The 226,398-nt window shown below is 39.7% G+C and overlaps 3 protein-coding genes and 1 pseudogene across 3 annotated transcripts; 1 reads left to right on the top strand and 3 right to left on the bottom strand.

The window, feature by feature from the left end:
- Positions 1-46,119: 46,119 nt before the first annotated feature.
- On the top strand, positions 46,120-62,078 carry TADA1 (transcriptional adaptor 1). Its single transcript, XM_063105531.1, has 8 exons — positions 46,120-46,392; positions 50,398-50,489; positions 50,791-50,856; positions 54,804-54,901; positions 56,351-56,560; positions 57,849-58,000; positions 59,941-60,103; positions 60,866-62,078. The coding sequence occupies exons 1-8, from the start codon at positions 46,319-46,321 to the stop codon at positions 61,016-61,018; spliced, it is 1,008 nt and encodes a 335-aa protein (XP_062961601.1). The 5' UTR covers positions 46,120-46,318; the 3' UTR covers positions 61,019-62,078.
- Positions 62,079-65,446: 3,368 nt separating this feature from the next.
- POGK (pogo transposable element derived with KRAB domain) lies at positions 65,447-78,538 on the bottom strand. The gene is made up of 6 exons (XM_063104928.1): positions 78,426-78,538; positions 76,950-77,083; positions 71,711-71,837; positions 70,895-70,990; positions 67,918-69,402; positions 65,447-66,098 (listed from the first exon to the last, which is right to left on the bottom strand). Exons 2-5 carry the CDS (start codon positions 77,079-77,081, stop codon positions 67,931-67,933), a joined length of 1,827 nt encoding a protein of 608 aa, XP_062960998.1. The 5' UTR covers positions 77,082-77,083; positions 78,426-78,538; the 3' UTR covers positions 65,447-66,098; positions 67,918-67,930.
- Positions 78,539-78,634: 96 nt separating this feature from the next.
- LOC134384376 (flavin-containing monooxygenase 5-like) lies at positions 78,635-187,141 on the bottom strand (annotated as a pseudogene).
- A 16,402-nt stretch (positions 187,142-203,543) lies between these two features.
- Positions 203,544-224,126, bottom strand: LOC134384375 (flavin-containing monooxygenase 5-like). Its single transcript, XM_063105900.1, has 9 exons — positions 223,992-224,126; positions 222,107-222,115; positions 217,159-217,347; positions 216,146-216,308; positions 214,417-214,559; positions 212,737-212,936; positions 206,546-206,898; positions 206,345-206,417; positions 203,544-203,919 (listed from the first exon to the last, which is right to left on the bottom strand). The coding sequence occupies exons 1-9, from the start codon at positions 224,124-224,126 to the stop codon at positions 203,544-203,546; spliced, it is 1,641 nt and encodes a 546-aa protein (XP_062961970.1).
- Positions 224,127-226,398: the final 2,272 nt, after the last annotated feature.

Below are 226,398 nucleotides of genomic sequence, written 5' to 3'. Positions count from 1 at the left end.
CACATACAGAGTTTCTCACCCACAGAGTTTATCCTATCCAACCTCCTTCCTTAACAGAACCAGGACTCCATTTCCAATTCTGATAGAGAGTTAGCTCTGGATTGCTAATCTCCACAAATTGCCAATGCCTACAGTATGCTTTTCTACACCTCCTGTGCAAAGCTTAGAGACAGAGGAATTTATTACTAATATTAGAAGAAGGCTTTCCACTGACAAGGGAAGATAGCTTCAAGGCAAAATATCCTCATCAGTTCCCAGTCACTAGTCAATGACTGTTGTTACACTAAAATCAGAAAGCCTTTGATGAGCTTAGTGACAGTGACCTCTGGGGACAATCATAGAAATGACTTCAATTTGCTGTTCTGAATGACAACTCTTGAGAGCCTGGGACAAAACAAAAGAGAGTGTACCTTTCTGAAAAGCTGCCTAAGTAGTATTTCCTTTTCCATTGTGAGAACGTAGACTGCTTTTTCTCTTTCTGCTGTACACATCAACATATGAATCTTGGACATTAAGGGCTCTTCTCTTCCTCCTGGACTTTTCACAGGTTGGTGCCACATATAGAGCCCTACCTCCCTCTGCACTTTGATTAGGTTGTCATCAGGTGCCTTTTGATACATACTTAAAATACGTATATGAAAGAGAAGAGGGAGAAGAGGAGAAAGCAGTAATGCAGGAAAGAAAAGAATGAGAAACAATTTAAGAGGAAAATAATATATGGTCTCATTATTATTTTGAATGTGGGCCATTTTTTCCACAAACTCCACTCAGTCTTTTCTAGTTTTGTACTTCATTTGCCATGAGTTGTTTCTGCCATTCTAGAACACCAGGCATATGGAGTGTGCATCTCTTGGTCTGACTAGGCTGCCACTATAGATGCTTTTGGGAGATCAGGGATATTACTTTCTCCGGAAGGAGCACTTCCTATACCCATCCTTGCCTAAATGATAGATTTTGCCTAAATCACAAAGCTAGATCTCTCTGGATTTTATACTTTGTGTAGATTGCAAAAATGGCCACAAACTCTTTTCTTCTCATCAAGAGGTACAGTCTTTTTTCCACTCCTTGAATCTGAAGTTGACCATATGTTTTGATTTGGCCAATGACCAAATAGCAAATGTGACACAGCAGAAACTTGAAAAGTTCTTGTGCATGGGGCTTGTCCTCTCTTGCTGCTCTTGGGAACCTTGCATCCACAACCAGGTGAATGAGCCTGGGCTGTCCTGCTGCATGATGAGAGAAAGGGGCCCAGTTACCACTGTGGCCCTATCTGACAGCCTAGCAACTCTCAGCTGATTACAAACAGGTGAGTGAATCCAGCCAAGACCAACAGAAGAACTGCCTAGCTGAGCCCAGCCCAAATTTCTGATTCCTACTCAAGACATGAGAAGTTGGTGCACTCTATATATTCATTTTTCTTCAAAGATAAAATTGGACCTTCTTGTTGGAAAGTTCAGCTCTGAATCCCTTACTCCATCCAACCTTAGGTGTCTCCCAGCCTCCACTTTCTTTGGCAGACTTTATCAAAGCTTTTCATCCTGTACTATTATGGAGAGACACATGGTTGGGTCAAATCACTGGAAGACGATGATGCTTGACCTTGCTATCCCCTAATCCAGCAGTGGCCCATTCCTTATCTATGGATCCATAGCAACCCTCTGAAGAAGGTTCTTTCCTCAGCATCTTCTTGGTCTTCTCCAGAGCCATCTGACTGGAGCTAGGCCCTGTTCTCAAAGTACATTCCACTAGCATCTATTGTACATCATGGTATTTCCATAAAGGTCCTATGTGTATAATGAAATAAAGAAGTGGCTGGGTGAGAGTCAGAGGGATGCACTGGTATTATTGCTTGGAGAATTGGCCTACCAAAGGACTTTACATTTGCTCTGGCCTGTCCCAGAGAAATCAGGAGGACAGTTCAGCCCAGTGCTGGCACTTCCAAGGGCTGGAAGACACAAGCCATAACCCTGGTGCTGAGTTTTAAACTTGCTGGTATCCTTGGCTTCTGAAAGCCTAGGTCAAGTTTGTCTGGGCCCCAATTCAGATGGAAAAGATGATAAAAACATCATTTCTTAGTCACCAGCTTAGGATTTTAACTTGCTCAGGCCATTTTGGAGAATATTGGGTAGCTGCAGTAGCTATATTGCTTTACACTGAGCACTGTGTCAGGCTTCTCACCACCAAAGAGCCCCATAGCAACAGCTGCAGAGGCCAAAACTATTGCTTTTTTGTAGCATGGGGCATGTATGATTTTGGTGAAGACTGAGGGGGAGCAATGGGAAAGAATTACTAAAATTGGAAACCTGCAATTCCAAAGACAACAAAACCACAGATAAACAAAAAAATACAAAGAAGATAGCCAGCTACAGAAATCACTAGGGGTTTGGGACAGGTTGTCCTGTGTAGAGATGCATAAGTCACTCAGACTTCTCAGACCTACAGTAGAGAGAAGAAGCAGTTGTTTGAGGGTATGTGGACAAGAGATAAGGCTGAATAGACAAATAAATGCAGAGCTGGCTATCCTCAGCACCCCTGACTTTTCTCTACATGTCCCTTTGTTTCTTCTCTGCTGAATGGTGTGTCCTGCATTGGAAGTGCTTATACATGTTAGCCTACTTCTTAAATTTATCAGGGTACAAAATAAGTCTTGTGTAAGACATGGTCTCTGTCCATTGGGACCCTGCAATTTAATAGAGGAAATAAGACATGCCCAAGAAAGAATTAGGAGATTATATATATATATATATATATATAATATGAAATAGTGTTGTGGATAAATTATAATATACCCAGAGATTTAAAGGTTTTTTAAAAAAATTTAAATGGGAATATTTTGATATTTAAGTGTTGTGTGTGTTTGTCCATTCATCCCATTTAAAGATATGCTTAGTGCTCTGAAAAGCCAGTATTCAAAGTCGAAACTGAAATGAGGTGAGCAGCAGAGGGCCCAGAGGGATGATGCTTGAGCTGTTGTTTGCCTGTGAGTCAAAGGTGAGGCAGGGACCTGCTGGAGGAGGGAGTATGGATGCAGGTGGCAGGAGGTGTCCTCTGGTAGATGAACTGCTTCTCTAGGCCAAAAGTAGACTCATTAGGAAGCTGGGACAATGGGCATGGACCTGATGGTATGTGTCAGTTATTCCACCCAAGCATGCTCACCGGGGAGTTCAGCATCTGCTTCTGCAGGGGTTCAGTTCTGCAGCTTTGAGTGTTGCTGCCCACCTTCCCTAACACAGGGCAGGTCTCACAGAGATGGTCGGCCTCTCGTCTCCCTTCTCGTGATCCTCTGTGCACTTGGCACAGGACTAGGCACACTAGGGGTGGGAAGGAGCTTCCACCCAAACCTGAGGCATCTAGCCATGTCTATAAATATTTCTAAATAGCCTGCAAAACTTCATATTGGTAATCTGATTAGATTTTAGGCAGCCTTTGAGAGAAGTTGAAGTAAGAGATACTGTTGTAATTTACCCACCGCCACATTTTTTTTAATAGCTGGAGAAACCAACACTGCTATTAGTGAAGTTACAAACCCATTAGGTCTTTAGATTCCCAAACTATAAGTCCTTTCTGCTGGACCAGTGTTTCCCAAAGTTGCCTAACCATAGATTACTTGATTGCAGTTGTTAAAAAGGTATTGCTGGCCCTGTTTGGGGATTGATTGGGTCTGAAGCCAGGGTTTGTACTTTTAACATGCATTTAAGAGTTCTGTGATGAGATGCATTTCAGAAATATTGCACTAGATCCTGTGATCTGTTGTGACAATCTGAGATCAGACAAGAATTACAGGTAATTTTATCATTCCCTTGATGCCATTTTGTGCAAAACTTAGATCATGAATAGAAAGAAAAGAAGCCATTGAGGAAATGGCAATTGTTAACCATTTTTTCAAGTATACACATTATAGGCCTGGCTAGTCAACACCATTTCTACCTTAAAAGCCAAAATGGGGTGGGCAAGAATAATAAAATTCACATTATATATTCTTCCAAAGTCAGATTTAAATATTGCCAGAATCTTACAGGAATTTGAAATTGATTTATGATATATAAAAATCCAAATTCACTAAATTAGGAGCCCAATTACTTTAAAAAGTGCCTAGTTTTTTGTTTTTTTTCTGCCAGGATCCTACTTCCTAGTCACCTGGGAAACTGATTAATGAAGTTTGAAGTAAAGGGCTTTTAAAACATCAGAGTGGAGGAGGAATAACGTTGAGCTGCTTTAAGTAGCAGCCCAAGCTTTAGCACTGCCAGAGGGTGGTAAGAAGGTTAATACTAATATTTGTGTTATTTTTTATGGTGTGTGTTTCACATTCATTATCTCATATGATCCTCATATCAACCCCTGTGATAGAGGCAGGGTGGATGATGTGGTCCCATCATACAGAATGTAAAACTGAGGTTGAAAAAGGCTAAGTGATTTGCCTGTAGTCAAATGGCTTTTACAAGTATAGAGCCAGACCTTCTGACTGACCGTCTAGGGTTTTTTTCCCAATTCCTGCAATACCCATGGGACTGGAATCTGGCTTATTCTCTCCACAGCCAAACATCTGCTGAGAAGAATCCTAACCTTGATGCTCGTTTGTATGTCATTGATGGAGTGAAGCAATGAAGACGGACACTGTTGCCACATCGAACCAAGCATCATTCCTCAAATGCTGTTCTAAGAGGGAGTTGACTTCACTCAAGCTGTTTCATTTTCATTAGCCATGCTGTGAGGGGAGAAGGCTTTGATAAATATGTGCTTCAGCTTTTGGAATCCTTCTTGAAGAGGAATTTCTAAGCCTAACTACAGACTTTCTGGGACTCAGAATTCTGGGGTCGGGGGTGGGAGTTGCTTAGGAGCAAAATATCTGGTGTCTTCACTACATTTTGAGATTTTTTAAGTAGAACTAAGAGGGGCCAGATATAGAGGGAGATCAGAAAGACCAGAAAGAGAAAAATGTAGCAGTTTAGCTAAAAGTTTTGTTAGAGTTTCTTTGTGGGGCTGGACACTAGGTAAAGGCAGTCTGACCCATTTCTTCTGGGAAGGCTAAAAGAGACACAAATACTTTCTCTTTTATCTTGGCTTTAAGGAAAAACCGCTTTATTAACAAAGGTATTAGACACTACACGATGAGAAAGTTCCTTGTGGAAATAAGGAACAAGAGAATAGAAGAAACAATGGGATGAAGAAAGGTCAGAAGTCTGCTTCATGAGAGTAGCCTGTCCAGTTGTTTTTGTGCCTTGCCTGTGACATCAAAACTGAAATGTTTGTAGCACTGTTGCCCACGATCTTTTCCTTGTGTCAGACATACAAAGTGAATTTGGTTGTAATGTTTAAAGCTAAATAAAGCATTTTCACCTATATTCATTATCAGGAACTCATAATTAACATAACTATGGCTAATCATGATCTGATGTTAAATGGCCTCAGCAAGAAAAAGAATCATATAATACATGCCTTCCTCAGGTTCTAAGTACCAAATAGAGGAATAAATATTGTGGGATTATAGGAGAGGTAGGTACTGACAGTATAATGTATGTTTTTGCAGATTTTAATAAACTACAGTCTAGATAAATTCTGTTGCCACTCTTATTGCTCTCCATAGACTGACATTCAGGAGGAGACAAGGGGTAGGAAAAGTGGTTGGACAACATAATGGTGCCTAGCTCATTTTCAAGAAGGGCACAAGCACTTGCCTGCTAGAAATTACACTTGGGGAAGGGAGGAAGGAAGCTATTCATGGGAGGATATTTTAAGTTCTGAAGAGATTTAAGAAATTTCATAGCACCATAATTAAGAGAAGGTAGTTTTAAAACCTTTGTTAACAAAAGAAATGATAAATACCCCAAGGAACTATTAATCCTCTCTTGATGGCAAGACCCTCTCAGGAGAGTTCCAGATTTTAAGGTTCTGGTTGAATGAAAAAGCTGTCCTTGCATAAAGTATCTGGGCTCAATTCTTATCTTTTAGTAGTTAACTTAAAAATGTTAACATGTAGTTTTAACTTAAAGATAGTCTCTAAACAGATTACCCTCTAAACTGATTACCTTCTTTGGGCTTGCTGCTATTTTAACCGTTTTAATTCCATATTGCTTTTTCAGCTCTGTAAAATAGACACTACATGATAAAATATATTTTGTTTCTATTTGTTTAGAATCACCCACATGTTTTTTCTACACATCTTTTCTTCCTATATTTCAGATCTTCCAGGCTGGCCTGTTAGCTTAGTTGGTTAGAATGTGGTGCTGATAACACTGAGGTCCACAGTTCTGGACCATACAAAATATTGAAATATTTTTTCTTCTTTCTGAAGGAAGTGTTCTTTAGTGATGGTCCATTGGTGGGATACTCTAATCAGTTTTTGTTGATCTAAAACAAAGTTTTTCATTAATGTTGATGGCGTTTGGATGTGCTGTCCCCTCCAAAACTCATGTGGAAATTTGATCCCCAATGTGGCAGTGTTGGAAACTGATTGAGTCATGGGAGTGGATCCCTCATGAATGGATTAATGTCTCCCTGGGGGGGGGGGGAGTAATGAGTGAGTTCTTTCTCTATTAGTTCTCGCAAGAGCTTATTCTTTATAGGACCCTGGCACCTCCTCTCTCTCTCTTGCTTCCTCTCACCATGTGATCTGCTTGTACCCGCTGGCTGCCTGCCACTTTCCACCATGAGTAGAAGCAGCCTGAGGCCCATGCCAGATGCAGCTGTCCCAGAATCATAAGCCAAATAAACCTCTCTTCTTTATAAGTTACCCAGTCTCAGGTATTTCTGTTGTAGCAACACAAAACGGACTAAAACAGAAAATTGGTACCGAGGAATGGGGTGTTGCTATACAGATATCTGAAAATGTGGATGCATCTTTGGAGCTTGGTAATGGGCAAAGGTTGGAGGAGTTTGGAGGACTTACAAGAAGACAGAAAGACGAGGGAAAGTTTGGAATATCTTAGAAACTTATGTGGTGGTGAGCAGAATGCTGATAGAAATGTGAACAATAAAGGCCATGTGGATGATGAGGTCTCAGATAGAAATGAGGGACTTATTGTGAATTGGACATACGATAACCCTTGCTACACCATAGCAAGGAACCTGGCTGGATTGTGTCCATGCCCTTGGACTTTGTGGAAGTTGGAACTTAAGAGTTGTGAACCAGAGCATTTGGCCAAAGAAATTTCCAAGAGACAGAGCATTAAGGAAGCTGCATGGTTACTTCTAACAGCCTACTCTGAGTTATGGTGGCAAAGGCATGATGTAAAGCCGGAATTTAAAAGGAAATCAGAGTATAAAGATTTAGAAAATTTGCAACCTGGCCATGAGGTAGAGAAGCCGAGAGCTGGAGAACAATGCAAGGGTGAAGGAGATAAACTGGTTGCCAAAGACATTATCTTGGCGGTGAGGCAGCCAGATGCTAATAGTGGAGAAAATGAGAGGAAAGCCCTCAAGGCATTTGAGAAGTCTGGAAGCATGCCACACCCATCACAGGCCCTGAGGCCTAGAAGGACTGAGTTATCTTGGAGGACAGACCTGGGGCGCAGCCGCCCTCGGGATCCTGCTCCCTGCACCCCAGCTGCTCCAGCTGGAGTGGTGCCAAGTGTGGTTTGTGCAGCAGCCCTGGAGAGTAGAGGCCTGCAACCTCGGTGGCGTCCACATTGTGTTAAGTCTGCAGGCCGGCAGGATGTGAGAGCAGTGGAGGTATGGCAGCCTCCACCCAGATTCCAGAGGATGTATGGAAAAGCCTGGTGGCCCAGGCAGAGACCTGCAGCAGGGGCGGAGCCACCACAGAGGTCATCTATTAGAGCAATGCCAAGCAGGAATGTGGGGTTGGAGCTCCCACAGGGAGCCCCCACCAGGGAAATGTCTAGTACAGCCAATGCAGTAGGGCTGCCACCAGGACCCCAGAACTTTGGGGCCACTCGTAACGTGCAGCGCAGGCCTGGAAAAGCCACAGGCACCACCGTGGCCCACTGGGCTGTGTCTGGCAGAGCTGTGGGAACAAGTCTGCCTGGTGCTTTGGGGGCCAAGATGCCCAGTTGTGCCCAGTGTCATAGAACCTTATTTTGGAGCTTTAAGACAGAATGTCTGCCCTGCTGGGTTTCGGACTTGTTTGGGGCCTGTTTCTCCTTTCTTCTGGTCTATTCCTCCCATTTGGAATGGGAATGTGTACCCAGTGTCTGTTCCACCACTGTATCTTGGCAGTAGATAAATTTGGTTTTGTTTTCACAGGTTCACAGCTGGAAGGACTTTTGCTTTTGGTCTCAGATGAGACTTTGGACTTTTAAGTTGGTGCTGGAGCAAGCTAAGACTTTTGGGACTGTTGGGATAGAATGATTGTATTTTGTATCTGAGAGTGACATGAGTTTTGGGGGGCCAGGGGCAGAATGATAGAGTTTGGATGTGTTGTCCCCTCCAAAACTCATGTGGAAATTTGATCCTCAATGTGGCAGTGTTGGAAACTGATTGAATCATGGGGGCGGATCCCTTATGAATGGATTAATGCTCTCCCTGGGAGGGGGGGTAATGAGTGAGTTCTCACTCTTAGTTCCTTCGAGAGCTTATTGTTTATTGGACCCTGGCACCTCCTCTCTCTCTCTCTCTCTCCCTTACTTCCTCTCACCCTGTGATCTTCCTGTACCCAGCGCTGCCTGCCACTTTCTGTCATGAGTAGAAGGAGTCTGAGGCCCATGCCGTTTGCAGCTGTCCCAGAATCGTGAGCCAAATAAGCCTCTTTTCTTTATAAATTACCCAGTCTCAGGTATTTCTGTTATAGCAACACAAAATGGACTAAAACAAATGTTTTGTTTTGTTTTTACATTTTTGTTCTTGAAAGATAAACTAGGTATACAATTCTAGATTGATAGTTGTTTTCTCTCTACACATTGAAGTTATTTTTCCACTCTCTTCTGACACATTCATTGCTGCTTTTGAGAAGTCAGTTACCAATCTAATTATTCTTCCTTTGTAAGTAATCTGTTTCAACTCTGGCTATTTTTAAAATTTTCTTTTTATCTCTAGTGTTCTTTGATTAAGTTAACATGTGACCAAGTATGGATTTCTTTTTATTTATCCAGATTGGGATTTGTTGTCCTTTTCTGAATCTGTGGATTGGATTTTCCATCAAATGTGGAAAACTCTCAGCTATTAACACATCAAATTCTCTCTAAGTTCCCTTTTGAAAATTCCAATTAAACATTAGATCTTCTCCTTTTATTCTCCATATTGCTTAATCCATCCTTTATATTTTCTGTCTCTTTGTATTCAGTTCTCTATTTTGGGTGATTTCTTCAAATTTACCTTTCAGTTCACTAATTTTCTCTTCATCTGGCTCCTTTAAGTTTTAATTTCAATTAATATACTTTTCATTTCTAGAAGTTTAAGTTCTTTTTCAAATCTGCATGGTCATTGTTGATTGTATCTTACTCCTTACTCTTGTGTACAATTCCCTCTTATTCTTTTAAATAAAATACTAATTTAAAATTTTATATCTAGTAATTCCAATATCTACAGTCTCTGTGGGGAAATTTTGGAGTTTGTACTTGTGCTGTCACTCATGGTTTCTTATTTCCTTACGTGATTTATAGTTTTTGATTGTGAACACATATTTGGTGGAATGCCATATTCCATTGGTACTAGTCGAAAAAGACCTTTCCTGATCCTTATCTGCCCTCTTCCTCTACATAATGACTCCACATGTACACAGCAGCTATGGAGGGTCCAAGAGGAGTGAGTGAGTAAACAAGGAGTAGAAATTCTAAGTGGAAAACTCAAGAAGGCACATGCATTTCTCCCTAATATAAGCTTCTAGATGGAGAGAAGAAAAAAAAAAAAAAAAAAGGAAAGGGCAGGAAACTTTACATATTGTTCAGCAGTTAAAAGCAAACATAAGGCCATTAATTGTGAAGAGTTACCAAAGAAATGATGGATCTAGATTTCACTCAAAGCAAGGAAGGACTAGACCCACAGGATGAATTAGAGTAGGCAAAATAAAAAGATTTTTCCCCATGGTTGCCTAATTCTAATCCAAAGTTTTATATACTTTAAATTCAAGAAATAAGATTCTTAATTCTTAGCTGATTTCATATTCTGGAAAATCTTGGCAGAGACATTCTAATAATACTCATCGCACCATTTAGGTGAAAGTTATATTTTCTGCTGAATTGTTTTAAGCATTTCCTGAATGCTTATCAGGTGGCCAGAGATGACTCACCAAATATGGCATGAGGTGTAGAGGTAGCTAGCAAGTCGCTCAGAGGTGAGTGAGTTAGCCTGACACGCCATCTAGTGGCATGCCTCCAAAGGAATGCCTCTCTCATTAACTTCCCAGGACTCAAAAGTATTGGGTAGAGGTGTGCCTCATATTATTTGAGATATATTTTTAAAAAGCTATATATGAATTAACTTTCAGCAAACCAAATTAAGTGCATTAAGAGTTCTTTATTTAGAAGTGGTGAATTTTTCTGTATGTTTTGCAAGTTTAGAACTTGCCGTATTATGTTTTCAGGGCAAACGGGGAAATCTCATGTTTCTTGCTTGGAGCCCAGTGGGAATTGGGTACACATCTTTCTTGATTTAAAGCTGATTTAAAGTGTGCTCTTAACACCATTGAATTAAAAGTGCTTTCTGAAGTCAGGTCAGGACCCTGATTTTGCAGAATTATAGTGAAGCCAGTTTTTCTTTAACAAGCAAAAACTATGTTATCAAACTGTGCAACCAAAGGACCTAAACAGTCTGTTCCCTGGCCTTTAGAAATGAATCAATCTCTATTCCTTTTGTTCTCACTCTCATTGTCTCTAAAAATCAAGCAGAAAAGACTCCACAACATCATGTTAAAACACTTTTTAAAAAAAATTTTTAAAACAATCCTTACTCTCAAGAGATATTTTCTTAAATTTTATTATATATCTTGTGCAGCAGCCTAGCTCCAATGTATTCTTCCTGGCTCTCCCCCGACCACCAACCCTCGGATGTTAGTTTCCCGTGGAGCAAAGCTGGAGGGATACATATGCCAACTTCTGTTTAGCACTGTTCTTAGAAAAGCCCTTTTTTGAACTGAATGGAACTTACTTATGTTGGGAATTATAATTAATTCCCACTCCTCCCCCCAGCCTCTTGGTGTTGCTGGTAGGGTGCAGGCAACTGGCTTTCCTCATTCTTTCATGCCAGGGAGATAGCTGCTGAAGTTCCAGCTGATGTTTCTTTCCTTTGGCAGCTGTATTAGTAAAAAAAATCTTCCGGTTGCAAATGATAGAAATCCAAGCCAACACAGAGTAAAGAAAAAAAAAAAAAAATGAGGGGATGGATGTAGTTTATTAGAAAGATCCTACCAGAGTAGCTCACAGGATGGAAGAAGAACTGCAGGAACCAAGGACAAATATGGGTCTTGATGTAGTAAGATTCTCTATCATCCACGGCTACTGTAATTACATCTATGTTTTTTTCCCAGTGAGAACAGTCTTTCTCTACAGGCAGGAATATAGACAATAGTAGTCCAAGAGTCACAGTTTCCCAGCTTATTTGACTGGACAGGCAAAGGGCCTTCCTCATGAGAACAATCCTGGAGAAGGGCTGTGGTCAACCTCATGTTTGAGACAATCATTGTGGCCAGTGAGATGGCAAGTCCGCTATCCAGGAAGGTGAGATACTGTGATGGGCTGGATAGTGGGACAGAAACGTTTCTCCAAAGGGGGGAGTATTATAATGTTATAAATAGAGGAAGTGGGAAAAGGGGTGCTGGGCAGACAAGAAACATACACAGTAACAGCAGGTATCCACTACAAAGACAGTTTTCTTATAGAGGGTCTATAAGTTAGGTATAGAGGGAAAGTATCTCAACATAATTAAAGCCATATATGACAAACCCACTGCCAATATCATCCTGAATGGGGAAAAGCTGAAAGCTTTTCCTTTAAGAACAGGCACTAGACAAGGATGCCCACTCTCACCACTCCTATTCAACATAGTGTTGGAAGTACTAGCCAGAGCAATCAGAGAAGAGAAGGAAATAAAGGGCATCCAGATTGGAAAAGATGAAGTCAAACTGTCCCTGTTTGCAGATGACATGATCCTATATATCGAACAGCCTAAAACCTCTACAAAAAAACTGTTGGAATTGATAAATGATTTCAGCACAGTAGCAGGATACAAAATCAACACACAAAAATCAGTAGCATTTCTTTTCTCCAATAGTGAACATGCAGAAGGAGAAATCAAGAAAGCCTGCCCATTTACAATAGCCACCAAAAAAATAAAATACTTAGGAATTGAGTTAACCAAGGAGGTGAAAAATCTCTATAATGAGAACTACAAACCACTGCTGAGAGAAATTAGAGAGGATACAAGAAGATGGAAAGATATTCCATGCTCTTGGATTGGAAGAATCAACATAGTGAAAATGTCCATACTACCCAAAGTGATATACAAATTCAATGCAATCCCCATCAAAATTCCAAAGACATTTTTCTCAGAAATGGAAAAAACTATTCAGACATTTATATGGAACAATAAAAGACCACGAATAGCCAAAGCAATGCTCAGCAAAAAAAATAAAGCTGGAGGCATAACACTACCTGACTTTAAGCTATACTACAAAGCTATAATAACCAAAACAGTATGGTACTGGCATAAAAACAGGCACACTGACCAATGGAATAGAATAGAGAATCCAGAAATCAACCCACACACTTACTGCCATCTGATCTTTGACAAAGGCACCAAGCCTATTCACTGGGGAAGGGACTGCCTCTTCAGCAAGTGGTGTTGGGATAACTGGATATCGATATGCAGGAGAATGAAACTAGATCCATACCTCTCACCGTATACTAAAATCAACTCAAAATGGATTAAGGATTTAAATATACACCCTGAGACAATAAAACTTCTTAAAAAAAACATAGGGGAAACACTTCAGGAAATAGGACTGGGCACAGACTTCATGAATACGACCCCAAAAGCACGGGCAACCAAAGGAAAAATAAACAAATGGGATTATATCAAACTAAAAAGCTTCTGCACAGCAAAAGAAACAATTAAAAGAGTTAAAAGACAACCAACAGAGTGGGAGAAAATATTTGCAAAATATACATCTGACAAAGGATTAATATCCAGAATATATAAGGAACTCAAACAACTTTACAAGAAGAAAACAAGCAACCCAATTGAAAAATGGGCAAAAGAGCTAAGTAGGCATTTCTCTAAGGAAGATATCCAAATGGCCAACAGACATATGAAAAAATGCTCAACATCACTCAGCATCCGGGAAATGCAAATCAAAACCACATTGAGATACCACCTAACCCCAGTTAGGATGGCTAAAATCCAAAAGACTATGAACGATAAATGCTGGCGAGGCTGCGGAGAAAAAGGAACTCTCATACATTGTTGGTGGGACTGCAAAATGGTGCAGCCTCTATGGAAAATGGTATGGAGGTTCCTTAAACAATTGCAAATAGATCTACCATACGACCCAGCCATCCCACTGTTGGGAATATACCCAGAGGAATGGAAATCATCAAGTCGAAGGTATACCTGTTCCCCAATGTTCATCGCAGCACTCTTTACAATAGCCAAGAGTTGGAACCAGCCCAAATGCCCATCATCAGATGAGTGGATACGGAAAATGTGGTACATCTACACAATGGAATACTACTCAGCTATAAAAACAAATGAAATACTGCCATTTGCAACAACATGGATGGACCTTGAGAGAATTATATTAAGTGAAACAAGTCAGGCACAGAAAGAGAAATACCACATGTTCTCACTTATTGGAGGGAGCTAAACATTAATATATAAATTCACACACACACATACACACACACACACACAAATCGGGGGGGGGAGGGAAGAAGATATAACAACCACAATTACTTGAAGTTGATACAACAAGCAAACAGAAAGGACATTGTTGGGGGGGAGGGGGGGAGGGAGAAGGGAGGGAGGTTTTGGTGATGGGGAGCATTAATCAGCTACAATGTATATCGACAAAATAAAATTAAAAAAAAAAAAAAAAAAAAAAAAAAAAAAAAAAGACAGTTTTCTAGTTGTAGAGCCCCGAACAACCAGCCCTTCTCAGTTCATTTTGTCACCAAACTCCTCAGACATGTCACCCCTATCCAGGGCTCTAGGGAGGCTGTTTTCGCTTCAGTTCCATGACAAATCCCACCAGAGCCTTCCACATACCAGAGTATCTCCTTGGTTACGCTCAGCTCATTCTGAATGTAGAAATTCATCTCTGTGTCACTGCCTTAGTTAGGACCTTTCATCTCTTCCCTGGATTATTCCCATACCCTCATTTCTTCTCTCTTAACTCCAGTGTTGTCTCCTTATTATTCACCTTCTACTTTGTTGCCAGAGGTTCTAGATAGTTTCAAGAAAAATACTTGATGTGAGGCAAGGCGATGTCCCCCTTCCTCTCTAGGCTACGTAGAACAGGGGACTTTTACTTCTCTATTGCCGTGGACTGAATGTTTTTGTCTTCCTAAAATTCTTATGTTGAAACTCTAATTCCCAGTGTGATGGTATTTGGAGATGGGGCATTTGTGAGGTGATTAGGTCATGAGGGTGAAGCTCTCATGATGGGATTAGTGCCTTTTTAAGAAGAGACAGGAGAAAACTTACTTCCTCTCTTCCTTTGCCATGTGAGGATACAGCAGTAAAGTGTTCATCTGCAAACCAGGAAAAGGGCCCTCATCAGGAAGTACTGGCACCTTGACCTTGGATTTTCCAGCCTCCAGTACTGTGAGAAATAAATTTCTGTTGTTGAAGGCACCCAGCCTATGGTATTTTTGTTATTGCAGCCTGAACGGACTAAGACACTTTTCCACCTCTTCCTATTTTTCTGTACAAGCAAGAAAGGAGAACTCAGGGCATTCGTGAGTCTGAAGTTCATCGTGCCACATTTCACAGTGCAAAGGTGACTGCTCATGCACCCCGCATTTTCTTTTCTGGTCCCACATCCTCTTTCTCTTGCTCTTCTCAGGGATAGCCAGCACCTTTGTGCTTCCTTCTCTCATGTGAAGGGCCCACTTGGGCAAAGTCCTTCCTGTGCATCTCAGCTTCAGAGCACAGCTGCATTTACTAACATGGTTACCAGAAACCCTGCATTTAGGGAGTTGTTTGTCCCTTGGTGAGCTGGCATTTCACTTGTAATCTTTATGTGTAGGCAGCATTGGCCATGGGAGAATAGGACTGTGCCGTCTCCCGCCAAAATTGTGTCTATATCATATATATAATTTTTATATGTAACATATATAACATATAATTTTTACATTAGATTATGTAACATTTAGAGTAGATTATGTAACTTATAAAATATATTTTTTCAAAAAACTCATTAATTGCCTTCAAGCAATCAATATCTCACACTCATCTGATCATAGATTACCACTGACTGTACTTTCTTTACATTCCAGCATTTGAAATAGGAATTCAAACAAAATATTGGACAAGTTTTATTAAATTTAGAGCAGCAGATTCTTGGGGGAAAATCCATTTGTTAAGAGATGTTCCCTCAAGAGAAGTGAATACCACATCCAAGGCACTCCCCATGGAGAAAACTTGGAGGGTGCTCATATTTCTATGGTGACTATTCAGATTTAAGTAACACTATCAAATGAAGGTAGATTTCTGTAATGATCCACACTCAAGTCACTCAGAGTAGGCCATGGGGAATTTTCAAAAGGAAATCTCTTCTGCAGGCAGTTGAGGGCTCTTGTGTAAACTTTCAGCTCTTCAGAGGGAAAACTCTTCAAAAACTGGCAAACAGCTCTTCATCATGGCAAATGTATCTCTCATCCCAAGAGACTTACCAATACATTTTTTTTTTTCTATCTCAAGGAAGTTCAGAACTAAATTAAATGTTTTAAATTCTTGAGTTAAGGTGTTGTGATAACGAGGTCAAGGGTTCGGATCCCTATACCAGCCAGCTGCCAAAAAAAATTATTAACCTAAGGAGACGAGCATTTTTGGTAAAGCTGCCAAGTTCTTCTCACAGTATGAGAGAGAAAAAATTGACCTCAAAATTCATGCTGTAAGAATTGAAAGGGGTAAAAGGGAACTACTTAACTCTGGCTTGTGGTAGACGGTGGCCTGGCTGTAGGCAGCTCTAACCCGCAGGGGATGGAGTGCTGGGGCACTGGGCTGCATGCCATGGAGGCCTGAACCGATGGGTGCCATGGCCCCTGGATCCAGGCGTAAAACTAGAGCATCACACAGTTCATCCAAAAGGGCTTTCCAAGAAACAAGTCCCTTTTACAGGGGCATAAAAGTCTGGAGAGGTTTGGAGGACAGTAGGTGAGGATTGTTTTCACTTATAAAAACAATAGGCAAGAGATTCTGTGATAGTATGGCCACAGATTTTTGGAGGTAGAAATATCAGCTGCCAACCGCAGCTGCTCACTCTAACTGATGATTTATAGCTGTAGAGGTTCTCATTGATGCTGTGGCTGGGGCATGAAGGAGGCATCCAGTCCCTAGGCCAAAAGCTGCATGTGTGTGTGTTCATCAGTACCTAGACTAGTAATCACTGTTCCTGAGCTCAAGAGAACCACAAAAGAGTGTAAGCTGTGTATACAAGACAGAGACATCTGGGTTGGACACCTCAGGGGGCCTGGAAAACACAAATGCCCATGACACTTAATTTTTGTTTTGTAAACAAGTGTAGAGATTGTAGAAGCTCATATAAAATGGAGGTGCGGTAAGCAGGAAGTGTAAATTAAAGAGGTTTGAAAGCTTAATTTTCCATTGACACAGTGCAAGAGATGACGCCAACTGCCAACTCTCCTGGAATGCTGGGAAGCACCTGCAGATCCCCTGGCAGTGGACAGGTCCAGAATCAAATCCCAAGAGAGATCTATAGACTATGGCAATGGACCAAACCTAACAGATTAAATTAGGAGGGATAAATGCAAAGTCTTACATTTTGATCTGAATGATAATTGCACAAGGATGAGCTGGGGAGATGTTGCTTAGGATCCTTCCACTCTTTTATTCAACTTATTTGAAAAAGCATGTGTTGGGCACTCACCATGTTTATACAGTTTTCTTGGCCTTGAGGTTGCAGCAGTGAACAAGATTAAGACAAATAAGGCCCCCTACCCTCATGGAACTCAGACTTCATGTACGGAGACAGCCAATACACAAATAAACAAATGATTTCACAAAATCATCAGTGTTAATACAAAAATAAATCATGGTTTTAGACACTGGCTATTGGGAGGTGAGACAATATGAGAAGAGTGGTCAGCAAAGGCCTCTCCGAAGAGGGGACATCTTCAAATTGTTACCTGATGGATAAGAGGAAACCAAGATTGCGAAGGTCATTAGCAGAGTTCCAAGGAAAGGGAGAGCAAGTTCCAAGGGCTTGAGGAGGCCATGATTTCAGAATGTTTGAGAAACAAAAAGGAAGCCATTGTGGTTCAGAATTGGCGAACTAAGAAGGATGCAGGAGACACTGGAGGAGGTGCAAGGACCAGACCATTTAGGCTGTGAAGGCCACGATAAGGATGCTAGTCACCCTCCCCAAATCTCTTCTCCTTTTCTCTTCCTTGGTAAAAGACTTTTGTCTGGTCACCTATCTGGACACTAACTTTTCTACCCTTCCTTGCTTTGAGAGGTGTGCACGTGACTTAATTATTGCCGGTGGAATGCAAGCAAGAGCTGTGAGCAACACCCCCTCCCTTGACGGAGGGGAGGTCCCTTGTCTTTAATGTCCCCTGTTTCCCTTCTCTGAGAGACCTCCCCTGCCAACAAAGACAATGCACTAACCTGAAGGATGGCGGATGACATGACGGGAGGAACCTGGCTTCCAAATGACCTTGTGGAGAACCTCCTGGCCAGGCTGGACTATGTAAAAGAGAAATAAAGTCCTATTTTGTGTAAGCCACTGTATTTTGCTTTTGTTTGTTTGTTTTTTAGTTCAGAATTATTTTATTTTGTTGACAGTTTTTTTATTGAAACACAATTGATTATATATATTTGTGGGATACAGAATTGAATGTCAATACATGTGTACAGTATGTGGTGATCAAATCAGGATAATTAGTAGACTCGTGTTTACGAAACGTAATCAGTCTTTGTGACCTTTAATTAATTTCTCACTAACCACCCCCTCTTTCCCACTTCTAATAACCACAGTTCTGTTCTCTTTTTTTGAAAGTTCATTTGTGATTTTTTCTTTCTTTCTTTCTTTCTTTCTTTCTTTCTTTCTTTCTTTCTTTCTTTCTTTCTTTCAGCTCCCACTTATGAGTGAGGACATGAGGTAAGCCATTTTATATATATATATATATTTATTTTTATTTATTTTTATTTTTTTATTTTTAAAAATGACTAGTAAGGGGATCTTAACCCTTGACTTGGTGTTGTCAGCACCACGCTCTCCCAAGTGAGCTAACCAGCCATCCCTATACAGGGATCCGAACCCGTGGCCTTGGTGTTGTCAGTACCGCACTCTCCCAAATGAGCCACGGGCCAGCCAAGCCATTATATTTTGAAGTCTTAATTATAGTGATATAATCTTTACTGTAATTAAATCAATAAGAAATTTGGACTTTTTCCTAAGTTGGTTACCATTAGAAAGTTTCAAATGATGAGTAACATGACGTATGTTTTAAGAAGATCATCTGAATTCTGAATGAAGAACAGACTACAGGAAGGCAAGAATGGAAGGAGGAAAGAGAATGCTACTGCAGATTTTGTATGAGGGACAATGGAATAAGATGATGGTGATGGAGATGGAGGTACAGGATGGATTATGAGCACATCCTGGAGGTAGGGCAAGTAGGCTTGCTGACATTAAATCTGGGGGAGGGTGAAGGAAAAGGAAAAACATTTATGATTCCTAGATCTCTGACTTGAATAGCTGATGAAACAGTGGTAGAATTTTCTGAGGTGGAGAAGGGTGGGATAGGAGGCTTTGACTGAAAAAAAAAAAAAACTGGCAAAAACAATAAGGAAATTTATTGTTCTCCAAAATGTAGAACAGGCTACAATAAGTGGTTGTTACAACAGATTACATATGTTATCAATAGCTTCTTTCTACCTCTCCTCTTTGCCATCCAAGTTTAAGCTTCATTCTAAAGCTGGTTCCTCTCGTGGTCAGTGATTGAGGAAATGTGTTTCTTCGATCACATCCAACAGGGAAGACAGAGGTGCCATCCCTCTAAGTCTGACTTTTCTGACCTAGGCTGCTGAGTCCTGACTAGCTTTGATGAATGCAGGATGGGCTTGGAGCTACCGTCCTCCAGGTCAGACAGAGGCATGACACCTAGGCAAAATCAGGTTCTGTTGGGAAGGACAGGAGGAAGGACTGACTATGAGTTTATGTTTATGTGCTTTAGCAGTTCATTTCTTTCGCCTACTCTGTGAAGTAGGAGAGAGATACATGCGCAGCCTTGACAGACAGAGAAGGACCAGGATCTCACAGAAAAAAGACAGAGATTTCTGCATCCATCAGAAGAAAGAAACTAAAAAACTGGAAAACTTCAGCTGAAGTCTCTCTGGCACCAAGGGGGAAGGCTGCTCCTGATATCAAAGGTGCCCATATGGCAAAATTGCTGTACAGAGGAGGTAATGTGAATGTCAGTGACTGTATTTTGGTGACACAGATGCACTGTCTGCTACTGATGAGTCCAAGCAGCCCTGTGGGGAAGCCAGGGCAGAAGGCAGCAAAATAAAACTCTTGCTGGCCCTGGTTTTTGTTTAGAAATCCAGTCTTTTGGTCTGCTAGAGAATGATCACAAAGGATTCTAAAACTGTCTCCCTTTTGTAAGTCAGGCCTATGACATTGTGAGAAATCAGGCCTTAGATATAAAAACAAATTAGGATGGTGCCATTGAGGGCAAATGGAGCGTTGGTCCAGGATGAGGGACGTAGGAGGAAAGAAACAACAGGAATGATACTACAGCATCAAAAGCCTCACCTGCTCTCCAGGGAGACAGAGTCTCTGCAGGGGCCTGGCTTTCTTGTTGGTCATTCTGTGAATAAGAAACGTGATTCAGAAGCTGTTCACAACTGGCCAAAAAGAGGAGCTGTCACAAGTTCTTTATTAACCTTTATGATCACCCCTGACACCCAATAATTCTAAGGTTGATGTGGGTCAGGGCTATCTGCTTTCCCCCAAGAGGAAGGGAGCAGTTATTCCCAATCATGGGTGTTGCTGACAAGAACCTAAGAAACTCAGGGGACATGGAGCATTTTGGACACTACCCAGTTAGTTCGTATTGGATATACAGAGTCTGAACCCCCTGTAGTCCCAGACTATACTTCCAGACCATCACCTCTGATTGCTAATGATGGAAGGTGGCCAAAGAAACCATGCAAAGCTAGTGAAGCTATCAGTGCTCTGCTTCTGCTTTTGAAGGTGCATTGGGTGTGCCCCACCAGTCAACTTCGGAAATAGTATGGTATATTGAATTCTATAAATCAGAGTTAAAGTTATAAAGGTAAAACAAAGATGGTAGGAAAATAGAAAACAAGCAATTTTTACATTTAACCCTAAAAATAAACTGGAGTTTTAACATACATGTAACAGTAACTTAGAACTACCCATGCCAACCCCTAAAACAGAAGATCTGCCCTTTCACCTATTTTTCCTACCTCTGTTGGCAGCCTCATCAATCCCAGTTAGTTAACCTGAGTCCTAGGAATCGCCACAGACCTCTTGTACTTTCTCATCCAGGCCCCGGGGGTAAGATGTCCAGTCCTAAGAATCAGACTTTTGGGGTTCAAACCCCACCTTTGCCACTTTCCAGCTCTGTGAATTTAGACAAGTGATGTAGCCTTTCTGAGCCTTGGTTTCCTCACCTTTGAATGAGGATTGGAACCCTATCTGTTTCACAGGGTAACATAGGCCCCAACACACAGTAAGAATGAAATAAATGTCAGAGACTATTACCATTAACCAGTGAATTACTGAGTCCAGTTGATTTTACCTATTTAATATCTGTTGTATTTGTCTTCTTAGTGGATTGAATTATGTCCCCCCAAAACTCATTGAAGCATGAATTGTGACCCCCAAGTTTTATGTATTAGAAACTTAGCCCCCACTGAGACTGTTAAGAGGGTGGGGAATCCTATTATGGTAATTGAAAGGTGGGGCCTTGAAGAGGTGATTAGATTGTAGGACCATGCCGTAGTGAACGAATTAATAAGGGTGGTCATGGGCATGGTTCTGAGGGCTTTAAAAGAAGAGGAGAGTCTGTCTCCCTCTCTGTTCTCTCTACTTCCACCATCTTGCAATGTGAGACCCCCGGGTCACTGTCACCACCACCAGATGGACTTTGGACTTGCCAGCCTCAGAAACTGTGAGCAATAAATTTCATTTCTTTATGAATTACCCAGTTCCAAGTATTTTGTTATAAGCAACAAAAATGGACTAATACATCTTCTATGGCCATCTTAAAGTGTCCACAATAAGAAGAAAGGTTTTATCTGTGGGGAGTAAGCTGCTTATTATGAGAGGAGAGATCAGAGAGGGAAATATACTCACTGGAGGGAAGTGGGAAGGGACAAACATGGACAGCTCAGGCTTTGTGAAGGAGTGATGGATGAGGAAGCACTGGAGTGGAGGGTATGAGAAGATAGCAATAGAGAGAAGAGAAGCTGGGAGGCTGATGTGGGTGTGGAACTTTGGAGAGAGAGATGCACTGTACATTTGAATAACCTGTGTATCTTATTAAAAATGCAAATTTTGAGTGGGTATGGCCCGAGATTCTGCATTTCTAACAGGCTTCCTGGTGATATTGATTCTACTGGATTTTAAGTGGTCCAAAGCAGCAAGAGAATATAGCCAATCCTCTCAATGTCCTTTTGAGGCAGGATAGAACAGGGACCCACCCCAGGGAGGCTGCTCATAAATATTCAGGCTGAACAGACATTAGCTGCCTCCTTGTTTTACAGCTAATGAACCCAAAATGAGCTAACACCTGCTAACAGCAGCTAACCCATCCTACCAATAAGCTTGGCCTCTTCAGAACAAAACCACAAAGACCACAACACATGTGCACTAAGAAAGGACTAAGCTACAAATGACTGAGAACAGACTTTCTGCACATGGTGCTAGACCAAAAAGGGCAAACTTACGGGAAAATTGGCCCCATTGCACATGAGCTTTTCCTTCAGAACCCCTCACTGTGCATGCAAGGGAATTAAAAGAGCTTGCTCAAGCAAAAAGGCACACACACTCCCTTTTTCCTCCCCCTTTTCCTTAAATATTCCTCCCCTAATTAAGATAGAGACACCCCCTCCCATAGAAATCAAGATCTAAGCCCTCTCCCTAAAAGCCCACGGGATGCCCCTCACTCACAAGAATGCCTACACACTCTTCTGCATGTACTTTCACTTTGCAATAAACTTTGAATGTGAGTTCAACACTGCCATGTGGACTTGGAGTTAGTATGGGCTCCCCACAAGATTCTTCCCTCAGGAAATGCAAGAATCTATATCTCCAGCATCATTTTGACTTAAGTAGCTGTCTTTGGAAGTCTCATAGATCTGTTTGCATTCTGCTTTTGTGGAACTTGTCCCAGGATAATTCTTCATATTTCCCTAGACTTCTTGTCCATATTCACATAAGTGCCAGAGCAAGGGGATTGTGTAGGGAGAAGCTAGTACATAAATATATAAAAACACAGGATCTAAAATATGCTAAAAAAAAAAAAAAAAAAGAAAGAGAAAGCCAAATGTTTGAATATTTGGTGTCAACTTATAAGCCATAAAACATAAAGACATAGTTGATTTTCTGAAATCCAGCTTTTTCTATGGACAAATTCATGAGAAGACAGCAAAATGGCCCATGGCTCATCTTAAATCTACTAACTCCCATCAGTTTTTAAGATGAGTTTATATTAGGTTACCTCCTCAATTACAACTTACACATAATCACATAATCAAAAGAATTTGATTAGCATGTTAATGTTCAAATTCCCTTAGAATGTAAACACCTTGAGAGTAACAACCATGTCTTTTTCATATTTATATCCTTAATACTAGATACCTACTAGGTACTCAAATATTTGTTAGAAAAAAAAGAATGTCTTTGACATTAAATATATGAACTATCTCATCATGTTATATCATGTACAAGTGATAAGACAGACTTAACATGCAAAGGTTCATAGTGTTGCCCTCCTCATCCAGAAGAAGAGGTGGAAAGGACAAGATTATCAGATGAAAATCAGTGAGCACAGATGAGCTGCACACAAGGTGGAGAAGGTGTGTTTTGGGCCTCCTGGTTAGCCAGCCACTCTGGATCACTTGGGTAGGAAGAGAGTTTTGGGAGCCAGGTTGGGCCAGAGTGGAAACACCATGAAGAGGAAGGAGTTGCTTTGGGATGGAGTTTTGGTAGAAAAGACAAAGACACAGGGTGATCTGCAGAGTCAGGGGAAAGCAGATGGGAGGAGCAGATTAGAGGACCCTGAGGCAAAGAGATTCCTATTTCAACATCTGTATATGGAGCACTCCTAATCTTTTGTCTCCAGCCCAGACTCTCCTGAACTCCAACTATGCTGCTTCCTAGATATCTCAACCCTGAAGACAATAGACTCCTCAAAGTCAACAGCTATAACACCAAATTCATGCCCTGACTAGATTAGCATATCCTATTGGGCGCCTTATACTGTTTAATCTAGAAATTTCTGGGTCATCCTTGACTTGTTTTTTTTCACCCTTCAATGCAATCCTAGCACTAGCTACCCAGAGTTAGGCCAGATTTCATGGGGTAAGGGCACATTTCCCCACAAAACTGCTCTCACTTCAGAAGCCAGCTGCAAGCTTGGTGATTCCCAGGACACCTGCACTTCTGCCCAACTGGCTACAAATTCCAGGGTTCCCATGACCCCTTCAGGTTTGATAATTCACAAGAACAACTCGCAGAACTCAGGAAAATGCTATAATTTCAACTACAGTTTTATGATAAAGATACAAATCAGGATCAGCCAAAAGAAGAGAGACATAGGACAAGTTCTGGGAGAGTTCCAAATATGAAGTTTCTGTATCCTCAGGATGTATCACTTTCCTGGTGCATTAATGCATATCACCAACCAGGAAGCTTATGTGAGCTTCATTGTCCAGAGTTTTTATTGGAGTGTCATTACATAGTCATGATTGATTGAATCGCTGCCTGGGTGATTGAATCCAATCTCCCACCGTCTGTCCTGCCCTACCTAAGGTTGGGAGGTCCCCTGCTATCACTTGGATAAAAGCCCCAACCCTCTAATCACATGATTGGTCTTCTAGAATGGCCAGCCCGCATCCTGAAATTATCTAGGGGCTCACCATAAATCACCTCATTAGCATAAACTCAGGTGTGGTCCAAGAGGCCCACTATGAATAATAGAAACACACCTATTACTCAGGAAATTCCAAGAACTTAGAGGTTACCTCCAGGAATCAGGGACAAAGGCCAGCCAAGTTTTTTATTATACAACACACCCCTACAGCCAATCCATTACAAAGCCTTGCCAACTTCCTTTCCTAAATATCTTTTAAATACTGTTCCTCTGTTCTATCTCTACTGCCACTGGGTAGGTCTTTGTATTAGTCCATTTTGTGTTGCTATAACAGAATACCTGAGACTGGGTAATTTATAAAGAACAGAGGTTTATTTGGCTTGCGATTCTGGGACAGTTGCATTTGGTGCAGGCCTCAGGCTGCTTCTACTCGTGGCAGAAAGCAGCAGGCAGCCAGCAGGTACAAGCAGATTACATGGTGAGAGGAAGCAAGAGAGAGAGAGAGTGGAGGTGCCAGCATCTTTTAAACAACCACCTCTTATGGGAACTAATAGAACAAGAACCTACTCAGGACCCCCTCCCCCCAGAGAGAGCATTAATCCATCCATGAGGCATCCGCCCTCATGACTCAAATGGCTTCCAGCATTGCCACATTGGGGATCAAATTTCCACATGAGTTTTGGTAGGGACAACACATCCAAACTCCATCAGTCCTTATTGGCTCTCATGTGGACTATTGCAATAACCTCTAAACTGATCACCTTATTTGCAGGTACACTCTCTCACCAAGCCATCCTTTACTCTGCTATTAGAGTGGTTATTTTAAAACCCCAACTTGATCACATTCTTTTCCTGCACAAAACCTCTCAATAGCTTCCAGTTTCCTATAGCAGCCACGTCCAATGGAAATATAACGTGAGCCGCATATGTAATTTCAAAGTCTCTGGTAACCTCGTTTTAAAAAAGTGAAAAACAAAACAAAACAAAACAGGTGAAGTTAATTTAATAATATGATTTATTCAAACCAACATTTCCAAAATATTACCATTTCAATGTCATATGTATAAAGACTGCTTCCATTTTAAAATTTACATGAATAAGATTTACATGAATAAAATTTAAAATTCTGCCCCTCAATTGCACTAGCCACAGTTTATGTACTCAGGAGCCGTATATCCTACTGAACAGCACAGGCCTAAAGTACAAATTCAACTTTTGGCTCGTGGCCTACAGGTCCTTCACATGCCGACTCCTTCCTACCTTTTGTCCCATCTCCTACCACCTCCTCCCTTCTGCTCCCAGTACCAACACCTTTTTCTCTGGCCACACCAAACCCATTGCTCTTTCCCTTACCAGACCATACTCCCACTTCCACACCTTTGTCTATGCTGACCTGTCTGCCTTAAAAGCTCTTTCTCCCAGGAAAAGAGCCAGGAAAAGTCACAGTCACATATATTGTTGAGTATTGATGGGGCTCAGGACACGCAACCCCCAAATATGACACCTTGGTATTTGAGAAAACAGCAGAAACAGAAAAGCTATTCTCACCTTCCCCTTGCCCTTCTCCCCTAAAGCAGGTCATAAGACCCTCCTTCTAGAGGTGTCCTCCCTTTATCCAGAGGAAAGGAATATCCTGACCTCTAAAGACACAAGGACACAAAGAAGAATCTGAACAGGCCTTGCTAAGTCCCCCCAGTTTATTACCATTAGATCATACTCTTTTGTCCTCCAATCATATTTCTCCACAACTGACCACCTTCATCAAAGCCAAGCATAAAAATACATAAGTTTACTTGCTTTTTTGAGTCTTCATTTCTGAAGGCTCCTGTGCTATATAAAACTTATATTAAATATATGTGTATGATTTTCACTTGTTAAAATCTGTCTTTCATTATGGGGGCCTCAGACATGAATCTAAGATGGGAAGAAAATCTATTCTTTCATCCCCTACAGTGTTAAACCCCAATTTTGCCTCCTCTGTGAAGGCATCTCAGGCCCTCCATGCTCACCTCTGAGCTTCTGTGGCACTTTAATGCCTCTATTAGAGCAAACTCTATTTTCTGCATCAAAGATTTCAATACATGATTTGACACCTCAACTGACAACTAGGCAGACTATTTGAAAATCAAGGGAAGATGGTTTTGCGATTATAGTACTCATCAGGTTATATTGAAATTGTGTTTGTACATGCTTGGGTGGTGAGGTCCCCAAGGACACAGACCATTCCTCTTCATCTTTGTATCCCCAGTTCTAGTTCAGTGTCTGGTGACTGTTAGCTCTTTCCCCACTTATCAGATTAAACAGGACAAATCTTTCCCCCTAAATACAGCAAATATTCTTGGAAAAGAAAGTATATAGACAAGTTATATACATCCCTTCTTCTTTCCCTCAACTTTCACTCCATTTTGCTTTATCAAAACACTCTTAGAATGTTTGTTCCTATGCAGGGTACACATGATCAATGACAATAAAAATCGTTACCATTGTATAGAGATTAGTGTTTTGATAGAAGACTTAAACTGAAAAGATGAAATATAAAGGGCAGAAGGAGAGGCATCTTCCAATTAGAGGGAAGAATCTGGCCAAGGAGGGAGGTTTTCTGGAGTCACTTAAAGCAGACCTTATATAGGTACTGCTGAATACAAGATTAAGTCATTTCAAAAATACACTGTAGTACAGTCACTTTGGAAGACAGTTTGGCAGTTTCTTACAAGACTAAACATACTCTTACCATATGATCCAGCAATCACACTCCTTGCTATTTACCCAAATGAGTTGAAAACATGTCCATACAAAAATGTGCACATGGATGTTTATAGCAGCTTATTCATAATTGCCCAAACTTGGAAGCAATCAAGATGTCCTTCAGTAGGTAAATGGATAAATAAACTGTGGTACATCCAGACAATGGAATATTATTCAGAGTTAAAAGCAAATGACTTATCAAGCTATGAAAAGACACAGAAATTTAAACACATATTACCAAGTGAAAGAAGCCAGCCTAAAAAGACTATATACTGTATGATTCCAACTATATGACATTCTGGGAAAAGCACAAACATAGAAACAGTAAAATGATCAGTGGTTACCAGGAGTTAGTGGGGAGGGCAGGATGAATAGGCAGGGCACAGAGGATTTTTAAGGCAACGAAAGTATTCCGTATGATATTATAGTGATGGATAGATGTCATTAGACATTTGTCCAGACCCACAGAAAGTACAATACCAAATGTGAACCCTAATGTAGACAATGGACTCTGGAAGATAATGATGTGTCATTGTAGGTTCATCAGTTATAACAAATGTTCTGCTCTGGTGCGGGATGTTGATAGTGACAGAGGTTATGTGTATATGAGGGAAGAGGGTATATAACAACTCTCTGCACTTTCTCCGCAACTTTGCTGTGAAACTAAAACTGCTCTAGAAAATATGGTATATTTTAAAAACTCAACAAACGCTTTCAAATGAAGAAAGAAGCAGCCTTCTACACTCTCCACGGCTCAGAAGCCTCCCTGAATCCCAAGCTGGGCGAGGTCGGTACTCACTGCACCCACCACCCCCAAACACCTGCATTTACTCGCTCATCTCCTCTGCTAGACTGGGAGCTCCTTGGCAAAGAGACTGTGTTTGAGTCACTGCTGCATCCCCATCACCTGGCACAAAGCCTGGCATCTAGTAGGTGCTTAATGCACATGTGCTCAATCAGCAAAACAGAGAATGTGGGCTAGCTGCCCGACAGCATGCTTGACTCCTGTAGCTTGGATGCCTCACAGTACAGTCCTCCAGAAAAGCAGCCTCAGAGTCAGTGGTGCCTGGTGCTGCGAGTGACACTTTGTCCCCAGAGGATGGGACAACTATTTCCTGTGGTGTGTTAAGTTCTGCTTGAGAGACCATCTGAAAAGGGAGTTTCCATTTCTGAAAAGGGTGCAAAAATGGAGAAAGTCAAAACACTAGGATGGAGTTCTTGACTGAAAGAAATCTCTTGAGATGAGGAAGACGTTACATCAGCCAATGGCAGACCATCTAGGATTGGGGAAGATCTTGTTTCAGGCCCAACTGTTTCCTTTACTGACTGTGTGAAGATAGACAAGTTGCCGGCCCCTCCAAGCTAGTTTCTTTGTGAATAGAATGAGAAAACACTCAGGTTGCATGATCTGTGTGCTGCTCTCTTTTACCTTTGTGATTTAACAAAGCCCCACAGCAAAGGAATTACTTTAGCCTTCATGGCCTGTGTCTCCTCTGAAGCACTTCACCAACTATCCCTGCTATGCTTTCATTTTTCACCTTGTTTAAAATAATTTTTATTTCATTATGGTGCTGGTACTTTCAGTTTGCCCCCACCCCAGATCCACTTTATGCTCTTCCCTGCAGACTGCACCCCTCTGCTCTCTCACCATTTCAGTTTGGCCAGTGGAAAGCACTGGTAGGAGACCAGAGGGCAGGAGAAGAGAGAGGCCAGGGTATTTCTTCCCCACTCCTTCCCTGCTGTATTAGTTTCCTAGGGCTGTCACAAAAAAATTACCACAATCCGAGTGGCTTCAAATAACAGAAATTTATTCTCTCTCACAGTTTTGGAGACCAAAAGTCCAAAATCAAAGTGTCTACAGTGTTGACTCTTTTTGGAGGCTGTTAGGGACTATCCATTCCGTGCCTCTCTCCTATCTCTGGTGGCTGCTGGCAATCTTTGGCATTCCTTGGCTTACAGACACATCACCTCAATCTCTGCCCTCATTTTCACACGGCTCTTTCCCCTGTGTTTCTGTTCTCAAATCTCCTTCTCTCTTATAAGGACACCAGTAATTGGTGTCCACCCTAAATCCAGGGTGATCTCATTTACAGATCCTTAAACACATTTGCAAAGGTCCTATTTCCAAATAAGGCCACAATGACAGGTATCAAGGGCTAGGACTTGGACGTATCTTTTGGGGGCCACAATTTAGTCCACTACACCTGCTCTGATGTCATTTTTCTGATAAAAGCAGAGACATAAGGAGGAGAGACACCATAGTTCCACTTCTTACTAGTAGCACTATTTCCTTTCCTTGTCCCTTTTTCCGTAGAAGAGGTAATGGCTTCCCTTCATTAGCTAGACTCCGAGTGCCACAGAGACCCTATAATAAGGGATTGAGTTATTGAATATCCTTCTAGTCAAAAATAATAGCATGACAATAAAATTTGTATTCCTCAAAAATAATTGGCAAGAAATAAAAGTTAACCTGAACATAGAGTTCATAGCATGCAAGCCAGGCAGGAAGAAAAGGAGTGAATTTTATATATTTCTCTAAAAAAAGAATCATCTTATATTTGGTTCAGTTTTTCCAAGTCTTTTCTCAGAGTTTGCTTGTTATCATTTAGTGTGAAAATAAGAAGTAACAATCAGTTTAAGTTAAGGATTCTTCTGAATTTAATGTCACTTCCAAAAGGATATCTAGATCAAAAATATCAGAATCATATGGGATATTATTTAAGAGGTATTGATTTTGTGACTTATCCTTGATCTACTAAATTACAATCACCATAGATGGGTTCTTAGATATCTTTACATACTTTCTCAACCCATAAGAAGTTAATTTATGAACATTTGGAGTAGAGCAGTCTTGGTTTGGGTACCCCAAAAAGCATAACCTGAAACAAGAATTTGAGGACAAGCAGCCTATTAGAGAGAGGTGGTCCTAGGGGGGTGGGAAGTGAGACAGGAAAAGGAAGGAAGTCAATAAAGAGTACATTGTTGAAGCAGTTACCATTTCCTGCAATTGGAACTCAATCCTGATGGGTAACTATGTAGGAATGGTTCCATCATCCTAATTAAGATGTGAGGAAATCTGGAGTATTTATCCCTCAACTCCCCACCCATCTCTGGTTGAGGGCTGCTTCTGAGAGCATTAACTCTCCAGCACTTCCTGCTTGTTTTCTTTAACTGGCTAAAGAAAAGTGCTCAGGCAGAGAGTTGTGAATATTCACCATGAACAGAACAGGCTTGTGGAGGTGAATGTTAAGGGGATCTAGTTAGCACTTTGACAGCACCTGCTGAAGAAATTAATGCCATTAAAGAAAAAGACAAAGCTAAAACTACAGATATCCCAGTAACATGGCAAACTAAGCTGGATTGTACTATCCATCCCACGGGTGAACGGTGGGCCGAGTATAATTTCCCCACCCTGTTGACTTTGGGTTGGCCAGTTGACTTGTATTGTTCCGTGAAAGGTTAAAAGATGTGATAAGAGCTGAGATTTTAAATGGCTTGTATGGCTTGACTTCACCCCCTGTGCTTCTGTCATCTACATTTTTTACCTAGAATTTCATTTTGGGGAACCAATCCTACAGAAATATACATATACCCAAATAAAGAAATATACATATACACAAATAAATTATGCAAAATGATGGTCATTGCAGGATTGATTGTACAGGCAAAAAATAAGTAAATAAATAAATGGAAAGACCATAACAGAAGAATGGATAAATGAGTTTAGGCATATTCTTACTAAGGGATTTTATGCAGTATGTCTTCACACGAAAAGATCTGAATGATATATAAACTAGGAAAAGCAAATTGCAGAACTGTGTATAATCTCATTTTTGTAACAACAAAAATCATAATTATACATATTCAAAGATACATATTTGCATCTTTCTTATACATATGTTTAAAAAAAAACCCACGAATGTAAAAAGTGTCTCTGGGCATTGCAGTCGGAAGAAGTAGAGAAAAGAAATTCCTTGCTGACAGTTTTCTTAGTGGCATACATGAAACATATATAAGATGAAAAATTTAATGTGTAGAAGACACAAATGAAAGTGAAAGATTCTTTCTTTTTCTTCACACCAGCTTCCATCCCACTGATAAGTGTTTCCTGTAATTCATTCCAAAAATTATTTTAAGGCATATATTAACATCATGCATTTATTTATCTATTCTTACAGAAATGTTACACATTGTACCATAACTTGTTCTTTTGACTCTTGAGGATACAGAGCAACTTTATTCTTTTCACAGAAGGAGCTTTATTCCAATCATATGGATTTAGTGTTACTTAGTTAACTTGTCACCTACTTATGAATACTGAATGTTTCTAGTCTTTTGCTGTTTGCAAAACAACGCAGAATAAACATTCTTGTACATACATTTTGCTAAACATTTGCAACTATGTCAATGGGGCAACTTTGTGGCAGAGAGATTACTGGTGAAAGGAGATGAGCATTTTAAATTCTGACAGCACTGTCAAATTATCCTCCAGACAGAATGCACCAATGTACATTTCTACCAATGAGAGAGCTCTTTTCTCTTCAAGCTTGCAGCACTTTGGTGTTATTAAACATCTATATCTGCCAATCAGAGAGGTTAAAGAAAAAATCTTATCTCTTTATTCATTGTTGTTTTGATTATTTGAATTTATTTATGAGTGAGGCTGTGCATCTTGTCATTTGTTTTCTGACCAGTTGTGTTCCTTTTTCTGCACACATTAGTATCCTTTGACCATTTTACTCTTGGGTTGGTCATCTTTTTCATACTGACTTGTAAAAGCTCTTTGATAATTAAAGAAATTTATCTTTTCACGATTTGTTTTGCAAATATATTTTCCTAGTTTGTCATTAGTCTTTCGACTTTGTTTATAGTGCCATTTTGCATGCAATGCTTTGAAATATATAATATTAATTTTCTTTATGGCTTCTGGATTTTGTTCTTACTTAAAATAGCCTTTTTCGTCACAGATTATACATTCTTCCAGAGCTTTTATAGTTCGTGTTTAAATCATTGATCCAGCTAGAATTTATTTATTTATTTTTAACTTTGTAGGCATCTATACTTTTTAAATTTTCTAAAATGAGCATATGTTTGATTCTATAATATAAAAATTCCAGTAAATAAAAAAAGGCAATGAGGCATAATAACCCACAGGATAAAGACTGGAGACAGTAAGACCAGATAAGAGCTATTTTAATAGTCTTGGTCCGACATGTACATTCAATATACCGACCACCTATTATTTGTCAGGCTCAGTGCTAGATCTTGAAGACATAATAAGGGCCTGGATTGAAGAACTGACAATGGCAATGGGAAGGAGAAGGATTGATGGAAGTGTTTTAGCTGGTAGAACAATCACCATGGCAACGGGAGCCTGAATCATCACTATGGAGACACAGTGCTTGAAATTATGACTAGAGGGATAGTGTGACTCTGTTGGTGAGGATTTTAAAAAGGTAAACAGGTATGTTACAGATGTTTCAGAATGACACTGTTACTTGCCAAATTGAGGTTATTTCCTCGATTTTCCCCACTGTTCTGTTTTGGGAAGGCTAGAGACAAAATAATTCGAAGACAACATATATTAAGATAAGCACAAGGTTTATTTGGCCATTGCTACTCATAACTGCACCAGCTAGGGAGCAGCCTTTTATTCAAAGAAGTTACCATCCAATATAACACATATTACAGATAAAGTGTCCCAGGGTCATAGACCTCTGATTCCCAGGCTACCTGGCTATTGGAAAAGACTATTCACATATGTTCTTCCTTGCAGCAACCATAAAGAATTCTGTCCAACACTTAAGGCCCAAGAGACACTTATGTGTGTTTGGGCGTGGGACTTGGTCTTAATGGGAAATTTGATCAGGACTTGAGCTATACTCTTGAGCTATTTAATTACTGCCAGTGTGTGCCAGGATCCACTTGCTTGTGAGTACAGGTGAGGTCACATTGTTCATTATGTCCAAATAATAATGCTTCTTTGCCCCTCCATCCCCTCCCTCTTCATTCGGGACTTCCAGCCTCATTCCTAGGGGCACTGGGGCCTTGGGCAGTCCTGGGAGCAGAGGGGTTTATACATGCTCTAAGTCTGTGACACCACTGTATTTCTGCTACTACCTGCTCCTTTGCTTCGCCTGTGGTCACTGCTCATGCCACAGCTGACCCTCTTTTGCAGAGTCCAGCCACCATGTCAGCTTAAACAATGTCACTGCTCTTCATTTATCATTTTACCCTTAGACTCTTCCCTGATTCCCCATAGCACAGCTCAAAACAGTTTGTCACTTTGGGCATGAATTTTTTTAAAGCTCAGGGATAACCAAATGGAAACTTAGAGCTGCTTACCAGATGAGACTGCTTTTGGGACCAAGGCAACCAAAAGTTTCAACCTCCTCCATGTGACAGAGGCCAGCTTATCTTCACCTTGGAATGCCTCAACAAGTCTATATTCCTTTTTATAAAATTATCCTGTAAAATCAATTTCTGGTTTGAGCCATAGCAAACATCTGGGAACTCATCTCCTGTAATTCAGTCAACATTCAGGCTCTCAAGGAATGTTTGGGGTTTCCCATAGGGGGAAAGCTATGAGGAGTGACTGCACATTGGAATCACTTGGGAGGCTTTAAAAAATACTGATATCTGGGTTCCATCCCCCAGATGTTCTGATTTAATCAGTCTAGAGTATGGTCTAGGCATGAAGATCTAAAATTTTTCCTAAGTGATTCTAACAGCAGAGTTGAGAACCACTACTCTTTATGAAAGCTATACAATAGAGCAAATTAAATAGAAATAGTTCTCTGAGCAAGCAAAGTCCAGTAATCTCCTTTGGTCATATCTGGTTCCAGAAATGGAGGATAGACATCTCTCATGTCTTCTGTAAGTTCTCTAGGACGCTCTACAGCAACCAGACAGAACTGATTCTATTGTTCTGACCTGGCTGGTTCCTAGGTATTCCCTATATGACATGAAAATTGTTGGAACAGAATAGACATTTGAGCAATTCATGTGGACATACTAAGTGCTTGGTAAATGCTTGTTAACATTATTATCCAATCAGAAGCTGGCTCTGATGGGCATTAGAACATACACAGACAGTGCCCTCCTTCTGTTGGCACAAAGCAGAAAAGGCTGAGGCTCCTGTTATTGGCATTCTACAAAAACCTACCATCCAGGCCTATCAGCAATACAGTAAGTATTGTATTGTGGGCTTCGAGGCTAGCAGTCCATCACAGCTAGTAAAGTAGTGACTTCCAGTTACTGTCCATTTTGTGTTGGGCAGGCATCCCTCAGACTGCCATGCAAGCAGCCAAATTTCATAACCCTGTTTTACACACAAATAGCTATAACCTCTTCTCACACAAATTCAAAGTCGTAGCCTCCCAATAGATCATAATGATGCAGAAGTGGCAAAGGGCACATTTCTGGGTTTGTTTGTTTATTTATTTATTTATTTTTAAGTCCCAAGCTCCCAAAGACCCTACTAAGAAACAGTAAGAGTAAAGACAACTGGATCAGGCTCTACCATGAAGATACAATCCCACAAAGTCTGTTTCAAAGAACACACTGAAATGGCAATAGTTCTACTTACATGTGGAAGAAGCCAGGGTGGGTTCTGCCTCATCTTCCTGAGCTGGACTCAGCCACTCAGCTACTGTTTTCTACGTTTGCACTCTATAGCCCACTTGGTAACTGGGGGAAGGCAATAAACCCAGGTGTTGGGAAAATAGAATAGATTCAGCCCTAGCTCAGCAATTGGCCCAGTCGGCAGGATTACTGGCAGGTAAAAGAACCCAACAACTGGCATGGTCGCCTCGCTTGACAATCGGCATTACAAACAGCATTAAGAGCTAGACAATTGGCACTCTGAGTAGGATTCCAGGCCTTAGCCTAGTCAGACAAATTGACATAGTCGGCAGGATTACGTGCCACATTGGCATAGTCTGTGACAGGTTTCTGAGCAGGTACAGGAGCTGAAAACCCCTTGGGAGGGGGAGGAAATGTGGCTATTCTTGAGGATGTGGTGCCTGGTGGCCACTTTTCTGCTGACCGGAGCCTGACTGCTGCTCACCATCTGCAAACTGATCAAGATTTGTGGCAGAAAGCAGAGTTGTTGGAAGCATGGATAAATGTCCTGGAGGATGACGTGCAGTGACTGGCTACTCTTGTCTCTCATACCAGGAAAGATAACCAACCCAGTGGTGAGTTGGGGAAAACCATGCATCTCTAGGCACGACCTGTTGTGCATGAGAAATTGAGACAATAAAGCAGTAGAAACAGGGAGAGCCCCTGACTGCTACAGCTATGAGACCTAGGAGTGGATGGTGTAACATGCTCTAGAGACTATGTAGTAAATGCATGTTGCATTTGTCTGAAGGAAAATGGCTTGATGGGTGCCATAAAACTCAAGAAAAGAGTGCCACATGCAGACGGGCAGATGACCTGAGGATTGGTGCCACTGCAGGATTTCAAGCATGTTTTCACCTGGTGAAAAGGTGGAAAAGTTAGTCTCCATTACTACATGCCTGTCTCTGAGGCAGTGGATGCAGAAGGAGCTGTGGATGTGCGCAGACGCAGGGCAGCCAATCCTTGATGGACTGGGAAAATGCAGCAGTTTGAACTGTTGGTGAACGCTGCAAAAAAACCTGCCTGAGACTAAGTGAATAGCCAGTATAAACCGAGCTGACTGAAGTAATTCAAAAGCCAGAATGTAAAAGTGGAGAGCAGGAGAAAAACGCAAGGGTGAAGCATATAAACTGTGGCATGGTGTGCCTAGCCAGACACCAGGCATCAGACATTTGTGATGAAGAAAGGAGGAGGAGGAGGAGGAATAGCAGATTATTTTGCCTACATCTCTGACCTGGCTGATGTGCACATAATGAGGCCAGTGCAGTCTGTAGAGAGGTCTCTCAAAATGTGGATATGGGGCATGCATGAGCTCCATCCTCACCATGCACTGCAATCATGGGGTTGCAGGGAGGTGTAGTATACTGTGGTCGGTTGAAAGGATGGCATCAGCTACTCTGGTTGGAAGGCATCAAGGAGTTTTCACACCATCCCAGCTTCACTCTGATAAAATCTTTGGAAAGAGGTGGGCAGGGACATCTATAGTAGGGTAAGCAGCAGAACATGATAGCTAGTATATGAGCTCTGGAGTGGGACTGCCTGAGCTTAAATCCAGCTCTACCAGTTATAGCTGTGTAACTGTGTGCAAGTTTCTTAACCCTCTATGACAGTTTATCTCTCTGTAAAATGGGAATGATAGAATAGTACTTACTTCATAGCTTGATTTTTGCGAATCTTTACAAAAATCTTTACCTGTGGTAAGGGTTAAATATTTACAGAAACATATTCAGTCCAATGTTTGGCAGACATCAAGTGCTCACTGGAGTTGACTTTTATTGTTTTGGTTATGGTGGCAAACTGGTTAAGCATATGGACTCTAGTGTCAGTCAGACCTGGGTCCCAGTCTTCACTCTGCCACTTTTGTAACCTAGGGCAACTGAACTTTCCTGAGCCGATGGCCTGGAGATGGCAGCAGTTCAAACTCATTGGGTTATGGTTTGGATTAAAGGAGGTAATGTAGTTGCACCAGCTCCTAGTAGGTACTTAATACATGTCAGCTATCACTATTTGCGAGGGCCTGATGAGAAAGAAATCTCACAGTGGGCTTTCTTCTCTCTCCTTCCTTCAGGGCCAGCTCTCAGGCCCCCTCTGCACGCCCCTGCCTTCACCACCCAACTGCCCTAAGGCCCCTTTGGTTCTCAGCTCTCAGATTGTTCCCAAATGTGGCAACTCCTTAATTTCTTCCTGTAGGTGACAGTCCTGTCTGGAATCTGGTAATGATTTTGAGCCTATCGCTGCTATTCTCGGAGGGTCTGAAAATCCCACCTTTGTAAGGGTCAAGATGTGAGTCTAGAGGCCAGGACTTCCCAGAGTCTTCTGATCCGTAGAAACAGTGTGAACGTGTCAGGTGGCCACCTGAGACCCGCTGGTGGCCAATGGTATCATCCTGGGCCCAGGCTCCGGGCTGGGGTGCCAGAGACCCACGGTCCTCGCGGGCATTGTTGGCATACTGGAGAAAAGGTGAGGACGCATCACCCCCTGGTGGCCACCGGGTAGACACCAGCCGGCTGAGGCGGTGCTGCGCGCCCCTGAGCCATCTGTTCTTCCTCTAGGGAAGGTAGCCTGCGCTGCTGCAGGGACATTTCGCTCCCGGCGGGGACCAGCACTGAATCCTCGCCTCGTCTTACAGAATACAACCGCTACGGCATCAAGATTTCCCCACCCAAAGCCAAGTAGCCGAGGCTACCCACACCCACTCTCTGCAAGAGGCGGGGTTTTACAGCCCCAGGCTGTGCGCGCCCGTGCGCAGCGCTGGGACCCTGACCTCTCCGCCAGCCCGCCTGGGAGCTGGGCGACGGCACGGAAAGCTCTTCCCGCGGGACAGAGGCCGCCCGCGCCGCCAGAGCCGGTGGGTTCTTGAACTTTTAAGAGCCCAAGACGCACCTGGGCAGGTGTCTCTTTAAAGAAAAAAAGTGTTCGAAGAGTTAGGACCCACAATTACATAACCCATCATCTAGCCTTTCTGTGACCGCTTGATCCTCCTGAGTTTTCTTTGGAATAAAGTCGCAATGAATTAGGCCAGAAGTGGAGGCCATTCTTTGAGGTGTCGGGAAAATGGTATCAGTGTATCTTTTATCCACCTATATGCAAAGAAGCGTAGTGGTGACAATCAAGGAGATACCCATCTACCTTCAGGAGCCCATCCTGACCCCTGCAAAATAAGCCCAGGTCAAAACCGAGCTCCTTTGGAAACTTAGAGGGAATGGAAAAATATACAGAAAAAACATATAAATGAACAAAAGTAACTCAAACAGAAATAAAAAACCAAAAAACTAGGAAATTGAATTGGACATTAAAAAAAATCCTGTCCAAGGCTGGCTGGTTAGCTCAGCTGGTTACAGCTCGGTGTTATAACACCAAGGTCAAGGGTTCAGAGCACCATACCAGCCAGCCACCAAAAAACAAAACAAAAACATCCTGCCCTCTTCTACACTGAGAGCAAACTCAGGCGGTTTCACAGGGAATTTTCTCAAACTTTCAAAGAACAGAGAAGTCCCCCTCCCTTTTAAAAAAACGATATTGTTTCAGAAAATAGAAAAAGTGGAAAAACTCCCCAACTCATTCCACTACTCAATGTATAATCTTGATATCCAGATAAGGACAACAGTCAAAACTATTAGACTAATCTTACTTATGACCATAGATACAAAAATCCTAAACAAAATATTATCGAATACAGTATATTTTAAAAATACATTATCACCAAGAACAATTTATCTCAAAAATACAAAAATGGTTTAACATTAGAAAAAAAATCTTTCAGTGTAATTCACCACACCAAAAAAGAGAAAGACGATACAATCTTCTGAATAGATGCAGAAACGCATTTATGCATTGTGATGGTTAATTTTATGTGTCAGCCTGGCTAGGCTAAGGGATGCCTAGATATTTCTGGGATTGCCTGTAAGGGTGTTCCCGCAAGAGATTAGTATTTGAATCAGTAAGTAGACTGAGTTCAGAAAATCTGCCTTTGCCAGTGTGGGTGGGCATCATCCAATCTGTTGAGGGCCTGAATAGAACAAAAATGAGGAGGAAGGGCAATTATTATCTTTCTTCTTGAGCTGAGATATCCATCTGCTCCTGCCCATGGTCCTTGGGCCTCTTGGTTCTCAGGCCTTCAGACTCCAGGACTTACATCAGTGCCCCTTCCTTCACCTCCCTATTCCTCAGGCCTTTGATCTCAGACTGAGTTATACCACCAGCTTCTCTTGTTCTCCAGCTTGCAGATGGCAGATGGTGAGACTTCTCGGCTTCCATAATTGCATGAGCCAATTCCCATAATAAACACACATATATATATTCACGTATAAATACATACATATATGTGTATGTATTTTTTTCCTATTGCGGCTGTTTCTTGGCAAATTGGGAATAAAGAGTATCTTTCCAAATGTACAGCAAAAATACCTCCTGGTGAAATGTGAGAAGGTGTGCCATGAAAGCCAGGAGCCAGGCAAAGAAGCCCACTATCAGTACCACTACTCCACACTGTAACAGAAGGTTTAGTCTTGAGTTGTTTAATACTGTTGCTTCAAACCACAGGCGGTTATTCAAATTTAAATTTAATTAAAAATTCAGCTCCTGAGTCTCACCAGCCATATTTCAAGCGCTAAGTAGCCATATGTGGCTACTGTATTGGACAACCCAATATAGAACATTTCCATCTTTGTAGGAAGTTCTATTGACAATGCTGGTCTAGCCAATACAAAAAAAAAAAAACAAAAAAAAACAAAAAAAACAAAAACAACATAAGAAAATGATAAAAGAAGCCTAAGGATTGGAAAGAAAAAGACACACTTTCCCTTATCTGCAGACTACATGATTGTCTACCTAGAACATCTAAAAAAATCTGCAGGTAAACTTAGAATTAATAAAGGAAAGTAGCAATGTTGCTATACACAAGATGAACATAATAATAATAGCTATCACATATTGACTTTTACTACATGTCTGGCACTGTGCCAAGGGCTTTCATGTATTCTTACATGTTACAATAATTTAATTTTTACAATGCTGAGATAAGTAGTAGTCTTATTCTCATTTTGCAGATGTGGTAACTGAGGAAAAGTGATTAAGTAACTTGCCCAGACTCACACAGTTAGAATAGGAAAAGTCAAGATTCAAATCTCAGGCAGACTAGCTCTGAAGCTTGCTCTTTAACACCATGTTATTTTGCCTTCATTGCACTCCAAAGCACCAACAAAACAAATTAGACAACGTAATAGGGGGAAAAGTTGTCTTTTCAAAAAAGATGTCTTTACAAGAGTAACAAAATTTGTAAAAGAAATTAGGCATAATAATAACAAAAGATGTAAGATTGAGCTCTTTACTTTGGGGGAGGTGCAGGCTTCCGAGGAAAGGGAGTAGACTCAGGATGTCAGCAGGTAGATGGGAATGCTCTGTTTGGTCTAATTGCAGCTATAACTCCAGGCAGTGAACTACCTCCTGGATTTTAATCAACAAGCCTGGCCAAATCTTCTGAAATTCACCTATCAAGTTCCTTTTCTGGGGTCAGATTTTTTAGGGTAACACCAGAAAACAATTCGTCTCTCTAGATCAGCACTTGTCGCTTTCCCTCCTTCCAGAGGGTGATGTTAGCAGCCTAGTCTCCATCCAGCATAGTCTCCTTATGTCATTAGCAACTCCAGTGACAGTGTATCAGTTTGGCACCTGCCTAGAATGCCAAAGATCTCTCCAATGTTTGACCTCCATCACTATATAAAAATATTTTTTAGCACCATGGAGAAGCTCTTATCTATATTCTGAGTTGTGGCCAAGTTTTCCAAATTTCAGTTTGGGTAAATGCTTATGGATGTTTGAAGAGGTTCTTTTCCAATGTATGCAGTATAATAGTTTGCAAAGGTCTTAAAAAATGGTCCCATAAATACCTTTGATATTATTTCCAGGGCCAACTCCATCTTAACAGGAGCTCTTTAAGCCGTTTGCCCAGCCTCCTTGTAGTCTGTCTGTAGTGTTCTTACTACCATCATAGAACCAAGGGGTTCTTGGCTGTCAGGCTCCCAGAGTGAGAAGAGGCAGAAGAAGGAAGAGCTGCTTCTGAGATTCCTGGGATAGAAATATCCTGGGGAGGATATCCCATGGTTGGCTGCTGCTTTGTGTCCTCAGAAACTAATTAGTGGCTCTGTTCTGCCCCCTCAGCTGAATAGGAGACTATACTGCATCTCCATTCTCAGTTGATTGTCCTAATTCTAAATCTTTGAGTTGTAATAATACTTGTACTCCTCTTGGGGCCGGCCTGTGGCTCACTCGGGAGAGTGTGGTGCTGATAACACCAAGGTCACAGGTTCGGATCCTATATAGGGATGGCCAGTTGGCTCACTGGCTGAGCGTGGTGCTGACAACACCAAGCCAAGGGTTGAGATCCCCCTACCAGTCATCCTTTAAAAAAAAACAAACAATACTTGTACTCCTCTCACTGTGGAAGGGAAAATGACTATAGGATAATTCAAAAATTAGATTGAAAAAGATAGTCTAAGCTAGTATTTGTAGAGTTCTTTACACTTTATAATGTACAAGTATTGTACAGTTGGCTGGCTTCCAATTATATCCATCTAGGTGCACAGAGCATGCCTCTTACCTCTATTTCTTAAACATTTGTTCCTCTATGTTAAGATTCACTAACTCCAGGAAAAATGGCTTTGATCAAGTTAATTACAGCTGTCATAGTATCAAAACACATTGTGAAAACAGTGCCTATCTTTCAGTATTTTGGAGGCTGCGTAGGTGCCTTTCACTCACTAGAATCCCTAGATGCCCTCTCAGATTCCTAGAACTTTAATCTCCAAGAGCTTCTGAGAATGGGAAACAGAAACTATAATTAACTCTCTTAGTTCCTTAGTTCTGTTACAGACTGAATGTTTGTGTTCTCTCCCCCCTCCCCCCTCACCAAATTCGTATGTTGAATGTCTAACATCCAGTGTTGCTGTATTTGGAGATCAGGCCTCTAAGGAAGTAACGAAGGTTAAATGAAGTCATAAGGATAGGGCCCTGATGCAACAGGATTAGTGTCTTAGTCCATTTGGGTTATATAACAAAATGCCTTAGACTGGGTAATTTATAAACAACAGAAATTTGACCTGGCCAGTTACCTTAGTTGGTTAGAGTACAGCCTTATAAAACCAAGGTCATGGGTTCAGATCCCTGTACCAGCCAGCTGCCCAAAAAACAAAAACAAGAAAACAACCACAGAAATTTATTGCTCACAGTTCTGGAGACTGAGAAGTCCAAGATCAAGGTGCCAACAGATTCAGTGTCTGGTGAGGGTCTGTTCCCCATAGATGGCACCTTCTCTATGTCCTCATATGGCAGAAGGGATGGAAGGTCTCCCTCAAGCCTCTTTTATAAGAGCACTAATTCCATACATGAGGGCAGGACCCTCATGACCTAATTACCTCTTAAAGTCCCCACCTGTTAATACCATCATCTTGGAGGTTAGGTTTCAAAATATGAATTTAGGGGAGACATATAAATTCAGACCATAGCAGTATTCTTATAAAAAGAGATACCAGAGAGTGTACTGGATTGAATTATGTCCCTCCAAACTCACTGAAGCTTGAATTGTATCCCCCAAGTTTTATGTATTAGAAACTTGGCCCCCACTGTGACTATTAAGAGGATGGGAAATCCCATTATGGTAATTGAAAGGTGGAGCCTTGAAGAAGTGATTGGATTGTAGGACCATGCAGTAGTGAATGGATTAAAAATGGTGGTCAGGGGCGTGGTTCTGAGGGCTTCCACCATCTTGCAATGTGAGACCCCTGGGTCACTATCACCACCACCAGATGGACTTTGGACTTCCCAACCTCAGAAGTTATAAGCAATAAGGGATAGCCCGTGGCTCACTTGGGAGAGTGTGGTGCTGATAGCACCAAGGCCACAGGTTTGGATCCCTGTATAGGGATGGCTGGTTGGCTCACTTGAGAGAGCATGGTGCTGACAACACCAAGTGAAGGGTTAAGGTCCCTTACCGGTCTTTTTTTTTTTTAAAGAAGTTATAAGCAATAAATTTTGTTTTCTTTCTAAATTACCCAGTTCCAGATATTTTGTTGTAAGCAACAGAAACGGACTAACACAGAGAGATTGCTCTTTCTCTCTCCATGAGCACACACCAAAGAAAGGCCATGTGAGGACATAGGGAGAAGGTGGCCACCTACAAGTCAGGAAGAGAGCCTTCACCAGAAACTGAATTTGCCATAATGTTGATCATGGACTTCTAGTTTTTAGAACTGTGAGATAGTAAACTTCTGTTGTTTAAGCCACCCATATTGTGATATTTTGTTATAGAAGCCTGAGCAGACTAAGATAAGTGAGTATAAAGCTTCAGAAGTTCTTAAGCTGGGGCCCACAGGACCTTAAAGCATCCATGGAGAGAAGTGTTTCAATAACATTTTAAAAAATGTAATCCTATGTAATTTACGTTTTTAAAAACATTATTCTTTGAAGGGCTTCAAAGGCATCACCAGACTGCCAGTGAGGTCCATGGCATTAAAACAAAAAGATTAAGAGCTTCTTTACCTCCTGCTGGCAGGTATAAAATAAATATATGTGGTGTCAGGGCAAGATAACTCAGAACTTGCTTTCAACCATAAATTTTACTAGAGCCAAACATATCCAAATCTATAATATTTAACTATATTAAAACCTATAGATTAATATAGAGAGATGAGGGAAAACATTATATAGAATTTTCTGAAATATTTAGTTCTAGCAGACATTTATGTTGAGTGTGAGCCACTAAGAACCATAGGATAACCATGTGTATGGGTACCATATGTATAGTTACCATATGCATGTACCATATGTACCATGGTATTCCATATAAGTATTAAAATTATAGCAAATGTTATAATGATAAGTACAATATGGAAACATAAATATTATTAGTAATACTGTAAAGCTGAACTGTAAGAGTCCTTCCAGTAAGGCAGAGCTGCTGATTCCTGAAATGCAAACAACCCACACATTTGCAGACAGTGCTTAGAGAAGTCGTCCAATGAGTCAATAATAATGGGTCAGCAGAGTAAGAAAGTCAGTCAAATATTTCTGCTGTGCTAGACCCTTGCCAGTGTAAAGAAGGAGTCAGTGCTTTATATGTAGGTCTAAAGAATCTAAATATCATATCTGGGAAAAAGAAGAATTACAGAATCTCTAGAGCTGCAACAGCTCACAACTCCATCAAGTCCATCAACTCCTAATGCCAACAAATGACAAGTGTTGGTGAGGAAGTGGAAAAATTGGAACCCTTGTACACTGTTGGTGACAATGTAAAACGGTGCAGCCACTATGGAAAACACTGGAGCTTTCTCAAAAAATTAAAAATAGAGCCACCAGATGATCCAGCAATCCCACTTCTGGGTCCGAAAGAATTTAAATTTATCCAAAAGAATTTAAATCAGGAACTCAACGAGATATTAGCACTACTATATTCATTGCAGCACTATTCACAATAGGCAAGATGTGGAAACAGCCTGAATGTCCATCAACAGATGAATGGGTAAAGAAAATGTGGCATATACAAACAATGGACTATCAGCCTTAAAAAAGAAGAAAATTCTGCAATATGTGACAACATGGATGAACCTTGAGGGCATTATGCTAAGTGAAATAAGCCAGTCACAAAAAGACAAACACTACATGATCCCACTTATATGAGGTATCTAAAATAGTCGAATTCATAGAACCAAAGACTGGAATGTGGTTATGAGAAGCTGGGGGAGGGGAAATGTGGAGTTACTAATCATAAAGTTCCAGTCAAGCAAGTTGAATAGCCTCCAGAAATCTGCTGTACAATATCGTACCTATACTCAACATTAGTGCATTGCACACTCAAAATTTTTTAAAAGGGTAGATTTCATGTTAAGTGTTCTATTCACAATAAAAAAAAATCCTAATTTTCAAAAACCAGAGATTAATAAAATACGGAATTGAGAATTAAGTAAACAGAGTGCCTCGGGTTGAATATCCCCCCAAAACTTAATCTCCACTGTAACAGTTGAGGGTGGGAAATCCTATTATGGTATCTGAAAGGTGGGGCCTTGAAGAGGTGATTAGATTGCAGGACCATGCCATAATGAATGGATTAAAAATGGTGGCAATGGGCATGGTTTGTAGGGCTTTAAAAAGAGTGAATGAGGTGGTTACTCTGCTCTCTGCTCCACAATTTTGCAATGTGATAATCTGCCGTCATTGAAGTCACTACCAAAGAAAGCCTTCACCCGATGTGTTCCCTGGACTTTGGGCTTCCTAGGCTTTGAAACTATACGCAATAAATTTTGTTTTCTTTATAAATTGCCCAGTTCCATGTATTTTGTCATAAGCAACAGGAACAGACTGATACACAGGGGTCAAGCTTTCATGAATAAGAAACTCCACAGAGATTTTTACCTTATGAAACTCCAGAAAGAAATACCAGAAAGAAAGACTTTATTTGCCTTTTTCACCTTTGCATTTCAGCACTGAGTGCCAGGCACATAAGAGGAGCTCGCCGAATAAATTCTATTCAAGTGAAGAGAAGGTGACACTGCAAAGAGCGCCAAGCTGGTGGGTTTGGGGTTGGGAGAGCCACAATGAAGTTGAATAAATGAGTAAGCTTGAGGGGACCTCTGTGGAGAAACTACACACAATTTAAAAGCCATTTGGGATTCTGTTAAATCTTTGGGAGGCAATTTGACAATGTGCACCAAGACACTTACATATATTTTTATTATTTCATCCAGTAATTCTATTTGTGGTACTCTATCCTAAAATAAGAATCAATCCTAAAAGAGAAAAAACTTCATCCATAAAGAAGTTTATTACAGTACTGCTCTTAATAAAGAAAAAATGGAAACCATCAGTCTAACAACTGGGAAAAAAAGTTACTGTGAACATTCTATGTGTGGAGTATTTAGTACGCTGTCATTAAAATTGTGATTATAAAGACGATGTAATACTACAGGTAAATGCAGTGTAAGTCTTAAAAAAAAAGAGGCAAAATTGAACAGAGTATGGTTGTAAGTTATGGGGAGGGTAGAGGATGAGGGAGAAATCAGCTCAGTTAAAAGCGTTTGTCCGAGAATCAAAAAACACTTTTTCTTTCTTTTATCTTTATCTTTCAGTGTATTTCCACTGTTTTTCATAATTACTTCATTCACCTAGCAAACATTTATTGGGCGTGCACTATGGGCCAGGCGCTGCTCTAGGAACTGTGAGACACTGCAGTGAAAAAAGCACAAATCCTGTCTTCATGGAACTTATATTTTAGATGGAAGAAGCAGCAAATTAACAAGATTAATCAATTAAATGGCTTATTAGCTGATTAGCGCTCGGCCAAAAAAAGAAAAGTCATACTGCATTTCCTTTATGACCCGGAGGGGGAAGGTATTCATCCAGGTGGAAGGTAAGAACCGGCCCAGCGGGTAACAGACGGAAAAAGCTGGGACGCGCCAGCCCCGCAGGGGTCGCTGCAGCTGGCCGGGGCGGGCGGGTTTAGTTTGCACGCTCGGACCAGGCAAAGAGGGTCACGTGACTGTGGGGCGGGGGAGGAACGAGAGGAGAGCAGAGTTTGGCTAGGCACCTTCTCTACAGAAAGGCGGGCGGAGCCGAAAACCAAACAAACGTCTTCTGCGTGATTGGGGGCGGGACAGACGGGTGCAGAATTAGCCTTCAGTGCTGTGGCCCTCCGCCGAGTTGGTTTTTCGGTTGTTGGTCGCCGTGGCTGGGCGGTCTGCGGTCGGGCTGAGACGCGCGGAGCAATGGCGACCTTTGTGAGCGAGCTGGAAGCGGCCAAGAAGAACTTGAGCGAGGCCCTGGGGGATAACGTAAAACAGTAAGAGCTGTTCGGGCGCAGCCTCCGGGCCTACGCGCGGGTGTTCTCCTGGCCTCGGGCTGCTGACTCACTCCGGAGACGCCCCCCACTGCCCCGAGGCCTATGCAGCCTGCGTCCGCGGCGACGGGGCCTCTGGGTTTCTTGGGCCGGGCTGGGGCGGGCTACCTGGACTCACCCCGCTGGAGGGGCCGGGCCTGCTTGGCGTCTTGGGGACCAGGGCGGGTGCCTTCGCCCAGGACTCTACCGTGGGTGGGGCGAGAGAAGCGCACTTCACGCCCAAGGGCCTTTGAACAGATGCGGAGCCTTGTGCAGGGCCGAGGGGCGGTGGACGCGGGAGCGGGCCTGGAGCCGAGCGAGACCCGGCCCACCGCGCACGACGGCCCGCCCCGGAGGGCTTCCCGGAGGCGGAGGTTTATTATTCTCGTGTGATATGCTAGGCATTATTGATAAGCCCTTTGACAGCAATTTCGGAAGGCAGACGGACCCTCGGGTAAAATAATAGGCACCGAACACTACTAGGATTATAGTGATGATAGCAGTAGCAGACATTTTAACACCTTTTAAGCGCTCTAAATGTATTATCTAATCCTCACGACAGATGTGAGGTAGGTACAGTCATTCCTGTTTGATAGATGAGGAGACAGACCTAGCGAGGTTTAAGTAACTCTGCCAAAGTCACTGCCGGGATTGGGCCCCACGCTTCTGATTTCCGGCTGTGATGCCTTACAGGGTTTGTGAAAGACCCCAGAGGCGCCCAGCCAGACCTTCACCCCTGTTATAGTAGGGGACCTAGTACACAGTCGGGGTTAGTGCTGAAAGACCAAGGATAAAATCAGTATTCATCCAAGGCCGAAGCCAAATAATGTCATAAAACGATACAAGACGAGTTTGAAAATTTTTCAAAACATGTTATTACAATTCTATTTTTCGAAAATATCGGAAGCAGTTTTAAACGTTTAAAATTATAGTACCTGTGTTGTTGCTGTTAAATGGATTCTGTGGTATGCTACATATTTGCATTACTCAGTAGATGCTTGCTTTTAAATGACGTTGGTGGAGGAGCAAGGTGTTTGGTAATACTTTTTCTCCAACCCTTCTTGTTTTCATTTCTCTCTGTATATTTATTATGACTGGATTGAAGTTACTTAGCTTGGATGTCATACGTGATTTTTGGAATTTTTACTTCTTTTGAGATATTGGGGTGTCAGAGTCCACAGTCAGCTTTTCGTCCTAACAAGATACTAATAAATCAAACAAATACAAAGTCTACAATTAAAACCTAATCTGTTACTTTAGTATAATTATTTAATTTTCGTAAACATTTGTTAACTCCCAAAGACAAGATGTTCTGCTTAAAAGTTATCTTTTAATATTCATATTTATGATCCGTGTATTCTTTGCTTGCTTAATTAATTTTAAATTATTTTAATGGGTAAAATCGAGAGCTTTCACCCTCATTATTACTTTAGCTTTTTACTTTATAATACTGACTGATACCATTTATGTTTTTTAAGCACAATGGTAGACTTTTCCTTCTGTTCCATCTAGAATGCTTACAAATATTTGAAAGTGAAGGTTTACATACTAAGTAAATCTGAAGGACATGCTGAAGCTAAATTTTGTGCATCTGTAGTGTGAATCCCCACTAACAATGCAATCAAAAGAGATATTTGGCTAGGAACAGTTAATGGTACAGTATTGTATTGTTCTATATTAGTGTTTGCATTCTCTCATTGTCCTTTCCCCCCTCTGCATCTTAAAAAGTGACAGTTAAATAGTCTGTAATATTGCTATATAGTTATTTATCTTATTTCCTCCATGAGCATGATTTGTACAACCTGAGCATTTAAATGTGGTCCTTGGTGGTAGGTAAAACATATAAAGTTATACAAGGAGCCTGCATGTGAGTTGTTCCCTATTTATCCAGTGGTTCATATGTCCTCTGTCTAACTGGGTCAGGCTGTGTGCTCACATCAGCTAGGCTTTGCTAGCTAACTCACTTTGTATAGTACCCAGTAGAGTGTCATGTTCAAATAGGTGCTTAATTTTTTGGAGGACTTGGTCATATGTTATTTAATTTTCTTCAGGTATCTCCAGTGCTTCCTAGTTTGACCTACTTACACTTGTCACCCATTATTCTTAGATTCATAGAGGTTGACAAACTTTGTTTTTGGTATTGTGGAGGGAAACAGTCATTTGTCTGTGTTTATACAGTGAGTTAACACAGGGACCAGGATTGGGGAGCAAGTCTTCCAAATCATTTTAGCCATCTCTGGCTATTTGGGCTAGAAAGTTTGCCACAGGAGCTCTGTTGGTAGAGCTTCCCAGTAGAACCTTGTCTTAGTTCTGGAACAAGGTCACTCACTCCAAATATGGTTACATTTGCATCTTTCTGGTAAAATAGTGACAGGATTTTTGAATAATAAAATTTTTCTCCTCTTTTGTCAGATAGAATGGGATAGGAAAAGTCCTTTGGTTTTCTGTGGAACTTTATTTTATTTCATTAATGTTACTGTCTTTTGTTTAAGTATGACATCGTTCACTGTTGGGAAGTTACTATTGACCTATTGCCTAATGAGTAGTGAACTGGGTGCCAGACTCTAGAGCTAAACATGTTATGCTGTTGAGTGAAATGGCCCTGAATGGTCATGGGTCTTGGTTAACTTTAAGACTTCATAAAAGCTATGGGTTTTCTCCTGAAAAGAAAAATGCAAGGAACCCAAAGCTTTGCATACAATTACATGTATAAATAGCCAGTTGCCTACAGCGATACACACTAAGAGGACTTGAAGCTAATCTACATACAGGAGAAGCCCTGCCATGGGTACGGTGTGGCAGTGAGAGCATTAAACCAGCTTGTTTAGCAATCTGATTTTTTTTTTTTTCTTTTCCTGTTAGGAACTCAGATGAGTATTAGAACGTAGGTGAGCCTGAATTGAAAGAGATAAGACATGTACTGAGTAATTTTTAATCTTGTTCTGTGAACAAGAAGCAGCTTCCTTAAGCACTGAAGGGTTGTGGATGTGAAAAATCATATATTTTACTCCTATTTCTAACAATGTTGTTAAGGATAAAAGGTTAAATCATTTTTTTTTTCTTCAAGTTACCTAGTAATTTTTATTATTAGGTCTTGGTTTTCACTTTAAAAACTACTAGGTTTTTCATATTCACAGGTCTTGTCTTTGTGGCAAGATGTTTAGGAACCCATTTCTTCAATTGGCTGGATTAAAACTTGAGTTCATCTGAACGGAAAGACATGACCCAGAATAAGTGTTAATAACCATTCCCTTCCCCATAAAACACAGATACATTTAAAAATATAAATCTTAATGCAGGATTCTGGAGAGTAGGTCTTTTAGAAGGGTGTCAGTGAGAAGAAAAGGTACAGCTGTGATTTTTGGCTAAGTGAATCGTGAGTCCAGTCCTGTGTCTACCTGCCAGTCCCCTTTTAGGGAGGGCTTTCCTTTTGGTTTTGTTGTTCGTATTCTGATTCCTAGATATATTAGTTTGCTGGGCCTGCAAAACAAAGTAGCACAGACTGGTTCTCTTAAACACCAGAAATTAATTTTCTCACAGTTTTGCAGGCTTGAAATCCAAGGTCAAGGTGTTAGCAGATTCGGTTTCTTCTGAGGCCTGTCTTCCACAGATGACATTCTTCTCGCTGTGGGTTCACATGGTTGTCTCCCTGTATGTGCACATGTCTGGTGTCTCTCTGTGTCTGTATCTTAATCTCCTCTTTTTAGAAGAACACCAGTCATTGGGTTAGGGCTTATCTTAATGGTCTCATTTTAATTTGATTACCGCTTTAAAGGCCCTATCTCCAAATACAGGCACATATTCTGAGGTACTGGAGTTAGGGCTTCAACATATGAATTTTAGGGGGATATTGTTCAGCCCGTAACACTAGGGAATGCAAAATTTCCTTTCCTGGAAGTTGGAACAGGCAAGGTGAACTTGGGGAAGAAGCAAAATCTGTGGTTCTTAATGTTGTTTCTGCCTCTGCAGATACTGGGCTAACTTAAAGTTGTGGTTCAAGCAGAAGATCAGCAAAGAAGAGTTTGACCTTGAAGCTCATAGACTTCTCACACAGGATAATGGTAAAATAATTATCTGGGGAGTTATTTTACTGTTTTGAAGTTTCCCCAGATTTGCCATAAATTAAAGTGCTTTTTCTTTTTGAAAAATAAATTTTGGTTTTAGTATTGTGTAAGGTTATCTTAAAAATGTGGATATTTAAAATTAAGGGTAAAGAATGGTGGAGTAGGGGACATCCAAAATCCTTACAAGCTAAAGTAGTGGTTTCCTTATTTTGAAAATATATTGTCTGCTTGCTTCCTCAGGGGCTAGAAAAGAAAGAAAAATTCTGTATTTGACTTGTAACAATCTTCCCTTTTTCAGTCCATTCTCACAACGATTTCCTCCTGGCCATTCTAACGCGTTGTCAGATTTTGGTTTCTACACCAGGTAAGGGAGTGGAAATACTTCTAGTGTATGTCAGTTGGCAAAGCTACAGAGCCCTAGGCTTTCGCTTCCTCTATCAGACACATCTGGTGTTTGCAAATGAATGGTTTTTGAACTTCTCAGAAGAAAAATTTTATTATGTAGATACACATTCTTCTACAGAACCTTTTCAGAGCACCTGATTTCCCTGTACTTATATTGACTTTTGGTCTTTACTCCCCACTCAGCTACATTTTAGATTACTTAAGTAAATGAGAAGTAAGGAAGAGGGTGAGGGGAATGAAGAGGAGTCATTGGTGTTAGGAGAAGGTATTTAGTAGAGGTAGGGGAAATGAATTATGGAGAGGGGAAACCACAACATATGTTGGAAACTTGGACTTTCACTTGTATTCATAAGTAAGATATCAGCACCTGGAAGGTTAGAGCTTCAGCATTTCTGTTGGGCAAATTATTGGTGGGGAACAGTAGGTAGGGGAGGTAGCAGCACATTGGGGATGTAGGTGAAAACTAAACCTGTTACTGCAACCTAAAGAGGTATAAATAGAAACACTGATCCCTCTACCCCAAATTTTTCGTCTTAAGTGGCAGATTAAGTTACGTGTCACCTCTTTCAACCATTTTATTTTAATCAGTCAGTTAAAAAAAAGAAAATTAAATGCATTGAAAACTTCCCTCCTGATAAAAGTTGTCCTTGACTTTGTTAAAAACTTAAGTTAGCAGATACCTCCTGCTGTAGATTTTTTTACAGGCCTGAGGTGATCCTGGTGATCATATATCAAAAGCGCATGTACCATCTAAAAAAGGCTGGTATTTTGTATGTCTCTCTCCGCTAACTTCTATTGTGTGATAAAGAATTCACATAAGATCTCCAAATGCCTAATTCTTCCTCCCTTGAAGTTGCTACTGAGGTGGAGTGTAGTAAACAGTGAGCGTCTGTTTGTGGAGGTTGGTGTTGGGGAGTAGTGGCTGCTTCCCTCACCCCTCACCATACCTGCCACTGCACATCCCCACACTATATTAGATTTTTGATGTTCTATTTAATTTAAATAGAAGTGACTTTAGCCATACCTCTTTTATGTCCAAAGTTAGATCATAAAGATAATCCACTTTGTTGTATAAAATTTAATTTGATCAGAAAATCCAACATTGTGAGGACAAGTTCTTACTTTTTGGTAGGTATACTGTAAAGTGCCAGACACACCCAAAAGATAGGTGGAATGATCAGAAATAAAAATCGTGGTTGATAGGAGTCAAGAGACATGGGTTCAAGTTTAGATATTACCATTAGCTTACATAATACAATTAATTACTTGGAATTTCTTAACTTGTATATGTATAAAATAGGTACAGTAATATCTACCCTATAGGATTATGAAAAAGCAGATGAAAGAACATGTAAAAAAGTGCTTTTATAAGGAAATAATGCCAGATAAATATGAAGGAATTAGTAAGTACAGATGGCTGATTTTAATTAAAAACCTTTGATATTTTAAAATAAGTGAAGAAGCATCACATTTGGAATTTGAGAATGTATTTCTCCGTTGAATACCTAAAATTTACTTCATCAAAATGAAAGTAATATTTACTACAACAAAGAGAATGATTTCTATTAAAAGTAAAATACAGTTCTTTGAAGTTAACTGTAAATGGATTGTTTTCTGTTTTTCTAAGCTAGGCAGAAAAAATGACTTTAATAGTAAATATTTATTGAGTGACTATGCTAGACACTTTACATGCATTATCTTTAATTCTCACAGCAACTCTGAGGTTAGGTGTTAGCCTCTTTTCATAGATAAGGAAACACACTTCAGGAAAAAAAAAAAGAAAACTTGCTTGAGGGCCTGTGCAGCTGGTAAGTGGAAGTATTGGATCAAAACTGAAATGTGACTGCTGCTGAAAAGCCCTCCCTTTGTCGGGGTCGGTCCTTACCATGCTTTGCTTCCTCACCCACAGTGTTTGGCCACACAGCAGAGTGTGTAAGCTCTGAGTTTGCAGGCCTGCTCCTTTGCATCAGCAGGTTCAGCCTAGTTTCTTATCATCACCTAGCATCTAGTTTCATTATCAGGAATAGATTTCTTCAGAAAATCATCTAAGATTGGCTGACCTTATCAAGTGAGATCTGGAGACTGATGGAGAAGAACTTGACTTTCCAAAGAGTTCTTTTTTAACTGAGGAACTTGGAAGTTGTAAACTTTTCAAAGCTTTAGAAACTTTTCTTCCTAAAGATATCAAAATGGTAGTAACATTTTACTAGGATTATGGGTGATTTTTTTTTTCTTTCCTAAAATAATGTTTTGGGTATTTTTTTCCAAGTGTACTAGAATGAGCTTTTGTATTACATTTTTGTTGTTGTTATGTTAAACAATATATGTTCATGGTTTTTAAAAAAAATCTGTAACAGAGGTTTTATGATGAAATCTTCTTTGTACCCCCAGACTTATTCACAAAGGCAACTACTTTTGTTTTTGTTCTTCTGGTGGGACTGCCATAGCCCCTCAAAGTTGCTTAAATCTATTTCTGGATTTACTGTTTTTTGAAATCTCTTTGTCTAATTCTTTGTGTTTTATGAGATTTCCTCAACTCTTTTAGCCTTTCTGTTTAATTAATTCTTTAATTCAGCAGTTTTTATAGCATCCTCTTGTTTTATGGATACATGTCTTCTCAAACTGTTTAAAGATACCAGTTAGAAATTTTTCAACGTCCTTTTGCATTCTCTCTCTAGGACCTCTGTTGTTTGTTTAGCTTGGTCTTTCTTACCATGTTACAGAATATTGTTAAATGTCTAGTGATTCATTGTTGTCCTTTTCATATTTAAGAATGAAGCATAAAACTACCTGGAGACTTTGCTTTAGAGTGAGCTGACAGAAAGCAATCCATTAAACCGGGGGTCTCCCAAATACCAGTATACGGAGAGCTTTGCACTAGGGTACCAACATCCATACCAACTACCTTAATAGATCCCAGAAATTTTGTTCAGTTTAACTATGGAAGAGTCCTCCATCCCTTCCCACCTTACCACCCACCTATTATAAATGTCCTGCTCTGTGTCATTCTGTGCATGATGAAAGCTGTGCATGGAGCAAGCAGGGCTGCATGGGCATGTGAGCTGCAGTTGCACAGACGGGCCCTGCACTTGGTTTGGTGCTGTACTGTACTGTCATCTTGAAATTCTTAGTTTTTGAACAAGAGGCCCCATATTTTATTTTGTACTGAGCCCAGTCCTCAGAGTGAGAGAAAAGGAGTTTATGTGTATGATTTTTTGAATACAGTCCTTCCTTCCATTAATCTTGTTTTTAGCCATATTGACCTCTCCTAGTTTCCACTGTACTTATGTTCTCCAAATCCAGATTCTTAGTGGGTTTCTATTAGGCAGGTTGACTTGCTTCCTTGTGCCATTTGCCACCTTCCTTCTGCAGCCTAGGTTACAACTTCCATGTTTCTGCTTTGTAAGTCACACCCTTTTAGTCTGTCTTAGAAATATGTTGAGATCTTATCTTGTCAGTCACTCATTTTCTTTTTTATCTTTGTTGTGGATGTGTGCCATTTACCTTCCTCTACTATCATTTTTAGTAGGATCTTGGAAGAGAGAGGAAGGAGGTAAATATATGTGCTCAGTTCACCATCTTGGACTAGAAAATTCTGTCCTACTTTTATAATACTACTACTACTCATAAACAAACCACTTAATAAACATTAATTAAAAACAAAAAAAACCAAATTTCTCTTTCTAAAAAAATAATTGTAGTTACAGCTAGGAAAAAAATTGTGATTTGAGAGGATTTATAACTTTAGAAAAGTGGAAAGAAAAAATTTGAATTTAAGCATTTATTACTTATTTTCATGTCTTGAGCATTCCATCCTTTTTTTTTTTTAAGCTCAAAATGAAAACAAACTTAGCAGTTATCAATTGTCATTATTTCACTTATGGTTATTATTTTTCTGTCTCATAGAGGGTGCTGGATCTTTGCCCTGGACGGGGGGTTCTGCAGCCAAACCTGGAAAGCCAAAGGGAAAGAAAAAGCTTCCTTCTGTTCGTCAGAAATTTGATGTAGGTTCTTCTCCAATAGATTTTGATAACGACTGATTTAAGTACTGATGTGATGGAACTAGCTTTACTTTTTTAAATGAATATTAAAATACTGGTTATAGAGTTGAAAAAAAAAGGAGGTATGATTTGGGAGAAGAGGATTTCAAGGATTGTGAACTCCTAGGTGTCTGAATTTTTATAATTCTTGTTTGTTATTGCTTAAATATTAATGTTATCATTAGTATTTAATGAATTTTCAGTGATTCAAAGCTATGCCTGTGTTCTTCCTACTCTTAAATATTTTTCTTGAATGAGTAATGTTTCTCAGATCGAAGACATCCGTTCTGAAGGTTCAGGTGGCCTGGAGGCCTCTGACAGGCTCTTGGTGATGCCCTGAGCCTTTTGGAGACCATTAGAGATGTCATGAAGGCATTTGACTATAAAGTTTGTAGACCTTTTAGGGTAACTTCCTTTTTTCAGTTAATATGAAGGGAAAAAAGTTTCCCCGAAGTATCCCTTTATAGGTTTGACTGGATATTGATATCTTAATTGATTAATATCAACAAACATTTATTTCTTTACACCTTTGCTCTGTATTTTTTATGAGTAGTAATAATCAATCTGGATAACATCAGTATCTCCAGAGAAGCATACCTGGCTTAAAAAGGAGTGTTTAATATAAAATATAGTTTTATACTTGGAAAATGGAAAAATAACAATGTTGCTTTTATAATAAAAACTTCAAACAGAGACAAACCATCCTTACTACAAAATCTTGTATTTTGGGCCTAAACAAAAGCTACTAGGGGCATATCTCCCAGTGATGATGGAGAATATGAATGGGCTTTCAGAATCTCCCAGAGGAAGGCTGAGATTTTATGAATGAAAAGAGATTGAGAAAAACTTTTAAGTAGTGTAACTATGTCTTAGATAGGTTCTGTGTTAGACAGAAAATAACAGTTGAGAAATTGTTAGGTAGAAAATAACAGTTACACTACACAGCATTATCTTGGAATATTTGTTATTGGATCTGTTATATTGGTTAGGCTTTTTAAGGCCTTAATTGAAGCATTAATTATACATATGTTCATACTTTCAGAACCTTTTTACAGTTGTACTTGAAATGCTCTTACTTGTTTGAATGTAGTTCTATATCTTCAACCTAATTGTTATTTTTAGCACAGGGCCACACATTCTGTGATCACCAAGATATTAACTGAATAGAATAAACTTATGCATACTATCATTATTTCCCTTAATTCATGTCTTCATTATTGCCATGTAATGGGTGTGTGAATCTGTGATTATTTGTGCACGAGTTACTTTTTTTTTTTTTTTTTTAAACCCCTGTGGTATAGTTTCGGTGGCATTAATTTGTGGGCTCTGAAGTCGAATACATGGGTTACTTTTGTTTATGTCTTATTACTTGCCACTGTAATGAATAATTTTGAAAAGTTTTCTTACTCATAGCATAGATTCCAGCCTCAGAATCCCCTGTCAGGAGCCCAGCAGTTTGTGGCAAAGGATCCCCAGGATGATGACGACTTGAAACTTTGTTCCCACACAATGATGCTTCCCACTCGCGGTCAGCTTGAAGGGAGGATGATAGTGACTGCTTATGAGCATGGGCTGGACAACGTCACCGAGGAAGCCGTTTCAGCTGTTGTCTATGCGGTGGAGGTTGGTTTGCTGGTGGCAGAAATAATTTTACAGATTGAATGTGACAAGCTTGTATGTGTTGTTTAAAGTTGATATTGCAAGAAAAGAACTAAAATGTCACTCTGATTTCACAAAATTGTGATCGTTGAAGTTTTCCTTTGAGAGGAGAAACACATCACAATCCAAAGAATTGCCTTCAGTTAATAGACTAAGCTTTTTAAAAAGTTTACTTATGGCATAATACTTCAGCTTGATCTGGTGTTTGAACAAGGGTACAATTTTTAAAGACAGAAACGAGTTTGAAAATCCTAAAGATTAAAGTCACTTGTTTTTGCTGTAGTACAGCATTTAAAGAGGAATAGACTTGGTGTCCAAATAGTAGGATTCTTGTCTCAGCACAGTATTTTGTTCATCCATTCATTTTATTCATTTAGTTATTTGACAAAGTATATATTGGGGTCTCTAGTGCAAAGGTACCATCAGACAACATTGGGTAATTCCTTCCAGTTCTCTGGGCCTCATTTTCCTCATCTGTACCCCAAAGATAATAATAGCTGTCTCATGAAGTTATAAATGAATTTTGTGTGAAGATCCATTATAAATTAGATAATGAAGTATTGATAAAATATGGTCTTATTAGTATAATTGAAACGCTCTGCCTGATTCTGGCTCCCCTTTTAATAACAGTAGGCTGGGACTAGTCCTGTCTCTCCATTTTCACAGACATCCCCAACCTTCTCTTATGTACTTGGCTCTCAATAAAAATGAAGAGAAGTTAAATTAAGTGCCTAATTTTTGTGGGTTTATTTTCTATATATGTAGTTTATGTGGCTTTTGAGAGAGCCAAGGTTCTTTCTGTGTAAGGATTTGGTAGATTTGATATTATAATCAATAAACACCAGATCTTGAAACTTTTTGTCCCATTTGATAGAAGTTTCAAGGTAGTTTGTTTCTTTATTAAAAATTATTTATTTATCTTCACGCTTTCATTTTATTTAAAGCTGTCTAAAAATCATTTCGGGGAGAGGAACCAATTTAGAGACATAAAACTTCTAAAATAAATTTCATGTGGAACAATCCCATCTTAAAAACAAGTAAATAAAAAGAAGCATGTCTCACGCTTTCCTGTACCCTCCTACTCCTTTGGTATGGGTCTGTGGCTCTTTAGTGTACATTCATTTGGTTCTAGCATGTGCTAACCTTTCCCACATCTCCATCTAAATGTCAATAAACATTTTTGATCAATGGAAGTTTTGTGATTTTCTTTTAAAGAGGAGATCATGCTATTTTTCTTTTCTTGTTTTTACAGAATCACCTTAAAGATATACTGACATCAGTTGTGTCAAGAAGGAAAGCTTATCGGTTACGAGATGGCCATTTTAAATATGCCTTTGGTAGTAATGTGACCCCACAGCCATACCTGAAGAATAGTGTAGTAGCTTACAACAACTTAATAGAAAGGTAAATGAAGTGTCTTGTGATTTTTGCTTCCATCCTTTGCTAGTTGGATACATAACTCTCGTGTAATAGACCACTGTTAAATAATCAATTATTTCTATAGGTTTAAAGTACGTTTGGCAACAGTACAATTAATTTTCTTTTCTTACCTCCCATCCTTGCATAGTATCTAGTGTATTATTTTGATACTCTTTCTTAGAAGTGAAGTTCCGTAGTTTGGCTGCTGCATATGGGTTTAAAGTGATCCCCTCCGCACCGCCAGCATCACCACTTTTTGAGGTGGAATGTGGTAGTTCCCTGGGGCAGTGTGTCCTGATGGCACTTGAGGGGCAGTTCCTGGTGGGGAAGTGGTCCTGCTCTTAATCGAAGCATGGCCTGTGATTGTTGGGTCAAGGCTGGGATTCTTGATAGTGAGAGGAGGAGGAGGAATAGATGTTTCTTCAGGTCCTCATCTGGCTCTTGTAGCTGCAGCTCATGACGGTGGCTGTGCAAGGTGTCATCAGATTGCTCTTGGCATCCTGTTATGCAGATCTGGTCCCTCATCCCATCTGGGATTCCTATTCCTCATTCTACTGAGGGCTCCCTGGACCTCTCTCATGTCTGGAGTCATCCCTTTATGAGGCAACTTAGGTTACCTTCATCCATATGTGTCTTTCTCACCCTTCCCTTCCCCACTCCCCCACAATTTAGTTTGAATTTTAAGCTTTCGGAAAAGAAAAAAACAGTAATGTGATTTTCATGGTTACCGAAGTGACTAAATTTCCTCTGAGTTCTGGACTTCGCGTATCTGGTTAGTTGGGGAGAAGAGAGGTAAGGAGGTGACAGGGAGATACAAGTTCAGAGTAAAAAGTACGATCGGGAGGGCTGGCAGTGATAGTGGTAAAGAAATAACAGGAGAGGAAAACAGGAAGTGTAGTTGGGAAAGCTGAATGGGCCAGAGCAGGTAGTGTTGACAGCATATGGAAGACGGTGTACCAGTGCCTGTTTCATGGCTCTGGAGACCTTTACAGGGCTCACAAGGCCCATTTTGAAGAGCACCATCTTGAGTTGGGTTCATTGTTTAAATTGCTTTGCGTGATGATGTATTGTCTAAATCTTGTTCAGACATGTCTGTTTGGGATTGTTTTCATTTTTAAGTCATTCTTTTCTAGAGAAGAACAAATAAAAAAAGTGGCTTGTTGTAGTGGGTAATGTTGGGAGCAGTGTCTCTGACCCTGGCTGTACTTCGAGCTGGCCAGTCACTGGGAGGGCTTCTGCCTCTCTCTGGGCTGCTTGTTGCTCTAACAGGGCTGCTTCTGTCTGATGCTTCCTCCCGCTCACTGTTCCCCATGCTCTTCTCTGAGTTACCCCCTCACTCTTTTCTTTTACCTCCTTGTCTGTTCCTCACAATTGTATAGGTTACCTCCTACTGTATTGTTATGTAAAAATCATGCCTGACTCCTCAGCTTGTATCTATGCTTTATTTTGGGAGATTGGCAAGACTGCATTAATTTTCTCCACCCTCCATTTTTGCCTGTTGCTTCTTTTGTGCTGTATCTTTTCTTGCTCTTTATTTATGAACCTGTTGTCTCCAGTACCATTTGCCTTCCTCTCCAAGTCATTTGTTTTCAGTTTCATACTCCTTTAATTAAGATCTATTATTCTTTTCAACTGGAAGCTCTTTAAGGGCAGGAAACAATTTTGGTTCAGTATCCAGAGCTAAGTAAATATTTTAAAATTGTGGAGGAAGGAGAGTAAATACAGTTGGATTATATTTTGTTTCTAGCCTGATAGATGGGCTGCCTCTAAAAATTAAAATAGATAAACCAGTGTACACTGAATAGATTTCTAATTGATTTTAAGATTTTTTTAAGCCAGATATGTTCTAGCAGGCCACTCCTATTCTGGTTGTTCAGTTGTGTACATTGTAGATGCTTGGAATATTCTGAAAAAATTTTTTTCAGCCCTCCAGCTTTTTCTGCTCCCTGTGCTGGTCAGAATCCAGCTTCTCACCTGCCCCCGGATGATGCTGAGCAGCAGGCTGCACTCCTGCTGGCATGCTCTGGGGACACTCTGCCTGCATCTTTGCCTCCAGTGAACATGTACGACCTTTTTGAAGCTTTGCAGGTAACCCTTGGCTCTTCACAGTTTACCTAGATTTATGGATAGGTAAAAAGATTCTCCAAGTCTGCAAAGACTGTAGCAAGCCTCTGAACAACCTTGTTTGAATTGTGCAGGTACACTCATACACAGATTTTTTTCGATAAATATACTGGAAATTTTTGATTAGGTATGTCATGCATTCCAAACAGTTAGCTAGCCTGCTTAACAGTAGGCTATTAGTAGTTAAATACTTAACTACTATTTAGGCAACAATGCACTCTCACCTCACTAGGGGCTCCACAGTGCTGCACCAAATTTATACTGGTACCATAGTTATACTCCAATTTTCACTACGTGGGGGTTGACATCTCTAATCCCCATGTTTCTCAAGGGTCAGCTGTAATTTTTTCACCGTTTTTTTCCTCTTCTTGGCTTTGTGTTTTTCAATTTTTATAGTTTGTTTTTAAAGCCATTAATCCTAGCCTCATTTTTCAAATCTTGAGCCTAGGAGTCCTTCCCAATTTATCTCCCCCATCATCTACCTCCCCAGTAAGAGAAAGAAAAGAAAAAAAAAAAAAATCCCCTTGTTCCCTTATTTCTTTTTCAGAACCTTGTTACTTCCTTGTTTTTTTGTTATCTGATTTGGGATTCGTTAGGTTCTGACTTAAAGTTTATAGATAGTATGTCTTTGTGTGAGTGTTTTGTTGATGTAAACCCTACTTTTATATGTTGGAAAAATAAGTCTACCAAAGTGTAATTGGAGATACGCCAATTTTTTAATCCCAGGTACACAGGGAAGTCATTCCTACACATACTGTGTATGCTCTTAACATTGAAAGGATCATCATGAAACTCTGGCATCCAAATCACGAAGAGCTGCAGCAAGACCAAGTCCACCGCCAACGCTTGGCTGCCAAGGAGGGGCTTTTGCTCTGCTAAATTAGGACTTGAGGGTGTGGGACCCTCACTGATTACTGAAAATGGAATGTTTTTTGGCTGCACATTTCAAGGCTGAAATGTATAGTGTATATATAACTTTTCCTATGGAAATTTAACATCGAGTACATTTTGTGTTGCTACTGTGAAGCCATTAAAATAAATCTGACTTGGATAATGACTCATATCTGTGTACATATGTGTCCCAGTTATGGGAGCAGGTACTGATGAAGTTCTGTGCCTGGAATGGAGATATTTAGGCATCTGAGACTCAGTGTCCTATGGTCTGCATGTAAGATAGATAACATTCTAGAACAAAAAAGCTATTATAACGTAGTCCCCATGATCAGCAGGACATTCATGTGTTTAATGACATCATATATTCTGTATCTGGCAAGAGTAAAATTTCAGCTTTTCTCCTGAAGAACTGTGCTCTTGCATTTTGGTTGAAATAACCTACAGTGTTAAAAATCAGGTACCTCCTTTAGTGACCAGTTTAATTTTTAACAGCTATAGATAGGTATAGCCTGAACAATTTAAACTATTCATCATTACAACTCCACAGAAAATATAGCTTGGAAATGCTGTACTATTAGACAAAATAGTCTTTTCTTTGCATTTAAAACCAAAATCAAACAAAATTCTTGGAATGCAATTAATTAACCATATAAAGTATCTTCCCATAACTCAAGTTCTTTTGGATTTAATATGCCCGAAGACTTTGATTGGCAGGTTCATCTATTCCTATAGAATGCATTTTAAGAAATTCATATAAACAAATTGGATTTATGCTTGGTAATTCTCCTATCCTATGACCTACCCTTTCTATTGATTAAGTGAAATAATTTACATTTGACAATGTTACTGATAACCAACTTTGTTTTTTTTAGATATGTTGCTTTTTACTCAAGATAGTATTGATGGATAAATTAGAATGTATAGATGGGTTTGTGTAGGTCTAAGTAGTGGGTGTGTATACATATATGTATATATGATCTATATATCTGGATCTGTGTATTTGATTTTGTACTTTAAATGTGACAAATAAACCTCTTGGGAGAAATCTTTTTTGTTGTTTATTCAAGTAAACATGTAAGGAATACTGCCTTCTACAGAAATATGAAAAGCCCAGTTTTATGAGATCTTGGCAGAGACTTTTCAAAAGAATGTACTAGATGAAAAAGGTTAAAAAGCAGGTTCTAATTAAAATACACCATTTCTTCCTTTTGTGATATATAGATTAAGACTGAAAAGAAAAAGCAGCTGTTTCAGTTCTTGGCACAAGCCCTTTAGAGTTTTAGGTGAGATAATACTCAAGAATTTTTAAGGTTTGGATTTGAACTGATATTCCAATGAATATAGTGGTTTTGTTTTGGACTACCCATACACCTCGGCTTTAATGGTATCTGGGGCAGTACATGTTGGACTTCCATCATAAGTTGCACAGATGGGGCCGGCCCGTGGCTCACTCGGGAGAGTGTGGTGCTGATAACACCAAGGCCCCGGGTTCGGATCCCATATACGGATGGCCGGTTCGCTCACTGGCTGAGCGTGGTGCTGACAACACCAAGTCAAGGGTTAAGATCCCCTTACCGGTCATCTTTAAAAAAAAAAAAAAATAAGTTGCACAGATGGAGAGGCAGCCAGGAGCCTAAACATGTCCTGTTGCCCATTGCAATGGCAGGATCCATAGGGGTTTGTATAGCACAGAGGAAACTCCAAAAAGGAAAATCCATCTCTACTCTCTAGGACCTGCACTAAAGTCCTAGGGTCACCTACGCTCCTGGTGGGATCAAGAATGCCAGATGACTCACTCACTTTGCCTCCTATATTTCAGGTCTACACTCAAATAAGTTCTGTTCTCCATGCCACTTTTCCTCAAGAATTCATTTTCTAAGTGGAGAGACGGGGATGAGGGCAGGACAGGAAGAAAGGAATATTTAGGATTTGCAAGAGTGCCCTGAAAGACACTAATTTCTCTGTTCCACCAAAGGCTGACTCCATTTTTAACACCATCGCCAGCTATGGGATCCTGAGTGTAATCTCTTCTATGATTAGGTTAAGAAATGAGTGCTTACTATCAAGCATCATCTAGAAAAATAATTGTTTCAATGAGGAAAAAAATGTTAGAAACCATATAATTCCAGACTTAGAATAAAGCTTATTTCTTCTGCGGGAATTTCATTAACTGTCTTTTAGCAACAGGTCTATCACTGTGCAAAACCAGGTTTGAGAAGGCCTGCCATACTTTAGCAGGCAGGCTGAGGGTTGGCTGAGCACACATTCTTACCACCCTCTGCTGTGATCAACCAAGCACAAAGTTCCTCAAGCACTTCTTATTGCCTGAAGTGACTGGGATCTTCCCAATTTTCACAAATTATCAGCTAGATGAATCTCCTTTGACCATTGATAAATGCCTTAGTCCTATCACATCTTCGACTCATACCAAAATGCCTCCTGAAGAGTAAGGGTAAGGAAGGTTAGTCAGGGGTCAGACTTGGAGGGCTGTGGCCAAGAGATTGGTGCAGCATTTAATTCTGATGGTTTAAAAAGGAAAAGTAAAATGTTTTCTAGGGCCGAGCCCGTGGCGCACTTGGTAGAGTGCTGCGCTGGGAGCGCAGCGACGCTCCCGCCGCGGGTTCGGATCCTATATAGGACTGACCCGTGCACTCACTGGCTGAGTGCCGGTCACGAAAAAACGACAAAAAAAAAAAAAAAAAAAATGTTTTCTACATTATTCTTGGAGACTATACTACTTGAGCCTATGTGCATGGTAAATTGTCAAGACTTTTACTAAAAGCACAAAATAAAAGGGCTTATGAGTCCATAATATTTTCATTTTTAAAGAAATTTACGAAAACAGGATACCAAGTTCTCTTTTCTACCCATCGATTTTTTAGCATGTTTTCACTCATTTTAAATTCATATCCCTTTATGGATTTCTTTCATGTTATTTTTATAATGTACCATTCCTGAGCATCCAAAACATGACCGAGGACAGAGCTATTTATGCCAGACTTCCCCTACCTTTAAAGGCCAGTTTAAAAGCACATACATTTTTCTTCCCTTTGTCTTCAAAAACACCATTACTTATTCTGCATCCCAGGAACACCTTTTATTCGATTCAAAGATGTGATATATTGGTACCAAACTGGATGGAGAATAAAGTGTAGACAACAGCTTGAAATGTAACTTTTCACAATGCTAACAGGTATAAATAAAACCACCATAGCCTATTGTCTTTATTATCAAAGTTTATTGTTGGGGTCAGTTCCTACCTACTAGGGAGTACAACTATGTCTCAATATGTGCTATAGTAATTCTAGGGTAATAGCCATTCTGCAAAATAGTTGTACTGGGGCTCTGTTAGGCATAGATTATAATTAAGTCAGTGGAAGAAAGAGCCCAGAAAAACCCTGACAGTACAGCCATTACTCTAGGAAAGTTCCAGTGCTATGCAACCTGTAAGGCATCATCTCTCAGCTGATGATGAGACTTAAGGAGGTGATGGTGGAATGAAATAGGAGTCAAACCCATTTCCTACTCTTCTCGGCAAGATACCTATGGCTCCAACGCAGGAACCCAAAATCAGGCCTTGTGAAACATTTCAAGCCCCCCAAAACAATTGAAATAGGATACAGAGAAAAATGGGCCAGCAACCAGGACAGTGGAGGACAAATTAAGTAGAACTAGAGGGAATGGAAACTTCTGGAATGGGAAGTAGCTGGGTTTAGATGACATTTGAGATGACCAAGAATACAGTAGAGGTAAAAGCAAATGGGGAAACAATTCAAATATTGAGAGTCATTCAGATACTAGAAGTTAAGAGAAATTTTCCCCCCTTGGGGGTAAAATGTTTTAAGAAGATCAGAAGGGTGACTAACAGGAAATTGAGTACCTGAGCAGAAATAGGTCTTTCAAGATGCCAAGAACAGTTTATAATATACAGGTGAGCAGAGTCTACAGGAAGGATAAGTGGTTATGGTAGCCTGTAACCCAGATTTGATACCGGAGTAACATTTCTAGCGATGGCTTTCTCTATGAGGTTCTGGCATATTTTTTGTAGCGTAGATAGCTTTGAAGGAATGTTTTTATAATACTCACTCTATGTGGGAATGCAAATTATTTTAGTGTAAAAATTCCATGACCTCCCACCTGTTCCTGTAGGGCAGAAGACTGAAGTCTTGAAACAGCTGTGGTTAAAGGCCCAAGCCCTCCCACCACCCTTGTGATAAAACTATTAAAGAAACTAACACAAGTATCAGATGAGTCAATGGACTTTGTACCATGTAGACAGCAGATAATTTACAGTGACTTCTTCTGCAGGCAGCCTGAGAAACAGAAGAGCTTTGTGTAACTTTGCCCTATCATTAAATATAATGAAAAAAACAGGCCATTAGAGACCCTAAAAAAGTCTAGCTGCCAACCAGATTGGGAAGATAAATAAAACAGCATACTTTATTTTAAACTATATCTTCCACACTAACCTTAATCTGTCCATAGAAAAGCCATCTGCTGGCACCAGGCCAGTATGTCTTAATTTTGTTATCATTAGTATCTCATTTTTCTAAAAAAGAAATGTGTAAGTAGCAGGTGTATGTAAGTGACACATTTCTACAAAGCCTTCTTTGTAGTCTTGACCTGTGTGGGGACAGGTCTACTCTTGGAAGCATTTTCAAAGGCAGAATAAAACATTTACTTGAAGTTTTCTCCACACAAGGGACACCACTGGAGTGATGCCCATTTCATTCTCTTGTTGGCATGGAACAAATGGTCTCTTCTCTGGGAAACACCTTCATTCATTCATATTTACAGGTCTCTTTTGATGGACAGATGGAGTAATCTCCCAAACAAAAAAGAGGGCAGAAGCAGTTTCTTTTCTAATCATATCTCTGATGAAATTCAGGGTTCTAGACTTTTCTGACAGCTTCCGGTGTGGGGTGGGGCCGAGCTGCGTCCAGGGATGGTATGCACAGGCTGCTGTCCACACTGCCTCTTCCTGCTGTTCCTGTGCATCCACACTTTCAGGAATAATCTGCTTGAGGGTTTTCCTCCCCAACTGATTCAATCGCAGTTCCATTTGCTGGAAAACAGAGAGAACCTAAGTGTGAATTGATCCTTGGATTTTTGGATATCATAAGTCTGATTTACAAATAGATGACAAGAGGCAGTTTTATGCCAGTATGTCTCCTCATAAATCTGTTCACTGCAAACCCCTATCTCCTTCCGTCACTTCCGCAGCAGCTGCACAGAGAAGTGTGGCAGTCTAGAAGAGCAAAAGCTCAGGACTGGGAGCAAATGTGAATGCATATGTTCATGGCTGCAGCGTAGCGTATGTAGCCTTTCTCTGTCTTCTGGCAGTTTTTGATCGAGTCCCTTGGGTGGTAAGTAGCTTAGAAAATTAAAAATGCACAAAATGTTATCTAACAAGGAGAGGGAAAAAGCAAAAGGTAAATGAGAAGATGAAAACCCACTGTAACTTACAGTCATATCCAATGGAGGGGGCATCATGGTTAGCAGAAAAAAGAGGCTGAATGCAGTTTTGGAAAGAGGAGGACATGCGGAAAAAAACAATTTCAGTGATTTTGAACAAAATGGTAAGAACTTCTCCTTGTTCTAGTGTAATTACAGAATTACAATCACAATTGTAATCACAATCCTCCAGAATTACAATGGAGTTCAGTGATATGAATCCACTTTGATTTGGGGGAAGGAAGCAGACATAAGTTACCCTTCAATACACAGACGTACTTACACAGCCTGATGTGGGGTGAAAGATTTCCATTGGCATTTCATTTGGAAAAAAAAGCAAGGAAGATGATAACACCTAATTACACTTTAAAAGAAAGAAAAAAAATGTGTCAAGATGACTTCGGGTCCTTTCTTTCATATAAAACATCCTGTCTGGAGGAAAAAAATTAATGAACAATTAGGGAAACAAGAACAGGAAGGTAAGAGCTGTTGTTTCCCCTACTGCACATGGTCATTCTCCTCTCTTAAGGTGTGTGGGGGGCGTTGTGGGCTTATTTCACTAGCGCTGTGTCTCTTAGGCCCGTTTCCTTTTAACGCTGCTCCTCTATACTCCGCTCTCAAACTTTACTCACTGTCGTCCTACATGTGCACCCTGTTGTATTTTCTTTTTTTGGTGTAAAGATTCAATTTAAAAATATCTTCCTTCAGACATCTGCTGACTATAGGAAAGTATTCTAATTGCCCACTCCACGTGAAGGTCATTGAGACTAAAATGATGTTTAAAAGAACCCACAAACAAACAAACAGACAAACAAATGAAACCCTTGAATTCTCTAAGAAAGAAAACGCAAGCAGAAGCTACTATTTTTATTTCCCTGGTTGGCATACAGTAGACCACCCCAGGACTGGGATCTGAGGCCCAGAAGGTGTTTCTGTACTAAAGGCACACTCAGTGGTCTCTTCTGTCATGGTCCTACAGACCAGCAAAAAGTAGGTACAACTGTCCCAAGTACATCAGGCACACATACTGGCCCTAAGTGTTCAGCATGACTTATAAGGGAAAGAAAAAAGTTGGCTTTTCAGACAAAAATTTGTGAAGTGTGCAATGTCAGACTATGCTTCTTCAGGCCCAAATACTTTCTTTCAGCATTACAGCTCTCCGTTGAAATGTTCTGACAGGTCACTCTGTTCATTTTATGTATTTTACAAGTGCTCCTGGGTCCAGGCCGTAGAGCAAAATACACACAAAGTAAGCCAAGCAATAAGTCTCATGTAAAGGAGAAAATGCTGATGGCCTGTTACCCACACTACTGCACTGCAGGCTCTAAGAGAACTTGAAAACAGAGAAAAGTAATGGAAAGAGAAAAGGTGTTTAAAGAACCAAACATGTCAATTAGCAAAGCCGCTGAGTGTTCCCTCCCACTGGTTACCTTGACTCTTCCTTCAGTTGCCCTCAGTCATGCTTTCTGTATCACATTCTTTTGGTGGTTCTCCTCCTCCTGGCAACTCACTCTCGATTTCCCACAGGACATCGTCTTCCTCCTCCAAGTTGCTGGAGATGTGGCACTTCTTGAACCCTTGGACAATGGATTCACTTGAGATGCTATTCCATGCAACCATGACCCACTCCAGGAAGAGGCCCAGGGGCGGCTTCTTGGCGTTCCCGGTGGGGCTCAGCGCCAGGTTCCCGGCCAAAAGCCAGTTGGAGTACTGGGCGCGCACACTGTCATTCAGCGGTTTGTAGACGACCACATCCAGCACCTGAAGCTGCGAGGTCAGGCCCCCTGGGATGATCACCATGTCGGTGTTCATGCTCTCCATGGAGCTCTTCACAGAGTCGGTTGCATGGCCCCGGAAGCCGTTCAAGATCAGCATCCCCCGCTGCTTGGGCACCGCTCCCATCCTCCGTCTCCACACCACCTCCAGCCAGTCCTGCATCAAGTCCTCAGTCATCCACCCGTACCGGTGGCAGCGGATCTCCATTCCACTGGGGAACTTCCCGGGCGGGATATATGTTCCCCTCAAAATGATATATGGAGGTAATTTCCTCCCATCAGCCAAGACGCCAAGCATTGCAGTGATTTTCAGTTTCTCCCTGCCCGGCGTCTTGACCAGGACGGGCTTTTCGCCCTGGTTGTCAACAGTCACGCGCGAGGGCACCTCTAAACAAATTGGCGTCTCATCTGCATTTCCCATCTGAGCCACCTCATAGTCGTGGGTCCTGCGCAGAGCCAGGACGCTCCGCTGGTAAGTGACGAGTTTCTCGGTCAGATCATCAGGCAGGTGCTGGGGCACAGGCACTTTATGCCTCAGGGACAGGTCATACCTTCTCATCATTCTTCGACACCAACCCAAGCTGGCCTTGAATCCCTTCTCGGGAATGTTCATTTCCTGGGCGATTTCGAGAGCTTTCAGCTGCATCGCTTCCCTGGTGATGGGGTCCCCTTTGGCCTGCATGTATCTGACATATTCGGCCACACGCTGGTCCACCAGAGCAAACCTCCCATTCTTGGGGCCTCGGAACGCACGCCGCATAGCATGGGCATTCTGGAGCTGCGGCTTCACTTTGCGCCAGTCTCGAACATTTTTTTCCAATACTCCGAACTGCTTGGCAGCCTGGCAGTTGTTGGTGCTCTCGGCATACTCCACCACCATTAACTTGAACCCTGCATCGTAACTGCGGCGCATGCCCCGGCTGAACTGAAACTTCCCAGCTATGTCGTCAGCAGAGAGGTCACAGCCTGAGAAGCCCATGGCCATGTAGAAGGGGCATCCCTCACTCCATTCAGGCAGCTCCGTGATGTCCCGGGGCAGGCGGAGGCCAAAGCTGTCCAGGTGCTGAGGCTGAGCAAACTGGGGGGTGGTATTCACCGGGCCTGCCCAATTTGGAGGCTTTACATCAGATTCGTCGTTTTCTGGGAGACAAACAAACAGGGAAGGGTGGAAATAATGCCAGTAAGCAAAATGGTTTATTCTCTGGCTTTTTAGGGTTGAAATGCCAAGAGTACCTTAACCTGAGGTTCACCAAAAGTAGTAACATTAATAACAGATAACATTTCCTAAGTCTTAATCCATGTGCCAACTTACATGATCTCATATAATTCTCACAATAACTGTGGGTTATCACTGTTCCTTCTTTGCAGATGAGGAAAGTGAGGAGACAGAGGTTAAATAAAGCAGTAAGACAGCCAAGCTAGAAAGTGGCAGAGCTGGGAAATGAACGCAGGCAACAAGCTAGGACCAAATAATTTGGGGGCCGTGTTTGGGCCAAAACATTTTTTATGTGGATGAGAATCCAAATGTAATCCATATTACCACATAATATTACAGGGACTTGGATATATCCTGGCTGAATCACATCCCTTGAACCAAGAAAACCTATAGCAGAAACCACACTTAGCAAAGTTAAGCTTATACGGCAGCAAACTGGTTCTTGTACACCAACATGAAAACTGTGTTTCACTGCATGTTTATATTTAGAAGGTGGTCACGGAAACTGAATGTGACTTGGGAAAATTACCATATCGCACCAAAACTAAAATGCCATCAAAGTTGTAGGATGCATCATTATGTGCCACTAAGAAAGAAAAAACTGCCATTAATTAAACTATGACATGCCATCAGTTTTAAGAGGCATTCTCAATTTCAGAGATGTTAAAGTGGTGGGGGGAAAATATGTCTCTGAATCAATGAAATATGGCATTTTAAACTTTTACCTATAGAGAAAAGGCAAATAAAACTATTCTTGCTATCTGGAAGCTATGCTGTATTTATATGACTGCTACCCTCCCAACTACTTTTCTTGATAAAGGACTAAGTATTTCCAGACATATTTTCTCACAATGTGTATTACAGCTGTTACTGCTTCTTCTATCCAGCATAAAATGGTCAGGAAGCCACAGTAAATAACTGGAAACACGCTTCCTCTCACTATTCCTCAGTTTGCAGCAGTGTATGCTGTGCTACTGAAGGGGCCATGTTCACCCAGGAGGTATGCTGGACCACATGCTATATAGCCTTTCTCTTCATCCACATACAAGCTTATACATCAAGTCTTATTACCCACAGTTGACAGATGAAGAAATGGAGGCTCAGAGAGGTGAAAGAAGTTGCCTAAGGTCACACAGCATTGTAAAGAGGGAGATTTTTATTTTATTTTTAAAAGATGACCGGGTAAGGGGATCTTAACCCTTGACTTGGTGTTGTCAGCACCACGCTCTCCCAAGTGAGCCACGAGCCGGTTCTTAAAGAGGGAGATTTTTAAACTCCAAAGACTGGCACTGATCTTTCTGCCTCACAACCCTGCCTCAGTCTTAAGATACTGCACAGAAATGTATACAGAAACTGAAAATCCAGCTTCATATTGCTCCCGTTTAGACGGATCCTGAACTGGCTTATTCTGAGTACCTGCCAAGGTTCCTCCTTGGAGCTGCCACTCGTCAGAACTCCGAGACTCCTCCCCCTCCAACCGAGTGATCATGTCTGGCTTAGGGAATGGGAATTCTGTATGTTGGAAATAAAACAGGGAACAGCTGTGTGTTACTGTCCTGGAGCACTACCAAAGTAAGTACTTTATGATACCAGAGAAACACCCCACCCCTTTGGGAAAGACAAAAGGTTCAGGGATACTTAATGGAAAAATACAATGGAAAATAGGTTTGTCCAAGGGAATTTATGGATCTCTGCTGCTGAGGGCTGGTACCAGTAACAACACAAAAAGAATCGCATTTATCAGGGAAGTGGGTGGATGCAGCTACTGATCTAATGAACATTTTGGTACCTGTATGAGTAAACTGGGCAACCTTCCAAATGGCCACATTCCAATAAGATGGATAGTATCAGTGCCAGGAGGGGAGCGAGCATTTTGGGGGGCATGTCCCCAAGCTTCTGAGGCCGACAGGATAATGAGGCCTGACTTCCCTCTTAAGGAACAACGAAACCCAGGCCCACATCCATGGTGACATTTGTAAGGTTATGTGTTTTTTAAATGCAAACGCCTGGGTTGAAGGGGGGCGGTTTTGGGAGGTGGCATGAGTGGCTGAGTAGAAGGGCACACTATTTATATCCTGCCCAAATCAAAAACAGGAAATCAAACGGGCACAGGCACCGAGGGGACAGAGTCCACATTCAGGAGAGAGAGATGTTGGATACACCAGAGAAGAGACATGGAAACAATTCTCTGGGCTAAAAGCTTCCAGGAGACAAAGGAAAACAAAGTTTTACCCAGGGACAGGACAGTGTCATAGTTCATCCTCATGACTTCCCGGTAGAGGGCCTTTTGTTGCTCCGTCAAAACTTCCCACTCCTCGTCGGAAAAATATATGGCCACCTCATCAAATAGGGCAGGTACCTGCAACAGTGAACAGGCCTTTCTCAACGACTCATAGGCATATGCAGACATAGACTTTCACACTGGGCAGGATCTCCCAGGTCAGGTAAGGGGCCCCGACCTGGGGGACTTGGTCTGTCCACATTCACACGGCTACCAGAGGCAAAACGAGGGCAAGAGCACAGTGGCTGCCAACCCCTCAGTTCACAGACAGGGAAAGCAGCAACTGAGAGGATCACTCCCTACTGCCCATCACCAGGTCGGGGGACACTGGACATCAACATACTGCAGTGAGAGCGGTTCACAGAGATGGAGGACAGCCACACCAGAGAAAGTGCCTTCACCAACACACTCATCCCAACCCATGCCTCCTATCCTCCAGTCAAAGACCCTCAGCCCAGGGTAGGTGTAGTGGGGTGGGTTTGTGAATTGGAACAGGATTACTGCTCTCCACGGTATCTTTGTGGTTTTCCAGGGCACTCCATTTCCAAGGGCACTAACTCTAGTGTTTGACTTGGAACCCAAAGCCGCTCAGGGAGGAGCCAGTGGGGGAAGGGGCCCTACTTGGCCTTTCCAATCCACAGGAGCATGAGTAGAAGAAAAGGGCTAATTAGAGCTTAATTCATGTAACGAGATGCCACAACAAACTAGTTTGCTTTGATGCCTAGACCAGGTCAACAGGAAGCAGAAAGCCCTAAGGACGTCCCCTTTTCTGCGGAGATGGCTCTCCTCCCCTGTCCCTCTGCTTTCCCCACTCTCCTCCTTTCCTGCCACCAGCAGAAAGGGTCCTCAGTAGCTAAAGGCAGTCGAGCCACCCAAACCAACCTCCTCTTGTTTTTAAACACTTTGCCTTTCTTTTTACTCTGTTTTTTTCTTTCAGTCAATAAAAATTCTGCTCCAAAGCTCATCGTATTTAGTGGTAGGAAATCATTGGGCAGCTTATTTCAGGCTGGTTACTTTGTATTCTCGCCTTCAAATCTATTCCTCAAAGTAGCACCTTGGGTTTGGGTGACTGTGATATTTTTTTTCCTGAGCTTAGAACATTAGTGTTTGTCCAGCCTGCAGCCTCTGCAGGTGTCAGACCATCAGTCACTTAGACACGCTGCAGGCCCACTCACTCTCTCCCCAACCCACAGCACCTGACGCACAGGGAGCACTGACTAGAAAAGGTCCTGTATCTGTTTCATTTATTTCCCCCAACAACCCTGTGAAGGAGTGGACATCCCCATCTAACCAAGGAGGAAATGGGCTCAGAGAGGCCTCATTTCCAGGTTGAGTCACACAGCCAATAAATGGCAGGGCTGAGATTCGGACTCGGCAGGGCTGAGATTCGGACTCGGCAGGGCTGAGATTCGGACTCAGCACTGTCTGACTCCAAGGCTCCACTACACAGGGAGCAAAGCTGCCTCCCAGGCGACTAACCCTCAACTCTCCCCACCTCTGTGCTCCAGCTGTACTCGGCTGCTTGCAGTTCCCTGAACAAACCATTCCTGACACCTCCATATGTCTGCCCATACTTCTCCGCGGGCCTCGGAGGTCCTCCGCATTCCTGGCCTGGCTAACACCCACCCGCCTTCTGAGACTCAGCCCAGATGTCCCTCAGGAAGCCCGATCTGCTCCCACGGTGAGCACACCTACATGTGCCTGTGATGCCCTGGGCTCAACGCTGCCATGGCACTTGTCCCTCTGCAATATTATTTTGGTTTCCTGTCTGCTCCCTCCACTGAGCAGAGCCTGCATGAATTCCTTGCTTCCTTAAGCCAAGAACACTTCCTGCAACTAGTTGTCATTTAAAAACGTGTTTTTGAATAAACAATCTAGGTTAACAATTTCTGTATTTCCCTTCTCGCATTCCATTTGGAACAGTTTCAAACAATCGTTAAACTTTATCTGTCACAAAACCAAGCCTACTCTTTGGAGTAAGAATGGACAAAAATCCCTAAGTGTGAAATACAGGAGGTAAAAACGGATTGGTCTCTAGGCTTTCCTCAGGCTTCTTCCTCAATCTGGGAAGCCAGTCAGCCAGGAATTTTCCACCCCACTCTCTTCCCACTTCCCAGGCTTTAAACAACTCTCCCTTGGCCTTTTCTCTCCCTAGGAAGCTCCGGATCTAGGCCATATCTATTTATAGTCCCTTTCCCTTTGCTGATAAAATGGGACACAGGACTGGCCATGCCTGTCAATGCAGAGGGGCTACTGATACTCTTAGGGGTTAACACATTCTGGGCTTGGTAAAAATACCAGGTATCAGGAGCCCTGAAGCTGTGAGAAGGCTTGAGGCTGATGTGGGATTCATTTCCTCCTCATAATGACTGAGCCACGAGGATCTTCAAACAAGCCCACATTATACTCCAGAGGCACAGTGCAGCGGCTTAGAAATTCTCCTCAAAAAAGCAAGCCTCTGTGAGAACTGAGCAAGCCTTCAGCTTGGCCCTGCGGTGCAGGCCTCCCCTCGACCCACAGAGGCCTTTTATCTGGACCAATACAGCAGAAGGTAAACAAGGTCTGCATTCAACACCCCCCCACACCCTTTCTCGGCCTCACAGGTAGTGGTCCTCAATCCCTGCCCACCTCCCTGCCCTCAGAAGATCAAGGACTCATCAGATAGGTGTTCTTCCTTGCTCTGCTCAACAAGTTGGTACTCCAGCACTTATCTTGAAGGGTAACTGTTGTAAAGTGCTTACGCACTGCACAGCCTCACCGAAGCTTCATCTTGTTGAGGGCAGTTTCTACTGATGCACTGCTGGAGCGCCTGCTATGTGCCAGGCACAGAACAGGGCACTCCCTCTGACATTAAACACGCTATCTCACTGAATCCTTAGATAAGCCAGGAATATGGGCACTTTTATGCGTGAGCAAACAGAGTGGTTAAGTAACTTGCCTAACGTCAGAGAGCAGCTAGAAAGACTGACACTCCAAAGCCTGTGCTTTCTCAGCAGGCCACTTGGGCCTCAGCATGGTGGCTGTATAGACAGCTGCAGGCTTCCCTTAGAAAGAAGGGCTAAGGACTCACTCCTCAGAACTGGAGCTCAACCTACTCGGTACAGCACAGCACACCTCCCTGGCCCCTGGCCTGGCCTACTTCTACCCCACCTTATCCTCTTCCACTCCCTGCCTGTGCTTCAGGTTCCAGCTACTCTGCACACGAGACCTCTCCAGTGCTCCTGCTGTCTTCTTGCCTGGGGTGCAAACCCCCTCTCTTCCTCTGGCTGATCCTGCTCATTACTGAGACCCAGTTCAAAGTACATTTTTTCTTTTTTCTACTTGAAGTTGAATATCTACTTCAATTCAATAGAATTTTATCCTAATATATAGCACAGTTCTTATGTCTGAAAGGCTTTTATTGATCACCCTAACAGTTTTCTACAACCAAAGCACACACATAAAGAACATATTCAACTCTTTCTTCCCCTAATTTAATGTTCTAGAGGAGGGTTTCTCAACCTCAGAACAACTAACATTTTGGGCCAGGTAATTCTTTGTTGAGTGTTGGGGGAGGGGGATGTCCTGTGTATGTGCTGCAGATGTATAGCAGCATCCCTGACCTCTACCCACTAGATGCCAGTAAGATCTCTCTCCCCTCAATCCTCATGGAGTCATGACAACCAGAAGTGTCTCCAGTTATGGCCCCCAGGGGCAAAATCACCCACTGCTCAAGACTGGGCCTTATCCAGGAAGCCTCTTGAGTCTTTCAGCCTGAATGAGGCCTTCTCTCTTGGCTGCTAACATATCCTGAGCTGACCTCCAGCACTGTACTATTAATTATGTTTGCTTCCCTCTCTTGCACACAAGACTAGGAAGTCCACAAAGGTAGGATATTGTGTTTACACACAGCACCGAGTTCAGTAACTGCAGACGAACAGCAGACTGCCTGGAGGCCACCAATACCAAATCCCTAGCACCAGAAGCTGCCAGGCTCTTTCCTCCAGCTCTTCTGGATACTTCCTTCTTTCCCAGCCCAACCACGGTCTTCACCTTGCTCTTTTCTCATTGCCCCAACATGTTCAGATGCCCACTTCTACTGCACCCATTTTCCAAGGTTCTCCACTCTACTTCCAATTTAGCCTCAAAGCCCAGGGTTTCTACTCCCTTGAGGTCTTGCTGCAGGCTAGATGGGATTGACTCCTGCTCGGATCAGGATTGGGAAGGAGGACGGGGTGGGCAAAGAACTTTTAAAAAAAGAAAGGCAGCGCAGCCTCCACAGCTAGACTGGCAAACCCAGAGCCTGGTGCTGCACTGTATTTTATTTGTTTTATTGAAGTATAACATACACACAGCAAAATGCATTACTTTTAAGGGTACAGCTCAGGAGGCCTGCTTTTAAGAACAAATGTCAGTGTGCACGTGTATCCTTGAAGCAAAGCAAATAACCTTCTGTACTCCAGTTCCCTTAGGTGGGAGGGGAGCTGGAGTGGATAATTTGGAAGTACCATGGTTCTATGAATAGGGACTCTCCTAGGAAACAAAGGATATATATACTGATGCTTATACACAGTGGAAAACTAAGCAGAGAAAGGGAATGTCAATTTGTTGCTTATTTAAAATGCTCAACATTCATACCGAATTGCCATGAGTTCTAGTAACTACTGTTAATAATTATAGGTAACTATAACTATGAGTACCTGTTGCATTTATATTTGCATAAGTTTACTCTACTTTTAGCACACTATTCTGTTTGTATAAATACAGGTCAGATGGACCTGCAGCTCTCCTGAGTGAACAATTATAAGAGGTGCTCACATGGGACCAACTGGCCTGAACTGTCTTCACGTCACGTCAATACCCCAAATCTTATTTAAAATGGTTCCCTTCACCAGCAGGAAATAAGCAAACATTTATTTGGTGCCCACAAAGTGCCTGGCATTGAGCAGGGTGTAAGGAAAATGTGAGAAGGAGACAGACAAAGTCTCAACATCTAGGACTTCCAATTTGATGATAAGCAACATGGCTGAAGGGGCTGTTCCCATAATCACCTCTTCCTTTCTTTGCACTGCCTTTTAAAGCCGCAGGGTTGTTTTCTCAGGAATGCAAACACTGGGCTGAGCTATTTTTACTTCCCACGTCTGCCTGAGCAGGAGCCTTAAAAGCAAGCCTGGCTCCAGGGCCTGCTCCTCCCCATACCTTCTCACTTACCCATCCGCCCTCGGAGCAGATCCGCACTTTCTGCATATCTGCAGGTCTATCCTCCAGTTCCCGGCTCTGAATCTCTTCTTCCTCTTCCTCTTCTTTCAGAGTCAAATTGATAGGGTAGGCTGTGGACTCCATCTCTGCAAGCAAGATTCAGTTCAGGAAAATCAGGTGTCAGTGTGAACACTCCAAAGCCTGTGATGGAAGAGGCTCAGCCAGACGCACACCTCTTCAGTCCCAAGTTCTGCTCCGGCGGAATGAAGGCAACAGAGGCCCACGTGGGAAGGGAGGGCTTCAGGGAAACCGCCAAGAAGCTGGAAGGTGACACATTTAATTATGATAAGAGGGGCTTGGGTAGATAACATATCTGGCTGCCTTCAAATATTTAACAAGCTATCCGTGGGAGACCAGACTAGTTCCGCAGAGACCGAAGGGCAGAACAGGCCAGTGGGTAAACATTCAGGGACAGAACTTCCTCCCTGCCCGTGAGTGCCACCCAAACACGGAATCAGCGGCAGGAGAGGGGTGTTGACTTGCTATCAAAGGTGTCCGAACACAGACAGGGCCCTACTCAACTGGACTGGTCCTAGAAGCCAGTTAAGCATCGGGAGAGGGGCTGGCTCCGTATACCCACCGCCTGGATTTTCCAAATTCAAAGGCTCTGTCCAAGATCTGGTTCAGAAAATAGCCATTCTACCTTAATGGGGTCTCCAAACCCAGGTGTCAGTGACACATAGTGAGGGGTACAACCCCCAAGAAGATGCAGAAATCTGCTGGGGCCCACCCCCACTGGGAAGTGGCTCGTTGCCTCTGGGCCGCAAATTCTCCATTCGCCGAGTCGAAGGCCGGTACAAAGGGCCGCGCTCCTGCCCCCTAGGGGCGCGGGCAATAGCTAGGTGGGGAGTGAGTGTGCATCTTGTGGGCCTCATCTTCCGGGGCTTCCAGAGAAAAGATCCCTCTGGAGTTCAAAGGTTCAAAGTCGGCTTCTTCGATGTATTTCCAAAAAAGTACGACGAACACGGCAGAAATGAGTCTGGGCCGGCCGGCCTAGGCTGCAGACCCCCGGAGCTGCGGCCGGAACTTGGCCGCAGCCTCCGGGCCGGCTCGGGGGCAGGAGGTGGGAGGGGCCGCCGCCCGGCGCGAAGGTGCCCGCAGCCGCCGCCGCCGCCCCGCCCGCCGCCGCCGCCGCCCCCGGGCACGCTCGGATTTTTCCAGCCATCTTGTCCCACTTCCCTTTCTCCGCGGCCCCCTCCGCGAGGCCCACCTCCCCGCCAGGCCTCCTCCCGGCCCCAGCGCACCTGCCGGGCGGCGAGAGCCGGCGCCGCCTGCCACCCCCGGCGGGCCCGCAACAAAGGCGGCGGCTGCAGCCTGGGCACCCCCGCCCCCGCCGCGGCCCTGCTGCCGGGCCCCGGGGTAGGATCCGCGCCGCCGCCCCCGTCCCCGCCCCGCCGTACCCCCGTCCCGCCGCGGGCGCGCACTCACCGCGGGGCCGAGCGGCCGGGGCGCGGGCTGAGCCGCGGTGGGGACGCGAGGGCTCCAGCCCGGCTGTCACAGCGCCATCCTTTCCGCCTCTCCGGCTTCCCGTGCGCGCGGCCCCTTGGGACGGAGCGAGGAGGACACGTGGTGGGAGGAGGGAGGGCCCGGCCGGGAGCTGAGGGTGTTGGGAGGCGAGGGGAGGAGCGCGGCTGATGTCAGCAGGCCTCCGCGACGCTGGGGACGGCGCCCGCGCCAGCTCCGGACCCTCCTCCCGGCGCCGCTTCCGGCCGGTCCGCGCGCCTCCCGGGACGGCCCCTCGCTGTCTTGGGCAGCTCTGGCCTCTGCCTTCTCTCCCCTCCGGTGCAGTCCGCTGCGCTGCGAGTGCACCGTGTGCGACCTCAGCGTGGATGAGGCAGGGAGGAAGAGCCCGGATTTAGTTTTTAACCGGGTGTAACGTGGGTGCATACATCCATGGGCTCGTTTGCATTCACCGGCGGTTTGCACTTGCTTGGCTGAGCACGCAGGCACCCTCGCCATGCTTCAAGGAATGCGTCCTGAAGACTAGACCAGCAAGGAGGTGGCGGGGGGGGGGGGGGGATGAGGAGGGGCCCGAGGTTTGGGGGGAACAATGTTAGTATTCTGGCAGGCTTATGTCCACCATTTGTCCGTAATACACATGGAGAAGGAACTTCCTGATGTTTGTAGTTGGCTGCTGTATCCCAAGCAAGTAGTCTCGTGGACCTAGTAGGTATGTAGGAGGATCTTTCTTCTCCGAAATGATCAAGGGAGCTGTTTACTCGCAGCTCTGTAAACTGTCCAACAAGCGTCCCGAGAAGCCCAGAAGCCCTTCTCATATCCAGAAAAAGATTCTGGCTTTGGGATTTTGTTGGGAACTTGTTAAAGGAAAAGTTATTCTGGCACTTGTTAAAACAATAAAGACTCTATTCAGGGTTATTGTGATAGGTGTCAAGATGATCACAATAGGGGAGAGAGATGGGGTTCAACACTGAATGCAATGAAGACGAGTGAGGATTTATAGCCAAAGAGCTGAATGAGGGGGATCAGTGAATGGAAAATTACTAAGAGGTAAGAGTAGAGGGATTCTTGCGAAACTGACTTAACAGGATTCTTGCTGCAGGCAGGCCAGGGTGATCAGATATCAAGGGTGGGGGATGAGGAATTTGATCAGATACCAAGGGTCGGGGATTCTCTCTAAACTGACTTAGCAGGATTTGCTAAAACTGGCCTGGGCAGGCTGAAGGTGGGGCAGGGGTCCAAGGTGGGGGCCTAGTCAAGAAGAGGGCCCAAGAGCCTGATTAAGTTTGGTCAAGGAGAGAGTCTTTGTCAAATTTTAGATTATCCCTGAGACCTGAGTTCCTGCTGGGATAGATCTGTTTAAATAGGATTGTGGCCATTTCTATTTATTTATCTGTAAATTTTACTTCCCCCTGCCATGGGAGAGGCCTCTGTGGGGCTGTGCTCTTAATACATAAAATGTAGTAAGGTATCACAACACATCTCTGAAGTGTAATCACAGCTGTCAACTCCAGACCAGAGAAGGTCTAGTCGATGGATGGAGATTATTCAAGGGGGGGGGCGGGAGGGTGGGAGGGAGGTTAGAATTTTTTATGTTTTAATGAACAGTTCTTTTTGTGTGTGAAGTTAGTATTTTTAGAGCAGGAGCTAGCTACAGCTTAAATTGATTGACATTCCCTTCTTTTCTGAGGAAATGACAGGTTCAAATGGAAAAGTGAGGAGGATGTCAGGAAGGGGGAAGGCTTGCACTAGGGGCATTCTTGGCACCTCAACTTATTACCAAAAAAAAATTAATATAGGAAAAGAAAAAAGTGAGGAGCTGGTTAGTTAGCTAAGCTGGCTAGAGCATGGTGTTGATAATACCAAGGTCTAGGGTTTGGTCCCCTGTACCCACCAGAGTACAGGTTATGAGATAACCAGAAAGAATATTATGTTAGAGTTTTAGTCTCTGAGAGCCCTAATGTTTGCATGCAGCTTTGATTTGGTGCTCGTGGGAAGAGGCCAACCAACAGTGACCCACCTGAATTCTTGACTTTGAACCCACAGCCCCATGATCTCAATTACAGTCATGGGACCCACCTTTTTAATGGGTCCATAATTACTAGCAAGCCTTACTGTAGGAACAAAGTGTCGGTGTAGGCACAGTGCACTGCAGACTTACTCATGTTTACGTGGTTTTGTAAGTCATCTCACTTCTCTCTGCTTGGGTTTGCTCAACTGCAAAAAGAGAGAGTTAGAACAGATGTTGTCCAAGCTTTCCCTCATCTCCATTGTTCAGCCATTCCACTCTCCATAAAGACTTCATCTTAGTCTGAATGGGCAGTGACTGAAGCAAGTCTTTGAGACAGTGCATGGCTTTGGTAATTCAGTAGGATGGATTTTTATTAGTAGGTGTTTAATAAATATCAGCAGAACACTTGTGTCATCAACATAATAGTTCTTTAATGATGCTGTTGGTCTGACTTCATCCTTCTTCCTATTGGATTATTGTAGTACACAAACCATAGGGATTCCAGAGACCTTCAGATCCCACAGAATACTCAAGTTTGAACTGTAGTGTCCCCTGGTGAATACACATTTCTGACCTCCTTCAGCAGAGAATTTCTTCTTTGAATTTCTGTATCTCTGTTGACATTACCCACTTGTTTCAGCATGTGGTTCACTTTTTCCATCTAAGCACTTGGCATATTAAGCATAGTTATTTTAAATCCCAAGTTTGATAATCCCCAAATCTCTGCCCTGAGTCTGCTTCTGATGTTTGCTTTATCTCTTCAAACTGTGTTTTCTGTTGCAGGGCTTGTCATTTTTTGTTGAAAGCCTGACGTGATCTGTTAGGTAAAAGAAACTTAGGTAAATAGGCCTTCAGCGTGAGGTTTTAGGTATATCTAGCTAAGAGTTATGCTGTGCTTACTGTTTGCTGTAGCTGTGGTGTCAGAGGCTACAATTTCCTCTAGTGCTTTTGTTTTTGTCTCCCCTGTCATCTTTGGATTTCCCCAGAGACTCTTTATTAAATAGAATCTGAGGCTTGCAGGGGCCGGCCCGTGGCTCACTCGGGAGAGTGTGGTGCTGATAACACCAAGGCCACGGGTTCGGATCCCATATAGGGATGGCCGGTTATCTCACTGGGTGAGTGTGGTGCTGACAACACCAAGTCAAGGGTTAAGGTCCCCTTACTGGTCATCTTTATTTTTTTTTAAAGTTTGACTGAACCAGTGTTAAAATTTGGAGAAACATTCTACAATTCTATGATTAGGTCTCAGTCTTTTAGGGAGCCTGTGTTCTTGGGCTGTGATCTTCACACGTGCTTCTCAGCTTCCCCTCCTTCCCCCTTCAGTGAGGTAGGAAGAGGGGCTGGAGTTGGGTATTTCCCTTCTTCCAGGTCTGTTAGGCTCTGGTAAAATCTTTTCCCCCAAGGGCAGGCTTTTGTTAAGATGAACACAGTGCTCTGGGCTTATTTCAAAGTGGCTACTTGAGGGCCAGCCTGTGGCTCACTTGGGAGAGTGTGGTGCTGATAACACCAAGGCCACGGGTTCGGATCCCTATATAGGGATGGCCAGTTTGCTCACTTGGGAGAGTGTGGTGATGACACCAAGTCAAGGTTTAAGATCCCCTTACCGGTCAGCTTTAAAAAAAAAAAAAAAAAAGCTGCTACATGTCCCCCACCTTGCCGGAAGCATAAGGGGAATTTTCTCTGACTTCACCCTGGGAACCTGGTGGGGCTACCGGAGGTAAAACTCAGGAAAGAGTGGGGGTTCCTCTGAGGCTGCCCCACCCCTGGGTGGGGCGCATTTATCTCACAAGCTGGTCTGCACCCGAGCCTCTGGCAAATGTTCCGGCCTTATTGACAACAGCAGCAGGCTTCTGCTGGTAAGCCGTGATTCTCTGTATTCACCTGTCTCTCTCCATTTTGGGGGGTGGGGGAGGTGGGCGCAGCACCCTGCCCTGTGACCTCAAATTTCAGGTTGTTCAGCTTTTTTACTTGTTAGGATGGGAGTGACCACTTCCAAGCTCTTTACATGTTAGACTGTAAACTGCTTTTCTTATTCGAAAAAAAGTTCTTTTAGCCATGGGAAAGAATAAAAATCACTTAAAAGTCTCATCACATGCATGTAACTGCTGAATATGGCTGTTTCTTAGGAAAAGCTGAGGGATAATATCAAATGTGGTCAGTGACAATGGCTAAGTGATAAATGAATGAAATCTAGTCCAAAAGTTTATGAAAATAGAATTGAAAAATAATACAAATCTTTCCATGTACTTTATTGGCTTTTTTAGTTAATTATTTATTTTTGGCACTGGACTTTCCATAAACTTTTCAAAGTGCTCTTGTATTTTATCCCACAGGTGCTCAAATCTTTTGGGGGGGGGGTGGCTAGTCAGTAGGTGCTCAAATCTTGGTCTGAGGAGTGAATTTAGAGATTATGGGCTAGATGGAAGCTTATTTGTTGGTCAGTCTTCTCTGAATATTATTGCTCCAGCCTAGCGCTAGAAAGGAGACAATTCTCTGAGAGACTGAAATGCTGGTGTTTTGTATCACCCACTGGAAATTTCTAATGCTTTTGAATCCACATCAGCAGGGGGAAGAGTTGATATCCAATTACAAAATTACAAAAATTAAGGGGCCTGGATAGAAGGGCTCCTGTAGACAAAGTCAGACTTTTCTTTATGAAATCATTTTAGATCAGTTTCAGCGCATGCTTGGTGGAGTCCTTAAAGTTCCAAACCTCAAGCATGGTAAAATAATTTTGACCTGGAAAAAATGTAAAGCAGATGTTAACAGTTGTCCTGCAGAGGATATAGAGAAGTAATGGTCCTATGCATGTGATTTCCCACCTCCTGGGTTATTTCTATCAGCGTAGAAGCATGTTGCAATATCTCTTATTTAAAAAAAACAAAACTCTCTCTTTACCTCATCTACCTTTATATACCTTTATTTTGCTCCCTCGACCTCAGAACCCTTTGAGTTGTCTATTCTGTCTCCTATGCCTCTCTCCCATCTCCCACTTGAACACTTCCCAATCACGTTTTCTCCCCAGTGCTCTTCTACAACACAATTTGTGAAGGGCATCAGTAAAGTCCATGTTGCTAAACTGAATGACCAACCATTAATCTGCATCTTCCTTTTTTCTTTCTAATTTTTAAGTACACTCCAAGATGTTGTTGGGGGGCAGGTAGGTTGCTGGTGGGGCTGGCCAAAGGCTGCTCCGTCCGTAGCTGGTGGGGTTGCAGTCAGAGGGGGGTGGGACCGAGATCCACACCTGCCGCCACCTCAGGACCCCAGGGGCTTCTCAACCTGCATCTTACTTGACTGTGGTAGATTTTTACATGACTAGCTCCCAAAATTGCATGCCTCTCAGAATCTTGGTCCTGTGTGGTCCCCTCCCACGTCACCTCTGGACTTGGCCGTGGGACTTGCTCTGACCAATGGGATAGCCACAAGTCTCAAGCAAACAGAGTATTGATCAGCACTTGTCGTTGGTTCTTGCTGTCATGAAGCCCAGTTGCCAAGAAGAGAAGTCTGGGCTATCCTGCTGGAGAGGTCACGTGGAGGAGAATCAAGGTGCCAATCCAAGCTGATCACCAGTCCTGTGAATAAGGCCATCAGAAAACAGCCAGCTCCCAGCCAACTTGTGGTCTGACTGCAGCTGCGTAAGTAACCCCAAGCAAGACTGGCAGAGGTTTGCCTAGCTGAGCCCAGACTGAACTGCAGACCTATAGAATCATGAGCAATATAATGGTTGCTCTAAGTCACTAAAGTTTTGGGGTGCCTTTTAAGACAGCAATAGATAACTCATATGCTTGATTCATCAGCAGCATTTGACAAAGCCAATCATGTAATGCCTTTACCTATATCTATATAAATATATATATTGTGGTAAAATGTACATAACACAAAATTTACTGTCTTAGCCATTTTTTTTTTTTTTTAAAGATGACCGGTAAGGGGATCTTAACCCCTGGCTCTGGTGTTACCAGCACCACACTCTCCTAAGTGAGCCATGGGCCGGCCCCATCTTAACCATTTTTTTTTTTTTTTTTTCTTAGACCGGTAAGGGGATCTTAACCCTTGACTTGGTGTTGTCAGCACCACGCTCAGCCAGTGAGCGAACCGGCCATCCGTATATGGGATCCGAACCCGGGGCCTTGGTGTTATCAACACCGCACTCTACCGAGTGAGCCACGGGCCGGCCCCATCTTAACCATTTTTAAGTGTACAATTTAGTGGCATTAAGTACATTTACATGTTGTGCAACTATCACCATTATCCATTTCCAAAACTTTTTCATCATCTCAAACAAAAACTCTGTAGCCAACAATTACTCTGTTATTATTTGAAAAAACTCTCTGTTCCCTCCTGTATTAGTCCGTTTTGTGTTGCTATAACAGAAACACCTGAGACTGGGTAATTTATAAAGGAAAGAAGTTTATTTGTTTTTTTTTTTTTTTTTTTTTTTTTAAAAGATGACCGGTAAGGGGATCTTAACCCTTGACTTGGTGTTGTCAGCACCACACTCACCCAGTGAGCAAACCGGCCATCCCTATATGGGATCCGAACCCGCGGCCTTGGCGCTCCCAGCGCCGCACTCTCCCGAGTGAGCCACGGGCTCGGCCCGAAAGAAGTTTATTTGGCTTATGATTCTGGGGCAGCTGCATCTGGCATGGGCCTCAGGCTGCTTCTGCTCATGGCGAAAAGCGACAGGCATCCAGTGGGTACAAGCAGATCACATGGTGAGAGGAAGCAAGAGAGAAAAGAAAGCTAGTCAGTGAGCGAGAGAGCGAGAGAGAGAGAGAGAGAGAGAGAGAGAGAGGAGGAGAGGAGAGGAGAGAAGAGAGAGAGAGGAGAAAGAAGAGGAGGTGCCAGGGTCCTATAAACAATCAACTCTCGCAGGAAATAATAGAGTGAGAACTCATTCATTACCCCCCACTCCCAGGGAGAGCATTAATCCACTCATGAGGGATCCACCCCCATGACCCAATCAGTTTCCAACACTGCCACATTGGAGATCAAATTTCCACATGAACTTTGGAGGGGACTATACATCCAAACTCCCTCACCCCCCTTTCTCCATCCCTTGGCACCTGCCGTTCTATTTTCAGTCTCCGTGAGTTTGCCTATTCTAGGCACCTCTTGTAAGTGAAATCATACAATACTTGTCCTTTGCGTCTGGCTTATTTCACTTAGCCTGATGTCTTTGAGTTCCATCCATGTTGAAGCATGTGTCAGAATTTCCTTCCTTTTTAAGGCTGGATAATATTCCATTGTATGTACTTAATTCCTTTTGTATATCTATCCATCAGTTGATGGACATTTGGATTGTGGTCACCTTTTGGCTATTGTGAATAATGCTGCTATGAAGATTGGAATACAACTATCTATTTGCGTATCTGTGTCATCACTTTCATTTTTAAACTCTTTCTTTACTTGGCTTCCAGGATAACACTCCTACTGTTTTCTCTCTTATTGTTTCTTTTCAGCCTTCTTTGTTTTCCTACTTCCCACACCTGTGAACCTTGAATGCCGCAGAGCCTATTTCTTAGCCTTCTCCATCCACACTCATTTCCTCATTTCATCTGTTCCCCTAGCTTTTGAAATGAGGCCCACATTTATGTTCCAGCTTGGACCTCTTCTCTGCACTGCGGACTCGTTATTCAACTGCCTACCAGAAATTTCTATTTTGATGTCTAACAGGCATCTCAAACTAAATCTGTCTAAACGTGAAATCCTGATATTAATCCCAAATTATTCTCCCACAGTCTTCCTATCTCACTAAGGAACAGTTTCATCCTTTCTGTTGCTCTGGCCAAGTTATTCTTGATTCCTGTCTTTTTCTTTTAATCCATTAGGAAATCCTGTAGGCTCTGACCTCCTCTACTATTACCATCCCAGAGTAAGCCACCATCACCTCTCACCTGGACGGTCACCTCATGCTGGTCACTTCGCTTCCCTTTTCTCCCCTGTAGTCTGTTCTCAACGCAGCAGCCAGAGCATTTTAAAAAGGCAAGGCACCTCCTCTACTCAAAACCCTCCAATCAGCACAGTAAAATACACACTTATCACTGTGTCTTCTAAGGTCTTTTAAGGCTCCCCCCTCTACTCCTTCAGAGCCTTGACACCTGTTCTTCCCTTTCCCTGGAAAACTCTTTTTCCCTTCGTCAGGCCTCCATTTGAGTGTCACCATCTCGGTGAGGCCTTCCATGACTACTCTTTATAAAATAGCAACTTCCCCATGCCCCACATTCTCTAGCTCCTGTATTCTGCTTTATTTTCTCCATCGTACTTATCACCATCTGACATCTTTTATATTTATTTGTTTATTTATGGTCTTTCTCCCCAGTGGAGTGTATGCTCTCTGGGTACAGGAACTTGGTCTATTGTGTTAATTGCTGCAACCCTGACAGCCAGAATAGCCCCGGCATATACTATGCCCTCAATAAATTACTGCTGAATGAATGAAGAAATCATGAGTAACTGCCTCCTGGGCATACACTGGAATGTAAATCTGCAAAATATACTTGCAGGTAACGGGACAAGCTGACCTTCAGAAAGTAGTTACTTGACGTACACGTATTAGATTATGGAGATAGTTTGTCCCAAAGATAATAAATTTCATTTTAGTACAGAATAGTTAATTATTTTTTCTGGCATTAGAGAACATGGTTGTTTATTGCAGCTGCTTCTGGTCTGTGATATACAATCAGGAATTTTATTATTGATGCAGGTGTGAAGAATGGGGGGGGAGGGATGTCAAAGAATAATTTTTTAAAATTAAAAATATACACATATACAAATATAGAATGAACACATCAAAGATTTATAAAACTTCTTACCAGACAGTTGCCCCCCCCCAAAATATATATGTATATAGATTATTTAGGGGGCTGGCCTCACTTGGTTAGAGTGTGGTGTTGGTAACACCAAGGTGAAGGGTTCTGATCCCCATGCCAGCAAGCTGCAAAAAAAAAAAAAAAAAAAAAAAAAAGATTTATTTAGCTTGTTAACAAGGGAATCAGCAACATGGTAAAGCTGGTGTCAACATCATTTGAAAAACTTTTATGCACTGAAGAAAGAATGTTGAATGCTAGGTTAAATGCAAACCTGGTTAATATTATACTGGCCAATAAAGCCCTAACTTTGTGGTTCTCTTTCCTTTAGTACAGAAAATATTTGAATCTCTACCTGATGAAAATCTATGTGTTATCATCTAACCTCATAGTGTTTGGGCCCCAATCAATAAAAAATAGCAAGTCAAACAAAGATACATCTGCTAGAAAATTAAATAATTTGAGGGTGGGCATGTTCGACCGTTCTAGTATGATAGTGAAAGGGCATGAAACCTCCTTTTGCCCAATTTACAAGTTTTAGATTATTTTTCTTAACAGCAATATAGACCCAATTAATTTTAAAGTAATTACTATTTATTAATTTAGATTTTTTTTTTTAAAAAAGGATTTCCAATTATATAAAATAGTGTGACATTATTTCCAAACCCCAAATCAGAACACCTAATTTAATGAGTTAGCAGATGAGGGTAGGTAAGCAGTAAGCCAGCTTATTTGAAACCAAGACTTCCAGACAATTGTGAATGATGCTCAGTATAAGAATACAGACTTTTCTAATTCAATGATTCATTTTTCTAATAAAACATTTTGTTGGTTAAGAAGTTTTTGTTTTAAGGTGTGCTCAATGTACTGTCACACTCAGAAATTCATATAAGCAGGGAAATGAACATGCTGCTGAATGAGTTCTGTTAGACCCCACAGGGATTGTACCTCTGTGGCTGGTCTTGGTCCCCCATAGAATGGATAAGATTTGAGGCCCATCCACCCTCAAAGACTTGGAACTGTGTTCTCCATTCAATCAATGAATAAGGAACTACCAGAGCAAAAAGAAGATGGGAAAAATTAGGGAGAAAATATTATTTCATATAATCTGTACATCACAGTGGATATTGTTATTCCCATTTTACTGAAAGAAAAGCGAGGCTTAGAAATATAAGTAACAGATCCATGCAGTTAGTGGCAGGACCAGGTTTACCATCTCTGAATTTTTGTCCCCCCCAAAATTCATGTGTGAGACTGATCCCTAATGTGGTGGTGTTGAGAGGTGGAGCCTTTGGGAGGTGATCAGATGGTGAGGGCCCTGCCCTCATGAATGGATTAATCTATTAATGGGTGAATGGATTAGTGGGTTATCATGGGTGTGGAGTGGAAGCTTTATAAGAGCACATGAAAGAGCTCTTGCCATTCTAGTCATGTGATTGCGTGTGTCACCATGGGACTCTATAGGGTGATCCAACCAAGAAGGTCCTTGCCAGACATCCCCCAGACCATGGACTTCCTAGCCTCCAACCTGTAGGAAATAAATTTTGTTTTTTTATCAATTACCCAGGTATTCTATGGGTATTTAGAATTCAGGTATTCTATTATGAGCAACAGAAAACTAATACAATCTCCAAAGACGGTTTTATCTTTTTCTTTCATTAAGAATGGCACGACACTGCTTCCATCTGGAGTGACTCAGGAAAGCAGATGGTCCCTACATCCTCCTTGTCTCTGGCTCGTGTGTTACCATTTTGGGTGTGTTAGTGCATGCGCAGCTCTTGAAACATACATGGTAAGCACTCAGTATATGTTGGATATTACCTATCTTTTCTCCCCTGCATGCAAACCGCCCCCCCCATTGACAGCAGTAGTCCAGACATATACAGGCTTTAAGCTTTAGAGCACTCTCACTCCCATTATGTTATTTGATCCTTGCAATAATCCTATGAAATTAGCAGAGCAGGTATTACTTTTGCTGTTTTATAGATGAGAACTGACGTTTACGTAGATTAAGTCCCTTCCCATGATAGCATGAAATAAGAAGAGGCAGATGTGGAAAAAATAGAGGCTCTAGCCCCACCGCACAGCACCTCTGCCCCTCTTGAAGACACTTTGTTTCCCCTCTGTGTTATCTCCCCACACCAAGCCTAAGTGACTATGCCGCTTTTCTCTTTGGAGTGTCCATTCAGTCTTTTTCCACCTCCTTCCGCTCTCTCCCTCTCCTTAAATCTTCTGTATTTGAGAAGAATGCTTTGGAAACGGAACGAAGTTTGAGAACACCGTAACTTACAGCCACACACCCTGCGGAGCGAGGGAGGGCTGAAGGCCGAGAGCGCCCCCTGCTGGCAGTTCTGGTAGCGCAGGAGCTCTGAACAAAGGCTGGGTGTGGGGGGTGAGTGTGTGAAAGATCACAGTTCCTAAACTACACCTAAAAATGGATACTCAAGTAAAATTCACAATAATAAGCTAGGGAGCAAGCTCTGAAGGAATTCATTTTCCCTACTTGTTGTTTGTAGCACCACTAGAAAAAATAAAATACTATAAGGATTTTGAAAATTCAGATGGGATTATTAGAAGTAATAAGGATTGTAAAATGCCTGTTATTTATGTTACAAAAAGAGCCTTGGCTTTGGAATCAGACCTCACGGGTCTAATACCAACTCTGCTGATGATGAACATTTTTGGCCTTGGGAAAATTACTCCCTACCTTTCTGGCCTCCCTTCCCCCTTCTGTCAATGAGCTATTGGGGCCTAGTGCCTCCCACAGTATCTAGAACACAATGGACACAGCAGAAAAATCAAAAAGGAAGATAGAGAGGGGACACAGATACAGTGAGCATTAAAAATGCTTAGCGATGTACTACCTTAATGGATCACTGTATTCAGTTCATAACATTTTTATTTTTAAAACTATTTTGTTTATTCCTGATTTTTGCTACTTTTTAGACCCATTGATTATGGAAATTGGTGAACTTGTCCTTAGAAGTAATTGCTTACTCAATTTCATAGCCACCAAGAGGAAAGACATCCTTCCCACAGAAGAGGAAACATCTCCATGCCTAGTGTGTGAGCCCAAAACAAACCAAAGACCAAAACGCTTCCTTTAACCACTGAACACTTGTATTCCATGGATGGCTTAGGGCAAGGCTGGAGTGATTAAGGGAGCTTCCTGGAGAGGTGGTGTTTGACACAGATTTGGGTGCAGAATTAAAATAAGAAGAAAGAGGGGAAAGAATTAATGAATATACATCAAATTGTACTTCAAAGATTTGGAGATTTACAAAAAGGATCAAAGTTTAGAGGATCCTAAGGGGGAAAGTAATGTGGGTGAGACCAAAAGGAATTTCAGAGAAGCCCAGAGAAAGAGGCCATTTGGTATGATAATTATATTTATAATTTATGGAAACTTTAGGACATTTACAATCTGATGAAAGCTTAAAGACACTTATCATTGACAAATAAAAACATCCACAAATCTGTGATCCATTATCACAAATCTGTGATCCGTTATTACATCCATTGGGATTACTGGATTGGTAAAAGAAAAAAATGCACATTGCATAGATTCTACTGGAGCTCAGTCTCTCAGTGTAGAAAGAGAACAAGCTGGTAGGTAAACAATTGGCATTTACAATGTCCAGCAGATTCTTAGGGGCTGCAAAAACAATATTGCTATCTTTGGAAGGGGAAATAAAAGCTAAGGCCAAATCTACAGAGCAGAAACATGTCTTCTGAGAATTCTGAGCCTGTGGTAACTGGGCTTTCTTGGGTCACGGTGTGCAAGATCTTTTGGGGTGAACTCTTAGAGGCGTGCCAACTGTTAACCTATGGGGTTCACTCTGTGGGGCTACATGTCCACTAGTAGCAACAATAGTAACCATGGTAGCAACTCTAGCAGCTGCCGGCAGCTGACAGCCTCCTCTCTTCTTCCTGTTTCTCTTCCCACTCCTGTCCCTTCCACAGGACCGCCTTCTTTTACCCAATAGACGTACATAACCTCAATAGGCATACAAACTTGAGTGTAGATAATAACAAAAGAAGTAAAATAATTAAAAAGGGATATGTTTGGGGTATTTATCACCTTTGTATTTAATATAATTTTATTTTAAGTTTAGCTTAATTTTTAATAATGGCTGTGTTTAATAACTGTGATAGAGTTTGGATGTGTTGTCCCCCGCCAAAACTCATGTGGAAATCTAATCTCCAATGTGGCAGTCTTGGGAGCTGTTTGAGTCATGGGGGTGGATCCTTCATGAATGGATCAATGCTTTCCCCGGGGGGTGGGGGTAGTGAGTGAGTTCTCACTTGGTTAGTTCCCACGAGAGCTGGTTGTTTATAGGACCCTGGCACCTCCCCTCTCTCGCTCTCTTGCTTCCTCTCACCATGTGATCTGCTTGTACCTGCCGCTGCCTGCCACTTTCCGCCATGAGTAGAAGCAGCTTGAAGCCCATGCCAGATGCAGCTGTCCCAGAATCATAAGCCAAATAAACCTCTTTCCTTTATAAATTACCCAGTCTCAGGTATTTCTGTTATAGCAGCACAAAATGGACTAATACAAACTGCTCACCAAAATCTCTGAAAATGTTACAGTTGGTTCTCATGAGCTGGTCCATGACTGGGGGACAACTCAAAGAATCAGGTACTGGATATTTGTGAAAAATGGGTGTGGAGGTATCCAATGTGGATAGATTTGCTAGGCAAGGACGTGATATGACTTCTATTTAGTTTTTCAGAATTGAAGAGAGAAGAGTAAATTATACAATTGAAGTCCACTAAAGCTGTTAGGTGAGTGGCAAGCTAGAGGAATTTCTTAAGATCTGTCATAATCTTCATACCTTGCCCCACCCCCTGACACAGGCTTTCTAAATAGGTTTTTTTAAAAATAGTTTTATTGAGACATAACTTATATACCATAAAATTACCCATTTTAAGTAAGCCAGCAAATGATTTTTCATAGCTCCTTTAACTGACCTCCCTCAGAAGTGTCTCTCATCTTTTTCTCCTCTCAGGGAGGAAACTGAGCAGAGCACCATGTGGATTTCTGTCTTAAAGGTTACAACCGTCTGATCACATTGCATAATCTTATACCCAGTAGTAACTTTTTTCAGGACAATTAAAACAAATATTTGCAGCAAAGTGGATTCCTCCTAGAAGAGCTTCAAGCTGAAGGAGAGAGCCAATGCCAGGGTATCAGTCAGCAGATGAAGCTGTGTTTGGTACTAGTCTCCATGCAGCTTCAAGGAATCCCTGAAGTCACCCCCCTAATATAATTGCTAACATTTATTGGGTTTCAGGCACTGTTCTCCACCTGCCCCTTTGCACCCCTTTCCCCAAGCTCATGGTAGGAAGACCAAATAAACCATGAAGATAGGACATGAAACTGAAATTCACTATGCACTTATTATATCCCTTTTATGTGTAATCAATAAAATTACTATTAAAGTCCTCATTTTACAAATGAGGCAATCGAGGGTTAGAGAGAGTAAGCTCAGTACAGCTGGTTAGTGGTGACATAGATTCCCTTGGTCTGCAGTGATGCTGTGCAGGAACCTGTGTTGGTCAATCAGGTATTCTGTAAACCTTGGAGAGACACAGTGGGCAAGGAAAGCAAATTGCATCCAGAGTAGGTTTCCATTTAGTAAGGACAAATAGCTGCCTTCTTTATGGCAGAAGAGGTCTGAAGTAATCAACTTGCCACCAAGCGGCTGGCTAGCCTCCTCAAGGGGCGGTGCCATATCAAAGCTCAGTGTCGGTCTCTGCTACTGGCACATTGAACAGTCAGCAGTGGCAGGAGCTAGCTCAGCTTTAGTGAAAGGGAGCCCATGATGTGGGGCCTATGCATAGCACCTATCCCTGACACCAAGGTCATCATGGACCTACTGTACAGTCAAAGGGGTGGTTGGGGGAAGAGCCTGGCCAAGGAGAGAGGGTCTCTGCCAGGTAGAGGGATCCCTTTTCTGGGGCATCAGTGTGAGACACATTGATCTATATACTTTGTGCTTGCTCCAGTGAGTCCATTTACTTGTCTCTTCCCTCTACTTCCTTGCCTCCAGTCTTCCAATCTCACTTCTTCCTGGACCCTGATCAACCAGTCAATCCATTGCCCATTGCACAAGAGTCCAGTAAATACCATGTCTCCTTTCATACAAGGTAAATAACCAAGTGCACTGCTCCCAGTTTTGCCCATGGGGAGGATTTTGCTTCCCCACTGTCCTTCCAGATTATTCGCCTTTAGCATGCACCAACATACAAGGCCATCCATCTGTGAACCAGACCTGAGATTTTCTTCCTCCATCAGCTAGTTGTAGAGCTCCCTGTGACATTGGGGTCTAGACCATGCAACTTATTTGTGCTCTCTTGACCTGCTCAGATCAGATCCCAAATGTTTTATTTCCTTAATGTTGTGATTTGCTTCTGTGATGTTAACATTATGACTCAGTGGATTTGATAATTTTGAGCTTATTAAGGGAAGCTTCTGTGGCATATCTAGGACATCTTGTTCTCATGACAGAGGACAGGAATGCAAGAGGCCAAAAGAACCATGCATGTGCATTTAATTAGAATTTCTGGTCAGTCATGATGTATACACTCCACTCACATTTCATTATCTGAAGCACATCACCTAGCCAAGCCTGACAATGAGGCATGGAGCTACTTCACCTGTGAGAGGGCAGAGCAAGGGAGGGCATGTATAATGCTCTTACAAGGGTGGAAGCAGACAATTGGGAGCAATATTACAATCTGCCACATTCCCGAGCTTTCTTGACCACTCCTCCCACCATTATATCTTCCTATAATACCTATTGTTTATAACACTCACGATTTTCTGCTTAGTTATTGCTATGGTTTGAATGTGTCCCTCAAAAGTTCATGCGTTAGGGCTGGCCAGTTAGCTCAGTTAGTTAGAGTGGAGTGCTGATAACACCAAGGTCCAGAGTTCAATTCCTGTACAGGCTGGCTGCAGAGGAAGAAAAAAAGTTCCTGTGTTGAAATCTTAATGTCCAGTGCACAGTGTTGAGAGGTGGAGCCTAATGAGAAGTGATTGTGTCATGAGGGCAAACGCCTCGTGAAGGGATTAATGTCATTATTGTGGGAGAGGGGCAAGTTATTATGACAGTGGATTGTTACAAAGTGAGTACGGCCCCCAGTGCCTCTCTCTGAGTCTTGCAGGTTTGCTTACCCTTCTGCCATGTCATGATGCAGCAAGAAGGCCCTCACCAGATGCAGCCCCATGCTCTTGGACTTCCCTGCCTCCAGAACTCTGAGAAATACATTTCTTTATAAATTACCCAGTCTTTGGTATTCCGTTATAGCAGCAGAAACAGACCAAGACAGTTATGGAAAGTTTTTATGTCATTCTTTGGTTTAGGTACATTTTATCTTCCTGGTAAGCTTGAGAATAGGAACCAGAAATTATATTTCCCTTAAATCTTTTAATACAGTGCCAATAGTATCTCAGCTCCTTAATATGATGAACTAAGAGGTTGATAGTGTCTATATGACAAAATCATGAGCCACATCACTTTTCATCCGGTAGCTCTATGATCCACGAGGGTGCACTTAGAAGACACTTGCCTATTGTTATTTTACATATGTGAGAAGCTACCTCTTTTAAAGCTGAGAGAAGAGTAAGTTCAGAGAATAAAGAAGTCGTCTCATTTACTCATTCAACAAATATTTATTACATGCCTGTAGATATACCTCTCCTTCATAGAACTTATAGTTCAGCACATACAAATCCTGGGGTGTTTTCTGATCACCACAGAGAAAAGGCTCTGATATGATCTCAATTAAAAAAAAAATGCTGTGATGGGAAGGATATCGGGGCATACTATCTTATTCTCTCATAACATTAGTGTGGAAGGTTAGTTTATATTTAACCACTAGGTGGTAACATGATGGTGTAGTTAGACATAATGTACTCAGATTCTCTATTTGCCAAAAATTCTAGTCAATTATTACCAGCAGCTGTTAAGCGAAGGATATAATGAGTCCATGAGGAGATTAAGCCAACTGTTTTCAGTTACCAGATGCTATGGTTTTTTCCTTCTGTAAAGTGGTTTAATGCAAGAATCTAGTTTGTTCACATAGTTATTAGAACTCAGCTCTTTATTATGCCATCTTGTAAAGCAATCTGTGGCACATCCATGTATACTAATGATACTGCATTGACATAATATGCACCCAACAATTATTGATTTACTTCCCAATCCCTTTACTCCTCATGTCAATCACTTTTCTAGACAGCCCAATCAACCTTCTTGCTGACCCCAAGTATGGTTTTTTATTCTCATCTTCAGATGATGATGAAATAGGAACAACTAGAAAAATAAATGCCCTTTCCTCAGTCTTCGCTTATCAAAATTCTCTCCTTCCTTTGAGATTCCCTTAAAACCCAGCTCTCTACCATAACAATTGCATGTCTTAACATTTTACAGTCTTATTTTGTTCTCTATTTTAGGTATGAGTATGTTGATTCCCTAAGGAGAGGGTAAATTCCTTAGAGACTATGTCATGAACTTCAGTTCTATCCCTCAAGGAATCTAGCACAGTTCTAGGTACGTGAAAGACTCCAAATGCTTAGGGATTTGAATTAAAACAAAGGCTCCTGGCTCTTTAAGAGTAATACATGGAAGGACCATTTGCTAGTGATTTGAGCTTTAGAAGATTACCCCAAGGGTTTAGATGAGTTATTCTGATTCTGAATTATTCTTTATTCCAAACTTTGATGAATTTTTTTCAATGGACTTGAAACATGTATTCACTGAAACATATAATATTGATGAACACGCTGTATAGAATAATGTGTCACTCAAAATATGCATGGGATAACTTAGATCTAGCCAGAAAATTTTTCTTTCCTCTGTAGGATGTTAAAGAGTTTGGTTTGATTACATGTTAGTATAAGACACCCAGCCAGCTGTTTATTACGCTTTTCTGAGACCATCCATCTACTGAATTTTTGTTCCAAGTCCTTTGTCCCTCTTTCAGCCAGGATCACTTTCATGTCTGTAGAGATAGATGCTTGGAAGTGTGAAACACTATTTCTCTTATTTGCCAAATCTAAACATTTTTAATAAGTTAAAACTTAGAGAAAATTCTAAGTTAAAGACAGAGAAACAGGTTTTGGATTATCTGCTGCTCATATTTGTCACTGACTCTAATGTCCTTCCTTATGTCATCGGTTTTTCAGTGAATGGACTTTGTTTGTAATGATGGAATATTTCGACATATGTCCTCAGGATCCTAGAATCAGGAATATTTGAACTGCTCCTGGTTATTCCTATATTCACTTGATGTACCACTCGATTTTATGATCAACTCCCTGCTCTGGTAGTCGTGGCCCCTCTGGTAGGCTGGGGATGTTCCCTGCTCTTGCTCACTTTCGGAGGAGAGAGGCTAACAGTTGCACAAACTGTGTTCTCCAGACTGCATAACATCCAAATAAACAAACAAGAAAATGTAACGAACAGACTAAGCTACACATAGTTCATTATAAATTTCTAAACCTAAATAATAGTAATACAGTAATAGTAATATGCAAGGGTACTTCAAAAAGTTTGTAGAAAAATGGAATTAAAAATAATACGAATCTTTCCATGAACTTTTTGAAGACCCCTTGTATATCCATTTTTCTCTTCATTTTTGTAACATTTTCCTTTCAATTTTTTTTTCTCAAAGTTTCCAAACTCCCAGAAATTTTATGTCTGCATACATACTAACTGATTTTAAATTGGACTAATTTTACTGTTTTCTGTCACTAAATTTCAAAACCTCTTCTAATGTAAAAAATAAAGCATTATCATTTAAGTAAAAGCAATATTCTTTATATCTATGTAAGTGTTTCAAAATAAAGTTTCTTTCAAATGTCAGGTCCTGGTCTAACAGATAGATAGAGACCAATATGGATCAATAAATACATAGATATATGAGTATATCCACGTAACCACTCACGAATATATAATAATTTTTATTATACTTATATGTAGTTTACAGTTATCATTTACAACTGCATAGTTTATTTATATATTTAGTTTTATATGCACATATATATATACACACATATACATATTTTTGTGCTATGGTTTGAATGTGTCCTCTCTAATATTTAGGTGTTGCCCGTGTCATAGTATTAAGAGGTGGGGCTTTTAAGAGGTGATTAGGCCATGAGGGCTCCTCCCCTCAAGCGTGGAAATAAGGCCATGCTTCACATCATCTGGCTAGTTACTGCCACATTAGGACACAGTCTTCTTTTCCTCTGGAGGATGCAGCATCAAGGTTCAGGTAAGCTTCTAAATCTGTGGGCTCATGTCTTTCATTAGATTTAATACATTCAATTGGCCATTGTCTTTTAAAATGTGTTTTCTGCTTTATTCTTTACCTCCTTTCTGTATGAGATTGCAATTGGTGTAAGTCATTCTGCTGTGTTCAACATATGTCTTACGCTCAATTCTTTTCTTTCCACTATTTTATTTCTTTTGTTCAGTTCAGATATTTTCTACTGAACTATCAAGTTCACTAATGTCTTCTGCCATGTCCAGTCTGCTGAAAAATCTATCCAGTGAGTTCTTATTTTAGGATACTACATTTTTCAGTTATAGAATGTCCATTTGATATTTTTAATGAATTCCAATTCTCTATTGAAATTATTTTCTCAATCATTTTGACCATCTTTCCCTGTATTTTCTTGAACGTATTTACATCAGTCTTCTAATGCCAACATTTAGATTATCGCTGGTTCTTTTACTCTTGATTTTCAGTTACATTTTCCTGCCTCTTTTCATATTTGTAAATCTGTACAGATGCTGGGCATTGCATATAAAAGAAAGTTAGAGACTGAAGTAAATGTTCTTTTCTCCCAAAAGGGGTTTATTATTTCTTTTGTTAGGCTGGTAAGGGTGAAGGGCTGATCTCAATTCACTCAGGAATTAAGTTAAATCAGGGTGATTGCAAAATTAGCTAGAACAGTCTACTCTGGTTTCAATAATCTCGATGAGATGTGTCATATTTGTTGCTGTCCCTCCCCTCTGTTGGGACTCTGTCTCCTAATCAGCATGAGACTTCATGAGATCTTATTCTGCCTTTCAAGTCCAACTCCCTGGCCCCTGCTGTGCCATTTCAGCACTTAGTACAAGGGCACTTCAAAAAGTTCATGGAAAAATAAAATTGAAAAACAATATGAATCCATGAACTTTTTGAAGTACCCTCATATACGTATCATGGGTAAAACTGGCTGTGTATTTGAGATTCTTCTATATTCTAATCTGTCATGCCAGAAAATGTCTCCAGGGAAAAAAAAGGCTAATAATTTCTGTTCAGCTAAAAACGGCTCTTCTGGGCTGGCTGGTTATGGTTAGGGCATGCTGCTAATAACACCGAAGTCAAAGGTTCAGATCCCCTCAACAGCCAGCTACAAGCAAATAAATAAATAAGGCTCTCCCATCTCTGGAATTTTAGTTAACTTAGTCCCTTTTGTTTTCAAGCTCTTCATTGTCTTTTTTTTTTTTTTTTTTTTAAGATGACCGGTAAGGGGATCTTAACCCTTGACTTGGTGTTGTCAGCACCACACTCTCCCAAGTGAGTGAACTGGCCATCCCCAGCTAATAAGCATTGACCTGTACATATACTTTAGTATATGTTTAGTATATGTTTTTGCACTGTTCAGGAAGAAATAATGCTTAATTTGATACTCTAGACCTGTGTTTTTAAATATATAATATTTTACATTTATTATACACTGATATATATACAAATATACTTATATGTTATAAATAAATATAGCATATATAATATTATACATAACATTTACATATACTATATAATATATCATTACATGGGTACTTCAAAAAGTTTATGGAAAAATAGAATTAAAAGATAATATGAATCCTTCTATGAACTGTTTGAAGGACTCTCATATATTATACATACTAATATGATATATATTAATAGTATGACTATTAATGCAAATGAACTCTTACTTGGAAGCTTAAAATACAACTGCAGACAAAAATGGAACTTCTTTGGTTGAATTGGAGCAGAGAGAACAGAAGCTTTCCTGCTGTGCTTTTCTCCAGTGATATCTCCTCCTCGCTAAGTCCCAGGACAATGAAGATTATGGTTTGAAAACTAGTGTTTTATATATCTCCACTCTAATAATGATAATTATTTGTCAGATTGTTAAGATCATTAAAATAAAATTATTTGAACTGGTTTAGGAAAGCAAGTCTATTTTGGCCTTCTTGATGACCTTGTAGATGGAGTCATTAAAACTTCATATCTGCAAACTTCACCATTCCTAGTTTTCAGACCAAGATCCATCAAGGCGTAAGGTTTATGGTTAGCTCCTATGCCAGTGGGTCTAGTATAAATCTTACTACTATAGACTTAAGACCTGATATGCTTGGTTGTATGCCTTTGGAACCTGTATACTGTTTGAATTGCATTTGTTTCTCTATTCCCTTGGACTGACACCCTTCGCCAGTTGGTTCCATCCATAATGTTAGGCATCTGCCTTAGTTTACTGACTATCACATTATTTATATTCTATTATGCTGCTGGGAATGAACCCTGTGTTTGACTTCAACCTACCCAATTAGAAATATAATATTCTGCTTAGCTCTTGCCAGGTGGCATCTCTGTGGGATGACTTCTTATTTCTATATCCCAGCCAGTGGCTGTGATCCTTCTTAAAATAAACAGATTATTACTTCAAATAACAATGCTGCCACCCTCACCCCTAGTCTGACTTTGAATTTTACCTGACACTGGAATCCACTTTGTTGAAGGGTGTTGGTCTGACTCATTTTTTCTTGTCCCCTTTAGTTCTGGCTTCCTTTCTCTATCTTCACTAGGCCATGTTGCTGACATTTTAGCTTTTTTCAAACCTGAGCCTCAGAATTTAAGACTAAAAACAGTGTGGAGGTTTCTCAAACTACAGATAGAGTTACCATACAATACAGCAACCCCACTTCTGAGTGTGTATCCAAGGGAGTGAAGATCATCATTCAAAGGGACACCTGCACTCCCATGTTCATCACAGCTCTATTTACAATAGCCAAGATATGGAATCAACCCAAATGTCCATCAGTGGTTGACTGGATAAGGAAAATGAGGTATATACACACAATGGAATACTACTTAGCCATCAAAAAGAATGAAATTCTGCCATTCACAGCAGCATGGAAAGCTTGAAAAAAATTAATGTTAAGTGAAATAGGGCAGGCACAGAAAGAGAAATACCACATGTCCTCACTCATAAGGTGCAACTAAGAAAGAAAGAAAGACCATAATAAAATGTTGAACTTTCAGAAGGAGAGAACAGACCTATAATTACTAGAGGTGGGAAAAGGGGAGGGGGAGGGAAGTTAGGGAGTAATTGGATAAAGGATCCAAAGAATAGTTACGATTTGTAATGATGAACACGCTAATAATATTGATTTGATCATTACATACTGTACACAAATGCTGATAGTTAACTCTATACCCCATAAATAGGTATAATCAATTATGTTTCAATTCAAAAACAAATTAAAAATAAGAAAAAAATTATTTAAATTTCTTCCTTAGATTCGGACTAGGTTCTGCTGATGAATAACTGAGATTATTGTTAAAACTTATAATATTATATAAAAATTTTATTTTCCGATTAATAAAAATATTTTTGTGCCATCGATTAGGTAATTATGTCACCTACAAATATTTTTAACCAAATAGGAAATTTGACAATTTATAGAATTATGTATTAGCTATAACAGTTGCTGTTTGCTGTTGTATGCATATTATGTTAGGGAGAAAGGTTAACCTTGAAAATGAATAAATAGTCAACCTTGGGGAGAAAAAAAGGAAATTAAGACAAAACTGAACATTATGTAGGGTAGCAGTTTTCAAAGTCTAGTCTGCAGACCCATGCAGGTCTTTGAGATCCTTTCAGACAGTCTGTGAGGCAGAAACTATTTTCATAATAATATCATCTTTATTTGCCTTTTTCTTTCTTTCTTTTTTTTTTTTTTTTTTTGCTATATTTATTCTCTTTACTTGAAGGATTTCTCAACGAATTTTAAGTACATAAAATGCACTAATTTTAAAAGTACCATGTTTTTAATCTGTGTGTATTGGTTTAACATCAGTAAAACTCCCACCCACATTAACATAAAACATTTATTTTATAAATCAATGCAATGTTATTTGCCACATAAAAGTCTCCTAAATGCTACATCTTGTATTATTTTGTAAATATAAAATATCTCGTTACATGCTTGGATCCTGTCTAACAAAAATTTTGCTCTCTATGTCTATGACTTATAGTTCCTACAGGATTCACATTATGTGTAGATTGTATCTCCTGGACCTGCCCTCTAGGTCTCTCTTTTTCTCTTCTTTTGTTATCTTGATTTCTTTTCGATTTTTCTCCACATTCTGTGAGACTTTCTCTTGTTTTGCATTTACTTCAGTAATTTGATTTTGTGAACAATCCAGCTTGTATATTTCTGTGAACTCTCTCAACTCCCTGATACTTTCCAAACTCTCTGACCATCCCTTCTATATCACTTCATATAGATTGTTAAACCCCTGTATTACATGATTCTTAAATCTTTCTATAACTTCTATTTCTGGTGCTATATCCATTTCAAGAGGAGGCATTTTCTTGATTATTTAGCTCTGTTCCTTTCTTGCAAACTCCAGTATTATGGCCTTTTCAATAGCTCTTAGCAACCAGGACCAAAAACGATTAAAGGAGGTCTTCTGCAGCATGGAAAATAAAACGTCCTAAATGCTTGCCTTTTTCACTGTGTTGACATCTGTACTGATGGCACAAAAACAACGGTGGGTAAAAGCATGGGTGCCTTAGAACAAAACAGAGCAGTGCATCAAGCCATGCTGGTAGTCATTGCATTCTTCATCCATGCATTTCTGGTTTCTTAAAAAAGTCAGTTCCATCTAACAGTGTCCTTGATGAATTACTAATTTTATTAAATCTCGACCCTTGAGTCTTTGTAATATTCTGTGTGCGTGGAAAGAGAATAGAAAAAGAATTGTGCATAGAGCACTTCTGCTGCACTCTGGAAAATGACGGTGATCTCTGGGAAAAGCACTTGTGAAATTGTTTAAGTTCTAAGCTGAACTAGTGGCTTCTCTCATGGAACACCATTTTTATTTGCAAAAATAACTGGTGTACAAACTGTGGTTATTCTGACTTGGGCGCTTGGCAGATATTTTCTAAAAATGGATGAAGTAAGCCTGTCAGTTCAAGGAAAACAACTAAAAGCATTTGTTGTCAATGATAAAATTAAAGCTGTCAAGCAAAAATTAGAATATTGGAAAACTTGTATCTGCTACTATAAGCTTGATAGCTTCCCAGTACTTAAAGGCTTTTCTGATGACAAATGTGATCCTCTGATATTGTATAATGATTCAATGTCAACATTTGGAAAATCTGCACAACTCAGGAAACCATTTTCTAAATGACCAATGAATAATATTACACAATTACGACTGGTTAAAAGATGTGTTTAAAGTGCAAGACAGATCAATAGATTTTAATGTTATAGACTGCAAAAAGTTCATTGATACAGTTTGAGAATTCATACTGCAGCTAACCTGTAAGAAACTACCACTTGTCGAGTTTTGTTTTAATATCAAAGAGGAATATTTACAATGGTCTACAGAGTCTATTGAAATATGATTCCCTTTTCCAACCACATCCAAATGAGGCTGTATTTCCTTCATAAACTTCAATCAAAACAGCATATTTAAACAGATTGAATGCAGAAGTAGATATTAGGATCCAGCTGTCTTCTGTCAAGCCAGCCATTAAAAAGATTTGCAAAGTGCGAAACAGTGCCAATCTTTTCATTAAAATTTCTTTGTTCCTAAAATATAGTTGTTTTTCATAAAATATGTTATTTATGTTAATGTGCATTGGGTTTATTATTGTTTTTAAATGAACAAGTAAATAAATATTTTTAAAAGTCTCAGTTTTAATTTCTCATATGGCAAATATCATTAGACATAGCTCAAGTAAAGAAGACTTCTTTGGGGTCTTCAATAATTTTAAGGGTATAAAGAGGGTTGAGAACCACTGATATTATTTAAAATAAAGGAAGAAATGTCATTAACTGTATTTCTAAAGGTTCAGATTTTTCTCCATTACTCCAGATAATTTATGTAATTGGTACATTTTCTTTATGCAGTAAGTAGCTGAGGAGTAATTTATTTTGTAAAAAATATTACTCATTAGGGACAACCTCTTAAAAATATGGTTAAATATTAATAGCAAATCACTACACAACAAAACAAATCAAGAGGAGAAAGGAAATAAAGTAATCTCCTAAATTTATTTTTTATTTTTATTTTATTTTTATTTTTAAAAGATGACTGGTAAGGGGATTTTAACGCTTGACTTGGTGTTGTCAGCACCACGCTCAGCCAGTGAGCAAACCAGCCATCCCTACATGGGATCTGAACCTGTGGCCTTGGTGTTATCAGCACCACACTCTCCCAAGTGAGCCATGGGTCGGCCCTTAATCTCCTAAATTTAAAAAGCAAAAACCAAGTAGACACAGAACAACCATTACCAAATTCCCACAGGCAGAAACTTGGATTTAGATGATTATAAAGCAGGAAATTGTAAGACGGAATGTCTTTTATACAAAAATGAGCCTCTGTTCTCATCTAATAGAAATCTGGGATTATTAACAAAAATGCATTACTGATCATAATTGCCACAGTGGTGAACATTGAGAAGAAATTAAGCAATTTCTCACTGTAAATAGTCATCCTATAGGGGATGGCAGTCAGCTTGAATTTGTCAAACTGTTCACATCTGAAATGTAAAACTCTGGAGTTCCAGTCATCAAGTTGTTAAAGTGAGTAGCACCTAGAATTGGAACTCAAAGGACCCCCTTTTCAGTGGTTCAACCACCTTTGTCATTGTCCTAGTGGTCATTGATTAATAACTAGGTGTCAGGAAGTCTTGTTCTTTCTTCAGCACCATGATGCCATAAAATACTGACATGTTTATGATGCAAATTACGAGTTCCATACTTAAAGAGACACGATAGTCATGTCCATTTTTAGATTTTTGAAAGCTGCAAAATAGATTTTGGATGAATTGGTGAATATAATTCATCTAAAATTTTCAAAAGCATTTGAAAACTGCATTTCCTGGTCATCTAGTGGTTGGGGTGGGGGGAGTCATTATAATATGGAGGCATCAGGGAATTTAAGCTGGAGTAAGGGAGTGTGTCATGTTGATATGGAGTCAACAGGGATCAGAAACAAAGCACTGAGATAAAGAAGCACTTGTTGGATGGTGACATATGTTAAGGCTGGTCCTGCTTTTTTTTTTTTTTTTCTGGCAGCTGGCTGGTACAGTTATTGAACCCTGGACCTTGGTGTTATCAGCACCACACACTAACCAACTGAGCTAACTAGCCAGCCCAAAGGTGCCCTATTTTTAAATAATCTTAAAAATTTACCATTTATTAAAAAAATACCATGAATAACACAAATTTTCTAAGAAGAAATACAAGCTATATCATAAAGCATTTAGAAAACACAATTATACCATCCTAACCCAGTCACTATTATCATTTTCGTATATGTCTTTCATTTCAGACTTCCTGTGTATTGTTTTTTAAGTTAATATGTATTTATGTCATTTATAACCATCTTAAAACAGGTAACAGTATTATGAAATCCTGATTGCCCATGTGCTGTTGAAGTTGGCCTCATAAGAAGCTGGCAAACAGCATTGATTGGGTGGCAGAGAAGTACAAAGCATGGGAAAAAAAAAACTTTACCACTTATAGAGAATAGTATGGTAGCCAAGCAGCCAACGAACCTTAAAAGGGGGTTTTCTTCTCCGGACTTTAGTAAGCATGTATTACAGGATAGGCAGAAAAGGTATTGTGCAATTTGAAATGAATTATATCAAATTTGTGAGATATCACTTCTCCATTTTTACAAATGAAGAAACTGAGGCTTATGATGATTAAGTTTTTACCCAACTCAAGTCCTCCTGCCCACCACCAAAACAGAAACAAACAACCCAAAAATCAAATTGTTGGTGAAATAGGAAGTCGGTTTTACTCAGGAATACAGGTAACCTGAGGGAGATGTTAGGCTAACTCATCACACTGGTAAACCTGAAGTAGATGGCCAGACTAAAACCATGTCAAAGACTCAGATTTACTGAGGGGTTTTTAAGGGGGAGGTTGAGGGAATGGAAAGCTGAGGGGCAGACATGAGCTGCAGGGACAATGTGTTAGGGGCCAGGTGCAAATTATTGTCAAGACTCCGTCTGGCTTTTGTTATTGTCCTTGACATTATCGTAGGGTCCTGCAGGATTTTGATTTGCTTCAGGGTGGAATCAGTGTAGCTTTATTGATGACTTCCTTGGTTTCTCAGGGTATGAAAAACAGCTCCACACTTATGTAAGTAATGTCATCCTGCCCCTTAACCAAGGTTCAAAATATCAAGTGACCTTCCTCACAGAAGAGTTCATGTCTTGAGATGCTCTTCAGTACGTTTAGATCTTGGAATGCAGGGACAGTGTGCAGGGACCTTTGAAGATCTTGAGACTAAAAGGGGTTTTTAATTGGTTTCTGCTCCAAGTGATTGAAAAAAATTTTGTGTGTGTGTGTGGATATATATATATATATATATATATATATATATCCAGTAAGGCAGTGTTTAAATCTTTAGATTTTAAAGCATTATGTATGAATCTTGATTCTCCAGAGAACAGAATCAATAGGATGGGTGGATGAATGGATGGATAGGCTAGATAGATATATATAGAGAAATTTATTGTAAGAAATTGGCTTACATGGAAAAAATTGGAGGCTTTTCCTCTAAGATCTGGAAGAAGACAAGGATGCCTGCTTTCCCCACTCTTACTCACTATAGTACTGGAAGTTCTAGCCAGTGCAATAAGGCAAGAGAAAACAAAAGAGGTATCAATATCAGAAAGGAGGAAGTCAAACTATCCCTATTTGCAGATGACATAATTATATACATAGAAAACCTGAAAGACTTCATCAAAAAATTGCTAGAACTAACAAATGAATTCAGTACAGTGGCAGGATACAAAATCAACATGCAAAAATCAATAACCTTTCTATATGTTAATAACAAAATAGCCAAAGAAGAAATCAAGAAAGTAATACCATTCACAATAGCTACTCCAAAAATGAAATACCTAGGAGTAAATTTAACCAAGGAGGTGAAAGACCTCTACAACAAAAACTATAAAACATTGTGAAAGAAATTGAGGAGGACACAAATAAATGGAAAGATATCCCATGTTCATGGGTTGGAAGAATTAACATAATCAAAATGTCCATTTTACCCAAAGCAATCTACATATACACTGCAATCCCTATCGAAACACCAATGACATTCTTCACAGAAATAGAAAAAACAATCTTAAAATTTGTATGGAAACACAAAAAATTCCATAGAGCTAAAGCAATCTTGAACAAAAAGAACAAAGTTGGAGGCATCACACTTCCTGACTTCAAAATATACTATAAATGAGGGCCGGCCCATGGCTCACTTGGGAGAGTGCAGTGCTGATAACACCAAGGCCACGGGTTCAGATCCCTATATAGGGATGGACAGTTAGCTCACTTCAGAGAGCATGGTGCTGACAACACCAAGTCAAGGGTTAAGATCCTCTTACTGGTCATCTTAAAGAAAACAAAACAAAACTATAAATGATAGTAACCAAAATAGCATGGTACTGGCATAAAAACCGACAAAACAGACCAATGGAACAGAATAGAAAGTCCAGAAATAAGCCCATGCACTTATAGTCAACTGATTTTCGACAAAGATGCCAAGAACATACAGTGGGGAAAAGACAGCCTCTTCAATAAATGGTGCTGGGGACACTGGATATCTACATGCAGAAGACTGAAACTGGAACCCTATCTCTTACCATACACAAAAATCAGTTTGAAATGGATCTAAGACCGAAATTCAAGACCTGAAACTTTGAAACTACTAGAGGAAATTATAGGGGAAATGTTACACAAAATGGGAGTAGGCAGTGCTTTTTTGAGTGAGACTACAAATGCACAGGTAACTAAAGCAAAAATACATAATGAGATTATATCAAACTAAAAAGCTTCTGTACAGTAAGAAACACAATCATTAAAGTGAAGAGACAACCTACTGAATGGGAGAAAGTGTTTGCCAGCTACACATCAGACAAGGGGCTAATATCCAGAATATAAAAGGAACTCAAACAACTCAACAGAAATAGCGAACAAAAAACCCCAAATAACTGAATTAAAAAATGGGCAAAGGACCTGAATAGACATTTCTCAAAAGAAAACAGACAAATGGCCAATAAGCACATGAAAAAAAATCATTAATCATCAGGGAAATGCAAAGTAAAACCACAATGAGATATCTCACCCCTGTTGAACTGGCTATTATCAACAAGCCAGAAAATAGCAAATGCTTGTGAAGATGCAGAGAAAAGGGAACCCTTCTACATTGTTGATGGGAATGTAAATGGGTACAGCCACCATGGAAAAGAGAATGGAGGTTTCCCAGAGAACTGAAAATAGTGAACCTTATGACCCAGCTATCTCACTACTGGGTATATACTCAAAGGAAATGAAATTAATACATCAAAAAATACCTGTACTCCTATGTTCATCACAATGCTATTCGTAGTAGCCAAAAGATAGAACCAACCTAAATGACCATCAAAGGATGAATGGATAAAAAAACTGTGGTACATATACACAATGGAATCCTATTCATACTAATGCTAATGGAAGAAATGACAGCTTATCATTTTCAGCAACATGTATGGAACTGGAAACCATCATGTTAAGTGAAGTAAGTCAGGCACAGGAAGACAAATACCGCTTGATCTCACTCAAGTGTGAGATCTAAAGTGTGAAATCTAAAAGAAAGTGGTTCTTATAGAAGTAGAGAGTAGAATAATGATTACTAGAGCCTGGGAGGGGCGTGGGGTGGGAGGGAGGAGAAGGGATAGACTAATGTGTACAAAGCTATGCTGTCTACCCTAATGAATCATTGTGTGGTATGCATGTATTGAAACAATACACTGTACCCCTCAAAAATGTACAAGTAAATGTTAAAATTAAAAAAAACCTACAAAAAATAAAAATAAAAATAACCACTACTAATCATGAAGAAAAAAAAAAAAAAAAAAAGGAAAATCGGCTCACATGGTGTGGATGCTGAGAAGTCCCATGATCTGTAGTTGGTAAGCTGGAGACCCAGGAGAGCTGATGGTAGTGTTCCAGTCTGAGTCTGAGACTGAAGGCAGTAGAAGACCAATGTCCCAGCTCAAGAAGTCAGGCAAAGTGAAAGAGAGAGAGGGAGAGAGAGAGAGAGAGAGAGAGGGAGAGAGAGAGAGACAATTCTCTCTTTCCATTTTTGCTATATTCAGGGCTCCAACAGATTGGATGAGGCCCACCCACATTGGGGAGGGCAATCTTATTTATTCAGTCTACTGATTCAAATGTCAATCTCATCCAAAACACCCTCACAGACACACACAGAATAATGTGTAATCAAATCTGGGCACCCCACGGCCCAGTCAAATTGATACATAAAATCAATCGTCACAAGACCACCCCTTGTCAACTTGGCACCCAAACACAACTCCTTAAGCCATACTTAATCTCCAAAAAAGATGAAAACAAGTTCATGATGCCATCTAACATGATACAATTATCCTATGTACAACCAAATATGCGCTATCCTCTTCCTCAGAAGAGGAAGTAAAGTACTTTGTTAATGTCTACTTTTTTTTAAAGAAAATGTAATTTTATTAATATTATTTTTTACATTCTATGATGTTGTTGCAGAGCAGTTGGGAGGGAGGGGGAGAGGGGAAAGGGGAAGGAAATGGGATGGAAGAAGGAGGAAGGAAGAGGGGCAGGACTGAGGTCTGTGGCACCCCCCACATTCACACAGGGGAGACTGGGGGGCTTCCAGCGGTGGTTTGGTCATTGCTGGGCTGGGTGCAGCTGTCAGGGGGGTGTGAAAAAGCCCTTGCCCCCCACTGTCCCAGCTTGGGAACTTGGGGCCCTTCTTGCTGTGGCTTGGTGGTCACCGCTGGGCTGGCTGCAGGTGTTGGGGGCTGTGGTCGAGGCCTGAGGGCCCCTACTGCCCCAGCTCAGGAGAGCCTGGGGTGCTTCCTGTGGTGGCTCGGTGGTTGCCACTGGGCTGGCTGTGGGTGTTGGGAGGGGTGTGTTTGAGGCCCCCCACTGCCATGGTTCAGGAGAGCCTGGGGCACTTCCTGTGGTGGTTGCCACTGAGCTGGCTGCCTGTGTCGGGGTGCATGGCCAAGGCCTGAAGCCTCTACTTCCCCAGCTGGGAGAGCCCGGGGTGCTTCCTGCAGAGGCTCAGTCATTGCTGCTGGGCTGGCTGCATGCATGTCGGGGTGTGTGGCCCAGGCCCTCATCCCCCACCCTTGGGATTGGTTGCAGGTGTCGGTGGGCATTGCTGAGGCCCCCGGCCATTCCCACTTTCTGGCTCGGTATCCCAGGGGACTTCTGGTCCTTCTATGTATTATATATAGGTGTTTTTTGGTGAAATGAGACCTTTACTAGTTAATATGAAACTTTGTCTCTGGTTGCAGGTACATTGTTTTTTCTTTCAGTTCTCTGTTGGATTATTTACTGTTTCCACCATTTAGACTCTGTGCTGGAACTAATTTGTTGTCGTTTGCTTACTTCTAAAAAGGGGGAACTTCATGTGGGGACCCACCAGTACTTGAGCTGTGTGGTTGAGCTAGATTGCTGCTTTGCTGCTGATACCCTAGGGAAGGCTTTTTGTGCAGCTCAGCTTTTAATGGTTGACTTTATAGGTACTTCTGGCTCTTGAGAGATCCAAAACTCTGGTCTGGGCCTGAGACTTTTCATCAAACTGCACCCCATGCAATTATATATTCCTGACCAGTCTTCTCTGAGTGGTCCTATGCTGACTGGGGGACAGATCAGCTGTCCTTGCTGTGCCCCAGTGTTCTCTTAGTGGGCCCGTCTCCCCCAACACCCATGCTGTGAACACTTCCCATGGGACAGGTTGTGTGCCGGTCCCTTGTGATGACTCACCGGCCTCTGAGTGACTCCTTTTCTTCAGCTGTTGTGGCTCTTTGCTCCAATGTGAATCCACGGGAACCCTATTAGTGGTCTTGCTGGCCTGGGGGTCACCAAGGCCCTCTTCTCCCCTGCCACCTCCAAGCAACTTCACCAGAAGGGCCCAGCTGCAGCTTTTGCCAGCTCTTGCTCCGTGTGCTCAGCAGCTCCAGACTGGATGCAGCTGGAGCTTAAAATGGTCCAAGCGGTTTTTTCCTTTCTCTCATTGTGGCTTCTCCTGCCTTCATGAACTCTGTAGGTCTCTCCTCCTCTTCCCCTGAGCTCTAGCAGCCCCAGCTTGGTTGTCATTGCTTTTTTATGGTTGTAAATTGGTTGATTTGTGGGAGAGAGTGACACTGGGGGCCATCTATTCCACCATCTTGACTTGAACCAGTGATGTCTACACTTTTCCTGATATCCTGTAACTTAAATATGATGTAAAATTAACAATACTTAAATACTGTAATAATAAGTCAATACATCTTATGTTACATGATAAGGGAATGAGAAAGGGAGAAAAGCAAAGATATTTGCTGTCTCTTTCTCTATATACACACATATCCATATATAAATATACTTGATAAAATAAGGAGATATACTCATGGCAATTACAGTCCTTGTTTCTGTAACTGGTCATGTGATTGTAGCTGGTATTTATAACTAACTTCTTCTACTACCTATTCTTTATTCCTTTTGCCTACAGCAAGCAACCCAGCTGGTCGTGGTTCTTTACCTGGTGGTAAAAGTCCTTCAGTCCTGAAGGGTATGGGTCATTAGTGGTCTTGCCTGAATTGTGTTGTTGTAATTTTCCATTGACCTTAGTCATAGGGCATGGTAATACTAAGAGATTACCTAAGGGATTTCCCATATTCTAGACATACTCTTCTTTACCTCAATTGTGGGGAAGTAGTCTGATTTCCTTTTGCTAGTCCTGATCAATCACCCCAGGCAGCAAAGTAACTCCCTTCTTTGCCTGTTGACTCAGAGGCATTAGGAGTTCAGTGTGGCTGGGTGGCAGTCTTAACTTCCAGTTCAATGAAATCATTGTTGTGTCTCTGGGTGGAAGCATTCTTCCCACTGGAACTAAGACCTCTACGTCAGCAGAGCATACGGTTGTGGTTAATTTTGCTAGTGGATCAGTAGGGGTAATAGCAGGGAGTGTCACTTCCATTTCCACTCCTAAATTCTGGGACCCATCAATCCTGACTATGGGAGAAAGAACAATGTATACTGAATGCTGATTCACAGCCATATACTGGATGCACATGCAGCCTTCTGGAGAATCTTGTCTCAGCCCTGTGAGATATTGCCACTTAGCAGGCAGTATAAGTGAGTCTTCAAAAGGCCAATCCACCATTCTATCAAACCAGTTACTTTAGGATGGTGGTAACATGGTGAGACCAGTGAATTTTATGAGCATAGGCCCATTGCTGAACTTTTTTTTTTTTTTTTTTCCTGTGAAGTGAGTTTCCTGATCAAAAGCAATGCTGTGTGGAATGCCATGACTGTGGATAAGGCATTCTGTAAGTTCACAGATAGTAGTTCTAGCAGAAGCATTAAATGCAGAGAAGGCGAATCTGTATCTAAAGTTAAGCGTCTATTTCAATAAGTACAAAATGCTTCCCCTTCCATGATGAAAACAGTCTAACATAATTAGACAGGTAGCTGGTGGCTGATCACCCCAGGGGAAGGTGCCATATTGGGGACTCAGTGTTGGTCTCTGCTGCTGGTAAACTGGACACTCAGCCGTGGCTGTAGTGAGGTCAGTTTTGGTGACTGGAAGTCCATGTTGCCGATAACCCCCATCCCTGCCACAGTGGCCATTTTGTTCATGAGTCCATTGGGAGATGACAGGGTTAGCTGGGGAGAGAGACTGACTGGTATCCACAGGTTGGGTCATCCTATCCACTTGATTATTAAAGTTCTCTGCTGCTGAGGCCACCCTTTTGTGGGCACACACGGGACACAAATATCTTCTTACTTTTTACCCATTCAGAGAAGTCTAGCTACATACTTTCCCAAATTTTCTTATCACCTATTTTCCAGTCATGTTCCTTCTAAGTTCCAGACTGTCCAGCCAAACCATTGGCCACAGCCCATGAACTGGTACATAATCACATGTCTGGCCATTTCTCCTTTTAAGCAATGTGCACAGCTAGTTGCATTGCTGGAAGTTCTGCTCACTGGGAGGATCTCTCTTCACCACTCTCTTTTAGGGATGCCTGAGAAAAGGCTACAGTGCTGTGGCTGTTCACTTTTGGGTGGTGCCTGCATATTGTGCAGAACCATCTGTGAACAGGCTGAATCTTCTCTGCCTCTGTCAACTGATCATAGGAAACTCCCTACAAGACATAGGAGCAGGCAGTGTAGCAGGAGTGGGGAACATGAGCATTTGGGCCACTTCCATGTAATTTATTTGTGCCTTCAGAACCTGCCTGGGCCCAATCACATATGTGTCAGTTTCATTTGATGATGGAGTGCTGCTGTGCATGACCAACTTTGTGGCTCGATGAGTCAGATGATAGTCAATTCATAATGGACATCTCAGGTCACATGGTAACTTTGTGACCCACGGTCAAGCATTCAGTTTCTACTAAGGCCCGGTAGCAGGCCAAGAGCTGTCTCTCAAAAGGAGAGTAGTTATCTGTGGATGATGGTGGGGCCTTACTTCAAGATCCTAAGGGCCTCTGCTGCTATTCACCCGTAGGAGCCTGCCAAAGGATTGCTAACTGCCACTGACACCTCAAGTACCACTGGATCTGCTGGATCATGTGGACCAAGCAGCAGAGCAACTTGGACAGCAGCCTGGATCTGTATTTAGAACCTTCTCCTGTTCTGGGCCTTGCTCAAAACTGGCAACTTTTCAGGTCACTCTGTAAATGTGTGTGACAGGTCAGTGTGACACACCTAAGTGAGGAATATGTTGCCTCCTAATTTCAAAGAGGCTCACTACACATTGTTCATCTCTTTTTGTTGGAGAAGGGGCCAGATGCAACAACTTATTCTTCACCTTAGAAGGGATGTTTCAACATGCCCTGCCCCACTAGACCCTTATAAATTTCACTGAGGGAGAAGGCTCCTTAATTTTTGTCAGATTTATTTCCCAACCTCTAACACACAAATGTCTTACCAATAAGTCCAGAGTAGATGCTACTTCTTACTCATTAGGTCCAATCAGTACAATGTCATCAATGTAATGGACTGGTTTGATATCTTGTGGAAGGGAAAGGCAATCAAGGTCCCTGAAAACTAAACTGTGACATAGTGCTGGGGAGTTGATATGCTCCTGAGGTAGGACAGTGAAGGTGCATTGCTGGTCTTGCCAGCTGAAAGCAAACTACCTCTGTGTTCATTATAGACAGGTATGGAGAGAAAGCATTTACCAGATCAGTAGCTGCATCGTGGGTATCAGGGATGTGTTAATTTGCTCAAGAAATGAAACCACATTAGATACGGCAGCTGCAATTGGAGTTACCACATGGTTATGCTGACAGTAATCCACTGTCATTCTCCAGGATTCATCTGTCTTCTGCACAGGCCAAATAGGAGAGTTGAAAGTGGATGTGGTGAGAACCACAACCCTGCATCTTGATGGTGGCAGAAATCTCTGCAATGCTTCTGGGAATGTAGTTTCGATTCGCCATTCTACTAGGTAGAAGCAGTTCTTCATTTGGCTTTTCCCGCCATGATAGTCATCGCTCCACAAATCAGGGAACCAATGTGCAGATTCTGCCAGCTGCTAAGTATGTCTATTCCAATTATGCATTCTGGAACTGGGGAAATTACTACAGGATGGGATTGTGGACCCACTGGACCACTGTGAGATGGACTTGAGCTAAAACACCATTGGTCCTCTGACTTCTATAAGTCCCTTCTATGACTGGAGGGCCACAGTAATGTTTTGTGTCTCCTGGAATCAATGTTAGTTCAGAGACAGTGTTCAGTAGTCCCAGAAAATTCTGATTATTTCCTTTTCTCCAATGCACAGTTTCCTTGGTAAAAGGCCTTAAATCCCTTTGGGGAAACTGGAAAAAAGATTTTTACAGTAAAAAATTTTGATAGTATTGGGGTCCTTTCTCAAGGGGATTCAGCCTCCGCTTCACTCAGAGGGTTCTGGGCTCATAAACTGGCTCAAGTCTGGGAATTGATTGAGGGGTCATGACTGTCTGTTTTTTGATTTGAGTTAGACTTTTATTTATTTGGCCTGAATTGTTCTGCTTATACAGATCAAGTAAGAATTTAGTAGGCTTCCTATTTCACTTCTAGGAATACCATGATCAACTAGCCAATGCCATAGTCTGCAGGAGCCGTAGTGTTGTTCACCTAAAAGATACTGAGGCTGAACATATAAAGCATAGGATTTATTGGGCCGATATAACAATTGCAGCCAGGAAAACAAACAGGTCATGTCACCCTGAGAAATGCACTCCAAAGAGGGCCAGCAGAGCTTAGCATTTTATAATCACAAGAAGGAGAGAGAGAGAGAGAAAGAGAGAGAGAGAGAGAGAGAGAGTGAGAGAGAGAGAGAGAGAGGACAGCTCTGCCTAGTCACTTATCAGTTTTTGTATTGGTTGTACATGATGTATAGATTTCGGATTGTTACTAGGTTACATCCTAAATGCAGAGATGTAGGGTGAGGGTTACAAGAAGCATTCTAGGTTATTTTATTACTTTCTGGTGCCATCACATCTGCTTCTAAGTAAAAATGGTTTTATGATATCACGGGTCTTAAATGACAAATTGACTCTAATATTCCAATCTCCCTAAATTTTTGAATCCCTTTCTGTATATTAAACTAAGGCAAGTCAGGCATTTCTAACTTACTCACTGTGGCCACATTTTGACCTGTGTTTCAGCTAACCAGTCAACCAACCAACCAACCAACCAACCAACCAACCAACCAACCAACCAACCAAAAAAACAGTTAAAGCCCTTCCTAACTCCCTGAACTGCAACATTAAATGCAGAGTCTTTGCCTAGTGAGCCCATATAAATACATCGGGCTGATCCAACTTTATGTTCCTTCCACTATTATCCCACACGCTCAATATCCATTTCTACACGTGTTCTCTGGATTTCTGCTTGTATAAATGAGAAAAGTCACGTAGCTCTTTTGGAGTGTAAATACATCTCCTTGTGGGTCACTTTGTACTTTACCTTTAGGGGCCTGTTGAAACTGGGGTCTAGTTCTAGGTCTAGAAGCAAAGAAGGGGGTCGGTCCTGAGGAGAGTCGGCATCCTCTCGCCTGGCATCTGCCTCAGTGGAGGCCATTACTGTTTTCTCAGGCATCACATGGTTAATCTCCTCAGTCAGAGAGGCTGCCACTACTAGAGGTGAAGGAGGCCCCTTCCACTTGCACAGAAGACACCAGAATTTAGGGGCTCAATGTCTCAAGCTTCATCAGGGTCCTCCCACATGTGCCCATTCTAACTTGCAGGATGCTATTCTTTCCCAATCAATGCCCCCACTTTAACAGCGGACACTCTGTGAGGCTGGGAGTTTAAGTTGCATCGCATTCAGCCAGGCACAGGATGAGATTGTGTGTTCCATTTTCAGCATTCTCAGCTCTGTGACCTCAGGTGATAAGGATCTCCTTTGGGGGACAAATAGGAGCTTCCAGTCATTTCTGAAGTGCTTCAGCTGGGAATTTGAATCCGAGTTCATCCTTTTCTTTCACCACTTTGTCCAACCAGCCAACCTCATTATATTTGTTAGTTTTCCAAATATGCTCAAACGTTTCATATACACAATCACCCAGTTCCTTGCTTCTTGTAAGTGGTTGATTAGGAGTATCTAATGGAGATATTTTGTGAATCTCTATGGCCAGATCACACTGGGGACTATCAGTGTTCGCTTTACTACCGGAAAAAGAGTCATTAGAATTCTAAAATCAAATCAGATTAGTGAGCCAATTACAGAAACCCAAGAACCAATTCAGAAAACACATCTTTAAAATTCTGTTCCTCTGGAACCACTCTTGGTACCAAAATCTGTGTTAGTCTGGGTTTTCCAAAGAAACAAAACCAGTTGGATTTACATATGGAGAGAGAGAGAGAGAGAGAGAGAGAGAGTAATTGTAAGGAACTGGCTCATGAAGTTATAGAGACTGAGAACGCCTACAATCTGCAGTTGGTAAGTTAGAGACGCAGGAGAGCCAATGATATAGTTCCAGTCCTCATCTGAAGGCCTGGGCACCAGGAGAGCTGATGGTATTCCAGAGTTCCAGTCAGAGTCTGAAGGCAGGAGAAGACCAATGTCCCAGCTCAAAGGCAGTTAGGCAGAGAGAGAGAGTAAATTCTCCCTTACTCCACCTTTTTGTTCTATTCAGTGCTTCAATGGATTGGATGAGGCCCACCCACATTGGGGAGGGCAATCTTATTTATTCAGTCTACTGATTAAAATGTCAGTCTTACCCAAAACACCTTCATAGACACAACCAGAATAAGAAGACATCAACATTTAGTGGTTTAATGTCCCAAGCTTCATTGGGGTCTTCTCACAGTCCCCATTCTATGTTGTGAGATGCCATTAACTTGCATTGCAGTTCAGCCACCACAGGATGAGATTATGTGTGTGTGTGTGCCTGTGGCCCAATGAACTTGACATATAAAATAGACAATCACACTGTATAATTGTGACTCCAAATTTACTAAATAAAAAAAAGCCTTTATGTTAATATTTGACCAAGTAATAAGTCAAAAGAGGATAATTAAAAATAGCCTTCATATTAAAGACATTTTCTTAGAATATGTTATTTGCCAAATATTATTTAAAAGATAAATGACTTCCCTGTGCAGTGGAAACATGGCAGAGGGAAGGGAGTGAGACACCCGTGCCCCACGCTGGCAGAATTTCCTTTGGAAGCGGCCGGCAGCAGCACCAGCCAGTGGAACCCTGTGGCTCCATGGGGCTCCCTCACCCCACCACCTCAGACCCAGGCAGTGTGGGGAGCTCTAGCCCTGCTCCCATGCCCTGAACTGGTACCACGCAGGTGAGCCCACTGGCAGTGGCCAGCCAGTGGAACCGTGCAGCTGGACACAGCCCCTCACCCTGCCTCAAACCCAGGGGGGAGCACCAGCCTATGGATCTGATGCACTGAGTTTGGCCCAGCAGAACTCCACAGTGCTAGGGGCTCTTTCTTTGACCACAGCGTCTTGAACAGGAACCAAGATGGTTTAACATGACCACCACCACACCTACTGTCAAGCAAAGACAATTCACTCTCCACAGTAGCAACCAGGGCCACTCCACAGCCAACCTCAGTGTAATAAAAGAAGCAATCCCCCTACCAAATGACCAAGCCTCAGTGAAAAAATACTAGAAGTACCAACAAGCAAGAAGAAATGGCACCACTGAAAGGATACAGTAATGCCCCAAAGTCAGACTCCATGGAACAGGGAATCCGTGAAATGTCTGAAAAAGAATTTTGAGGAATGATCTTAAGAAAACTTGAAGAAATAAAGGAAGACGCAATTAGAGGACACAATGAAACAAGAAAAAACATCCAGAATATGAAGGAGGAAATCTACAAAGAGATTAATACCATAAAGAAGAGTGTAGCAGAACTCCTAGAAATGAAAGACTCACTCAATGAAATAAAAAACACAACTGAGGGCTTGAGCACCAGGGTAGAGCAAGCAGAAGAAAGAATTTCAGAGCTTGAAGATGGCCTTTTTGAAATAACAGAGGCAGACAAAAAAAAAAAAAAAAAGGAAAAAAGAATTAAAAACAATGAGGAAAACTTAAGAGAGATAGCAGACAACCTCAAGCACTCTAACATCTGAATTGTGGGTATTCCTGAAGGGCAAGAGAAAGGAAAAGATACTGAAAACCTACTCAAGGAAATAGTAACAGAAAACTTCCCAGGTGTAGGATGAGATACAGACCTTCAGATCCAGGAAGCCCAAAGGTCCCCAAACAGATTCAACCCAAAAAGATCCTCCCCAAGATATATTATATATAGTTAAATTTGCAAAGCTCAAAGACAAAGAGAGAATTCTACAAGAAGCAAGAGAAAAGCATCAAGTGAATTATAGGGGAATCCCCATCAAACTAACAGGAGACTTCTCAACCAAAATCCTACAGGCCAGAAGAAAGTGGAATGATATATTCAAAATAATAAAAGAAAAAAACTGCCAGCCAAGAATTCTTTACCCAGAAAGGCTCTTCTTCAGAAATGAGGGAGAAATAGTGTACTTCCCAGGCAAGCAAAAGTTGTGGGAGTTCACCACCACACAACCAGCCCTGCAAGAAATTCTCAAGGGAGTCATTCATCTGGAATCTGATAATGGTGACCATCATCACGGATACACAAGAAAGAGCAAAACCCACAGTTAAAACAAAAATACCAGAAAGAAAGAGAAAGAAGTTAAATAATTCTGCCTTAAATTCCCAACTCATATTGAAGAAGAGAAATAAAAGAGGAAATAATGATCAAAAGATATACAACTGCCCTAACCAAGCAGCCATTAAATGACAGGAATTAAACAACACTTCTTAGTAACTAACTTAAATTTGAATGGACTAAACTCCCCATTCAAAAGACACAGACTGACTGACTGGATTAAAAAGCTAGACCCAAGTATATGCTGTCTTCAAGAGACCCACCTCACCTGTAAAGAAACTTATAGACAAAAATTGAATGGATGTAAAAAGATATACCGTGCAAATGGAAACCAAAACGAGCAGGAGTAGCTATTCTTATATCAGACAAAATAGACTTTAAACCAAAAAACATTAAAAAAGACAAAGAAGGCCATTATATAATGATAAAGGGAACTATCCAGCTAGAAGACATAACAATCATAAACATGTATGCACCCAATACCAGAGCACCCAGATATATCAAGCAAAAAGTCTTAGATCTAAAGAAGGAGATAGGACCTAATACATTAATAGTGGGTGATCTGAACACCCCTCTCTCCCTATGGGACAGGACTTCCAGGCAACAAGTCAACAAAGAGACACAGGACTTAATCTACACCCTAGACCAACTGGACTTGGCAGATATATACAGAACATTTCACCCAACAGCTAAAGAATACACTTTCTTCTCGTCTGCTCATGGTACATTCTCCAGGATAGATCACATATTAGGTTATAAATCTAGTCTCAGCAAATTAAAAAAAAATGGAATCATTCCAAAAATCTTTTCAGACCACAATGGACTAAAACTGGAGATAAACAATAAGCAAAATGCTGGAAGCTATACAAATACATGGAAACTAAATAATAAGCTCCTGAATGACCTATGGGTCCAAGAGGAAATTAAACAGGAAATCAAAAAATTTCTAGAAACTAATGAAAATAAAGATACATCATACCAAAACTTGTGGGATACTGCAAAAGCAGTACTAAGAGGCAAATTTATTGAGGTAATGCTTATCTCAAAAGAATGGAAAGACTTCAAATAAACGACCTAACACTATGCCTCAAGGAACAACAATCCAAACTTAAAGGCAGTAGACAGAAAGAAATAATTAAGATCAGAGCAGAACTAAATGAAATAGAGACCCAAAAGACAATAGAAAAGATCAACAAAACTAAAAGTTGGTTTTTTGAGAAGATAACAAAATAGACACACAATTAGCTCGATTAACAAAAAAAAGGAGAGAGAAGATCCAAATAACAAAAATCAGAAATGAAAAGGGAGATGTTACAACTTATACCACAGAAATACAAAGAATCATTAGAGACTATTATAAACAACTGTACAACAACAAATATGAAAATCTGGAAGATATGGATAAGTTTCTAGACACATATAGATTCTCAAGACTGAACCAAGAAGAGATAGAAAACCTGAACAGACCAATAACAAGCAAGGAGATTGAAGCAGTAATTAGCAATCTTCCAACAAGAAAAAGTCCGGGTCTGGATGGCTTTACAATTGAATTCTATTAAACTTTTAAAGAGGAGTTAATACCAATTCTCTTGAAACTATTCCAAACAATTGAAACAGACGCTACTCTCACAAACTTATTCTATGAGGCCAACATAACTCTGATACCAAAACCAGATAAAGACACAACAGAAAAAGAAAATTATAGGCAAATATCCTTGATGAACCTAGATGCTAAAATGCTCAACAAAATGTTAGCAATTAGGATACAGCGACATATTTAAAAAATTATACATTTAGATCAAGTGGGATTCATCCCAGGGATGCAAGGATGGTTCAATACACAAAAGTCAACAAATGTGGTACATCACATCAGCAAGCTCAAGGACAAAGACCATATGACTATCTCAATAGATGCTGAAAAAGCATTTGAGAAAATTCAACATTCTTTCATGATAAAGACTCTCAACAAATTAGGTATAGAAGGAAAATACCTTAACGCAATAAAAGCCATTTATGACAAGCCCACTGCCAGTATTATTCTGAATGGGGAAAAATTGAAAGCCTTCCCTTTAAGGACAGGAATAAGACAAGGATATCCACTCTCATCACTTCTATTCAATGTAGTACTTGGGGTACGAGCCAAAGCAATCAGGCAAGAGAAAGAAAGAAAGAAAGGGAATACAGATTGGAAAAGATGAAGTCAAACTTTCCTTATTTGCAGATGACGTGATACTATATATAGAAAAACCTAAAGACTCTATCGAAAAACTCCTAGAGCTGGCTAATAACTTCAGAAATGTTGCAGGATACAAAATAAATGCCCCCAAATCAGTAGTGTTTACATACTGAAATAATGAATTAACAGAAAGAGAAATAAAGAAAGTGAGCCCATTTACAATTGTCACCAAAAAAAATATGATACCTAGGGAGTTGAAAGACCTCTACAATGAAAACTACAAATCACTTCTGGAAGAAATTAAAGCAGACACAAAAATATGGAAAGATATTCCATGCTTTTGGATTAGAAGAATTAACAGTATGAAAATGTCTATACTACCCAAAGCGATCTACAGATTCGATGCAATCCCCATCAAAATACCAATGTCATTCTTCACAGAAATGGAAAAACAATCTTACCTTTCATATGGAAAAACAAAAGACCCCGTATACCCAAATCAATCATGAGCAAAACAAAAACAAACCTAGAGGCATAGCTTTGCCTGACTTCAAATTATACTACAAAGCTGTTGTAACCAAAACAGCATGGTACTGGTATAAAAATAGACATTCAGACCAGTGGAGTAGAATTGAGAACCCAGAAATCACCCCTCAGGCTTACAGCCAACTGATATTGGACAAAGGCAACAAAAATCTACATTGGGGATAAGACTGCCTCTTCAACCAGTGGTGCTGGGAAAACTGGATATCCATATGCAGAAGAATGAAACTAGATATGCACCTCTCACCATATGCTGAAATCAACTTTAAATGGATTAAAGACCCCAAACTGTAAAATTACTAAGGGAAAATATAGGTGAAACACTTTAGCAGTTAGGTCAGGGTACAGACTTTATGAACATGAGCCTGAAAGCACAGCAGTGAAAGAAAAAATAAACAAATGGGACTATATCAAACTAAAAAGTTTCTGCACATCCAAACAATCAACAGAGTGAAACGACAACCTACAGAGTGGGAGAAAATTTTTGCTAACTATGCATCCAACAAGGGACTAATATTCAGAATATACATAGAACTCAAGCAATTATACAGTAAAAAAAATAAATGACCCAATTAAAAAACTGGCAAAAGAGCTGTACAGACATTTTTCAAAGGAAGACATACAAATGGCTGACAGAGACATGAAAAAATGCTCAACATCATTAGTCATCAGGGCAATGCAAATTAAAACCACATTGAGATGCCACCTCACCCCAGTTAGACTGGCTATAATCAAGAAAACAGTGAATAACAAATGCTGGTGAGGGTGTGGAGAGGAGAGAACACTATTGCACTGTTGGTGGGAATGTATATTAGTACAACCAGTTGGAAAAACAATTTGGAGGTTTCTCATTCAAGTACAGATAGATCTTCCATATAATCCAGCAATCTCTCTTCTGGGTATATATCCAGAGGAATGGAAATCATCATGTCAAAGAGATACTTGCACTCCCATATGTATTGCAGCTGTTTACAATAGCCAAGATATGGAATCAACCTAAATGTCCATCAACACATGATTGGATAAGGAAACTGTGGTATATATACACTATGGAATACTACTCTGCTATAAAAGAGAATGAAATACTCCCATTTGCAACAACATGGATGAACCTGGAGAAACTTATGTTGAGTGCAACAAGCAAAGCACAGAGGGATAAATACTGCATGTGTTCACTCATATGGGAGCTAGGAGAGAAAGGAAGGCAGGAAAGAAAGACCACAGCAGTGCCGTGATCCAACAGAGGGAGGGAACATTCCTAGGGCTACAAATTGGAGTGGAGGGGAGAGGGGGACGGGGAGGGTGGTTGGGGCATAATTGGGAGGGGACAAAGGGTACAAAAGTAATTTCTGAATTTCTGCTAATGGGTATGCACCCAGTATTAACCTGGCCCTCACATCATGGGCAGGAGGGGGGACAATCAGCTTTGTATCTCATGAATATTCATAATAAATAAATAAATAAATAAATAAATAAAAATAATAAAAAATAAATGACTTCAGTACTTCATAAAGAACAGGAGTTATGTGTTAATAAATAATTTTACTTAATTAAGTCTGGATGAGCCTATACAGAAGTTGGACAAATACATAATATTAAATAATATGTGTATTTAGCAGTCTTGGACATTTAAGGAAGGCACATAATCACTTTTTCTTTATAACTCAAAATATTAAAATTTCATGGAAATACTCATGACATTGTTACTGGTCTTATACTTTATTTTGATTTTGTGTTTTGCTTTGCCCTTGACATTAATGTTTTAAGTCTAAAGAGACAATAACAAAGGATAGGCTTGATTTATATCTATAGAAGTGTGGTTGTATTAAATCATATAGAAACATTGGCCTGTTTGCTATCATATCCATTTCTCACCCTTCTTCTCTATTCTGCATCACTCTGAAGCCTGTATTTCTGGGGTTTCCACATTGGTTGGATTCTGGCTGGGTTCAACCAATGGGAAGCACTGGAGGGAGACAGGAAGGTAGATAAAAGGGAAAAGCTGGGATATTTCTCCCCCTCTCTATCTTATCTGGCATTTTCAGTAGCAGCTGTGACTCTTCTGTGGCTCCAGCTCTCACTGGATGGTTTTGCCATGACCTCAGCTTTTGCTGAGTGTCCCCTATCCCAGGGCTCGAGTAGCACCACCTTCTCTCTGTACTTCCAGCCTGGGGCTACTTGCAACTCATTATTGTTGCTAATCTCTGGGTTGCCTCACTGTCTTTGGTTAGGGTTACCACTATTCTGTCACCTTTGTGATCAATGCCCTGGATTAAATTGTCTCTGTGATAAACATTTCAAGTGGTTTCTGTTTTCCTGGTTGGTCCCTGGCTGATTCATTTATCTGTGGGTACCGAAGTGATGCAGAAAATAGTCTCTCAAGACAGAGTACTGTTTGAGTATAAATACAGTGATAACCTCCTTTATGGGAGGAAGATGCAATTCAAGTAATTCACTAATCAAACTTCACTAATCAAACAGTGAATCATCATATCATCTGGGAACTTATTAAAAATGCAGAAACCAGGCCCTCCCCCAGGCATGCTGAAACAATACTTTCATTATAACAATATGCCCGAAGAATTTATGCACATTAATGTTTGAGGAGCACTGACCTATGGCATGTAGAGGCATCGTGATTAACTGAATCATCATCTGTGGTTGCTTGGCATGAAATGCTATTCGAAAGCAATGTTTTGGGAAATCAAGTAGTGGCTATTTTTGATAAGTGTGGTAATAATGACTCTGATGATGCTGGACAGTTACAGAAAGAAAAAAATAGCCCAGGGTTTGAACTTCAGTTCAAGATATGGATAGAGAACCAGGCATCTTCTACAGCAGCTTTAAAAGAATCTATTTCTTGTAGCTGCAGGACAGACATAGCTGAGGAACAGGCCACCAAATCTGATTATTTGGATTGCAGAATTACTATGCAGGTTGAACATATAACTTTGCCTAGTTTAGGGAATTAGGAAGAAATGGGATGGGATTCTCAAAGACAGATGAAGACGTTTGAGTGAAGCCAGGTGAAGCTGAGAATCTTGAAACACAATTTCCCTTGATCTTGCTTTGCAAGTAGAAGTAGAAGTAGACATTTCTTACCACTCAGAAGAAACTGGTCTTCCTTGCTCAAGACTATGATACAACTTCATCTGAGGCAGCTGGCTTTCAAAAGGATATGAATGTTCTTCAGGACCAGTGGTTCCTGAATTTTAGTATACATCAGAATCACCTGGACAATTGGTCCCCTCTCCCAGAGTTTCTGATTCAGTAAATCTGGGCGGGGCCCAATAACTTAACATTCCTAATGATTTACCAGGTAATTCTGATACTTCTGGTCTGTGATCACACTATAGAACTGTTACAGCTCAAGACCCTAAATCTCCTTCACTGCTTCAAAATTCATAATGGAGTCAGACGCCAGCATGCTCTGAGTGTGTTCTCTCTCTCTCTCTCTCTCACACACACACACACACAGCACAAACACACAAATGATCTTGCTAATTTGTACTGACAGGAGGAAGCTGGAATATATGTAGGAAAGGATTCTAAAAGTGTTAGACCAAGAAGAGCAGAATATTTTGTTGGATTAGGCTGAATCTATCAACATGGGTGCACTTACCTTAGAGCCTGGAGTTAATGTGTCAGTTCTTGCAGCTAGAAATGGCTCTAACAGTTCTCTTGGTTACTGAAGCTTGGATTTAATGGTGGTCTACATTTCCTGACACAATGTGGAAGAAGGGATCTAAGGGCATATTCACCATGTGCTAACCTTCTCCTTGACTGTTTTTTGAGAGAGTTTAGAGAATTTTCTCTTAATTAAGACATTGATAAATGCTTTAGTGAGGGGAGTGTGAGCAGTTGTCCTCTGTAGATTGGGAATGAAAATGGGAGATGACACTACGGGATTAGTTTCCCTGATTTCATTGGGATGTTGTGCCCCAGACTATTAGAGGGCAGGTGTTAAGAAATTAATCATCCAAGACAAGGTGGGTATAATCACAGTAGTGGGAAGCAAGGGTGGAATGACAATCATATGTTTTTGTCAATAAGGATCTGTATTGTTGATTAATCAATCAACATGTTTTTAGGGATAAAATTTGTGAGCAGTTTATTTAAGTATCACTAGATTTGAAATAGTGGGAAATGTTTTGGACTGGTGTGTATAAATCTGGCTTCGGTTTCTACAGTGAAAAGTCATGATATCTTACCCAGTTCTCACACACATGCCAATGCAAAGACTGGAGCCAAAGTCCTTTGAAAGAGAGACCATATCCCCTTGAGAAAGAATCTTATAACACTACCACAAATATGTACTGTAAATCTTCCTTTAAGTCTTTTCCAAAGGGACCTATGTCCATTTACTACGGCGACTATTTATTAGGATGACAGAATTAATTCTAATCCCTAAGGCTTTGAAATATCATGGTCTTCTGTAGGTTAGGCGATAAGTTGAATTTTGGCCTAAGTCTCTCCTATCATGAGTCCAGTGGTCAGCACCTATTCAATGACTATTTTCCTTCATCTTTTGAATACTAAGTTGAAATTTTAGTACTTAAAAATGGGTAGAATCTCTGTAGTGACACCCTGGCACATGGAGTGAGGACTATTATAATGAGAAAAACCAGTGAAAGCTCCAGGAGCTGCTATTACCTACCCAAGTCATAAACCAAAGCAGTATTGCCTCCTCAGAGATTAGAGCCACTGCCAGAGACTTGACACGTATGGCAGTGGTGATTACTAATTCATCTCCATTTAATGTGCCTGTTTGCTTAGTGCAAAAGCTCGATGGGTCTTAGAGAATGACTGTGAATTATTGTACTCTTTATCAGGTAGTGACTCCAATTGCAGCTGCTTCATTAGATGTGGATCTGGTAGCCAGATGTCCAGAGGTATATTCCTCTAGTAAATCAGAACAGCTCCTGGCACCTTTTATACTGTTATTAATCTTGCAAACGTTTTCCTCCTTAGCAATCAACAAGGACAATCAAACGACATTTTCTTTTGCCTTGCAGAGGAAGGAGAACATTTTCAGTTTTACTGCAGGATTCTGTTGGCCTCTTATTCTCTGTCATAATACATTCTGCAAAGAATTTTTACTGTCTGGACATTCAACATAATATAATGCTGGCCCACTCCATTGGTTGGACCATCCATTGATTGGTGAACAGGAAGTAGCAAGTACCCTAGATGCTTTGGTAAGACTCATGTGTGCCAGAGGGTGGGGGATAAACTCATGAAATATTGGTGAAGGTTTTGAGGACTAGGAGTCCAAAGCATGTCAGGATATCCCTTCTGCAATAAAAGTCAAGTTGCTGCACTTCATATCATCTACTACTAAAAAAAAAGCATAATGCTTTTGGGGGGGCTTTTTTTAAATTTTGGAGGCAACAGATACTACGTTCAAGTATGCTTTCTTGATCTATTTTCCAAGCAGCCCATAAGGCTGCTACTTTTGAGTTATGCCTGAAGTCTGTTGTATCCTTGTCTGGTTTTGGTATCAGGATAACACTGGCCTCATACAATGAGTTTGGAAGAATTCCCTTCTTTTCAATTTTTTGGAACAGTTGGAAAAAAATTGATATTATTTCTTCTTAAAATTCTTGATAGAATTCAGGAGTGAAGCTATCAGGTTCTGGGCTTTTCTTTTTTATTACTGATTCAATCTCCTAACTTGTTATTGGTCTGTTCAGATTTTCTATTTCTTTATAGTTTAATCATGGTAGGTTGTATATATTTACTAATTATCCATTTTTTCTTGGTTTTCCAATTTGTTGACATATAATTATTCATAACAGTCTCTTATGATCCTTTGTATTTCTTTGGCATCAGTTGTAATATCTTCTTTTTAATCTCCAATTTTATTTATTTGGATCTTTTTCTTAGTCTAGCAAAAGGTTTGTTGATTTTGTTTATCTTTTCAAAAAACCAACTCTTTTCTGTTGATATTTTGTATTGATTTTTTAGTCTCTATTTTATTTATTTCTGCTCCAATCTTTATTATTTCTTTCCTTCTACTAATTTTGGGTTTATTTTATTTATTTATTTATTATTATTATTTTTTACATTGGGCTAGTGGGGACCCAGGTAAGAGTCTAAAGATAGAATGTCATTATTTAAAGCTTTTTATTTTCTATTTTATTTTTTTTATTGGTTATGAATATTCATGAGATACAAAGCTGATTGTCACCCCTCGTGCCCATGATGTGAGGACCAGATTCATACTGGCAGCATACCCCTTACCACAAATTGTATTTGTACCCCGTGTCTCCCATCCAATTATCTCTAACCTCCTTCTCTCTCCCCCTTTCCCCTCCACTCCACTTTGTAGCCCAAGGAATGTTCTCTCCCTCTGCAAGTCCAATGCACTACTGTGGCCTTTCTTTCCTTCCTTCTCTCTTAGCTCCCACATATGAGTGAGTACATGTGGTATTTATCCCTCTGTGCTTTGCTTATGTCACTCAAGGTAAGTTTCTCCAGGCTCAACCATGTTGTTGCAAATGGAAGTATTTGATTCTCTTTTATGGCACAGTAGTATTCCATGGTGTATATATATCATATTTTCCTTATCCAATCATCCATCAATGGACATTTAGGTTGGTTCCATGTCTTGGCTATTGTAAACAGAGCTGCGATGAACATGGGAGTGCAGGTATACCTTTGACATTATGATTTCCATTCCTCTCGGTATATACCCAGAAGTGGGATTGCTGGATCATATGGAAGATCTATGTGTGGTTGTTTGAGAAAACTCCATACTGTTTTCCATAGTGGTTGTACGAATTTACAGTCCCACCAACAGTGCAGTAGTGTTCCATTTTCTCCACACCTTCGCCAGCATTTGTTATTCACCGTCATTTTGATTATAGCCAGTCTAACTGCAGTGAGGTGGTATCTCAATGTAGTTTTAATTTGCATTGCCCTGATGACTAATGATGTTGAGCATTTTTTCATGTCTCTGTCAGCCATTTGTATGTCTTCCTTTGAAAAATGTCTATTCAGCTCCTTTGCCCAGTTTTAAATTGGGTTATTAGTTTTTTTTTTTACTGTATAATTGCTTGAGTTCCTTGTATATTATGGATGTTAATCCCTTGTCAGATGCACAATTAGCAAAAATTTTCTCCCATTCTGTAGGTTGTCATTTCACTCTGTTGATTATTTCCTTTGCTGTGCAAAAACTTTTTAGTTTGATATAGTCCCATTTGTTTATTTTTTCTTTTGCTGCTTGTGCTTTCAGGCTCATGTTCATAAAGTCTGTGCCCTGACCTAACTGCTAAAGTGTTTCAGCTATATTTTCCCTAAGTAATTTTAAAGTTTGGGGTCTTATACCTAGGTCTTTAATCCATTTAAAGTTGATTTTAGCATGTGGTGAGAGGTGCATATCTAGTTTCATTCTTCTGCATATGGATATCCAGTTTTCTCAGCACCACTTGTTGAAGAGGCAGTCTTATCCCCAATGTAGATTTTTGTTGCCTTTGTCCAATATCAGTTGGCTGTAAGCCTGAGGGGTGATTTCTGGGTTCTCAATTCTACTCCACTGGTCTGAATGTCTATTTTTATACCAGTACCATGCTGTTTTGGTTACAACAGCTTTGTAGTATAATTTGAAGTCAGGCAAAGCTATGCCTCTAGGTTTGTTTTTGTTTTTTTTGCTCAAGATTGCTTTGGGTATATGGGGTCTTTTGTTTTTCCATATGAAAGGTAAGATTGTTTTTCCATTTCTGTGAAGAATGACATTGGTATTTTGATGGGGATTGCATTGAATCTGTAGATCGCTTTGGGTAGTATAGACATTTTCACAATGTTAATTCTTCTAATCCAAGAGCATAGTATATCTTTCCATCTTTTTGTGTCTGCTTTAATTTCTTTCAGAAGTGATTTGTAGTTTTCATTGTAGAGGTCTTTCACCTCCCTAGGTATCATATTTTTTGGGGGGACAATTGTAAATGGGCTCACTTTCTTTATTTCTCTTTCTGTTAATTCATTATTTCAGTATGTAAACACTACTGATTTGGGGGCATTTATTTTGTATCCTGCAACATTTCTGAAGTTGTCAGCCAGCTCCAGGAGTTTTTCGATAGAGTCTTTAGGTTTTTCTATATATAGTATCATGTCATCTGCAAATAAGGAAAGTTTGACTTCATCTTTTCCAATCTGTATTCCCTTTCTTTCTTTCTCTTGCCTGATTGCTTTGGCTAGTACCCCAAGTACTACATGAAGTAGAAGTGATGAGAGTGGATATCCTTGTCTTATTCCTGTCCTTAAAGGGAAGGCTTTCAATTTTTCCCCATTCAGAATAATACTGGCAGTGGGCTTGTCATAAATGGCTTTCATTGCGTTAAGATATTTTCCTTCTATACCTAATTTGTTGAGAGTCTTTATCATGAAAGAATGTTGAATTTTCTCAAATGCTTTTTCAGCATCTATTGAGATAGTCATATGGTCTTTGTCCTTGAGCTTGTTGATGTACCACATATGTTGACTTTTGTGTATTGAACCATCCTTGCATCCCTGGGATGAATCCCACTTGATCAAAATGTATATTTTTAAAATATGTTGCTGTATTCTAATTGCTAACATTTAGTTGAGCATTTTAGCATCTAGGTTCATCAAGGATATTTGCCTATAATTTTCTTTTTCTGTTGTGTCTTTATCTGGTTTTGGTATCAGAGTTATGTTGGCCTCATAGACTAAGTTTGTGAGAGTAGCGTCTGTTTCAATTGTTTGGAATAGTTTCAAGAGAATTGGTATTAACTCCTCTTTAAAAGTTTTATGGAATTCAGCTGTAAAGCCATCCAGACCCCTACTTTTTCTTGTTGGAAGATTGCTAATTACCACTTCAATCTCCTTGCTTGTTATTGATCTGTTCAGGTTTTCTATCTCTTCTTGGTTCAGTCTTAATAGTATGCATGTGTCTAGAAATTTATCCATATCTTCCAGATTTTTGTATTTGTTGTCATACAGTTGTTTATAATAGTCTCTAATAATTCTTTGTGTTTCTGTGGTATCAGTTGTACTGTCTCCCTTTTCATTTCTGATTTTTGTTATTTAGGTCTTCTCTCTTCTTTTTTTTTTTTTTTTTGTTAACCTAGCTAATAGTTTGTCTATTTTATTTATCTTCTCAAAAAACCAATTTCTTGTTTTGTTGATCTTTTCTATTGTTTTTTGGATCTCTATTTCATTTAGTTCTGCTCTGATCTTAATTATTTCTTTCCATCTACTACCTTTAAGTTTGGATTGTTATTGTTTTTCAAGTTCTTTGAGGCATGGTGTTAGGTCATTTATTTGAAGTCTTTCCATTCTTTTGAGATTAACATTTACTGCAATAAATTTGCCTCTTAGTACTACTTTTGCAGTATCCTACAAGTTTTGGTATGATGTATCTTTATTTTCATTAGTTTCTAGAAATTTTTTGATTTCCTGTTTAATTTCTTCTTGGACCCATAGGTCATTCAGGAGCCTATTATTTAGTTTCCATGTATTTGTATAGTTTCCAGAGTTTTGCTTATTATTAATTTCCAATTTTAGTCCATTGTGGTCTGAAAAGATACTTGGAATGATTTCTATTTTATAAATTGCTGAGACTAGATTTTTGACCTAATACATGGTCTTTCCTGGGGAATGTTCCTTGAACTGATGAGAAGAAAATACATTCTTTAGCTGTTGGGTGAAATGTTCTGTGTATATCTGCCAGGTCCGGTTGGTTTATCATGTAGTTTAAATCCTGTGTCTCTTCATTGATTTGTTGCCTAGAAGATCTGTCCCATTCTGAGAGAGGGGTGTTCAGGTCACCCACTATTAATGTATTAGGGCCTATTTCTTTCTTTGGGTCTAAGAGTGTTTTCTTTATGTATATGGGTACTCCAGTATTGGGTGCATATATACTTATGATATGTCTTCTAGCTGGATCGATCCTTTTATCATTTTATAGTGGCCTTCTTTGTCTCTTTTTATGTTTTGTGTTTTAAAGTCTATTTTATCCAATATAAGAATAGCTACTCCTGCTTGTTTTTGGTTTCCCTTTGCATGGTATATCTTTTTCCATCCCTTCACTTTTAGTCTGTGTGTATCTCTATATATAAGATGGGTCTCTTGAAGACAGCACATACTTGGGTCTGGCTTTTTAATCTGATCAGTCAATTGGTGCCTTTTAAATAGGGAGTTTAATCCATTTACATTTAGGGTGGTTATTGATAGATATTGTTTAATTCCTGTCATTTAATTGCTTTTTGTTTAGATGTTTTAGATATCTTTTGATCCTTACTTCCCCTTTTATTTCTCTTCTTCAATGTTAGTTGGATATTTGAGGTGGCATGATTTAGCTTCTTGTTCTTTCTCAGTGGCATTTTTGTTTTAACAGCAAGTTTTGCTCTTTCTTATGTATCTATGGTAGTAACATTCATTATTCAGATTCCAGATGAAGGACTCCCTTGAGATTTTCTTGTAGCACTGGTCTTGTGGTAGTGAACTCCCACAATTTTTGTTTGTCTGGGAAATGCACTATTTCTCCCTCATTTCTGAAGGAGAGCCTTGCTGGGTAAAGAATTCTTGGCTGGCAATTTTTTTCTTTTAGTGTTTTGAAACACTTTCTTCTGGCCTGCAGGGTTTCAGTTGAGAAGTCTGCTGTTAGTCTGATAGGGGTTCCCTTACAGGTGACTTGATGCTTTTCTCTTGCAGCTTTAGAATTCTCTCTTTGTCTTTGAGCTTTGCCAATTTGTAATTTGTAATACAAATCTGTAAATACTATAATGTGTCTCGGAGAGGGTCTTTTTGGATTCAATCTGTTTGGGGATCTTCGAGCTTTCTCGATCTGAAGGTCTGCATCTCTCCCTCCCCCTGGGAAGTTCTCTGTTGTTATTTCCTTGAATAGGATTTCAATACCTTTTCCCTTCTCCTCCCCTTCTGGAATACCCACAATTCAGATGTTAGAGTGCTTGAGGTTGTCTGCTGTCTCTCTTAGATTATCCTCATTATTTTTATTTCTTTTTTCCTTTTTTTTTTTTTTTTTGTCTGCCTGGGTTATTTCAAAAAGGCCATCTTCGAGATCTGAAATTCTTTCTTCTGCTTGCTCTAGCCTGCTGCTTAAGCTTTCTGTTGTGTGTTTTATTTCAATAAGTGAATCTTTCATTTCTAGGAGTTCTGCTACATTCTTTTTTAAGGTATTAATCTCTTTGTTAATTTCCTCTTTCATATTCTGGATATTTTTTCTTGTTTCCTTGTGTTCTCTAATTGAATCTTCCTTTATTTCTTCAAGCTTTCTTAAGATCATTGCTTGGAATTCTTTTTCAGACATTTCAAGGATTCTCTGTTATGTGAAGTCTGGAATTTGAGCATTACTGTATTCCTTTGGTGGTGTCACATCTTCTTGTTTGTTTGTAGTTCTAGTATTTTTTTCATTGATGTTTGGTCATCTGGTAGAAGACTTGCTTCTTCTGTTACTCTGGGGTTGGCTATGAGGATAAAGACTTCCTCCTCTATTTTCAGGCTCTTCCTATATCAATGTAGTCAAGTAAGTGGCTGGTTGCATGTAGAATGGCCCTGGCTGCTACTGTGGTGGTGAAATGTCCTTGTGGTGACAGAAGGTGTGGCAGTATCTATATTACACCACCTTGGCTCTTTTTCTAGCTTTCTGTGGCTGTAAACTGAGTTCCTGGTGCTGTGCAGGTCATAGCTCACCTTGGTGCCTGCTGGGTTATTTATACTTCTCTTCCCCCTCAGGGCCCTAGACTGAATGGACTCTGGTGCCATGCGCATCTTGGCCCACCACCACGGCTGCTGGGCTGTGTGTGCTTCCCTCTGGGCCTTAGACTGAGCCCTGGTGCTGGTGCCAGTGCTAGTGCCACAAGGGTTTGGTCTTGGCTCACTTTGGTGGCTGCCAGGCTATGCGTACTTCCCTCCCTATTTTATTCTTTCTTTTCTAGTTTCTTAAGGTGCAATGTTCAGTTGTTTATTTGATATCTTTCTTTCTTTCTTTTTTTTGATGTAGGTGTTTACTGTTATAAACTTTGCCTTTAAAACTGCTTTTGCTGTATTCCATAGATTTTGATATGCTGCGTTTCCATTTTCATTTGTCTGAAAAAATTTAAAAATTTCCCTTTTAATTTCTTCATTAACCCTCTATTTGTTCAGGAGCATGTTGTTTAATTTCCATGGATTTGTAAAGTTTCTCCTGTTATTTATTTCTAGTTTGATACTATTGTGATAAGAAAAGATAATTGATATGATTTTGATCTTCTTAAATTTGTTAAAACAAGAGCATTTGTAATCTTTATTAAATTTGCATGAGAAATATTGAAGTGATACTGATTACTTTTGAATAAATTTTTATAGAAATGCAGAAATATTAAATGCATATGACAGAACTTTATATTGAATACAAACAGGAAAATATTTCAGTATCTTGACAGCTAGGACGTGGTGGGTCTAAAATAGACTTTTAGGTTATTTTGTTGTTGGGAAACTGTACAAGAGTATTTGTTTTGGGGCTAGATAGAAAATATATTAAAATTTATATACAGTAATTACTATATGAGTAATAGAAATAAGTCAGGAGGAAAGGAAAATGGGTAGAGCTGTTAGACAGGGAAATTTTATAGGAGCAGGAGAATTAAGGCAAGAAGTAGAAGGAGAAACAATGAGAAAAAGTAGTATTAGGTATGAGTAAGAATAGAGCTAACAAGTTTTTTTTTTTTTTTTTAACATGGCTTACTGTTTATTGCTCTCTTGGCATGAAGAGAGCATCTCCAGCTTCTTGAGATGGCCTTCAAAGCCCTTTTTGTTCTTTTTTTTTTTTAAATTTTATTTTGTCGATATACATTGTGGCTGATTATTGTTGCCCATCACCAAAGCCTCCCTCCCCCCGCCACCAATGTCCCCTCTGCTTGTCGTATCAACTTCAAGTAATTGTGGTTGTTATATCTTCTTCCCCCCCTGGTTTTTTTTTTTTTTGTGTGTGTGTGTGTGTGTGAATTTATATATTAATTTTTAGCTCCCACCAATAAGTGAGAACATGTGGTATTTCTCTTTCTGTGCCTGACTCGTTTCACTTAATGTAATTCTCTCAAGGTCCATCCATGTTGTTGCAAATGGCAGTATTTCACTTGTTTTTATAGCTGAGTAGTATTCCATTGTGTAGATGTACCACATTTTCTGTATCCACTCATCTGATGATGGACATTTGGGCTGGTTCCAACTCTTGGCTATTGTAAAGAGTGCTGCGATGAACATTGGGGAACAGGTATACCTTGGGCCAGAGCCACCACCCCCTGAGAAAATGGAGGCAGCCCCGGGAGCGGTGAGTGGCCCGGTGGGGCAGGCGGAAGCCAGGCAGGCGTCTGCCCCTCAAGCAGGGCCGGGCCGGGCGTCACTCACAGGGCTGTGCCAGGTCGGGCGGCTCCCTCTCTGCCTCTGGTTTGTCGCCGTCCCTGTTCACGGCCGCCACTGCCTCGGGCTGCTCGCTTGGTCCTGCGGCGCGGCTCGGGCGCTCCCAGGAATCTTCTTTTATGCCGGCCTGAAACCTCGAATCCTGAATAGGGCATCTGGCTGCCTTCAGCGCGGCCCCGGCCTCCGGGATCCTGGCTGCATCAATAGCAGCCCCGGCGCTGTGTTCCCTGTTTCGAGACTCACTTTTGCAGCTAAGAAACAGTTCTTTTCCTGCTCCACACTTCAAAGCTGTTGCCTGTAAATGAGGCAGCCTCTCCTGCCAAGGGCAAAGTGGCGGTCAGCCCCCATGACTGGCCACCAGCAGCGGTCCTCCCTTAAGAGACGGCAAGAGGAAGGTCCACAAGTTTCCCGGCTGCCTAAGGCCCAGTGGCCGCCTTTTCCACCTCACCTACTCCGCACCAACCGCCGCAGCCACCGCCATCTTAGGATCCTCCCAGCAAGTTCTCAGAGCTAACAAGTTTTAAGTCCCCAGTGTTGACTTCAGTGTAGATACCTGCAGAGTCTTGTAGCTGATCTCTCCCTATGTCAGTCCATTTTCCTTTCTGCTAAGTCATTCTGTCAAAATACTTCTGATTATGTCATTCCCCTGCCCCAGACCTTTAGTGAAGCATTGTTGCCTTGATCACAAAGTCTAAGCATGGGGCCATTCTCTTCATGGCCTGGCTTCAGCCTTCCCACTCAGCTTTGTCTCAGAATAAAATGATTGAATCCTTGAGAGAAGGGTTCATGCTTTAATTGCCTTTATGTCCACAAAGAGGATGGATTCAATGTGTATTTCTCATTAGGATTTGAATTGGATATAAAATATTGTCACTGGTATAAAAATTATTATTTGTACAGTAGGAATCCCAAGAGGCTAGATTTAAAATCTCTATGGGCAGGGGCTACTTCTGTCTTGTTTTCTTCTATGATTCCAGTGCCTGATACATAGTAGGTACTCAAAATTCTTATTGAATGAATGACTGAGAATCTTAGGAAGGTACTGCTTTGATCTTAATTTTATGGAAGGGGGTAATGAGAAGGTGAAAAGTGGCCTCTTAATCTGTGACTGACTCTTGGGAATACTTATAGCTTCAGGACGTTCAGTTTGGGCTATGAAACTCTCTCTCTCTCGTTCTCTCTCTCTCTCTCTCTCTCGTTCTCTCTCTCTCATGTGGGATCTTCTTTAATTGCTTGGTTGATGGAATTAGGACTCCCTAATTAAGACTTCTTCACAGAGTCATGGGAATTCCAAGTCTTCCCGAAATAAAGAGACCAGTATTCCTAAGGAAACTAAGGGTTCTACAGGCAGTAATAGAAGGCAGGTTGAGGTTGTGACATTATTACTGAGAATTTAGCACAACTTAGCACATTCGGACTTTCATTTGGGATATTCCTCCAAAGATTACCCTTATTACTATCCTTTCTGAATAAATCCTGAATTTACTTCTTCTTACTGCTTCCCATCCCCATGTGTTAAAAACAGCAAACTAACAAACAACAAACACAATATTAGAGGAGCTCATTCCTAAGCCTAACAAAACTCATCCTAAGTAGACCCTAGAGAAATGGCATGATCGACAGTTCAAAAAACCTACTTCCCAGAAAATGTTTGGGAGTATTCTTGAAAAACACATTGGTGTAGCTTGAAGATTTATGTGAATTGTGAATTAATCTGTATAAGAAATGTCTGAATTGCATGTTATTTCACTGCTGCAGCCACATGAGTTTAATCTAATCTAATGAATCCCAGTTGCCTGCTTTCATTCATTTAACCAATCTATCTCATTTTTAGCCTAAAATTATCCCATAAAAGTAATAAGGGAGAAAACAAAAAGCAGAAGAGAAGTGAAGACACTTTTAAGCCAAAATGACACCGAGGAAAGGGTTTGGTTGCAATGGAGGATGAACATCCTCATGGGTTTGATGATCCGCTCACTCTGGGTCAGGATGGCTTTCCTGGCTCCATCCCATTTTTCTGGTCCCTGCAAATGATACTGATGTGGAGTGTATGGGCCGCAAAAACCCTCCTTGGCCAGCTTGGGATCTGAGAAGGAGAGAGCAAGTTGGGCTTCACTCCTATTTCAGAGGCAATTTCATCCTTATACTTTGCATATGGCACTTTGCAAGCAACCCAGGGACTTCTCAAGAATCTAAAATCAGAAGGAAACAAATAGAAACCCTGTGCCAGATTCTGCTCACTATTTTCACCTTCAGGTACTGTTTCCCTTCCTTATATTACATGGAACTTGGTAGATGGAGAAGCTTAGCTGAATTAAGCCTTTTCATTATGCATATGAGCTGGATGCAATACAATAACTTTGTGTTCAGTCCCATGTGCTAGTTTACAAACATGCCTTCTATCTTCTAATCATTGCTGAAGTTATCAGATAGTCACAGAAATGTTTACATGAATTTTTGGTATCTTAATGAACATTCTTCTTTTCTAGCTTCTGTATTTTGTTTTTGGCCATTTGACATTTTTTTCCAAAGTTGGTTGTTACTGCATCATATTAAGTCACTTTGTTCACCAGATGTTGACTAATGAATTATGAAAAGTGTAGGTCGGGTGAGAGAAATCAGACTCCCATGTTGTACCCAGCTCAGCATAGAAGTATAATTAGCTTGTTTTAAAATTTCTTTGAAATATAATATGTATTTCTCCAATCAGTTACCATATGTTCCTAAAATGTGGGTTTTCAGTGTACAGTAATTTGATATGTGTAAGGAGTTTCAGGCAGTTCTTCTTAATTTTGATCTTTGAGTAAAATTTTTCACTGAGGTTAACTCTACCTAAAGGTTTCTCAACTCACTCAAATTTTTCTGAATAATTTTGTTTACTAATTACTCATATTATTTTGCCTGAGCTCAGCCCTTCAAAATAATAAATTTGTCCTTTCTTCATTTGTTTCCTAATGGATGTCATTTATAAGACCAGAACTTCTTGGTAGCCAGGCATGCACCAAGCATGCATTTTGTTACCCTCTTTGCTTTGCTTCTCTACACAGTTACCAGATAACAGAACTGAGGTTACTGGCATCCTACATCCACGTATTGCCACTGACAATTAATAAGCATGGTGGTAATTATTGATGATGTCAAATGTAAATAGGCAGTCTCTTAAAATCTTGTTAGGCTCTGATTTCTCAGTGACAAAAATATAAGACCATGTATCATTATCATTTGAAAAATTGATTTGGTTTCCTTGTAGTTAAATATCTTGCTGTTTTCCCAGGTTGATGCTCTCCTATTTGATTTCAGCTTGCATGTCATTCACTGAGAGTAATTTCTTCAGCCCCGGAAAAGAAAATCCAGAATCTGAAGAAGACTCTTTGGACAAAGAACCTAATCAAGGGAAATGAGTTTAGGAAGAAGGTGATAGCACAATAGGTAATGTCAATTTGTGGGAACTTCCCCTAGAGGAGAATTTCCTAGACTCCTGCTCTCTGTCATAATAATGAAACAAAAATGATGATTTTCTTATGTGGAGCAGATTATTTGGATTTTTTCTCAATTTAAAAAATCTTGTGCCTTGGAATTCTAAGTATTTACCCTGATATCTTTTGTGTATATGGTGTGCATTGTTTTAGAATCTTTTTGAATATCTCAAAAATCCAGATACCCTTTTGTGCTCACATATTTTTGTTATGATTCACACTTTCAAAATAACCTTCTTAAGTCTTGGAACTAAATGTGCAATCCCTCAGTGCCAGGATTTTTATTTTTATTTTTACGGGACATACAATAGTGAAATGTTCTAATCCAAAAAAAGGAAAAAAAGGATTTTGATAAAAAGGAAGAAAATTAAAAAAAAAAAAGAAGGGTGTCGGGTGGACAGGTTATAGTAGAAAGAAAAGCATTGTTGGAAAGGGCAATTTGAGAGATGCAGAACAGCGCTAAGGGAGTGAAAGCTGTGTGGTCTTTGTTTCTACTAGTTATGTGATCTTGGACAAGTTAACTTCTGACACTTTTGTTTCCTATCTATAAAATGAGGATGATAATATCTATTTCAAGATTGTGAGAATTTAGTAAGATAACTATGTAAGTCTAGAACCTACTGCAGTGTCTGGCTAGCGTCAACCTCTGGCCTTATCTCCTACTGCTCACCTATCTACACATAAAGTGACCTTGTCTTTAGAAAGCTTTCCATGACACTGCACCTCACCCTTTCCTCCCAGGTAGAGGAAGTGGGTTTGCCTCTTTGGTCTTTCCATAGTGACTGTGCACAGTGCTATCATATGCCTATCTTTATCAGAGTACATTGTAATTGGTTACTTGTCTATTCATCCCAACTGGACTTTAGGGTGTAAAAGAAAATTACAACAAATTTAGTTGAAGATCTCAATTGGCTGTTTTGCAATTCTAGAACCTGGCAATACATTATTACATAAAAATAGAATAAGTGTTCCATTGAGCCAAGCAGAGGAGGTTGGTTTTACAGAGAGAAAAAGGCTGAAGAAAGCAGAAACAAAGAACAAAAATCAGATTGGTCATTTCAAAGTTATTTTCCTTGTATGGTGGAGACAGGAAGACAGAACAATAGAAAAATAACATCAGGTTACTTCAGACTATGTCTTTTGTGTAAGAATTAAAGCAGAGGGGGCCGGCCAGTGGCTCACTCAGGAGAGTGTGGTGCTGATGGCACCAGGGCCATGTGTTCGGATCCCTTATAGGGATGGCCGGTTGGCTCACTGGGTGAGCGTGGTGCTGACAGCATCAAGTCAGGGGTTAAGATCCCCTTACCCGTCATCTTTAAAAAAAAAAAAAAAAAGAAAGAAAGAAAAAAGAATTAAAGCAGAGGGAACTTTATTGTCATACCTATGGAAGATGTAAACTGGCCTGTTTTGGGAATTGGCTGTTATCTTTCTCCTGACTTCTCAGAAGATCAGACCACAGCCTAAGTGACATGGAAATTAGCAGGGGTGACTCCATTTTGATTTTTAGTCTGGTCTTCCTATACAGGAACAGTCTGAAACAATGCCCTCCTATAATTTTTATTTAACAGTTCTCCCCTTTTGGTCAGGCTCTTACCTAGGCAAGAGTGTGACCAAAATTTAGGCATTAGTGCCACTATCAGTTACCACCATTCTTGGTTCCCAGTCTCAGCATGCCGTTCATAGGTTGTGTATTCATTATCATGCATTTCCTTATAGTTTGGTTGTTTCAGCCCGTTTGACTATTTGACAAGAGAGCATTTGACATTCAATGGATGACTGCAAGAAAACTTTTAAAACTTTGGAGAGAATACAGTGCGCCAGGGAGGTTACTGTTATGACTATCTGGAGGATAATACCCAGAATCTAGAGTATGCTCCTTAGCCAGGGTCCTCATAAACCAAACCAACTAAAATTGAGCAGATCAAAGAACAAGTCAGATGAGGAGTCTACCTGTTTTAACCAAGTATCCTGTTCATTAATCTTTTGTGACTGTCTCTACAATACTGTATGTGTTTATCCATGTGCAGCAAGAAGCGTTACCAGCTGCACAGATTTCTCCCTGTTCAGTTAGTAGGTAATCTAGCATCCCATGACTAGGTTGAAGCAGAGTGATAATTTGCAGGCTACCCACAGAAGATACTTATTTTAAAACTTTGACTACAGCACCATCCTTTAAAGTGAAAGAGGAAGACAAGTAAGGAATTACATTGAATCTATAGATAAAGTTAAGAAAAACTGACATCTTGGCAATATTGAGTCTCCTATCTGTGAACATGCAGTATCTCTCCCTTTATTTAGTTTGATTTTTTCCATTGGGTTTTTGTAATTTTCATCATATAGATCTTGTACATACTTTGTTAGATTTATGCCCAAGTATTTCATTTTTGGGGATGCTAATGTAAATGTTATTGTGTTATTAATTTCAAATTCCACTTCTTCATTGCTGGTATATAGGAAAGCAATTGACTTTTGTATATTAACCTTGTATCTTGCTACCTTGCTGTAACCACTTATCAGTTCCAGGAATTTTGGGGGGCCTATTCTTTTAGATTTTATACATAGACACTCATGTCATCTGTGGAAAAAGACAGTTTTCTTTCTTTCTTCCCAATCAGAATACATCTTATTTCCTATTCTTGTCTTATTACATTAGGTAGAACTTCCAGTATGAAATTATGAGAGAGGACATTTTTTGCCTTGTTCCTTATCTTAGTGGAAACTCTTCTAGTTTCTCACTTTTAAGTAAAATTTTAACTATTGGTTTTTTTGTAGATATTCTTTATTAAGTTGAGGAAGTTCCCCTCTATTCCTACTTTACTAAGAGTTTTTATCATGAATGGATGTTGTATTTTGTCAAATGCATTTTCTGCATCTATTAATATTATCATATGATTTTTTGTCTTTAGACTATTGGTGTGATGGGTTGCATTAATTGATTTTTAGATGTTGAACCAGCTCTGCCTACTTGGTCAACAAATATTGTTCAGGTGAGCATTTTATTCCCAACACTATACTTGGCAATTGGCCATACACTGATGTTACTGTAATTTCAGTTAACAGTGTCAAGAAGGTTGTAGTTATGTATGAAACTGATGGACCACTCTTCAACTTTGTAGGTTAAAATCCAAATATTAATTCATGGTGGCCTTTTGCCAAGCTTGGGGTAGTGCTGCATGCACAGAGCTCTACAAATATTGTAAACTAACTTCTTTCTAAGAAGTAATGGTTCTTTTCTTTTCTTTCTTTCTTTTTTTATTTTGTGTCTGGTTGGTATGGGAATTTGAACCCTTGACCTTGGTGTTATAACACCGTGCTCTAACCAACTGAGCTAACTGGCAAGCCAGGAGCAATGGTTCTTGATATTTTACTTGTGATTGTAAGAGAAAATAAAACTGAGGTGACAACATCTCTTCACCCTACCTGCTAACAACATACACAGAACAAAAAATAAATCATCTTCCCATCTCCCTATATGTAGACTAAGTCTTGTGTTTGGGGCATATATTAAAATATATTATCTTGCAACATTCATGATCTTATCTTTCTTTAGGGTGCTTGAGGAAGTTATGGCATTTTCTTTATACAGGAGCTACATGTTTGTACATTTTAAATATATAGTTACTGCTAGTGTTAAACAAGGGTTTAAGAGAAATTAACAGTTATATCACTATCTGACCTCAGAAAATTTTAAGAGTAATTCTTTGATATCTTTTTCAGTTTAATTTTTGTTTATTGGTCTAGCCATATTTTTTAGTCTTTCTTGTGACAATTTTTGCAATTCATATTTCTTAGAAAATTACCATCCTTAATTAAGATTTAGAGTATATAATGCATAAGAGTAGTTGCACAAATTTGATCTTTTCTGTATCTATTCTTATTCCTTTTCCTCTCGATTTTGTTTGTTCTTCTTTATATAGAGGAACTTTATTCTTAGAATATCCAATATTTTATTTAATATATCTCTTAGAGTCTACATTTAAGTTTCCATTCCTAGGGATATTTATGTTTGGCATTTTTGGCATCTGTGAAGATTTCTGTATTTTGGTTGTTTTTCCTCCATCTAGTTAGTGAGCTTGTAGAAGTGGAGCCACTCTGGCTCGTTACTGTGGTAGCCAAGTGCCCAGGACAGTACCTAGCATCTAACTATTATTGCCATTATAATCAAATAGTCACTGAACATACATAATGAAAAATTTAGAAAGTATAGAAGGATGGTGTATTAGTCTGTTTTGTGTTGCTATAACAGAAATACCTGAGACCGGGTAATATATAAAGAACAGAGGTTTATTTGGCTTACAATTCTGGGACAGCTGCATCTGGCACAGGCCTCAGGCTGCTTCTACTCATGGCAGAAAGTGGCAGGCAGTTGGTGGGTACAAGCAGATCACATGGTAAGAAGAAGCAAGAGAGAGAGAAAGAGGAAGTGCCAGGGTCTTTTTAAACGACCAGCTCTCGCAGGAACTAATAGAGCGAGAACTCATTCATTAAACCAGCCTCCAACACCCCATCTCCCAACCAGGAGCTGCAAGGAACCGGGAGGAACTTCTCCCTGCAGGAAAAAGGTAAGTAAGAAGACTTCAGCATCTCTCATCATCACCTTGGACACCTACCATCCTCATCAGTGGGGACTCTGGAAGTCCTCACAGGCACTAAATCCAGCTGAGGGAGTGTTGCCAAACCCTAATTCAGCTGCCTGCCCCATATAAAAACACTGGCTTGGCTCACCATAATCTGTTACAGAACCCAGGGCATTCAGCTCGTGGCTGAGGCTTGCCATAATCTTGTTACCCCAGGGCATTCAGCTCCTGGCTTAGGCTCACCAAAATTTTGTTACTGAACCTTAGTCTGGCTGACTTCCCCAAACCCAAACAAATCACCCAAAAGTCAAATGTTAGTGAAAATGGAAATCAGCTTTTATTCAGGAATACTCGTGACCTGAGGAGAGATATTAGGGTAACTCATCTCTCCAGTAAACCTGGAGAATTGTCAGACTAAAACCACAGCAAAGACTCAGATTTACTGAGGGGTTTTTAAAGAGGGGATTGAGGGAATGGAACATGGGAAATAGAAACCAGGAGGGAGGGGGAAATGAGCTGTGGGGAGCTCTATGCAAGGAGCCAGGTGCAAGGTCTTGCAAAGGCTCCATCTGGTTTCTCTTCCCATTCTTGATGTTATCTTGGAGTCCTGGTTCAGGGTAGAGACAGCATAGCTCTGTTGATGTCTTCCTTTGTTTCTCAGAGTCTGGATTGAATATGTTTTATGGAAAGTCTGCAGCTCCAGGCTGACTGGAAAATAACTTTACATTAATGTAAATAATGTTATCTTGCCCTGTAACCAAGGTTCACAATATCAAATAACCCTGGGAAAAGAGAGAACTCAAAGAAATGCATGATAAGAAAAAAACTATGTTACCTGCCCCCCCCTTTTTTTCTAAAACCCATGTGGTTTTAGATCCCAGCATGGCTTCAGTCCTGCTCACTCTGACAGAGGTTGCCTGAAGTCCACGTGGTTGTGCTCTCCCAGAGGAAATGATTCTGTTCCCCACCCTCTTTGGCTCACAAGGCTACTGTGCCATCTTGGAACTGGAACTGCTGGAGTGTGTCTTATCCTGGGGGTGAGTGATACTTTTTCATCCCAGAGACTAAGCTGCCATTTAACTGACTTACTACTCTGCTTGGAGGTAGGGTCCAAACCTTCAGAGCACCCCTTCTTCCCCAGAGTTGGGCCAGTGCTGTGCTCATCCACCCGCAGGGTCAGAGTCCCAGCTATAACCCAGCCCAAAGAGCCCAAGCTACCAGGGGGACTCAGAGCCACAGATCCTGGCACTGTGGACAATTGACATCCAACCCCCCCCCCGGACAGTGAACCTATACCTCAAGATCAAGGTACCACAATAAGTTTGTGAGACACTGAGCCCAAGATCCCAGCTCTGCAGTCACTCTGAGCACTTTCTCCTGAAACCCAGCACCATTACAGCTGATATAGGTTGGGGAAGACCCAACACCAAGAGCAATCCCCTTCACAAAATTGCCTTATTGTGGGAAAAATCAGAAAAGGAGGACTCCAAAAGCCCTTACCACTGAAGACATCGGCAGCCTACAATGGCACCTTTACTACCAATTTCAACAGCCTAGGGCACTGAGATATACACAGGATCTGTGCAGAAAAAGAACCACTACACCCCTTTCATCCATCACACTAAGACCCAACAGTGGGTGAAAGACTCTGTCTATGAAAGCCACTCTGTAAAGTTTGGAAGAGGCAATTGTTTCACTTGATGTACAGACATTAACATAGGGACACAAGAAACATGAAAAAGCATGGAAATATGACACCACCAAAGGAACACAATAACATGTCAGTGACAGACCCCAAAGAAAAGGAAATCAATGAACTGCTGGAAAAGGAATTCAAAATAATGATCTTAAGAAAACTCAATGAGATGCAAGAGAATACAGATAGATAGTTCAATGAAATCAGGGAAGCATTTCATGACATGAATGAGAAATTTAGCAAAATGATAGATATCATAAAAAAAGAGTGAAGCACCTGCAGCTGAAGAATTCAATAAATGTAATACAAAATACAATAGAGAGCCTCAACAGCAGAGTAGAGTAAGCAGAAGAAAGGATCTCTGAACATGAAGATAGGCCATTTGAAATTACCCAATTAGAGAAGGAAAAAAAAGAAGAAGAAGAAACAAAAGTGAAGAAAACCTACAGGAACTGTGGGACGTGGTTGAGTGAACTTTTATCCCAGGGATGCAAGGATGGCTCATCATACACAAATCAATAAATATGATATATCATCACATCAAAAGAATGAAGGGAAAAAAACCATATGATCACTTCAGTAGATGCAATTTTTTTTATATAAAATCCAACACACTTCATGATAAAAATACTCAACAAATTAGGTATAGAAGGAATGTACCTCAACGCAATAAAGGACTTATATGACAACCCACAGTTAATATCATATTGAATGAACAAAACTTGGAGGCTTTTTCTCTAAGATCCAGAACAAAACAAGGATGCTGACTTTCCCCACCCTTATTCAACATAGCACTGGAAGTTCTAGCCAGTGCAATAAGGCAAGAGAGAGTAATAAAGGGTCTTCAAATCAGAAAGGAGGAAGTCAAATCATCCCTATTTTCAGATTAAGTGATCATATACATAGAAAACTCTGAAGACTCCACCAAAAAATTACTACAACTAATAAATAAATTCACTACAGCGGCAGGATTTAAAATCAACACATAAAAATCAATAGCTTTCCTATGTGCCAATAACAAAATTGCTGAAGAAGAAATAAACCATTTTCAATAGCTAAAGAAGACACAAATCAATGGAAAGATATTCCATTTTCATGGGTTGGAAGAATTAACTTTATCGAATATAGACATTCGATGCAATCCCTATCAAAATACCAATGACATTCTTCACAGATATAGAAAAAACAATTTTAAAATTTGTATGGAAGCACAAAAGACTCTGTATGGCTAAAACAATCTTTAACAAAAAGAGCAAAGTTGGAGACATCATACTTCCTGACTTCTAAGCATACCATAAACTGTAGTAACCAAAACAGCATGGTGCTGGCATAAAAATACACAAATAGACCGAAGGAATAGATTAAGGGGCCCAGAAATAAACCCGTGCACTTAAAACCAACTGATTTTTGACAGAAATGCCAAGAATATACAATGAGGAAAGGAGAGCCTCTTCAATAAATGGTACTGGAAAAACTGGTTATCCACAAGTAGAAGATTGAAACTAGACCCCTATCTCTCACCATACACAAACATCAACTTGAAATGGATTAAAGGCCTAAATTTAAGACCTGAAACTATGAAACTACTAGAAGAAAACATTGGGGAAATGCTACATGAAATGGGAGTGGGCAGTGATTTTTGAGTGAGACTACAAAGGTGCAGGCAACCAAAGGAAAAATACACAAATGGGACTACATCAAACTAAAGAGCTTCTGCACACCTAGGGACACTATCAAGAAAGTGAAGAGACAGCCTACATGATGGGAGAAAGTGTTTGCAAACTATGTATCAGACAAGGGGCTAATATCCAGAAATCTAAGGATCTTAAACAATTCAACAGCAAACAACAAATAACCCAATTTAAAAAATGGACAAAGGACCTGAACAAACATGTTTCAAAAGAAGACATGCAAATGGCCAAATTGAATGTGAAAAAATGCTCACCATCACTAATCAGAGAAATGCAAATTAAAACCACAATGAAATACAGTCTCACTCCAGTTAGAATGGCTATTATCAACAAGTCAGAAAATAGCAAAAGCTGGGGAGGGTGTAGAGAAAAGGGAACCCTCCTACATTGTTGGTGAGAATGTGAATTGGTATAGCCATTATGGAAAACAGAATGGGGGTTCCTCAGTGAACTAAAAATAGATCTACCTTATGACCCAGCTATCTCACTACTGAGTATACACCCAAAGAAAATGAAATCAATACATCAAAAAGACACCTCCACTCCCATGTTCATGGCAACACTATTCACAATAGCTAAGAGATGGAATCAACCTAAATGCCCATCAACAGATGAATGGATTAAAAAACTGTGGTAAATATATGCAATGGAATACTTCTCAGCTATAGAAAAAATGATATACAGTCATTTGCAGCAACAGAGATGAAACAGAAGACCATCATGTTAAATGAAGTAAGTCAGGCAGAGAAAGACGAATACCACATGATCTCACTCATATGTGGAAGCTAAAAAATACCCTAAAAAACAGAAAGCAGCTCTCATAGAAGTAGAGTAGAATAATGGCTACCAGAGGCCAGGAGGGGAGAAGAGGTGGGGGTGGGGGGAAGGGGGAAGTGAATGATTAAAGGGTACGAAGTTATGCTACCTGCCCTGAATCAACATACATACAATATAGAGTATGCATGTATTGAGACAACACACTGTACCCCGTGACTGTGTACAAATAAATGTTAAAATTTAAAAAAGGAAGGTATAAAAGGATACAACTTCAAATGTAAGCCACCTAGTTCTTCCCTTTGGAGATCATCACAGTTACTAGTTTCTTGGGTAATGAGTATTCCTATATAATTTTATGTACTCCTTTTGTCCTTTCACAAATTTTAGCATACTCTACACATTGTGCATTACTTTTTCACCTATTTATATCTTTTGGACTTGATAGAGATGAGGGAGTTATATTCTCCTAGAAAAATGGGGTAGACTTCAGAAAGAAGCTCAGTTTGGAGACCTTAAAACTGTGATTGATTAAAGCTTTAATATTTGATTGGTCTGGAAGTTTTGAACATCTGGAGAACAAATCTATTTATCAATGCATGAGAGTAACCAGAAAAGCTCTGAGATTTGTCCGAGATTTCATCAAGTTCTAGTTGATAGGATATGTTTAATGGCTCATGGGTGCAAAAGAATAAACTTGTTTTCCACTTGTACCATACGATGGCAAGCTAATCAGATAAATAGGTGCATCTGTTAATCAATTCTTTCTTGTTGAATATTTAGCTGTTTCCAGGTCTTTACTCTCACAAACAATGCATAGGTCATTCTCTTTTCAGGCAACCATTTCATACAGTGCATCTTTAGATAAATTCCTAAAAGATTATTGGGTTGAAGGGCACTTTTTGAAAAAATTTTGCTAAAACTCTTTATAATAAAGTTGTACCATAGTATCCTCATGCCAACAAGCATAAAGATGCCCATTTTTCTATATTCTTGCTAGCCCAGGGCATTATTAAATTTTTTACCTTGGAAATATGCTCAGTAAAAGAAATAATACATAGTTTAAAAAACTTTTTTGTTGAAGTATAATGCACATGCAGAAAAGTACACATATCAGCTCAGTAAATTTTTATAACTAAACACCCCTGTGCAATTAAAACCCAGATCAAGAAACAGAAAATTATCAATACCCCATGTCTTCCCTTATAACTACCACCTTCCATGCACTGTAACCAGTATCTGGACTTCTAATAACACAAATTCACTTAAGCTGTGTATAGAAGTACATAAATGGAACCATATGGTATATATTCTCTTGTGTTTAGCTTCTTTCACTCAACATAAAAAATGGGAGTAACTGTAAATCATTAATTCTCATTGCTGTATAGTGTTGGCAGTGTGTGAATATATGACAATTTGTTTATTCATTCTACTTTTGATTTTTTAATTATAGATTTCGCCTTTATGAAAGTTGTTATGAACATTCTTGACAGGGCTTGGATATGTTGTCCTCCCCAAAGCTTGTGTCAAAATCTGATCCCCAACTTGGCAATGTTGGGAGTGGTTTGGGTCATGGGGGGTGGATTTCTCATGAATAGATTAATGCCCTGGGCGGTTAGTGAGTGAGTTCTTGCTCTACACAGTTCCCTCGAGAGTTGGTAATTTAAAGGACCTGATGCCTACCCCCCCACCCCCACTTGCTTCCTCTCACCATGTGATCTTGCACCCACCAGCTGTCTGCCACTTTCTGCCATGAGTAGAAGCAGCCCGAGTCCCACACTGGAGGCAGCTGTCCCAGAACTGTGAGCCAAATAAACCTCTTTACTTTATAAATTACTCAGTTTCAGGTATTCTATTACAGCAACACAAAAATGGACTAATATAATTCTACTACTTGTCTTTGGTCAATACGAAATTTATATACTTCTTTTGGCTATATATCTAGGAGTGGAATTTCTGGTACTTTGTGTGCACATGAATATATCCTTTGTATATATTCTTTAGTAATACTGCAAGTTTTCCAAAGAGGTTGTACCAATTTACCTTCCCAGTGGTAGTATATGAGAGTCCTGGCTGCTCCATTGTTTCAGCACTTGACGTTTTCCATTTTTCTGCAATAACCATTCTGGGGGTGTATAATAGCATTTTATTTGGCTTTAATTTGCATTTCCCTGGTGACTGATGATGTAGAGCACCTTCTCCTTAGTCTGTTGGCTTTTTAGAGATCTCCTTTGTAAAGTGCTTTGTCTGGCAGCTGGCTGGTACAGGGATTGAACCCTGGATCTTGGTGCTATTGGCACCACACTCTATCCAGCTGAGCTAATTGGCCATTAAGATCTTTTCTAAAGGTGTAACTCATTGCATTTTGTTGTCACAACCAAGAAAGATGCACAATGCCTTGTGAGCCTATTTGGATTTTGGAGGCAACACATTCTCATTTGGGAGGAGGTTACTCTAGCCCATTTACTGAGTGGCCTGACAAGCTGCTAGTTTTGAGTGGAACCCAAAACAGGAGAAGGGTCCGCAACAGGTCTAGGATGCTGTGCCAGCTGCTCTGCCTTTGGGCCATGTGATCCATCAGATCCAGTAGTACTTGAGGTGTCAGTGGCAGATAGGCATGCTGTTTGGAGTCTTTGGCAGGCCTCTACCAAATCATAGTGAAGGCCCTTAAGATCTTAGAGTAAGACCCTGCTGTCATCTGCAGATAATTACTCTCCTTTTGAGAGACAGCTCCTGACCTGCTACTGAATCTTTGTAGAAACTGAATTGCTTGACCATGGGCCACCAAGTTACCATGCGACCTGAACTGCTTATCATAAACTGGGTGTTATCTGACCCACCAAACTACAAAGTTGGGCATGCACAGCAGCATTCTGCCATCTCATGGGAGTGGTATATACATGATTGGGTCCAAGCAAGTCCCATGCATAAGGCATGCATAAGTTACATGAAGAAGTGGCTCAAGTGCCTATGATTCCTACTCCTGCTACACTGCCTTCTTTCCTGCTGCCTGCACCTATGGCCTCATGAGCAGTATCCATTGATCAGTTGACAGAAGAAGAGAAGACCTGGCTTACAGATGGTTCTGCATGAAATGCAGGCACCATGCAAGAGTGGACCACTGCAGCTCTACCACTGCAAGGATGTGTACATACAAGGGCACTTCAGAAAGTTTGAGGAAAAATTGAATTAAAAGGTAACACAAATCTTTCCATGAACTTTTTGAAGACCCCTCCTATTTATGCCCCATGTGAATGCTCACCAGAGGGTGACCTCAGCAGAGGAGGACTTCCATAATCAAGTGGATAGGATGATCTGTCCTGTGATACAAGTTAGCCTCTTTCCAGAATTATCATTCATGGACTTACAGAATGCCTTATCCACCATCATGGTATTGCTCACAGCATTGCTTCTGATGAGGAACTCACTTCACAGCCAAAAAAATGTGACAATGGGCTCATACTCATGGAATTCACTGGTATTACCATGTTTCCCATCATCCTGAAGCAGCTGGATTAATAGAATGGTGGAATGGCCTTTTGAAGTTGCAGTTACAGTAACAGTTAGGTGACAATACTTTGCAGGGCTGGGGAAAGGTTCTACAGAAGGTTGTATGTGCTCTGAATCAGTATCCAATATATGGTACTGTTTATCCCATAGCTAGGATTTATGGGTTCAGGGATCAAGGGGTAGAAAAGGGAGCGGCATCACTCACCATTACCCCAACTGATCCACTAGCAAAGTTTTTTCTTCCTGTTCTTATGACTTTATGCTCTGTGGCCTAGAGGTCTTAATTTCAGAGGGAGGAACACTTCCACCAGGAGACAAAACAATGATTTCATTGAACTGGAAGTTAAGACTGCTACCAGGCCATGTTGGGCTCCTCATGCCTCTGAGCCAACAGGCTAAGAAGGGAGTTCTGGTGTGGAGTGGAGTGAGGATCCAGACTACCAAGAGGAGATTGACTACTATTCCATAATGGAGGTAAGGAAGAGTATTTCTGGAATACAGGAGATTCCTTAGGCTGTCTCATAGTATTATCATTCCTTGTGTTTAAGGTCAATGGAAAATTACAACAACCCAATCTAGGTGAGACTATGGATGGCTCAGACCTTCAGGAATGGTTTGAGTCACCCTGTCAGGTAAAACATCACAACCATCTGAGGTGCTTGCTAAAGGTGAAGGGAATACAAAATGGGTAATAGAAGAAAAACCAGCTATGACCATGTGACCAGTTACAAAAATGAGAAATGTTATTGTTACATTTCCTCCCTATTTTGTAAGAATACGTTTGAGCTTATATACACATATTTTGTGCCAATATCTTTTTTAAAAATTCCTCTTTTATTTCTTTATCATTAACATATGTTGACTTTATATCAATATATAAGTATCGTTAATTTTACATTATTGTATTTAAGCTGTGGGATATTAACAGAAGAATAAACACACCCAAGGACTTTACCTCCTCTTCTGGGGAAGGGGTTAATGCATTTTTGGTTGTACACAGTATAGTTGTCTCATGTTAGGTAAAACTATTGCCTTATTATTATCTTTATATGGAGATTAAGTATGGTTTAAGGAGATGTGTAGGTATCTCAAGTTGACAGTGAGTGGACTTGTGACGGTTAATTTTAGGTGTCAACTTGACTGGATTAGGGAATACCTAGAGAACTGGTAAAGCATTATTTCTGGGTGTATTTGTGAGGGTGTTTCCAGAAGAGATCGAGTGAGTCAGTGAACTGAGTGGGGAAGATCCAGCCTCAATGTGGGAAGACACTATGCAATCTTCTGGGGGCCTGGACAAAACAAAAAAGGCGGAGGAGATGTGATTTCCTCTCTCTTTTCTGGAGTTGGGACACTCTTTTTCTCCTGTTCTTGTATATCAGAACTCTAGGGGTTTCGGCCTTCAGACTCCAGGACTTACACCAATGTTTTCAGGTCTTTGGCCTTGGACTGAGGGTTATATCACAGGCTCTTCTGGTTCTGAGACTTTGAGAATTGGACTGAGCCACCCTGCTCACACCTCAGGGTCTCCAGCTTGCACACAGCCTGTTGTGGGACTTCTCAGCATCCAAAATTGAGTGAGTGAATTCCTCTAACAAATTCCCTTTTATCTATCAATCTATTATCCATCTATCTATAGTCTATTAGTTCTGTCTTTCTGAAGAAGCATGAATAACAGAATCTTAAATCTAGCAGATTGCTTAAGTTACTAATTTTTTTTTCTTTTTAGATGTTCCTATGGTGGGATAAAATCACTAATTATTTTCAGTAGTTTGAATTTGTTTTTTGAATTTTCTATGGGTACACATACTTGAAAATGAAAACAAATTTTCTTATTGCTTTCAAATATTTATGTTCTTCATTTCTTTTTCTTGCCTTATTGAACTTGCAAGGATCTCTAGTGCAATGTTGAATTGAGGTGGATTAGTGGACATCCTTGTGTTGTTCCCAAACCAAGAAGGAAAAATGTTCATTATTGCACCATTTAATAAAACTTAGCTGTACGTTTTTCTCATATGTTGCCTTTGTTAGATGAAACAATTTCCTTTTATTTTCAGTTTGCTAAGGCTTTTTAAAAACCTCATAAATGGATGTTGAATTTTAGCAAATGATTTTTATGCATCTGTTGAAATAATCATAATGTTTTCTTGCTTTATTCTGATAATGTGATGAATTTAATTAATTTACTTGCTTAAAGCACATGGTTCGAATCTGTGAATTGACATCATTTACCAAGTATGGAATCTCTCAGCCATTTTTTTATCCAAATAATTTTGTTCTCTTTTTCTCTCTGGGACTCTATTAGACACATATTGGACCTTTTCATTCTATCCTTCCCATCTTTTAATTTCTCTTTCCTGTTTTTTAGAGACTTTATCTTCCTATATTGCATTTTGAATAATTTCCTGAGACATGTCTTTCAGTTTTTAATTCTGTCTTTAAGTGTGTCACAACTGCTGTTTAAGCCAGTTTCTTAATTTCAATTACTATAATCTTTTTTTTGATAATTTTTCAAATCTGTGTAATTGTTTTTTAAATACTGTCTTGGTATTTTATAAAGATTTATGTCTTCTTCTTTTTCTCTTTAATCATTTTAAGCATGTTATTTTAGAATCTCTTATTGTTTTTCCACCTCCATCCTTCTTCCACTCTGTTCATTCTCTATACAGCAATGAGAATGATTGTTGTGAAATGAGTTAGATTATAACACTCCCCTGCTAAACCTCTTTAAAGGTTTTCCACTATAATTAAAAACACATTCTTATGTTCCTTATATGTGTTTTTTTTCTTTCCCCAGATACTTACAAGGCTCTCTCCCTCTATTTCTTTAAAATCCTCCTCAAATATCACGTACTCAAAGAGGCCTCTTCTATGAGACTCCTCTGGTGCTCTGAATGATATCCTCTTTGCTTTAACTCTAACTCCAGCCACCGCTGCGGTGGAAAGTATTGTGAAGCTTTCACCTAATCTCAGGCTGACAATATCTGCTTTAAGTTCATCCCTGAAGTCTTTCATTTTATGTTCAGGGACTTCTTCAATGCATATGACTCTGGTGTTAGTTCACTCAGTCACACACACACGTGCAGCTTGGAAGTGCTCAGAAATTAACATCCCCAAGGGCAACCTTCAACTAATAGTATTTGAGAGCCAATGGATAAATTCTGTTGTCTCCTGTCCTTTGTGCAGACAATTCTGGGAGGGATTAAACCCCTGTTGCCCTCACCAGAAATATTATACACTTACATTGGCTTCTTTCACCTTCCTTGTCGACTTTTTCTGTACAATCACTCCTGTTCCTTGAAATCTAGACAACTGCACACAAACCCTGTCTCAGGCTCTGCTTTTGAGTGAACTCAATTGTAAGACATCTTCCCTAACCATCCCATCTAAAATTGCATAGCATTCTGTTTGTCCTCACCTTGGTTTGTTTTTATCCTTAGTAGATATTACTGCCTGATATATTTATTACTGCCTATATATTTAAATGTTTAGTTATTTACAGATTCCTTCAACTGAATTTTTTCATTGTAGTCACCACAGTGCCTAGAACAATGCCTTGCACATAGTGAATACCCAATGTGTATTTATTGAAAGAAGGATAGATGAAAGACAGTGCTTTGGTAGTTAATCCTGCTGCTTGTTTTGTTTTCTGACACTTCCTCTTGACAGAATGCTTCAACATGTCTTTCATAATTTTTGACTGTCAGATCATTTTATGTAAAGCTTATTTTATCGTTTTTTTTCCTGGAGAGTCCTATGTGTCCTGGATTGTTGACATTTCCCCCTAGACTGGTTGTATATTTGATTTTGTCAGATTCTGTAGGAATATTATTAATTATAGACCATGACATAGTGAAAAATAGCCACTAGTATTGGGTTTTTGTTACATTATCCTTCATTTCTAACTTATTTTATCTTATATATTGAAATGAAATTTTTTGAGTATAAAGATTCATAGCTATTAATAATCCATTTGAATTGTACTGTTTAATCAGTAGAAATTGTTTAATATTTTGCTTTAAATTCTTCTTTATCTGATTTTAATATAGCAAACCCTGCTTTTTTCACATTTGTTTGATACAGCATAGGTGATTATTTTAATCTTAGTCTTTCAGGTCACTTTGTTTTAGATATGTTTCCTTTAAGAACCTGGAATTTGATTTTACATTCAACTCAATATGAGAGTTTTTTTATTTTTTGGTGGTTAGATCAGTATAGTAAGCTTATTCATCATTACAATATGCAATCATTCTTTGTGTCCATTGACCAATTCTTCATTAGCCCCCCTCCCTCCATCCCTCCCCTTCCCCCTTTCCATTTCTAGTTTTTTAAAAGTTCAACATATTACTGTGATCATTGTTTCTTTCTTTCTTTTTCTCTGTTTCTCTTTATTGTTCATTTGTTTATTTATGGATTCAGTTCCTGGTTATGAGTGAGAACATACAATATTTCTCTTTCTGTACCTGGGTTGTTTCACTTAGGATAATTTTCTCCAGGTTCATCCACATTGCTGCAAATGGTAGAATTTCATTCTTTTTTATGGCTGAGTAGTATTCCATTGTGTATATATACCACAATTTCCTTATCCAGTCATCCATTGATGGCCATTTAGGTTGGTTTCATTGCCTGGCTATTGTAAATAGAGCTGCAGTAAACATGGGAGTACAGGCATCCCTTCTACCTGATGTTTTCCAATCTTCTGGATATATCCCTAGTAGTGGGATTGCTGGATCATATGGAAGTTCTATCTGTAGTTGTTTAAGGAACCTCCATACTGTTCTCCGTAATAGTTGTACTAATTTACAGTCCCAACAACAGTGCAGAAGGGTTCCTCTTTCTCCACACCCTCGCTAGCATTTGTTATTCACCATCTTTTTGATTATAGCCGGTCTGATTGGAGTGAGGTGGTATCTCAAAGTGGTTTTGATTTGCATTTCCCTGATGATTAGTGATATTGAGCATTTTTTCATATACCTGTTGGCCATTTGTATGTTTTCCTTTGAGAAAAGTCTATTCAGCTCCTTTGCCCATTTTTAGTTTGATTATTTGTTTTTTTGCTGTAAAGTTGCCTGAGCTCTTTGTATATTCTGGATATTAATCCCTTATGGGATATGTAGTTTGCAGATATTTTCTCCTATTCTGTAGGATGTCTTTTTCATGCGATTGATTGTTTGTTTCGCTGTGCAGAAGCTTTTTAGTTTGATATAATCCCATTTGTTTATTCTTTCTTTTGTTGCCTGTGCTTTTGGGGTATTATTCATAGAGTCATTGTCCAGTCCTAAATCCTGGAGCATTTTCCCTATGTTTTCTTCTAGGAGTATATAAGGCCTGAAACTTTAATACTCCTAGCGAGTTTTTTTTGAAGTGGAAGTGTAATCCGTTTAAACATTTAATTTGTATAATATGTGTTCCTTATGTCTTGATGTTATGTTTTCTATTTCTTGTACTTTTGTAATTTTCCTTATTTTGCTCTATATGCTATATATTTTGGGAGGAAGTCATAGCTCTTCTACTAGTGGCCACATTGAAATGTTTCTGAAGTATTCTTTAACCTGTATTTCCCAAGTTTCTTATAGTCAAGAATGAAATTGCATTTTTAAGCCCTTTCCTCACTTTGCCACCTTTATTCTTCTGCCCTGTCAGTTATCTCTCTTAGGAACAGCCAGGACTTGGGAAGAGTGGGAGCCCAGAAGCAGGATGGGAAACACTGCTTGGACAGTGCCATTTAGCTTTGCCTGTAGTTGTCAAAGCAGTAGAGCTGTGGGTTTCCTGCTGCATTGAGAAGAATGGTTGAAATATGTAGCTGTTAACTTCATCAGAGTTCTTACATTATCATGACAGTGGGTTTGTACTGTTAAGAGAGACTCGCTTTTTCCTCTTGTCTTTTTTGGGGAGTATTTTTGCTTTGAGAGTAAGGGAAAAGCAGCAAAGGCCTAAAAATCAACTTTAATTTGTTAAAGTTATCTGAAGACTTTCATTAGGCAGTGGAACATTGCAGTTAGTAAAGAAATTATAAACTTGGCATTTTATGTGGCCTGGACACCTGATTATGGCAACCGACATAAAAAGTCCTTCTAAGGAAAATGAATCAGAGCTCGTTTTCCTCCCTAATGGCATGTGGCTAGATTTCAAAGATCCCACAGATTTTGTTAGTGTTCTGAGAAAATTTTAAAGAAAATCTGTAATTTGAATACTAATACATAAACTTTTAAACATTTGATACAAGACTAATGAATTTTTGATTATGTTTACACTATCTACTAGATGTTGCTTTTCTTTTTGATAGCTTTTTTTGATTATTAAAGGCACATAATATTAATAGAAGGGAAGTAGACATGATTTTCAAAGTTCTCACCAAGAGAAATGAGCATGTGCAGACATCTGAAATGGTTTAGGTGAGACCTGCTAGGGGCTAGGAAATAAATGTCCAGAGTTCAATCCAGGTTCCTCAGTTTTGAATGATTATTATAAAAATAGAATTACAAGCTCATTTTCTCTGGATTGAAAGGTTCTTGAGAGAAGTGGCCACATGTTACTCATCTTTGTAACTCTAGGGCCGAGGACAGTGTCTGGAATATTGAAAGCCCACAATCAGATACATTGAAAGAATAAAATGCTTTAAAGTTAATTGTGCTTTATCCTTTTACGGCCATCTTTTAATGCCAGCTTCTCTAAAATTGCAAAAGCCGGGAAATAAAGCCACTGAGACTTAACTGACATTAATTACATTCAGTAGGTTTAAGCTCAAAATATTTTTAGCTTATTTTTGAAAGAGCCCAGGAGCTAATTATCTCTAATATTTATCTCTAGATTTAAGTCCCACCTTTGTAATTCTCAAGCTGTGCTATGGAAAGAATTTTTATCAGCTTGTGAAATCTGGTTTTTCTTAATTACTTCTTTGTCAGCTACCCCTTGAGTTATTAAATAGTACGGCACTCAGTCAAAATTGTCAAGCTGTCTTTGTACTGCTCATGGGATTATGGTTGTATATATTTACAGACAGAGGACTTACCTCTGCAGGAAAGAGAAAATGACAAGGTACAAGATTAGGTTAACCTCACAGTGGAAAAATGTAAAACAGTTGTCAACAGTGAAAAGAGATATTCTTGTCACTCTATAAAAACATTGTTTTGAAGCAGTTGCATAGCCCTCTCCACCTGTCAGAGAGTACTCAATTTTCATAAATTTACACATGGCTGAGAGAGTATTTAAAAAATGTGTCCCAAATACGACTTTACTCAGTGGGATCCACCTTACTTTCATCTGCTTAGTAATTGTAATCCTGTTTCTTACAAAACCCTTTTATGGCTGAAATTCTCATTGCTGTTTTTTTCTTTCATCAAATAAGTGTTTATGGAGCTCCTACTATGTGATGATCACTTTTCTGGGTGGTAGGGATAAAAAGAGGAAAAGACATTGTCGCTATCTTTTAATGGACAACAGAAAACAGACAATGACAAGACTTACATTTACTGTACTAGGGTTCTACAGATGGCACGTACAGTAGTGCTGAGAGGAGGGGTACCTGTTCCAAGTGGGGGAATTTGCCCACCTAGTTGCCATCTAGTCAATTGCTGCTACTGGAAGGATCACTGCAGAACCACTCACTCATGTAGCAGTTCAAACTGGAAAACATAGTAAAATATTCTAAAATTACTGCCTGTATAAAACATTACATTGTCCCTTTCATCAGTTTTTAAGTTTCTTTAGTTCATGGCACAAAAATAGCCAAATTCAAAAAACTGTAAGCTTAGGGCCGAGCCCGTGGCACACTCGGTAGAGTGCTGCGCTGGGAGCGCGGCAACGCTCCCGCCGCGGGTTCGGATCCTATATAGGAATGACCAGTGCACTCACTGGCTGAGTGCCGGTCACGAAAAAAAAAAAAAAAAAAAAAAAAACTGTAAGCTTAAAGAACATGCTTCCAACATTTATTGGTAGGTTGCTGTCAAACTAATATGAAAGTGATTGAGAAGATTTCAGGATGGGGTCATTACTTCAGATATTTGAAACATCTGCAGTACCCACAGGTTATCAAGGCAGAAGTGGATTAACCATACAATGTGTGGATATTACAGAGGAGATGCAAATGCATCACTTTTAGTTCAGGTCCAATCAGGAAGCCAGTCTAGGAGCTGGGAGCAGAAGAGAAAACACAGTGGCGTCGGGACAAAGCAGAGATAGCTGGGCCAGAGCTCAGCAGAGACAGAGGCAGCTTCAGGGTCAAGCAGGTGAAGAGAGAGTCATTCCTAAGGAAATGTGTGGCAGAGATGTAGCAAAATACTTTAGAAGAAGAGAGTTAAAAATATAGTTAAAGAGGACTTGGCACTTAACCTTTGAGCAAATAAAAATAGACTAAGAGTTTACTGCAATCCTATTATAAGGAAGTAGTGTTTCCAAGATTTTTGCAGAGAGGACACTTGGTTTTTGTCTTTGTGTACTGTACAAAAATCAGAACCTCTCTATACTTACTGTGAACGTTTTCATAGAGATCTCTTCAGTTCTCAGAAATTTTCTTAAATGTCCCCTTTCCTTTTTAAAAAAAAAATTTTTTTTATTTAAACATAATTGATTGTACATATCCGTGGAGTACGGTGTTGAATACCAATACCTGTGTGCAATATGTGATGCTTAAATCAGGATAATTTGTACATTCAACATTATGCAATGCCATATAATCCAGCAATCCCACTTCTAGTTTGTAGAGGTAGGGCTAGGTCTCACAGACCCCTCGAGCCCGTTGTCCAGACTGGGTCACAAACCCTTCATATATAGGTCTACGTGCTAGGTAATAGGAAAAGGTCCTTGGAGCCACGGGTGAAGAAATAATAGGCTTTTATTCAGAGCTGGCAGCAGTCGACCTAATGTGGCTTCCTGAAGCGTCCTCTAGAAGCTTCACGCATCTGCACCGTTAGTCCCTTTTTACTCAAGTCCATAATCCATAAAAAACCAAAAAACAAAAAACCCAGATGCACATGCGCAATCACATTAGACAATAAAAAGGAAGACCCATGTGCATGCGCATACCCACCTCAGATGCTCGGCAAGACTCCAAACATCCGAGGGGCCCTGACCATTTTCCTTATATTTTCCCAACATAGGTATACACCCAAAGGAATGGAAATCATCATGTCAGAGGGATACCTGCACACCCATGCTTATCGCAGCTCTATTTACAATAGCCAAGAGTTGGAACCAACCTAAATGTCCATTGATGGAAGACTAGATAAGGAAAATGTGGCATATATACACAGTAGAATATTACTCTGCCATAAAAAAGAATTAAATTTTGCCGTTTGCAGCTACATGGATGAGCTTGGAGAAAATTATAAGTGAAATAATCCAGTCACGGAAAGAGACATAACATAACACATGTCCTCACTCATAAGTGGGAGTTAAAAAAAAATAGGTAGAAAAAGAAAGAAAGATAAAACAATTACAATAATTCATTGAAATTTCAGAAGGAGAGAACAAAACTCAGGCCACCAGAGGTGAAAAGAGGGGGGAGGTAGTAAGAAATTTGTGAAGGGCCGCAAAAAATGATCACATTGTTAACTGCCTCCTTTCAGTTCATGGAGCGGGATTCCAGCAGCCATGTGAGGGTAAAATAATGCTGCCCTTTCCAGAATGCCATAGTTGCTTGGTTAAGGGGTGAGAATTTGACCAAGTTGAGCCAACTACAGTCCCTTCACTGGGAATTTAGAACAGGAATTGAAGACCATGTATTTCCTCCTGTCGCTGGACCTGCAACTTCAGCTGGGAAGCTGTGGGCAGCTGTATTCCACTTTGCAGGCTGGGAGCAGAGGAGGCTGCTCTGTGGAGATAAGAGAGAAGGAAGCAGCTGTCAGAGCAGAGACCTGGGAGAGAGAGGTCCTGCCTGACTTTTGAGCACTTTTTCAGTTTCTGGAGCCGGTCCTGGACGCCAGACTATGTGCCTGGCCTGTCTTAGAAATCCCTGCACACTTAGCAAAATGTCCTCTCTTTTGCTCAATTAGTTCTGTACAACAGAGGACCTGGCAGATATGGCATTCATGCTCAATTTAACTGTCCAATAAACCACATAGAGTGGTGGAGGATTTCAAGGGGAGGATTCTGTCATTTGTGGCTAACCTCTCTGTGTCTTTGCCATGAACTCATGTGCCTTTGTTACAGTCAAATACCTGGGCCAGTGAGTGTCCATCAGATGACCATAGTCACAATTTGGTGCCCAGAGGAGGTATGGAGCACTGTCTACAGTATGCTGCTACTCTCTGGCTTTCAGTCTGGGTGTGTTGGGTTTTACGTATCAGTACTAATGATTTCCTCAATCATACAATCATAGCTGCTGATGATTATTCATGCCAGTCACTGGGCTCAGTATTTAACATATATTATTTATTCTCACAACAACTGCATGAAGAATGTACTATGACATTACTCCTTTTATTAGTAAGTAAAATAAGCCCAGGGAAGTTAAATGAGTTGCCCAGTGTTACTCTGCTATAAAGTGGTAGAGCCAGAATGCAAATCCAGATCTGTCAGACTCCAGTCTCACCTCCTGACCACCATGTTCTATGGCCACGAGGCAGCCTCCCCTGCTTTCCACAGCTGGAGTTGGAAGTATGCCTGAAGAGTCTCTTTAAGTCACTCTGGGGTCTCAGCCACTGCAAAGGCTGTCTTTTCTTCCTTTTCTATCACCAGCTCAGCTTTCCTTGCACCAGTGACTGGCTGTTTTTATTGCCTTTCTTCTCCTGAGTTGTGTAGTGTCATTACTACAGAGATGCGAGGGCACCCCAGATATCTGGAAAAAGAGAAAAAAATTTGTTCTTTGAAGCTTCCATACTCCTAATATCCAAAACTAACAAGGTACAATAAATGAAATACTATGACGCAGTCTATGTACCCCCCTGAAACAGTCTCAGGCAATGTCTGTCATAATATTTAGCATTAGCTAAGCTGACCTAGTGGCTGAAGTTGGTCCTACTTGGGTATCTTGTCAGGTGACATGTTGCTCAGTGAGCTCAACCCAAAGTTTAAGCTTCATTCAGGGTCATGAATGGACATGCATGAATGGGGCAGCCCAGGATCCTGAACAGATTTTAGTGGCTTTAATACATGAATACATAAATATTTTTGTTCTTTTTTCTTGAGCTTCTGAAACACATTAATCTACACACTTACTCCAACAATTTACTGAGTGTTTCTTAATCTTGGCTAACAGATGCCCGACTTTTAGTTTTTGCCTATAAATTTAGTTCTGGTTTCTCAGTATGTAAAACTTTCATGTAGTTGAAAAATTGAAACTGTATAACAAGGCACTCAGTGAGAAGTCTTAGCTTCATCTTGCTCCCTATCTACCCTATTCCTCTGCTCCCATATGTATCCACTTTCAATTGTTTCTTGAGTATCTTTGCAGAGTTTTTTAAAATGTCAATGCAAGCAAATGTAAATCTGGGCTCTTATTCTTACCTCTTTTTTATGGCTAAGGCAGTATATTATTTACACTGCTCTGTACTTTTTTTTCTACTTGAAGACCATACTAGAGGTTGCTCTATATCAGTACATAGGAGTTACTGTATGCTTTTTTGCAGTTGTATTATATTCCACTGCGTGGCTACATCATAATTATTTAATCAGTATCCCATAGATAGATATTTGGGGTTTGGGATATTTCTGCAGTTATAAACAGTGTGCAAAAAAATAACAATAACAACAACAAACCTTTGATAGGCTTCCTTTAAGGGAAAAAAGAATTCTTGAGGATCTGTAGTGTTGACAAATTATTTTAATTATGTGATTACTTATACATGTACAAACATTAAAACCAGATATAAATTTCTTATTATGATAATTTACACAAAAAATTTAAAATTTAAATGAAAACAAAATTAAAACAATTTAACTAACAGATAGTATTTTGATGGAACTATAAGGCTGCTCACAATATGAACATGATGGGGCCGAGCCCGTGGCGCACTTGGTAGAGTGCTGCGCTGGGAGCGTGGCGACGCTCCCGCCGCGGGTTCGGATCCTATATAGGACTGACCGGTGCACTCACTGGCTGAGTGCCGGTCACGAAAAAACGACAAAAAAAAAAAAAAAAAAACAATATGAACATGATATAAACTACTACTACTCTTTTGGCATCTGCATGACTACATCACTATGTGCTGTATTACGAGTTGATTTCCTGTTTTTTCTTACAGGACTTTTCTCTCTTTGCAATATTACGTAAGTGTTGTTTAGCCTTCCCTTTGCTGCTTATCACTTGTGTATTAAATTCTCCTCATTTGTTCTGAGATAATAAAAACTTGTACTTGTTGTCACCTATGCAATCATGAGTGCAAACAAATTTGGTTACTGGCCATCCAGATGATCTAGAATATGCTTATATTAATTTTTAAAAGAGTAGCATGTAAATTATTTTAGAGAAACATCATACATTCTTGCAGAGAAGCACTGACTAATGAATATATGGTGAGAATAATGTCAGTGCCCCATCCATGTGAGCCCCTTACTATGCCCCAGGCAAGGACTTTCCTCAGCACTGCTTTCTGATCATGACACTAGGCTACAGCAACAAGCAAAGCCGGATGCATCATTTCCCTCGGACCCCCAACCCCCCGCACTCCCTAGCCTGGCTTCAGTGCCTGTGACTGTCTTTTACAGATCTCCTGTTTGCACAAGGGGCCACTGTTCCCTATAGTCCTCCTATATGTTGCCTCCAAACTTGAGGTAGGGAAGCCCAGTAGTGGATGTTACACTGCTACTATTGACCTGCCAGGATCTTCAGATTTTTTCTTTTTTAAAATTATTTTTATTGAAAGAACTCTTCTAGGCTTACTTAGACCTATAAGTATTTTTTCTTTCTAATTAAGTATTACTTATTCATACAAAAAAAGAAGAAATAAAAAATCAAGTGAAATAAATAAATTTATTTGTTCAGGTATTCCTAGAACTTCTTCCCATTCAGAGGCCAACACTGAGTCATTGACATCCACACAATAACATCCTCTGCACCTTTCAAGGCAATGTGGTGAGGCAGCAGTTTCTCTACTGTGGTCTCTGGAGTTTTCTTCCAAGCCGTTGATATTCTTCTGGATCTGCTTCACACCATCCTACCACTGCTGCTGTGGCTGAGGATGGCCTGGGCAGGCTGCCTGAGGTGGCCGCTGCCACTGGGCCATAGCCATGGTGCATGCTGTAGCTGCCTGGGGATGTCCAGATTTTACCAGCGTTGAGCCAGTCAAGTCCTGGGCAGAGAGTCTAGGCCCAAATGAGAGGGGACGTAAGGCAACCACAGAGATGGGCTAGGGTCCTTAAATACCTAGGGCCAAGGAACAAGTATAGTATAAGGACTTATAAGTGGGGGCTGGGGGAAGGTAGAGAGGTTGGGGCCACAGCCTAGTAAGTGGTCCACCTACAGTGATGAGCAGGAAGTACTCCTCTTCCTATAGGGTTTCTATGTGCTGTAGAGCCCAGGCTTCCCCGAAAAGCCCTGATTTGTTAAGTGGCCAGGTTACCATGAGTCCTCTTTTATCTCATACCCTCCCCATTGTACTAATAGAATAAATTGTGGGAATTCATTTCTTCTTGTGCCATATGTCTAGTTCATCTTCTCAGAATTTCAAGTTTGGGGTGCAGAGGAGCAGTTAAGAGTGTGGCAGAGAGGGGCCCCGTGAGGGGCAGACCCCGTGGCTCACTTGGGAGAGTGCGGCGCTGGGAGCGCAGCAGCGCTTCCGCCACGGGTTCGGATCCTATATAGGGATGGCCGGTTCGCTCACTTGGCTGAGCACGGTCACAAAAAAAAAAAAAAAAAAAAAAAAAAATTGTGGCAGAGAGTAGATGGAACATGGGGTGATGCATGAAGGCAAAGTGGAATGCCCCAGGATTAGGAACGTCCCTGGTGTCTTTTGTTATTAGTGAGGGATTTGTCTGTTTAAGGAGGGAAGCCAGATAATATTTCCTGCTTTCGTTTCTTGTTTCCTGATGCTGAGATCAACAGGCTTTGAATTACTTCTCGTATGTTGGAGTGGCTCATAGGCTCTCCAGGTAAAGACTGATTATGAAGGTGATGGTGGTGCTTACAGGTGTGGGAAAATAGTAGAGGAATCCACAGTTACTGTAAAGGAGTTTTCTGGATGATGGCTGTAATGACTAGGAGCAATCTGGTTAACACGACAATGATCTTCGGATGTACCAACATATTTTTCAGACTTTAGGCTTTCTAGTTTTTTTAAAGTCTTCATTATCTACTATTTCAAATATAATTGTTTTTGGTCAATTATTTTTATAAATTCCAATATGTTGAGACAAACTAAATTTTTTCTTGGTGCCTGGCTGGTATGGGGATCTGAACCTGTGACCTTAGGGTTATAAAGCTGCTCTCTAACAAACTGAGCTAACTGGCCAGCCCAAGTTGTTAACAATTAGTGGCTTACCAAAATAGATTATGGACATTTGCAACAAATTATGTATAGCACATTCCAATTTTCATAGAAAAATTGTTTGGGTATTTGTATGTATAAAAGAGTCAGAGTATATACCATGTTGGTAACAGTAGTTGTCTCCCTCACTTTATCAGGTCTCTGCTCAAATGTTCCTCCTCAGAGAGTCCTTCTCTAACCATTTTATTTAAAAAAAGAGTCCTCATTACCCCTAACCCAGGTCATTTTCTAGTCCTTTATTTTCTTTTTTTTTCTTCTCTGTCTTTTTCCCTCCTTGATATTATATTTAGCCACGTGTTTAGTATCTTTCTCCCCCTAGAGTATGAACCTCACAAGGGCAGGGATTTCGACTTTCTTATTCACTGCTTTATCTCTAGTGCTAGGACAGTGCCTGGAGCTCAGGAAATGTTTGTTGTACTGATGAGCGAATAAATGAATGAATGAAATTTCATAAATGGAAATAGAACAGTGGTGCTTCTTCTGGGGTCAGAATAGGTTTATGCTTCAACTGGTTTCGTCTGCTAATTAAACAGGATGTCTAGGCCATCCAAAGGAAGGATTTTCTGAGCATATAAGGATCTATCAGTGTTTTGAACTGTATCCAGCTGAAATACCAAGTTATGAGCCATTGCGATACCCACTTGAATTTCAGTAAGTTGGGCTCGCTGGTTAGCTCAGTTGGTTAGAGTTGGTGAGAGTGTGATAACACCAAGGTCCAGAGTTTGGTCCCTATACCAGCCAGCCGCAAAAAAAAAAAAAAAAAAAAAAAAAAAAAATCCAGTTAATTGGGGAAACTGCAAACTTGTGACTGCCTGTCCTTGAGGTGTCATTGCATGAGTGTGAAGCTGCGGTACGGTAAACAGAACAGACCAGTGAGAGCCCCACCTCCTACATCACTGGAGCCATGCAGGCACATTTCCTGATGAACTAGGGTTTCTCTCAAGCCTTTGGAAAAGTGACAGTGCAGCTGTGTGATTCGAACCACAGGATCTATACTGGGTATTCCTGGGTCTTAATCCCTATCCACTGAGGAGCCCTAGGCCAGCCAACTTCACATATCTGTTTCATCACTTCAAGTATAAAGGGATATTAATGCTATCCAAAGGGCATTATATACAGTAATTAGCTCATGTTTCAAATTGTTTTTCATTTATAAGTATCAAAATTTTAAAATATGTTCTTTTGAAGATTCAAGGAAAACCACATGTCAAAAATACTAAGCTCATAACATGTCTTCTCACTTACTGCCCTAAGGCGTGGGCCTGCCCAATGGGAGTTACCTAGTCAGAAGTGTTTGTTGAGCTTTTGGTGGCTGCAGCTCTTTGTTGGGTATTGTCTGAGAAAAAAGAGAGGGTGGAGACTTTTTCTGCCCTCTAAAAGGATACATTTTTTCTGAGGGGGGTCTCTGAAGTGGACCAAACTATTCTCACAATATATAATCTTATCATGTGTAATCATGCCATGTATGTTAGGGATTTCCTAATAAAGTTTGATAGTTTATTCATCCTGAAAGGACAGATCCTGGAGTCTATATCTAGCCCTGGATCTACAAATACCTTGGGTTGCCTCCTCACCCTATAGTGTCTTAGACTTCTAGAAAACCAGAACATTCCTTAGCTGGTCCCTGGGTTCACATGTTACCGCTACCTAAATGCCTCTGGAACGGAAAAGGTGTTTGAGGGCTTTGACCCACATCCTCTTTTCTAAAAAAACTTTTATTTATAGGGTCAGTTGAACAAATTTCTGTTTTTTAACTTTCTTAAAACAGCTTATGATTGGAATGAACATTTTTGGTGGGCATGTTTTTTGTGCATGAGAACCATTACTCTTGGGAGGCACTTGGATTCAGGAGACTGCATGTGTAATTCCCCTAAGAATATACACTGGGAAAGGACTGCCTCTTCAGTAAACAGTGCTTGGAAAAGTGGACATCCATATGTAGAAAAATGAACTGGACCCCTACCTCTAGCCATATACCAAAATCAACTCAAAATGGATTAAAGACTTAAATATAAGTACTGAAACTATAAAACTCCTAGAACAAAACATAGGGGAAATGCTCCAGGATTTAGGCCTGGGCAAAGACTTTGTGAATAAGAACCCAAAAGTACAGACAACAACAACAAAAATAAATAAATGGAATTATATCAAACTAAAAAGCTTCTGCACAGCAAAGGAAACAATTAATGGAGTGAAAAGACAACCTACAGAATGGGAGAAAATATTTGCAAACTATAAAACTGGCAAGGGCTTAATATTCAGAATATAGGAGGGACTCAAACAACTCAACAGTAAAAAAAACAAATAATCCAATTAAAAAATGGGCAAAATCGCTGAATAGACATTTCTTAAAGGAGGACATAAAAATGGCCCGCAGATGTATGAAAAGATGCTCAACATCACTAATCATCAGAGAAATGCAAATCAAAACCACTGTGAAATATTATCTCACCCTAGTTAGACTGGCTATTATCAAAAAGACAGAAAGTAACAGATGCTGGTGAGGATGTGGACAAAAGGGAACACTTCTACACTGTTGGTGGGACTGTACATTAGTACAACCATTATGGAAAACAGTATGGAGGTTTCTCAAACAACTACAGATAGAACTACCATTCAATCCAACAACCTTACTTCTGGGTGTATACCCAAAGGAATGGAAATCATCATGTTGAAGGGATACCTGCACTCCCATGTTCATTGCAGCTCTATTTATAATAGCCAGGATATGAAACCAATCTAAATGTCCATTGATGGATGACTGGATAAGGAAAATGTGGTATATACATACAATGGAATACTACTTAGTCATAAGAAAGAATTAAATTCTGCCATTTGCAGCAACATGGATGAGCTTGGAGAAAATTACATTAAGTGAAATAAGCCAGACACAGAAAGAGAAATACCACATGTCCTCACTCATGAGTGGGAGCTAAAAATAAATAAACAAACAAATAAATAAATAAATGGAAGAAAGAAAAAAGGAAAAAACAATCACAATAATACAATGAACTTTCAGAAGGAGAGAACAGAATGGAAGTTACTAGAAGTGGGAAAGGGGATTGGGGGGGTCAGCGAAAATTGGTTAATGGACACAAAGAATGATTACATTTTGTCATGATGAATAAGCTAATTATCCTGATTTGACCATCACATATTGTTCACAAGTGTAGATAGTCAACTCTGCACCCCACAGATATATATAATTGATTAAGTTTCAATGAAGAAATAAATAAAGATAATATCACTGTAGAGCCTCTCGCAAGGTGTTTTGAAGAAAATGGATGGTCATACTTTTTTAGGGAGATCAGAAAGAGAAATATTTTCAGCTATGGTACACAGGAAGTGTGAGGTAATGACAGAAAACCAGAAGTAAAAGGCACATCTGAGGAACTCCTGAGTGTCAGAAAAACCCATTCATGTTTATGGTGAACCTAATTCCTTCTCACTAATCAAAATTAATCAAAGGAATACTTTTTATTTATTATTTTAGCATATTATTTATTTAGCATGAATATCCCAAAATGGCCGGTTGGTAGTTTCAATTTCTAGTCCAGTAGAACCATTAATATGTCTTTTGATCAAAACATTTACTTTTGGATACAAAGAGCTGCAAATTAGCAGATTTCATACTTGAGGGATAGGAAGCAACAATGTTGTGAGTGGTTTGAAGTTACAGTTGTAGGGAAAGCCACCCACGATTTCACAATTTAACTCTGGTTCTCAGACTCATGTGTCCTAATTATGAAAGAAACAGTGCCATACATTGGTTGCTGCTTTAAACTTTTATTACCAACCAACATATTATTTACTTTTTGTTTGTTTGTGTATTGTCTTCTCCCACACCCCCAAAACACATATAAATAGCAATCTAAGCTCTCTGCAGTCAGAAGTTAATTCATCATGTTTTCTTTCCACTGTTTTATTCCCAGCATATTGACTATTGATTGTCACTTCATAGGTGTTCAACAACCATTTGTAGAGTGAATGAATAAAATCAGTAAGAGTAGAAAAAAAGTGAAAATATGGAGAGTTTAAAAAAGTTTAACAGTATTTTCTTTGGGGATTCCCCAATCTTGATGCGTATAAACTTTCAGGCGCATTCCATGAGTTCAAGGGGGCTTCTGTCACCCCTGCCATCTCAATAGATCCTCGCATGCCATTTGTCAAAGATCTAGATCAACCTGCATTTTGACATCCTCAGGAGGATAGGACACAACAGAGAATTCTAGTAATCATGATACCCAACACTTATAAGGCACAGTGCTAAGACACGTCACTCGTGCTTTATTCATTTATTTGTCACCAGTCCTCTGTGGGGTAGGACTATTACTATCCACATGTCACAGATGAGGACACAGAGACTCAGTTGGGTGAGGCAACTTGCCCAGTACTACTTAGCGGGAGAGGTAGGACTAGGATTTGAACCCAGGTCAGCCTGACTTTGAAGCCTGAAGTTTCCAGTAGTGATGTGTGTCTAGACCCTTCCTGCTGCCTACATTTTGGGGAATTGAATGTGAAAGAAGAATTAAGGATGATGTTACTAAAACTTTGTTCACAAGGGTCTAAGACAGGGCAGATGAAAGCTATTTAGTATATATCACATACTACATATATTTTTGCTATAAGATATTTAAATATTAAAATATTATTTTTGTGGTTGAATAAAGAAATCAAAAGACCTTTTAAAAGAAATAAAATATGAAGAAAAAAGGGACACAAATGACTAGCCAAAGGCACAGTAGAATTTTATTTTAAAGTGGCATTTGGCTCTTACGCAGTCCTTTCTCCGCATTTGCTTCTCTGACTTAGAGACCTAGAAGCTCTACCAGCGGTGACATGGTGATGCTTTTTGAGTCAGCCTCTTCTTTTTCTATGCTGATTCATAAACAGCAATTCTTAGAAAACAGTGGACTCAGACTAATGGTAGTGGGGCGCTGAGGAGCTGGGGGAGTGTTCAGAGTGGCGTTGTTGCCCTGAGAGGTGTAGGATCCACAATCAAAGCTCCGCAGGTGGGGCAAGAACAGGAAGAAGTGTTGACATTGTAGTTTTTCATGTGCTTATCGTAGAATAGGATGTTAGAAGTAGGAAAAAATGTGATGAAATAGAGGTGAAATACATGAATGCTGGCTAGAAATCCGGAAATTAATTGAAAGCTGAGCAAATCATCCTCTTCTTCAGCCTCTGTTCTGAAGAGAGAATCTGACACAACCCCAAAGAGAAAGATGTGGGCCAAGGTCAGGACAATAATAGGCGATTATTTGGAAAAACAGAAATGCCCAATATTGGTGACATAATTCCATGTTAGAAGAAGAAATAATGTAGACATTCTCAATGTACCTTGACATAATATTAATTGGAAACACAAAAGAGATTGCCAACTGTTTTGAAAGTTATCTACCTTGGTTTCATATGAATTTTTCTTTACATTTAAGAATATTGAATCAGGATCATTAAGTGTGGTTGAAATAATAGCTAGCATTAAGTAATGTACTACTTTATTGAGTGCTTATGATGAGGTAGGTACTTAAACATCTTCAGTATATTAACTGAAATCATTTAAAACGAAATAGGCACTATATTATCACCCCTGTTTTATAGACAAGGAAGCTGGAGGCAAATAGCTTGCCCAAGATCACAGAGCCAGCATATGGCAGAGCCAGGATTTGAACTCAAGGTATTCCTCAGACCCTGGAATGAGTTTCCAAGCAAGTCTCTTAAGATTTTGACTAGTTCAGGTGTTCTATTATTCTGAAGTGATTTCTGACCTATTTCCTAAGTCATAACTTAGCAAATTTTAGATATGCTTAGACTCTGCTACTGCTGAAGTGAGTGTAGTCATTGACTTACTAAAGAACGTGTCAACTGAATGTACAGAATGTTGAGACAATCTGCTAATTCGGAGAACTCCCTCACACTGTTACTTGCTGCATTATACTGTAATGTCTTTCTGGTTTTTTCTACCTTTTAACAAAGTTATAGTAACTGTGTTATAGACTCAAATCACCTCATATTCATGGGCATAAATTTTGATATTTAATTATCTCTAAAATGATGAAAATCATTATTATTAGAGAAAGAAGCAAATCCTGGTGCAGCTCTTATAATTTTGAGTTATTTTAGAATATGTGGCAGTTTTAATTTTTGTTTTTTGAAGAGAGTTCAGAAATGGTGTTTAGAATAATGTGAGCTTTTAATAAAACAGTGACTTCTGAAAAATGCTCACTAATAAAGTAATGCATACTTAATAAGCTAATATAAATGTAATATATATTTAAGATGGAAGTGCCTTAGGCTTAAGCTGCTGAGTATCTACTGAATTTTCTTTTATGAGATTAACTGTAGCAAGGTCACCCTACCCCACCCCCCAAAGTGTTCTGTTATTCTGAAGTGATTTCTGACCTATTTCCCAAGTCTTAACTTAGCAAATTGTGCATATGTATTTGTTGGTTGGATAGATAGTCAATCTAAAATTCTTTGGAATTTTTGCTTAGGCTAGAATTAAGGGAGGTGAATCAAAAGGAAAAAGAGAGGGATTTTTATTGGAGAAGTTAAAGAAAAAGCAAAAGAGGCCCCAGTTGGAATAGAAGGATGAAAATAAATGTGCTTAGGTAGTGGAACAAGGAGACAAGAGAGAGCTCCAGTCCACAGGTGACAGTCTTGCTCCTTAGGGGGCCTACAACTTAAGGTCCTGACTGTTGATGTATTCATACTATGGCCTGGCTTTGTGTAGATAGCTTTGTCTTGCTTTAAGAGGACTTGATAATTAAATTCCGTTCCATCTTCACACCTTGCCATTATTTGGGAATTGTGGATACCACTCTCTCAGTGAGGCTGAGGTTTAATAATGTAGAACTTGTAGTCTTTTCATAAACTCACAGATACCTAATGAAAACATTCTAGCAAATAGGAAAAACATAGTTCCATAAACCCCTAACCTTCATTTATGAAGTGGTAGAATTCCTTGACAAATAAAATTAGGATTTGCTGTTCCTACATCAAGATCCTCTACATTCTCGTTTAGTAGTGAAGAGTCTCCATTTCTTCTCATTCTTTATGAGAGACTGCTGAGATGCTGTGGATCTGGGTGAGGTTGTAGGATCTGTTTTTATAGTTCCTCATTTGGGAACCTCCCCAAACCCCCTATAGATTCCCTTTTCTTCTACCTCCTTTGGTATCACAATAGGACACAATAGTTGTCCCGATTTCATATGTGTTCGTAGCCTCTCATTCCATCCTTGTTCTTCTACCATCTCCCAGATTCCAGACAATAATGCTTTTTTTTTTTTTTTTTTTTTTTTTTTTTTTTTTTGAGATTTATGTGATAATTACCCGTAGCTTTTAACTCTTCTGAGTTAAGAAACAATTCAGGATTAAGACACAGGAGTCAGGCACGTGGAAATGAAAACATCAACTTTATTACTGATAAAGCTGAAGATAGACTGTGGCTTTGATGTGCGGTTGCAACTGGGCTTCCTAATAGTTCTCTGTAAGTCTCGAACCTAGGGTGACCTGCCAAGGGAGAGCGTAGGTTTTCAGAGCAGATGCATTTACTCAGAATTGCTGCCTCACACCTGTGGGACCCAATAGTCAGAGAAAGAAAGAGAGAGACCTCGGATGCATGAAGAACCTTCACTGCCTGATGGAGAAAGGATGGCCCCAGTGAGCGTCAGAGTCAACACTCCCAAATGGGACCAGAAGGTGGAGGTGTGTCTAGTGGAAGTTTCCTCATAGAGCAGGAAGATCAGCATAGAGCAGGAGGTCAGCATAATGCAGGCTTTCTCTTGACATTGTTGTATCTGCATCTACGTTAAGAAGAGGTCTATGGCTATCACTGGAAAACTATTCAGTTAACTTTAAAATAGTTTTGATTACTTGGAGCTGCTTTATTGAGCTAAAAAAAGAAAAAAAAAAAAAAAACAGACTCTGCCCAGTTCCAAATCATTGGCCCTTTTGATGTCTAAGTCAAAGATCAGAGTGAGAGTACCAGAAGAAAAGTTATAGATTTTTTAAAAATATAGTACTGTATTTTTAACTCAGAATAATTAGATATTTCATGCTCCTTTTTCCTCCACACCTCCTCTTTCATAGCAAACACATCATTTTTTAAAATTTTACTTTATTTTAAATTTTTTATTTTTATTTTTTATTATAAATACATGTGGAGTATAATGTTGATTTTTAATAATTATGTAGAATGTGTGGTGGTTAGATCAGTACAGTTAGCTTTATTTATCATTACAATATGCAGTCATTCTTTGTGTCCATTGACCAATTCCTCATTAGATCCCCTCCCTCTCCCCCTCCCCTCCCCTTTTCCACCTCTAGTTTTTTAAAAGTTCAGCATATTACTGTGATTGTTGTTTCTTTCTTTCTCTCTGTCTCTCTTTATTGTTCATTCGTTTATTTATGGATTCAGCTCCCAGTTATGAGTGAGAACATGCGGTATTTCTCTTTCTGTACCTGGGTTGTTTCACTTAGGATAATTTTCTCCACGCTCGTCTATGTTGTTGCAAATGGTAGAATTTCATTCTTATTTATGGCTGAGTAGTATTCCATTGAAACACATCATTTTTTAAAAAAATAGGTAATACACTTTTTAAAAAATTTTGATCTCTGAGGGGACTAAATAGACAAGCGACCCTTCTAGCTGTTTGTTGCTAGGAAAGAAATGTTAAAGGTTAGCTGTTCTAATCTAAGTCTAAACTTAGTATTTTTGGTAGACATTGCTCAACTTTTAACTGTCTTATAAATTATAAATGCTTAACAACGTCAGCTCATTTTTTTTTTTTTTAAATTTTATTTTGTCAATATACATTGTGGCTGATTATTGCTCCCCATCACCAAAACCTCCCTCCCTCCTCCCTCCCCCCTCCCCCCCAACAATGTCCTTTCTGTTTGCTTGTCGTATCAACTTCAAATAATTGTAGTTGTTATATCTTCTTCCCCCCCACGGTTTGTGTGTGTGTGTGTGTGTGTGAATTTATATATTAATTTTTAGCTCCCACCAATAAGTGAGAACTTGTGGTATTTCTCTTTCTGTGCCTGACTTGTTTCACTTAATATAATTCTCTCAAGGTCCATCCATGTTGTTGCAAATGGCAGTATTTCATTCGTTTTTATAGCTGAATAGTATTCCATTGTGTAGATGTACCACATTTTCCGTATCCACTCATCCGATGATGGGCATTTGGGCTGGTTCCAACTCTTGGCTATTGTAAAGAGTGCTGCGATAAACATTGGGAAACAGGTATACCTTCGACTTGATGATTTCCATTCCTCTGGGTATATTCCCAATAGCTCATTTTTAATGGGGTATATTTTGCAGTTCCCTTTAAAAGGTACAATGGGAAGTTCAGAGATGAATGTTTTTTAGAAACCTCGACAAAAATTATTTTGTCAACAAATCAACCAATTTACAACTGTAAAAAGGTAACGTCAGCCAAGCTGGGGCTGCTGGAGCTCAGGGGAAGAGGAGGAGAGACCTATGGAGTTCATGAAGGCAGGAGAAACCACGATGAGAGAAAGAAAAAACTGCTCTGAGTATTTCGGGCCACGGCTGCTGTAAGGCTCGAGCTGCTGAGCGCACGGAGCAGGAGCCGGCAGAAGCCACAGCTGTGCCCTTCAGATGGAATTACTTGGAGGCGGCAGGGGAGAAGAGGGCCTTGGCGGCCCCCAGGACAGCAAGACCACTAATAGGGTTCACATGGACCCACGCAGGAGCGAGGAGACAAAAAAAACTGAAAAAAGGGAGCCACTCAGAAGCTGGTGAGTCATCGCAAGGGACCGGTGCAGGGCCTGTCCCAATGGGAAGTGTTTGGAGCACAGGCAGTAGGGGAGACAGGCCCACCAGGAGAACACTGGGACACAGCAAGGACAGCCAACCCGTACCCCAATCAGCACAGGATAACTCAGAGGAGACTGGTCAAGAATACAGAATTGCATGGGGTGCAGTTTGATGAAAAGACTCAGGCCCAGATCAGAGATTCCAAAGATCACAGATCCACTGGTCTCTGGAGAGTCAGAAGTACCTATAAGATCAACCATTAAATGCTGAGCTGCACAAAAAGCCTTCCCTAGGGAAATAGCAGCAAAGCAGCAATTTAGCTCAACCACACAGCTCAAGTACTGGTTCCCACAGGAAGTTCCCCCGTATTAGAAGCAAAGGACAAAAAATAGTCCCGGCCCAGGCATGCCACCAGCACCTTGGGGCCTGCCTGGGAATCAGAGGCTTGGATCCAGGGACCGGACCCCACTCCCACTTCCACTCTAACTGTGCCAGTGCCTCGTGGCCACCTGGGGACCCGAGGCATGGAGAAGGGGACCGGGCCTCTCTCCCACAACCAGGCACACCATGCCAGCACCTCAGGGCCCACCCAGGGACCCGAAGCATGGAGAAGGGGACTGGACCCCCCTCTCACAACCAGGCACACTGAGCCAGCACCTTGGGTCCTGCCCAATGACCTGAGACATGGAGAAGGGGACCGGACTGCCCTCTCTCAACCAGGCACACCATGCCAGCACCTCAGGGCCCACCTGGGGACCTGGGGCATGGAGAAGGGGACTGGACCACCATCCCACAACCAGGTACACTGTGCCAGCACTTCAGAGCATGTCCTAGGACCCGAGACATGGAGAAGGGGACCAGACCCTCCTCCCACAGCCAGGCATGCCACGCCAGCTCCTCGGGGCCTGCCCAGGGACCCAGGGCATGGCAAAGGGAACCGGACCCTCCTCCCACAACCAGGTACACTGCACCAGCACCTCGGGGCCTGCGCAGTGACCTGAGGTATGGAGAAGGGGATCAGACCCTCCTGTCACAACTAGGCACATGGAGCCAGTGCCTCAGGGCCTGCCCAGGGACCGGAGGCATGGAGAAGCGGACCAGACAACCCCCACAACCAGGCACACTACCAGTGCCAAGGAGCATGCCAAAAACTTCACCTCCATGTAGGTGGCCCACCACAGCCACCACAATAACCATGGCTGCCGTGAAAGCGGCTAGACACCACAACCACCACGCAGATGCTCCGCCAACCACTGGAGTGCATTGACATAAGGAGAGTCACCAGCAGAAACAAAGAAAAGAAGAGGACGTCTCTCTCCACAAAGCCCATTTCAGAGTGACAGAAGAAGCATCTGCTCTATGATAATACTGGGGGACCTGATCACACTTCTCAGCATTGGACAGATCATCTGGGCAACAAATTAACAGAGTAACCATTACTCTTTCAGAAGCAGAAAAGAAATCTAGGGCAATTGGAGTGGGGAGAGAATGGGAGATGTGGAGAGATTGGACAAGGGGCATAAAGAATAATTATGATTTGTAACAATATATATGCTAGTAATATTGTTTTGATCAACATACCTCAATGTTCAACCTGAAAAATATGTATAATCGATTTTGATTCAATAAATAAATTTTTTAAAATACATTTATTTTACCAACATCAACTACCAAGAATAAACTTGAGTAGAGACATAAGATCACAGGAAATATAACTATTTACATATCACAGTTAGTTTTACAGTCTATATTCTTGGTTTAGTTATGAAATTGTAATCAAGTTACTTTATCATTTCTTCCAAAGTTCCCCTAAGGGTGCTCATAGAAGGTAAGTTTGTTGCAAAGTGCACAGAGTGTAGGTGTTTAACAAATTGAAATAAATGTGTACCTTCTTAAGCTACTTTTTACTTGATCATACATTTGAACAGTATTTTTCTTTTCCTTAGATTCTGAATTTAGTTAATTTCTCATGTAGTTTTTGTGATTCCAGTTCTTACAATGAATAAAGGAACTATTAATTCCTTTTTGTGTTTCTTGATGGTCCTCGCTTTTGGAGATTGCTCATTGCACAGACTCAGCATCTACAGCTGTTAAACATATGATGAGATTTATGTCCCATAGCCAGGCATTTTTTTTTTTTTTTTTACCTCATGTACATTTTTTTGCCCTGCAGTCAGTGAATTAAAATTATCTTAGGAGATCTCATTTAGGCACAAACTGTGTAATGAGAAAAATCAAATAACTCTGTTTATACAGGTTTCATTTACTTTAACCAGCAATTAAATTTCTTACTCTTTCACCATTTTCATTCATCTCCTGTTGATATCAGCTGTCATGCCAAGGGTAATTTTCTCAGTCCTAAGAAAAAGAGAAAATTTAGGACCGTCAGGAAGGCTGGGGGAGACAAATAAGCGAAAAGAATGGTTTTGAAAGAAAATAGTTAAAAACCAAATCTCTATGGAATGCATAACCAAAGCCCTTGATTTAAAAAAAAAAAAAAATTCCAAGGAAGATATTTTTCTTTCTTTCATTCTCAGGTTTTCAGGAAGGGGAGTTCGCCTTCCAGAAGAGAAGTAGGTTTTTTAGTTGTTTCTTAATTCAAATCTATAATCAAAATTCTTGAATATGAAGAATTCCCCTTGACATCTTTTTAATCTTCCAGAGATCCTCAAATTCTATCATAACCTGCCTCAAAAGTCTCTTTCATTATCTGAACAGGCTCTGGCATTGAGCTCATGTCTTAAAAACAATTTTTCTCAGTCCTCAGAGAGTTTGGAAAAACCTCAGTTCTCACTATGTATTTACAAAATATGCAATGATGGAAAATGTGCCAAGACTGTAATAATTGCATTTTGTAAGATGAAAAGCAAGCAATAAAAAAAGGTGATGTATGTGTGTGTCAGGGAGAGAGAGAACATAAAGTGAAGGTTAGAGTGGGAAAAAACACAATAAAATTGGGGAACAGGACAAGGAGAGGTTGGTCTATTGACTTCTAAATTATTTCCTTCATTGCTTCATTGGGTGCCACATACCTGTTGGTACAAAAGTATAGTCTCCTTATGAGTACTGTCAAATGTCTTACAAAGCCTGATTGAGAGGATGAGTATTTAAAGCATGAAAGGAACAGCCTTGCAGACCAGAGAGGTCATCCAGTACATTAAAGGGTTACTTTATATATATGCATACCTTGTGAAGTGACAATTATTCTTCTAGGTACATACTGAACACAAATATATGTATTCAACAAAGAACATGTGCTAGACTGGTCATGGCATCAGTGTTTATAATAGTTCTAAATGTCTATCAACATAGAATGGATAATATATTCATATTCATATATCAAATGGATAAGTATATGAAATACTATGTAGCAGTGAAAATAAATAATTGCAAAATATGACTGAATCTCACAAATATGTTGAATGAAAGAAGCTAAACACAACAGAACACATATTTTATGATTCCACTTATATAAAGGATGAAAGTGAAACTAATTGCTGCTGTTAGAAATTAGGATCGTAGTTACCCTCGGTGGTGCTGGGGATAGAGAGGCTGGAAAAGAGTGCAAGGGGATCTTCTGAGTGCTGGTCATGTTCTGTTTTTTGTTTTTTAATTCTAAATGATGGTTGAGTGAATGTATGTGTTCAATTTCTGGAAATTCAGCAAGCCGTACATTTATAATATGTGCACTTTTCTATGAACATATTACACTAAAATCAATCTTGAAAAAATTTTAGTTTACAAAAAGGCAACTAGGTATAAGTAGAAAACCCTAAATATAATAAGTATGATAAATGATTGTTTAACTCCTCTCTCATATGGTCACCATCTTGTCATTCATTTGTCATTTTTCTACAACCCATTGATGTCATTTATTGGTACTCATATTTCTGGGCATGGATCCATGGTGAAAGTAAGCAAAGAAAATACATGCTTAGAAGAAAGAAGAGCATGATATACACACGAAAACCAACATACCTAAAGTACAGCTATGCTATAGAAATTCTTGAATGAGAATAAAATGAGTTATCACTAGAAATGATCTCAAGGGAATAAATACATGGCTTCAGAAAATGAATGAGGCAAGATACAGAAACAACCTAAGCCACCTCGATATGTACTCAGGCCTCATTTAATGAACAGCAGTGCATCTTATAAATTCTTGACTCTCCTAATTGATAATTTTATGCCTCAGAATGTAGAGGGTTCAGTGAGGATATCCACTACTTTGTATCACATTCTGATCCATCCGGGAAGAATGGATTAGGTAGAATTCTGACTTCTCATTAATTAGAGCATGGAGAACTTTATAGAAGTTACTTAGGAATGTGAGGGAAAGTTCTCCATCTGATTTAATCAATCTACTCTGGTTCTCAGAAACTGCAGTGCAGTTCTACCAAACTTGATCCTGATTTCTTTCTGCTACCAATTTTGTTTTGTTCAGGAGCATCAATTTGGGTAAGGACTTTGGAAATGTGTTAAGAACATGAGCCACATACTTGGTGATTCTACTTTGTATATGAGAGTGACATGAGTTTTGGGGGGCCAGGGGTGGAATGATGTAGTTTGGATGTGTTGTCCCCTCCAAAACTCATGGAAATTTGATTTCCAATGTGGCAGTGTTGGAAACTGATTGAGTCATTGGGTGGATCCCTCATGAATGGATTAATGCTCTCCCTGGGGGAGGGGGGATTAATGAGTGAGCTCTTGCTCTATTAGTTCCCGTGAGAGCTCGTTGCTTAAAAAGACCCTGGCACCTCCTCTCACTCTCTCGCTTCCTCTCTCTTGCTTCCTCTCACCATGTGATCTGCTTGTACCCGCCGGCTGCCTGCCACTTTCCGTTCTGAGTAGAAGCAGCCTGAGGCCTGTGCCAGATGCAGCTGTCCCAGAATCGTAAGCCAAATAAACCTCTGTTCTTTATAAATTACCCAGTCTCAGATATTTCTGTTATAGCAACACAAAATGAACTAAAACACTTGGAATGGGCCAGCAAAGTAAAATAACTTCTTCACATTTCCAAAATACGTTCATAGGTATGTTCTCCTTTGTTTGTTTTCCTACCTTCCCCATTCTGTTTCTATAAAGCCTTACCCTGTATTAGCTTTCTGCTAGAAAGAACCAAACAAATTGGATACCCAATATGCAAATGTACCCTGATTACAATTTCACTTTTTAAAAATTCCTTGAATGCTTTTATTTTAATAAGATTCTCTTAAAAATTAAAAATCAAAATCTAGAAAGTCCATATTAATTTCTAATGGTGAAATTGCAGGTACTTTGATAGAGCAAGGGAGAAGATATATTGAACAGATCTTCTGAGTGTCCTTAAAATCTTAGTGCACAATTAGGAACTTATCTTGCTCATGTAGAAGATCAGTACATACCCTTGAATACACATACAGCCCATCAGCTCTGGAGTTCTGAAGTGGGAATGGTGGCTCCCACTGGCTGGAGGATGCCCATGAAAGCCAGTGTTGGCTTCTCTAGCTGAGGAGGGAAGAAAGCTTAAACATGGAGCGCTGGCCGTCCAGGATTGCCAGATCGCCCTCCAAGAAAGGGAAAGAGAAAGTGTAGCCTGTGGCAAAGATAACAGTATCAACGTTCTCAGTACCACCCTCAAAGACGGCTGATGTCTCAGTGAACTCCTTCACATTTGGTTTCACCAGCACTCTTCCAGAAATTATGTGATTTGGCAGATCTTCACTGAATGTAGCTTGAGGGCTGAGAAATCTGCAAAAGGAGTGTAATATCAAGAAATGAGTATAAATCTTACTCATAAAGAAGTTGTGGTAAGTAAATACTCAAGGAACCACTACAGTGTTTCAACAATTTTAATACTCATTATGGCCTCTCTAGAAAGGTTATATGGTTTATTGGTTAAGAACTTGATTTCTAGAGTCAGAACTGGATTTCAATACTAGTCCTGCCACTTACTAGCTGTGAAACTTTGGACAAGATATGTAACAGTTCAGACTCAGTTTCCTAATCTGTAAAACTAATGATAATGTAACAACCAGGTCGATTGTGCTAGTCAGGTGATAATACACATTAAATATACATTTTAGCTAATAGTATTTTTACCAGAAATAAAATGTTTTGATTTTTAACATATCTATTTGCACTTGAGATTATGTAAAGATTGACAGCAACTGATCATTACTATTTTTCAAGGGCCTACAAGGTGCAACCTCATGGATTTAAGTGTGAAGTCTTCATTGGAAAAATCTGTGCTCAGTGACACACAGACCTTTAAGTTTTCAGCTACAATTTAGTAGCAGGAAGCCATATTCTCAGGTCTACTTTACTATTAATACATATATCTTCTATCTTATGAATAATTTTTCCCTAGGAAAGAATCTGTAGTCTCACATCCTAGATCAGTTACTTATGAAGCTACGCATGTTTTCCCTTCTAGATGCTTCTTCAAACTAATTTGTTCTGACTGCTTCTCCATTAATTCAGGCTTTTATTCTCTCTTGCATATACATATAGTAGCCATGAGCTGTGTACAGTGAGAAAGGGAGAGGAGCAAGAATGGACACATGGATCACACCAAATTTTAAGTGACAGGTGAAGGAAAAGGACCAAGAAAGAAGATAGAAGAGTGGCCATAAAGGTGGAGGGACAAGAGGAGGAAGATGTGGGATGAGAGGACTGGAGAAGGTCAAGGACGGATTAGGGTATGGGGGGTGACAGTAAAGGTAAGAGGTTGCAATCACAGAATAGGTCCTGGAATGACATCTAGATGCACTGTAGTTCTGGGTGGTAAGTTCCAGACAAGCATAGGTGTGGATGGCTCGTGTGGAGGAGGACAGGAGGCCAATGCAGCTGAGGAAGTCAAGAGGCTGCACTGCATGAGTATTGGGTGGTCACACACAGACAGACATTGAAAGTGTCCTGGTTGATAGTAGGGCTGAGGGTGACAATGGAATCATAATTTTGAATTTAGGGAGTGGACAGGAAGTAGCTGACAGATGACAGTGAACAAGAGGCAATAAAGGGTGGGATAGTTAGACAGGATGAGTCTCAAGTAAAATAAGTATTTAAGTCTCTACTCTCCCACTCCCCATCCTCCATACCTTTTTCTTAAACCTCAGTAGAATGACCAGGAACTACTGGTAGGAAGAAAATATCTTGGATATTTCCAATTAAAATAAATTCCATCAAGAGTTAGAATGGTACCCTTTAATTCTTATTACTTACGTATAGCTTATAGATTCTGCTGGCTAGTCTAGTTGCTTAAAAATATTTTCTGCCTTGGTCCTGGTAACACCAAGGTCACAGGTTCGGATCCCCGTACCAGTTAGCCGCAAAAAAAACCCCAAAACAAAAATATTGTCTACTTGTTTTAAATCCTAGGCATTACCTGTGTTGAGGTAGTAGCCCATAATTGGCATGGTTAAATCTTGCATTCAATTTATTCTCTGCCCATCTGTTGATCATGAATGTGGGAGAGAATTTTTGGACTATTCTATTATAATGGGTGAAGAGTGTGATATCAAAGGAATTTCCCTTATCCCAAACTGTGTTCCATATCCATGCACCTCATCTTGTGCTGAGGAAAACCTGTAGAAGAGAAGTTGTTTCCAAATAATTTTATTTCTTATCTCAGAACCTCAGGTGTGTTTTTTCTAAATTGTCGAGTGAATAGGATTAACTTCCCACATCACCTACCTCATTCTGCCTGATCCTCTTCCTCCTTTCTCACTCAGTAAGTATTTCTTAGGTATAGTTTCTTAAAGTCTTTTTAATTCACTTATTGATTCTTGTGGACTTATTTACACTTTAGTGTTTACTGTAGCTGTGCTAGATATCTGGAATCTCTCAGGTCTCAGAATATGAAAAAAAGTTAACACACATAAGTTATTATGTTGTGAGCTACAAGTTAGTATCCGTGTTCCCTCTCAGCTCTATCATTATACGATTTAGACTTATGGAGAAATATCTGGATGCAAAATCTGGGAAAACAACAAAAATACAATGAGAAAATTCACACTGTGAATTTTTTCACATTTACAAATGGAAAATTCAATGTGAAAAGTGTAAAGTCCATGGAAAATAGACGATACATTTTGAAAAAAATTTTTATTCTCTATTTTTGCATCATTTTACTGAGACTTTAAAGAAAGCTACAAGTTTTTTGTGAAAATAAAATTACTAGCTGTGAGATCTTTAACCATAGATATTATGACTCGTTTATCATTGTGTTTTGTACATAGTCCTTGGCATGGGTAAGGTAGCTCTCAAAATGGTTGATTGAATATCATCCATATGAAAGACTTTAAGTATTAAAAATGTTGTGTCTTTTTCCTGGAAATCCTGAATTAAAACTGAAAATAATGTGAATGGTGGAAAGTGATCCCTCTGTGCTCTTTAGGTGTCAATAACATTCCCTGCAGAGAAAAAATATCTCCCCTTTTCCTACTCTTCATTTTCTCGCAGTCAGTGCAAGCCCACAGAATTTCTATCCTATTCCTAGCAACTTATTCATGTATCAGCAGTGCATTTTCACTCATGCTTGTTTATATTTTTCTCTGTTTAACCTTTATTTCCAATATAAAAAAAATTGTGTTTTTTGTAAAAGTCATTTCAGTTTGAAAATTTTTTATTTCTCTAATATACAGCTACATCTAGATAATTGCCAAGATATCTGAAGCCAATGTGATTGCTTTCTTTTATGACTCTAATGCATTATGATGTGGAAGGATATTATTATTTGGTTGTCTACATTCTTTCATTCATATACAATCAGAAGAAAAAAATGCCATTGCCAGGTTGGAGAGCTAGCAGGCAAGTTTGGGATATCACTGCTAGCAGAAGTGTAGACTCACTGTGGTCCACACTCTGCAGGTATCAAGGTTATACCAGAGAACCCAATCATTTCATAATGCCAAACCTGTTCAGCAACACGACTGATCTCTCCAGCTACATCTGCTCTAGAATTCCCGATGCCGATCACAACAACTCTCTTCCCCACAAAATTGTCTGGGTGTGTGTATGCCCAATTGTGTAGATATAGACCTCTGAAATTCCTGATCCCTGTGGGGGAAGGGGTAGAATCCCTCAAATCACAAACAGAAATGGGAAAGGCTGTTTTGCAAAATCTGCTTCTGAACTTGAAGTGTATGTTATTTATTTATTTATTTTGGCAGCTGGCTGGTATGGGGATCTGAACCCTTGACCTTGGTGTTGTAACACCACGTTCCAGCCAAGTGAGCTAACCGTTAAGTAACTATGTTATTTAAATCTCTTCTTTATTGGTTGGTCAGTTGCTGACAATATTATAGAATGAGATTTTCCAAGGGACAGAATAACCAACAGTAATGATGACATGGCTAAGACAATAGATTAAAATCAAAGCATAGTAATGTTTCCTTTAAAAAATCCAGTTTTAAATTTGCTCAGTATGATGACTCCTGTCACCTTTGGAGCTTATTGTCTTTTTTTTTTTTTTTAACTCTCTACTGATATGAGGAGCTGTTCTTCTATTTTTGTGATTCTGTACATGGGTTTCAAAAATACGTAAAGATACTTAGTAGTATACAGCAGTGCTGTCCAAAAGAAATTTAATACAAACCACATATGCAATTTTAAAGTTTCTAGTAGCCATGTGAAAAAAGCTTATAAAAATGATGTTAATTTTAATAATATATTTTATTTAAGTAAACATTTCTAAAATGTTGTCAATTTATAATCAGTATAAAAAGGTATTAATGAGCTATTTTACACATTTTTACTGTCTTCAAAATCTGGGGTGTGTTTTATACTGAACGCACATCTCAATTCATATAATCCACATTTCAAGTGCCTGAAAGCCAATGTGGCTAGCAGCTACTCTACTGAACAATATAAGTCTAGAGTATTAGAGGTTTCAAAGCATCCTGAAGAAAAATTTGATGATATTTCAAAAATATTATATAATGTTGGCCAACAGCCTAAAATTATTTTTGGCTGAATTATTATTTCTATCCATAGAATTATTTATTTGATCATTCATTGAGTCTTGCAATGGCCTCTAAAATATCTCCTGGAATTTTGTCCTGTTCTTTTGAGTCCTGCTCCCATTACTTTATTTGAAGCCTTCATCATGACTTCAATGGACTGTTAAAAAACTCTCTTTATTGATCTTCCTGCTTTACTTCCTTCTCCCCATCAATTAATCTTTAATATCACTGCAAGACTGATTTTTATGAAACAAATATATGACCGTGTATCCACCCTCCACAAACATAACACACATACATACAGTACACACACACAGACACACAGACACACAGACACACACACACACACACACACACACACACTTCAGTGGTCTTTCATTGCCTCTTACATACCTCTCTTTGCACACTCACCTGCTCCAGCCACACCAAGTGTGCATTGTTCCCTGAGCTCCCTCGATTACATATGTACACTCTATTGCTTTCCACATCTTGCTGTCTCTTGTTGGAATACCTGTCCCCAGACTTCAATTTGCATGAGGAACTCTTAGTTTGCAGTTCAAGTTTACTTCTATTATCAGATCTTTCATGACTGTGCTGGAAAGTTACTACACCCTCTTGTGTATTCCAGTGGTACCATGTAAACATTTCTATCCAATGCCTATAATATTGCAGGCATTATCATTCTTAGAATGCAAAGATTTTTCTTACATACTCATTGGTTAAATACCTGGAAAATCCTTTAAGGGCACATGCTGTTCAGTGTAATGGCCACTACAAATCATGATCCCATCAAAGCCATCGGTTTACTGCTTCCCATCAGTTTCTACTACAATATCCCACTGGTCAGAGGATGAAAAATCAGGGTGCTTCCTAACACTGCACACCTCTGACTGGGAACAAAGAAACAGAGCCTTAGTTTTACAGCATTTTTCCTAAAATTCTGTGTCTTCACAAATAAAATAGGTGGTACCTTCTTGTATTCATAACTCCTGGATCTTTGGGAATTTTGTGCACATAAACTTCCTAAAACTATCCCTTTCCAGAGATCAAGGTTCCTTGGAGAACAAAATACTTAAAAAAAAGTTTTTTACAACCTATATTTTATGTTTAGTGAAATTATTTGGAAACTAGATTTCAGTTTCAAACCATAAGACAATGCTTTTCCTGTGGGGAAAAAATAAGACCAAAAAAATCCCTTTACTAATCTTGAGACTGACGGGAGACACAATATGTCTCCTGGAATTGTGATGGAAAATACAAACTGAAAATGGGCCTCACCTTGCTGTGACTTGCACAGGCATTGACTTTACCAATCTGCAGGTGATGAGCACCGTTTTCATTCCTTACCAGGAACTGGATGTGTTTCATAAGGTGAAAATGCCTGGCATACGTTCTGAGGTACTCCATCATTTTGGAATTGTGCAAATAGTTGGGATAATGATCAGGGAAAGGGTAGTCTCTGAAGGCTGGCATCTCCTTCGAAGTGTTGCTGGTCAGAGATTTGTATATCCCAGGCCTTCCGTGTTCAGGTGTCTCCTATAGGAGACAAGTCGATGGCTCCAGGATTCAGTAACACAACAAAGAGTGTGTTAGGTCTGATCAGATGTAGCGTTGGGTTTGCTTTTCTTTGAAAAAAACATATTTCACTGTCAATTTTCTGTGATATTGCCCAACAAGATGGAGGCATTGGACTCACTTCCTTATGAAGGGACAGACCTCTGAAGAGGTTGGGATCCTGTTTATAGTGACAGACCCAAAGTGATACTAGTAATTATATCACAACAGGAGGAAGGTCACAGAAACTGAAAACACAACATAACAAAAGGGAAACAAACAAAATTAAAACAAACAAGAAAGGGGTTGGGAAGAGAAACTTTCGGAGGACAAAACAGACAACACAACTAAAGGAATCTGGATGAAGAGAAGGCCCCGAAAAACAGCATTATATGACTTGGGAGAAAAAAATCATATACATGTGAGATATATAAAAATATTAAGGAATAAAAATTGACAAAAATTAGATACATGTAATAAACACTAAAGAGCAAAGTGTTGCTTTTAAAAAAAGGATGTACTACATTTAGGTAAGGCTCATTATTTTTAAGACTACACTTAATTCCTTCTGTTCATCTGGGGTACTATCCATGACATAAATTCCATTGCTTTAAGCTATACATGAGGACAGTTATTACATACATTTTTCTAGGTAGGGGTAGTTTTTCCAGCATCGAATAAACAACTCAGAGCAACATAAAGGATGATCGTATGATACAGAAGGAAATGTCAGGACCAAGACTCAGGAGATCTTAGATTCAGTTATCCGGTCTGCTGGAGGTCGAATAACTACACATACGTCCTGACTTTCAGCTTTCTCATTTGTAAAATTTGCATAGTGATATCCCAAGTATTCCATGTGGCGTTGTTCAGGGGATGAAAGGAAGGACTGTGCAAGAACTTTGAAAAGTTTCAAGTTCATATGAGTGTAAGATACCACTACATTTTTTTGATACAGATGGTATTTATTTATATTAGTTATGAATATTCATGAGATGCAAAGCTGATTGTCCCCCCTCATGCCCAAGATGTGAAGGCCAGATCCATACTGGCAGCATACCCATTACCACAAATTGCATTTTTACCCCATGTCATCCACCCAGTTATCCTCAACCTCCCTCCCCCTCTCCCTTTGCCCCCACTCCACTTTGTATCCAAAGGTATATTCTCTCCCTCTGCAAGTTTAATGCCATGTTGTTGCAAATGAGAGAATTTCATTCTTTTTTATGGCAGAGTAGTATTCCATAGTGTATATATACCACAGTTTCCTTATCCAGTCATCTATTGATGGACATTTAGATTGATTCCGTATCTCGGCTATTGTAAACAGAGCTCCAATAAACATGGGAGTGCACGTATCTCTTCAACATGATGATTTCCATCCCTCTGGGTATATACCCAGAAGAGGGATTGCTGGATCATATGGAAGATCTATCTGTAGTTGTACCAGAAAACTCCAACTTGTTTTCCAAAGTGGTTTTCTAATTTACAGTCCCACCAACAGTGCAGTAGTGTTCCCTTCTCTCCACACCCTTGCAAGCATTTGTTATTCACCATCTTTTAGATTATAGCCAGTCTAACTGGAGTGAGGTGGTATCTCAATGTGGTTTTAATTTGCATTGCCCTGATGACTAATGACATTGAGCATTTTTTCATGTCTCTGTTGGCCATTTGCTTGTCTTCCTTTGAAAAATGTCTTTTCAGTTCCTTTGCCCAATTTTGAATTGGGTCATTTATTTTTTTACTGTATAATTGCTTGAGTTCTATGTATATTCTGGATATTAGTCCCTTGTCAGATGCATAGTTAGCAAAAATTTCCTCCCACTCTGTAGGTTGTCGTTTCACTCTGTTGATTGTTTCTTTTGCCGTGCAGAAACTTTTCAGTTTGATATAGTCCTATTTGTTTATTTTTTCTTTTGCTGCTTGTGCTTTTGGGCTCATGTTCATAAAGCCTGTGCCCTGACCTAACTGCTGAAGTGTTTCACCTATATTTTCCCTTAGTAATTTTATAGTTTTGGGTCTTATACCTAGGTCTTTAATCCATTTAAAGTTGATTTAGTGTATGGTGAGAGATGCATATCTAGTTTCATTCTTTTGCATATGGATATCCAATTTTCCCAGCACCACTTGTTGAAGAGGCAATCTTTTCCCCAATGTAGATTTTTGTTGCCTTTGTCCAATATCAGTTGGCTATAAGCCTGAGGATTGATTTCTGTGTTCTCTGTTCTACTCCACTGGTCTGAATGTCTATTTTTATATCAGTACCATGCTGTTTTGGTTATAACAGCTTTGTAGTATAATTTGAAGTCAGGCAGAGTTATGCCTCCAGTTTTTTTTTTTTTTTTTTTTGCTCAAGATTGCTTTGGTTATTCAGGGTCTTTTGTTTTTCTGTATGAAAGGTAAGATTGTTTTTTCCATTTCTGTGAAGAATGACATTGGTATTTTTATGGGGATTGCATTGAGTCTGTAGATCGCTTTGGGTAGTATAGACATTTTCACAATGTTAATTCTTCCAATCCAATAGCATGGAATATCTTTCCATCTTTTTGTGTCTTCTTTAATTTCTTTCAGAAGTGGTTTGTAATTCTCATTGTAGAGGTCTTTCACCTCCTTGGTTAAACTGATCCCTAGGTATCATATATTTTGGTGACAATTGTAAATGAGCTTTCTTTACTTTTCTTTCTGTTAATTCATTATTCGAGTATGTAAACACTACCGATTTGGGAGCATTTATTTTATATAAATAAATGTTACTGAAGTAACATTATTCAATGTTACTGAAGTTATTAACCAGCTCTAGGAGTTTTTTGATAGGGTCTTTAGGTTTTTCTATATATAGTATCATGTCATCTGCAAATAGGGAAAGTTTGACTTCATCTTTTCTAATCTGGATTTCCTTTACTTCTTTCTCTTGCCTGATTGCTCTGGCTAGTACCTCTAGTACTATGTTGAATAGAAGTGGTGAAAGTGAACATCCTTGTCTTGTTCCTGTCCTTAAGGGGAAGGCCTTTAATTTTTCCCCATTCAGAATAATACTGGCAGTAGGCTTGTCATAAATGGCTTTTATTGCATTAAGGTATTTTTCTTCTATACCTAATTTGTTGAGAGTCTTTATCATGAAGGAATGTTGAATTTTGTCAAATGCTTTTTCAGCATCTATTGAGATGATCATATGGTCTTTATCCTTGAGTTTGTTGATGTGATGTACTACATTTATTGACTTTAGTATGTTGAACCATCCTTGCATCCCTGGGATGAATCCCACTTGATCATAGTGTATAATTTTTTAAATATGTTGCTGTATTCTGATTGCTAATATTTTGTTGAAAATTTTAGCATTTAGGTTCATCAAGGATATTGGCCTATAATTTTCTTTTTCTGTTGTGTCTTTATCTGGTTTTGGTATCAGAGTTATGTTGGCCTCATAGAATGAGTTTGGGAGAGTAGCATCTGTTTCAATTGTTTGGAATAGTTTGAGGAGAATTGGTATTAACTCCTCTTTAAAAGTTTGATAGAATTCAGCTGTAAATCTATCTGGACCCAGAATTTTTTTTTTTTTTGGAAGATTGCTAATTACTGCTTCAATCTCCTTGCTTGTTATTGGTCTGTTCAGGTTTTCTATCTCTTCTTGGTTCAGTCTTGGTAATTTATATGTGTCTAGAAAGTTATCCATATCTTCCAGATTTTCAAATTTGTTGTCATACAGTTGTTTGTAATAGTCTCTAATGATTCTTTGTATTTCTGTGGTATTAGTTGTGATGGAAAGACCACTGGAAATTTTCAAGGGGGACTAAAAGAAATCAAATTTCAGGAGGAGCTCAGAGCATGTAGCAATGATGGAGGGTCTGAATCCATGTTTTGTGCTCAGGGATGTTTGTGCACTAAGCTGCATGCAGGTAAGTAACATTAGATGAAACTGAAGAGGTAGGCAAGGGGCCATGACTGGAGAGGATGAAGTACCATGTTAAGGAGCTTGGAGATTCTTCTGTAAACACCGAAGAATTTTAAGTGAGAGATTATAAGATTATTACTACCTTGAAATTTTTGAAACATAATTTTGTGGTCATTGGAGAGGGCAGGGCCAGAAGAGGGAAATGTAGTAGGCTATTTAAAAAATATACAACACAGACACACACACACACACACACGCACACACGCACGCACACTCAACTAAGGAAACTATTGTAAGGATGAAGAGAACAGATTTGAGAAATGTTTAGGAGGTAAAATCAACAGGATTACTGACTCATTGGATATGGAGAGAGGGTTAAAACAAAAGGAAGTGTCTAGGATTGCTTGCAGGTTTCTGAATAAAGGACTGAATAAATGGCAGCCTGTGTCACTAATCTTTATAAAGAACATAGAAGGAAGAATAATTCTGGACTACGGTAAGATATGAGTTTGGTTTTAGATAATTTTATAACATACCAGTAAAAATGTCTTAGTAGGCAGTTGATTATACAGGTTTGGAGGTCATGGGCAGGGAGAGTTAAAACCATGTTATCATTAGGAAAAGAATTTAAAATGCACAGTGCTGAACAAGACTTTCAGGGAACATTTTTCCAAAAGAGGTCTATAAGGGATACATGAGAGAGTTATTTCAAACATACAGAGAGGGTAATTAACCTTGAGCAGGAAGAATATTTTCTGTGAGGTCAATAGAAGATGCATAGTAACATTTTTTGCTTGTTGGTTGGTTTTATTTTTGTTCTCTGTGCATCCATTAACTCTCTATTTGGTGCCAGTAGTCTGATTTACTTTTGGGAAATGATCTTTTCTCCATTGTGCATGGTCTTGATGGAAATGTCAGCCTTGCTGGGCTGCTGTGTCCTAGCCACAAAGTGTACATTTAGCCCAAGTTAGGTGATGTGACTCTCTTTCCTGAATCTTTGAATCTGAGTGGATTAACAAAAAATAAGGTATGGTAGTCATTAGTGCTGTTCACCCAGTATTTCTAGCTCTCTGCCTTCTGAAAACCTGAAAAAATTTTGCTTCCTCACCTTCTTTGAAGTTAGTCATGACTTTGACCAGTGAGCCAATGTTGCAATATCCTCTTTCTTTCCCCCTGTCATGGCAAATGGCTGTGCTGCAGTTAGTGACTGCTTTGTCCACCTGGATTTCAGAGTGACAGTGACATGAATCAGATCAACATGTACATGAATGAGATGTAAATTTTGTTTTAGACTCCTAAGATTTCAGAGTTGTTTGTTATTGAGCATAATCTCATCTAGCTGACTGATACAGAAAATAGTACCTGAAAGTTGGGTGCTTCTGTAACAAAATTTTAAAATATGTGATCTTGGCTTAGTATTTAGTTAGCAGATGGTAAGGACACCGTGTGGAAGCTGGCAGAATGACTATCTGTGTTATGTGCTGAAAAAAATGTGTTTTTCCTTTTTGTGAAACTGTTGCCTGTGATAATATGAAGGCAGATATTATATTTAATACAGTGTAGTTCTAGGGAAAGAGGCTCGAAAAACAAACCATTAGTATAATGTGTTGGCTGTTGTTGGTTGCAACTGATAAGGTATTAAAGAAAGAGATGAGCTCATAAAGAATTGATTGTCTTGCAAACAATAATGAAAGGGAGTAGAGAGAGTCTCAAAACTCAGGAAATGGAAGGTTGAAAAGGGAATTCTTTTCATTCCCAAATGAAAAAGATAAAACTGGCATAACCTTTTAGTAACAAAGGCCAAATAGAATTCAGTCCTGCAGCAAGGATTAGATCAAAGGTTCACTGGATCATGGCCATTGCAGTAGAGAGAACAAGAAGGAGGTTCCTGGGAAAGGCAATCAGAGAGGTCAACTCAGAGATTCTTTCTGGACCTTTGGAATTACTCTGGTTGCTGCTTTTCCTAAACTGGGATCTCCTGCGTTCTCTTCCAGTGAGCTAACCAATAGCTTTCCAATCAATATCCCCATATAAATAAGCTAGCAAGGGTCAGATTCAGTTCCTTGCCAAAAAAACCACAAACAAAAACAAAGAAACGAATCCCTTGAAAGACACCTTAGAAATGATGCTCAGGTGAAAGTATAGGTGCAGCATTGGGATTTGATGATTGAGTAGGGAGTTTGAGGATTATTAAAGATTTTAGAATACTTATCCAAGAAAATGGGGCCCATGGCAGGTCAAGGATAAATAAAAAGATCTGCCTGGAATCAAAAACCTTAAAAAGCAATGGCACGAATTTTCAATGGACAATCTTAGCATGAAATGAAGAAAACAAATTTCAGAATTTATTCATTTGTTCATCAGACAGTTATTAGATACCTACCATGTGTGAAGCGTGTGTCTAGATGCTGGATAAAGCTGTTACCAAAACAGATATGTTTTCTGCCCTGCTGGAAATTATATGCATGTATATTGATCCAAAGTGTAGAATGGTGAGTACATGGGAGTAGGGAAGTGAAGAGATATGTCATAGGGTCCAGATTGGGAGTGGAGACAGCGAGAGTAGAAGGTGACTGAAAAGCAGTGATTAAGTGGATGAGGTCTTGATAAGGTAAAAAAGTGTTGGATGTAGAGGGAATCACAGAAAGAACTTGAATGATAGAAAGCTAAATTCATGATAAAATTTTGGTATTTCAGATTTCATAGGTGCAGTAGTCACTGGTAAGGACAAGATCCTTGGCTGATAAAACAAAATGCACATGATCACTGGGGTTGAAGTCATTACGCGAGGCAAGACTGTCTGGTGGTGTGAACCACAGAAAAACTTCTGAAGCAGCATGAGTAAGATTCAGTGATGAAATGAGTTAGAGATGCAGGGAGAGGAAGGCTCAGAGAATGGTCTTGAGATTTCTAGAATAGGAGACAGGATTGAAGAAAGACTGCCATTATTTGAGACAGAATTCACTTTTGCACATGTGGAGTTTGGAGAGCTTCCCAGGCATCCAGGTGTCTGTTCCATAGGCAGGGAGAAGAATGGGTCTGATCTCCAGAGAATGGTCAGGGCTGGAGCCACGGTTTTGAGAATTATCAGCAAAAAGCATTAATTTGAAGTCGTGGGAGTAGATGTGTTCACATAGGGAGAATGCACAGATGGAGAAGAAAAGAGAACCGAAGACAGATCCCTGGGAGTTCCCCACACTCAAGGAATGGGTTGAAGAGAACACAGGAACAGAGACTGAATAAATATTTTGAGGGAGGAAAGGAAGTTCAGACTTTCCCTTCAATTCTAGAGATTCCCAAGCACTTACGGCAGGTAATACAATATATTTACTAAAATTCTGTTTCCTTTTCCTGGCCCAGGCACAGAGGAAAATGATATTTTCTAAGTTTTTTGTTTGTTTTTCAGTTAAACTGGGGCCGTGTGACTAGGTCTGGGTGTGCGCAGAAGTGAAACACGCACTCCAGGACTGACCAGGGATGTCCCTCAGGTTATCTATGCTCTTTCTTTCACTTCATGTCAGCCACGGAAGCCTCGCGTTTAAGATGGAAACGCTACCTTAAGAGGCAGCCTGGATCCTTGATTTGTTGCTTGAGGCAAACCATGAAGAATGGGATCCCGAGTCACACTGGACTATGGTGCGAGAGAGAAACAAACCTTTGCTGTGTTAGGCCATTGAGGTTTGGGGATTTGTTACTGCAGATGAGTGTATCCTATCTGATCAGGATAGGATCAAATCGATCCTATTGATCAAATACAGCACCACACAAATAACATAAATTTTCTCCCTTGAAGGTCTTGCTAGGCTTTCTTGTCTGTTTTTCTTGGCTCTACTAAAGCTGTGGGCTTCCCTGGTTGCACATAAAAATAACTTCAAGAACTGATAACTGTGCTTCACACCAGAAACAGAACTCAGTTTTTCTGGGTAGGGACTAGAAATTGATATTTTTTAAGAAACTGTTGTGCTGATCTTAATGTGCAGGCAGGATTGAGAACCACTGTTTTAGAATTGGAAAGGGATTTAAAAATAAGTGACCACATATCCTGGTTTACCCAGGAGAGTCCTGGTTTTGCCTTCTATCTTGGTGTTATTATTAACAATAATCTCACTCTGGAAATTGACCCATCAATAATAATATGAACACACTACTTATAGGTCATCCAGATACATCAAAATTTCCTGAAGAGTAAGGTAGAAAGAGAAGCTCCTATAGTTTGAAAAAGGACTAAAAAGAATCTAGTAGACCTCCAGTTGAAAAGCTCTATTTTGATAGAAAATTATGATTTTAATGATATTACAGAATATTCTTACAAGAACTGTAGGTCTTATTAATAATAAATCTTGCAAATAAATAATGAAAATTATTTTAGTTTTTAATTTAAAACATGAATTCCTTTCCTATGTAAATTTAATAAGTTTAAGTTTTACTGGGAAAACCAAAGCAACCTTCAGTCCCCAAGACATTATGAAATACCTCCTGCTTTCAGAATTGTTCCTAGAGACTGTGGTGAGCCAGTAGCTGGGACTCAGCTATGGGGAAGACGGATGGTATCAAGTAAGAGCTGACACATGGTGCTGTACTTCTCCTATGCAGGTCTTTCCTGATATAATCTGACTCAATTTGGGATTCTGAAGGAGTCTATAAACTAAGTGCTAATAATTAACCAAAAAATAATTCAAGGTTGGTTAAATTATTTTAGCATTTAATTTATGAAAATCATTAAATGGAAATCCAAAGCCAGGAAGTGGTGGCATAGTCTTGGACTTTCCCAGCAGGAATATTTTAGGAAGGATATAGGATTTTCCTTTTGTTCTTGATATGGATTGAATTGTGTCCCACAAGTTTTATGTATTAGAAGCTTGATCCCTACTGTGGCTTTTAAGAGAGCAGAAAATCCTATTATGGCAATTGAAAGGTGGAGGCTTGAAGAGGTGATTGGATTGTGAGGACTACACTTAGTGAATGGCTTGATCCATTCACTGAGTACTAAGTTGACAGATTAATGGTGATCCTGGGCATGGTTCTGAGGGCTTTCAAAGAAGAATGCATGAGGAGCTCTCTCTCTGCTCTGCTATTCCACCATGTGAGATCTCTGTGTTACTGTCACTACCAAGGCCTTCACCAGGTATGTTTCCTGGACTTTGGACATCCCAGTCTCCAAAACCATAAGCAATAAATTTTGCTTTCTTACAAATTACACAGTTCCAGGTATTTTGTTATAAGCAACAGAAATGGACTAATACAGTGCTGCTGGTCCTGGGGACGAAACTCGCTCTTATTTGCCTTGGTTGTTTTCTGAAACAAGAGTCTTCTTAATGAGCTATTCTTGTGCATCAAAACATTTCTGACAGATTCTCAGTAAGTACAGAGGGATGTACAGCATATCAGAAATAAGTTTAACCAGGTAAATCCTGCTCAGTTTTTTATCTCTGTGTAAGCTGTGATTGTGGTATATGGCAGCATCACAGAAAACACTGATAAAAATGCAAGGAGACATATAGCTCTACTTTTTATAGGCATACTCAGAAATCTTATTGAATCTTTGAGCTCAATAGAGAATTGTTTAATGTAGAATTTCAGCCTTTGCTCTAGACATAGCACCGTCACAGAGTAATAGAGTTATTGCCAGGATTTAATTTAAAATACCCATGGGCCCACTTCGGGGTGCTCCCAGATTCCCTCATTTATATGGATTTCTGTTGGGAGACTGTGAGTGCCCCATGGACTGTCTCCCATAGTGACCGTTATAAAAAGCATGCATTTACCAATTATTTGTACCTATATGCTTACCAATGTAATGACAATGTCACAAAAACCCTCCACTGACTTCATGTTTCTTTGCTCTATTTAATAAAATCTACAAAATCACCTAATGCATGTCCCTGAAATTCACACATAACTGGTCCCAAAGATTCCTCAAAATGACTTCTTTACTCTAAGGAACATACCTGTTAAAATTGTATTTAATTAAAATTCTATAAACTTTTGCTTGCTCTTTCAATATGTTCTAAAATTGCCATCAAATTTTGAATTGTCTGAAGTAACTTGAAAAGAGCTAGTGCAGAATAAGTTATGCTAAACTAAATCGATTACCACCACCACCTCCAAATAACCTTTTTAATACCATACAACTGCTGGGACAGAAAGAAATAAAGACCAAGTTCCATGTAATTGAGTTTTGTGACTGCTCTGTTGTCCTTGTTCTGGCGATGCTGAATATCGCTCATCATCCACAAGGTATTTTCCATTTGCTTTTACAATAGTGTCAACATTCCATTATTCTTTGCATATTACTTAAAGCATGGTTTGTTGCTGCATCAGTCTGTTTCTCTTACCAGATAAAGGCAAATTCATTGCTTATCGCCTTCACTTTGTTTTTATCAGCTGTCTTGCTAGTATTCAATTCCCTTAGAATTTAGCTGAAGGTAAATATAAATAAATATAAATAATTTTAATGACTGATTATATGTTTTTAAATAATGTTATGTCACTAAGTTATTCTCACTTTAATGTCCTAATATTCTATCTGATTTCTCTTTATTTGTGTATATGCTCCACCCCAATAGACTTTCATCCCCATTCTCTAACTCTTACGGCAAATACATGAATTTTATATATTTTGATGCATTTTTACTGAAATATTTTTATAATTCCTAACAAAAATGAAAACCAATATTCAATTATTTTAATCTTCTTCTATTACATCTTAACGTTTTCATTCTTACCATGTTCTCAGATTGCCTAGTTTTTTCTTTGGTGAATTTTCTGATTCCACTGCCCAATGGCATGTTGCTTCCAGTTGCTGCTTTCTTGGGAGTTTACTGCTAACACCCTCAAAACTGAAGGTAACAAATATAGTTTTAGAGGCTATTTATTTTTCTGATGATTCCATAGTGATAGGCTCAAACTAGGGATGGAGGCCGGCTGAGATTCATTCTTGTCAGTTTGCATGGTGAGCATTCAACACCTATATACCAGCCACTGTTCTAGAAGCTGGATATAAAACAATGAATAACAAAGCCACTGTCCTCAAGAAGGTCAGAGTCTAACATTCTATATGTAGATATCTGAATAAAGCTTCAGAATTTTGGGGGGGAAACGTGACCCATCAATTTTTCTGACATGATTCCATGAGTGTAAACTAGGGCCAATACCTCTAAAGGAGGCCAGGAAGGTCTCAGGGAAGGTGAGTTGAGGAATAAGTAGAGGAGGTGTGGGAAGGAGGAGACTGTGCAATTTGTCTTGAGGTTGAATATACACATTACCTTACCTAAACTTAATAAATGTCAATCATTGATATCAAAGAATGGGGAAAGCTGTTGGAGACCATATGCTGGTGTTGGGTAAACACTGTTACTGGCCAGAACCAGGGGAATTGGAGTAATACAATTAAATATTAATTAATGTTAAGTAACCTCTTAATTGCTTAAAATTCTTCTTTACCACCTGAAATGGTTTTTTCTTTGCATCTATGATTTCTCATCACAGCATCTAAAGGAAGCCTTCATTGCATTTCCAATTCTCCATTATCCATCCTGTTCTCTACCCTTGGTTGGAAACTATAGCTAGCAGTAGAGGCTTCCTCACCTTTGGTTCCTCTGGGACTAGTTATTCTAGAGGCAAGGTTCCTGTGAAGATATCTTTTGCCAGCACTTAGGAAATGCTCTTCACCGTAGCTCGTGGCAATATTCCTTTCCTTCCTTTGCTTTTCCTACCCATCAGAAAATATGTACAACTTTTCCCCCAAACTTTGCTTGTAATTTTGGCTATTACCATGTTTTCCTCTCTGTGGCCACTTTGTTTCACTTTAAAATTTTTAAAAATTATATATATAAAAGAAATTGCTCATATACGAGTGTATACGCTGCTACTATAGAATAATGACCTTCAAAGCATGGCCATGCCCTAATCCTCAGAACCTATAAATATATTATCTTATATGACATTGAGACTTTGCAGATGAGACTAAGCTAAGGATCTTGAGATAAAGAGAGTAGTATCCCAGATTATCCAGATGGGTCCAATATAATTACATGGGCCCTTATAAAATGGAGGCAGGAGAATCAGAGTCAGAGAAAGAAAATGTAAGGGTGAAAGCAAGATCAGAGAGGGAAGAAGATGCTTCACTGCTGGCTTTGAAGATGAAGAAGGGGTCATGAGCCAAGGAATGTAAGCAGTTTCTAGAAACTGGAAAAGTCAAGGAACAGGTTCTCCCATGGAGCCTCCCAGAAGGAACATAGCCCTGCTGAAATCTTGATTTTATCCCATTGAAACTGATTTCAGACTTCTGACCTCCCTAAACATAAGATAATAAATTCATGTTGCTTTAGGCCACTACGTTTGGTGGTAGTTTACTACAACCATGGTAGGAAACTAATGAACAGAATGAGAGAGATTTGGAGCTATTACAGATGGTTTAAGTAATGCAATGTCTATTTGTTCCCCTGGTAGGGCAATAATTCATGCTTTTTTAGCCCATTATCATTATACCCCAAACAGAGCACTAAGTATCTAGGTCTTTAATTTTCCCTATCTTTTTGCTTTTTTAAAATTTCATGCCAACTATCTGATTCTACCTGATATAAGGGAAGTAAGGGTCAGGAAACAGTTATTAAGGAGATAAAATTTCAGCTAAGTTTTGAGGAATGAATAGCAGCTTACCTGGTAGAAAATAGAGAAAGAGAATTTTCCATGCATGATAGATGTACTGAAGGACTTGCAAGCAGTTGGCATGCCTGAGTGTGGGCTTACCCCACAAAGGAATGTTTGGGGGCAAGGCTGGAGGAGTAGGGAAAGGGCAGTTCTAGAAGGATGCTCTGTCTTGTGGCTGAAGGGGTTGAAGGGAGAGAGAAGATCAGATTTGCCCTTTAGATTTAACCATGGCATTGGTGTGGAGGATGGATTGGAGAGAAGCTAGACAGATGGCAAGGACGTGAGTAAGGAGGAGATTTCCATAGTCAAGATGAGAAGTTATAAGGAAAGAATGGGACAGATTTTAGAAATGTTCAGAAGGTAGAATCAGTAGGCATTGGAAACTTATAGCTTATAAGTGGACATGGAGGAGTATACTAGGATTTCTAGATTTTTAACTTGGGCCACAGCTAAGGTAAAGAGAAGAGTAGGTTCTATGGAAATAAAATGAGTTCAGTTTTAAAAATGAGAGTGTGAGCCTGTGGAGTTGTCCAGAAGGCAGGTATAAGCATGAGATTGTAGCTCGGGAGAGAGACCTATGCTGAAGGCTGAAGATTTGGAAGTCATCAGGCTGCAGCTGCAGACTAAGTCTGAGGGTAATAACCTATGGAAGGAGTCAACGAGAGAAGCTTGGAGCATGAGTATTTAGGAGCTGGGTGGGTGTGAGAAAGAGGCTCAGTCACACGGGAGACTCATCTAGGTACATTCCATTCTCCTAGGCCTCATAGTATTAAAAAATAATTAGCATGCATTGTTGGGCTGGATCACAGAACCCTCTGCCCCATCCTGTGCAGGTTGTGAGTCAGGCAAGTGAAAAAGGATTCTGGTGGCCAATAACAGGATAGACATGCTTTATTCCCATGCGAGCTCTGCCAGCCAGCGGTTCAGAGCTGCTGCCTTTTATACCGAAAGTACATAACAATGGCAACGAGCCAAGGAGTAGGTGGGTGCTCATGCACAGTTACGCTACTCTGATGTAGCTTGTTTACAATGGATGTGCTGAATCTTACCCAGCTGGATATGAGGCGAGGGGGCCTAACCATACTGACTCCATTTTCCTCACATTCATGAATTAGGATTTATCTGAAAACACCTTTTTTTTAAAATTAAAAAACATTTTTTTTGTTCTTTATGAGTCAACTTGGCACTCAATAATTTGGGTGAAAGTTGCAGAGCTGTTTAGAAAATCATAGGAGAGCAGACAAATAAAGTTCTACAGAAAAAGTTCTGCAAACCATACTTGTGTAAAATGTAGCAGAGGCACTGGGTGATGATCTGTATGTAGAGAGACACAGTTGAGTGGGAAGGTTCAAGATCCCACCTTTAGCTATGCTTTCTAACCATCTCTAAGCCTCTGTATTTCTTTTTCTCACAAGGTGGTTGTTCATTCATTTATTCAAAAGTAGATTAATGTTAAAAAAAAACCCCAAAACAAAAAAACACACTCTTTATCCCCCTACAATATGATGAAGCCAGAGGATATATATTAAAAAATACTTCATAATTTACTACACAAAATTTAGTTATCTACTTCTAATTCTGGAAAAAGTATTATATGAGGGTACTTCAAAAAGTTTGTGGAAAAAATGGAATTAAATGATAATACACATCTTTCCATGAACTTTTTGAAGACCCCTTGTACACATTAATGTGAGCTTTGCTGACCAGTAGGGATGATAATTATAAAATCCACTGGGAAAAAACAAACAGACAAGAAACAACAACAAAGAACTTGTTAACAAAGCATAAAAGAAAAACTATACAGCTGAAGAATTTTAAGGCTTTTTATTTTTTAAATTAGTGCACATTCTTTAGAGTCATTAAAGTAGGAAAATTATAAACGTAAACGTTGGTTTTTAAACCAACTGTCTTAATATTTTTTTTCAATTTTTCTAATATCTTTCTTTACTTAGAAGGTATATTAATTACCTATTGATGCTGTAACAAATTTTCACAAATTTAGTCACTGAACAATACAAATGTATTATCATGTAGTTCTGGAGGTCAGAGGTCTCACAGGGCTCAAACCAAGGTGTCAGCAAGGCTGTGTTCCTTCTGGGGACACAGGGGAGAACCTGTTCCTTGCTTTCTCCAGCTTCTAGAGGTGCCTGCATTCCTTGACCCATGGCCCTCTATTTCTTGAAAGCCAGCTGCGGCATCCCTGGACCTCTGCTCCATCGCTGCATCTCCTCTGACTCTCCTGCCTCCCTCCTTCCCTTATAAGGACCTCTGTGATTACACTGGGCCCACCTGGGTAATCTAGAATAAACTCCCCATTTTAAGATTCTTATCTTAACCGCATCTCCAAAATTTTTTCCAGGGGAGATAACATATTTACATGTTTTAGACAGTTGTCAGTAATTATATTTTTAGTAGTAGTGTTGTTGTGTCATTCTTGGATGATCTTGTCTGTATTGTGGGATAAAGCAGCCACCTTGCTATTTAAGATTCTAGGAGGGATGTGCAAAGACCTTTTTTCCCCTCCTCTTTTCTGTGTGTACTAAATAAAGTTTTGCTGTGTGTTATAAATAAACTCCCAGTTTCTCTTCAAGAGACTTTAGTAAATATTTAAATTTCTTTATGATGATTTTAGGGTATTTTCCTGATGTTTCTTTTTAATGCTGTAGGTGCACAGGCTGTTCAACCCCCATTCCTCACCCCACTCAGCTTTCACACAATCATTTCACAGTATTTTGATTTTAACAGGGGCACAGAGAGAGCACCTGTTAGCTAAAGAATAGAGGCTGAGTCTTGGGAGGATTTTGGCATGGGGGGTTATGGGATGGGGAAGGCATTTGAAGCAGAGAATCCTTCTGGAACTCCCAAAATCACAGCAGTGAAGAAGTCACCTATCCCACACAGGGAGAGGCTCCAAAAGCCAAGCAAAGGGACCAGGTCAGCCACAGTGTAGTTGCGTTTGTTACTTAGGTATCAATACAGTCTTAGCCTTCATATGGTATAATGATTGCTTATTTCTAAATATTAAAAGTTTAGAGTAATTCATTGAGACTTCCGAAATACATAGCGCTTTTTTCCTTTAGTTGTTTCTTCAAAACAATTGTTTGCAAAGGAATTGAAAAGAAAAGCTGGGTTTTTTATTGGATGAAATAGACTTTTTAAAAATTGATTATGCATATTCATGGGGCACAAAGCTGACTGTAACCCTGTGTCCAAGATGTGATGATTAGATCAATACTATCAGAATGCCCATTACCACAAATTGCCATTATTTCCTTTGTTCCCTACCCAACCCCTCCCTGGCCTCCCTCTCTCTCGGCAAACCTAGGTATGTTCTCTCCCTTTGCAAGTCCAACACACCACTGTGGTCTTTCTTTCCTTCCTTCTTTCTCTCCTGTCTCCTACTTATGAGTGAGGACATGTGGTGTTTTTCCCTCTGCACCTGGCTTATTTCACTCAACATAATTTTCTCCAGGCTCATCCATGTTGCTATGAATGGCAGAATCTCCTTCTTTTTTATGGCTGAGTAATATTCCATAGGAACTCTCCTACACTGTTGGTGGGACTGTAAATTAGTACAACCACTATGGAAAACAGTATGGAGGTTTCTCAAACAACTACCGATAGATCTACCATACAGTCCAGCGATCCATTTCTAGGTATATACCCAAAGGAATGAAAAATGTGATATATATATATACACTAAGAAAAGCATTTTTTGTTTCTAGCATATTAAAACCTAAAATATTTTAACTTGTGGCTTGATGACTTGTAGCTGACTCAGCTACACAAGCAGTTCTCTAAAAAATATCAATTGACTTGAAGGGGGACCTCATGACTAGAGTAAAATATCTTCAGAAACCCTTATCTTAAGTTGCAGGAGTTGCTGACTACAAAGACCTCACCCCAGTCTTGCTGGCATCATAGGAAGTTACCAATTTATCCTAAAATTGCATAAAATGTATCTTGTGACTATGTTATAGATTCATGACTGTATGTTATAACTGAGAGCCAATCATTGGCTCTTATGATATGTAACAGTCAATGAAAAAGATACAACTCTGCTAAAGCAAGCCCCCATCTCTCATTCTTTGTTCTCCTTTGTAATTTCGCTACATAAGTCTGTATCCTAGTAAAAACAAACAACAACAACAACAAAACAACAACAACAACAACAAAAAACCCCAACGCTCTTGGCTTGTGTTTCTTGGGTTGATCCTTAAATTTGGTTCATAATAAACCTTATACATTTTCAAATTTGCCTCTTCAGCCTCAATTCAGTCAACAGTTTAACTTCCATGCTATAAACGAACACTTTCATGTCTGAGCCAGAATTTGATAGAATGAATTGAAAGGAGGAAAGGACAATGTTGAAAAAGTCAGTGATAAAACAAAAGTTTATTTATGAATTCCTATAAGGAGAATCTAGCTTCATGAAACCAACTTAGGTACACTTTCTGTTGCAAAAACATTCTCAAGGCTTTAACAGAATTCTTTTAACGATAAGCTTTTCTCGTGCATTCACAATGTTATACAGAAATATGTATACCCATTTTTTGAAGACGAAATCTACTTGTAAAGTATATCTAAACATTTTCCATAGCAGTTATAGCAATACTATATAATGCTGGACATATGTCATTGCCTTAAAAATAAAGGAAACAATGATCCAGAATGAGTAGAAACTATTACATGCTTTCTCCCCTCAATGTTCATTCACTTATTTCCGTTTACTATGATGAATGTATCTGAAATAGGCTAAGCCAGCAGCCAGAAGTGCCAGGCTAACTGGTGCCACCTTTATCCAAGAGAGCTGTGAGGAGGAGTGACTGTCTCCACTAGTAATTCGAGTCCTCAGGGGCTTGATGATCCGCTCTCTCTGGGTCAGGATGGCTCTCCGGGCCCCATCCCATTTACCCGGCCCCTGCAGGCGGTACTGGTATGGGGTGCAGGGGCCAAAGAAAACCTCCATGGCCAGCTTTGGATCTGAGAGAAAGAGGAATAGCAGGTTGGGCTTCACCCCTGCCAGGGTTGCGATCTCATCCATGTACTCAATGTGATCCACTTGGATTGTGTGGCGGGGTGTCTTCACATATCTGAAATGAGAGAAGAGTGTGGAGGATTCACAGCCTCTAGCAGTGGGGGCACAACGGAGATTTATATCTACATCACACGAGAACTACAAGAAGTTGGAATATTTCTATTCACTTTAGAGGTGAAGACACTGAAAACTGAAAAGCTGAACTGACAAACCCAACACCACTCAGCTATTGAATGGCAGAGCGGACACAGAATCCAGGTTTCTGTGTTCACTGTCCCTTCATTTTTCATTGCACCAGGGTGACTGAACTGCAAATTGGTGTTCTCAGTGATCACTATCCTTTAAGATGTTCATTTTTTAAATGAAGGATTGGGATCCAGTTGTGTAGGTAGCATAGAAAATGCTTAACTTCTAGCCCTCCTGTGTGTTTGAAGTCAACCAGGGGGTGGGAAATCAGATGTCATTGATAATCTGGCCCCAGAAGCTTGGAGGCTGTATGTGGTAAGGGTGCAGTGAGGGTAGCCTCCTTTGCAGAGCAAGTAACTCTGCAGCACTGCTGGGAATGGCAGCTGCTTGGGTAGCTTTCCCTTGACGCAGATGAACATAATCCTAGAGGTACATTGTAGATACTGCAGATTTGATGTTTATTATCAGTTTTACTTCCAGCATTTGAAAGTGTCTTGAGGAAGGAGTGCTTTTTTCTAATTTGCACAAATGCATTTTATGGGACAGCAGCAGCCCCATGCACACGTGCTGTACAACATGGGGCGAGGGTAGCTGATCCTTCTGATGTGAGAGTGCACAAAGTGTTGTCTTAGAGACGTTTGGGAGCTGGCACCTCTGCTGCAGGAGCTGAACATTTGTTCCATGTTGTGGGAGCTTCCCCATAACACAGAATTTGTAGCCCTCACATCTAGTACAGAAGGCTGGTTTCAGGTGCTGTTACGTAAGGAGGAACAACAGTGTTGCCATTTTATATTGCTCTCTACTGCCTTCTGCATAATCCTGTTGGAAATGCTTAGCAATATGACTGCTGAAGAAGACACAAAATAAATTTTTAATGAATGAATTAGAAACATTTCCACCTCCTCTTTTTACAAATATTGATGAGAATGGTACTTAAATGCTTTTTCAACTAATGATTTTCTCTGTGTTGCAAAGTTTATAAAACTGATTGTAAAGTATGTGTGTAGGTGAGGGGGACTTAATAGGAATGAATTTCATTGCTTTATATGCATTAAAGTTTTTAAAATCGTGAAATAATGTGGCAAGGCAATTGATAGAGTTTGGACATGTTGTCTCCCCCAAAGCTCATGTCAAAATCTGAGCCCCAACTTGGCAATGTTGGGAGCTGTTTGGATCATGGGGCAGGTCCCTCATGAGTAGATTAATGCCGGGGGTGGTAGTGAGTGACTTTTCACTCTGTTAGTTCCTGAGAATGCCAGTTGTTTAAAGGACCCTGGTATTCCCTTCCCCCTCTCTCTCTTGCTTCCTCTCCATGTGATCCGCTCACACCCACCGGCTCCCTGCCGCTTTCCACCATGAGTAGAAGCAGCCTGAGGCCCGTGCCAGATGCAGCTGTCCCAGAATCGTAAGCCAAATAAAACTCTTTTCCTTATAAATTACCAGGTTTCAGGTATTCTATTATAGCAACACAAAAATGGATGAATACAGTAATTTATTAAGATATTAATTTGTGTATTTTCTGCCTATATTCCTCTCCTCTACTTGGTCTCTAAAAATGACCAAGCCTTTTGTGTTTCCTTATCTCGGAGACATTTTCTTATCACATGACCAATGAAATACCTTACTTGGGAGACCCTTCCCCTCCTAACTATTGTTTTCTTAAATTCTGGGCTCATGGAGGAAAATAAGATAAATATCTTTGAAGGCACCAAGAGAAGAGGAGAGATTTCACAGTATGTAAAGTAGAAGTCTGCTCTGAAACAGTCCAGGAACCTATAGCAAGACTTCGGAGGGAATAGCTGTGTGGGGCTCCTGGGCAGGCTGAACACCGAGCCCACCTCAGCCGGGCCCCCATCCCCAGCAAGGGTTCCTGCACCCTCCTTATGATAGAAAAGCCAAGAACCTCCTGACTTACTAGTGTACTTTAGACACAGGCAATGAGGATGTCAGTAAGAAACATGATGTAGTGAAAATCATAAACTATTCTCACATTTTCAAGAATCACATGAGCTTCCCAGATTCTGGTAAGATCCTGGAGGAAACACTAATAATAACTGAGATTGTGGCTGAGGGCTTAAATTCAGATTTAATATGATTTAAAGAGAATAAATATGTGGTTCTTTGCTGCATAACTGAGTTAGGGATTCATAACTTGTTTGTGTTGCAAAGCTATACTGTAGGAAATGGAGAAAAATAGAATTGAGTGAGATGAAGCATGGATTTAGAATCCCAGATTAGGAATTCTGTGATCCCTATGAAGGTCCCCAACTAGTAGTTACTAATTATTTACATACCGTTTTTCCATAGTCCTTTTCCTCTGGGCAATATCTGCCATCATGTTCTTCACCGAGGGCAATTTACTCAGCCCTAGAAGAGAGAATTCAGAGACCGTCAGGATTCCTAGGAGTAAGAGGAATTTTGCTGAAAGGAGAGAACTAGTGTCAAGGAGAAGCTGAGGATAATTTTAGGCCTTTCTCCAACGTTTATTCACATACCTTTGAACACTCGTGTAGCCCAGCGGGACTGGAGCTCTGCAATAGGGAGTATGATGCCCAGTGGCTGGACAAGACCGATGACAGCCAGTGTTGGCTTCTCCAGGTCAGGAGGGAACATAAGCTTGTACAGGGACACTTCATTCTGAGTAACTTTGATCAGACCATCAAGGAAAGGAAAAGAAAAACTGTATCCTGTAGCAAAGACGACAGCATCAATATTCTCCTCTACAGTGCCATCATCAAAAATGGCATCTGTTTCTGTGAACTCCTTCACATTGGGCTTCACTTGGACTTTTCCAGAAATTATGTGATTTGGCAGGTCATCGCTGACAGTTGGATGTTGACTTAAAGGTCTGTGTGTAAAAATAAAAACCCTAAGTAAGCAAATATACAAAAAGAAAGGAATGCATCTGAGAAGAAATGGAAGCCAACAATTTGCATTTTCCCCTAAAGCTGCACTTATCCAACTGTCTGCCTCTAATGGCAGAGGAGAGAGATTTTGTGCACTGAATGCCTTAGTGGCTACCTTTTCATTTTTCGGGTCTTATATTTTATTTTGAAAACTGATGTATATCTTGCACTCTGTGCCATAACATATCTAATTAGTTTCAGTGTTAAAATATTTTAAACTTCTTAGAATTTAGAAGGAAACGTGACTGTGAATCCCAGATTAAAAGCAAGTCATAGATTATGATCAGCCCTCCCTCCATGTCATGTCCCACCAAATTATTATCATTTGTAGGCAAAATCAGTCTCCAAGATAGATATATAATAGATTTGTAGCAGAATTAGGTGTAAAGATCCCTGACACAGGAACCCATTTAAACATTTGTTAAATAGCTAAATTGCTGTCTGAAATAACTCTGCCTCCAGGCATTGGATTCATGTTCCAGACAGGAAGAATGAGAAAGGGGGAGGGCAAAGCTTTATGCTGGCTGAGTGTGGCCCTGTTTCTGGGCAAACAGCAGCCTTCTCAGAAACCCTATTCAGTGGACTCCTACTGACTCTCAAAGAAAACCGTGTCACATGACCACCCTGTCCAGATAATCTGCTGCTGCAAGGAAGAGGGAGCTATGTACTTAGTAAACAACCAGGAGGGTCTGTTATAGATAGACAAGCTTTGGACTGAAAATGGGGTAGACGGAAAGAAGCGAACAAAGATACAGATACAGAAAAGGCGAATATACACAGAAAAATATGTGCAGCTAAGTTTGGCTTAAGGAACTTTAAGGGAAGCAGTATAAAGTAAAAACACAGGGTCACTGAGTTTGGACTTAATTTCAGGTTACGTATAATAATAAAATTAGACACATAGTCATCGTGTTGAAAATAAATTAATTGATTAAAGACTTTTGAATCAAAAATTTTAAAAAGTTAGAATCTTGCAAGTAAATCTTGGAGACTACTTTTACAGTCTTGGGCAGGGGAGACCTTAATTTAGCTTACAAACTTAGAAGTTATAACAGAAGGGATGGATGTATGTGTGCATTAAAAATTTAAGACTTTTGTATATTTTCAAAGTCCCACATGCTAAAACAATGGAAAAATGATATAATCAGAAAAAAATGTAATAGATGATTAAAAAATGAATTAATTTCTATAACACGCAAAGAGTTCTTACAAGCACAAAAACTTACAAGAATTAAGAGGAATATCTGGCTCTTGTTTTTTTATTCTACCAGATAGATTAATTTTCTGAAGTGCAGCTCTAGTCATGTCACTCATCTGCTCTCTTTTCTTCCCTCTTCACTCGAGTTGAGACAGTTTAGCACATTTATTAGAATTTCTCTTATGCTATGCTGCCAGCATTGATCTGGCCATCACATCTTGGGCATGAGTGGTGATGGTCAGCTTTGTACCCTGTGAATATTCATAACCAATAAAAAAAATTCTAAAACAAAAAAAAGAATTTCTCTTATGCTATAACCCTTTTGTTTGAAAAGTCTTTATTTAGTACTCATATCATACAATCTCAGATGGGATCTTTCCTTCCTTCCTTCCTTCCTTCCTTCCTTCCTTCCTTCCTTCCTTCCTTCCTTCCTTCCTTCCTTCCTTCCTTCCTTCCTTCCTTCCTTCCTTCTTTCCTTCCTTCCTTTTAGTGGCAGGAGGGGAATTCTCACAAGGGAAAACCATCCTGAAATGTGGCTGGTTGAGATGCTAAAGAAAAAAGCACTATACACCAAAGTGATCTGTCCAAAGCATTTATTAGGAGAATAAACTTAAGCACAGAGGAGGCTGCAGTGTACCTTGGTGCTGCACAGCGAGACAAAGGATGCTCTACCTAGGTATGCCTGCAACAAGGGAGTCAAGTTATGAAGTTTATATGAAGGTTTTAGGAATTTGGCTTAGGGCTGAAGCTAGTTTCTTTCAGTGTTTTGGGCAAAAACCTAAATACCTTGATCAGTGCTTGGGAGTATTCAAGGCTCTGGCTTGGTTTGAGTCTGCAGGAGAAAACATGCATCTGGCCAGTCTTTCTTGGTTAGGACAGAGAAAAAAGTGGGAGAAACTGAGGGATCCTATATAAGGGTGTGCGTTTGTGAGTGTGCGTATGTGCGTGTGTTTCAATCGTCCATCCTGGAATTCAGTAGTCCCTTTTCAATCTGAAAAACATTTTTTCTATTATTTATTTAAATATTGTACCTCTTCCGTCTGTTCCAATTTCTCTTTATCTAGTAACCATTTTTTTCCTTTCATCTATCTACTATTGTCTTTAAACGACAAATGATATTTTTAAGCTCAAAAGAATGTTCTGTGCAGCACTTGAATCTCTTTAAGATTACTTCAAATTTTTATGCAAAAAAAAAGGACAATTCTCCTTGTCTATTTAGATTTTCTGACTCATCTTCTCTCTGGATACTGATTCATTGACATGGTGTTTTTCTTTTCCACCTCACTGGGGCTGTTGTCTTGTTACTGGAGTGCTCCCTGTGGCTGTTCTGCAGGTGGCAAAAGGTGAAGTGGACCACCTCTGTGGCCCCAAGATGTAGAAACTAGCTGGCAGCCATTCCCTTGTGCAGGTAGCTGGAGGAAGCCCTTCCCTCACCCTTGGGCCTTTCGTGGCCTTAGGGAGGACTCATTCCACTCCGTCATCTTTTTCTTAACCTCATCAATGCTGAGGCCAGGCATTCCTTATAAAGGGCTGATGTGGACTTTCACCAGAGTTCCACCCAAAGTTCTTTCCAGGATCTGCCACTCTCGGTTGTCACCCTTGAGATCTCTAAAGCTGTCCCCTGGCACTTGTCAGGACCATGGGGAAGAATGATATGCATAGAACTCAAAGCCCTGATTGACTCCTGTTGCCCTGAAGCTCCAGCAATTGTCTGGCTCAGAGGACAAAGATAGAGTTGGGATTGGAATAGGGATTATATACATAATGTTATGTTTCCAGAATTTTCCTTTCTGCTTTTTTCTTGTAATCAAGAATTTTTAAATAATAGACTGTAATAGTCATGAGGTTGTGTTTAAGTAAACCTAATAGAAGTTATTGTCAAAAGATTTTTATCCTTCCTCATTTATACTCCAGCTCAGACCTCTCTTCTAAGTTCCAGACTGCTTGTTACGTAATTCCACCAGCATCTCTAGCTTAACGTGGCCAAAACAGAACTCTTAGTTTCCCCCCCAATACCTGCTCCTCCTCAGAAGTGCTTCCCATCTCTACAGCAGTAAATGGGCCACTTGTCAACCCAATCGTTCAGGTAAGAAACCTGGAAGTTCTTGATTTCATCATCTCTTTCATTTACCTCCCACATTCAATCCATCAGCAAGCACTGTAAGTTTCATGCTCAAAGTCCATCCTGAATCTATCCACTTTGCTTTTAATCCACTCCTACCATACTAATCCAAACCAGTTTACTCTCCTAGGCTCCACCTTTCCCTTTTGATACCAACCCGAATCCCCAGGCTTTCCATATTCCACACAGCAGCCAGAGTGATCCTTTAAAAATGTGCATCTAATCGTGACCCTCCCCTGCTTAAAATGCTTGATGGTTTCCTGTTCTACATGAAAAGGTGCTCAATATCACTAATCATCAGAAAAATGCAAATCAAAATCACAATGAAACATCACCTCACACCTGTTGGGATGACATTTATCAAAAAGACAAGAGATAACAAGTGTTGGTGAAAGTGTGGAGAAAAGGGAGCCCTTGAACGAGATTGGTGTAGCCACTGGGGGAAACAGTACAGAGGTTTTTAAAGAAATTAATAATAAAATTACCGTATAACCCAGCAATCTCTCTTCTGGATATATACCCAAAGGAAATGAAATCATCACTTTGTAAAGACATCTGCACTCCCGTGTTCATTGCAGCATTACTCTTAAGAGCCAATACGTGGAAACAATGTTGAACAAATGGATAAAGAAACTGCAGTGTGTGTATACACACACACACACACACACACACACACACACACACACACACACACACACACACACACAATGGAATATTATTCAGCATTAAAAGACAAGGAGATCCTGCCATTTGCCACAGTGTAGATGAACCTGGAGGGCATTATGCTGAGTGAAATAAACAGACACAGAAAGAAAAATACTGCATGATCTCATTTATATGTGGAATCTAAAAAAAAAAAATACAGAGATAGAGAATAAAATGATGGCTACTAGGGGTAGAGGGGTGGGGGAGGAAATGGGGAGATGTAGGTCAAAGGATGCAAAGCTGCAGATACGTATATGAACAAGTTTAGAGATCTAATGTACGATGTGAGGACTATAGTTAATAATTGTTTTATATTAGGGATTTTTGCTAAAAGAGTAGGTTTTAGGTGTTCTTGCTACACACACACAAAATGGGTAACTATGTGAAATGATGGATATGTTAATTTGTCTGACTACAGTAACCATTTTACTATGTATATGTGTATCAAAACACATTATTATACACCTTAAATACATACCATAAAAAAAAGAAATAAAATCCAAACTTTGCCCAGTGGCCCAGAAATATGTGGTCTGGCTCCTGCCTCTCTATGCTCCTCTCATACTGTTTTCCCTTCACCGACTTTGCCCTGATCACATTGGTTTCCTTTCTGCTCCTCAATTTGTGCCAAGCCCCTTCCTTGCTCAAGAATTTTGTACTTGCAGATTCTTCTATTTGAATAATTTTCTCCTGACTGTTTTCATTGTGGCTCCTTCATGTCTTTTTAAGTCTTAGCTTAAGTATCACCCCTCAGAAATGCCTTCTAGATCATTCCATTAAATTAGCTTCCTTTCTCCTTCCCCAGTTACTCTTTATCCCATGATCCTGCTCATTTCCTTCACAGTTCTCATCACACACTGTAATTTTTTTTAATCCTCCATCTCTCTCAAGTAGAACGCAGTTTTGTTCTGTATCCACAGCATAGAAGATGCTCATTGAATATTTTTAATGAATGAATCAAAAAATGCCACACTCTTTTATCTTATTTGCTAAAACATTTCAGGAATTTCGCTTTCAGAATTGCCATTAAAGACGATTAGGTTTTCATATAAAAAAAACAATTACTGCTTTATCATCTCAGACTATTATTCCTTAGATTGATACTTTGGCTTATACTTTTACTCTTTTAAATGTTATTTATTCATCTGTTTGTTTATTCTCTTTTCTTAACTCATCTTAGTACTGATTTCTACTTCTATCTTTTTTCTTTCACCAGAAGCTGAAGATGGTTTCTGAACCAAGAGCCCTCCATGGGATAGACCTGGAGTCATAGGGGAACCCACGCTGAGGAAGGGGCTCTTAGATATCTCCCCTTCTATGTGGTCTTTCCTGACATTTCTACTCCAAGCTCAGTTAAAGTAACTAAATCCCACTTTGAACCTCACTGTAACCCCATTCCCAAACATCTGTCACCAATCACATTTTCTTTCTAACCTGCTTTCATGTCCTTGTGCTCTAAACTTGAAGCCTGGTTGAAGGAAGGCGCAACATATTATTTATTTTTGTGTTTGGCACATAGCAATTAAATATTACACGACTGCTGAATAAATGACAGAGTAAGAGGCATCAGAAGCAAACTCACACTTATGTGCTGTAATATATATTATATGTGTGTTATAAGTGCTTTATAATAATGCATGTATGAGATTAGCTAACCAAAATAAATGTTAATTGCCAGAAGTTGAATTGTCTTTAAGGCAACTTCCCTTTTACACATGCACATAAGAACACAAATTAAGACCTCTTGTTTCTCACCTGTGTTGAGGCTGCAGGCCATAGTGTGCGTGATTGAATCTTGAGTTCAGTATCTTCTCTAGTTGGTTATTTATTTGTGCTGTAGTTAATATTTTCTGGATAAAACTATTGAAACGAGTGAAAAAGGAACTATCCATGGGATACCCATTTCCCCAAACACGGTGTAAAATCCATGATCCTCGTCTAGTACTGAGGAATACCTGAGGGAGACAGAAATGGAGCAGACTAGTTGAGAGAACATTTTACATACTATTATTTTTGTTCATACATTGCCCATTACCCAGTTTTAAGAGTGTTGGCTACTAAGGATTTGGAAGTAAAATATTATGGAGTGTTTATTGTGCTGTGCCTTACCAGAACTGTCTACTGATTTCCAGAAAAAGGCTGCATCTATGGTACCAAATTTCTGAATGAAAAACAGAAAAATTCATTTACTAGTCTGTATGTTTTGAATTACTTTTTTAAAAAAAAAATATTCCTGGATATTGATATAGTTGTGCTTGGTGTAAGTGAGGGTTTGAATTTAGAAGTGAATTATCATGTTAACTACTATATAATTCTACTATATTGTTTGCATCAAAATAAAAATGTACTTTAAAAACTTTAATGAATCAAATTGTCCAGGACTAGCATCCTGTTTAACTGAATGTAACCAGAATCACTTTTCAAATCTTTCTGTAATATATTTGTAGACTTTTCTGCATTCTGAAGCAATTAGAAAATATATTAAATTGTTCATTCGATTACTGGTGCTTTTGCAATGTTGAGGTGATCATGTTGAATTTCAATTATTACTGGTCAAGTCTGTGAAGTACAAAATAGATTAAATGGGTGCTAGAGACCAAGAATTGAATGCTCTTTAAGTGCTTGTTAAACTTTTTAAAAATAATTAAACACTTAGTAAGTGGCTTAGTAATAATTTCTCCTAAAAACTGATGACAATTGACAACAGATAAAGATAAATAATTAAAAATAAGTAAAAATAATCAGGATATCTGAACATCCTAGTAGGTTTTGTCTTCCATTAATTAAGATGTTATTAAATGTGGTCAACAATCCTGAATGCAAAAATTTAGTTTCTTCTAAACTCAAAGTATTATTAATTTTTCAAGAAGAAGAAAGAGTACTGAATTATCAAGCATAAATAAAGTTCTTGGATAACGTGCTCTTGTATGAAATGAAATATACTTAAAACAGGATTTATTATTTCCTTCTATACAATACTTCTAGTTAAAGAGGATCATATATTTATTATCACCATTGATTCTCCTGTTTTTCCTGTTCTTTAATTCTACCACCAAAATCTGCTGATCCCAGATAGAATCCCAATTTATTGTCCTTACTGGGTCCTATTTCGGGTCCCAGTTGCTTTTGCGGTAGTGAGAAGTCAGTTTCATTACCTAACATTTTGTTTTACTTATACTAATGTTTTACTCAACTAGCTCAATTAACAGTAATTTGTTCACATGTGTTTTCCATTGTGAATATGAGGGATTTGTTTTGCACTTATCCTCTGCTCTCTGTGAATTGAATCATCTGGAGGCCGGAGCCCATAGATCTCATTTTCTTTTCTGGCCCCTCACAGACCAAATCTACATTCTGCATGGCATCCATAAATGCATAGGCTTCTATTATTAAAAGTTTTGTTTCCACTCGTGAAGTTGTTTAAAGCAAACAAACCTGTTTTGCTACACGACTTAGCTCCACTGCAATATCCACTCCAGAATTCCCAATGCCAACCACTATAATTCTCTTTCCTAAAAAGTCCTCGGGACTTTTGTATTCCCGACTATGGAAATAACAGCCTTCAAACTTCTCAATGCCTGTGGTGGACAAAGATTATTTCTCATTATGAAGAATATTTTTCACAGTGCTCACTTAACACACACAAGAAAGTTATGTTCTGAATAATCTGAAAGAGCAAGATTTTGAGTCTGTGTCAGCAAGTTGAAGATCACCATTTGTCCTAAAAATATAATTTTATATTTTACAGAGTTCAGGAAAAGAGGGAGTAAACTCAGTATTAGTCCCTGTGGATTCTGAATGTAGACTCGTGGTCTTACAAAGTATTTAGTAAATGGTAGATCTATCGGTTTTAGACCTATTCAAAATGAAAGTTTCATGAAAATTTCATTATAATCTAGTTGTATTCATTATTGTATTGTCCCTGTGAAGTCTTAAGCAAAATGATGAAGCAGGAAGCTGGTTGTTTTTTTGGTTTTACTCTTTTCTGAGGAGATATAGAGGCTTTCTTCATCAATTTGACATCTCCTCTGCCTTCCCAGTGCCCGATGCCCTTCTGCTATCCCTGGCTCTGCCGAGGGCTTCATAGCAGCCTCCAGTCTGTGTCTGGCATTCTCTGCCATTGTCTCATTCTGGACATGTTTATGTCTCTGTCTGCCGAAACCCATCCAAATATACATAACCCATGTATTCTCTATAGGGAGTGTCTCTTAGTGAAGAAGCCAAGAAGCTGGTAAATATATAATTGTTATTAATATAATCTATATGTTATACTGTAATTATATAATGATTTCCAGAATACATTGCATTTTAACAGAGGATGAAGTACCTTTTTTTTTTACATGTGATTATGTTGGTGTGTAGACACTGAAAGGTTAGGCATTTTTCATACATAACTCAACTGGTCAGTTGGACAACCAAAATCCAAGTTTAAGTGCCTTGATCTCCACCTAGGACTCTTTTATTTTCAGTTTACCTCAATTTCCAAGGAGTTTCTTATGATGGCTTGTTAAGCATCATGGAAAGACACTGCAATATCAAATATTTCTTGATTGACTCCTGATAGCAATTGATGAAAGGGAGGGCAAATAACACAAGAGTAAAAGGAGAAGATTTAGTTAGTGTGGGTAGAGGAATTTTTGTTTTAAGTAACAGTCTCCTTTGAGATGGGCATCATTTTACCTCACAGAATTCAAAAGGAGCAATAAGCTTCTACTCTGTTTTTATTAGCCAATGAAAATTTATGATAAATAAATATTATTTAAGATCTTCTCCCAAACTCTAAAATTTCTAAGTTTGTGGATTTGCCAGCTTTTTGCTTGTTTTGCTTGTTATTTGTCTCTTTTTTTTAAATTAATTTCACATTCTCTACAAAGAAGTGAGATCAAATGAATGCACATGAAACTAAAATCATTTATATATGGGCTAATTTTTGTTATTTATTAGAAGCAACATAAAACTATAGTAAGTAAAAAATTGAAGTTGTAGTCTTTGCCTATTTTTGTATGTCAATGGACCATATTGTCCTGTTAACGTAAATGTTGTTTGTTATTGAGTGTTACCATAGAAATTTCATTAACTCTAGTAATAAAATTCATGGTCTGTCATTTTGCTCTGTAAGTTATTTGGAAAATACTTTCTACCAAACAGATTCTTAGTGACATACCTGGAAAGGACTGAAGTGGTAAGTAGGGGTCTGTGTGATGTCCACTGCAGACCAAGACTCCATCAAAGACCAAAGACTCCTGTTTCCCATCAGTCTCCACAACAACATCCCATTGTCCATTGAAGGAAAAATCTGGATGCTTCCTCACACTTCGCACTTTGGTCTGAGAACAAGGACACAGACACAGATGATACACTATCACAGTCCTCAGGTTTAATCCCTTCTCCTCCAAATCCCATAAGTTTAAATAATACAACTCATCTGAGGCGTTCACACTCATTTAATTCCTACTCCTGGGTACTCCCATAGTGACTTTGCGGTGGGTGCATTTTCAAGATATTACGGCTATTTCATTACAAATCTAATTTCCATAGAAATAGAAATAGAAATAGTTGAGACTTAACTGTGAATAAATAAAAGAGTGACTGAAGCCATATTCTCCTTCCAGGAAGACTTCCACATGTTTTTCATACTTTAGCACAGGCCTGTTCAGTTTCTTTGGACTTGGCTTTTGAGATTCATAGAGGTACTCATGTTCCACCATGACTATAGAGATGAATTTTATATGTGTGAATTAAGAGTGGTGGTGCTAGATAGATCATGGGAGCTACATGGATCTGAAAAAAGTCTTCCTTGTGTTATTTATATGACCCTGATTCTTTTTCTACAGGCAATATGATTTGGTTCAATTACTACTGCCATTATTTTAAGTCCTTAAACGTTTTGAATTCAAGGCTGAAAGAAAAGATCCTTACCATGCCACACAAAAGTATTATCAGAATAGGTTCTGTTGGGCAAAATTCTTCAACCTCACATTCAAGTGAAATCTTCAAAATATCACTTCATTACAAGTGATGACTTTTTAGGGCAGAAGCTCACTAATGATCTCTTCCCATCATACCAGAAGATGCCAAGTATAACTTTTGTGTGTGCACAAGTGAAAGCGTCTGCACACATGCACACACATATAAACACACACACAGTTACTATGCAATATTTACTTTATATTTTACCTTAAAGCGAATGTATTTCAGGAGGCCAAAGTGTTTGGCATACATCCGGAAGTAGTCCATGAGTTTGGAGTTGTGCATGTAATTGGGAAAATGATCAGGTACGGGGAAGTCACTGAAGCACATCATCTCCTTGGAAGTGTTGATGGTCACAGATTTGTAGATGCTAGGCATTTTTTCTGAGCTATTTTTCTATAGGAGAAAAGCCTCTCTTAATAAAATAAACTTTGAAATAACAAGAGAATCAAAATTAAATATTTTAAAGAAGAAAAATAATGTCAGGTATAATGAAGCAGTACAGTGCCTTTTATTTTCCATGAATATTTTCTCCTTCACTCCCATATTTGCTAGAGAAGAAAGTTACATTGACTGAACAATAAGACTTATGTCTGACTTTTCAGTAGAAATGATGAAAGTTAGAAACAATGGAATGATATCTTAAAATGCTGAAATAAAAGTATGTTTACCTAGATATATATACCCAGTGAAAATACCTTTCAAAACTGAAAGTGGAATAAACACACATTTAGACAAACAAAAGCTGAGAGAATTTGTTGCCAGCAATTCAACATTATGAGATATATGAAAAGAAGTTCTTGAGGCTGAATAGAAATGAAACAAGATGGAAGCATGCAAATGCAGGAAAGAATGAAAACACTAGAAATCATAATTATGTGGATAAACATAAAAAATCCTGACTTTTTAAAAACATTAGTAATAATACTATCTTAAATATATTCAAGAACTAAAATACATGTAACATAAGGGTAGGAAGGGAAAATGGACTAAACTGTTGTTAAGATTCTTGTTTTCTTCAGAAAGGAGTAAAATTACAAACATAAGGTAGAAAGTTAATGTCAAGGATTAAAACCTTTAGGATAACTATGAATAATAATGTAAAAATGGATATTTAAATAATTAATGTATGAGAAAAATAAAACAATAAAAATATGTAAAACCAAAAGAAAGAAGGAAATAAAGAATAAAAAACAAATACATGAAACAAATAAAAAATATGCAAGATAGTAAATTAAAACCCAATATATTTCTATTTCATTACATGTAAGCACTTTAACTAAAACAAAACCCAAAATACCAGACAAAGTCTTCATTATGCTATTTATTTTTGTTTTTTTAATTCATTTTGTTTTTTGGTTTTGGTGGCTGGCCTATACAAGCATCCAAACACTTGACCTTGGTGTTAAAACACCACACTCTAACCAACTGAACTGGCCAGTCTTTATGCTATTTAAAAGAAACAAAAGGCTAAAAGATGGATATATCATGAAAACACTAATCAAAAAGCAGTTGGAGTGGCTATATTAATATCTTACAAATTGGATATCATGGCAAAATTAGAGATAAAGAGGGAGAGTTAATAATGACATAAAGGTCAATTCTACAGGAATATATAAAAATCTTAAATTCAAATGCACCTAGTAACAAAGTTTCAAAATATACACAGTAAACATTAATAGAATTAAAAAGAGAAATAGGCAAAGCCATATTCATAGCTAGAGAATTTAAATCATCTCCCTAAGTAAATGATAGAGCAATAAAACAAAAATTAGTAAGGGCATAGACATTTGAAAAACACAATTCAACAACTTAGCTTTATTGACACATTTTACAATATAGGCCCTATGCTAGGCCATTAAAAAAGTCTAAACACATTCAAAGAATTAAAGTCAGAGTATGTTCTCTAACAGCAGTGAGATTAAACTAGAAATTAATAAGAAAAAGATAACCATATAACCCCCAATTACTTATAAATTAAGCAACACATCTAAATAACCATTGGATCAAAAATATATCATGAGAGTATTAGAAAATATTTTTAACTGAATAATAATGAAAAGATAATGCATAAAATCACTGGATGAAGCAAAACAGTGATTAGAGGAAAAAGTATAGCTTAAATGCATATGTTAGATAAGATGGAAAATTTGCAAATCAATTATTTAAGCTCCAAATCAAGAACCTAGATAAACAGCAAAATAAACAAATGTAGAAAAAGTAAATAATAAATATGTGAGCAGAAATCAATAAAATACAAATTAGATGCACAATAGGAGAAAAGCACTTGACTTCAAATTTGTTCTCTTAGAAGATTAATAAAATTGATAAATCCCTATCAAGATTGACCAAAAAAAAAAAAAAAAAAAAAAGAGAGAGAGAGAGAGAGGGAGAGAGAGAAAACATAAATTATTAATAACAGGAATAAAAATGGAACATCATTATAGAATCTACATATAATTTAAAAGATGTTAAGAAGATATTATAAAAAATACCCCCAAAACAGTCAACTCAGAAAAAACAGATAAATTCTTTGAAAAACAATACTTACCAATATGACATGAAAAGAAAAAAATTTGAAAGACATATTTGTTAAAGTTAAAAATTGAAAGCCTTATTTATGTTGAATTTGTCAATAAAAACTTTCCTACCAAAAAAACCTTCCAGGCTCAAATAGGGTCATTGCTTAATCCTTCTGAACACTTAAATAAAAGAAAAGATAATCTTACACAAATTCTTTAAGAAAATTGAAGAGAAAGGGGCATTTCTCAACTCACTTCATTACCTTTAGTTAGAATAACCCTGATATTAAACCTGACATAGACATCTAAGAAGGGAAAATTATAGTACAATGTCATAAATAGAGACATAAATACTAGTAAAATTTTGTATATTAGCAAGTTAGAAATATCATTAAAAATTATGAATCTAATATAGCAATAAATAATAATATTTTTTAAAAACCAGGTAGGGTTTTTTCTTAGGAATAAAACTTTGCTTTATCATTTTAATATTAATCAGCAGAATGCATTGCACTAACAAAATTAACAGAAAAAGCACATGTTGATCTCAGGCAATGCAGAAATATCATTTGATGAAAGTTAACTTATATCCATGATTTAAAAAACTTCACAAATTATGTATACATAAAAATATTCTTAATCTGAAAAAACTTTATTTAACATTCTGCTTACTGGTAAAATGCTGAACGTGAAGGATGTTTTCTATTAGCATTTTTATGCAACATTGTTGTAGAGGTTCTATCTAATGCAGTAGGAAACAAAAGTCATAAATATTGGAAAGGAAGAAGTAAAGCTGTTATTATACATACAAGTCATGGTTATGTACAAAACAAATCCCCAAAAATCTACGAAGAATTAGTGAATTTAGCAAGGTGGTTGGATACCAGGCTAACATAGAAAATTAATCAATCTATATACTAGCAACAAATTGGAAAGTGAAACTTTTGTAACAGCTACAATTTACAATAGCACAAAAATGCTGAATATCTAGGAATAAAGTAACAAAAGATATGCAAGTCTTCTGTACTAAAAACTATAAATGATTGCTGAGAGAAATGAAAAAGTTGTAAGTGAGAGATATACTATTTCATATATGAAATGACTCAGTATTATTAGATTTCAGTCCTTCCCAAATTTATCCATAGACCCTATGCAATCCCAAATAATCTTCAGCAGATATTTTTGTGGAAACTGACATGCCAATTCTAAATATGTATGGAAATGTAAAGATCCTTGAAAAGTCAAGACAATCCTTAGGAAGAATAAAAACAATGCTAGGCTTTGCTATAAAGAGACCATAATGAACACAGTGGTACATGGATAGAAAAATAGACCAGCAGAACAGAGTTAAGGAATAAACTCACACATAAACAGTCATCTAATTTCTAAAAATGAATAAATAAATAAAAGGCATTATGGCAGTTCAGTGGGGAAAGACTGGTCATTTCAACAAATGGAGCTGTATCCACTGGATATCTGTGTGGGATAAAAATGAGCTAGAATCCCCTATATCTAAGCAAACACAAAAAGTAATTTAAAATGGACCACAGACCTAAACATTACTAAAGGTAAAGTAATAAAAGTCCTGGAAGAAAATATAGGACCTTGGGATAAATAAAGACATTTTATATATGACACAAAAGGTACAGCCATAAAAAATACTTGATAAAGTAACTTCATTAAAATTAAGAGCCTTTGTCAAAAGACACCATTATGATAGTCAAAAGGCATACCACATTTTGGAGAGGATATTCACAATAAATGTATGCAACAAAGGATTCGTATGCAACAAAGTATTCATATGCAAAATATAACGAGAATTCTTATCAAACAAAAGGAAAAAGATAGACAACCTGGGTTAAAAATGGACAAAAGACTTGAACGAGTTTTTCATAAAAGAGAAAATTCAAATTGCCAATAAGCACACTAAAAGATGTTCAACTTATATATGCATGAGAGAAATGCAAAGCAAAACTACAATCAATAAATGCCATTACACACCCAACAGAATGGTCCAAATAAAAAGACTGACACTGCTAAGTGTTTGGAAGGATGTGGAGCAGGAGAAACTCTCATACACTATTGATGGAAATATAAATTGGTACACTCATGTTAGTACACTGCTTAGCAGCATCTTGTACAGCTAAACATATTTATAAATTTTTATTTATAAATTTGGTAATTTATGATTGCTAAATAGGGAACACAAACCAAATGTCCATCAACAAAAGAATGGATGAATAAATTGTGGTATATTTACATAATGAAATACTATACAGCAGTTAAAAATTTTATATGAATTATTGCTATTCATAAATGATGGGTGAAAGAAACCAGACACAAAGCCACATAGTGAAAACAAACCAAAATTCATCAACAAAAGAATGGATGAATAAATTGCAGTATATTCATATACTGGAATACTACACATCAATAGAAAATGGAAAAACGAACTACTGCTACATACATAACTTGAGTGACTCTCAACTACATAAAAGATAAGTGAAAGAATCAATACAAAAAAGCATATACATGTATGATTTCAAGGACCAGCAAAAGTAATTAATAATGATAGAAATCAAAATAGAGGTTATCTCTGGGGATGGCTGGGTATTGACTGGGAAGAAACACACAGGAACCTCCTAAGGCTCTGGAAATATTCTATATCTTGATCTCAGCCATGGTTGCAAGAAGCATAGATCTATAACAACTATCAAGCTGTACATTTAAGATTAGCATACTTTATGTACTTTAATGCATATATTATACCTCAATATAATTTTTAAATAAAAAATTCAGAAAGTCTAACATTAGACAATAAAGTAAAACCAAGTTTTATGGAGACAAACCTAGAACAAAATGATTCAGTAAAATGAAAAGTCAAGTGGAAAAAGATATGCTTATCAAGTTCTGACAAAAAGATAGCTAGTTTAGCAATATAATACCAACACAATATAATTCAAGGTAAAAGGAACAAAACTATGTTTTATGTTAATAAAAGGAACTATACACTGAGATGATATAACAGCCATAAACCTTCCAACACTCACCAACAAATCTTTTATACACGTGATAGAAATGTAAGGAGAAATGGCCACTACAATCCAGACACTCTGGCCTTCTGGCTCTTCCTTAACCTGCCAGGTAAGCATCCAGCTCATGACTTTGCACTTGAAAATTCTCTGAACTCATTTCCCCAGATATCCTCTTTGCTTTCTTTCTTTCTTACTTTTGAATTCTTTATTCAAAAATCACTTTTTATTGAGGATCTCCATGACTCCTTATTCAAATGATATTTTCCAACCCCCTCATTTCAGCTTTATTTTTCTCTACTATACGTCCACCATCACCCATATTATTTATTTATTTTACCTCTCTTCCCCATTAGAAGGTAAGCTTCTTAAAGGACTAGGATTTTCGTATTCATATTTACTAGTATATTCCCCAGGACCTATAAAAGTGCCTGGCATATAGTAAGTACTCAATGAATTATTGCTAATTAAATGAATGAATGAACTCTTGAATTAAAGATAAGACAAAATGGGTACTAAAGAATATTTAGAATTGAATGTCACTTAAAGCAATACACAGGAAAATCTGTAGGTTGCAGAGAGATATCTGAATGACCCCAACACCACATTGGAGGGTCTATCTGAGGGCAACTAGGAATGCTCCTTGGCGACCGGTTTGCTCCAGAAACACCATGAGGAGGTCCTTGTGGGGCAGTGATGTTGATTACTTTGCCAACAAGACCACTCTCCATAGGGATGAAGAGATCTCATATTCTAGCTGTTCACATATGGCCTGGGTGGGGACAAAAGCCCAGAGCAAGAGAAGGAAATCAGCTCATCGATGCACACCCATAGGATGCCCACCATGACTGATGAGCAGGGTAGCTCTCTAGGATTATCAGAACTGGAAAATATTGATCAGAAATGCTGAACTTCAAGGGCTCTTCCAATGATGGCAGAGTGAAGCACCAAAAGAAGATGGGGCCACTCGGGAACTTAAGCTTATTCAACATTTGGCATCAAGCTTCAACCCCTCAAGGCAATACATCTCCTGCTACTAAGAGCTAAGAGGAAAAAATTCATTGCCTTTTGCTACAGAAGAGAGGGTAGTATGCAGGGCCTGCCCTTCAGCAGGCATAACCACAGAAGAGAATATGAAATTGCCCAGCATTTGACCATCTTAACCTACCATCAAAATCTGTGATGTCCCTAATCTTATGCACAGTATCATCTGATCATTTCAAGGAATCCTCAGCCCTCATCCCTTTCTAACGTTTCTGATGATCACATGGAATCTCAGTTACCCTGAATAGAATCCCATAAATTTCATGCCTAAGTCTGAAATTGACATATACTTACATATCTCCTCAATCAGTGATGCAAGCAAAAAAATTAGGAACATTTAGTAATTCTTAAAATGTATGTTCACTTAAGGAAAGCTTCACCCAAATTGTTACAGCTATTTAAAAAAGTTGTATGCCTAAAACCAAATAAAATCCATACTTACTTGAAATTTCCAGAGACCTCCAATATCATCACTTCTTTCAAAGCAGGTGGGCTCCAAATCTTCATCCAAGCAGCACTTGATGGCACCCAGTCCACTGATTCCAGCTCCAATCACAGCAATCCGCTTCTTGGCCATGGTGCCTCAGCTGATTGGAAGAAATGGAGAGCTCTGTTACTACCATCTAGTCTATTTAAACAAAAATTACTTTGTCACAAGGACCTACAGTTTGATGTCCTAAATTTTGATTATTCTTATTAGCCATGAGAACACTAATATGTTGACTACCTAACAAAGACTATGACAGATATAAGGGACATAAAAATGTACAAAAATCAATTTCTTCCCTCCAAAAGTTCTCTGTATAGTCAGGGAGAGGAATGCAAACATATAATTCCAAGGCTATGGTGATAAATACAATAACACCATCATACCATGTGTGCTATGTGCAGGCAGCATGGGGAAGGAATACTTGGCCTACTGGAGGAAATGACACAGATGCACAAACTTAAGGGTGAATGAACAAGAGTTAGCTAGATAAGAGACCAGGAAGGGTGGGTGTGTTTGTGCATGCGTGCATGTGTGTGTGTGGTGTGTGCCATTCCAGATGGTTGAGACAACATGAGTGAAGGCAGAAGTAAGAAAATGCAGAGTGGATGTGGAGAACTACAAGCACTCTAGGAATATTGGTATTCCTTCAGTAAGATAAGAACTGAAATGGGTCCATTCGGTGTGCCAAAGTTGTGGTCGTTTGTGATCTTTGCCAGAGAAGTTTCAGTGGAGTGGTGGGGTAGAAGCCATCTTACACTAGTTTTAGGAAAAAATAAGGCCAGCGAAATAGAGTAGGCACAACGACTGTTAATTACATTCCAGAAAAGCCTGTAAAAGCAAAGAAAATCCAACATATTGACATTTTTCTTTCTTTAATGACCTAGGAAAAGCTAACTGAAATAATTGGGAAATTTTTTAAAAACTGTATTTTCAAAATTATTATGAAAGTATCAATACTTGGTATCTCTGAGTCTTAGATTGTGCATTCATTCATTTACCCCTTTATATAATTGTTCAACAAAAACTTATTGATTCCCAACTACGGACCAGGTCCTGTGCTTGTTGCTGAGGTCACAAACAATATGACACAGTCCTTGACCTCAAGGCTTCACTCTAACGATGGAGGCTAGTGCAGAAAAAGTGAAAGACAGCACTTTGTAACTGCTAAGATTAAGACATATGTAAATTTTGCCTCAATCTTGCTGAACCACTAGTAGTGACTATGCAGACCCATACCCTTTCTGGATGAAAATGCTATTTCCACTGAAGAAATGTCCTCCCTTTTCTACTGGCTACCTCCTGTGTAAAACTTTCCTGAACTTCTCAGGTGTGGATAAGCCCATCCTTCTTGGTGACCACAAAAGGCCTTGTACAGGTCTCTGTTGCTGCATTTAGCACATCCTTTTATTATTATTCTGTCTATCTTATTTTGCCTGAGTAATACGTGCACAGGAAGATTTGAGACTCATAGTTGACACCTAATACATGTCTATGAAATAAAATTTAAGTGAATAAATTAATTTCTAAACTTCCTTACTTTGTTTACTAGCTAACATGGCTGGGCAGTAAGAATACTATATCATACAATTATAATCAGATAAGATATGTTAATGACTATCTCCACATTTCCCCCCCCAAAACAATATATATTAATATATACTATAAAGCAAAAATAAGAGACCAACCTTTGGAAAGAAGGAAATTCAGGTTTAATTTCAGCTTCTCAATGAAAGTAGATATATTTCTCCCTCTGTCTTCTTGAAAACAAAGTCATCCCATAGCAATATGAAGACTTTTATAGCTTATTGAATTAGTTAATGTGTAATCCCTTCCCATGACTCTTCCAATTTGGATTAAAAAATTGCCATGAGCCTTTTAGGGAAGGTACCATGTCTAATTCAATGCTATTTGCAATTCACCCACTGATATTGGTTGGCAATAGTTTTTAAAGCTAATTAGCACATTGCAAAGGCCATCCAAAGGGAATCATTTGCATCAGCTGGGGAAAGCAAAACAAGTATTTGTGGAAAATAAGTAATGTTGTTAATTCGCTGGTCACAAGTCAAAGCATTTTTATCAGTTTGGACAATTTTAAATTAAGAAAATTTTTAGTGTAAACAATGAAAATAATGTTCAATTAATGCTTATAATATAGCTTTTATGACAAAGCAAAACCGGCTGTAAATTACAAAAAGAAATATATCAAACTTGTTAATTGATTAATTATGGGTGATGGTATTTTTATTTTTTTAATTTTTATTTTGTCGATATACAATGTGGTTGATTATTGTGGCTCATCACCGCAACCTCCCTCCCTCCCACCCAACAATGTCCTTTCTGTTTGCTTGTTGCATCAACT

Source organism: Cynocephalus volans, chromosome 8, assembly GCF_027409185.1.
Source record: "Cynocephalus volans isolate mCynVol1 chromosome 8, mCynVol1.pri, whole genome shotgun sequence".
In the NCBI taxonomy this organism is placed as follows: domain Eukaryota; kingdom Metazoa; phylum Chordata; class Mammalia; order Dermoptera; family Cynocephalidae; genus Cynocephalus; species Cynocephalus volans.
The sequence above is the reverse complement of the archived record's forward strand: the minus strand, read 5'-3'. Positions and strand labels throughout refer to the sequence as shown.

What these genes read in the sequence shown, in the direction of transcription:
- TADA1 (XM_063105531.1), top strand. Translation starts at nt 46,319, where the DNA reads ATGGCGACCTTTGTGAGCGAGCTGGAAGCGGCCAAGAAGAACTTGAGC. An exon ending in CTGGGGGATAACGTAAAACA is followed by an intron (nt 46,393 to 50,397) that starts GTAAGAGCTGTT and finishes CTGCCTCTGCAG; the next exon opens with ATACTGGGCTAACTTAAAGT. An exon ending in CTGTTCGTCAGAAATTTGAT is followed by an intron (nt 54,902 to 56,350) that starts GTAGGTTCTTCT and finishes TCTTACTCATAG; the next exon opens with CATAGATTCCAGCCTCAGAA.
- POGK (XM_063104928.1), bottom strand. Translation starts at nt 77,081, where the DNA reads ATGGAGTCCACAGCCTACCCTATCAATTTGACTCTGAAAGAAGAGGAA. An exon ending in TGACACTGTCCTGTCCCTGG is followed by an intron (nt 70,991 to 71,710) that starts GTAAAACTTTGT and finishes TCCAACATACAG; the next exon opens with AATTCCCATTCCCTAAGCCA. An exon ending in CCAAGGAGGAACCTTGGCAG is followed by an intron (nt 69,403 to 70,894) that starts GTACTCAGAATA and finishes TTTGTCTCCCAG; the next exon opens with AAAACGACGAATCTGATGTA.
- LOC134384375 (XM_063105900.1), bottom strand. Translation starts at nt 224,126, where the DNA reads ATGGCCAAGAAGCGGATTGCTGTGATTGGAGCTGGAATCAGTGGACTG. An exon ending in TGAAATACATTCGCTTTAAG is followed by an intron (nt 216,309 to 217,158) that starts GTAAAATATAAA and finishes CCTTGTTCTCAG; the next exon opens with ACCAAAGTGCGAAGTGTGAG. An exon ending in ACCACTTCAGTCCTTTCCAG is followed by an intron (nt 214,560 to 216,145) that starts GTATGTCACTAA and finishes TGTCCACCACAG; the next exon opens with GCATTGAGAAGTTTGAAGGC.